Source organism: Sylvia atricapilla, chromosome Z, assembly GCF_009819655.1.
Source record: "Sylvia atricapilla isolate bSylAtr1 chromosome Z, bSylAtr1.pri, whole genome shotgun sequence".
Lineage (NCBI taxonomy): Eukaryota > Metazoa > Chordata > Aves > Passeriformes > Sylviidae > Sylvia > Sylvia atricapilla.
Genome location: NC_089174.1, coordinates 77,878,992 through 78,167,349, shown reverse-complemented (window position 1 = coordinate 78,167,349; position 288,358 = coordinate 77,878,992). Strand labels below are relative to the sequence as shown.

General features: G+C 39.9%; 1 protein-coding gene and 1 long non-coding RNA gene across 2 annotated transcripts; both read right to left on the bottom strand.

Moving 5' to 3' along the window:
- Window positions 1-96,575: 96,575 nt before the first annotated feature.
- LOC136374598 (uncharacterized) lies at window positions 96,576-101,993 on the bottom strand. The gene is made up of 2 exons (XR_010745928.1): window positions 101,884-101,993; window positions 96,576-98,660 (listed from the first exon to the last, which is right to left on the bottom strand). It is a non-coding gene; the product is annotated as an uncharacterized lncRNA (long non-coding RNA).
- A 699-nt stretch (window positions 101,994-102,692) lies between these two features.
- Window positions 102,693-211,738, bottom strand: ZSWIM6 (zinc finger SWIM-type containing 6). Its single transcript, XM_066339907.1, has 14 exons — window positions 211,182-211,738; window positions 151,289-151,645; window positions 142,385-142,533; window positions 141,716-141,866; window positions 125,868-126,047; window positions 124,197-124,373; window positions 123,750-123,896; window positions 120,743-120,889; window positions 118,280-118,540; window positions 114,330-114,465; window positions 109,718-109,875; window positions 108,983-109,146; window positions 107,143-107,224; window positions 102,693-105,292 (listed from the first exon to the last, which is right to left on the bottom strand). Exons 1-14 carry the CDS (start codon window positions 211,690-211,692, stop codon window positions 104,430-104,432), a joined length of 3,483 nt encoding a protein of 1,160 aa, XP_066196004.1. The 5' UTR covers window positions 211,693-211,738; the 3' UTR covers window positions 102,693-104,429.
- Window positions 211,739-288,358: the final 76,620 nt, after the last annotated feature.

The following is a 288,358-nucleotide window of genomic DNA, read 5'->3' as shown; positions in this document are numbered from 1 at the left end:
CTGGTCTTCTCTCCCTGGATAATTACAGCCTGATCAAAACTTCAGTGTAAGGCCTGTGAAAAAGTGTACGGTGTCAGTTACAGAAAGTGTAGTAAGTCCTACTCTTCATGTGTAGAAATGTGAAATGGAAATTACATTAATTTGGGTGAAAGCAGCCACTGTACTGAAGATGTGTTGTAGGTTCCTACAAAGGAAACAAAGCTGAGGGAGAAAGCCCAGGAGATGACCTTTTCCACATGGACCTTGCACAACTATTATGGGAATGGTACTTGTTCACTTTCAGGACTTTTCTTTCATTCTCGGAACCCCTTCCCAGCATCTTCTGTATTCATGCACCAAATATTGGTGAAAAAGAAGCATGGTAGTCTACTTAGTGCGTTAGAAGAATTTTAACAAATATTTATTGTTTCACACAATTGACCTGTATGAATATAAGAATACGGCTCTGGTCCTTTGGATAAATAAATGTCAATGTTTTTATGTGCTTGAAAAAGATTTACTCTGGCTCTCTGTTAAATTTTATGCTAGTTAAGAGAAATATTACTCCAGAAGAAAAATCTTCCATGTATTTAAAGCACAAGCATAGCTGATTTTTTAAGGGCTGTTCCTGACCATAAATTAGAATACTTAACAGTGACATTGTATTTCAGTATTCTGAGAAAATTCTAGGAGCTGAACAGCTCTGAAGCTTCATCTTTTGTATGCAGCCAGAATGCTTTTATGGCTCTTGATTAGAGTTACCCCAAAAATCCTCAGGCCATCAGTACAACTGTCTTGCACCTGTTTAAGGTTGGCCACATTTTACCCAGGATAGCACATCTAGAGGAAAACATGTATTTTATTTTTGTAAGTGGCTCTCCACTTAGTCAGCAGACCAGACTGACACCTGTCATGTGTCTCACATGTGATTTGAAAATCTGGAACAAGTGAGGCAGAATCTCCTGTTTCTAGGCTTGCCACATTTTTTGGGAAGACTAATAGCTTTATTTTATTCAGCTGTGTAAAAGTTATGCTAATGCAAATAAATTCATGTGAAATTGAAACAAAGTATTCTATTTCCAATTTCCAAACCTAGTGAGCATGAGAAAAGGTGATGCTAGGGAAATTAAATAAAACTACTCCTGGTTTGCATACTCTAAAGGTTAATGTTCAGAGATCTCTCTATCTCCCTTAATCTAACTAGTTGGAAAACAGTCGATGATCCTCTGGTTGTCAGTTCTCAGTGAACTTAGAAGACTGGAACAATGTGATTTACCATCTGTGTTTTACTACTGTCTCTCTTTATCCTTTAATTCAATATCTGTTTGCATGTTAGCAGCGTGACACAAACAGCTAGACAGAGTGAGCTTTTTCCACTCCTTGCTGGTTTTGAATTGAAACTAGATATGAGGGTGGTCCATGATTCAGTGCAATAATAAGTTTGGGGTGATTGGGTTACAGCAGAAGAGCAATGGCAGATCTGGGGCAGCTGTGGGTCTGTCAGACTGTGTGGGTAACACAAACACAATTGTTTTAACAAGGCAGACTTGTTCTCTCTGGGTCGTCCACACACTGGCACTGGGGGCAAGGTGAAGAGCTGGTGAGGTTTGGGACTGACTCAGGGGCCCTGTATTGCCTGGACACCAGATTGTGCTAATCTGCCCCTGTAGAAGACAGAAACTATGTAGTGGTGGTGCTAAAAATCTCTGTGTGAGGCCTGCAAGAGTTCAATCTCTGGAGCCATGTCCTACCAGCATCACCATTGGAATTGCCTCTGTTTCCAGTGGCTCTCACTTCACATCTCTGTAATGAAATAAGAGCTGATGCTCAGTGACAACATCTGAGCAGAAATATGGGACTCATGAACCTCACTGAAACTGTTTTATAGAAACCAATGAGGCAGGTAAACGGTCACTCCAAAACCTCCTTATGGCCTGTGTGTGGGATTTGCTGCTCTATAACTAATAGCACACCATGAATCTCATCTCAGTGAGATGGTGAGCTATGTTTTGCATTTTGTTTAGCACAGTGCAAGTTGTAAATTCATAGAGAGTCATACGTCACACCTCTACCTGTACCTTTTGCAGATAAGGAAAATTTAAGAGGAAAACTTCCCTGTTAAAGGCCCTCTGTGACTAAAGGAAGGAGGTATTGGGCCAAAAGCCAGAATTTCTGAGTGCCTCTTCCAAAGACTATTGCTAATATTTCTATGAGGCACCATGGTCTTTGCTAGGCTTTTCATTCTTCTGCCAGGGAAGAGACTTCCAGTCTCCAAAGTGACGTACCTAAGACAGTCCCCTCTGCACACCAAATTGAAATTCCCGATGACACAGTCTGCAGCTCCAAATCTAATTACCAGACTGAGAATAAACAATGTATCCTGACACCCAGCACTACTCTTGGCTTCCCTACAGCTGATTACCTCTAAGATGCAGCATATATTCTGTGTGTCCATCATGGCTTCTCTGTGTGCATCATAAACACCTAGGTCCTCCTCCATGTGGTATCTGGGGTGTTCCTGGAAGCTCTGAGACTATTGCTGTCATTGGATGGGCCTTGGGAATTATGTTATTTCTATTTTTTCTCCAGGGGAATAGTCCCTAACTTGAAGTAAAACTTGATCATGTCTGAATTTTAGACTAAGGACTTCATTCACCTGGGCTGTTACACAGCTTTTTGCACTTGAACCTCTGCATCCTATCACATCTGCACAGCCGGTCAGCATTCACTGGATGTTCACCAACTTCCTCTACAGCTTCTGAGGATAAGGGATGCTAAGCCAGGAGCAGTGCTAACCCCTTCTGCTGACACTGGGGTCACAGAAGTTCATGTCTCACTGTTCTTCATCTGGCACCCACGTCTCCTTAAATATGAAGATGAAATTTACAGCAGTTGTAACTGTGATGCAAAGTTTCACAAATACATGACTTATCTTATTGAGTCATTGCATCAGAAGCAACAATATGGAGCTGCAGGAAGATTAGCAGACCTCTCTTCAGATCAGGAAACACAGCAGGCAGCTGCTTGTTTGATCTTGAGCACCATTAATGCACTAACAGAGGGTCCTCAAATTACCTATCTCCAAGTCCTCTGTGATAGAGCAGTCCAGTTTAAGTAGAGCATGTCAGATTTGACAAGAAATTTCATTGCTTTCATAGAACTAAAATAAATACAACTTTACAATGTAAACCTAAATCTAACTTCAATGAAGATTTTCTTCATTAATTCCCTTCATGTCCTTGTCATTAACATATTCCATTGGCAAACAAAGAATGTATTAGAAGAGAACCTTGCCAGCTGAAGAAAGTATTTGGCTTGGCTTGGAGTTGCCAAGCAGTTTTATTTGTGATTTTCAAGGACATTTGAACAAAAAAGGAGTAGATCTCCACAAGTTAAGTTTAGTTTTATAGTCAGTATCTCTGATTGCAGTCTAATACTGCTTTCATTAGTTTCAGTGTCTGTAATTAAAAATTGCAGGAAATATGTACAGAATATTCTTAGCTTTCCTTGATGAGTTCTGAACACTGATCAGATAAAGGTTCACAGAAGTGGCATTGCCTGTGCTTTGTTTTGCCTAACATCAGATTTTTATCTTAGCACACACATTGGTGTTCATAGCAGCTACACTGCCATGGAGAAGATATACAAGGTAGTGTTTCAGAGTCCTGTGTCTCTACCTGAGAGTTCAGTGTTGCTTCAGGGTTAGTTTTGTTGTGTCCAGCAAAAAACAGGAGAGCTCAGAGGGGGCATGTGAATGAGACAAAGCTGAGAGTTCAGGGCTGAGTACAAGGAGGCTGAAGGTGGGTGGTGGACGAGGTGAACACACAGAGGCAGACACTGCCAGTAGAGGCTCTTTAGCATGCATTGACCAATTCCCAGCTCTCAGGAACGTGCTGGGGTATGCCACATTTGTCTCTTGGTTTGAACAACTCCTGTTACTCCTGGACAAACAACTTTTGTAACTGTCCTGACTGTGAGACGTCCCAGATGGATGGGATGACTCATGTGATTTAGGTTGAGCTGCAGCAGCCAGATTTTACTGGTCCTGAAACAAGGTGCAAGAGCAGGTGCACCGGCCACATTTAATTCTCCTCTCCTTGGGTGAACCATCATGCTCCTAGGAAAGAACTCTGCTATGTAGATTGCACCTGGGATGCCCATGTCCTAAGGTTTAACCAGGCGACTGCAGAGTGGTGAAAGAAGCCTCGAAATGCCTGACTCAATGAAGAACTGCATATGGTGCCCTGCTGACAAACTGGCTGAGCACCTCTGATGAACAGCAAACAAAGAAAACAAAGGTGGCTGGACACTGGACCTCAGAGAAAGGAGTTTGGTTTGTATGTTCAATCAATCATCTACCTATGTCATTCCACTGGCAGTAAGCCATGTGACAGAAATCTTGTCAGCCACCTCAGACTGACTGCTAAGGAAAAGGGTTCACATGTGAAAAGCTTCAGCATCTCAGACAAATGTTATTCTCCATATTCACAGGCAAACTGCTCATAGGACAGGAAACTTGTCTGGTCCTGACACAAAGCACACACTTCCTCACTGGGGGTTCTGCATGTGGCTGTAGGGCCAGGATATGAACACACCCACATGAATGCACGTATCAAACACAGTTAACAGAAGATAACAGCAAAGCTGAATGAGCTTACCACATATTCTCTTGAAAGCACTTGCATTTTTTTAAAGAAATTCCCATTACTTTATGGAAAATTTTCCGAAGATTTCTTGCGTCAAGCTCTAAGTTTCCATGTAAATTCAAGGTAATGATATCTGCCAGCTGTTTAGTTGCAATATCTACAGAGGAACGTTGAAGATCTGTGTTAGTTTGGGACTCACAAAGTAATTCATTATGCATAATGGTGATGTTGGCAGTGCATACCAAATGGTTAAATCTAATGTAGCATACAGTTTCATTAAGGCACAACAAAATTAATCTATCCCTTCCCACCAGGAGGTTTAAACAAAAGCAATGGGGAAGAAGATGCATGGAAAAAACACCAATTCATTAATGAAATGAAGACATGTAAAATAATTAGGCTTATAACAATAGATTAGAGGACTAAATTAACCCTTTTATTTTCTGTCCATTATGCACAAGTCAGAACCCTAGCACTGGGTGTTATGTAAATGAAATTTTAAGTGTCTTCCAATTTTCTTCCAGGGAGGAGATTAAGAAGAAGATCAAAATTAAGCTGCTAGTTCCTTTGAATAACTTTATCCTGGTTTGCAGAAACTGCCCACGGTGACTATCTGCATTCAAAACCACACTTTGGAACTCCAGTGGAAAATTGCAAACGAATGAGTTAAAGAAAAGAGAGAAACAGTTGCCACTAAACTTGTGTACAATAATTTGTGTAATTAATAATATTAAAACTAAGGGACTAACCTAAATTAATGGAGGAATAGAGTTTTCTCTTGCTTAATTAGATAGGCTAGTTAGAAGGCACAATTTTCTTTCTTATTTAAGTTATGTTTCCCCTGTAACACAGGTGTATATTTTAAACCACTCCATGCCTTAACAAATGCTGCTTACTATAAGGTGTGAAGGAAAGACAAATGTTTGAAAATATACTACATTCATTCAGGATTAGAAATAACTCAGACGCACAGATCTTTGAATAAATCAAGTAATCAAGAAATTTCCTGGCCTTCTGTACTTCAAGTTTTTAAATTTAGCTGAACACAGCAGGATCCTCCTCTCTATTTTCTCCTTACACCTCTCAGCTCTGTTCTGGAGGAAAGAAACTCAAAGCACACAGGAGTGCTTAGGGGGTAAGGTAAATTTAGGGCACTGAGGAGTTTCAGGAAAATCTCTGCACTGACTGCAACCCTGAGGAGCACAGGACTCCCACCCCTCAGGCTCACTCCAACTCCAGCTGTGTGGACCAGGAGTGTAGTCTGCCTATAGCATTTCCTGGATGTGAGCAATAAGTCATGGATTTTGTCCCACTGAGTACCCAAAGCTGGAGCACTGGCATGTTTTGAAACTCATGTGAGAATCCACGGGACTATCAACTATGTAATATGACATCAAAAGCCTCAATGCATACACTCAGAATCTGACACTTCCCTCTCCAAAATGACTCTGCCAGCATCTAGAACAGCAGACAAGGCTGGCAGACAGTAGGAACATCACAAGAGATAGTCTTGCAGGCATAATGAATCTATGACCTCAAGGGAAACCTATCACACCAAACTTGGCAGCATATCCCAAAATGGAATCAGGATTAATAAGGCTTCAGGCAGGCAGCTGCAACAGCAGAACAGGTGACTGCACCCAGCATCCCACCACAGCAGAACAAATGCAGTAGTGCATACCTTAATTCAAGTAGACAGGGCTGGTAAGTACCTAAAATGAAGCACTGCCTGTGTCTTTTTTTAAGTATTACTGTTAGTGGTTGCTGAAGAAGGAAGGTGTGGGGAGCTATTTAAGCAGCTTTGGTTTGAGCTAGCTGAAGCTCATTGTCTTGTTCAGGAGACTCTCATACTCGGTTCTGATCACACCTATTTCCAGTGCTCAGCCTGTTGCTCTGGGGAATCTCTGCACAGGGAAATGGCAAAAAGACAGGGAAAAGAAATGGTCTTGGTCCAGACTGGGGTAAGCTGAAATCTTCTCTTTGAACTGTTTGTTCCACTACAGGAATTTCCTTCTATTTTCTACAACCTTCTATTTTCTGTTTTCCCTTCTATTTTCTGCATTTTTGGGCACTGATTCTCCTCAATCTAGTGTACTTTTACCTTCACTGACTTAAAAGGAAACATGTAACTTTAGGTACCTAGATTCTGATGTCTGAGGTAGGAGGCAAGGACATATTGATTTTGCTAGGGCAATGTTATCTGGGACAGACCTCCTCTCAGTGCAGGACAACAGGTATTGTCATTATTTAATGCATCTCACTTACTGAAAGTGGTGCAGCTCTCTCTCTGTCCTGTCCATCCTCTTATCAAGCTGCCTAAATGAGGAATACCCATGCAGTTGATGATTGATTTTGCTGATACTGCTTCAGAGTTAGCTGACAAGAGTGGACCCCAATGAATGGACTCCAGTGTAATTCCTTAGGTACTCACTTTGTTCGTTGCAATTGATTAAGAAGGTATTTTAAAGATAAATGTGAAAATACTATTTTTATTTTATATTCATTGACTGATGGTAGCATGTCACTAAAATTGATCCATGCTCTCTGCATAACTAATTAATCTAATGGGCATTCAAAAGCTGATGACTGGAAAATTCAAGAATCTAGAGGTAAATATTGCTAGGTCACAGATGGCAGACAGAAGTCCTCTTCATCTGGAAAACTATCTATTTGACCATTCTTCATTTTTGAGGTCCAACTCATCTTAATCTCTTAATTGCAAAGATTTGCCAATATGTCTGTGATCTGTTATTGACAATGGTGACACTTCAGTAAAGATATTCTATTTTAGGAGAAAATAATAGTCTTACAGAAATGGCCCAAGGACTCCTGAGGTAATAGATGCCTACAAGAGAGCACTGGTGAAAAAATCTCAGAAAGATTAAAGAGCACTCCTATAAAAAAGTGACATAGATGACAGCTCAGCTGAAGTTCCTCTACACCAGTAGATACAGCTGTGGGTAAACAAACAAGAGGAGCTGGAAGCCACTGTGCTGCTGAAAGGCTGTGAACTTGTTGTCACCTCTGAAAGATGGTGGGATGAATCCCATGGCAAGTGAGACCATTGATGGCTACAGGCTGTTCAGAAGGGACAGGCAAGGCTCTCTGTGGGCTGCTCTCTGCATGAGAAATAAATGGATTGTGAAGGGCTCTTTCTGAAGAACAGCTGCAAACAGGTTGAGAATATTTGGGTGAGAATCAGATAATGAGGTAAGAGAAGGAACCTTTTTGATTGTGCCTATGACAGGCCTACTGATCAGGGGAATCACCAAGAGCCTATTGACTATGGAATCTTCTCTTCCAGCTATGGGAGGCACAATGATTGCCTTGTTGAAGTCCCCCTTGTTCTGCTGGGGGCCTTCAACCCCAAACATCTCTGGTGAGCTGTAGGCAATCCAAAGAACTGTTGGAATGCATGGAGGATAACTTCTTAAGCCAGGTAATGGAGAGTCCTGACAGAGGGGATCTGGTCCTGGACCTGGACCTCATTTGCACTCCTCACCAGTGCAAATGAGCTCACGGGTGACATCAAGGTAGGATGGAGCCAGAGCTGCAGTGAATGTCACTGGTGGAGTGTCTGCATGAGTGGACAAGTGAAGAGCTATGGATGATCTTTATCTGGATTTCTGTAATGTCTTTGACATGCTCCCTGTAAGAGACGTTCCAATGATCCCTCATCTGCCTCACAACCATCGTCAAGGACGGAGACTGAAACCCCTGAAGGACTGTAAAGCCCCAACACAGGAGTGCTGGCCTGGCTGAGGTGGGACATTTGCCAACTGTTGCCTGCAGGTGTGTTCAATGGAAAAAAGATAGCACACATTTCCATCGGGACATCAGAACCTGAGCAGAAACAATGGGCAAGTCACAGTGAATTGGCTGCACTTGTTGATGACTGACCTGTTATCAGTTCTGGAAACAAACACACCATAAAGATTTCCCCACCTTTTGGCCAACTGCCTGTTGCTTTGGAAAGGACTATAAGGACCCCTAAGTTGACCAAAGACTTTGTGATCACCCCACAGAAGAAGACAGATCTATTGGCTGGACCATGAGAATTCTGTCTCTCCATTGGTAGCTATACCCACCCTCTCTTTCTCTTTTCTTGCTATCCTTTGTTTCCTTCAAATCCTTCTATCATGTTTGCTGATGGCACTAATAAAAGTGCATTTGTTTTGATGAATACTGAAATCCTCTCTGTGTTGTTTTTTGCACTCTGAGGTCAGTTAACAAACCATTATGATTCCCACTTGCATTAGCAGATTGTGACACTCCCCCACAACATCCTTAACTACAAACTGGATTGATACAGATTTCATGGGTGGATTTTTTGGTGTATAAAGAATTGGATCAATGGATAGAGCCAAAGAGTTGTGAAAAATATACATTCAAATGAAGTTAGTGACAAGTAGTGTCCCTCAGGAAGCTGGGACCAGTATTGTTTAATATTTATCATTTATGAGACACATAAATGATAAATATTGGGGTTGAGTGCACCTTCAGCAGATTTGCAGATGGCTGCAAACTGAGTTGTGCTGTGGCACACCTGAAGGATCAGATGCCATCCAGAGGGACCTGGACAAGATGAAGAAATGGTCCATGGCAGTCTCATAAGTTTTAACAAGGCCAAGAACAAGGTCCTGCACCTGGATAGGAGCAACTCCAGTATCAATATAGCTGAGGGTTGGAGGGATTGAGAGCAGCCCTGAGAGAAGGACTTGGGGGTGCTGTTGCATGAAATCTGGACACAACCCACAACATACATTCACAGCCCAGAGAGCCAGCTATATCCTGGGGGGGTGCTGAATCCAAGCACTGAATAGGTTTAGGGAGAGGATTCTGCCCCTCTTCTCTGCTCCAGTAAGATCCCACTGGGAGTGTTGCATTAAGTTCTGTGGTCCTCAGCACAGGAGGGACATCAGCTTGCTGGAGCAAGTCCAAAGGAGGCCACAAAAATTATCAGAGGGCTGGGCTCTGCTGTCTAGAAGGACTGAGAGAGCTGGGGCTACTTAGCCTGAAGAGAAAACATTCCAGTGAGACCTTAATTCCCCAGTACTTAAAGAGGCTCTATAAGAAAAATGGGTACAGAACTTAAGCAGGGTGAATCATACTAGGAAAAGAAGCAATAAACCAGAAGAAGTTTTAAACCAAAAGAGGGTAGATTCAGACTAGATATAAGGAATTAATGGGTGGTGAAACCATTGGAACAGGCTGATGAGAGAGGTGGTAGATGCCCATTCCTGGAGTTCATTCAAAGTCATATTGGTAGGGACTCAGAATCACTTAACTGCTTGAAGATATCCCAAAATAGAAGATGTCCATTTCAGGCGGACAGGACTAGACATCCTTTAAAGATCCCCTCCAAACTAAAATGTTGTATGATTCTATGATTTTTAGATTTCACACAATTTTGGGTGTCTGCTTTCTCTTCTACAGTCATGACCCTGTCATTTTCTGCTGCTTTTGCTGCTTCATGTCTCATATCCTGACACTGTTAATCTGTGATTAACTGGTTAGCTGTCTGTTAATCTCAGCTCCTGATCACAGTTGTTTCATTCTGCACTCACTGCTGGTCCTAGCATGACAGTGGTTTGATTATTGAGTTCATCAGGAGTAGGACTGCATGCATTACCAGCCACAGTTCTGTCCTCCCCTGTTCATGCATCAACCAAGTCCTGGTCCCTGCTGCTGATGACTTCCAGCCAACTTCTCACTAGACTCCAGTGTTTTGCCATGTCTCTAAATAAAGAAGAAAAGTGAAATATGAAAAGCAGCATTTCTGTGGAAACTTCTGAATTTCCACTTTCACATATTATTAGCAGAGGAAAGAATAAACAACCCAGACTAGCTGTCAAAATCACTTGAGTTTTCTAGGTCAGGACTTAGGGAAGGCAGTTTTATTTCTACGTTGACAAATCATATTTAGGACCCAATGGGATGAGATAAATACAGCAGTCAGTGGTGTTTTTCTCAGAGTGCCACTTTGGAAGAAATCCTTGTGAGATGGGGTCCCCAGCCAAATAAAGATGTTGCTCTGAAATCTGAGCAGACACCAAAAGCTGAGAGGAGCTTGTTGACCTCCTTCCCCACGACTGGCCTTTCCTGGAGTCCAAACAGTGCAAGTAGTTTACAGCACATTATGGATTGTCCTGAAAGAGGTTTTGTCATGCTGGCCCAGAGCTGGAGTATCCACCAGGGAAATCTGGCATGTCCTTTTCATGGCAAGGCTAGGACACAAGTGGGAAACTGATGGAGAACATCCAATCTGATATGTCTGGGAGAATCTGGAGGCTGCTGTAGACTTTCTGCTTGCTCTGTAAAGCAAAGAAGCCAGAGGCTAAGATTGTGTTCCTAAATCTACTTAAAATTATACATAACAAGCTGGCGGATGATTATAGTGTACAGCCTTTCTTCCATCAAACTAACGGGACTTTTGAAATTAATTAATAGGACTCTGAAATATTCCCAAAGCCTCGTTTTATTTTAAAATAAATATTCAATTTTTATTTATTTATTTATTTAATTTGTTCAAAATAACAATTTTCAATGAGATGGTAGATATAGGCATAAATACTGCCATCTGTTATGTACGCACATCCCTTCAGCACACAGATGATTGCCCTGCTAAACGTTGCCCAAGTATGACATGCAAGTATCTGCATGTTCCCTCTTTGTAAGATTGAAAAAATTCTGCAAAAATGGGCATTTTTATCTCTTAATAAGAAAGATTAGTGTAAGTAATTTGATTCCACTTCAAACTGTATTATATTTGTTTCATATAGTTATTCTAGGTATTTGCACTCTCAACAGTTACTTGAAAGCCACACTTGCCAAAACCTGTCAATTATTGATTCAGTCACAACTTGCACAGTCACTGAGATAGCAGCCGAGAAAGAAATTTTAAACTCATTTGGATGCCAAAATTTTGCAGTAAAAACCTCTTTCTGTGGATATCAGTGTCACAGTGTCAAACCACCAGTGAGGTGGTTTGAAAGAAACTGCTCCTGGGTGAGCAGCTCATTGGACAAGAGAGAGTAATGGTAGGTGTCGGGGTGTCTGGCAGGTGGCAGGGAGAGGACATTGCAGAAAAATAGAGTTGGCACTAAAGAAAATGAGATAGGAAAATATACCTCAAGTGGGTGTCTTGCCATGTGGGTGGCTAGATCAGTATATTCAAAAAAGAGCCTCCTTTACTTTACTTGTAGCCTACGGAGTAAAGATACCTATGTTGTTGGCCAACAGCCAAAAAACCTCACAAGAAGTGGAGTTCCTGGTCTTTGAACACTTTGAGAAGTGGTGTATCAGAGGAGCAACACAGCCAGAAACTGAGGTGTGAAGGCTGATCTGCACACAAAAGGGGCATGGGACCTTCTCTGGTCCAGTTAAAAAATGCTGGGCCAGAAGCAGAACACTGCTGCACCACCAGCTGCTCAGCACAAGTGGAAAGGTAAACTCTCCTAGAAATGGTACAAATCCCACAAAGCTGACACAGTGATGGGATTCCAGTGGTGTAAATGGGGCCATAAAGGGATCTATAGGGGATGACTCCTTTCTACATAGATATTTTAAACTTGTTTAAGTAACCTTTAGTCACAAAACCGTAGGAAATTTCTTTCACACCATCATGATCAGTTTCTCTCTGCACTCCCGTCATTTCAAAGTCATGCTCTTTTAGGACTGCAATATCAACTCAGAAAATAACACAAAAATAAAAGACAAAATTAAAAAAAGGGAGTCTAGTTATACCCATGTTTCTTAAAACCATTAATTCTTCAAAGTAAAGCATAGGGGCAGTCTGCCTCAGCTTAGTTCTAGAACTAATGGGAAATTGAGGGTTGGTTGGGCACAGCAAGGAGTCTTAAGTCTCCCAGTCAGTAGCAGCCCTGCTTGGGTTGCCTGTTGGACATACTTCCCCTCTTTACCCCATCCCGAAAACACCATACAGACCAAAACTCCCAACCCTCTCTATTTTGCTTTGTTTTCTAGCTGGAGTGTGCATCTGAAAGCTACCACTATTAGCCTTTCTTTTAGTATTGGTAAGGGACCATGCTGGGCCAGAAGAACAGGTAAGTAAAAGGGATGTATGAACATCCTTAGGAGATAACCACAGACCACATTATACAGATATATGTCTCTGTGCTTACTAAGATGCTTACATATTTAAAAATGTGAATTATACTCAAAGTTTTAAAACATCTATTTTAGGAGGAAAAAAAGGCTTTCTAGAAAGACATCCAACTAGCAACCAGGATCCAAACAATATACATGAAGAAACTGGGAGCCAGGCACTATTTGGGTAGCAGCATGAAGTAATAGGACTCAACTAAGTAAAATGATTCTCTGCCCTCAAGGACAGAGTGCTGGAGATGTCAGTCAGGGAAGTGCTATATATAAATAAATAAAATTCACAAACCTAACAGTTGTAGAGCTATGCTTCCTTTTACTTTACATTTTAGCACATCTTTTATTGCTTTCCTATTTTTACTGGCTGAAATGTTCCCACAAAGAGAAGACAAAGTTGGTCAGAGCAAGAAAAGTAGTGTTCATATTTTTCTCCAGTGTATTATAAGGGATATGTCCACCTCCTCAACACAATTTCTTATATGGTCAACATCTGCTTTTTTTTCCCAAGTTAAAAAAGAACCCGGAAGCAGGCACATAGTGAAAATTACCATCTGGCTCTGTGGCTGGTGCTGTAAGAAAGGTTTTGGCTTTTATGACAATGGATTGTACTTTAATGACTGTAGTCTGATAGAGAAGGATGGGATCATTTTGTCTAAAAAGGGCAAGAGAATATTTGGCAGCAGGCTAGTGAGTTTCGTGAGACAGGCTTTAAAATGAAGGACTCAGAGGATTAGGTCCAAAGCGACGGTGATTGTGCCATTGCCTCCTCCTGGGCAGTGGGTCATTTCAGCCAGTGTGGTGGCTGATGTTCCTTGATTGCTTCTCAAGAACAAGACTCATGGGGCTAACCACTTGTCATGGGTTGCAATGTGTAGCCAAAAAAGGATATTCCATTTGCTATCTTTTGAAACCGACTGGGGAGGTGTTTTCTTTTTCTCTTGGACAGCCCAGTCCTCCTAACTCCAGGGGGGAGGGGGTGAGTGCCTTCTGATAATGGGCCAGCTGTTTAAACCAGCTGGGACAGTGTTCCTCATCTCTTCCATGGCCCATCCTCCCTCTAGGGGATATCTGCTGTTAATGGGCCATTAAGGTTCACTGCATGGCTGATAAAATTACATCTTCCCATTGGGAGATGCTCCACCCAGTGGGATGAGCCAACCATTACTACCTGGATAAAACCTGAAATTCAGAACTGCAGGATAGCCTGTTTTCCATTGGATTTCCCAGAGGAAGACTGGACCCATCTCATCATCACTGGACCCTTTCTACAGGATCATCTCTGTTCCAACAAAACCACATCTGTCATTCCAGGAGGACTTAATTGGACTGCTGCCACCACCCTGACCAACAGGGTGTCAGGTTGTATTCTGACTCTGTCAGGGCTTCTAGGATTTTATTTTTTGTTTGCTTTTTTTTGTACTACTACTTTGTACTTTTTAATATTCCTAGTAAAGAGCTGTTATACCTATTCACATATCCTTGCCTGAAAGCCCCCTTAGTTGAGAAATTACAATAATTTGGAGGAAGGGGTTTACCTTCTCCATTCCAAGGGAAGTTCCAGTTTTCCCTGGCAGACACCTGTCTTTCCAAACCAAGACACCACATCAGGCGTGTGTATGGTTATGATGAATCCTCTTAGACCCTTTTCTGGGAAAACTTGACACTTTACCTCTCTGAAGTGCCTGTACATAAAAATGCACACTGCACAGGGAATAAACAGCAAGAAGTAGAAATCTCTGTGTGCAGTAGCAGGGCCATGATCTCACTGCAATTATGAGACATGGTGGGATAGCTTACGTTATTAGAAAGTTATCATGGGTGGCTATGTACTTTTTAGAAAGGACAGGTCAGTGAAGTGTGGTTCTGGAATTGCTCTTGGTGTGAGAGAGCAACTGGAATGTATCAAGCTCTACTGAAGCATAGACAAATGAGTTGGGAGCTTATGGGTAAGAATTAAGGGACAGGCTAATACAGGTGACACTACTGTGGGTGTTTACTACAGGCCGCCTGATCAGGATGAAGTTGATGGGGCTTTCTGTGAACAGCTGGAAGTAACCTCACAATCACAGGCCCTGGTTCTTTTGTGGAAGTTCAACCACCCTGATATTTGTTGGAGAGACAACACCAAACAGTTTCTGCAGATCAATGATGATAACATTTTGATATAAGTGGTGGAGGAACCAACAGGTACTGAGCCCTGGTGAGGCCACATCTGGAATTCTCTGTCCAGTTCTGGACTTCTCAGTACCAGAGAGACAAGGAGCTCCTGGAGAGAGTCCAGTGAAGGGTCACAAAGGTGATGAAAAGTCTGGAGTATCTCTCTTATGAGGAAAGACTGAGGGAGCTGAGCCTTTTTAGTCTATAGAAGAGAAGACTGAGATGGGATCTCATCGATGCATATAAATATCTCAGGGTGGGTACCAAGATGGGACTGGATGGTACCAGACTCTTTTCAATGGTACCCAGACACTGCATGAGGAGCAATGGTCATAAAATAAAACACAAGAAATTCCAATTCAGCTTGAGAAAGAACTTTATGTTAAGGGTGGCAGAGCACTAGAACAGGCTGTCCAGGGAAGTCATGGAGTCTCCCTCTCTGGAGGCACTCTAAACCCAGCTGGACATGTTCCTGTGTCACCTGTTCTGCATGACTCTTCCTTGGCAGAGGGGTGGGACAGTGGGACAAGATGATCTCCAGGAGTCCTTTCCAACCCTAATGATTCTCTGATTCTAGGATTCAGGGATTTAGGATTGTAGTGGTTTCATGTTCGCCGAATATTGTTTCTGTTTAATTTAGTGCAGTGGTTTGAGTGTCTACTATCTTTTTCCTCTGGGAGATAGGATTTGGGAGAAAAAGCCAAAACAGGCCCAACCTAAGGAAAGGCCCAACCTAAGTTTACTAACACGTACTAAGAAAAAAAGAAAAAAAATGAACCTTCTGAACCAACCCCTTCTCCTACCACAAACTGTTCACCTTCCCATAATACATAGAGAGGAAACTATGAATTTGAGTCAGTTGTAACTATTTAAATGTAATTTTGCATGATTATACACTAGAAAATAGAGGAGTCTCTCTAGAGTTTCATGGAGACATTTGCCACAAGAAAAAACAGTCTGGTGGTTTTCAATGTCACAAATCTGCACCTGGAATTTTTGCAGATTGTGCAGTCTCACCCATTAGCAGCCTTTCCCCTGGCTACACAAGGGCCCAAGCATATTTGGGGTACCATTTAAGAATTCTTCTTCTAGTATAAAACAAATAATCTCTTCTTCTATCTCTAAAATCTCAAAGGAAATAGATACCTCCCTTTATCCCAGGAGCCAGGGCCTCAAATAACTTTCTCTCTAGAATCATCTTAGTCTCAAAAGCTGAGACCTTATTTTTAATCCAGGAGGTGGGGGCTTACTCTATTCATAATTCTCAATTAGAACTCAATTATATCAGTACCCAACCTTTGGCTAGACCTTGCATTCCCTCAAACAGCATTATGATATCGTTAGTGTTGAAACACATAATCACAGAATGATTATATGCAGGTGCTTTTATTGAAGAGCTCTGGGAATCAGGGATATAAGGTACAGACCCAAACCTGACTCCGACATGGATTCCAGATGGACATGTTTTTATACTCTTTCATTATATAACTCCATATTATTCTATTGTACACATTGATCTTATCCAAGTATAAATTCTTGTAGTTTTCATTAGGCCCCCAAACATCATTTCTCATGATTCTTATTATGATTAAACAATAATCATATTCAATTGCTAAACAATCATTATAATTAACAATCATATCATTTATCATATGATGATTATGCAGGTGCAGTTTCACATGATCTAGTAGAGACAGAGCCTAACCTTTGTTCCCAGGTCCTACTCAGCCCTGATCCCTTTCCCAGGCCTACCCAGGCCCAACCTTTCTTTCCACCCCCCCTGAATCTATTGTATACAATTCCCATGATTTTAGAAATATTTTAACCCTATGCTACCACTATTGCAAGAAATAGTCCATTTCTCCATGGTTTACATCCAGAGATGTCCAGTCAAAAATGTTCACTTTCTCCATCCCATCTTCCAGTAGTCTTTATCAGTTCTTTTGCTGACTTTGTCTTGTGCTGTCTCTCTACATTTTAAATCGCTGTCTTCCATGGAGGAGGGAAAGGGTTAAGTTCTAGAAACTTCATTTTACTGGGAAAGAGTAAAATCTTCCCAGGGCTGCGGTGGTCACAGGATCTCTGCCGGGCAGAAGCCACCAGGACTTTCAAAAGCCGTGGGGATGGAGCAAGAGACCTCGGGCTGGCAGATCTGTGAGCAGCCCGTCTGGTGGATGCCTCCTGCCCCCAGCCCTCACTCTCATCCAGGGTGGGCCCGGCTTGGAGCAGGCTCCCCTCTTCCTGCTGGGTGAAGGGCCCAGGCCCAGGGCCAGACCTCGGGCCAGCTTCCCCCGACACAGGGCAAGCAGCAGGCTGTTTTACAGCTGCTAAAAAACAATCCAGGCCGGGATGGGGCATATCTTCATCCCCTCCCCTGGCCAGGAATCACCAGGCCATGCGGGCCTCCCATAAAAAGCCTGGGCCTGGGCATCCCAGACCCCGCAAGGAGGGAGCCAGGACTGCCCTACCTCCCCTGAGGCCAGAAGGAAAATAGCCAGTCATCTGGCATCCTCTGGTTTTAAACAAAGGCTTTCCAGAGGTGAACTAACTCTTCAATTGGTCAACCAAGTTGTCAACATCTGCTATAGTTTCCTCAGAGGTAAAAAACTCCTCATATCCATACTAAACTACCGCAAGGATTAAGGTTCATGTGTTATGACCAGCACTCAGATTGTGCAAGTGTTCAGTTAGACGTGAGACATCTTGTAACAGAGGTCAGCCTTGCAGGTTTTTCAGGAAAAAATTAAGGAAGAGGACACCTGCATAGGAAAAGACAACATAGAAAACAGTTTTCCTCCCCCATGACTTTTGACAGACTGGGAAGCAGCAAGGGGTAAATGGCTAGTAGGCAAGTCTTACCTCCTTCCAAGGAATTTAGAACCATCAAAATGTACTGTACATTTACTTTACAAATACTGCACTTCAGAAATTACCTTAATTTAAACTCCATATTTGGAGATTGGCTGCTGCATAATTATAGAGTGAGGTTATGGTTACTGCTACTGCAAGGTATGTAAATAAATGCAGATTTGCTCAAAAACTTTGCTGCTAGCAGAAATGGGCAGGCCCTACTCAGGAGGGAGTTCCCTCTCCCACACTACCGTTGCTGTACAGGGTCTGATCTTGTAAGAAATAAGAAATTACCCAGGTTTTTAGACACCACTGATATACCTGAAAGGCAGCAAGAGAAGATGGACTGACACAGTAATCTTGTTAAAAAAACTTTTGTTTGATTTAGTGGAAGATAATTCTCCATTATATCAGTGGATATAGTTCTTTGATAGAACTTATCTGAGAGAAGAGGGTTTTTTTTTTTTTTTAATGGTTTTGAAGACTGCTGTTTCGTTTAGCTAGCCCACTTCAATAACTCTTATAGCTACTGCTCAAATTACTCCGATTTTCTGATAAATTCAATAAGGAGTCCTGAGACTAAGTGCTGCAAATGACAAAGGAATGCCCCTGGGGTCATCATGACTTGTAGCCAAACATAGGTCTTCACTTATGAGTGTATCTGCTGGTGCATCTCCTGACAGGGCTCTCTCTCTGCCTGTAGTGAGTTTGGTTCACCAATCTGCATTTCCTGGCCAAAATGCCAATTAAATGTAGTGGATCTAATGCTGGTCAAATGCACCACTAGAATTATTTACTCATTTTCTGCTGTGAGATAGAATTAGGAAGAGAGCAAAGCAGCCTTAAACTTTAAAGGATATAAAGAAAATTTTATAACAGAATTTAAAGAAAAAGGAAAAAAAATAAAAGGAAATCAGAATAAATCTTCAGAGCACTTCTCCTCTCCCCACAGCCTCTTTTCTTTCTCACTGACAACATAAAGAGATAAAGCTTGGCACTTTCAGTCAGTTTACCACCTCTAAAATAGTCTTCCATCAGTTCACTTAGGGAGAGGAGTCTTGCCATGCCATGGAGACTTTCCTTGCAGTGCATCTTTGCAGTGCATAACTTCAGACCTGAAGTCATCTTTAGAGGGTGTTAATGCCATTTCAGGATCACCTCTTTTGTGAGAACTCCTTTTCAGTTAAGAAGGACACTCTGGTGTCCCACATCCCATCTAAGCAGTATGGCACATGCAGCAGCACTTCCACCACCATTCTCCTGCTCCCCTGAGCTCATGTTGGTACACGCTGCACACACCAAGCCAAGTTGTTCTCAAATTCGCTGATGGCCTGCAGCCTTTCCAAGTGAGAAGGGAAAATCTGAAATTCTCTGTGAAAATCAGGGAAATCCTCAGCTGTGTGTGGCTTATATGAAATCTGCTGCCCTTACCATTTTGGTTCAGCTTGTAGCTTTTCCACTTTTATTAATCTGCAATGTGAAGCTCAGCCCTCTGAGAACACACCACACACTCCTGTGAAGATGTAGTTAGTACGAAATTTGGCTGCACTGGAAAAATTCATGTTCCTTGCCAATAGTGTGGTGTTGCAAAGGGCTTTGCAATGGACAGATCTGAATCTTCTCTTCTCAAAAGTACTGAGCTGTTAGGTCCAAAGGCCTGTTTCTTTAGAAGAATTAAATCCACTTATAAATTAGGTATTTAGCCTTAGAATACCTCTCAGCTCTGGTGGGCTGCTGATTTAGCAAGCTTTTTCACTCCTAACATATATCATAATGAACTGTCTTCTGTTTCTACCTAGGTGTTTACTGTATTACGTTTATGCTCTAAGAGCATAATTACTAATGGGGTTGCCTTAGTAATAATTGCAATAGAACACTGAAAAAGCAGATAAAGGATTTTGGCATGTATAGAGCCAAATGCAAAAGTTGATGTTCAGGGGAAAAAATCAGGAATTTCTATGTTTCAGGTGTGTGTACAGTCATGAGTGTCAGCTCAGCTCTGGCCTCGACAGCAAGAGGACACTTCAGGCATGCCAGAAAGGAAGCAAAGAAACCCAAATTTCATTGCAAATGCTTTGGGCACAAAATATTGTTTCACCACTGACAAATAGGCATACACTGTTTCCAAACTTGTGTTTGACATCTTAGCTTGAAAAAAGGAGAAAAAATTGCTAAGTGATACCTGCAAGGCATGATTTAGAAAACTTTTTTCCTCCCTCTAATTTTATTATGTATGAAATTATATTCTCAAATTCTCCTGTCTTGCATGAAGTAGGAAAAAAAATATTTTTATTGCCATTATACAAAACACTCTAAGTTCATTTCTACAGATAATAAATCTTAAAATCATTCAATCACAAATGAATTTTATGAATGCAGCATTTGTCTGCCATGTTTGCAAGCAGAATATCTGAAAGCTAGAAACACATATTTAAAATTATCTCTGCTTTTTACTCTGGAATGGTAGATGTGTGCCCCACCATGGTTATGCACAAGCAGTTGATTGACAACCAAAATTGAGGAAAATGAATGTCTGCTTACAAGCATCCATGTCTCTGGGCTTTGAGCTTAGATGTCTTAACTCCCAGAAAATTAGATGATGCCCATCTGGTTTTTGAGAAAGTGTCTCTCATGCAAATATGGAATATTGATTTAAAAAAGAGTCTCTAACAAGCTTTATCTATCTCCCTTTGAAATCATTCAAGACGTTCACTTCAGTTGGAGTTGTATGGAAGTATTTCCAAATGTCACAGCCTGTACTTCCAGAAGTAGCTGTATTCCTCTTGTTTTTACAAGTGTTAGCTGAAGTGTCTAGATAATCTTTTGTGAAGATTCTGAAGATTTATGTGTTGCCATTGTTGGTTTGTCTGTACTCACCAAAGGCCACAGCCTCTAGAGATCACTTGTCTAACATTTTTGCAGTGTGCATTTCTGAAATCCTCTTTGTTAAGAATACTATGGCATAACAGAAACTCTGAAATAACACCAGGAGATATTGCTCTTGCTTAACCACAGAGAATCATGTGCTCTATTTCTCCTAAAGGAAAACTAATCATATTCAGCATATGAGAGAAGGAGCTGTGTGTAGTTGGAAATGACATGATCATTTGCATTGGAGATAAAAATGAAGGGCCATTAATTTTATAGCATTAAATGAACAGAAATATTAGAACTGTATAATTCACTTCAGTGAATAAAGACATTTTCACAAATGTGTGTAGGAAGTGCATATCTATATATACTGTTGAAAGAAAATAATTATATTCAATCTAAACTTAGAGATTTTATCTGCAAATATAAGTATCTAGATATACTTTGAAAGATTCATTTAAATTTATTTAATTGTTCTGGCCCACTAATATATGTAATTTCAAAATGACAATATAAAGATTTCATTACAATTATTGATCTCTAGTCATCTGTGGTCCCCTGAATATAAGTTGTGATTTAAAACCAATGTGAACTTTACAGTACTGGTTGTATTGTCCAGCTCTATATCACCTTATTAGCTACTTTAAATGTATTGAGTAATTTTATGTTTACATTATAGGCTTGGTTTTAAGTCTCAGAGTTTGGGTGCTGGGAGGGAGGGTATTATTATTTTGCATTTCTTTTATGCCGGGAAAAATTTACTTCAACTGGGAATAGGCGCTACCAGCAATTAGTTGGTGGAAAGGTGTTCCAGAGAAACCAAGTGAGGCAAACAATTAAAAAAACAAACTAAAACAAACCAAAACATAAAACCCACAAAAACAACAACAACAACAATAAAACTATGAAAGAGTCTCTACATTAAAAATAATTAAAGAATTACAGGTATATGATACTTTACCAGGTCTAACATAGGGAGGGTATGACAAAAATCCTTGGTGTGGATGTCAGGGATGCCACTGAGATTTCTTCTGGCATGTGTTGTACACTCAAGATAGTACTTTGCAGAGGCACTTTGTGTGCATCCACCACCTGATCTTCCTCCACCATAGCAAACCCTCCTCTCCTCATCTCCTCTATAAAGACAGTGATCTTTACCCTGTCTCTGCTGACCTGCCTGCTGAAGATATCCCTCTTTATTTTAAAGCAAACATCCAGTTATTTATTGTCATTCTGTCCCTGAGGCTGGTGGAAGACACTCCCCTTAAATATCCATTTTTCTGCTTGGAGTCCTGCCTCCCTCCTCTCCTGTGCCCTGACTTGTACTTGATGAAGGTCACACTGAGAATGTTTGTGAAGACATGTCAGCTGGTCAATTGTGAAAGTAACAGGGGAGGGCGTGGAGCTGAAATCTTCCTTGTGCTGCTGACCTTGGCTCAGTGCATGCCCAGCTCCTGTGTCACAGCTTGGGTTACAGTGTCCCCTGCTCTCTCTAGTCTGGATCTGGGCTTGGTCTGCCCTCAGTGGTGGTTCCTTCCTATTTCCTTATCTGCCAGTTGTATACCATCAGTGACTGGTTTTATGCCAGGCTACCAGAGACACAAATGCCCCCCAGTGCACTGGCATGTGGTGGCTTCATGTAAGGGAAAGGATGGACCCATCATTTTTCTTGTTATTTTATTTTGAGGAAAACAATATCCAGAAATGTCCCAATCGGTAACCAAAAGACCAAAAATATTAAACAAAAATAATGCAGATCAAATGTATACTACCAAATATATCTACCAGTCACAGCATGAAAAGTGATAGCACAGGATTAGGAATGTACAATATTACAAAGTTTTTATACTAACTACTTATATGCCAGAACTGTATTAAAACGAAAGGGAAAAAAAAAAAAAGAAAAGGAGAATGCTATAAAAAATAGTGAGATCAGCAATCTGAAAGGACAAATTTGGGCACTGCTAACTAGTTTAAAATAGGCCATGATTATTTTTGTATCTGGATGTAAAAGAAGAGGCTCCGAAGAACTTGATCTCATAGGAACAGGGTGCAGAGAAAGGACAGAGAAAGAATTCTTTTGACATGGTCTCAACAACTCAACATAACATGGTCACACCTGATCTGAATAAAGCCCTTCCCTGCAGCCCCATCTCCCTCTGACTGTTCTGTGCCCAGTTCCTTCCATGGGGGTCTGTTACTGGAGACTTTACTTTGCTCCAATGTGTTTCCCCTGAGCACCTAAAAGAAAAAAGGAATAGCAATTTTGTCTGCTTTTCCACTATACTCCGCATCACAAAGGTTTCTCAGCTCTACACAGGTCTTTTTATTGTGCACTCAGAAATAAGTAAGTATATTTTTTTTCTCTTCACAAAATTTCACATAGACTGCTGGCTCTAGAGAGATGAGGATTTTGAGAGAGTAGTAGAGCTCCACTAGCTTCTTGGAGTTTCCAAGCCCCAGAGATCCTTTGCCTTCTTGGAGACATTTTTATCAGAAATACCTTATTGGTTGGGTGACATTTAGGGGATTTTTTCACAGGAGAGGTGTCAGCTATGTCTATGTGGAAATGTGTATCACTTGATCTTTTTTTTTTAAATACACTAGATTTGTGTCCAGACCATATGGCTCTTTCCATGTTAAGCCAAAACACACAGCAAGAGCCTTCTCTAGTGCTAACAGCAATGTTGTAGGTCGTTGGCATGTGCAGTACCATACTAAAACCCAGTCAACAGCCTCCACCAACACAAATGAAACTGATTTTCCAAATATGTTATTTAGTCAGTTTCCTAACTCCTTTAAGCATTAACTGAGATGACTTTTGAATTAAAATGAAGAAATCTTCCCACATGACTTTTTATTATATCTTTCCTCTATTACATCTCAGAGATGCTGAAAAGCATATATTCCTAGTCAGGCTTCCCAGGAAGGGATGTTTCTCCAGTCCTCTTCACATGCCAGTGCACTGAGACTGCATGACGAGCAGCTGTTTGCTGTCAAAGTGCTGGTGCATCCCTTTGCGTTTTTAGGTTCTGCTCTAAGTAGGTAACTCTGAAGAGAATGGATCTCAATAGATGTGCAGGTAGAGGCAGGCAGGACAAAGAGTGCTTTGCTTTGACCTCTAAGTCTGATTGAACACAAAAGCTGGGCAAGGTAGCAACGCTAAGGGGCTGGTGGAGCCAGTCAGTGCTGTGTCTTCTGGAGCAGATGCTTACTTCAGATTGGTGTATTTAGGAGCTTCTTCTGTGCAAGAGTCAAGTCCTGGCCGGGATGACTCTTGTTCCTTGTGATAAAATGAACTGTCAGGGTGCCTACTCTTAACTGCTTGCTCCTTACACCCAGAAAGCCAAGACTCCAGCTGTGAAATTAGACCAGGAGGTTAAAGATGTGGACAGAAACTTTATTAAGCCATTTTACAGCATCTGCGAATGGGATGATCTGTATATGTATGAACAACCAGTTATTTATGTCTCATCCACGGAAAGGACTGCTACAAGACACATTGGGGCTTGGCAGTGGTATTGATTCACGTCCATTCAAATTCCTCCCTGGGCATTCAGCCACACCAGGGTCACTGGAATCAGTGGCTCCCCATGCATGCACCTACAGTCTCTGATGGGAGCACTTCTACTCCTCACACACTTCCAGCTTTCTTATGAAGCCCCCATTCTCTGGCTGTTGAGTGTCTGGAGTGCCTTTGGACTGTTGATTAATGTTTCAAAAATGTTTGTCAATATTTGAAAATATTTATCAAGTTGTTGGGTGAGTGAATTTTTTAATAGGTGGACATTCAGCGTGCATTTTTACATATGTTCTTGTCTGGAGACTCCTTGAAGTAAATTGTGCTGATGCAGCCTTGCATGCACAGTTTTAAAGCATGTATCAAGTAAGTTTTCTCACTATGTTTGCTGTAGGAGACAATATTTTTCAAGTGAGTTCATCTGCATGCAGAAACCTGTGTGCAAAATCTGGATCTAAGTCTAGACATAGTATATTTTATAGTGTTTCTGTAGAATACTCTGTCCAATGACTTCTGATTTCTATGGTCTGCCAATCATTCCATGCATATAGAAAAATGTGTGTCTAAAAGAGCAATGATCTGAAGGTTTTGGTTTATCCATTATGTAATGATTTATTTACCCAGAACTGGAATAACAAAAACTAACTACACTGATACATGTTCAGTGTTACAACATCCCACACACATACAAATGATGAGGTGGAAAGACAAAAGCAACCCCACCCCTGCAGACTCCCCTAAAGACACCTTGCTCATTACAGTCATCTTCTTTCATCAAGCCTTTTCCCACCATTTCTTGGAATGAGTAACTTGCAATATTGGTACATATTCTACAGCACTTAGTAATAATTATAAATTCTACTATAGCTCATGCATATTTTCCTTAGATTGGGAAATTCTAATATATTACCTCTCTAAAAGCAAGCCAACACTCTTCTTTTTGCTGGTGTGTGCTTTTAAAAATTTTTTATTCTATGAGACATATATTTAGTCAAATAATTTTTTGTGTGTTTTCCCAATTAAATTATATTTAAGTTTCACATTCCCAGGGTTGTGCTCCTACTTCTGAGTGTGAAGGAAAAAGTAATTACAAAAACATAATCTCTTTGATCAGTTATGAGACCAGAAGTTGTGTATGCTTTTGGACAGAGATGTGGGCTTTGTAGTACCAGGGCCTTCTGAGTACCCTGGCTGATACTGGTCCTTGGTCCTGATTTTAACATCCAGAGGGGTATTAATCATTTATACCTTTGTTGGAAGTATCAGATCTGCCAGGAAACTCAGCTTTTACCTCTGTAGTATATAGATATTCACTAATTGCTCAGCATCTAGAGCCTGACCAAGCCCACCCACTGCCAATCTAAGACCTAGCACATCAAGTCTGTGCAACACAGACATCATTTTCCCCTGGCTCAGTCAGATGCTATTGGAGCCTTTCAAGATTCAAGTCTCCCTTCCAATGAAAGATACAACTGAGAATAGTTAATAATTATTTTGACACAATATTTCAAATTATTATAACCCATATTATATAGCTAAAATAATTAACTTCTGCATAGCTCTCTGCCCATAACCGAACCATTCTGTTTTCTGATGCTTTGAGCAAAGATGATTGAAGATTGTGTGACACCTTTCCTTGACAAAGCACTTTATTCTATACCCCATCACTATGTGACTTCTGAGATAGGGAGAACAGCTCAACTACTGTTGGTACTTTGTGCCCATTTTAGGAGACTGCCTCACACTATAGGAACTCTTTCTTTGTATTCTGTTTTTCAGGGGTTGTTCTGAAGTGTTTTCTCAGATTTTTGTTTGGCAAAAATGTGGGACAACTTTTCCTTTCTGCATGGTGTTCTATAATATAAGCAGTGAACAGTCATTGTAAGCAAAACTAAGTTTACTATTTTTGGTGCCATTTTCCACCAAACCACATGAAAGATAACAGAACTATGTTGTCTAAACAAGGCTTCCATGCTTGAAAGTCTTGCTCAACAAACATATGCAGCCTTTTCCAGATAACAAAATATCAAGTTTTCTACATATGGTAACAATAGATGTGATATGCATGATCATATTTTTGGTTGTATTGAGTTTTGTATTGGAAACAATCATTTGTGTCATGACTACATTACTTGGCTTTATCCAAGAGTATAAGCACATTAAATGATTCCACTTTTCATGTCACACCATGAGCCTGGTCTCATTTCTCAGAATCATAGATTGGTTTGGTTTGGAAGGGACCTCAAAAATCATCCGGTTCCAAACCCCCTGCCGTGGGCAGGGATGCCTTCCACTACATCAGGTTACTCAGGGCCCCATCCAACCTGACCTTGAACACTGCCAAGGATGGGGCATCCACGGCTTTTCTGGGCAACTTGTTCAGTGCATCATCACCTACACAGCAAAGAATTTCTTCCTAATATCTAATCCAGATGTGTCCTCTTTAAATTTAATTTATTTTTTATTTCCAGCTACGTCAATGGCAATCAGAATCCATTTTTCATTTGTGATATTTTTGAGCCTATTGATAAATATATGAAATCTTCTCCTGGATTTCATTTTACTGCTATTGTCGAGTACTCTACCAAATGCTTTTGCAATAGTCAGATCTTTCCCACTATTACTTTCAAGAAGCAAATAATAAATCTTAACAGAAAATGAAATCCCTTTAGTCTTGAATAACATTCATTTTGGTAATCATGATGAATGCCATACAATCACTCTGCACTGACACTGACCTCTCAGAAATTAAGTTCTGAAAACTTTTACATGTAAGGACTAAGCATCCTGGCCTAGGTAAGAGTACAGATTTCCAGTTTTATCTGATACCTATGTCATGTACATTGAAACTCTCCAAATAAGACCTGTCAGATATATAAGCACAGCACTAGTATGATCCTTGGAGGTACCTGTGAGTAAGACAGATTTTGCTCAGAGTGTGACACCGATAGTTATCTCAATATTTAAGGTTTGCCTATGTGTGTCTTTGCTATCCTTGATCAAAAATTCCTTTTTTAAAAACAGATTATTCTCTAAATTTTCAGGTTTTTTAGTCACTTCTTCTGCACCATGCTCACATCACAGTTTCTGGCACTGTGGGCACATATTTCCATCCTGTTGTTTACTGAATGGCCATTGGAGAACAGCTTGTCAGCATGGGCAGCATAGCCTACACTACTGGGTGGGTTACTGAAAGTCACATGTGAATCCCCAACATTGCAGGTTTTCCAGACTGGAATGGAAAAAGCCATGTCAGACTGATGTGGTGCTGGTCACAGTGCTGCTTTGAGCAGAAGGCTAGACTAGTTGTCACCTCTCTATCAGCATTCTTTTATGTCCAGTATAAGTTAATTGTCTATTCACCCTGAGCTATAATCCTGGTGAATTTGTAAAGGGTTTCCTGTGAGCTAATGGTGATGTTGCCATCCTCTCTAAGTCAAGCACTGTGCAAATCCTTGAAAGTTTTTGAAACTGTGTTATCCTTTGGAATTAATCCTTTTTAAAATGATGTCTGGACTTATATATTTTGCCAAAGTGTATTCATATCAGTGCTAGTTTTTATCAATTCCAACTTTGATCCTTGTGACTCTACTTGGCACTTGACTATTTTTGTGCTGTTTCAGATCCCGCTGTACACATACTGCACAGTACTCTCTGCTTCCCTTCAGCTTCAGGCAGCAGTAGCCAACTACACCTGCCTGGCAAATTCTGACTGTCTTGTTTCTGGGTCCTCTGTTTCTTCCCCAGGTTGTCTGGCGCAAGAGTCTCATGCCCAATCAGGGGCACAGTTAACCACTCCAGCCTGAGAGTGAGATTGATCCCTTAGGGTTCAATCATTCAGAGAAATTCTGATTTCTTCCTATCTTCATCTTGTCTCTATCTAAAAACATATAAACCATATGCTGAAAAGACTTATGAAAGCAAATACTCTTATGCAGGGTTCAGGATTTCTTGAATTTATGTGTGACATCTTCATAGTTCGCCCTCACTGCATGAGTTAAAAAACCTGCTAACAATATCAACCAATGAGATGAGAACCACTTATTGCCAGAAATAAAATTTCTTCCCACTAATTTACCTCCTCATTGGTGGTTACAGCTTGCAGAGACAGGGGAAAGTCCTGGTTAAACTACCTCCAGTTATTTTTGCCACACTTAGCAATTTCATTAGGCAGTTTTTAACTGATCTCTTTTGAAACTCAGGAATTTTTCTAGATTTTGCATTAATAGGTAGTGGCAGATATTGTTCAACAGCTAGCCAGAATCAAGGTTTGTACAAGCTTCTGCTTCATTTGGCCCAGTGAATGATGAAGAGATGGTCCCACTGGTGCATTTCAGAGTCCTCCAGAGGTACTTCTTCCCACTGAAACATAGGTCAATTGCAGCTGACCTTGCCCCTTTGCCAGCATTGCAATGGCTGTTTGCAAGTTAAGGAGTTATTAATAAGCTGGCAACTGGAAAGGTCCCCTGACAGCCGTGCCTCTGCAGCACAAAGGAAACCTTCAGGGATGAGACTTGTGCATCCATCCTCTATGCTTGAGGAAGCTCCCTTACGAAACTTGGTTTCAACTACTTTTGCCTTGCCCTTGTGCTTAGTTACCCACCTGAGTACTGAGTAGCTCCCTTATTATGGTTGCAGAAATACTGTGTAAGCTCATGTTTTATGTTTAGGGTAATTTAAATTTTTTCTTTTTTTCCCTGCAGGTATGGTATTTTTTTCCTTTTTTTTTTCCTTCCATTTAGATGTTGAGTTATGTTGTGAAATTAGGGCTGAAAATAATCTTACGGCCTTGTTTTGCTACTCTGATAGAACAATTTTTTCATAATAAATTTTACTTACTTTATGCATCCTTAGTACAATCAAGTATTTTTTAAAATCCTTCTGGCCCTGGAATTTACTTTTCAGGTCTATCTGGATGCATCTCAATTCCTAGATTTTTCCTTACTCAGATCACCATTGTTGGTTTTTCCTGGCCTAAGAACTGCAACATATTTCTTCTGATTGGTTATTACTCCTCAGCTGAATACCAGGGGTGTTCCTCTAACTATCTTAGAGTGCATGTTAATAAGACAGTTTATGCTAATGGTAGCATTAGTGTATGCTGTCCTGAGGCCTCTGATGACAGCTGGACTTCATAAAAACTGCCTTATTGCTCAGTAAAATTTGGCACCCAGAAAAGGAAATGGGCTCTCAAGCAGTGAGACTGCAAAGGCCATAGTTCCTCTGCTCTTTGTTTACATAACACAAGGATTAATTTTGCCTAGTGATTCACTTAGGTCCAGACCAGCCTGATACATTGTTGAGCAAGCATGCTTTCATTATTTAGTAATGCATCTTTCAAAAGCATTTTTTAAAGAATTGAAAGAATAAAGCATCAAACTCTTGGGATTCTATCAAACACATGGGTATGATTCATTAGTGGTGTGACATAAATTATCTATGGAATTACATCAGAGATCATCTCAGGTCCTTATGTCATTATGGCCACTACATACTAGTTTTACCAGAACCAAAACAAAGCTGGAAGCTTAAAGTATGATTTTATAAAACATAACTGATTTACATGTTTTTATTACAAGTGTCCTTATTGTCCTTATATGTTGCAGTATACTACAGAGTATAGGTAAGCAAGATCTTCCACCTAGACCTGGGTATGTTCTATTTTAACATTCTTTTATAAGATGTAGTCAGTTATTTTTCTTAATAATGATCAACATATTTCCTGCTCGACCTAAGGTTCTTCATTATAATAGGAAAAAGTGTTGTATGAATCAGTGAATGAAATAACTATTTCAGATTTTCTTTTCTTCAATTTTTTAAGGCATGCTTTAACTAGCAATGTGCTAATGAACACATATGGAAAAACATATTAGGACAGTAGTTTACCCTGAGTATTTTAAGGAGTACCAGGAGTACTAGAAAAGCTTAAATGGCGTATGTGTATTTTTATACATACATCACAGTGTCTTTTTACGTATATATAACTAAAATTACTTACTTAAAGAAAATGCAGAAATCACTTTATTATAACAGTGGTATTTTTACTTGGTGGTGTTTTAAAACTGAATTATGTCTCTAAGTAATTCAATTTTAAAAATAAAGCAGCTAATAATTGAAAAAATCCCAAATAATTTTATTTTCCAGTTTTTAAGGATTAAGTAACAAAGTCTGTACTCTTTACTGCTGATTTCTACCATTAAACCAGCTACATGCATGCAGCGCTGATTTCAATATAAAGAATTACACTCCTGGGTCCTGCTTGCATTCATTCTCGTTCTGCACTTTAAAAATCCATTAATCAATTGCTCTGCACTGGCAGCAGAGCCTGGCGTGTGCATGCTGCTTTCTGCTGGTGTTGCAGCTCAGCCTTCTGGAGGTGAGGGCAGAGACTGCGAGTGCGCAGAGCCCCCCACACACAGACCTCTCTGTGTGTCCACAGAGTGCCCGACCTCGCTGCACAGAAGCTCTTCACAGGGTGTGGGTGTAACAGCCTTCATTCTCTGCTCCCCAGAATCTCCCGTCATCTTTGGAGCCCTAAACCAAACCTTTGTGAGCAGCTGCGTGAGCGTCAGCATCAGGAAGTATTTGATACGCAGCGTAAGCAAAATGCAGCGTAATATAAAATGATGGCACTGTTAATCCTACGGCACCAGTGATTCCCAGCCCCCTCTGCTATTGATACCAACACCATTGTCTCTGGCTTTAAACTTCATCAGTATGCAAACCGAGTGTCACTATGATGGGTGGTAACTTGGTTGGATGCACTTTCTACATTTCTGGCAAATGAGTATAATTATTTTCAGAGCTGCGGGCAACTCATGCATGTTTTATCCTCCATCTGGACCTGCGTGGTACACAACAGTGATAAAAGATGATTTCTCCCCTTGGATGTTCACAGGCCATCATCGACACCGTCCTGATGAAATGGTCATGTATCCCCTAGCACTTCTATATCTGCCACAGCTTGACAACAAAATTATTTCCCCATAGTACTAAAACACTTCAAATATTCAAGCCCTCTGTGTATATATTTGTGTTTTGAAGCATTCAATGTTAACATAATGTGGTAATTTATAAACTGACAAATTAACTATGCAGAAATCTGAGCAGGGCCTTATGAGGTCTGCAAAGCAATAGAAAAGAAAGAGAACGCTTTTTGCTCTCTCTAATAAAAATAATAATCTTATCAAGTATCAGAGGCAAGTTTTACTCTCCCATTGTCAGTGTTTTTCTGTCCTGGACTTAGTTATTGCACAGTGAAACTGGGATGTTTTGAACTGAACTATTGTCACAATTGCAGGTCACCACAAACTATAACACTGTTGCTCAAGCAAAAAGGGGAAATATGATCTTCAGTCACTGACCATTCAAAAGGGAAAAAGATTAAGGCAAAAAGGCTGGAATAGAATTTACTAAAAATAAATATTCATCTCCATGATAGAAAATAAATGAAGTCCACCTGAGCAAGAAGAATCAATATCTGCAAAGCTGAGATTGCTCACAAGAGAAGGAGAAAAAGAGAGATCAGCTTCCTTTTTTCTTTGTTACAAAATCATTTTAATGATTAAAATCCATCACTGTGATTGCCCTCTTTAGCAAGCTCAAGCTGTCCTTACAGGCTCACCTCCAAGAGCCTGACACCAGGATTTGCATCACCTGTACCAAATGAAGGACACCCCTCTCACCTCTACTACAGGAGCCTGTTTCCTCCCAGAATAAAGGGCTAATTCTGACAGACCCCAGAAGGGGACTTGGTGTCTTCTGGTGCTCCATCCACATGGCACAGACCTGTTCAAGGGCAGCCTGGTGGGGTGCAGGCAAGGTGGGTGCACAGGCACTGTGACCACACCAGACTGCTCTGCCTGTGCCACCACCCTGCCTAGGGCCAACAGCATCAGCACTCTTCATCATGGCTTTGCCAGGGTCACCATAGCAACAGTGTAATAGGTTTGCCCTTACTCAATCCCAGAGGCCACATTGAAGTGCAATGCAAAATTTGCTGGAGTCTGAATTCCTTTCAAGTCATGGCTCATGTGTCAGGAAACAAGTCAATGTGCAGGCAGCAGTAAACACAGGACAGGAAGAAACTTCTGCTCTCCCATGCTGTATGCCCCTGATGACATTCAAATATCATGACCCTTCCATTCCCCATTTCTGTCTCATTTGTTATTAATTCACTTTTTGGGTGCCCATAGCAGTGGAACCAGGCAGCAGTGGTGGGCAGAAAGCCGCTCGGCAGCCCCGAGGTGTCCACATCCCACTTCTGTGAAACACTGTGTTCCTGAGGGAAGCAACCCCATCCTGGGACATAGAGGATACCCCGAGGGGCCGGGGCTGCCTCAGCAGTGCCATAGAGAACCAGGAAGAGCAGCTTGTAAGTGAAATCATCCTCTTGTCTCAGTTGTTAGCTAAAGCTGGTTCGCTGACAGATTGCTTGGCTGTGGTAACAAGAATGAAATATCTACAATCCTAACATCTACAAGCCCTGGCCAAGCAAGGGACTTGTCTATATCACTATTACAGCTGTGCTCCCTGACACAGTGGATATATTTCTTTTATTTCCAAGTCATGCTAATACACTTTGTCTTCATTTAAAAAAATTAACTCTATCCCAGATGAAAAAAGTACATGCTTCTACAGCTTTGCTCATTATTTTTTTATGGCCACAATTGCTCCAGAGCTGGGAAAGCCATATATATGTTGGAGTAGGCCAGCCAATCCTGTCTTGGAGCTGCAGAGAGAAAGAGGTATCCTGGGGAAAGTGTGGATGCTGTTACATCTTAGACCCAAACAAATAAGCAAAAGTCTTTCCAGTCCTCATCCAGAGGGAACATTTCTTTCCCTACAGTGACCCAAGGCACCTTCTGCACCCACCTCTCAAAGCTGAAGGGTAACAGGGTAGCAGAGCATCCCATGCTGGAATGTCATGCTGTGTCCTCTGCAATCCAGCAGGTGCCTCAAACACAGACTCACAGCCCTTCCTGTCTGACTTCCATGGACCCTGGGCTGCTTGAAGCAGGTAAACTACAGCCCAGGCTCTGCACTGACATGGTGGAACTGGCCAGGGAAACCAGCATCTTCCCTGTACTTCTTTCCCAACCAGTTGCTTTTTTTCTCATTTTGCTGAGCTCCTGGTATGCATGGCTAGTTGGGGAGTAGGGTGAAACCCCGTGGAGAAAGATGGCAGTGTCAGGCTCGGGGGCTGTGGCTGCTCTGCACAGGCTGCACACCTTTCTGAGGGGGCAGGTTGGCCACAGCCCACCCTGAACCTTCTCACTCTTCTCTGACAGTGACCAGTGTCACTAGGGAAGCAGTGCTCCTCCCTCCCAGCAGGGCTTGCATGGTGCACAGAGAGACAGCAAGAGCTTCTGCAGTGTTATTAATTTTAAATGTGTTTTTGTTTCTTTGGCCAGTAGGATGGTTCCTTTTCTGTTTTATTTGTCACTTGTCTTTCCTAGCTTGTATGCTGAAATTGGCACTTCATTTTCACTTCAATCCTAGCCTAATATTTATGCAAGTGGTGATGTAAGAATGTGAAAAAATCAAATGCTTATGCTCCATGAATCCTCTGGTGATGGATTAATTTTTTCCTTATATATAATGGAAATAATTCTTGCAAGCCTAAAGACACATCTAATCATCTAAAGCACACTGTTCAGGCATGCAAGCTAAGTTGCCTCTGCTGTGCTCTGAGCAAACAGGATTGGGCTAATGGTGTTCTGTGTAAATGAGGCACATGTTAAATAGAGTCCATACAGGTTCTGTTTATCTAGTTATGATTTTTCTTTGCAAGAGCCTTTAGTCTCCAATTTCCTTGTAAAAATGTCCTTTTGCAGTGGGTATCTGGGGGATGGGGAAAGATCTAAAGAAGTTCAAGACTTTACAGCTGAAGTGGATACTGAGGGAAATAGATACCAAGGTCAGGCTAAGAGAAAAGAAGCTGATTCCAAGAGCAGCAGCACAACTGAATAGGCATATTCTCCAGCAAAACATTTCCCTTATCATGGTTCTGCTAAATCAGTTGTGATAGAAGGTAACAACAGAGAGAAAATGTTATGGAAACTGAACACAACAGATTTCACTGGTGATTTATTATATATGTATTTTGATTGCTCCTATCCCCCTGTTCAGCTTCTCTGCACAAAACTGCATTGTGGCACACTCTGGTAATGGATTCCTTCCAGCAGACCCCTGCCAGTTCAGGTCATTGATCCAGACATATATGCTGGCTCAGAAGCAAGAAGCAGTGCCTACATCCTGCCACAAACATTTTCAGGAGTAAGCTATTTCACACTTTAGTGTTATTACCATTTTGAATATGTATACAATGCAGTGCTGTATATCAAACAAACACCTACATATACTGCAGGTGTGACCCATTCTAGCAGGGAGGAATGGGAGAATTGCAGCACAGAGTTAACAGGCTTTTTGTTGTGATTGTTGTGATGATTGCAATGTTTTCAAGACACTATCACAGAATGCCACATAGAATGTATTTATATTAAGATGTTTTTCATATTGCATTAAAAATAATCAGCTTCACTTAAATCACACAGATACCTACCATATGCTAAAAAAGGTTCTGTATGTAGCAATGTAGAAGAAATCACCTTTTTCTGTTCATAGAAAGAGGCTGTGAAGTTTTTCTAATCCATAAGAAAAAACTGAAATATTGAAGAAGTAGTTTTAGACATCTATAGGCCAGAAAACAGCCTAAATTTGCACAAGGGATACAGGGTAACTTGCAAAATAACTCATTTTATCTAAACAAACATGGGAACACTTCCAATAAGATCAAAAGATGTTCATGTAGCAGAAGGCTCTTTTTTTGGAAAGAGATAGAGCTGTTCAAATATTAGGTCAAAGATTAATCTAGATACATCACCAAATGGGACAAGGAGTCTCCTAAGTGTCTGTGGGTTTTATTTTGTCATAGCTCCTTTACAGATGACTTTGAATTGGTCAGTTCAGTTGCACAAAACCACTGTGGGTTTGGAGGTCGTTTCAAGTCACACGAAATTTTTTTTTTTTAAAAACAGAGAGAATGTGCTTAACAGGTGTGCAAAGCTCACTCCAAAAAAGCCAGAGAATGAGGTTTAAGGGGTGCAGACCTGAGCCAGCAGGAGTGAGAAGCCTTGCCTCCTGCCAGGCATGGGCTGGACTGGGGCATGGTCTCACCCCCTCCCTGGAGTCACCCAGTGATGCACACAGCAGATCCAAGGGCTGCTGCTCCCACACTGTTCCCACCCACTTCTGTGGGGAAAATGTCCTTGGCAAAACCCCAAGGCCTCAGGACCCCTTCTTGACATGATGTGAGAAATCTACACTCATGATGAGGGGCTTACCTACTGTGGATGGGATAAAGCCCTCCTCATGCAGTGTTTAGATCAGTTAAACTGGTTTGAGAAGGCATCCACTGACCTTCATTCTTACCCATTCAGAAAACACTGAGTTCAAGTGAAAAAAACCCTAACTTTAATATACAATTTAAAATCTGTTTGCAGAGCCCTTCTGAAGTTATCACTCTGTCAAGGGCACTCACTAAATTGATTTAACAGTTATACATTTGTATAAACTAGATGCTTGCCATCATCTCCAGACTTACACGAAGTCCAAAGACTTTGAGTACTACATTAAAAAAAATAAAATTCTGTCTTAAAGACTCCTAATTGACATTTTTTTTTCTTTTTGAACTCCATTACAGAAAGGCTATACCTGAATTCAAGACCATTTATGATTGAAGTGCACTGCTTGAAACTATTTACCACTGCATTTTCCTGCACTCTACCTCAGCTCCTAATTTTGTTTTAAGTCTGAAGCCATGTACATTCTTCGCACAGGGTCATGCTTACACACACCTGAACACCAGAGCTTACTCAGAGAACAGAACTTAGCAACCTTTTCAACTTTTGGATGCTCCTTTCAGAGCAAAACACAAACAGGAGTGCTGCTGGTCTTTTCCACACTTCATGGCATTGAGAGCTTTTCCAGCCCTCTAAGCCTTTCCTGTGTTTGAAGGTGTGCCTGAGTTTTTAACTTTTCTGTCACACCTGTGGGATGGAGAGGTGAGAACTGAACACAGCCCTCCAGGTGAAAACATATTCTTATTTATATAATTGAGTTGTGGTCTGCTGGAGCTGTTCCTGATGTATCCTTACACCCTGGTAGGGTTGTTGACAGTCACTGCTGCTGAGCTAAGGTCTGTTTGTCCACAGCGGTGGCTCTCAGAGGCTTCTACACACTTTGGAAAATTATACTCTGGGTCTGTTTTCTCAACATCTGCACATAATTACAGGTATCTCCACACAACACTATTTGTAAGCACAGTGAAGGAGCTTAGGTAGAGAATCAGTAAATTCATTGTAGATGTGCCCAGCAGACATGCCACTGGCATCTGAGGAATAATGTATCTGCAGGGCACACTGTTCCCTCTTACAGCCCAGATAGCAATACTGAACCCCACCTGCCAAAACTGTATCCCATGTTCATCCTGCTTGCCTCACCCTGGGAATTTTTCCCTAATTTTTTCACAGTTTGAGTAACATTAAAGTGAGACTTATTGCTAGAAACTTAAATCAGCTTCTTCTTCGATTTAAACAAATTCACTAAGGAATACTAGTTCTAGAGAGTGATTTGGTCCATCTTTTTTATTATTAAATGAAAAAAGTAATATCCTAAATTAAATGTTAATGATTTGAACGCTTGGTCTTTGTTTGCTTTTTAATTCTTGTCCAGAACCAAAATTTCAATTTCATGCAGAACAAAAAGTTATGGGGAAGAAAGGTTTTAGGACAATTAGGACAATTACTTTTCATCTGTAGTTATCATGAGTTTGCTCAAATACTCCTGCTTTAGAAATTTTACTTTTATAGTAAATGGAAAATATAATAGAATAACAATCTTAAATGCTTGTGTCATGAAATTAAATTGTAGTTATAAAGAAATGTTGCAGCATAACTAAAACTGCAATGTGCAGATTACTCTATTTGACCCCTTTCCTAGCCAATTTCATTGAAATTAACAAGTTCATACGAGACAATGTGATTTAAATAGTTTTACTTCATTGTTTCTAAATCAAAAACCTGTTCTATGAAAAACGCTTTTAAAAGCTTCTGCTTTGCTATGTCAGCAGTTTACCTCCTATTCTTCTGAAGTTTCCCTTAGACAGTGTCTCTTCCAAAACTGAGGAATTTTTCCTGTGTGTATTTGGCCTCTGTTTCTTTTGCAGCTTTTCTTGGTGGACTTCATTAAAAGTTATAAAAAGTCCATACTATTTTTATCTTATAGGAATTTATTAGTACATTCTAGAAGATTAGAGAGCCACCACCTCCTTTTGAAAAAAGTGCTAATTTGACTCCACTTTGTTCTTCAGTGGGGTTTTTATTGTTTGCTTGTTTTAATTTTAATTAAAAAATTCAAAAACTCTTATGCCAGATTTCCTAGGTCATTCACATTCAAAGGTAAATGTAGCCTATTTCATGAATAAACATTCAGCCAAATTTCCCAGTTTCAGTTAAATTATGAGCGCTTCAGCTCAACCTATTCTCTTTAAGCCTCCTTAAATGTGCTGATAGTTGGCTTCAGTATGAAGTTTTCTGGGACACCCCTACCTCAAAAAGTACATAATTCTTAACATCTTAACATGTTTTCTGAGCAGGAAAAACCATGTGGATTTTTAAAATTATTTTTGTGGAAGCCAATTTAGTAGATTAATTTTGCCTATCCAAATTTCAGTTGCCACCAGCTTTCATATGTTCCAAGGCTGAGCTCTGCCATCACATTCAGTACTGTTTTTTACCAGGGTAGGAATACTTAGAGAAAATCAGAAGCCTGAGCAGTTTTGGGCTCCTTGAGGTACTATGGAAAAGTGGAAATAAGAAATACATAGGCATAGAATAATTTATATGGGAAAGATCCTTTAAACTCACCCAAAAATAGGATAATAATGATTGAGTCTTCTTGAAGTTTACAGAAAGCTTCCTAAAAGTGTCATGGGAAAACTAGCAGAAAAAAAAAAGAAAAATTTACCAGTAGATAGGATGAATAGCATAGACCTATCATTATTTAAGTTGGGAAATCACCTGGTCCAGTCACTTCCAAAAAAACCCCAATAACTTGTCAGCACGACTTGCTTTGCACTTGTGCAAGTGCCTGGGCAATTGCACGGGATAACAGGGAGGATGGCAGAAACAATTCCATGTGCACTACAGATGTCTTTCTTTATTAATCTCATTATTCTGTAACTTTAAAAATTATGCACATTCCTACCTATTTATTAACATTTTGTTGAGAACAGAACTGGGTTTCATAGGAAAGAGCATCTTTGAGGAGGAGCAGAAACCCACCAGTTAACTCAGAGGGGGAGCTGATATTAAATAGAAATACCTGGGCGAAGTGGTTACCTCAACTCACCACCTCATTAATTCCCAGGAAGAAATTCAGCCTGGGACAGTGAACATTAAGACATTACAGAAGACTTATATGTGCCATGGCAGGATGTTAGGATGAGCTTTTTCATCTAAATGTATTTTCTTAACATTCTTACATGTATTAATGTCATAATTTACAATATAAGGTAAAATAAAAATATATTTAAGTTGAGAAATTTGAGAGTGGGAAAAGAAAAAGTAGGGAGGAAGAGAAACGTTTTTCACTTTCAGCAATGTTTTTGACTAATAAGCCCCAAGAAAATTAGGATCTGATGTTCTGGGGTGTTTTTGTAGGGCTCCACTGAAGCAGCAGAAAGAGTTCTATTCCCTCAGCTCTCTCACTGCTGCTTGTAGGAATGGGGAGGCACCAGCCTGAGAAACTGCCCTCATCCTCTGTTCCCACCTTTCCTGTACTTTGCCAGTCTATGCAGGCAGCTGAGAGGAAATTTGTTCTCTTTTATTACCCTGGGGAAAAACAGAAGACAGTTGGCCCTCTGTGCTTTAGGATGAAAATGGGCACAAGCACCTTTTCACCATGCAGTAAGAGAAATTCTCCTCCATCTCTCCCTTTTGCCCTACTTCATCTTTTTATCCTCCCAACAGTGCAACAGACAAAAGAGGGTCTCCCTCTTTGTTCCTTCCTTAAACACTTGCTACTGCAGCTGTCTAATAAACTGATTAGTGTGGTGTTCTTTAGAAGATGTGGTGCACTGCTCTGCCACAAAAGAGTGATTTTATTGTATGGGGGGAAATATTAATTTTCATGCTTTGTGTGTTTAATGGTGAAAAGGATTGTGATCTTACATTTTCATGGTATTTCTCTACCCAAAAGACCTCAGCTTAAAACCTAGATACCAACACTAAGTCTATGCAGGGTTGGGTTTCCCTTCTATTAAAGTGTGGTCACTTAGCAGTCAGTACAGCAATGATGCAAAGCATTACAAAACATTCCTCTAGGACAGAAAGCACAGCCTGCCTAATTCAGCTGGAAACAGCAGCTGGGAGGCAGGAGATGGGGAAGGTGGCCATGAAGAAGAGCATTTTTTGCTACCAAAAAGACCCAGGTTTGCTTTCACATGAAGGAATACAGCTCTGCAAATAAATTTGGTGTGAGTCATCTCTGGAAAGGGACAGGGCACTTGCCTCCACAGCTTAATGACTTGCTTCTGAGCCTCCCACCATAGGGCATGGAGTATTCAAGGTACATCACTTTTCACTTCGAGCTTCACTTGGAGCTTCAGTAGGGGAGAAAGCAACAATCAAATAAATTGTTCACCCCCAAATATTTGCTCACCTTTGGTATGGAAAGAAGAGCAGTGATTTAGTGTGAGCAGACACCCAAAACTGAAGAAGTTTCACCTTAATATTCAGGGTGAAGAAGTGAGTTTTTCCAGGTGGAAAATTGCAGATTTCTAGATGCCTGATGGAGCTAATACCAGGCCAGCTGTCACTGCCTTGCCTGAATATCAGTTGAGGTAGCACAAGGAGATAAGGCTGATAACTGAATTTGGCAGAACCCCCACTGCTAGCCAGAGCACCTTTTGGGGAGGAGGCTGTGGTCTTGGGGATCCTTCAATAAACATACAACCATTGGACCCTGGGGGAAAATAAGGTGGTTAGAAGGAAACTATCATAATAGTAAATTTATTTTAGATGTTAATTTTCTTTGTTTGTGCCTCTAGATTTTTTAGAGGGAAGTACGTGTATGCTGTAGCTACACCAGGTGCTGAGCCTGTTGTGTCAGTCAGACACATCAATCTGGCTACTGGGAAATTTGAGATGGGATAGCATGAAGTAAAGTGCAGAATGCCAAACTGGTTCCAGCAGTAGATCAAATATCTGGACAGTCAGCAGGCACTGTGCCTTGTGGTGGTGATGAGACTGGTCTGCTGCCAGACACACAACTGGGGCACAACCATGCAGCATTGCAGTGTAGCTGACACATAACTGCAGATAGGAGCATGGTCATACAGGGAACCAAGATGTAATAAAAGGGTGAGAGCGACTTGGAAATGGGATGTAACACCCAGGGAAATGTGGTTCTGAAGTGGATTGAAGGTAACACTATACACCCCTGCAAATAGCCTGTCATCATTTCCCTTCCAGGAGAGTTGTGCAGCTGGCCTGGTGAGGATTGGTGCAGCCACAGAAAGTGACAAAAAAGGCTAAATGCACAATGTCTTGCAGTATCCTAGAGGCTGCACACCACACAGCTCCCACATCCTACACCATGTTTAACATCAGTGTCCTTCTACACTCCCAGGATGGAAATGTAAGACCTTGTATCCTCTGTAAGTAGCCCAGCTGCACTGCATAAGCTATAAGGAACGAAATAAAAAACAGTGAAATCATTCAAACCCCACCCACAGCTGCTGAGCTGACTGTGGATGTGTGGCTATGTCCTCTCCCAGACACAGGGTGTGCAGAATGGGCTGTGCAACACAGAGTCCTGGGTCCCTGGGGTGTCTGCCACCACCCACCCTCTGCAGCAGGGACCAGCTGGGGAGCACGGGTGGGAGATGTCCCAACCATTGCAATTAAAGCACAGTTGCTGTGGAAAAGGAAATACTGACCTGGTTCTGTGGTGCTTGAAGGGAGGTAACCCTCCCTCTCTGTTGCTGGAAAGAATGAGGTGAGCCCACCAAGGAGAGGAAAAATCACTTTTGGCATGTTGGATGCGGTCCTCTGAAGAGGCCATGCAGTTGTATGTTGTGCCAGTCCTGGAATCTAAGGGTCCAGATTATTGAAAAGGCCTGTCCAGGCAAAGACAACACCTTTAAATATTGCCATTTGCCTGCTGAAAACTGAGCACAATAAGGCATCCTACATGTCTTCAGCTGTGAGAGGCTGGAAACCAGTACCTTGGCTAGAAAGTGTTAAGCTACTTCAGCTGTGCTGGTGGTTCAGCAGCTCTCAGGGTGATATTAGAGTGAGGCACAGCTTCTGCTGTAAACATTTCCTAGTTCACTTTATTTTTTTTTTACAGTAAGCTCTGAAATCTGGCCATTGTTTGCAAGATCCAAAGCTAAAAGGCAAGGCAGCAAGTTGCTTCATTGATAGATTGATGCTTGGAGTTTCAGCTTCTTCAGTCAGATAAAGCAAGTCCTGCCATAGAGCAAAGAAATCTAAAGTCCAGGAGAAAAAGGCACACAGTCCCTTATGTTATTTTTCCCCCCTTCAATGTTCTATATTGATTTTATCAAGCTCTCCCTAGACAGGAAATTGTGACAAGGAAAAATGTGCACACAGATACACTTGTATTTTACAGGAACATCTACACCTGGCTTTTTTCTATGTTTTTTTCCCATTCACTCTCTCTCCCCCTGTGTTGTCTGACATTTAGCAGGTTTCAATGTTGCTGTTTTGTTTGGCACTGGTGTGTAGGAACTGGGGGTGTGCTTGATGAGATAAGTCACTCCAAAACTGACACAGGTGATTGAACTGTGTAACTGAGCTGGCAGGGAAACAGCTCTTGCCAGACACAGAGTACACATTCATATTATAAAATTACTTGAGCGGTGATATAAGGAAGAAATTTTTTATTGCATGAGATTTCCACAGTTTTTGCAAATGACTAGGAAATTTGACAGCTGGCTATCTTGCATCTTATACATTTAAAATTAAAAATCCAGTGTGAAAATATGCTCTGACATTAATGATGGCTGTATGCTCAGCAGTTTATCATTTGTAATGCAATAAAAGAGGATCAGATATACACAGGAATAAATTCTGCCACAAGTGAAAATGTAAAACATCCCTTGTATCATTTGCCTTTCCTTTTGGCAGTATACAAATGACACAGAAATGAACAATATATGCCTAAACAAAGAGGATCTTGAAAGCAGTGCATGTCAGATTATTCCAGGTCGTTGTCAGGGAGCTGAGTGGGTTTGCTGATAAACACAAGTTACTTGGTGGGGAGAGAAATGTGAGACAGAAAATGTTTTCAGGAATCAGACATCTCCTTTAAAGGTACAATATTGCTTTTACTGGTATGCACAGGAAGTTTCAGATAATGATTCTTTATTAAATTCTCTCTCCTGAGCAGTGTAAAGCATAATGTGTTGTAGAAACAATGCCTTTTCTATCCACTTTGTGCAAATACCCTATTTTCATCACACAATGAATCTGAGCTTGCCAGGGATTGAAAGGAGATCAGAAGAGCACCTATGGAGTTTGGATATGCAAACCTCTGATGTGCTGAAGAAAGATCTACTTGAGACAATTGGGAGGTGTTCCTTTGGTAGCTTTCACTTGAATCTAAGTTTGAAACATGGAATCCTTCAAAAAGGTTATGTCAAGAACTTGGTCTTATTTATTTTAAACATTCATATTCATTGCTGAGTTTACATCCAGTCCATCCAGAGACAGAAGAAGAAAAAGCACCTAAACAAACAGAAAGAGCCTTGGGAATTCAGTAATGGGAACAGAACGTGCAGGTTCTGTAGTCATTCTTTTGATTTGTGCTGAGATGTGTTTTTTATTTGCCTGTCAAAGAATGTATGCTCTCCCGTTGGATTGCAAATTATCTGAATCTGGATAAAATCATTACAAAATGCCCTTCAAAACACTGAGCCTGCATCTGAAATGAACATGAAATGGAAAAGCTCAAGGTGAGGATTTAAAACTCAATCTAAGTGCAGAGGACCCAGAGCATAACAGACATCCTGCTGTGGATCTTCTTTACTCCCTTTCCTGACTTTTCAGCCCTTCCTTTTCAGTGAGTCACCACCACCTACAAGCATGAAGATGCAGTACCTATCTAACCAAACAAAGCCAACACAACCAATATAATCCCTCCAGAGAGGAGACCTACTCCTGGAAGTGCCTGCTGTCTGCTCCCAGGTGTCACAGCACACTGTCCTTCCTACACTGCAGGACTTCAGGTACTCCCAAGAGATTTTTCTATTTTCCCTGTGGCTCCTGCCACTTTTTGCATGAATGCTAAGTGAGACACGTCATACAATCACATTGCCGTAAGCATACATGCAGACTGAAATGAGCTGATTAACATGGTTGCTCCAAGAATATTCATTACTCCTTGACAGGTATTCTCAGTTAGTGATCTTAGTGTGAATGCAATCATTCCAGTTAAAGGCAGAGAATATTAAAAGCAGGAACAGCACAAGTGGGTTCAACATCCCTGAGTGTTACATCTTGTCTCCAGCTCCAGATTGCATGGGCAGACCTTTAAGAGCAGCTTTTGAGTAGGACTTCAAAGAGCCACATCACTAGCACTAAATAACAAACCATTCTTTTGCTTGTCAAATTATGTCTGGAAACCAGCATAGCCACACTGCTTGCTCTGATCATGTCTGAGGGAATAGAGGGACTAAGAATCATGCTTGGAACAGTCACCTCAGCTTTAAGGTACTGCAGGACACCATTCTGCACTTTTCAGCTTTCCAGTGCAAACAACAGTGCCTAAGCCATGCTAGCCATCAAGAGGGCCCAGTGCATGGACTGCTCTAGCAGAGAGTTGCACAGATGGTTCCTGGGCATGGTACAACTGCCTTCATCCTTAGAGCACTCCAGCCTCTAAAGCTGGCTGCAAAGGATCATCCCAAGTGTCCCCTTTGCAATTGCTGTTGACTCAAAGTCCGAGGCTGAGGAAAGCTGGAAGTGTTGTTGAGAGCATAGGAGGGAAGAGAAAGGTCAATAACACAGCCCAACTGAGAAACAAAAATGAATGTGCAATACATTGCACGTGGGGTTTAATTTGTAGAGCACCCTATCAGCAACCATGGAAAAAGTACAGATTTGAAGTCTGTGTCAGGCTCTGAGGGTTTTGTCTCAAAGACTCCCAAGGAACCCAATTAATACAATTTAAAGGGTTAGAAAACATCTTGTCCTGGCAAAACTGATCACATATTTTAAAAGTATGATTTATTTGCAGGCTTGTTTCTATTGGTTCTGTGATTAGGTAGTTATTTAGTTTGGAATAACAGCTTTCTTCCTGTGTTCATTCTCCAGTAAAGTCACTGCCTTGTAGCTGCAGTACTCAGTCTACTAAACATTACAGTTATGTCCCAAATTCAGCTTCACTCTTTTACAACAGGGTGTTACCAACAGAGGATAGTGTTACATAGACCTCTAAATGTTTTCTGCCAAACCATCTCATACCTTTTGATTTCCATGCCTTTTGATAACCCCCCCAGCCTTCCCCAGCCTGGGACTTCTTGACTCCTCTCCTTGTCTCCTGCATAAGGCTGTACTGTTTCTTTCTCTATCCATCCCTTGCTGTCCCTCCAGAGCTCACCCTTCAGATATTTTGATTCCTTTGCTTGTATTCATTCCTATCTCACCAAGAGATGTGCTTGTCTTTGGATCAGATTATACCTATATCACCCATACAACTTGGACAAAGATCTAAATGCATCTGCTGGATGCCCTGTTTCTTCCTGGTCCATTCTCACTCACAGTGATTTCCATCATATATCTTGTGGTAGTCTTATTTGTGTCTTCCAAATATGATCTTCACCTTCTTCAAAATAAATCTACCACTGCAGCAGAAATACACATAAAATAGTCTTGCTTTGGCTCAGCCACAGGTCTCTGAAGCAACCAGCCAGAGAGGTCAGTTGGAGTGGCAGTGTCCTGAGGGAACGGACTGGACATGGCTCTGGCAGAGCTGTGCCACAGTGGGAACTCATGGTGTGCCAGATAAAATCTTCAGGATCTGGTGTCTCATCCAGTTCTCATTAACATGCACTGGGAGTCCTGTCTCTAGCTCAGAGAGAAACTGGGCCAAGTCTTACACCCTTTCAAAGTTATTTAAAATCTTGTTGCCATCAGCATCCATTTGCCATGCTTCTAAATGTCAGGATTTAAAGTTGCTTTTCTCAGATGTTATTCACTAGCTTTCCATGATGTATTTAATTTCATACCAATTCTAATTGTGCTGTTCTATAAGGATGTATGTTCTACAGGATCCATTGTCATGTCCCCTTCTAAATGGAATTGAGCACAAAATTCAACAAGATATTAAAATTCTCTCTGCTAAAAATATGAATTAAATTCCTCCCACATACTCCCACTCTAATGTTTCTCTAAAATCTATTTATCTTAGTCACGACCTTACAATCATGAACAGAATGTGGCAAATATTCCACAGTGTAAGAATGTGTCTAAACTTTGGAAAAAAGTTGATAAATCTGAAAAGGTATAATTTCCACACAGCATTCTGGTTTTATACAGTGATAAGATAATAAAGGTGCCAGAGAAGGCATTACTTTATATTTTACACTTTACCTGAAATGATTTCTCATTGCTAATTTTGATTGAGTATTGCAAGTTCTAAGTGTTGGCCTCTCAGTGGAAGCTAAGCATCATCAGATCTTGCTTGTCAACTTCTGATAATTTACAGGACTAAGCCCTTTAAAATATAATTAATTTCCAACTGACAACACTGTCCATTCAGGGTAATTTTCTTCTCATATTCAAACAAAGCTTTTCAGTATCTTCAAAAATAACAAGACAGTGCATTCAGGAGATGGTAAAAAACTGGTAACACAGAAAAGGAGTATTCTTAACTGTGTTTTGCCATTTTATGAAAAATCTGAGTAACAATAAATAGCAAAGACAAAGAAGTATCCAAAACAAAGAGGTTGTTTTAACACTGTCTGACTGTACTAGAATTGATTGGAATTTTCTAGAATATTCTTTATTTTTTCTTCAGGGGTGAACAGTAAACCATAAACAGTCTTAGATGATGATATGATTAAGTTTGCATTCAAAACAAAAGCTGAATTGCCCAAGGCAAAGAAAAAGATTGCCAGCATTGGACCATCCCTGTGTATGTTTTGGGAGAGATCCAAGAATATGTTCTGGAAAAAAAGATGATGTGCCAGAGAAGTTCAGTCCTGGTCATGCATTCCCTAAACTCTAGAAATGTGTCATCTGATACACCAAAAATACGTCACAGGCATCTTTAGCATTTATTGATGCCATTTAGGAAGCATAAGGTCAGAGGCAATAAACTTGCTACATAATGTTATTCCTTGTTACTGCATATGGTAAAAAAGAACTGACTGTTTTCCACACTAAATGGCAGTGTTGATTACACCATATAAAAGTGCTGAACCAAGTAATGATGCCTATTTTGTTTACATTTCTGGGATTAGTCTAGAAGATGAATGCTTACCATGCTTCAAAATAAGAAACTTATTTTTAAATGCACTTCTTTTCAATTTGTAATTGTAATTGTCTCTTTGAAGGGCTTTTTCTACAGGGGGCCTTATAGAAAGCAACGTAATTCACACTCCATTCAGGGGAGCAATATACCATCAACACATTAACATCTTTTTTGTTGACATGATTCAGAAAAAAAATGCAAGCCACATGTCTCACACTCACCCAAAGTATGTAGCAGCATCATTCTGATGAGTTCACTCCAAAACATCTGTCTTGAGAAAAGCTGTTTGTTTTACATGTGCTGTGAAAGTGTATCTCAGGAGAGTTTAGAAAGACCACTTCCAAAACTATGGATGTCCCTCTAGACTGAAGAACTTCCACTCTGGAATTTGTTTCTGCAAGAGCATTCTCTCCTGAATAATATCTCAAATTTTAGTTTTCCTTCAGTCATCCATCATGCAGTAACTGTCATCCTCATATCAATGTTTTTCTCAGAAAAAAAAAAAAAAAAAAAAAAAAAACCAATGCAAGAACAAACCCACCAACAAACAAACAAAATACCAATGCAACTTGTACAATCAAATTAATTTTGGTCCCAGATATTAAGTCACAGGTCAAGAAGTGCAGAATGTCTTATCCATTAAAAGTTTTTGCTCTTCTCTAGGTACGCCATTCAAACTAATCTACGTTTTAAAGAAAGTTTAGTTCAGGATATTGTGTCTGATTTTTCACAGATTATGTAGATAGGCTACACCTAGCATTAGAAAGAACTCCCAAGGCTGATATCAGTAAGGCTACGGTAGGAAGAAATATAATTAGGCTTCAAATGAATATTCTGCCTTTTTTTTTTTTCTTTAATGAAGTAGCTGCTGGCACTATTTGATATCTTCCTTCTCTCTCAAAGTATACAACTCCATGAGCCAGCAGCCCCATGGGGTGTGTGCAGGATGCACAGGCATGCATCCTGTTCTAGGAAATCCTACCTTATGGCTCAGTCTTTCTGAGACTCTCTTTTTATGAAGATGTTGAAGAGCACAGAGCCCAAGGTGGAGCCCTGAGGAGCCCCCCTGGTGACAGGTCCCCACTCTGATGTCACCCCACTCACTGTCACCCTTTGTGCCTGACCCATGAGCCAGCTGCTCTCCCATCACACGATGTGTTTATCCAGCTGAGTGCTGGACTCCTTCAACATCAAGAAGGAGTTGATGAAGCCTTCCAAAGAGTAGTACCTTGCATTTTACATTGACATTCTACCTTTTCAAAGCATCTTCCGCAGCTGCCAGGATAACAATTTTGTCTTTATTTTCCAAGTTATCTGTTCTAATGAGGTGCTTTCAGAAAATCAATTAAACACACTTCATTTTCCCCCCAGTAGTTTGGTATTAAAAATATTGAAGACAACTGGACCAAGGACTGACTGTTGCAGAACCTCATCACCTAAAATTTGTTTTATAGTAGTACCTCCTGGCAGTTTCTTGTCACCCAGATAATATTTTCCCCATTTTAAGGGGTGCCTCACTCAAGTCATTCTTAGTCATGCTAGAAGAAAGTCATACACACTGGCATGAAAATCTCCCTAATACAAAAATACTGAATTATTCCTGTTTCTGTGCCTGAAAACTCTTCATCAAGTGGACTAAGACTAACAGAAATTGCTTACTCTTGACAGATCTATGCTTCTTTCTATGCACCAGTACTTAAAAACCTGTGTTAATTTTTTCAACAGTTTCCAAGAGCTAAGAACAACCTGGGAGCTCCATAGTTCTGAACTCTTTATTTTACCCCAGTTTGCAGAGATAGATACCTTGCTCTTGCCTACTCTCTGACTTTGCTTTTCCCTGCTCGCTTACATTTTCCAGAGCAGGCTGTTTAAGCACTGAGACTACAGCCAACAGCTCTTTTTTTTCTCTCTGACTGAGGGTCACTGAGCCCAGGAAGCGTGAAAACATCTGATTTGCCTGAAAAAACTCAATCTTATTTACCTTCAAACTCATTGTTAATGAGCATTGCCTCCGGTCAGTTCTTCATAATGTGAAGCCTGTTGGAATTATACTGACTGAGGAAAATAGTGTCCTGTGGCAGTCAGTATCAGCTTGGCTTGGTGACTGACAAATTGTGTTACTCAGGAGCTCTCTAATACTAGCACTATCTGTAGTTTGATTATAATCGATAGATATCGTGATATGCCTGTGAAAAGTGCTGTTTGATTACTTTTACATGAAGGCAGTACAAAAATATCTCTTAATTCAATGTATCAAAATATGACCTGAGAAGCTGGCAGATAAATTATTAGAGTCTTTGTACTGATAAACTTTTGAACTTTCATTGAACTTGAATATTAAGAATAGGCAGTTTTTCCAAGAAGAAAATTCATTAGACAACCTACAATTTTTCTTTCATATACTAAAGAAAGATGTTCAGTCTAGTAAGAAAATAATAGTAATTTATGCCTTTGATAAGGGCTGTAGTTCTATAGTCAGAGAGAAACAGCCATCATCATCAGCTGCTCTCTGAGTCACAGTCCTATTAAAGTGGTAGATACTACCTTAACTGGATGAAGCCTCAATATTTTGGGTTCAGTGACCAAGACGGTTCCACCCCCCTGTGAAAAGAAAACATCACTATCAGCCCCTTGCCAAATCACACCTGCCTGAAGACTTGGCACAAAACTATCAAATCCTCCTTCCCCCTCCTCTTCCTCCTCATATTCCTTAAAATAAGGCAGTCATATTCCCTCATGCATGAGCAAACAGCGTCTAGGGACAGCTGTCTTGTTGCAAACTCACCTTCCTCAAGCTGAGAAAATTTGAGATCCAGCATCCTGCTCTAAATAAACTGATGCAAACTAAATATTTGTATATAATTCATGATACAGGTGATTTTTTAATACTACTAACTCTGCTGTGAAGGAAGACTGAACCCATTAAAAAGTATTATCTGGCAGTGCACCGGACACAAACTCTAAGATTTCCTGATGGTCTTTGTTTCATCTTACTTAAAACACAACACAAGGAAATGAGTCAAGGAGGAGGACATATGTGAAGGGATGATTTGCAGAAGAGTTATCCCATCTGGCCATTAGGGGCATGAAGTCATGTCTTTCTGACTCTCACCCCTTAAAATCCTGTAAGCCATGAGATCTACAGCTGGGCAGCATGGTACTGGTGAAGGTGTCACACGTGGAGGGTATGAGCATGGACTACTGGTTCATCCTGTGAAAACCAGCAGATTCTGGAACAACAAGCTACCAGGAGTTCTGTTTCCCCTACTTCCTCTGGGTCCAGCTCACTACCACAATTCAATGAGGGTAGAGGGAATTTGGGGGAATATGAAAAGCACTGACTGCTAATCACAGCCCTTTGCTGGTCTCATTGGCCCTTTTAGAGAAGGGAGGTGATGAATTATCCCAGCCTGGGTACAGGAAGACTCCCCTATCTCCACTGAAGCACCACAACTGAGATCTGCTTCTGCAGCTACCCCACTCCATTCCCTCTGATCTCTTGCTTCTCATGCTTTGAACATGAGGACCCTACTCTGAATGGTCTGGTGCTTTGAAGCAGACTTCCATGAATCTCTCTCTTCAGAAATATAACCTTTTCCATCCTCATCTTTCTGGTCCAGTTATTCAGTAATTCCCACCTGTGACCTCAAACTGAACTTTTTCAGAATTAAAATCTCCCACTAGCTAAACAGCCCTTGAATCAGTTCTGTGTTAACCATTTTTAAGGTGCTGAGCATTAAAGAAGTCTTAAGAAGACTTAAGACTTAACGAAGACTTCTGCAACAAGCATTGCACAGACTGCTTTCTTCTGTAATTAGAAATTAAATCACATAATGATTTTTAGGTTTTTTCTGGTGGGTTTTTTTAGCTTTTAGAAAGAAGTGTTGAATAAATTTCTGTGAGGTCAGAGGTGTGAGATGACATCAATCTGGCAAGACAGCATTCCATGCAGGTGGATCAGCCATTCTAAGGGTGCTTGGCACAGAAAGAGAAAGCAAAACAGCCAACATACATATGAGTATGTGTATCCTGACACAGATGTGTAGTTGATGAACTTAAAACTTCTGACATGAAACATGCCTCCAATGAAGGTGCTCCCAGGGTGATGGTCTTCCAAAGACCTTGTCCTCTTCTCTCAGAATGATTTCTCTTTGTTCTGATCTGTCACCTATCTGTCTTACCTGTGCACTGTAGAAAGGGTTCACAGCTCTGCTGCTTCTGTGAGTTTCTTGAAAGGGCTCATGCCAGGGATCAGCCCTGGCAAGGAGGGCAAGGGGCTCACCACAGCCCACATCTGAGCAAACATTCTGACCCACCAGAAGTGTGAACACCTGCAAACCACTTGCAGGTAACGGTCCCTGAACAGTGCTGAACATCACCTGCCCTGTGCTGGGCCCACAGGGAGAACCCTGCTGTGCACAGGATCCCTTCCCAGCACCTGGAAACATTCCCAGGTACAGATGGTTTTACCCTGCAGTAATGTTTTTCCTCTTTCTCAAAGCTTCATGCTCAATCACTGACAACTGCTCCACTCTGGATCTCCCCAAAAGTGACATCTTTAATAGTTTACTGTTAAACCTGATCACTGCTGGTCAGAAAGCAAGTTGCAAGCTGTACTTAATATTTCCCAAAAAATTATTTCCTCAGTGTTAGCTCTGTGGGTAAGAGAAAGGCTGACAGTACCTTTTATGCTGCTTTTCTTGCCAACTGTGTTGCTCTAGCAGTCCCATGGCAAGGTTAAAGGCTAAAAACACTCATGCAAACTGAAGCTTTCCCACTACGGTTAGAAACTGGCACAGACAGCATCTTCCTTCTTCATACAATCATGAGTTTAAACTTTACTGTCTAGCACCATTTGTCCAAAATGTTCCTGCAGGACAGCTTTTCACTGGAAAATAAGAAGCAGTTGGAACCCAATCCTTCAGCAAGGCTGTGAGCGGGTGTGCCATGTGAAAGACCTTGCAAGAGAAAAGTCAAACACAGAGGGAAACCTTTCCCCTCTTAAAAATGAAATAATTTGTCTTATCTAAATAAAATTATATAGAATGAAGTGGAAATAAAATGTTCATTTGAATTTTTTCTTAAATTTTAATTTTGAAGCCAAGTCAAACAAAAATGTTAGACATGCCATCTTTTCTTCCTAGTTGCAGTTCTGTTACAGAGTTCTCCCGCTTGGACAGTGGAGAATGAAAGTTTGACTACCCCTTGCACAGCAGATGATGTGCAGAGATGCTCAGGAAAATATCCTGGGCACAAGTGTGAAGAATTGTTTATCATTTTATCTGTAAAGAGCTTGAAGTGAGGCAAGTCTATCAGGCTTGATTTTCCAATAGAAAAGATGTCGGTATAAAAGGGTTATTCACATATAACATCTGCCTCATGGAACATCCCTACCAAAGACAGATTTTGGCCATCCTCTCCTATTCCACTCATTTTAATAGAAAATCCCTTTCTCCATTCTCCTTCTGCTAGCACTTTTCCCCAAGGAAATCAGGATTAGGACATTTATTTCTCCCTTCTTCAAAGTATCCCCAAATTCCAGACCCAAAAGTCTTTTCCTTTTAACAATATTGAGTACTCTAATTGCAATATGTACTATACATGCAAATTTTAGTGATTAGGTTGATACTGGTTTCTCCTTGGAGGTAAGCAGCAGTGTCCCTTGAAGCAAAAACAAATTTCTATGTAGCAGATCAATAGCACACAGGAAAGCATTGTTAAATTGAGTACTTACCTTATCGAGTATGCTGGCAAACTAAAGTACAGAAACTTCTAGATGAAAGTATACTGGAGAGGGTGATAATAATGTGGCAAAACCCTCATCTGAAACTGTGACAGCCAAGTGTTTTAATCAGATTGTGTGGAAAATCAATTTAAATCCTAAAATATACAGAACTCAAACCATTTGGTTCGCACTCAAACTGTGTAACCATCAGTAGGTTTAGGTCACAGCACAGACTAACTCTAGCTTTTAGAAGTCAGTAAAAGAGATGTAAGAGTAAAGAAGATACTAAAAGAAAAAAATAATTGCCTTTTTTTCCCTCAGAAAAGAAGATAGTTCTAGTTCACTTTTGCAAATCCATATGCTGAGGCCAAAAACACAGGAATTTCTGTGCTACCCTAAATGAGATCAGTGCAGCCTGGAGCCACAGAATGCTAACTAAGGCACCAACAGCTCACTTGGCTTCCTTACATAACACCAGACCAAAGCGAGTGAATCAGACACCAAGTCAGGAGGCTCAGAATTTTCTATTCTCAGCTCTTTTCATAACTGTTCTCATGGCTTTTGGCAGATTCTTCATCTAAACTGAAGGGTGGCTAGGACCAATGTTTTTAAACACAGGGGCTAAGAGTTATACATTTAGCCTTTAGTGAAATTACATCTGTGGCACCAAAGAAACAGTATACCTCTGAACATTAGATGTTTATTTTGAAGTTTAAATACGGATTTCTACAGAAAGCTCACCCTTTCTCTGTGGAAAGTGTGTATCTCTGCCTCCTTACCTGCAGATCTGGGGGAATGTATGAAATAACCATGGCCATGTAGCACAGACTGGGGGAGCAAATATCACACCCAGTCCTTCTACAGGGCTACAAACAAGCTTTACAACATTGTTGCATCGAATAACTGGAATTGCTGGCCTGGGAGTCTTTCCCAGAGTGGTACTCTTTATCCAGTCTGAATAGTCTAATGATGCTCACCAGAAAAACCACTTCTGCATCCTCTGGTTTGTACAAGTCCTCACCCTCACGTGGCGCAATGAGTCAAGATGGGCACACATATGGTACCCCAGACAAATGTGTCCCATTTCACATGTTCCACTGCAGCATATGGAGGACATGGTACTACAGCCCACAAGACTTCAGAAAAATTCTCCAAAATTTAGGGAAGAAAAATATCTTGAGACTGATTCAGCCTGAAGTTGAGAAACACAGTTACACATAGTTACAACAAGGATTTCTGAAAAATCTCCCCCTTGTGCCATATGATTTGCTGTTTCAGATATATGCAGATATATATTTGGCTTAACTTTTGTAGGATTTTCCTGTCCAATGCCCTTCCTCCATTCTGTGTTAATGCAAGGTGTGCAAAAAGCACTGATGTTTCAGACAGAGCAAACATCTTCTAGACAGAATGGCAGTGAAAGATGTATGGTGCTGTCCAGAAGTTTCTCTGTAGAAAGAGAAGTACATAGTACTCAAAATAGGTCAGAAATGTTCAACAAAAATTATTTTCATCATAATCTAAGCAAGACACAATGAGCTGCTGATTTATACAATCCCTAGCTGTTTGCCAAATTTCTGTCTTGTTCAAAGTTCTGTTCTTGTAAACCTTTTCTATAGGAGTGAAACAACACCAGCATGGGAAACCAAGAGAACAGTATTTGTGATATAGCTTCAGAGATCTGGAAAAGGTTTACAAAAATAATAGCTGTGAGCAGGTACATAGTAAAAATTATATTAACATGAAAAAGAAGAAAAATATCTGCCTTGGATAAGCTTAGAGACCATGAGGAAAGTTAAATAACTTCAAGTGTCATGAAGTCCAGCTTAAGATACTCAGGGGACAGGCTGAGTTATCATTATTCCTGCAGACTCCCCAGTTATGGTGATGAACCAGAAGTTCCAAAAGGACTTTTGAAGAAGGAGAAAGGGCAAGGAGAGGCAGGTCTACTTGGTTTCAGGACCAAACACTGTAATGTGCAAAACACTGTAATGCAACATTTTTAAAGGAGGGATGAGTGTGATTCAAGCTGGTTGTACCTTGCATCATAGAAGTTCTTAATTCTTCCCATAAAGAACCAGAACAGACCCTGATCAAGCAATACATGTGACCCCAGCTTTTACATCAAGGAAAGGCTTTAATAATCCTGCTAGGATTTAGTCATGACTGCTGGTTTGTTTCCTATGTCCCCTCTGTCTCACGTCCCCTCTGTGTTTTTCCTTGAGTACATGCAGGAAAGCTGCTAAACTCCACAGAGGACAAGCTGGAAGGAAGTCCTCCAGGAACCTTCCTGAGCCCACTGCCATCAGCATTCTTGCTGCAGACCTCAGTGCTGGGTGTGGGGTCATGCAAGGTCATGACAGAACTGCACCACACAGCATATGTGTTCAATCGAAACAACTCATATTTTGAGTACTAAATACTTAAAACAAGTAACACAAGAACAAGTTGTACCTCATGAATTATTCACAGCAGTTTGGTGTTTCTAAAAGAGAACATGTGAGAAACTAGGTCTTGTTTATGGACAATTTGTAATCAGAAAGAGATGAAAATCATCACTACATTATCCATTTCAAATTATTTTTTCACTTCTACTATCAAGTTATCGGAGCAGTTTCCTCCCACTTAGAACTCCTCCCCAAAGATCTCCCCAGTGCTGTTCCAGAGTCCTGTGCACCCAAGGAAGCTCAGTCCCCATCCCTCATGTGAAGTCCCAGGCGAGTCACAGAGCCAGGGAGCCATTCCCCAGTGGCAGAGCAGGGCTGTGGACCCACTGCTCCCTCTGCAGACCTGGTCCTCCCAGGGGATGGAGTTTGGCAGCAGGGGCAGCAAGGCCACACAGCGTGGTGTTACTAGAGAAGATGGAGAGCAACTCCCCTTCTCCCTCCTTACAGAAGGCAGCCCCAGCCCACTTCCAGGCTGGAAGGCAGTTTCAGGCAGTTCTCAGGGTCAGGGTCTCCTGCAAGTCAATGTTTGACCAGTGGTGATACATGATGGGCTGGGGAGTCACAGCCCTGCTCTTATCAGGCGAGGGGGGAGCCAGGTCAGCAGGGCAGTGAAGGCATCTCTTCCTTCCCTCATTTTGTTATTATCTATGAATTGTACATGCAGAACTTGCCACTTCAGTTTTTTTTAAAATAACTTTTGGTTGGAAATACACCTTTTATTCTTCATCCATTTTCAGTGGCAAAATGAAAAAGGACAGAACTATGAAGGAGAAGAGATACCGGAAGAAATTAAATCTGACATTCAAGTTTCTCCTTCTACCTCTAGCCCAATTTTTACCAAATACTGTTTGTTAAAAACAAACAAACAGACAGACTACAAAACCACAACCAAATAAAAAGAGCTTTCAGATGATCAGTGGAAATAAACTCATTAGTTTTCTGAAAACATATCTGAGAACACTTTGATCAACATTTTTTCTCTGCCAAAGGAGGGCTCAAAATGGTTCTTACTGTACACAGAAGAAAACCCAAAAGGTCATGTTGCATTGCCAGTCATAGCATCATCACCTTTCCACTCCTTTCATACAGGAAATTACTCTATCTCTATTCATCTCTGTCTTTGACAGTTTCCAAACTATGACAGAACAATATCTTTTCCCATGAAATGACTTAGACTTCCTAATATGCCTAATATTTGTCTGACCTCATCCCTCTACAAAGTTGTTCTGTTGTGACTAAAGGAATCATTTTATGTTGCAAAGAGCTGAAATAGTTTAACATAGCTGGTAAATACACCATTGATCTTTCAAGAACCTGAGGACACTGAATCAATAGAAAACTTATCCTCATCCATCTGGCACTGCTGAATTTAGAGGTACAAGTTCAATGCATGCAACATATTTGAGGACTTTCTTAACAACACAAAATACTTTAGTTTTATCAGTTTCATCAAAAACTGTATTCTGTATGGTGCTGCATACAAGCCCTTCAGGAATGTGTAGTAATATTTGTCTTTACAAAAACTGTAAGGACTACTGATCTTGCAGAAGAATGTAGTATTAAAATTCCAAATGCCCAAACCATAGCTATTCTTAGTGTTTTGTCTCAGGAAGTGTTTTATGGATATTCTTCCTTTCTAATCATATTAGAGCAAGCAGAGAATGGGAAGAGAGTATTGTCTGATACCCATTAGACACAGAAAGATTTGGTAGCTAGCAAAACCTCTCTGAAAATTTGGAAAAGGATCCAAATCCTTTGTCTTTTACATAAACTATTCTTGGGATACTCAGCTCTGTAGTTTTTTTTTTCCTTCTACCAGCTAGTCTTGTAATACCAGCCATGTATTACCTGCTGTGTGGTGAGTAGTGATTTGCATGAACTTCATATGTTGAGGGTCCTAAACACATAATTTAAAGCTTAAATTAGTTTCAATTAAAGCCCTTTAAATTTAGTGTGTTCAGTTCTGGAGTTACTGAGGCTCAATGTCCATAAAAGGCTGTATTTCTCCATGTACACACAGTTGTCTTGTGCATCTGTAGAAGAAGAAACATCACCACATCATGAGGAGATAGCACCAAATAAGGACGTGAGCCAGGTCATCAGCATGGCTATAAAGAGTAGGCAGAGGTTTTACTGCAGACTGTCAAGTAAGCATCCCTTATCTCCTTCCCTCATCTTCCTCCCTCCCTCATCCCTCATCTGCTGAGCCCCCAGGAGGAATGCCACAGGATTCATTCAGGGTCTCTGCAGGCATGGAGGAGCAGCCAATCAACCACATCCCAGGCTGACTACAGTCTGACCACCAGATTGCTCCTACCCTTGTTTCTTACATTTCCTTTATGAATGAAAGAATGGAGACACCTTACCTACAGTTATACCCCAACATTACAAATAAAATAATTTGATCCTGGCTCAAGCTGCAAATATGAGCTGTTATTTCATGCTCCTTTGGTGGAGGCATGCAAGCCCTCTCACCTCCTCTCAGGCTGTGTTTCCAGCTCTCCCTGCTTCTCCTTTTGGAGGCTCTCATGGACTCCACATATACAGCACATTCTCAGTCCCAAGGAGGCTTCTGGAGATTCCCTGAGCCATGGATTTGTTTTTAAGCAACAGGCATTACAAATAAAGTTGCACTTAGTAACAATCTAGGATAGTTAGGCAGGGTATGTAGTACCTGTGACATAATGATAAGCTGGGAGCTGCCAGCAAAATTAATTAAAATAGCCTAATGAATGCTGAGAAGTTTATAGCACTTCCCATGTTGATAAGTTCATGAGTGCTTCAGCTCCTAAGGTGGATAGGAAAGAAAGGTACCCACTCAGAAATAATGACTCAGTAGCTGTTCCCTTTCTGATTTAATATTATCTGTCAGAAGCTATGCAGAGGCTGCTCCACTGCTCTTTGATATCCACAAATGTGCCAAGAGAATGCGGTTGGTGATGAATAGTATTTATCCTTGATAAAGGTTAGATAGAGAAAGGGAGGTGAGATAGAATGTATTCAGGGGATGGTGATTGTGAAATTTTAGGACTGAACATTAGAAAATGCTTTGAATGGGGGGAAAAAAAGCAGCCATCTTAGATTTGGTAGGTATGGAGGCATTTCTTTCCATAATAATATTTTATAGAACAAAAGGAGAGCATATTTAAAAGTTGTTTCCCAGGCCTCTGTGTTTTCTATTTCTATGTCTTAGATTGTACAGACCAAAGAATAGCTTTTTCTGCTCAGCCCTCTGCCATTATTAAACAAACAGTATGAATACAGTACCAATAATACATGGAAAGAGCTTCCATCTTAATGGGATGAGACTTGAAATTAAACCATTCATGATAAAATACCGCCTGTTTTTTTAAATAATAATAATAAAAATCTAGTCGGATTGCATTTTGCATGTATTTCCAGACTTCCACACTTTAATTCCTTGCCTAGCAGCTATGGGTGTTGGGCTTGGGGTTCAGGCACTCAGCTGACAAGTGCAGCACCTAACGATGTTATGAGTTCATCAGCTCATTATCATTCTTCTGCCACTTTGATGACAATATTTCTTAATGCGGCATGCTACAATGGTAATACTAATTTTATATGAGCTGCTTTGTAGCCCATAAAAGCAATCTTTTCTGGGTCAGCTTAGAGCTAGCATTTTGTATGAGCATCTTAGACAGAAATATTATAATCTGCCTAATGTTGTCTAATTATAACCACTTTTTTTTTTTTTTTTTTTTTTTTTTTTTTTTTTTTTTTTTTGTGGTTACTACTGTGATTGTATGACGTTTAAGCAAGGAAAAAGACTGTGTAAGAATAAACTAAGTGAATCCTACTTCACTGAGAATCCAGTGACCTCTATGATGTGCTACCAGGAGCAATTATTGTGCTATTTGTTTACTTCTTTATTTATACAGAATGTCCCTTAAGAGCCTATTGGATGTTGTGTTGGGTAGCTCATCTTTTCATCTGTAAGGCAGCTCATATTTGGCTGGACATACATAAGCTGCTTTAAAAGGCTTAGAATGAAGAAAAGTCAGGAGAAAAAACATCCCATCTTTGGGTCCTGATGTACAACTATTAGAAAATCAGGTTTAAAAAGAGAAACGGTGGCAAAAGACCAAAACTCCTCAATGTGTAGATAAACTGGAGAAAGGAAATACACAAGTAAGGGGGTGAACATTGGTCAGAGAGGTTTTATTGTCTGGCAAAGGACTGAGTTTGGCTGAACTGTTGGATGAGGACATTGAGAACCAAACAATCAAATTGTGAGAATTTGATTTAAATAGAAGAATCCAATTCAACACTTCTGGAGTAGTACTTTCTGTCAGCTATCAAGTGGGATGTTATAAATGGATGAATACCTATGAATTTTCTAAAGAGATAAACTCCACCAGGGATGTATCATTTTTGAGTCATTGATTTCCCAAATATAGATTAAGAAGTAAATGAAACAATTAATGGCACATCTTAGTTATTCTATCATATGATGGATAACAAATAGCTTGCCAAATAAACACCAGAGACTACTGGAGATAAAACTGTGTCAGATGTCGGTTTAATAGATATTCAGGAAATTATAGTACTGTTGGTCATATAGGATAAACTTGGATCAACTGAAAATGAGAAGACGTAGTTTAAATGAAATGGAGAGATATATAAAAATAGGTCTAGAATATTGTCAGTTTAAAAAGGTAATCTGCAAAATAAACTAAACAAGTTCTTGATAAAGTGTGAAATAGTGAAGAAATTAAACATGCAAAATTCAAAAATATTCTTGAGTCAAAGATATAAAAGGTATTGAAAATGAGAAAAGACACAATATTCTGGGAAGACTTCAGAAATGGCCAGATAAGCTGTCATTTTCAAAAAGCTATTAGAAGTCAGAAAGAGAAAAAAAGGAAGAAAAATACTAATAGGCACATTTTGGGGCTCAAAATTCCAGTTTAGCTATACTTTACAGAGAAAATAAGGAATAAACTATAAAAAGTGAAGTAATCATATAAGTAATAAGGAAAAAAGAGTAGAGTAATAGGTTTGCTTTGCAGTTACATAAGGGAGAGACCAGAGAAATTGGGCTTCAAATTTAGATAGTTTGCTCTAGTTGTAATAGAAAGAAGAGGTTGAGCAGTGAGGTAAGAACAAGATGGAATGGAGACAAAGATTTGGGAACAGAGCTAACCACAGCAGGGATTAAACTAAAGCTTGTATCACATAATGCATCCAAGACAAGGAGAAGAGTTGTTTCTCAACAAGGGAGTCATGGCTGGTCCCTACCCTCTCAGTAAAAAACCTGTCACATGAAATTGCAGATCCAGAAACAAGGACTTTTTATACATTTTTCCATTAAAAGTAATCCTGCATGATTACAGAACAGCAACCATGGACTCTGACACTGAGGACCAAAGAAAAGGGGCTTGAACAACAGGACTCTTAGACTCATTTCAGTGTTAAAAAAGGCTTTAGACAGAAGACCAGGCAACAGATACTTTGGGAAAGTGAATCATGATAGAACAACTTACTATGCTCTTATACTGATATAGTAGATTTTTTAAAATAAACTTGACTAAATATTTAGTGAAACAGTAAAATGTGATAATTTTAATGTGATATTATTTAATAATGCACCACATAGGAAGCTATTATAATGGTGAAAATAGGAGTCAATAAAATTTCAATACATGCTTTAATCTAGCCAGAAGGGAGATAATACAATGTATCTCTACAGACAAAACTACGAGCACATAGATTGGCCAGTGCAGATTCTTATCAATACATTTCAGAGCAGATAATAATTCATCCTCTTAACATGGCACAGAAAACAGGGCTGTGAAATGAATGCCAATCAGAACATCACAGAGGAACAATTCTGAAAATAGGTGATATTGATAATACAAAACAGGATTAAAATTAACCATCCCAATGCAAGATCAGGAACCTGGAAATTTTGCAGATTTCTACTGAAAGCTACACTATTATGGGCTTGAAAAAGTGTAGAAAGAGACAAATTTAGATAACCTGATCTTTCTGAGCATGACAGTGACACTACTAGACAAGGCCCTGGGGAGACAACATCCGTACACAGCTCTGGCTGCTGTCTTGTCAGGAATTAAAAAGCAGAAAAAAGTGTAAGGGAAGACAAATGGAAGCACTGTACAATTTGAGGAGTAGAACCAACTATGTTCTTAGTGGAGGAGGTACATAAGGAGGCACATTGTGGAGAGCATAATACCAGAGCTGATTAAGTGTCAGTAATGGGAAGTTTTTGTGATTTCTACCTTCTCACCTTGATCATCCTTTGTGCCTGTGTTTACACATCTACACATGCAAACACACAAACCTACAGTTTTCCTCACTGGAAAAATGAAACTCATTCAACTAAATTACACTTTGGTGTGAATGCAAACCCTAAAGCAATGGATAGTGGTCTCTTGATGTTTCCATTCCAGGATATCCTGACCTGGCCCCCACCTCGAATATATTCCCTTTCCCAGCATGGCTCTCCTGAGTGGTTGCACTGCAGCTGTGCTGTACAGCCCTGGCATGAGCTTGTGTGTTTATTCCAGCCCAAGATGGGCAAGCTGACAGCTCATAAAATGGGTAATGTGTCTTTCATAGTCGAAGCACATTTGGAGCTGGGTGTGATGCCTGCACATGATGATGATTAACACAACAGGCCATGTGCATTGATGAAAAGCATTAGGTTCCTCACCTTTGGTAACACATTAGATGAGCTGGAGGGTTAAAGACATGTGGAGATTGAACAACCAGCCTCCAGGAGTGTCCCAGTGCAGCTCGAGCTGCACTTGCAGAAGTCACCTTACCCATACCTTGATGCAAACAGGGGTATGTACATCTATACATTCAGCATCTTTCCACTATTCACTTAAATAATTAAACACTGTGTTAGTGCACACAGCCTCCATCCAGAACAATTCCACCTCCCTCTTTCCACACGCACAAAACTTTTCCTCTCTTGACAGGAAGTAAGTCTCCTGTCATTGATTTTGATGTTAAATTGATGTATATTGTTAAATCTTACCAAGCAGCTGACATTAAATTGGAATCTACTAAAGCAAAAATGGCTAGCAATGTTGTTTCCTCGATTTGTACAATGACTTATTTAAAACAGAATAAATATGAACTGGTTCTGAAAACCTGCAATTTTCAATTGCCAGAGCATTTCTGTACTTTGATTCTTCGAAGAAAAATTGTCACTTGCATAATGCTTCTGAGAAGGGGAAAAATACAGTTTCAATTTTCCTATGTAGTAGCATTGTGGAGAATGATCTCATTTCTTATAATGTTGTATCCTGTCCCCAAAGCAATAAATATTTTAAGCATTTAATGCATTTATCAACTCTCCTGTAAAAAAGTATAGAAGAACCTATGCAATGGTGTCAAAGATGTCTCATGTATCGAAGGAGTCTGAGAAATATCTTGGGTGATTCTACACCTTGAAATTTAATTTTACATTTTATCCAACAACAAGCAAGAAGTGAATCAACTCCCTGTTCTCCCAAGAAACCATATGATGGTTTTGCTTGTAGAAATTCAATCCTTCTAGAAGATAGGTGCTGTACATTTTTGCACCAAATGAAATTTCACAAGTCACTCTTATCAAGAAAATATGAGAAAATTATTAAGGGTGATTAATTATTAAATCATTTGATTAATGAGAAAACTACACTTTTAGCCAAATTGATCCAGACAAATTAGTCCAGGCAGATCCATTCCTCTCCTTACAAGTAATGGCTTGCACTAGTAAATATAAAAGAAATTGCTCCACTCTTTTCTTTAAGATATTTAAGGGAGAGTAAGGAGGTCAGATACCGCAGTATGACATTTCATAGGACTAAACCATTTGATCTATAAACAGCACTGAAAAATGCCGTCTTCTCTGGATTCTTACGCTGTAAATTCTTGTATTAACAAAAAAAAAAAAAAAAAAAAAAAAAAAGAAGGTCTTTTTTTTTGTCCTATGTATACAGACGAGCAGGCATTTGCACTCACAGGCATGCACATGCGTGGCACACATGATACAAATCCTCAGTGTTGCATCAATCAAATCCAACTGTTTTAGTTGGATTTCAGGCATCATCAATACAGATAAGGATCACAAGACCATTTTAGAAGCACCTTATGGTGTTGGGGATAACTGCAATACAATTAGCATTAAATGCATGGTCAGAATGAAGGTCATCTGCTGAGACATCAATGACAGGAACTTTGACCACAACACATAACTTACTTCACATTGACTGCAAATAACACATCAGCAAAAAATAAGGGTTTTGGTATCAGAAAAGCAGGGGTTGAATCTGAACCACCAGCAACATATATACATCTGTAAAATACAGCAGAAAGGAGCCCAATGCCTTTAGCAGAGAAAATGAAAACTAAAGAAGATTTTTTAAAAACAGGGGGAAAGAGAAATGCTATTTAGGGCAAGGGACAATGCAGGGGCAAAAGCCAGTGTATGTAAGATTGACAGGCATAAATATAAGATAATAATAAGGTGGAATCTTTCCCAGGGGAGCAAGGTAGCTAAACAACCCTCTCACATGAATACTGAGGACAAGAAATTAAATGCTTCTACATGGAAAGATCAACCACTCTAAAATTCAGCAAAATTATGCATCTTTGACAACTGATATTCAAGAGAGATTTGAAACAAGTATAATAAAGTTGTTGTACATGAGAAAAGAAGCTGTAAAGATCTGTGAATAAAATAATAAGACTGATTGTTGTTTTAACCTGAGGAAGGTTACTTAGAGGTTTATTCTTGAGTTTTAATTCAAAAAAGATTGTTGGAATTTTCTTGTTAGTATACCCTCTTCTACTGAGCATCTACTGGTAATATCTACTGGTGTCTTTTAGGGGCTGATTTATTAATAACAATATTTTACTTTTCTACCTTCCAGTCAGGTTTCTGTACAGATTGAACAGGAGCTCTAGAAACTGGAAATCAGAATCTGAGTTTTATTATTTTTAGTTATTATTTTTAAGATCAACTACTAAGGAGCTTTTGCATTTGCTATGTATCAGATTTTTGAAACAGATCTCATTTAAATTTAGTCCTCCATTCTTCCTAGTAGCATAAGCATATCTAATGGCATTTCCCAGTGTTAAAAACTAATCCCATGGTTCTTTATGATCTAATTGACCCAGATCTCTTTTCTTGCTTTTCTTCTGTTCATTTTTCTCTTGAACCTAGCATAAATTTCTTGTCACTTGTAGCAATCAATCCCCTGAATCAGACTGTCTAATTCAAAAAGGTGTTCAAAATCCTTGAACTCTTCCACATCCATGTTTTTGGCACTGAAGTTCAAGGTTTTGAAAAGGACTACAAATCGGTGAAGGTTCTTTGAGCTACCCTTGCTGTCATAGCAACCCTCAAACTTCATAGAGGGACCAAGGGTGATGCAAAAGGTCTTTGCAGAGCTCCCATGAGCTGGGTGGAGAGAATGGAAATCTCCCACTCTGGTATGCAGAAGGAGAAGCTGAGTGCTCTGTCTGATTTGCACAGCCACCAAGGTGCCCTCTCTGTAGTTGGGGAGTTTGGCAAGCAATCATACCAGTACAGCAACCCTGTGAAGAGCTCCTGGTTTTCTGTGCTTTTTTCTTCTCTGAAGAATAAGGTGCTTTTATTTATTTAACAGCAGAAATCAAGACATACTTATTTAACCTAGGTTTAATCCAGGCTCTACACTAATTACTAAACTCCTAAATGAAACCAGGAAAGGCCTGTGGGTGATGTGTCCTGTCGAGCTTGACCTCTACCTGCACAGCAATTTGCCATCACCCATCTTCAGCTTTCACAAAATAAAAACTCAGTGGGGAATAGTAAGAAGAGGCAAGAGAAAAATAAGGAGAAGGCTCTAAATGAGCATATGGCAAAGTTGACTTAGTTCAGAAGAAATGCAATAGTAGTGCAGACTCTTGAATAATTTCTAGAGACTGCTGTCATCGGTTTTTAATTCAAACCTGCCACATACTTATACTTTTTATATCCTAAAGCCTCTGTATCTGCAAAGGGGCATATTGCTGCACGTATTTTTCAGATGTTGGTGCAACGACCACCATAATAATCAACTTTACTGGATCATGTTACACAGCAAAACACAGACCACTGGGGACAAAAAGTCCTGGGAGGTAACCTTTATTTACCTAAATAGGGACTAATCTAGGGGGTAAAATTAGTGATTATTACCTGTTTAGATGTACAGCTGCTCTTTGGATGCAGTCGCTGGGGACTTGTTATAACATACTTCAGTTCATCAGGCCATAGTGGGACATTTTCCCCTGAAGTATCACTCGATTTCTTTCTCAGACACAGCAATGAGCATTGAGCATCTTCTCTACATCCTCTGTGCTCAGAAGCATGTCTTTCCTTTTATACCCATGTGCTTGCTGCCACTTGAGGCTGCTCTCTTACATCTCTGTGGGTGAGTGTATGAGAATAGAGGGAAAATGGGTGCTAAGGAGGACTGCATCTGCTTTCCAAACAATATAAGCACACTCCTGTTATTTTTATGTGGTCTATATATGTTGTTTAAGGTGCATAAAAGTAGAATGCTGGGAAGTTCTTTGTTAGAGGAAATTGGAATGAATAATAACTGCAGCTTCATGGAGCTGGCCCAGGGGAAGACAGGAGCTCTAGGAAGAAATGCAGTGAACTGCTGCCTGCCAACCTGTTTCAACCTTCCCTGCCCCTGAAAATCAAATAGTAGTAGGGCTGCAGCTCAAAAATCCCCATGTCCTCTGGGAGCCCTGCAGACTGCGTTTCACAGGGCTCCCACATCCCTCACAGCCTGACAGCAGCAGCAGCAGCACAGCACAGCTACGCTTTGAAAATCCTCATTACGCACAAACCTGGCCTGTGTGTCCTCCATGGCATAGATGCTTTCTTGTGGGATGTGAGTTCTTGTCTCTGCTTCCCTCTCAGCAGAGATGGAAAGGACGAGGGTGGGATTTGTGATCCCTGGGGGGAGACCAGCCCTGCTGGCATCAGAATTTTGTGGTGCTGCACCCCTCACCACTGGGCAATGCCACAGCCCCCAGCCAGCTCCATAATTGTCAACCTACTTCAGGGAAAGTCATCATAATCCCCAGGTAAACTCCCATTTCCTCTTTATCGGGTTTGGCTGGAAAACAAAACAAATAATTAAAAAAGCAAACCACAAGACCTAAACATTATCTATGCCCTTAATTATCTCATTCTAGTGAGTATTTTATTCCCTGTCTGGTCAGAACATTAATTATCTTCCTGAATACAGCAAAAGTTAAATCCTAAGCACCCAAGACTACAGAAACAGTACAGTGATCAAGCTTAACCAAACATATAAATTTTATTAATGGATGCTTTATACAACTCCATACAATATAAATCAAATGAAAAACCTATTTCCATCTTTTAAGGGTGCAATGAAAAAGCTTTAACTTTATTGAGGATAATTTTTATTAAGTTTAGAACTTTTTTGCAGTTATGAGACTGCTATGGGAATACTATCTGGTTTGTCATGAAGCACCTCTTCTTGTTAAGTAAGTTAATAAATGACTATGCATTAATCAAAGTGACAAAGCTATGAAGAGCTGAGGATGTGAAACAATTCTAGTGATAATATTAATTAGTATTTAATTAGAAACTTAGGGGCCATAAATAAAAAATCATGGGAGAGACATTTATGCAAAATGCTTTGAGTTGTATTTGCTTTTGGAAAAAACCCTTTCTTTCTCTCACCATTCTCTCCTTTCTTCTGAATTTTTTTCCACACTGTACATAGCAGAGTTGCAGTAACATTACATAGATATAAATAAGCCCATACTGGGTTTAATTTCTTTCCAGTTAGGGAGGTCTAGGGAGAACTGCAAAGGGATGTGATTTCTATTTCTGCTATTTCACTCAAGATGCACATCACCTTCATTACAGAGCAGATTTTATTATTTGTTACACCTACACAAGGATATTTCCACCGGCAAACTTACTTTTTCAATTCACTAGTCTGTCTCTGTCATGGCTTATTTATGTGTGAACATGACTGACTGCAGCCAATGTTGTCTACAACAGACAAGTGCCAGGCCTACAGTTCAGTTAGCCCCTCCTTTGAGATAATGCCAAGGGTTTGAAGTAATGGGACAATAAAGTGCAGAGAGAGACAATAAGGGTCAAATTGATCCAACTCTTTGCATTTAAAAGGGATTCTGCCTAATAACACCCAGCTCTTTTTTCTCTCTACACACAATAAGCTTAAAGAGGTCCAAACCTGGCCTTGAAGGAAACATGTGACTGACATGTGAATGCTGGTTGTAACCAAAAAAAAGGGTTTTTTTCAGGCATTTCCTTTTAAAGTGCTTCATTGCACTGTAGTGTAAATCCAAGATAAAAAGCACTTGGTACCCAGGGGTTTTCGTTATTTTTAGAGAGATGTTTAGACTGAAGCATCCAGTGATGACACAAAATTCATTCTTCTTTTCATTTTATTTTATATTTGTTTAACAAATAATTGGCATCTGTTAATAAAATTAAACCTAATAAATGAATGAGGCAGCTCTTTTCAGTGGTGCTCCCAATTCCCATTTCCAATATAGCAAACTGAGTTCCTGAATACAATCCTTTATATTAAGTCTACACACAACACTGCAGTTAACACAAATATTCCTTCAAAATTACCAGCTGCTTCTGTGTTGCAATATATATCCATTCTGGAATTTAATAACATATTTCACTGAACTTCCAGAAGATAAAGAGCTGAGAGGAAGTCACTAAAGACTCAAAAGAAATTGAGGCATATTCAAGCATTAAGACAACAAATCTTACCTTTATGTCTTTCCTCCATCTCCTAGTTAAAAAGCCCAAGAGTTGCATGTGAACACCTATCTTTTTTTTTTTTTTTTTTTTTTTTTTTTGTCTGGTTTTGGGGGTTTTTTTGTTTGGTTTTAGGTTTGGGGGTTTTTTTTGTTGTTTTTTTGGGGGGGGTGGTTTTTTGGTTGTTTGTTTGTTTGGTTGGTTGGTTGGTTGGTTGGTTTTTAGATGTTGTTTGTTTGTAGATTTAGACAGATCTACATGTTTCAGCACTCAGAAAAGTTTTGGATTTTTTTACTTCTGACTCACATTTCCCAGTCACCATTTACTTTACATACTGAATGACCAAACCCCACCAGATTTGTCACCTTTCTTCTCTAGTACAAACTCAAAAGTAGGAGATTAGGCCTTCTTTGTGGACCATGAGTTGCATCTTGGCTGGTTGTGTGCTAATTTTTAGAGGATTTAACCTCTCTCATATTCCTGCTCAGGTCATGAAAGGTGTCTATGACACGAGTAAGCAAAAGCAGGATGCTGGACTTGGTCCTCCAGCCCTGTAAGCAGCAATTTTTCTGTCTCCTGGGCTCATCCTTGGTATTTCCATCAAACCAAAAACCAGTGTATGCAAGCCCTCCAGAAGGAAGCATGTTGGTAATGGTCAGTGTGGTCGTATGCCGTGGATGACTTCTACCTGGGCTTTCAGCAAACCTTTTGATACTGACTCCCACAGGACTCTCCTGGAAAAGCTGGCAGCCTGGCTTGGACAGGTACACTCTTCACTGGGTACAAACTGCCGGGTGGCCACACCCAGGGAGTGGTGGTGATTGAATTACATTCAGCTAGTAAACAGTCAAGAGAGATGTTCCCCAGGGTTCAGTACTGGGGTCAGCTCTGTTTAATATCTCTGTTGATAATCTAGATGAGGGGATAGAACACACTGTCAGCTTATAGATGACTCTGACCTGGGTGGAGTGTTGATCTGCTGGAGGGCAGGAGGGCTCTGCAGAGGGATCTGGGCAGGCTGGATCATGGGCTGAGGCCAGTGGTGTGAGGGTCAACAAGGGCCAGGGCTGGGTCCTGCCCTTGGCTCACAACAGCCCCAGGCAGGGCCACAGGCTGGGACAGAGGGGCTGGAAAGGACCTGGGGGTGCTGGTGACAGTGACTGAACATGAGCCAGGCTGTGCCCAGGGGGCCAAGAAGGCCAATGGCATCCTGGCCTGGGTCAGCAATGGTGTGGGCAGCAGGAGCAGGGCAGGGATTGTCCCCCTGTGCTGGGCACTGCTGAGGCCACACCTCGAGTGCTGTGTCCAGTTCTGGGCCCTCACTGCAAGACAGACACTGAGGGGCTGGAGAGAGTCCAGAGAAGGGCAATGGAGCTGGGGAAGGGTCTGGAGCAGCAGTGCTGTGAGGAGCAGCTGAGGGAGCTGGGAGTGTTTAGCCCAAAAAAAGAGGCTCAGGGATGACCTTACCACTCCCTACAAGTACCTGAAAGGAGGCTGTGGCCAGGTGGAGGTTGGTGTCTGCTCCCAGGCAACCAATGACAGGATGAGGCAACATGGCCTCAAACTGTCCCAAGGTCAGTTCACGTGGTACATCAGAAATTTATTCCTTGAAAGGATTGTAAAGTATTGTAACAGGCTGCCTAAAGATGTGATGGAATCTCCATTCCTGAAGGCGTTCAAGAAATGACTGGACATGACACCTAGCACTATGGTCTAGTTACTAGCTCAGTGATCAATCAAAGTTTGTACCTGATGGTCTTGGAGACCTTTTCCAAAGTAAATTATTCTATAATTCTATGACTTGTTCTGTATTTTATCTTCATAGTGTTCTCAGTAGAGAGGTTCCAGCAATCAGGACCTCTTTATAAGCAGCACACACTTAGGGGGGGTTTATATATCTGAGTACTAGAACATCAGACTGCTCTTGTCTTATGAAGAACAATAATTGCCTAGGTGACATTTGATTTGAGTCACCAGTAGGTCTTTTGAAACTGGCTGCCTGAAATAGATACTTAACAAATCTAACCCTACTTCATTTTTTGGTGAGGCCATGTCTGTCTATGTCTTTCAAACAGAACAGGGAGAAGAAGAAAATGAAATCAGAGAATTAACCTATCTTTAGTGTATTACCCAGGTACACTTGCCTTTAAACACAGAGAACTGAATGTGATTGCACAGCAAGTACTTCCCAATCCCATGTGCCTGTACTAGCAGGACATCTCTAATTACAAGAATAGAGAATTTTATACAGACAAATAAATTATACCTTTCCTGAGTTTATGTATCCACACTGAAGGCTTGTCAGAAATTTGTAATTACCTTTTACCTTCCAGAAAACATTTCAGTAAACACTGGGATTTGGCAAGCTTCCATGGTTTGAAGTCTTACTGGGGAGAAAACACCTTATGTACAACACATGCAATTGCATATGAAAGTGCACAGCTTTTCATTTGTTAGTTCCTGCTTCTTTTGTGTTTGAATTTTGTGGGCATCAGAGGATGAAAGCAAAATCTGGAATGCTTCAGTAAAGGAAATAAACAAGATAATCTCTCAAGTTCTTCACTTCTGTTCAGGCAAATGATAGAAGTGATCAGGATTCAACACCAAGCAGAACCTGCTTTTCTGCAGCTGCTCTATAGTTTAAGGTAACCAAGGCTCATTAACATCACCAGGCAAAAGATTTGATACAGTGATCACCCCATGGCTGGGACACGGTCTGTTTGCATCAGGAACTGCAGGAGCATTTCAACACAGACATTCCTCTGCCTGTGATGCTGGGGAAGCTGAAATACTGAAAATGGCCTATTTCAGTTCCTCTATATAAGGTTTTTCCAAGTTTAACCAGTGGCACTTCCTAGAAAGAGGCAGAAACAAAGTTCACACACATGGCTCCATGGAAGGGGAAGATGTAGACAGGACTTTTCCTGCATCTGGAGGCTTTGTGTGCCCAGTTGCACGCCTTCTTACCCCATTGCTCATCCACAAATGTGTATATATGTCACAGTTTAGAAAAGTCAGGTTTTATCTCTCTCCTACCAATTCCAGTTGTATATTCTATGGGCTAAAGTGGCAATCCACTAATCTCTACACTGGGGTGTTTTGTGTGTTTACTGATTTTGCCTGGTCTGATTTTTACTTGTGCTATGAACACAGTGAACAATGTTCAAAGGCTGGGCAAGAGCACAGACAGAAGTAGCACAATCACAGTCACAGATCTCGGCTTGCTTTGATAGTTTGCTGATATTAAATATCTTTCCACTGCTATGTTAGGAGGTATGCTGAGCCTTTTTTATATACATTTTTCCTTACATTTTTTTCCTTTTTATTTTTTATTTATTCCTTTTTTATACATGCTCTTGAATTCGCTTCCCAGTCCCTGAGTATGCACAGAAATGGGAGGTAGAGTTTGAATGAATTAATAAAGATTAATTTCAGGCTCCTGCTTCCTTCCTAATCGCTGTATTCTACAAGGTGCAGCCTGACAAAAGGCTAGATAAGACAAAATATAACAGAAAATGCTGAGAATGAGAGATGAAAATTCTGAAAGGTGAGAATCTCTGCTTTGGAATAGAAAAACTTACTGGGGGGAAAAAAATCCCAGTAGAAAATGGATTAGGGAGGCATCTTCCAGAAATTACCCCTTTTTTTGGAATCAGGGGAGCTTCTCAAGAGGTCATTAGCAATCTGGAGAAAAACAAGTATGTTCCAAGGGTTGGAAACAGTGGGTATGGCCAGTCTGCCTCCAGTGGGCAGCTGGTGGGGCAGGGATGCGTGGGCAGCAAAGGTCACTGCCCAGGTGCCTGCTCAGCCGTGCAGGGATGGTGAGGAGGCTCTGGAATGTTGCAGGCAGCACCACATGCCAAGGGTGAGCTGCCTGACTCCAGTCCTGCCCTGTGGGGTCTGGTACTGCATACATCTAAAATCACTGCAATGACATGCAGTCATACACAGTGGTTTAGAGCATGTCTGTGGTGGAGTCACCATGAAAGTATTTTTCATTTCTGAAGAAAGCATTCATGAAAAAGTAAAAAGAGAAAATTATTAGCCTTTTAAAGACAAATAAAGCTTTTCTAAACTACATCAACTAGAGATGGGCTTGAGTAATACTGTTTGCGCTTTTTAATTTCGTTGGAACTTCCAAGATATCTTGCTCTAGGCTCCTTTATCCTAACTGGAGGCCTGAGACCCAGAAACCCCTTCACTTTGAGAAAAAACTCTTGAAAAAAAAAAGAGTGGGGTTTTTTTCTAAATATTATTCTGAATTCCATTTCTTAAGTTTCTTCATCTATAAAATGGAAGTATTATCTTCTTCACAACCTATTAGAGTTCATCAATGGATGATCATGCATGTATATGGCTATACAGTGCAAGGCCATATTGTATTAAACTTACTCCTGACCCCTTTTTAGCTGTGAAAAATGCCCCCTTTTTCCCACCAGAGTCGCCTCCAAGGTGAATAAAACTGGTAAACAAAGGTAACCAAACAGAGCTCATCCTCACAGTAAGATGAGACCTTTGTCCTAAATTCAGCAGGGTTATGGCAGATCTCAGCTGTGTACCTTGGAAAGGTCTAGTACCTGCCTTTGTTTGGAAAATCTGTAAGTAATAGGAATGAGGTCTATAGGAATTGAAAGAAATAATTCAAAACCACAGTAGCTTTCACAAGGAATAATCTTCTTTCTCCGTATTTTAAGAGACCTTTAAACCTGAGAGAAGCCTTGAACATCTTTCCTCAATAAATTGAACAGTTCTAGAGCAATTCTGAAGCTTTTGAGCTTTTCCTCAACTCTGACCCTTATTTGCCTGCACTGCAGGACACTGAGCTCGCCCCAGTGATTACAATGATGAAGATTTCTTTTTCTTGTGTGATGGGAACCATTGCAGCATAGCTACAACCTTTTTTCTCCAGAAGAATGACTGCAATAAGGCAAAGTTTATAATCATTTGCAGCAGCCTAAGGGCGAAACATTTCTAAATTTTCAGGAGAAATCACTGCATCTTGCAGGACTGCTGGCTGTTATTTTGTTTAAATACCAGAGATGTCCACTGAGAAGGTGGCCATGAAAAGACTACAGTAAAACATTATTTTTCAAAATATTTTAAAACGTTTCATGCTGGTGAGAAGAGACACTTTATAATTTAAGACACTACAGGTCTTTCAGCATATTGATCCCTTTTCCAAGACCATCACCAAGGCTTTGAATGCACTGGCAGAATTTCTTTTGATGCGGTCAAGACAAGTAGGTTGAAATATCAGCCTATTTCTCTTACAGGCATCAGGAGGGCTGATATTGCCATCCTAAGTGTTGATTCAGACCCTGGAAAGAGAAAATATACAAAGTGAAAGTTCCTGTAGTTTGGAAAGTATTCCCTGGAGGACTGTCTCAGCTATTGAGTCTAGCTGAGTTGCAGGTGGGCTTTTCATAGAGGATTCCCAAATGATTCCTCTGCATTCTGACTCATGGCTGTGTTCATGAACACGTGAGCTTTACCTAACCAGAAAACATATCATTCTCCTCTCTGCAGGCTCAGACCTGACCCTTTGCCATCCCCCCATTAACCCTGTGTTAGTGTCTTGAAGGACTGATTCACCAGGACAAAGCTGTCCCATCCAAAATAGATTAAATGTTACCATGCAGTTACAGGTGGTGGCCAGCCAGCTGCAGCAATCTGGCAGTGCCAAGGAGAAGCTGCCTGCCAACTCAGACTTGCACAACACTGAGAGATTTGAAGGCTTTCTAGCTGCAAATGTTGATAAATATATACATTTTCCACTTTGAAAAAAATCGTTCTTGACAGAGACTCTCAGCAAGTATGACTGATTATTGTCAGTCTGGCATTGAGTAAAGGACTGTCTTTTATGGTATGAGATAGATGCATATTCCACTGCTTATAGGAACAGTTCTTAAGTCCTGGCTTACACACATAAGAAGTTGACTCCATTGAAGATCTGCTCTCAGCATTACTGAAACTGAAGCCTCCAATGAACACAGCTTTCATGGAAGGCTTGAAGGGATATGAAGATCAGACCCTGCTGCCCCAGGCAAATGTATCAAAATTTATTGTTTCATGAACAGATTAAGCAAAATGTAAAAACAGATTTATGCCCTCAACAGAATGAATGGATGTTAAAATACTTCACTACAATGGCAACAACAACAAAAAAATGCATCTCATTCCTTGCTCAATTTTTTTCCAGGGATGGTTATCAGACATTTGTTTTGAAGTCAGTATTTTCTCTTACCTGTGACTCTTTTCCATCTTGGCAGTAAAGCACTCTGCTTCCCAAGGTATTTACAGAGATTGGTCATGCCCCTTTCTCCACTGGCAAGGACAAGAAGGTGGGAGTCTGGCCCTTAGGACAGGCTACCACTGCCCTGGCAGTGCTAGGAGCTTCCCTCTGCCCAACTCTCATCTGAGTTCCTTCCTAAACAGAGGAGACCAGACTTATCTCCTCATTTCCAGATGGGATCTTTGCAGTGTTGCACCCTCTGATATCTAGAAGATATTTCATTCTAATGACACCACCGGGCTAGAGTTGCATTTTTTTTCCACAGGCCTGTTATATTTGTAGCTGTTTTATGCTAAGCAGAGAATCTTAGGACTTTCTTCTGCCACAGCCAACAACCTTATATCAGAAACCTTATTTGTTCCCTGTGAGTGAGATGCAACAGCAAATTGTGCACCTCATCAGCTGGTTCCAGCCACAATTTCATCTGGTCCTTCCTCTGAGATCCTACTGTTCCCTTGAGTGCCAGAAATGCTTCCTACACCCCCAGCAGCCCCCACCCAGCCCACTGTAATTGCTCATTCCTAATTTGGACAAAGAATGTCTTCACAAAAATAGCAAGAGGAAGCATAGATTACTGACTGCATTTTTACACTCCTTTCATTCTCATTTGGAACCTTTTCACCACACACAGCTCCCCTACCTCCTCCTTTGTTACATTAACATGCATTCCATTCCTCCCCAGTCTCCCAGCCAAGCAGACTTTTGTCACCAAACTGATGGCTATTACCATGACTTGCAATTTGTATATTTACTGTATAATCAAAGTTCAGAAGCAATCTCACAAAAACCATTCAGCACATACCATATCTAGGGAAAAGAACTTTCTCTCACGCAACAGGAATTAAAAACCAAACACACCAAAACTATACCCAGCCCCTCTGCCTCCTCAGATTTATATTTCACATATATATTTTAAAACCCAAAAGTCCAAAACAAAACTGCCACACAAAACCCCCCACAATAACAGAATAATGTCTGCCACTGAAGACATTTATCCACACTCATGTGGAAAGTTAAGTTTACAAAAATTTATAAGCCTACTAGGAATGAACCATCCCCTGGAAAGGGTGAGGTTGGGATCTCACTTACCAGGGGTGGCTTTTCTCATCAGTGTCAGTAGACAGTCCTGCTGTCTCAGAGCAGAACAGAAAGATAGAGGAATGGAGCTCCTCAAAAGGGCAAAGAAAAGGTAAAGACAAGGAAAATTGGAAGCTTTTACAGATACTACAAAAATGAGTCCAGGAACAGTCTGCTTAGGGCTACCTTCTGCACACCATCATTTTCTTGATGGCATTCTTGTATCCTTCAAACAGCAGTCTGTGAGAGAGGAGTAAGAGCCCTGCAGCACCAGGGTGATAGGCACTGTCAGCAAGGAAACACAGGAAAGTCCTACCTGTACTATTTTGTACCAGCCTTACATGCAGCACCAGGGCTCTCCCCACCTGCCAGGAAACCTCAGCCATGTTTCTTGCTCCACGGGCCCTGGGGTCTAGCTGCATTGGGGTTTGCCATCAGCTGCACCTCTGGTGGTGGCTGCACCCATGGATGGGTCCCTGAGCTGTTGGCAAGGGTCTCATGAAGGGTCTCATGTCAGTGTCACACTGCAGCACCTGCCACACGGGCTTTAGACAGTGTGGGCTCACAAGAAAGAAACTGCTGCAGAGGCTTAGATGGATTGTGACACTCCTGCAGATGTGGGGTGATGTTCAAACTGAGTGCCCTAGAGGCACAGACATTCCCTTCACTTCATCACCCACAGCAGCCAGGCTGGAAAAGGCCCACATGTCGTGGCACCTGTGTACACTCAGAGTCACACACATACAACTTGTACCTTGTCCTGGAGGGTCAGGGCTTCTGTCTAGGACCAGTGTCTCCCTTCCAGATGGTAATGGGCATGTGCTGTCTGCCTCTTTGCTGAACAAACCAGCAGAGTGGGCTCCAAGCAAGAAGCCCATCTCCCTGGGGATTAATTTGCTGCATGTAGGTCAGGAGTAGTTGACACCCAGGTCAGGGGCTTGTGTGACAAGATTGGGCATTAAATAAAGGTGCATGACTGTATGCAGCAGCATGCCTCCTGCCCTGTTGCCTGAGGTGTCAAGTGAGGCCTTCATTAACTTACAAGGGATTGTTATTGCAAAATATGTCAGCAACAGCACTATTTCCAGCACAGCTTCATTCCTTCTTCCTTGCTTTAATTTGCTGAGAAACCTAACATGAAAAAATATCAAAGAGCAAACTGTCATACACTGTAAAATCAGGAAGGCTTCTGGGCTGTCTAGTCTCCTCTGAATATCACAGACTGTTACATTTCCTCTAGACGTTCTTTCAAGTCTGGAATCTGGACCTATGATGCACCCAAATGCACAGTGCCTGGACCACAGGGCACGGAGTCTTCCTAATGTCCGCTGACCTGGCAACTGAGCAATGGGAAGGCCACGCTCTCTGGCTGTGACTGCTGTTTGAGTCACTCCTCTGCACTGAATCCCAGGTCTTTTGGCGGGCATGAATCTGAGTGAGGGTCAGACCAGTCTTCCCAGACACTGGAGGAGATCTTCTGAGTCCCCCAGCAGCACCAGCACTTTCCAAGCCATACATCTCTCATCCTGGGGCAAGTCTTTGTGTAAGTGGCAGACGGTCATGATGCTGTAACTTCCTTTCTGGGCTTTTGTAGTTATTGTTGTGCATGTCCTGTTTTTCACAATTATGTGATAGCTGGGTCAGTGTGAACTCCAGCAGTGATGAGTGGAGAGTAATACAGCAGATCTGGCACAAAAGGAATCCTGTAATGACATTTATGCATTCAAGGTTTATTTGTTTAGCACTTGTTATCTCTGTTTGTACCATCTTCTCCTGTTATACAAGGGTTACCTTCATAGAATAGATTGGATTTTAGTCAGACGAAAATTACTTAACTTGTAATTAACCACTGAAATGTATTATCATCCTTATCTGTACACAGAACAGAAAACCAGCATGAAGTGTCCTGTGCTTTCCATTCCCTGTGCCACTGAAAATACTACAGGAAAATGTATTCCCCTGTTTATTCTATATATACAGTATAATGGCATAGAAAAGAAAAAGTGACAAAAACTACCTGCTGAAATAAGCTAAAATACAAAATGCAATGGGCTAATACTGGTCAAAAGAAAATTCAGAAAGCATAAATTTACAGAAAAATTTAGACAACAACTTTACTTCTTTGATCTGTTTTCAGCACAAACAGCTGAAAAAGTCATGTACCACAAGAAAAAGGTTGCTGTGTCACAGGCTGACTAGAGCCCCTGCTGCTATCATAATTGCAGAATAGTTGTGTATGTACTAAAATGGGACATCCTTGTATCCCATATAACTCAATATTCGAAGTATCTGCCTGCTTATAATTAAAATGCTTGTAATTATATAAACTATGCTAAAAATGCAGAAGAGAAAATATATTTTCCCTCTGGATATTTCCTTTATTAAAAGCTTATTTGAATGATGGTGTTTTGTGGTTTGTAGCAGAGGATTTTGTGTCTGGAATAATGAATTTTCTCCTAACATGCTCACTTTTAGCATCCATTGAGAGAAAGTGTATCACACTGTAGTGAGGTACTGCAACAGCAGAGAATTTCATATTAATCATATCATGTGATGCCAAAGGCATTGTCTGACACGCTGCTGTAGAGTCACTGATTTTGCATTGTTAGTGTTGATAACTTTAACTGAACGCCAATACAAATACTATAAACAAATTCCAAATTAAAACATGCCAGGAAATGCTCTCTCCTCCTGAAAAATAAAGCTGATATTAAATTCTTAAACAAACTGTTTTCTTCTTAATATCTTCTCACACACAGTTCACAAGCTTATCAGACGCCAGGCTGAGATGGGAACAAACAGGATTCTGTCAGCTGCTCTGGGTAGCCACCCATGGGGATGCTCTTACTCCAGGGCAAATACACACAGGAGTCTATCCCCCTGCTCCGAAGGAGTTGTTCCATGCAGTCAGTCCACAGGCAAGAGCATGCTCACAGCTTGTAATCAAGAAACAGCTGACGTGGTCTATCTGCATGCCCAAAATTGCTCCAGAAGAGCTTTCTACTGGACCGTATTCCAGGCAGAGGTTTACCCTGGCGCCAGGGGGGATTTGATTTCTCTTTCTGTTCCCTGCCTGTCGCCCCTTTCCCCTGCCCTGCACAGTATGAGACTGTATCCCATTCCCTGTTTCAAACATCCCCGAAGGTGAGCGCAGCACCGGTAACGCGGTGCAGCCGCAGGGGAGGAGTGGAAACGGGAGCTGCTGATGCCTCTTTCTGGCCGAAGATGTGTGCCACCAGCCTTTCCCCATCGTGTGAGCCTCCACACGATGAGAATGGCATCCCAAACAAGGTCTGCTTGCATTAGCCCACACACCTTCACAATCTATTCACACACTGTTAGGTTAACACCAGCGTGATCCTAGGTACCTCATAAACACAATAGAATTTAAAGAACGGAGATTAAGATGAATCACTGACAGCAGTTGCATCCTCCTCTGACTATGCAGGGCTGTTTCAATACACCAGGAAAAAACTGGAGCTGAAAACCACCAAATTATGGGCTTCATACACTTTCTTGGCACATTATTTTTCTTTCACAGGCAGGAAATATTTTTCTAATCTTCATCTAAATTTGCTCAAGATGCTGTTCCCACACTGCTGATAACGAATCTTTGGAAACTAGTACTCTGCAATAACAGCTTTGCAGAGTTCCCTCTTCAAAGTGTAAATCTGGATTGTGGTGAGGGCCTTAGAAGTGTGCCAGCACTGTGGGGACATTTCTGTGGCAGGCAGTGCTGAGACCAGCTGCCCCTGCAGCCACACACGGGCACAGCAGTCTGACAGCCAGCAGGATGCCACAGCAACATGAAACTCAACATAACAGCCCTGGGTGAGCAGTGAGGTTCACAGCTAACCTGGTTAGAGCTCCCAGGTTTTTCAGTCACTCTGCTTGCTTTATCCCATCTTATTGAAATTAGTCAAGTTGTCACAGGTATGATCAAAACTAAAGGTAAAACCAAAAATTAGAGATGCACTGAAGGAATACCCATAGGAAGGAGACTAGCCCATTCCAGCTTTGACAGTGATAACTTCCTGGTGAGGAAAAGGATATTGCTAAGAAAAAAGAGAAAAAAAAAAAAAAGTGTTGATTGTTTGAGCTTGAAAAACCCACAATGAAATGTTGCATTGTTTTAAACTTTACTTTTGACTTCCCTTCTTCCCAAAATATCACAGCTATTTTGAACTAGAAAACAGAAGAGCTACAAAAGGGAGAGATTTTGTTCACAAGTTTTGCCTTTAAGAAAACAGACATTTCTGTGTTCTTTTTACACATTGTTTTGATGTCTGTTTGGTTAAAAAATATGGGTTTGAAAATGAAAGTAGACTTTTGAAGGGTTGATATTAAGGATTCAGTACCTAATCTCATATTTCCATTGTTGTTAACCCTAACAGAATGACTTTCATTGTTTCAATAATGGCCCTCCTTCGACAAGGTAAAATGCAGGTAGAATTCTACTAAGCCTTGAGCTCTGGCAGTCTCTCTCCATGTTGAAAGAAAGGATAGACCATGCCTTTGCAATTTCCCCTAAATAAACTAGAAAAACTTTAAATTTTATTTTCCTTTTCAACTTAAAATTATTCATCTCCCCCATGGAGAGAGTTTGCAAAGGAACTGTTTTGCTTAGGAAACAAACTTTAGGGGTAGGGGTATCGGATATTTCTTTGCACTTTTCTAGAAGATTCATGGACCCTTTCTGTATTTCTGTGGCTTCCTCAGAGTTTTATTTCTGTTCAGTCCCAGGCTGAATTTCTCCAAGCAAGGACAACTGCCAGAGCTGCTCAGAATACCACATTTTCTAAGATGTATCCATGCTGTCCACATTTTTAGTGACAGAGCAGCTGAGAATTTTCCAGAGCTGCCCATGGGAGCTCTGGCCCAGACTCCTGGGACAACAATACTCTTAAAGCCCTACAGTTAAAGGCAATAGCATAGGTTTTTCCAAAAACCCAAGCTCTTCCCCTCAGGCACCTTTCTCCCTCCATAAAAATCCAAACTCCCTTCCTTCAGCTGTAGCTTCTCAAATAAGGCATTACTGGCCAGAAAAAGTTCTGTACCGAACCTCAAGTGAAGGTCACACCTACTCTATAATGCAAATCAAAACACAATTTACAGACATGGCTTCTTTACCAAACCACTTGGCACACAATTCTTCATTTTGACATGCCTTTTCTAGGCATGTGTGTAAAAGATCCCATGGTGACTGGGTGGCACTGCAGCCTGCGACAGCACACATTCAGATAACAAACATACTCTCTCACAGCAGGAAAAAGCTCGAGGTTGGAGGGAGGGAAAACAAAATCATCCAGCTTTTCCCATCCAACTCTGTGGTTCTAGTACAAACACAACCTGATCCAGATTTCTGAAGTGTTTTGAGTAAAGCCTAACAGATATGTAACCACAACTTTCTGGAGCTCTGTAACAACCAAAGTAAAATAAAGTGTGCTTCATACTACAACGTCCCAAAAGTTCAAGGGCTTTCACAGAAATAATCTGGTTACTTCAAAACAGCTGTGATTTCAGATCACCAAAACCTGAGAAAAGAAAAACTGCATCAACCTGCCTCTTGCATTTTTCCAGTAAAAATAAAAGCTATATCAATACTGAACGCTAGCAGATTGTGCAGGCTGAATATCTGAAAGGAAAACCTTTTTCAGACTTGCAGTTCAGAGCTTTTTGGAAGCAGCAACTCAGCAGGGTAGTCAATAAGACTTGTAAATCCATTTACTGCATGTTTTAGATCAATTTCACTCTGAGTTCTTGTACAACATTTCAAATCTGCTGAATCCCCAAGACATTCTTTTCCTGTGGTGCCTTTAGAATAAATCTCTCAATCATCAGAAAACATTGTTTTCCTTCAGAGCTATGACTTGTGACTGGTATTTTAAGCACTATTAAAGCTAAGGAGCTAAATGTTGAGAATAAAGCAGTAAGTAGGTCTTTTGCAAGTTCCTTCCTTTCTCTCCACACTGTTGCTTTTGTCTTATTTTCAAACAAATGACCTATTCAATTTCTTGTTATTGTTTTTTTTCCCACTGCCAGGTCTTAATTGCAAGCCAGCAATACACTGCCTGTGTGGACAAAATTAACAATGCATCAAAAATCAATAAAAATATGTGAGTTTTTAACTTTAATTCACTTACCTGTGCTAAGCTTTATGACAAGTTTTGGCTTGGCAAACATCTTACTAGATCTAGTTTTCCTTGTTTACATCCAAATCTGTTATTGCTCATTGACCTTCAATAACTTTCCTGAAGTTTTGCCTTCCATCCATTAGGAAGATTTTGAAAACAACAGGGAAATTTGCTATAACAGCTATTAGCTTTAGCCTCTCTCCTCTAGATCATAATATGGCAAATAAAATTCATAGAAGGTGTTGGTCACGAGTTATTTTTGCCTCGATAGCTCGAGGGGTTTTATTCATATGATTTCTTTGAGGGGTGTTTTAAGGAATGAAAGAGTTATTGGTTTGTGTTTGAACAGTGTTTGAATATGTGCTACAGCTCAGAGTAAAACCACCCAATGCATGCAGAACTACGACACCCCCAGACTGATACATGCACACACCTATAACTGTAAGGATTGACTTAGATTACAAACTGTGTGTTGCTGTTAACTCAGGGCTGGTTAACTACACCCAGAGGCAGTGTGAAGGGGAGCAGAAGTTGGAGCCTGAGCTCCCAGAGCCCGGCAGGGTCACTGTGAGCTGCAGACACCAGGTGGGTGCCATGCCAACACGGTCCCAGCCGACTGCAGGCAGCTCCCAAGGAGCCGACCTGCAAAATGGAAATCATTCAGAAGGTGACTCGACACTGAAGGCAGCCTGTGGGTGAAGCTTGTGTATTCTGGAAGCTGCTTCACCTCTCTGAATGATACCTACCATCCACTTGTGATTGCTGGACTTGGATTACTGTTGCTAGCACACAATAAATTCAGGTTACATAGACCCACAGGTCTCTGAACAGCTGGTGCTGGTCTCCACTAGAGCTGGGTCAGCTTATTCTCTTAAATAACACATTTAATTTTCTCCCCCATATTACATCTGCACACAGATTTCAGTGTTTTCATTATTTAGAATTATTCACTGAATAATGCATGGGAACATCTTGCAGACTGTTCTTACATGTGAATGCTGCGCCACAACTACTCCTTGCTCAATAGCGACTGTGTGATTGGTCACCAAAGTAAAACAATTTTCTATCCCCAGACTAAAAAGTATTTTCAAGTTGCATGTTTTAAAAATGAGAATTATCAGTCACATGCACTTTTTCCAATACCTGCAATGTTACCAATTCCTTTGCACATTCTTAAAAGAATAAATTTTACATGTTTACATGTGCCATCAATAAAATGTGAAACAAAACTGCAACTGTAGGTAAATAAATAAAGTCAGCTCTTAGCCTAGTGGCAGAATGCTTACCTAGGAAATAGGAAATCTGTGTTCAGCTTCCCTTTCAACCTGAAGGCAATGTAATCACATCCCTGCAGCTCCTCCTCAGTTGCACAGTTGCATCCCTGCAACTACTTCCCAGTTGAGTCTTCCAGGTAGGACATCCTTCACCCTACACTTTGAAAGTTCTCCTCTTGTCAGTCAAAATTATGAGTTTCCTGCCAGCTGGGGGCTGGCAACAAAAAACCCCACAAACAATCAATCAAACAAACAAAACCACAGAAAAAAACCCACAACCAACCAACCAACCAACCAAAACCCCCAAACAAACAAACACTAAAGAAGGGGGAAAACCCTAACCAACCAACCAAACAAACAAACAAAAAAAAACACCAGCCAACAAAACAAACGCAAATCCAACCAATCAACCAACCAAACAAACAAAAAAAAAATCAATCTACTAAAACTACTAAAATCAAGAAAATCGGATTTTCTAACCTGTTTGGTGGGAGACCTAGACCCAAGGTGCTTTTCTGGAGGAACCCTCTAAGCTGCAGCAAGGAGACAGTGGCAGAGGGTAGCACTGGAATGGTGAAAAACACCTTCCAAGCAGCAAGACCTGCTCACCCCAGCACAAAGGAGGTCACTACACTCTGTGTCCTGAGGGTATGTAGAACAGCCAGGGCACAGGTCCGATTCAGGCACTGGGGAGGAGCAGGTAGAGAGGAGGATATCTGGCTTAATATCTCCTGCCAACTGACTCCTGACTGCTGCTTAGCCAGTGCTGGAAAATTGGAGCTTCCCACTGATTGACCAAACAGGTCCTGTTTTGGCTCTGAAACAGCCTGCCCATAATGGACACCTAGATTTTTAGGTAATGCATGGCCCTATACAAAACTCCCAAGCTCTGTATCTGGCCTCTTGGCCCTCTTTTCAATTACTTCCCTCTTCTGAAAATAATTCTCCTGTCACTCTCCCTGACAGCAGAGGGGAAGTTCAGGACACTGTGGGGCTCAGAAGACTGATAGGAACCTTGCCTCCCACCCGCTTTGTGTGTGCTCTGAGTGCATTGAAGGGGACAGGGGAGGACTCCAAGGCCAGAGGTAAGGAAAGGTATGAGACCATCTTTCACACTTCCAATGAAAAAGTAAGGTTAACTTTGCAACAGATACCTTTCTGAAAGGAGGGGGAAGGTCTTCCAGAGCTGCTATAGAAACAGGAAAGCCAAAGGTGAGGAAATGCCAGGGAGAAGCTGTGAAGGTAAAAGTTTTATAGAGAGGGAGAAGTACAAGGAATATTTGATGGGTACATTTTCATTATAAAAAAGCAACAAAACAGTGTAATGTGACAAAACCCAAATCCTGCAAAAGATCCCATGCTTTTTATAAAAGTTATTGATTTTGTAGGTACCAGGGGTTTAGTCTCAAAAAATTACGGTGGTTTCTACACTATATCCTGTGCTTTGTTACCCAAAACATTCAACTCTAAAAGACAGTGACAGACAGAAGGAGATACTGAAAAACACGTCTGCACTTTTTTCTCCAAGTGTGCTTGACTCATTTGAACTCCAAGGTACAATATGGTGTGAGTTTTTCTGTCTTGAATAACTCAACTCACACATATTTTCCATTGTCTACCTTCACCTGTATCCACTGAACAAGAAATATTGAACATGAGAACAACACTGTGCAGCAGAAGGTGCTGTCAGAGGAGCAGAGCTACTCGGTGATTTGCCCTTGCAGCAAATCCATATCCACAGAGATTTCATGGTATTGTTCTCTCTGTCATTGGGTAGGTTTCTTTTCACAGTCATGCTTTTGCTTTATGGCAGTTAGTCCTTCCTTCTGCCTCTGTGTTTTTCTCCATCATTTTTTTCCTGCTTCATCTTGGTTTACATCTTCCCTTCTGCACTTCATATTTCCTTTTGTTTATTGTCCTTCAGGAGAACGGGAAGTCTCCTGTAGGGAAAGGTTCAACTTGACCCATTTGTTCCTCAAAGCTGATGGAATGAGTCATTCCCTGGCCATGTCGCCCTCCCTTGTCTCCCAAGAACCAAGAGAATAAGTTGGGTATGTTCAGTTTAATATGTGCTTAACAAAATCATTCAAATTTTACAAGACTTAACTGTTTTTTGTACAGACCCTAAAACCTCAGCCATTCCGTTCTCCAGGGCTGCCACTGGGCAAGAGCCAGGAGAAACGGTGGCCACCCCAGAGCTTTTGTTGTGGCTGAGGACCCCTTTCAGATGAGTGTCCCAGTAAAAATGGGGAGTGAAGGGCAAAGGAAACATCCCAAAACACTCGTCATTCTGCCTTGGAGACAGTGGAAGAAATCCCTTCTCCAAGGGCTGGGAACAATAGGACAATCACAACTTACATAACTTCTGCTGGTGAAGCTACAGGGACATTACAAGGCGTGTCCAACTTGTTGGCAACACAGATCTCCCTTTAGCAGGAGGAATCCCATCCAGCCACTTGCCACCCTCCTAGGATGCTCAAATGCATCACCTCGAGCACATTCCTCCTCCTTTTTTGCTGGCATTGAGATGTACTGTGTCAACACTAAAATGTAAATACTCCTCCTGTCCCCTGCTCAGCTGGGGACATCAGCACCAAGGAGCTGCTCGAGCAGTGCAGGTTCCAGACACTTTGTTTCCCTTCACCGAGAAAAGTCCTGGAATACAGCCCTGTGCACAGAGATGCCTTTAAGTTGCCACCTGCACTTGGTTTCAAAACAAAAGTGCAAAGGAATGCTCCCAAGTTTTGGCCCCTCAAGGCTTTCATTTGAAGACAACTCCTTGTACGCCCCCATTTCCCATCTGTAGTGCTACTGAGAACAATGTACACTGAAATTAACAAAATTTGGAAGTGAAGCAGCAGGCTCCACTACTCCACTGTAGTAAGTGAACACAGGGCTCTGCCAAATGGCAGGCCTGGCTCAGATGAGCTGCCTTGGGTCATCTGCTCACAGAATCAGCGGGGCTGGGAGCTGAGGCAATGATCATCCCTTCTGGGAAAGAACACTCTACTCACAGCTCACCTGCCCCTGGGCACAGGAATTAGAGTCTGCTTTGGCAGAGCTCAAGATCTGGATGTGAACAGGCACTGCCATCCACACCTGTGCCCCCGGCATGGCTGGCTGAGCACTTGACAATGTCACAGAGCTGTAGCCGACTCAAATGTCCTCTCTCTCCACAAGGATCACTGAAGTCAAATCAATTATCCACTCCTGTTCTCAAAGCAGGCCTTTCCCTCGAGCTGTGTGAGTTATGGATTCAGCCAGTTTGTTGGTGACACTGAGAAGATGTTTTTTGTTACAAATCTACCTAAAAGAGTTAATGTGGTTTCTGGTAAGGGAGCATTCACAGTGGATTAAAATGTTTAATTCAACCTCAGAACAACATTTCTTGGGAGGAAGTGGGGGAAGGAGAATTGTGTCTTTTTCTCAAAAATAGGCAAAAAAAAAAAAAAAGGTAGAGAGGGAGCTGAAAAAGCTTGCAGTGGCTGTCTCAACATGAAACAAATCAAGTTGCTTTACAAGTCATTTTCCTTCCCAATTTTAATGCAGTTCTCTATTCAGCATGAGAAGAAAATTACTCTTTCTATGATTCACTCTCATATGAAATTCAAAGGGTTTAGAAATGTACCTGATTTTAGAAAGTTTCCTATATTTCTACATAATTTTATAGCTCAGGCTGGTGTTCAGTTAGAAAGCTGAGCTCCAGCAAAGACTGCTGACTATATGCAAGGAGAGAAATCCCAGGGTATAGTGTGGCCTAACAGCAGGACCAGTGTGCAGCAGTGAGTGTAACCTCAGAATAGCTTGTGCAATACTGGATGGGGCAGAGGAGGTGGAAATAAAAAGAAAGGGAATTGGGAAGTTTAAAGAAACACAGGATGTGCAAGAGGCACCAGCTGAGTGAGTGATTCAGTGTGATTTTCCAGTAATGATGAAGTTGCAGGAAGGGTCAAGAGGCAACACCCATCCACAAACTTCTTCTCCTGAAACATTCAGAGAGGAGAGGGGTGATGGGACTCAGGTCACAGATTTGAGGTTAAAGTTCTTATCTCTAACCAGCACGGCCAAATGAAGAATGCATGAACTGCATGTTTTCCTGCCTTGATGGCTCAAGAATCTGCATTTCTGCTCTTTGTAGAGAGATGTTCAACCATATGTACTTCTACACCAATGAGAAAATAAGATTAGACTAAAAAAAGCCAAATAAACCTGTTACATTACATTATCTGTTATAGCAAATTATTAACAATAATAAACACACTATATCACTGTATGCCTTTTAATGGCATGCACAAATGAGTTCAGAATATATCCCTGGTTATCTCGGTCCTGAATATGATCTAAGAGCAGGAGCAGAGTTCACAGCCTCAGCCAAAACAGCCAACAGGCCTGAGATGGGCCTGAGGCTTGATGGTCACTGAAGAATGTGCAGCACAGCTGTTTAGTCTACGAATTACACTGTAGACACAAGAATTACATATATGGGGTGTTGGAAATATCAGCTCTTGGACAAAATTTCAGCAGGAGGATGGGAAGGATCTGGAAAGGAAATTGTTGAGTAGAAACAGAGGATGAAGTTTGAGCTGGGGCTGCAAGAGGACAGTAGCCCAGTAATGCCAAACAGTGTTGCTAGTCAGGCTGGGCAGCTGCATCTCAGGCTTCCTCTGCTTGCAAAAACCAGGAGTACAGCATGAAAACATGCTCACTCCTGTCCCTGGGCCTGCAGCAATGTGAGATGTTCCTCCAAAATTATATTCCTAAATTCTGTCCTACCTTCTCGACTTAAGTCATAACTGGCTTGCCAAAGGCCTATTTGCATCACCCTTGCTAAGGGATTCTGTGCAAGTCATTATGATACAGGTCTGTAGTTTCAAGCTAAGAACAGATGCAGAATATTTAATGTTGTAGCAGAAGTATAAATTTTAGACAGTAAGAAATATTTTTTATCCTATATGTGGATAATATTTCAGTAGAGTAAATATATCCTGGAAAGTAAAGAATAGAATAAAAGATGCCAAAAGCAGGGTCTCAAAAAACTGTTAGTAAATTCTCTACTTCAAAGAAGTAATGGGGAAACTACATCATCCCTCTGCCATTGCATACAAAGAGTCCCTGTATGGGATCGATGAATAGGCAAGTGCAGTCAACCTCCTTGCAATTGCCTGCAAGTTAAGAATTTGGAAGTTGGTGGAAAATCTAAGATTGAGTCTAAACATTCACTCACATCTGGACTTTTTTTTTAACGGCCTAAAGGAAGTATTGCTCTAAATTTTAAATCACTGTGAACTTGAGATGATCTATAGTAAAGGTCAGAAAAGCTGTGAATGTTTATTTCCATGAGCTTAAATGAGAGCTTTCGATCCTGCTTTTACACTTTCATCTATGTTTTCATTTAAGTCTCTGCAGAACCCTTCTAGGGCTTTTCTGTCCTAGGAAATCTTTAGCATGCATGCACTGAAAGGCAATGTATGTGGCATATAGCCCATAGGGACCAGGGTTGTGAAATCTGTAAGCAACTGCATTACAATTGCTAACTGCCAGCACAGCAGAAAAACCAGCTGGGCAAGAAAGGAGAAGCTTGGACCCATTCAGAAACATTAACTCTTTTGGCAGGAAGGCTAGGGGCTATCCTGCTTTCAGCAACATATAATGAAATATACCTCAACTGTTGAAAAACTATGAAGAATATAATGGACAATATAATTTCATGTGAATCATAGTAAAGACTGTGCACAGGGGATGTGCACCTGGGATGTCATCATACTGCATTGCAAGCACCTATTATTTGGGAAGGGAAAAAAACAGAGAAAAGAGTGAGAATAGACAAGCCAACTCTTCTCACAGAAAAGAGATTTCAGTAGACTCTGAGTCACTTGTGAAGGGTGACAGAGACTTCAGTGGGCAATGGGTAAAAGGGAACATTTTATCTGTCATTTGAGCTAGCTGGCTGAATGCATTGCAAAACACAGATGTGCCTGCCCTGCAGCATGCATAGGAATAGTTTACTAGGCATGCCTGACCTTCAGCTGTGCTCACTCTAGGCTATGAGCAGCATTGCTAAGCTGTGTTTGAACTCTGCTTAAATGGTTGGTGATTTGTATGGCCCAACTGCCAGAGTGGGAACCCAGCACCACGAAGTGTGCAGGAATTTGGAACTGTTGTGTCTAAAGCCAGGTGAAGTGTACATGCACATTCTTGAAGCTATCTGGTAAAATCATGTGTTATAAGGGGAAAAATAATGATGGGTGCCATGACAAGGTCAAATAGTAATAATGACATGTGCTTATACATTTGAGAAAGAGACATTTAAAAGATAAAGGAACTCTATGTTTAAACTGCAAGAGGATAAAAAAACCCCTCACAAAACCTGAGTTTAACCCTGGTCACATTGACATGTGGTTCTTGTTCTCCTCACAGCACTGTTTTGTATTACTTGCTGTGTGCAGTTTCTTTGACTGAACTGAATTTTGGAGTAATTACATAACATACAGCCCCAAACTACCTCTCCAGTGACACCTACTTCTGTCTGAGCCCAGCTATTCTCAGTGGCTTAAGTGCTATTTAAAAGGCCTTAGCAAGCATACTTTGAGAGCACGTGTTTTCTGGGGTTTAGACCCATGACAGGTGAATTCTTGGTTTAGTTTTCTCTGAACTCTTATCCTCTTTTTTCCATCCATGCTCTAGCACATAGAATTCCTGGCCCACAAAGCAGAGCAAGTAATCTGCAATGCAGTAGGAGGAAGAAAACAGTGAGTGTTCATGCCACAAATGTCAGGTTGAACAGGATCAAGTCCAGGCATGAATGGCTGCATACTTATAAATTGTTAAAGTGATGCTGCCTCTCAGGACTATTTGCCATTCCCAGCTCAGGAAGGTACACGTTTGCTTATTTAGGCTTGCATGCAGAAATGAAGTTAATATGTAATATGCGAAAAACAGTTACTCAAGTTGGCTCACTACATTTCCACAATGACTACTGAATATAGGCAACAAATATTGTTTTAAGCCATTGACTATTTGGTTCTGTCTGGCCATCTGTTATGTAACCACTCCAAAATTCAGTTTCTATGGAATGCTCCTCTTTCTAGTAGCTAGTGACAGTGAACGATGGCAGTGTTCTCCCAGGTCAAAAGCAAACCTCACAATGCCTACTGTGAATTGAAGGGGCTCTCAGGCTGCAACAACAGGTTCACAAAGCTGAGGTGCTGTGGCTAACACTACTCATAGTCTGGGGCATCTCCAGTAAAAAGAGAATGAGTGTAGGGTGAAAGAGAATTGGAATGGTTTTCAAATAAAGGTAGAAGTTCTTAGTATTATTTTGCTGGACAAGACTAACATCTCTTGACTACAAAGAATGAAGAGTTTCATATCTCAAGCATTTAATGCCAAATATTTGCCCAGATTTTTATCTTAGTACAACTATTTAAAGTGGCTCTAATGCTATGTACAAGACTGTAGCAACACATCCCCAGGGGTTAATATTACTATTTGGCTTTGTAGTTCTTTCACTACTTCAGATGAATCATGAACTTCTTCATATGTGCCAGAGGCATTCCATTTCCTCAACTGCAAATGACAAAGGATGAATAATACACATTGTTTACTTTTTGCCCCTGCTCTGAATTCCTGTGTAGCTCTCCAGTGACTCCAACTGTTGCATTTGATCTGGTTTCCTGCACGTGTCCTGCACAATGACCATGAATCTCTCAGATTTCATGTATGAAGATCATTCTGTTTCAGTGCACACATATTGTATCCTGTTCATTTACTCCAGCTGTGAATGTAGGGGTTTTTCTTTCCCATTCAAATGTAAAGAAATATTTGAAAATAAGGGAAACATTATATGGAAATAATTATTCATTGTTGAACTTAGGCACCAAAGTAATTCACTGTTGAACTTAGGCACCAAAGTAATCATGAGTTAGTATGGAGCAAGACTGCTTTATTGGTAGTTTGTGCTGAAGACTATGACTTCACTCTTGTTTCCCGAGTTAAATAAGCCTAGTGTAGATATCCAATCATTCAAAGAAGTTGCAAGCAATGTTTGTGGCAATTATAAATGAAATATTTTTACTCATGCTGCATATGAAAAGAACATCAGTGGAGGAGCTCCTTGCATTTTGGGTAGGACTGGCTGAATAACTGGAGTCATACATCAATACAACCAAAGAGAGGAGCTATTCATGGTCTTGCACTTCAATGAGGGCTACAATGCAAAGATGAGCTATTAAGCCAGTAAGACTGGCCCAGTCCTAACACAAATTTCAGAAGCCCATGTTGCCTTTGGTCTTTCTGAGCACAGTTCATATCACTCATGAATCAGTGTAACAAAGCAAAACTACACATTCTCCCAGAGCAGAGCCTAGGGGTCTTTGGGTATGGCTCTTTTTGACTTCCTGATGTGGCAGGAATCTCTTGGGTGCAATCAGCCTCCTTTCCCTGTAAGATCTTGGCTGTTGTGTCATTCATGGGTGAGCACAAGACCCGACAGAGACACCCCTTTGTCTCATCCTGGAAACTCTAAAGAGCTGAAGGTTGTGCTGGTAGTTCTCTGTCTTAAAAAATGACACTGCTAAAGGTTCACCTAGGAATTGATTATACTTCAGCAAAAAGAGTATTAAATAGCCTATAGCATCCTCCAATCTGCCACCATCTGGCTCAGGAGTCATCACTAAGGGCAGCCTCTGCTTCCTCAGGTGAGATTTGTAGTCATCCTCAGGAAAAGTAGAGGCTCCCATGTGAATAACTGTTTGGAACAGTCTCTTGTGTACATGACTTTAACTGGGAAAATTCCAAATCAGGAATGACAATACATATTTCAGGTCAATGGACTTTAAAACATTTTGAGTGAACAGACAAGATTCCTGAGTTCCCGCAAGTTCTACAATGCTATATTTAGTACTGAATATAACCTGTAAGAAATTTGCTTTATCTGTAAGAAATTTGCCAAGGGAGTGCAGGATGAGGGAAAATTTCAATTCCAGCCAACCTCTTGAGAAGCCACGTCAAGTTGCTTCTCTCATGTCTCAATCTTGCTGCCACCTGGAAGACTCCTGTCAGTACTCAAACCAGGGAAATTCCCAAAGCTTAAACCTGAAGACTGTCCTGACTGGCTGCCCTCTGCTGTGTCCTGTAGATTTACAGAGGGCTACCCTGGAAAAATGAAACACATGATTAAATTGTGCTAATTAAGAAGCCTCTACAAAGCAAACCATGGCACTCTTCTCCTTTTCACAAAATGCCACTCAATAGCAGTTAATTCCCACAGTCAGTTCTGCTATGAGCTGAGAGCAGCATACAAATTGCCAGAGTTTAGGAACAAGAGATTAAATGGGAGAGGAAAGACTGGTCAAAATTAGCTGAAGAAATTACCTCAGCTAGGCCATATTTGAGGCAAGTGACTGTAATGTCATCCTAGCAGAAAATGGTTTAGAAAACCAACTAGTCACTTACCACTGCTTCTTCAGAAGCATCATTTCGCTTTCCTGAGCTCAGTCTATGTTTAAACTGAATTCCTAATCTGCATTTTCACAATAGACCTCAGAGGGCCGCAGTCTGGGAATGTGGTCAAGGCAGAGGTCGTTCCTATCATTATTACTTGAGTGGTGTTGCAAACACGATAGGATATCAATGTTTTGTAACTATATCCTTCATTAGAGCAGTTTCTACAGAGCAGATAAGATCAAAACAAAAGCTCACTGACCCTCTTGCATTTCAGGATTCCATTATCTTTATTACAGAAATCCCTGAATGCAGCTTACTTCCCATTACATATTTAAGTCCATGTTGTCTCTGACACTCTTTAATTCTCTCAAGATCTGAAAGCACTTTTTCTCTATACTTATTAATTTTACATGGTACTTTGAGACAAGTTAATAACAGGGTCCAGCTCATCCATTGTCCCACTGCTGAGGAACCAAAATGCATGGATAGCAAACCTAGTGCTAACAGCAATGCTATTCAGATAAAGTTGATTTTCTCCAGCTGTGTCAGAAGGCTAAACAACCTGCTGCTCCTGATCCCTCCAACTTTGTTCTGCTCTGTGGAAGACAGTTATCAAACTTACAAGTATTACAAATATATAATCTAATCTTCCTTTCAAATGGTACATAAATTGTTATTGCAATTTACATGTGAGGTTCATTGACCCTATTGATACCACATTGATACTATCTGCCCAATGGAGACATAGACAGCTTAGCCAGAAAATACTGCCCAGCAGAAACCATTCTCTCTCCTTGAAAACCCTCAGGAAGGAAAGCAGCCAACAGAGAAGTGCCATATAGTTTTAAATAAGAGAATTCTTTTTCTTTCTGTGTCAATTCCAATACCTACTCTGAAGGCATAGGTGATTCTAGGAGACATGGGCCATACTGTGGTCTTTAGACACCAGTGTAATAAAAATATTTATCTGACAACTTCAATTCAGGTGTTAATTGTCACAGGAAGCCACAAAGCAGCCTGTAATGAGTGATTTATTTGGGTAACACACCACTGCTGTATTTGTGATTAGTCTAAAGCAAAACAGTACTTTTCTCATCATTATTTTCAGTTCCGAAGTTTACTGAAGTAAACTCCCACAATTCACCAAACTACAGCCATGTGTAAAGACTGGATACATTGCACAGAGTTTGCTTTTTGTTTCCACCTGAGTTACATCATATGAATTCCCTTCAGGAACCATTAAAATGAAAACCAGACCCCTAACCTGAGAAAGTCATCTCTCACTGGGACCGATGCATAAGGAAGGCAGGTTAGAGGAAAACCTAAAAAAACCCTGAGTCTTTAGATGCAAAACCTAATAAATAAGATCACAGAGCTTCGGGATTTTGAGTTAAATGTTCTGATGCCCTTTTAGAGAAGAAAGAGTATTAGATGCCCACGCATGAACTACAGACTTTTAGGAAGATGATAACTTTGCAGAGACTGTCTATGTTATGCTCCCGACTACTGCTCTCACCTAATGTTTGCACCAAGGCATTCCTCCTGCACACAGATGAGGAATCATAACCAGAAGTACTGCAGCTGAGCCCCTGTCTGGGTTATTGAAAGGACAGAGCTGTTATGGTCATGAACTGAAGGCACCTCTGTGCTGTCCCAGCTTGCATCCTTGGCCTGAGGTTCTGAAGGTGGCTTTGTTCCCCAATCTGCCCATTAGCTGACTCAGCACCCGCCTCCCCTGAGTCTTCCGGAGCCCACTGAAAATTAGGAAGTTTCTGGGAGGTTGGCAGGAGAGATTTGGTATGAAAGGAATTGTGTGATACTGCACCTCCATCAGAGGGGAAAACAGTTCTTCTATCAGACTTCTTCTATCTACTGCCCCAGTTGTAAAAACCACTGATGACACCGCAACTCAGAAGACACAGACAAGTCACCTTATTTTCTCTATCTCTGGGATTTTCTTTTTAAATTATTGTTTTAAAATTGTTTCATTTGGAAGGGGACCTTGAAGATCAGTTTCAACACACCTCCTTTAAAGGACACCTTCAAATAAACCAGGTCTTGAACACTTCTAGGGACCAGGGATAGGATGTCCACAAATTCCCTTTCATCTGTTACAGTTCCTCACCACCTTCACAACTTTTTACTGATATCTAATCTAAACCAACTTTTTTTCACCTTCCTTTTGAAAGCATTTCCTAAATATCTTCCTTCCATCAGCAGCTGGTTGAGCATCTCACCTCATCAGCATGGTCCTCTTTTTATTTCTCTGTGAAAGTGCAGCCCCAGAGTCTGACCATGAATTCTCTGCCTTGTCTTGGAGCATCTTCAGGCATATTTTTCACCCTACAGTCAATACAGTTTCATCTCACATGGTTCACTTGGGGCACCAGGCTCCAGTGGGCAGCTGGAACACACCAGGAGACTGTGACAGAAAACATCATGCCCCATGGAGAACAATAAGGAAATACAGCAATCAACTACCGAAAAATATATATTGTTTCTACATATCATGCACAAGACTGTGGTAGTGATCCCAGGAAAGTCTCAGTCATGTCCAACAGAATAGCAGCACTCCTGTGTTTAATGCTGCTGTTTGTGCTGCTTTGCAGAGTATGTTATCCCCTGGCATCACAGCTCAAGTCCAAACTGTATCACTTCACCTGGGCTACTGATCTGCTTTGCCATCTCAAGCGTGACAGACAAGCTTCACTCCCCTGGGTAGCTGTGAAATGCTGCACAGCTCCCCTGCTCCAGTCCCAAGCTGGCTGCAGCTTGCTATCAAGAGAAGGATCCACCCCAAAAGTGATCACAACAGTTTGGATGAAAGGTTTTAGCTACAGCCAATCTTAAATGTCTATTGTTGCCTATAAGAAAGTTAGAAACCCACTAAAATCTGTAAGAAAATGAGTAAAACGCATTAATGACTAGAAATTAATTTATCATGGGAGGAATTTTATCAAAAGCAAATGTAGTGATTGCACCCAGAACACAAAAAACTAGAGGAATTGCTTCATATTTGGCTTTATTTCAGGACATAAGAAGTAGGTATGAAGCTAGAAAATATACGCACTGTATCACACACACAACAGAAAAATTACATGTTTTGAAAAGGGCTGTCATTTTCATATTGCAATTGTAAAAGCTTTTATATATCAAACACAGTACTTTGCTACTGGCACCAAAATGAAGTGTCAAACACCCAGAGTTTCTTAGACGTCATTAAAAAATTCAAACATATTGCTTTTAAACCCTTTATGGTGGTGCCTGTTAGCATCAACATGCTTAAAGATGTGTCACTATTTTCATTATAAACCCCTGCTTTGAAGTGTTTTATAACTCAGCTATAAACATATGGCACTCGCAGGGACAGACACAAACTTCTGTTTCTCTATCAGGACTTTATAAAGAAGTGTGCATGCACAAACACATACCTAAAGCAATGGTGGCATCCTAGCCACCTAATTCTGTAGCCCAAAATTGTCTAAATGAAAATAACTGTCTTCAGCCTCGGACATCGTAGCTCTTTACTTTCACTGCTCTCATGCTGTAGTCAGTTATAATTTGTTTTACAAATTTTAAAAGCAGCTGCTGCTAGACAATAACCACTTCTTCTGAGTTCTGTAACATTACTGCTGCGGGAGCTTCACCTCCTGCAAGGGAAACGTCCCTTTTTCTCCCCGTGCACATTTCTGAAGCAGGCCTGTAGTGAGCTGGCTGGTAAGCAAGCAAGCAGTAGTCTGAAAACCTACTTTAGCAGGCACTTAAAACGGCTACCTTTAAATAGGAGAGGTTTTTAAGCACTTGACTGAAAAGAGCTTTGATACATTTGCAGAATATCAGTGAGTAAAAGAGAGCTGCCAAGAAGCAATTTGTTGAAGTTTGATTTTCTATTCTGCTTTTTATTTAAGCTGTTATAATGAAAACGAAAGAAATTAAGTGAAAAGTTTCTCCACTTAAGAAGGCCTGGAGGCTCCCTCGCCAGCTTCCCTGGCATACTCCCTCCAGTCCATTTCTGAGATGTGCTGTGTCTCCACATGGCATGGGTTTTTCCAGGTACAGCAGGACAGGCTCCTCCCAGGGTCCGTCAGTGGAACTTTGCAGAAAGGGCTGGGAGTGGGGATCACCCCAGCAGCTCTGGCAGATGTCTCCTAGGATGACACACTTTGGATGGGGTCCCACTAGCTGCTGAAGGAATAGGCTGTGCACTCCACTGGGCTTCTAAACCCTCTTGATAGTGAAGTACTTTACAGAAGTTAACCATTGACTCAGTAACTATTCACGTGCAGAAGCTCAGCTGTAAGATCCTGTATCTTACTAAAACAGTTAATCCAAGGACAGTTCTAGGCTTACATCCAGTCTTCATGTTAAGGATCCCTGCCATATGACTTCTACTTGTCCAGTTTATACGGTAAAAATTTGTGGACCCCCCCCCCCCCCAAACCAGGTGTATTTAGTCTTCTTGAATTACAGCTTCCAGAGATCTCTGTCTTGTATGGGCATTCTGTAACATGAAGAGGGCTCTTCAGTTACACTGCTGAACATTAAATAAATGTAGCAAGCTGAAAACCACCATTGTTTGGAAAACCTAGACATCAAGCATACACTGCACTAGGCAAGGAATATTCTTTACAGCAGAATCCCAAAACTCTGTAATTTCTGAATTTAACCACAAATCCACGGTGTTGCAATTCTGTAAGTATTTTATTTACTCACAATTCTTATATACAGAAATTTGCCAGAACTGCTGGCAAGTTGCAGCATCTGCAGAAAGCCAAGAGCTGCAGACATGAGCATTCTTTCCAAAGGCAGCAGTCAGTCAAGCTCATGGATAGGACAGGAGGACGCAGCAGAAGGAGGCTGTAAGGAAGATCTGTGAACTCCCTCAGTCAATGCCATGCACAGCGCTCAATCTGCTGCCTGAATCCTTACCACCATTTGCACAGTAGAGAACCAATCAGTACTGGTGAAAAGAAGGAAGAAGCAGTTTCTCCATGCACATGGCTAATCAAGACATGGACTTAAGGACAGAAACAAACATGATGACTCATTGTTTCATTCCCATTGCTGCCCTCTGTCCTTGCAGGATGTTCATGGATATGGCTATCAGCTACCCAGTTCAGGTGGTCCACGCGTTGTTCCACAAATGCTTCACCCAACTGCAACATCTGAAGGAAAGCTTTGGCCCATGGATAACAGCCATGTGTTTGGGCTTGGACAAAAAAATACACACATCATCCCCACACCATGAGGTGAGTTTACATTTGTCTCTGCTGAACACACTCACCTGTAAGTGTACACCTGAGTGGCAGCAAAACAAAAGCATTGTGAAATTAGTTGCAAATTCAAGTCCTGAACTCAGCAGATACTAAAGCTCAGGCTTCTGCTGAGAGGTCTCAATGCAGCTGCACTTCTCAAGCACCTGTCCAGATGCTAGAAATGTCTTTCATTTTATTTACTATCACCAGAAAACTGATTTGGGACTGCTGCTGGTAATAGATAACCTAGATGCATTGTAAATAATGCAGGGTGAACAAGATAGCTCAGTGTGATGGCCAATGTGGCAAGTGTGCCAGGAACATGTTGTTCTCCACCTCAGCAGCATGAACTAGCATAAACTAGTGTTTTCATACTGGGCTCAAGAGCCAGTGCCATTTCAGCTCATCCAGTTAGATCTCCCACACACACTCACAAACTACATACAGACAGACCATTTGGGTGCTAAACCGGCAACCACAAGACAAAACCATCCTGTCTAGTTTGCCTGAACTTTCCTAGGAGAGGAGAATTTGTGCCTTGGCAGTGCATATGCTTAGTGATGGATGCACTTCTAACTCTTGCCAGTAATTACTGTTTTCTTGACTTTATTCTTTCTGATGGAAGGCCAAATGTTGTAAATTATTGCCTTAAAAAAATCACTTTTTAGCTTCTGGCTTTTAATGCCTGCATTTGCTGTACAAGGAAGTCCAAATGCTCATAAAATGAATGACATCAAACTCTGATTAGAGCCACACTGCTTCCTCACGAGTGCTGGCCACTTCTTCCACAAATGAGAACTGCATGTACAGCCCCTAATTACCTCTGAGGTGCAGTAACTTACCAGTGTTAGGCTCAAGGTTCCCATACAAAGTTAAAGCAAACCCAAACTGGACAAACTCTACTTCTATACTACTGTAATGCAGTCCAGCAGTTACAAGAGGAACATGGTGCAACACTGTAAACACCATGTGACTGGTGGGATAAAAATAAAAGGGAATTGCTGAGACAAGGAAAAAGTCCTGGATCACTTTGGATGGAGAATACAGTGATAGTTGGGAAAATGCAGGCTGTGAATGCAAAGCCACCATGCAATAGTTAATTCAGTCTTTCTCACATGGACTTTCTTTCTCATAAAATAGTGAGAGGTTCAAAGCAGATGAAAACTCTTGAGTACAGTCTCCCTCTACAATCACCACTCCATAAGGCAATGCTTCTTTTTCAGTATTTTGGTATCGTTTCACATTAAAATTTCCAAATACATCTATTAAGGTTCTCAGTTTCTCACGATATGATTTAGACAAAGAATAGGAAAGACCTGCTAAATTACTATTTAGTAATTTAGTCACTAAATAACTTATTACCAAAGGCCTTGTAGCACATAGTGTTTTTAAATTAGACTCCAGATTTTCAAGAATGGTCGGAGAGGCTCATTTTTCAAAACTTAGAAGTTCTCAGAACTTGCAGCATGACAGAAGTGGAGGCAACCTCCTGAAAGATGTAGAAATTGCAGGCTGCTGGAGAAAAAAGTACGCACTGGATCATTTGTATTGACACACAGGATTGGTGGAGCAAACACGTTCTGAGTAATCAGGCAGTCTTCCCATGCTGCATCTACATCATACCTGGAATCAGTCATGAGGTAGCTAGAGAGAAAAAGGTTTTAGACTAAGAAAACACCACCCAAAAATACCTCCTTACCTCTCTCCCACCAAAACCAGCTGGAGAGGGATGATGGTTGTCTCAATGGTGTTAGTGACAGCTGCCTTTCACACCTTCAGGTTCACAGTGCAACAAGCAGAGTTTGAGTGTGACAAAATTCCTCTCCAAGTACATTTGTTCATCTCAGGAACAAGTTAACATATTTTCCACTTTGGTGTTTATTTGGGATATTTTTAGTTAATCTATTGATATACTAAACATGTTTGAAGTGTCAATTAGAGGCACGAAAGACACCATGTTTTCTTCAGAACCCACAATTTCCATTCATTTAAGTGACTAACTGTTGTTAAGAGTTTTACAAATGGGAATTTTCTGGGAAAGTATTTAATATAATGTTCCCTGTTGCAATCTTGGCCTCCTGAAATGGTTTAGTTGTGCTCTCAGGGTATCTCAAGACACTGGCAAGATGGCCCAAGCAGGGTCACCCTCTTTCCCATGCCCTACTTTCTCAGAGGCGACAGAAGGCTTCGGGGAGTCCATTTGATAAGAGATGAGCTACCACCTGCCTGACTTTTGCCTGGGCACTGGAAAAGCCAGGAAATACAGTGTTACAAGCAGGCACTCTGCTGAACACAATATAGATCATCTGGAAATGAAGGCCACAAACACCAAATGATTTTCCTGCCCACTGACCAGGCAGAATTTGGCACTACTTCTCTTGCTACATTTTTTCCTATAACTAACAGACCTCCCAAAAGTGTCTGCCAACATTAGCCTTGATGTAATTCCAGCAGCTTCACCAGAGGAATATTTAGCTCTGTCCTTAATCATCCTCATCTATTCTCTGACTTTCCAGAATCCTTCTGTGAACAGTGATGTGCTTTTGATGCCTGAGACACACCAAACCAAGACTTCCCTGTCGTCAAACAAACAATTTCAAGGTCAGAGTGACAGAAAGGCAGACAGTGCTAGTTTTGCACGTCAGCTGTGACTGTTCCCTAAGGCCTCAGTGAACTCATCAGCCCCTGCATCAGCTCGCCCTTCTCATCCACTGCTCCACAGATTCTTCAAACACCACGGACCAAGGTTACCAAGCAATAGCCCTGTTGCTCATTTTACATCATCAAACCACAAGTACGTCACCTTTCATGTAAACGTTTTTCCAAATACAAAGCTCTTTAAATTACAAATGCAAAAGGACAAAGGCTAAAGAGGAAGAAAAATTTCTCAACAATTAAATGTATTTGTCACAAAACTCAGCCAAAGATTACTCATTGGGTGGTTTGTTGATTGTGGTACTTCCTAGTCATTACTACTCTGTATCTAAAGAGCTATAGAAATTAGTCAAGGTTGGCTTTAGAAATAACTTGTGCTTTGTAGTCAATATATGTTAATAGAAATATTCGATCCTATGACCTTGGAGTTGTCTGCAAATACAGCAGCTGATGTAATTTTTTTTTTTTTTAAGACAGATTCTTTTTCTTAGAGCACACAATTCTCTATTTTTAGTAAAAGCAGGGATACAGATAGCACCATAAAGATGGATTGCAAACATTTCAGCTGACAGATAGGTGCTACTTGATGCTGACTGCCCAGGGTGTTAGTGGAGGCAAGACTTATCTCTCCATGTGCAGTATGGAGTGTACTCTTCTCCAGAGGAGGCAGATCCCAGCAACCTCTTCTCACAAAGAAGCTGTAAAGCTGTATCTGACACTTTGCTGTCTCCCCAATTAAGATTCTTACAAAGCTTTTCGTTTCACATTCTTTCACATTCAGTATAGTCTTGCCTGTTGCAATGCAAGGGTCTGGCAAAACACTGTGGTTTGTGCACCTTGTTTCCCCACTTATCCTTGCACAGAGTACGTACTTTAAATGGGGCAAGCATTTAAAATAGTGGAAAAATATTTGTCTCTGAATACTCCATCTCTAGCCAAAACCGTAGAGCAAGAGGATACCTGAGAGTATCATACTTCTGGATTCAGGTAAAGGTATTAGCTATACTGCTATTTTTCCAAATCATATCCTCCACTAAAATGAGATTAACTCCTAGAACTTTTGTTTTTAAAGCAGAAATGGAAGGTTGTATGACTTTTCAATAAAAAACCCCTAGGCTTTATGAAATTGAAGGTATCACAGTGAGAAAAAAATACTGCAAATTCACTCTAACTACACCTCAAAAGACAAAATTTCTGCGTAAGCAGCACCCCAGTTTTACCGTACTTGTTATTTACACCCACTTACAGGAAAATCTGAATTGCTAAAAAAACCCCAAAAACCAAAACCAAAACTGAAAGGAAAAGCTCAAACTAATTTGACAGAACACTAAAGAAATATTAAAGAGTGACTTTCAGACTTTTTGAAAGCTTCTAGCAAGAGCAGGCTTTTCTTTTTTTGGTGGATTCCTCCTACCTTCACAAACCAAGGGCAGGACACATTGAGACATGTTTACTAGAGAGACTGGCCAAGCCTCTGGTGTCCTTGGGGGCTTGTAATGTGGTGTAAACTGCACTGCACAGCACCAGTGCAGCCACGGAAGAGATATTACTCAGTCATGAAAATAAGCTAAATAGAATTCCATTAGTTCTGCAAGAAGCAGCCACATGCTTGTTCTAACCAGGTGACAACTACCATGACTGCAATGAGTTCTAACACCTGGTCTTCAAAGAGGCTTCTGGTTTGCAATCTATATAATCCAGAATTATCCTTACTGTCACATTAATCGTAAAATTAGAAAAAAACCCACACAAAACAACTAAAACAACCATAACAAAAAAAGCAACCATGCTTTTTACCTATTAAACCCTATTACAGAATGGAGTGATACTCCCCTCTTTTCCTTCGTGGGCTACTGCCCATGACAGATAATTCATCTAGGATGAAGTAATGAACAAAAATGTAAAGAAAATTCAATACTTGGAAGGAAAAGAAGTCACAAAATGTCACAGGAATGTTAGCACTATTAGGTCAGGACATCTCAGCTGTTACCAAGACTTGGTAAAAGACTCATCTTTTACATGACATGTTGTACAAAGATTTACTCATACTTTACATGACAAGTTGTACAAAGATTCAGACCTTTTCCTTCTTAATCCTCAGTGATGCAAGCCTCACTGTCAGAATTCATGGTTACACTGGTATCTGTTAGTTGCTTGCTGCATACTAATTCTCTTTTCAGCTGAAGATACTAAAAAAAAAAAAAAAAAAAAAAAAAAAAAGAAAGGAATTGAAGGTGATCAGATCAAACATGACATCAAGTAACATTCCTAAGATGATTAAATGGTGGTAAAGCAGAAAGCTCCTCTTCAATTTCCAACCATGTCGTACTGCATTATTCTCCAAGGGCTAGAAAATTCACACAATTCCTATGGAGTAAGGGATCCAAAAAGCAGAAATATCAGCTATCAGCTGATGAGCAAGAATGTCATGCTGAGTGGAATGAGCTGCATGACTCAAAACACATAAAACACTTTAGAAAAGCTAATCAATGAACAGGAAGAATTGTCCTTGAATACATCTCAAGGACAATTCTTAAGACGCAGCACGTGTCAACTTCCATGGTCACCCAAATAATCTAGAGTGGAAACACTCCCACCCATCCTCCAGGATCCTACCACGATGGTGCGTCAAGGCTTACTGTTTGATGTACAGAACACACCTCAGGCACAGGCAGTATTTGGCCCCTTCTCTGAAGTACCAGGTCTTCTTCCACCAGCAGCTGTGAACACTACCATTCCTCAGCAGATTTTTGAGGAACAAAACATTAACTTCCTGGACTTGGTGGTCATATTGCATATCACCACACTGCAGTGAAATCATTAGATGGGCAATCATGATCTATGAATACAATTCAATTCCAGTAACAGACACCATTAAAGGAAGCAGAATCAACTTTCAAAAAACTAATTTTAATCAAAACAAAAAAATTGTTGATCATTAACAAGTTTATAAAACAGTGATTTAGTTACATAAATAAATTGATATCAGTGTATCAAATCTTAATTACTTTCAACTTCATGAGCATGTTTACATGGGTGATGAAGTACAACCTTTTTACCTATTATAATAAATAAAATGGAGAGCATGAAATAGTTTTCCTAAACAAAAATACCTACAAACATACCTCTAGCATGTTCTCTAATGAAGGGAACAAGAGACACTGGACAACTTTTGCACCAAAACATAAAAACTGCTTTAAAAAGCACAAGGATACAGAACCATCAGCTAAAGTAAAGACACTATACTGTAACCAAAGTTGGTACTTAATAATATAATGAACAGTTTGGTAGTTAGATCTCCAGTTTGGTTATTTTAAAGCATTAAGACAAGGCAAGATAGAAGGCTGCTTTTGTTTGAGTAATTCTAGAGAAAATAAAATATATTAAAAAAACAAACTGAAAAGTAGAACAGTCATACCTACACAACTTTCTGTCCTGCACAAAGTCAAAATACCTATGCAGAATATATATATAATATATATATATATGTTATTTGTGCACAAAGGTTAGCTTATTATTAGCTCACTGCAAAGGCGTAACATATCATGTCAATAATTTTGGAAAACATTTTGTGTTTTGTGTCAAAAAGGATACTTTTTTAAGTCTTCTAGGCTAGGAGGCACAAACCCCAATTCTGGCATACTGTATTCTTAATGCTAAGGCTTGCTGCTCTGGCTGTGTAATTTTTGTTGTCCCTCTTTACTATAGTGCCTGTTACAAGCATGTGTTTATGTGTGTATACATATATATGTATACACAGGTTGTATAAATATATATATATAAAATTTTCCCCAATAGGTATCAGTCCAACCATGCAATCCAAAAGGTGGCTCTGCATAGATGCCCAGCATATAGTTCACCACCTGAGCCAACCCTGAAGCAAGGCGCACTGTAGTCCTTCTGATAGGTTTTTTTTTGTTTAAAACCAAGCTACTGCAGCTTCAAGTATTTTGCATTACATAGATTTTTTTATAAATTAGTTAATGTTATATTTTTCAATATTCAGACATATACTATAATATATATACAGTACAATAAATGCTCTCATTCATTTTTTAATTTTTTTGATAAATCCCTGAGAATGTATGTTGACAGTTGCTAAGTTTCCACATGCACAAGCATTGTGTGCCATGCTTCTGGATGAACAGCACTGCAAAGCCACGTGGTCAGCCTTTAACTATTAGTATTTCATTTGTTGGTTTGTTTAAATATGCTGAAATGTAAGGATGAGTTACAAAGGAGTAAAGCTGAATCCATTCGAGGTACTTATCACAGGATGGAGGTGTTTTGTTTGGTTTTTAAAGCCATTGCGATATATGTTTGTTTTTGAGGCTGTGAACGTATACAGAAAGAACAGGAGAGCAATGTGGGCTTTTGCCACTTGACAACATATACTCAGTGTAAACCAAACCTTTTTTAACCTCTCTCTCATACAAAACAGAAAAAAGAGAAGAAAATTAAACACACAAATTTTCACAACATGACAGTTCAGTTTGCAAACTCAATATAACTATACACATATAATACCGGTGTGGCTCTGTTTCTTTAAGTTAAAAAGGATACAAAGGCAGGCTCAAGTAAAAATAAACCATCCCTCCCCCCCAGTTTCCCATTCACGCATTTTCATCAACCAAACCGTTCACGAACCAGCATCATCAGTTTCTTTTTGCCTTTGTAGATTTGTTTTAGGTTGTCAATAAACTGTGTAAACTGGATGTGACCATCATGAGCCATTAGGAAGGTCTCTCGTGCCTTGCTGAGGAACTCTATAAACTCACTATAGTGTCGTGGGCTGATGTGAGTGAGACGTGAATGAGTTGTATTAATGTAGGCTCCAATTGTGGCATCCAAGAGTTGCCGTAAAGGGGCTTTGTCCAGTGACATGAGCTTACCAGAGTTCCTCCTTCCATGAAGTCCCACCATGCCAGGAGTGGTCAAAGTACACCTACGCAAAATGTCTGACAGTACTGTTGCACACTTGACACTTTTGACCACCAGAGGTATTATAGCTGCTAGCTCATTTTTCCCAAGGGAGTGGCTGAGCGCACATGCCCACAGAACGTCATTAATGGCAGGGTGTGTGTCCTGATTGTAACTCAGGTTGAGATGTGTCATGGCCAAAGTGGCCAGCTTGTAGGCCCGCATAGGGTAACCACGGTGCTCCATGTATCGTGCTATGGTAAAAAGCTGCGAGTAGCTCATGCCAGCTGTAGCAGCATCTAGAACGATTTGGTAAGCGGTCTCAAAAGCTATGTGATCCTTTTCACATAGGGTCAGTGCAGAAAGGGCACAGTTTTGAGGATCCTTCATGGCACACTGTAGAGCAAGCGTCCTAGCACTGCCGGCCAGCTTCTCCTGCTGATGGCAGTCCAGATGTAGACGGACGATGGTGCTGTTGGACATCACTGTTGTAGCAACAATACTAGTGGCTTCTGTTGGAGTGAAAAGTGTAAACCAGTTTTGCATTATACTATCCAGTGCATAAACACCTGAGGAGAGAAAGAAAGGATTAGCCACAACTGATAAAACCCGGCAGATAGAGATGTTCAGCAGATTATACTTCCCACGAAGTCTGAGAGGTTACCAGTACATTCCAGTGCCAGCAAGAAGGGCTCACAGACAGTATGGCTAAAAAAGAACATTAAAACCAAGACTACTGTGCAAACTCTGCAGCAATCACATAAACCCAGAAAATAACATAAATAGCCTGCAAGATAAGCTTTCATCTCCTGTTGTGACAGCTGAGCTATTTTACTTAAGACAATTTGGGTAAAACATTCTGGCTCATTTTGTCTCATCATCTCACTCAAAAGCAGCCCCCACCTTGCACACCAGGGCAATTGCAACCTCTTTTTTCACTGTAAATGTCAAGGCACAGCATATATGAGAAGTAGGCAAAATGGCTGTCTTAAGAGAACACCATGGCATACCTTAGCAAACTTATTAAGCATTCCTTAAAGCAAACAGATTCATAAGTATATGATCATCAAGATCATTATTAGGGAAATACAATGAGCAATATGAACTACTGGATATTGTAATACAGTGTCACTGTATCACCAGTGTGTTTGGCAGGCAGAGGAAACACTAACTGATGGGTTCCATAAACTGAACCGAGAGCTAACTGGAGTGCCTTATTGCTAGAGGCATTTTATACACATTTGTGAGCCCACCTAAACCACACACAGAGGTTTTCATTTTCTCTGCAGGACTCTGATGGCTCCCATGCACCACTTCACTCATTTGTAGCAAACCAACATAGCCAGAGAATACAGAGAATACATTTTTAATCTTCATTAAAAAAAACAAGTTCCTAGCATTACCATGTTGATTCTTTACTGTCTTGATTAAGTCTCAAGAGTACTCTGCATGACATCACAGGTTCTTTACAGGACACCTCTATCAGAATGTATAAACCAATTTAAAGCAATTTTAAATCCTGTATTTTATTTGCTGAGATGCAACTGCACAAAATAATATTCAGGCACTAATATCCATGAGATAATCTCAGCAAAAATTATCTTAGCAAAGCTATAAAAGCAATAAAACAAGAGTGTTGCATGAAAATTTGCAGACACAAACTTTCTGGCTGAGGGCGTACAAAGGCAAGCTCTGTTTCCCCATGCTACTGACAACAAAATATGGCCAGCTAAGCATAAAGCAAAGAATAAATTAATACAGAGAATAAGCAGCAGCAATCCTCCAAAGTTCTGAAACTAAAGAAGCATCTGTGCATTACAATCCAATTCAAATTTATGAAGAAGAAATAAAACAGAAAACATGTTCTTCAGAAATACCTTTACTGACGATTAAAAAGGCTCCATTATCATAAGTACTTAGATTGTTCCTATTAGCACAGCTGCTGATTTTTGATTTTTTAACAGCTATACAGCTTTCAATACACTCCTCTTTTTTTTCAGACCCCTGTATCCTCATTTTGAGGATGGTAAACCTTAACACAGAAGGTTTATGGGATGCCTCATGAAGACATGAGGGAATCTATGGCAAAGCCCCAAAATGATACGAACATGCTTCCTGATAGAGCACTGTTCTCCCACTTCTGTATTGAATATTTTGGGTATTCAGTACTTGCATATGGGTACTTCCCATAGGTTATGCACACCTACACCTTATGGGGGAAAGAAGTCACACTGCATTACTCAACTACTGTCTTATTTGCTTTGTGCCTAAAACACCCATTAATCACTGCCATAATGTGGTGTCACCAAAGGAATTTTAGAGATGAACATAAAGTGGGAGCATTTGCAGAACTTGGTTGTTGACATGGAAGATCAAGCCCTCTAAGAGTAGCTGACAAGAGTAACATTTCAGAACATACCTACTTCTGTTGCACATGTTACCAACCACCTCACCATTTCCCGCCGTCGCCAATTCAGCGTTGACAGCGTCATCCGCATCACCTGTTAAAAGAACATAAACAAAATAAAAGTTAATTTGAAAACCAAGACCATAGACAAACACGCCGGAGTTAAAAATGGCAGCCTTTTGCCCTCTCCACTCCATTTCCTCTTTTTCAGCTGATACGTCAAACAATTTAAAAAACACTGTTCAGGTATTTTTGAACACCATGCAAAGAGTAATTCCATGTGCAGATCCTTTAAGGATAGAGGACAGAGACTGCTTCATCTGAGGGCAAGAAAAATCCCAGAAAAAAGCCTTCTCTTAAACAAGAAAAACCAGCAATCAATTATTAGAATTAAATTACATAACATCTCCTCCCTCTATGCACAAGTTGGTAATATCGGTACTACGGGTAACCATAGTGTGATATTCCAGGGCCATATAATTGTTTTAAGCAGTCAGGTAGGAGATCCTGAATACAGACAACCTAATTACAATTAAGTTGAGGAGAAAAGAAGGGGGAATCATCCGTAGGCCACTAGAGGCAGTGCTGACACTTTCTTGCAGGAAAGTGTTACTGTTAGAAACTACACAGCTGAGAATTACTACCAGAAAACTGGAATGCATCTTTTTCTGGAAAACAAATCTTTAAGATTCTTAAAACACCTTTGGTAAGCTCAGAACAGGACAGCGAGCAAATTTTACAACAGTTCTAGTTAGTTTGGTCTGTGGTTGGTTTCACTAGACCTTGCTGAAGATTCTCTGATGACACTGTTAACCACAAAAGAGTATTCATGAATACACTAAAAGCCAAAGTGTGCTGTTTCCACAGAACGATACTTCATGAAAGCTTGAGGTGACACATAGGGGAATTGTAAGGATTTTTCTCTCTCTCTCACATAAACATTTAAGGCAAATGAAACAGATTTCCACAGTGACCATGGAAAGATGAAAGCCTAACAAAGCATACAAAACCCTCAGATTTTTTATTAAAGATTTTAGTACCTTTCTTCAGCATAAGAAACAACTGGGAAAATATTCTTCCCCAGAATTATTTGGAGCTTTATTTACTGAAGCAAAGTAATAAATGGCTTTCTGATCTTTGTATGTTTTTTTCAGAATTCCCTGAAGAGGGATAGAGGTATTTATCTTTGTTGAAATGAACTGCATAACCTCCAAGATTCAAAAGTGTCAGGTAATACTACTACTTGGCCATCTCTTTTCAGGTTGCAAAGTCCCTCCTCAGAGTCTGAAAACTGATTTGCAGTACTTGTACACCTCAAGCACACTCAGATGTATCTGACTATACCATAGCTTGTGGAGTACAGAACTTTGATGGAAGTGAGAGGGCCGTTGTCAACATGCTCTGCCTTAGCAACCAGTCATTATGGTTGACCTTGGCTTTCAACAAGCATGTACCAGTTCTCATTTAGGGGAAAGGAAGAGAAAGAAAAGGAAAAAAAACCCTGGAGACCACACAAAATACAGTGCATTTCTGTCAAGCAGAGTAATTTTACTTTCTACCCAGTCCTACACATAATCCTGAACCCACCACACTGGTCATCTCTCACCCCTGAACTGAAGAGCGCAGTCAGCAAATGCCAACTCTGCATTCCACCTGAATGGCACAAAGGAGCTTTGCAGATTCTTGGTCTGTGTTTAACAGTACATTAACCTTTGTATTAGAAAACAGAACTTAAAATCAAGTTTAGACAGAGTCCAAAAACAGTACCTTTTCCAGTGCTTAAAAGCTACGTGCACCAACACTGCATCAAATTTCTTTTTTCAATTATAATAACAAGAAATGAGGGAAATACCTGAAGGCCCAACTCCAGAGAAACTTTCAGAAGAGTTATGTCTGGCAAGCTGTCCATGAGTGTTGCTATTTTAAATGCATCCTGGGCAAGTTTGAAGATGTGTGAGGAGGAGTGGATATTTTTCTGGATGGATTCTAACACTGTTTCCAGTCTCCGAACATCCCCTGCAAGGTGTAAACAGAATCACCAACATGGAACAAGCTCCCAAAACACTCAGAGATCCATTCTAACTGAGTTTGACATTGCTACGCAATAGTATGAGGTTTCAATGATACACACTCTGTTTCCAGAAACCTTCAATAATTAAATGAATTAAAGATGTAAGAGACCACAAACTCCTCTGTCTGAAAGTGTAAGTGCAGTGCAGGGACACTCTGCACTGTGAATTCTTAAATATTTATTTAATAAGTATTTATTTAATAAATATCACTCTGATTTGTGACTTTTAAAACTGACTTGTCCACATCTGTGTCTCATAGTCAATGTCATGTGTCAGGAGAACAAAAAGCTGTCCCATCACCCTCATACCAAGCTCATCTAGCTACCAGCTAACTAAATTAACTTTGCTAGAAAATTATATGACAGTTTTAAGCCAGTTCAGCTTGTCTTGTTGTACCTATATCAAACTACTGCTAGACTGTGATCTGGACTCCTAAACACAAGTTCTATGATCTGTTTACCCATGCAATATTAAAAGCACATGTTTAGTTGAGTACGTAACTGACAGCAGTGTACCTTTGGCTGCTGTCAGCATGGTTGATGCCAGCTCACACTGCTGGGATTCGATATGACTTAGGGTGAACCAGCGCGGATACCGGTTTGGAACAACGGATGCTATGTGGTGAGGGCGGGACAGGTCTCCTGAAGGAGCTGTAGATTCCAGTACCAGCAGCCTGAAATAAGAAATCAATTCATCTTTCATTAAATTACTACTACATTTGGTTGCACATGAGCTAAATTAAAGCTGCAAGAATTCTTGGTATTGTCTATGAAATATGCTTCTTCAGTTTCAGAAAAAAAAATATTGGAAAACCACTTCTCTTCTTGAGTAATCTCAAAAGTCAACTTGCCAAATTTTCCTACATCAATAGGCATTTTTAACCTAACAATATTTTATAATGTACCATAATCTAATGTTAGGGTCACAAACAGCAGTTACAGAAAAGTTTCCTTTAAAATTATTTTCAGACTCCATTTTCTTATTTAGTATTTATCGATCAACAATAGTGTTATCCAACAAGAAGTATTCATACTTAAAAAATTCAAATTACTGTGTTGTTGATTACTATAATCCAAATGAAGTCCCGAGTAAAGACTAACATCATTGTCCTTGCAATAGACTAGATACAGAGAGTACACCAGCTACTCTATAAATGTCAGTACAAAAAGTAGGAGTCAACAAAAATAGGCTTTTATTTCAACACACTTAACCATAGTTTCAGCATATGAATGGTTAGAGAAATAGTAACAAGGCAATGTCCAGAAGAAAAGCTTTTCCAGTGCTTAGTTTCTTGATGTCTCTTAGTATGTGAGGTCTGTTTCTACCAGCTTTCATATGCACGTGATTTTTTAGAAGGAAGTGATCTGTGAGGATCAAGAAGTTGCATCCCTTTTGTCAACAAAACTTCAACTACTGAACACTGAAAATTCAATACATTGTGTTTTTTCAGTGACAAGACTATAAGACTATTTCTTACAGAATAAGCACATTTAAATGTAAGTTAAAAATTCTTAAATAAATACCTATGCTCTGTAAGCAGCTGTGGAGTATGTCCTTTTTTTTTTTTTTTTTTTTTTTTCATCAAGATGGATTTAAGTTCCATCAGGTTTTTTTAAGATTCCTGAAGCATATGATACATTAGTATACTAATAATATAGTATAGCAATATATTTAAGAATTTACTGAGAAAGGTGATTTTGAATATATGGGAAGACATCTAGGAGGCACATAAAAATATAGCACACAATCCAAATAACTATCACACACATGTAAGTGCATGAAAATATGAAAACACCCTCTTGTATCAAGTCAAATCTATTCTCTAGCAGCACTAAGACACCTCTTTATAAACATATTCTAAAGCTGATTTTTTCCAAGCATAGAGTGAGGTTGCAGAGGTGCATTATAAGACAGCTTCAATGAACAGAAAAGATCCCAACTATTAAATGAAGAAAGGGATTAGCAGGTTATGAGAAATAGACAAAAAGCATGAAAGAAAGGCTGTTTTGGAGAAACCTTTTGTCACTTTGAATGTCACTGCCAGCTTCTGTGCTCTTTTGCTGTGAAAAGAAATGCTGTTGTGAATTGGTGGCTTTCACACAATTTTGGCAAGGTCAAGGAACACCAGAAAAGCACAAGTAAATTTGGCATTCTTAACGGTTTTTTCCCCTTTGAAACATCAATTATTTAGTTGGGTTTTAGCAAAGCTACCTTGTAATTAAACATCAACATTAAAGTATGGCTCCCAAAGCCTGGCTGAAATTCAGGCTTAAAAGGGATCAAGCCAAACTAAGCCAAATATTCAAGTTCAGATTCCAAGTGAGCAGTCAACTAGGTCACTGCAGATCCATGTTCTCCAAGGCTATGCTCTGTAAGTTTCAGTGCTGCAAGCGGAAAACTGCAGACAGAAACAACCATCAAGGACTGCACACAACCCCATCCTTGCAGACCTCAGGTGCATACAAGAAAGGCTTTGTGGTCTCAGTTTCCCTTTATTTCATATTAAGTGTTCCATACACTAAAATTGAATTCAAAAAATTACACAGCAGCAGGTGTTTTTGAATACAGAGAGGTTAAATACTCCTGAACTGCTGGTAATTGACCCATGTAGACTTATATGTAGACTGACACTAAACACTCCCGTATGAAGAGCAACTAGCTGGGATCTCGGGAAATTAACTTTTAAAGTAGCTGATGTGAGTAAAGAAACTTCACTTCTAAAAGCATGAGCAGCTGTAGAGATTTCCATGCAGCACCTTTACTAACTTCCACACAGGATTTCTGTCCTTTCCACAGCCACTTCCCCCCTCCCACAGAAGACAAGATGTTCAAGTTTTCATCTTCTGACCTATTCAACCTCTCAGCCATGAGACAGACATTCAATCTTCATGTTTGCTTTAATCTTGTCCCCTCAAGAAGGGGTTTGTATTGGGAGTCATTTATTCACTGAACTAACATTTTGGCGTGAATGGAAAAAATAATCGTCCATCTTCAGAAGAATTTAAGAAGTGCACAAAAATGCAGAAAGAGACATGGAATAGAAAGTGTCTAAATCTGCCATCACCACAGTTCAAGATAGCAGTCCACATTTCTGAAGAGTGCCAAATATCAAACTACAAAATGAACAATTGCTGTCTAGGGCTATCTGTCTTATAAAGCAATGAAAAAATGGAGGGAAAACAGCCATGATTACACTGATGTCTCCTGTGATTTTACCAAATGAAAACAAAAAAAAATATTCTTTCTTATACTGGTCTATTTAAGAACAGCTGCCAGCTTGAGATGTTTGGTTGAGATGACAGCTTTATAGCAAATGAGGGCTGGGGCAACCCAAGACTAACTCAAAATTTCATCATTTGGATCTTTCAGTGTTTTGCTTATTTTTCTAGTTGAAAAAGGAAACTTCCAAAAAAGAAGTTTTCAGCTATTACAGGTTCCTGGGAAAATCCCTGTTCAAACAAAACTGCAGATTGACTCCTGAGGCAGTCAGGAAAGCTGCTGATGGATGATGACTTCCGTCTTGGAGGATCATTTCAACAGTTCAGTTTAAGGAGGAAAAATCTATACAAACTACCTCTTGAAAAATACTTGAGGTAGTAACTGAAAGTAAATACAAGACACAAGTATGTCTTATAAAATAATTAACTTTTTTTCCTTACAAAAAACCCAAAACCAAACCCAACACAACCAAACCAACCAAAGAAACACAAACAAAACCAAACCAAACCAACCAAAAACCCCTCAAGTATCAAATTTTGTACTATCTTCCTGTACTGAAATAATCAGTTACTGATGTACTTAGTTTGAGATAAAAGATGACTAACAAATGTAAGTGGCTCAGGTAGCTTTCTGATCATACCTTTGAATGTCCTCAACAGTTCATCAGTAATGTAATTTTGTCTTCTCAATCTATTTCCTAAAATGCTAATTGTAACCAGTATGTATGTAAGGCCACTCTCCACATTTTTCAAACTCCTCCCATAACATCCATTACTAAATACTCTTTTTTGGAAGCAGGAAAATACACACCAGGCTAAGCAGACCTTAGGCTTAAACAGACAGCTATATTTTGGCCTTTATGCAGGGCTTTCCATTCAGTCCTTTGAACGTAAGAATTATTTTCTTCCTATTTAGCTTTTTGGAGAGAGTAGATCCAGTATAAAAACCTCCAAACCACACAGACACAACCTGGTTGATGAAACTAAATACTCTTTCATGTGGATAGGATGTCCTTCAATCACTGTGCAATCATGCTTGGTGACAATGACCAAGAAAACACAAATTTTATTTTTTTTTTATAATCTAAGATTTGACTGCTCTTAGTATTCAGTTGTGTCTATTACTAGGTTCTTGATAGGGAGCAGACAATTCAGATGGGACCACCTTCTTCCCTGCATTCTATGCAGACACCAGTTTTACCACTAATAATTCAAGTCCTTGAAAACTCATTCAGAAGTCTTTTCTTAGGTATCATTACCAATCTGCCCAAATACAGAGACTGAACACTTCCTGAGAAACATCTTTTTCCTCATTACTGAAGACAAATGGAACAGAAACTAGACATTTTGTTATCAACGAACATACTCCATTTAGATCTCAACATGCACCCAGAAAAGGCTAAGATGCTATGAAGCACTAAAAAATGTAAAGGCTCTGCTTGTTGAGAGTCAATTCATAAAGAAGGCAGGTGAAACAAATTGTCCTGCTGAGCAGACTAAACAGCAAACAATTCTGAGACTTATGGTGAAATACCCCTTTCCTTATTTCATTACCAATACCATCATACACACACAGCCACATGACTGGGAGGAAGAATGCATGTGCTAGAGCGGCTTTTTAACACAAAATCTTGTGCCCCAGGTGTGGGATTCTAGAAGTGTTTGAAATAGAAAACTCTGTTTTACAAATCAAAAGAAAGACTAATTGGATATTTATAAATTATCATAATATAGTTACTACAGATGTCATTTACTTTTATAGATGACAGAACCAAAACACTACCTCCTTGACTCCTTGAATGGAAGAATGCAGATTTTAGAAAAAGAGACTAGGTCTCGGTTACCAAACTTTTTCCCCCTTTCCACATCCACTACTAGTGTTTTTTACAGACAACTCATGAACACGTACCGCATGGCTCTCAGTGCAGTTTTGTATGCCAATTCAGCATCATGAGGTAGGAGAGAGGTGAAGAGATACTTGGCAAATGTGTGCATTGGAACACTCTCTCGATGGATGACTTCACCTAAGCCACTATATGGTCCACCTGAAGGAGAGAGAAACAGAATGTCAGTCTTTACCAAAAGCTAAACCCCAACTTCTGAACCTTTAAAAGCACTCAGTACACCTTCAGCTAGAAGTGGTATTCAAAGATAGAGCCTGCTGCACAAAAGGTGAAGCTACATTGCTATTTTCAGTGAAACAGATAACACATCACATATACAAAATGTGTTATATTGTTATGTTAAATACCATGTATTATTTAGGAAAACAAGACAGACTGCAAATTGTGTAATACTAAACACACTCCAAGTGCTTATAGAAATGACAGAATAGTTACAGTATTCCATGAGCCTATTCCGCAAGCCTGGTATGCAAAAGTAGAAAGTCACAATTCTAGCTTGGCCTCCACACATCCACCGTTATATTATGCACATTAATACCTATGTACCCTGTTGGTGTGACATTGCTTTATCACAAATTCACCAGGAAAAAAAGAATGATGACCATAGAAAAAATCTTTAATTGAAATGACATGACCAATCACCACAGCAGCACCTGATCGCTCAAATATCTCACCTTACATTGGCATTTAAATAACTTTTTGGTCTGGATGTGATCATGACTCAAATCCCAGGTCCTGCCCTTGGGTCACAACAGCCCCAGGAAGCTCCACAGGCTGAGGAGAGAGTAACTGGAAAACTGCTTAGTGGAAAAGGAGCTCAGGATGCTGGCAACATGATCCAGGCTGTGCCCAGGGGGCCAAGAAGGCCAATGGCATCCTGGCCTGGATCAGCAATGGTGTGGGCAGCAGGAGCAGGGCAGGGATTGTCCCCCTGTGCTGGGCACTGCTGAGGCCACACCTCGAGTGCTGTGTCCAGTTCTGGGCCCTCACTGCAAGACAGACACTGAGGGGCTGGAGAGAGTCCAGAGAAGGGCAATGGAGCTGGGGAAGGGTCTGGAGCAGCAGTGCTGTGAGGAGCAGCTGAGGGAGCTGGGGGTGTTTATTCTGCAGAAATGGAGGCTCAGGGGTGACCTAATGATTCTCTACACATGCCTGAAAAGCCCCAGGCAACCAGAGACAGGATGAAAGGAAGTGGCTTCAGATTGTGCCAGGCAAGGTCAGACTGGATATTAGGAAAACTTCTTAACTAAAAGGGTGGTTAGGCATTGGAATAGGCTGCCCAGGCGAGTGGTGGAATCACCAACATTGGAAGCGTTCAAGTTAAGTGTGGATGTGTCACTCAGGGACATGGTTTAGTGGTGAACACAGTGGTGGCTGGCTTAATGGCTGGACTCAGTGATACTATTCCAACCTGAACAATTCTATGATGATAGACATAAGGTCGGACTGGGCACCAAAGCTGGTTGTTAATCCAGTATACGCACAAGATTTTAAAAATCTATTTTATTTATGTGAAAACAATCCCTATTATTGGGGCAATGGATTTTTCTCTCTCAGTAAGGTGTAGATTTCAACTTGATAACAGCTGCATCATGACAGACAATAACAATAATCTTAAATGCAACTATTAACTTGCTGAGTTTCAAATGTTCACAGTACACATGAATCCTATTCCTACATTTTTTCTGCACATTTAAGACTGTTATTGCTGTTAATAGGAAAATGGTGTCAAACAGTTTTCTGACTTCAGTGACAAGAGGTTCAAGCAATAAAAGCTGCAAGATACAGAGTAAGAATCTTGTATTAAATATTACTGGACAATTATTGCATAGATAGCATCCAGCGGTCCCAGAAGCTACTACTACTTCTATTATGACTCCAACCCATTCTACCTGACAGGATGGATGGATGGATGGACGGATGGCTAGCTGGCTAGCTGTGTGAGTTCAGTTTTGTTTCAGCAACATTTTTCACAGCAGCCTTAGCACAAAATGGAGGATAGAAATCACTAGGCATGAAAAAATTCTGAACTCCATAGGTGGGCATTTCTAAAGACCAGGGCTGATTGCAAAGGAAATGTCAATGACGATTTAGTAGGTGACAATGTGTCTCATAATCATTTGAAATGAAGTTGAAAGCCTTTCAAATCTAGCTGGCATTGCTTGAATGAAAGAAGCCATTTGTTTGTATATTTGCCAGTTGGTGGTCCAGTCAGAAACTCAGTCAGGACACAAAGAATACATGACAAAGCATTTATATGAAAATATATTCTGCCACTGACTTAGCAGTCAAACAAAAAAACAGAGCAGTCCTTGCAAAACAGTCTTATGTTGTGCTTTCCCACATGCTCAAATGGTAGCTACACACAGCATGCATTAATCTGCATTAACAGCACAGAAATCAGCTTAATATTGGATTAAGTTTTCTTTATTGTATCCACCGAATTTCAACTAAAAATTTACAATTGGAATGATCAGCATCTTAAATCACTGGACAGCTTTTCCCCCATGTAAACTTGCAGTTTCTGCCTAACGTGGAGTAAACTGAAACTACTGCAGGGAAAGCCAGATTTCTCATCACACACACTAATGCAAGACAACTGCAGCACATTGCTCACAATGGTAATTTTTTTGGCAGTTTTATTAGCAGACTTCCTGCCATGATCAATTGTTTACTACTCTAAGAAAATATTAAAAGAATTTCAGTGATCAAAGTAGTAAACTGAATTATCAGAGAGTATGTCAGAGAAATCCTGCCTTTTCCTCATAAAGCATCCTTACTAGTAAACAGATGCAGCAATCTGATTTTCTTATGCAGAGACATCCTGCATGTTAACAGCTAGATCTATACAGTAGCTTTTCTTGTGCATAGGCCATAAAGCACCAGTACAGACACACCATGATGGAAATCTTCCCTGTGTTGCAGCTTCTCTTCAGTTTCAAATCTAGGCAAAAACAGTGAGTTACATCTGGGAACCCTAAGCAACATATTGCACCTCTTCCATAAAATACAAAGTTTTAAAAGACGAATGTGTCACAAAAACAGTGCAAAACCTGACTGCTATGTAACAATTTCACAACTTACCTAGGGCAGTACCACACTCCCCTTCAAGCCATGTGCATGCACTCAAAACCTGGACTATGCCTTAGGCTAATTTGTTCCCCAGAAGTTTTTTCTTCCATTCAAGAACAAAAAACAGAAAGACAACCTTGGAATCTGTGACATCACTCTCTGAACATGATGCTTAAGTCTGATATGTTTAGCCTTTTTAAAAGTCAAGGCAAAGTATGCATTTATACAGATTTTATTTCAATACTGCCTAATTCCAAAACACAAACTGTATGTCATCATCATAACTTAGGCACCATACCAGACCTGAAGCCACAATATTTGATCAATATTTGATCAAATATTTTTATTTACACCTATAACATAAACGTCAAAGGCAAGTTGTTTTCTGTTTTCAAAAATAAAATGTTGCATTTCTGCCTCAGCAATTTTAAGTGAATTTTCTGAGCAATTCACTTGGGCAATGTGGTCAAAATCTTCACACATTTATAAAGCTACCAGTATAGTTCCTTTGGCACAATACAAGGAATAATTACAATTTTGATATCTGGGAACTGTTGATAACTTACGTGTGGATTATATATTAGTTAGTTTGGAGTGTATAATCAGATTATTGAGATTATGACATGCAACAAATGTAAAGAACAAAGTGTATTCACTTCAAAATTAAACCAAAAGGTTTACAGGTCAGTATAAGCCTTATCTCTACAGTCATGTGATATCTAAAGTATGCCAATTTTCATAAGACTTGATAAAAACTTTCATGGAGTTCTAAGCAAAAAAACCATCTGAAGCATGTAAGGCAGTTTCCAAAGGAACACTAGTTCAGTGTGCTTGTGTAAGTGGAGACAGTTTAGAGAAGCACTTAGCATCTATATTCAGCTACCTTCTAATAGGAAGACTGCTTGTTTTCGAAAAATCTTCACCAGAGTATCATCCAATTCAATTTCCTGTAGCTTAGAAATGAGCTGCTCCTCATTTCGACAAACCTTCTCTTGTGCATACAAGCCGTCTGGCATTATTCGCTGCTGTCCCAGCCCTATCAATGCTACTTCCACAGCCAGCGTTAAGTAAGATTCCCCTTCCTCTAAGAACTTGTGTGCAGGCAGGTGCTGGTACTCCAGAGATTTGCATTGCCCCAGGTTCTCTGTAAGAGGTGACAGAGAGAGGAAAACACATCAGCAAACCATTTTAACTCTTAATCTGCCTACAATGCTACATACACAAAAGCTTCCACTGTTAGCATTAATTTTTTAAAATTATTTAAATTATTAGCTAGTCTCAAAATACAACACTCCAATCTAAAATACATCATCTGATTCCACATAGCAGAAATACACAAAAAGAATCTGGCTTTAAATAACCTACAAAAGTAAAAATAAAAGTTTTCTTTTTTTTAAACTGCATGGATTTTAAAAAAGGTAGTTCCTCCAGCTTTGTGTTAATAAGGCCAAAATTGCAAGATCCATTCCAATTTCCTTCCCTACCCATTTCTGTATTTCCTTAAAGCCCTGAAGTGCAAGAGGAAGGGAAAAGTGTTTTTACACCTATGTAGATGTCAGTTGAAGCTTTTAGGATTGTGCAAATACAATAGGCCCTGGAACTCCACACTTTTAATACATGCTCTGTTTGCTAGCACTCTTTTCAGGTTTTTAATTTCTTACACTTCTGTTTATGATAAAAATGCATATTGTTAACATTAGAAGTCCTACTTTGAGTAACAATTACAAGCAAATTCCACACAGGCCAAGCCATAAACTGTTTTAAAGAGTGCTACCAATTCATCTGGCACTTCACAGATACAACATATGACAAAATACTATTCCAGCTTGTAGCATTTTACAATCTAATTTTACAGTCTAATTGGGAACAAAAAGTTGTAACTGTCAGATGTAAGGAGATGGGCAACTGCAACAAATGGAAAGGCTGAGTTCACTTGGAAGATTGCATACGCCTTGTGCAAAAGGAAGTTACTTTTCAGCACACACAGTTTTATTTCATGGAGTTCTTTTGTTTTTTTAGAAACAGCAGAGAATCTGATTTCCAATTTTTTAATTGCAAGTTTTTCCAGAACTGGTTGGTAAGAGAGCAGAAATTTACTGAAGAAAATCTAATTGAATAAAAGCAGTTTTGAGGCAAAGCCCCAAGAAGATCGTGGATGTATACATAAAAGAGCTTCAGGTAAAATAACGATTCCAATTTCTGTCCACACTAGTGGTGTTAAGAAGTTACCGCAAAGGTGGAAAGAGACTGACAATAAGGAATTAATCAGTTAAAATCCTGGGGAGCAAATATTGAAATTGAAATGGTTGTACATACCCTATCCTCATCCTAAATCATGTATCAATATAGCAACATTACTTTCCAACTCCTACATTTTTGGACTATGTATGTTATGCATCTTAAGTGTTTTGTCATTGTTTTGGATTACTATGTACACTGTAGAAATCTAATAACATCCAGGGCTGTACTTAGGAGTGTTCCCAGCAGGTTGAGGGAGGTGATCTTGCCCATCTGCTTAGCACTACTGAGCCCACATCTGGAGTGCTGTGTCCAGCTGTGGGCTCCTCAGCATATGGGCATGCTGTAGGAGATCCAGTGTGGAAAAACGAAGATGGTTAAGGGACTACAGCATCTCTCATATAATCAGAGTGAGAGAGGTGGGATTATTTAGCCTGGAAAAGAGAGGGCTCAGGAGGATCTTACCAAAATGTATAAATATCTGATGGGAGAATGTAAAGAAGACAGTGCCAGACTCTTCTCAGTGGTATCCTGTGACAGGACAAGAGGCAATGGGCACAAACTGAAATACAGGAAATTCCATCTGAGCATAAGAAAACACTTTTTAACCATGAGGGTGGTTGAACACTGCAGGAGGTTGCCCTGGAAGGTTGTATAGTCCTCACTCCTGAAGTTATTCAGAACCCAAACGGACACAGATCTGAGCAACATGCTGCTCTGGGTGATCCTGCTACAAGCAGACCAGGTGGACTACATGATCCCCAGAGGTGCCTTCCATACTTAGCAATTCTGTGATCCTGTGATTTCCTGCAATTTCTCAGAAAGAGGACAGTGCAGTGTATGTGGAGAAGACCGCTGCTACAAAGTCATACTGAGTTTTACTTCAAACATGAAATATGGAATTTTCTTCAAGAATGATTAACTGGTAACTTTTAATTGCTTTCTTAGTTTAAATGTTTTCTCCCCCTTGTGTCTTCCTAAGGTATACAAAAGTGAGTTGTTATACTATGGAAACAGTGACTTTGAAACTGATTCAAAAAGGCGAGACAGAAAAATACCTTCAGTAAATGAAGAAATGTACCAGACTGCTGCATTTGCTTCATCTTACCCGTGAAATCGGAGAATCCATGGAAGCTGTCATCATCCACCCTGCAGGCTTCCATCAGGCTACCAAAAAGGGTACCAATGGGGTCCAAAGGGTGTCCCACCCAGCCTTCAAGATTTGTTATTGAGGTTACTCCCCTGTGGAGCAGTTCTGTGGCAAAAAACACACACAGAGGAGGGAAGGAGGGGAAAAGAGCTCATGTTAGCCCATGAAAACAATTACACGAGTAGAACTGCTTAAAATGCTCTCAGTATAAAATACAAAGTATTTCCAGTAGCTTCTGCATAGAAATAGAAAATTGTATCATTCAGGGTGAATAAACTGCCCTTGGTGAATATGTAAATGAGGAATAAGAAAAGAGAAAGAATGGAAGCCAAACTTTATGAGAACTAGCAAAGTGTATTATGGGTCAAAAATTTCAGTGGCAATGTCTTTTGAAATCTCTTCCTTGATACTACTAGAACTCTTCTGAAAATATCTGCCTGAAGAATTACAACAAAGACTTTTTTGGTAAAATATTACAACAATTTCCTCACTCAGAAAGACACAGTTTCCTTTTTACATTTTTAAGTTATCTGATGCAACTGAAATAAATGAAAATATTCTAAAATGTTCCAATTTCATAAATTTATCCAGCAGCTCTCTCTCTGCACCAAACTCAGGATGACACTTACTCTAAAAAAAGAAAAGGAATCAAATGTTTAAATAAGATATACAAGAAAAAAATTGTCTTTTAATAGGATCAAGTGTATTCTGATAATTTTAAGATTTTAGTCCTCAAATACCGCCATCAATATTTTTCTGTAGCCCTTACCCATTACTTAGAACACAGAAAAAATGTTAAGTGGAATTGGAGCAAGTGTGATTGTGTTAACAGGTATTACCAATTCCCCAAATCCACATCATGTGGCAACAACTCCCCTTTGACTCCCAGCTTTTTTCCTCCTAGACATGTAGACAAAAGTAAACTCAGAGAGATCAGATGCATTATTGACTACCCTTTAAAAACTATATACAAGCCATTATGGCTGCTCTGCTTCTCTGCCTGTGACACATTAACTTGCACCTACCTTCACTGTCTCCTGTTTACAAAGCATTATATATCTGATAACCATGTGCATTAAAGTTTTAAGTCCTGCTTCCTCCTATTTAAATGTGTGGGGCTACAAATTAACAGTCAGGATGGAAGAGATTTTTTTAAGAATCCATTGGTATGTAATATGAAAAAAAACAAGTAAATCACTGCATTTCTAACAAATAGCACACACTGAAGGCAACAGGCAGAAGTAAGGAATATTCCCAAGAAGGATTCATTAGGGTGCCTTCTTACTGATTCACTTTGTTCTATTTAGTCTGTTGTGGCTACTTATGAGCTTCTCTTGTGTCATGCCAACCAAAGGCTTCAATCATCTCATCAGGGACATTTAACTTAAAATCACAGAAGTGCCTCCATGGACATCAGATCAGTCACATGAAAAAAAGCTAAGCAAGATGCATGCGGTGTTTGTTTGCTGAACAAAAGCCTAAAACTGAGCTGTAGCTGCAGTTTGCCTCTGGTTATAGAAACCAGCACACTTTACAGTATGAAAAGAGTATTTTAAAAATTCCCCGAGATTAAAAAAATAAAAAAAAGCAGTGAGTGACAACACAGAAACAACAAACTACTTTGTTTCAGGGCAGGATGGATCACATTTCATACACTCTTTTTAAATGGTAACAGAATATTAGGTGATAGCTACAGAAACTGCTCACAAGGAAAGGATTTTAACAGAGGTACTGAATGTCTAAATGCTGCACAGTAGCAACTGGGAATAAAAAGGAGCACTATTGCAACCAGCACACTTGCAACAGACTCCTCACACCTGCCAGTAGTATGAATACACACACTGACACAGGCACACCCTTCTTAACAACAGTGTTCAAAAAAATACTTACTCGTTGGTTCTATGGAAAAAAAATACAGAGGCACATAGGAACTGCAGCTGAATTTTTTTCAGCTAGGTCCATATCTTGTCTTCTAAATGCTCACTTCTGGGAAAACATCTTTTCTGGTAGGCACACTTGAAAAATTTACATGTATGATTTCACACTGGTATTTTTGACTACAATGCATGAGGATACACATAGTTTAGAATAACCTAGGAGACCTAAAATAAAATTTGAATGAAAGGAATAGTCTAGCAGTTGAGAAAGTAATTCTAGTTTTTCCATGTGCACTCTTCTACAACAAAGCCACCCCCTTCTTCCACTGCCTCTTCAAACTACAAAGGCTCAGAGCAGAACTATTCTGGGTTGCAAGGACCATGTGCCACAGAAACTATATCTGAAGAAGAACACCCCTTGAAAATAAAAACAATGGTAGTGCTCAGTGGAAAAATACAAAAACATAACACAAACTATTTTATAAAAACAGTGTTAAAGAAAATGAAACAAAAAGACCAAAAAAATCCCAGACGATCAAACAACCCAAAAAAGAAAAAAAAAAACCCACAAAAAACACCCCCACAAAAACTCAATCCCCCTGTATTCAGAGAAACTAAAATTTTAAGCATTTAAGAGATTCTCTTAGAATACACCGCTAAATTTGATGAATTTTTGTAGTTCAGACTTCGCCTCATTGTCACCCTCCACTTCAGCTTTAGGCTTATTCCTCAAAATATAAAGCTCAGTAAAATTATAGATCAGAGAAAAAATTAAATACCTGACATGCCAAATGCAAATTTTGTTCAAAAACCTGTAAACAAGGTTTTCATTGTACAACCAAAAACTCTGATTGGAATAAAGCCCTATCATGCTGTCTATATTAGAGAAGGCTGGTAAGAGCTCTGCACAGCTCAGAACACAGTTTACAGAAAACCTCTGACATCCAGAATGTGACATTACCACTATCCAGACTGAAGAGTTAAAAGTAATCTCTTTCACTTTAGTTTCAAAACAAGTTTCCTCATGTGAATTTCCTGGTGTTACTGTAAACTTCCGTGCCCTTTGCCCTCCTCTTCCCCACATTTACCTTTCTTCTGAGCCCGGAACATTTCCAGCTGTTTCTGCTGCTGCCTCCTTAGTGTATTAACAATAGCTATTGCTAGCCTCAGTGCTTCTCGTGGGTATCCATGAGATCGTAATGCATCCACCCTCGCACAGGCTGTAGGAACATGTTCTAAAACAGAAAAAATAACTGAAGAATAGCAATGTCTCCATAAATGCAATGGCCTGTTTTGCTAGGTTACTCAAAAGGGCTTTTCTGGTTCAATTTTTTTCTGTTTTGTTTTGTTTTGTTTTTAAAACTATGAAAGAGAGACTTAAAGGACTACTTCTGAGCCAACATTTCAAGGGAGCCTCTGCTCTTTTTTGACAGGCTTTTCACCCATCTCCCCACCACCTCTCCCCTCAAAATAATGCCACAGAAAATGAACAAAGCACCAAGTCATGGAAACATCTTTCCGGTTTAGCCACTTACCATGCCAGAGGGGCCACCCCTGAGAGTCAAAGAGCAAGTTTTCAGTGTCGTCATGGTAACAGTAGTTGGTGTACAGGTCACTGCTGATAATGTGCTGTAAGTGGCTGTCCTGCCAGTGCAGATCGCATGCCTCAATGGCTCGAGTAAACACTGTCCGATGTGGCCTGTTCGATGAATCTGTCATTTTTACAGGTTTAGAAAGCTGCATCAGCTTTTACTCATTCATACATGAATCAGCCATTCACAGTATTCCTGTCTTGTGCCTATTCACCAACCCCCAGCCAATGGCAGTCTGCCTTGCCCCCTCTCCACCAAGCAGCCCGGAGATGACATTTCACACCCTATTATTACCCAAGAGCTCGGTGTGCCAATCATCTTGCAGTCAGAGAGAGATCTAGAAACCAGCATGGCTGATGGCCTTTGCACAGAGAACTGCCAGAGGTGAAGTATATTCAACAGCATGTACAAACTACAAAGTATATGGCACTCAAGCATCCCCAGTGTCTCTCCTTAGATCGACAGCCGTCAGAAGGAAGGAGGGACAAGCTGCATAAAAATATCCTAGTTTTTCTTTCTGAGAAGTGACACTAACTTTAAGCACTTGTATAACTTTGTTGATCACGAATGTATACAAATACTATTAATAAAGTGAGGTCCTGAAGCCATGGGGGTGACATAATCCTCATTGGACATCTTCCTTCTCTAGTGACATCTATCAGTGTTCAGAAGCCACGTTAGAGTTATCAACACCCTGCCCAGGTTAGTCTGAATATGATAAGCAAGCAAAATACCTCCATAAGGAGTCATTTGCTGAATGAACTTATCTTCCTGGCTGTGAAATTTAATAATGAACCAATTTTTTTCTTTCACAGGTGATCTTGCAAGAAAAAGAAACAACAAAAAACTAAGAGCAGATCTGACACCTATCAAGCAATTTAAACTTTACTGCAACTGTATGCAACATGTATCATTACTGATGGTCTGAGGATTATCATTAGTTTACCTGCAAAAACACCCTGCACTTTGCCTAGTTATTGGAAGTCATCTTTGTTTGAATAGGACTGTACAAAGCTTCTGTCAGATCTAATAATCACATTTTAGATTAGAAAGCATGATATCAAGTACAAAAAGACACCTCCTCCAACATGGCAGCATTGCAGCTGCATCCTCCACACACCTAGTAATGCAGACAGCACATACAGAGCACATCCCACAGACAGATGATCTAAGTTTCTCACATACAAGTTTAATGGAGGTTAAACAGATCCCTCTTTAAACAGCTAGTAAGACTTTGTAACTGCCAACAAAATAAAAACCCCAATACCAGAAGGAATTATAGATTATAGTCAAGCAAAGAAACAATGGGCTTTTACACGACATACTTCAAGGACATCCAATTTTCATGCAACAATATTTAGAAACACCAAGTAAAGAGTCAGAAGACCTAACAAAACACAAATACTTGCTCTGAAAATGTTACAGCCTCAGTATAATAAAAAACCACCTATTCGTTTTTCTGCAAAGATAGTATTAGTACAACTGACTTTGGCTGGTCAGTCCTCAGCAAGAAAGTTACTTATCCCAGGAAAGAGTGTTGAATTCTGCATAGCTAGAGTGTGTAAGGTAGAAGTTATATTATATGTTGCAGTCAGTGTATATGTTTAGGCTCACCTTGGTTAGCATTTGCACCCTGAGGCAAAGCATTGGTTAAATTGGGCAGCTCATTTCCATGGTTTCCATCTTCCCAGGGACAAACATCCACATTGTTCCATTTTTTCAGCTGTTTTAGCCAACTGGACTTCTGCTCCAACTTGCAGTGAGGATTTAAGACTATACACATCCACAGAGCACCTGATTTTAAAAAAATTTCTAAATTATGTTTTCTATTAAAAATGCAGCAGCCAATGCCTAATTGCAAAATTCTACAGCATGTATTTTTTCTCCACTCAAAGGCTACACTGCTTGCTTCCCAGCTACGCTTAATACCACACAGACTGAATTCCTGACACAGGCACTTGGGGCTGGCGTGGCCAATCTGAAGCAACTGAAAGATGGTACCAAGCCAGCCTTCTCAATTAAAAGGCATTCGCAGGGCTTTTGTACTAGAAATCCAGAGCTCCCAGTGTATGGCTCATCGGAAAGGAACATCAGTCAAAATAAAAAAAAAATTCACATAAAACTACAGAAGTTACACTAACCACATTTTTCTTCTTAATTCTTGTATCAGAAGTGAATGTTGTTTTATATTAATGAGAACTATATATCTTTCAGCTTCGCATTACCGGAACCAAAGAAGTACATTAGTAAGACACGCATTTTATAAACATGTACTTTCACACTCAGAACACATCAGAAGTACTCATGTAACTCATTCCCAAACACATCTGGGTCTCAGATAACCAGTAAACAATAGTTTTGTGCAGTGTGATAGGACTAAGACATTTTTATTTTGATAATTTGCTTACTCTAGAAAGTTTGTTTTAAATTTTCTGTTTAGGGAGTTTTACGGGAAGGTTAATTTGTGCTGACATATCCCACATAGCACCACTTCAGAAACTGCTCCCTGAGACTACACAGCACAGCAGGATAAATGTATCTGGGTGTCTAGTGGCAATTTTGAAATGGAAAAGTTTTTCTCTAAATCAGCTGTCCCTTCACCAGCTTAAACTTTGACAGAAGCATGAAGACATCTCAAAGTACTTTTTAGCAACAGTTCACTTGCTCATTAAGAATGTGTCTTATACACTAAAAGAGATTGGGAGAATATGCTTAGACTACACAATGCTCATGACAGGCTGGAAAAAAACAAAGAATGAAAACACAGCTGGGTCTTCTAGGATAATACAAATTTCACATTCTGGGATTCTTCTGCTAACTAAAAATGCAAAATTGATACCCAGGACACATAGAATCACATCACATTCATTCCTAAAGTAACTCAGGTAGGTCACAGCAGAGCTAATGGAAACACAGTATGATTTTTAATGTTAAGCTTCCTGCTGTTCAAGACTAACATGTTAGGGGAAGCCATAAAAAAAAAATCTGAAAACCAAACCACAATATGGTATGTTACTATTCAGAACACCAGAGGGACACTGAACTACTGCAGTTTATTACTGCACAGTAGATAAAATACAGCAACTGTACTGCGTTCAGGAAAGTGTCTGAAACATGCCATGGTGGGGTGAATAAGGCCAATATCACTTATAAAACTTCTCTCAAAACCAAATAATATAATTTTCTTTAGACACACTTGCCAGCACACTTCACTCTCCAGAAGGAGTCAAATTACAACTGGTTCTTATTATTAAGCATCAATGATTCAGTACTGCCCAAGACATAATGACTACATTTCTTGCCATCTGGAAAAGAAAACACAAGATGCAGCACATTGGAAAGCTTTGGAGAACAGTTGTGGACTTCCTTATTTGTTTTCAAGATCAAGTAACACTTGAAGGCATTGCACTATACTTCTCGCATCTAACAAAAAAAACCACACCACCAAAACAAACAAACAAAAAAACACAAACAAAACAAATCCATCACACAAACCAAATAACCAACCAACAAACACTCCCCTCCTCAAAACCCCCAACAACCTACCAATGTAATACTTTGTAACCAGATTTTTTCAGACTGAAGCAAAAGCAAAGTGGAAGATTTTAAACCCATTCAGTAAGCATTTCAATCATCCATGAAGGCAGAAAACACACTACTGTGTTGCACCATGCCCTGACAGAGTAAGTAGCCTTTTTCTTTTCCTCCACATCTGAGAAACACTAGAGGCAAGAGAATCACCAGGCTCCGAAGGAAACTCCACCACACATGGTACCTCTGTGAGGCAGGAGAGGGCAAAGATAACCCAAAAGACCAAAATTCTTTAAAAAATCTGTGGTTTTATGTGGGAAACTATGGCAAGGCTAACTACATTGTTAGCAGTCTCTGAAATTGTAATTGTCTCTGGAACTAAGTCAATTTTCATGTAAAGAACGAGTGTATTTCCAATAACTCCCTCACAAACCACTTAAAATTTCAATAGAACCCACAACTGCACCCTGCTCACTATCACTTCAGAGAAAGCTGCATGCACATCTGAGATATCAAACAGCTTTGATAGTGGCTGATTCACTGCAGAAAGAAGACTGTGAGACAAAACTCCTCCACCAGAAGACGAAAAGGGAATAGAAAGAGCTCCTGCACTGCTACAAAGCCTACCACCTACAAGAAGGATGCATAATGCCAATGACCCTATACTCCTCAATTTGTTTGGATTTCTGGGTCTTTTTGGTTAGTTTGGGTTTTAGTGAAGGTAGGTGGTTTTGGTGCGATTTTTTTCCTTCTCCCTTCTCTCCCTTCCTGCCCCAAGCATGTGCATTTACCTCTATTCTTATTTCTTCCCACTTTTGCTCCCCAAACACTTTCCCTCTCCCTTGACATCTGCTGCATTCTGACTATTTGAATTCACTGATTCCTGCCCTGCTCCTTCCACTTCAAAGTCTGAGAAAAATGTTCACTTGTGCCTGGACTTTTTGACATGCCAATTGTCAGGAGCCTGGAGGATATTCTTATTTGACTCTGATGCTGCTCAGTGGAAGCCCCCTCAAGCTAGCCCTTAAATGTCACTACCAACCTGAAGGCCTATTCTAGTCTCAAACAAGAGAATCTCTATTTCTGCCTGATGGCTCCCACTTGGGGAAACTGCTGGTCATGTTTACCCTTTACTACAGATAAGGCCTATGGAAAAAATGAACGACAGCTACTAGTAATTTGCAAGAAAGGTATTGGAATCAATTTCCAGTGACTTCAGCCTAGAAACTGCTGTTGGCAACAGTTTATGCTCCAAAGAAATCAGAACACATTCCAAAATACATTCCTAGTGTTCTTAAGCTTACATGTTTGATGACATTTAATGTTACCAATGCAAACTACAATATGAACAAAAGTCTCATTAAATAGTAATTGTTTTTTAAAAACAGACACCAAAATCCCAGAGAAAGTATTTGTATTTATAGACTGCTTTCCTTTCTAACACAGCTCTCTCTCCTTCCTATCTCCTTTTCACCAGATTTTTTTTCATACTGGTTCTCAGCAAGCTGACATATCTTCCCCCCACCCCAAACTGCATGCCACTGAAACATAACTGAAGCTCTTGTTTAAATCTTTGGACTCTAACCTGTCTTTTCAATACAAAACTTCTCACTGCAGAGTGGCAAAACAATCACAATTCAATATATAAGAAATTTTCCCCAGAAAATAACTGCAAAATATGACATGTTGCAACTGCAATTTGATACTAATTTCACAACTGAAAGGGTATTAGAGCTGTCACACTACAGTGAGGAATTGCCTAATTTGATCCAACACTAATCTCCTGACCTGAAAAAAGGCAGCTTTGCCAAAACAGGCATTCAGTTCAGATACACCTCCTTTTGAAAATGCATAGTTATCATTCCTCTTTAGTGTTTGTTATACCATAAAAAAAAAAAAAAAAAAATTTACATGTAGGCTTTCCTAGGGGAATATCAGTACTTGTATGTTTCTCTGGAGACATCCATACCTTTGAATTTATGGACTAGAGAGGACAGCATGCATTTACATTGATCAGGATTTAAATACGCAAACTGAAAAACATTAAGAGCATTAAGTTGCTGTAAGTGTAGATGTAGTACAGAACAGTAGGATAACTACACATCCTACGTACACATGTATCCATGAAGCTAAAGGAAGTGCAAGGGATGTGTGTAGACTCTCCCAAGAGATTAAGCATTGCTCACTTTTCATAAACCTCATTATATTTTACTCTTGCCTCAGTAAATAGGAAGATGGTTATGGAAACAATTTTAGGGGGGTCCTAGGATACTGATCATTACTGAGGACCCAGCATACAGTTCTGTTCATCTCTTTGATTACACTCTACTTTCCTAAAAACTATCTTGTCAGGGCTGCTGTACAGCTGAGCTTGGGTCAGTATTTCCTCATTCACAACACCCACACAATCAATGGCTGAGCCTTGGCCTCTGCTTTGGAATTTTACATTTCATATACTTTAGATCAAACACTACATTTTCAAAATTAAAATATTCAAGAAACAGGTGCTGTAACATTTGTTGTCCCTTTCCATTAATGCACAACTTTATCTTAAAAAATAAGCTACAGGAGTAGCATTTGACCTTATCCAAAGAATAAGATAATCAAGACTATTCCCTTTGCCCAACAGACAAAACAGCTTCAGCACCTGCTGTGCACTTGCCACTGTGCCTCACTTGAGACTAATCAATTCTATTACAAAAGCATAATCTTCCAGTATTGAAAATGCCAGAAGAAAAAACAACACTAGCAGACAGAACTTATGAACACTTTGAAGTACAAGTGTCAGCAAAAGAGTTTAAAGTGTTTACATCTCTATTTTAAACATGTACCCACTTTCACTGGGACAGCCACTTGGAAACCTCAAAGAAGGTACTGTGTGGTGTTTATTGCTTCTGAATGAGATGGACAAGTGCCTTCAGAATAAGGCAAAGTGGCAAAGCCGCTTCCCCACTCCAGGCATGGAGAGATCTCCACCAGAACAATGCATAATCACAAGTCCCACAGGAGACTACTCCAATTAAACAGTTGCTTTTATAGAACAGTAAAGCCAGGCAAAGCGCTTCAGGACTGTTCCCTCTTCAATTAGAGCATCAAGGAAAACTACTCTCAGCACTCAGCTGCATCCAAGTTCCAATTTAATTCACAAAAATTCCTTAATGCATTCTGGTTTCAATGTTTAGCCTTTAGAAAAAAAGGTTTTCTACGGGTGCTGTGTTTGCTGAAGAAGAGTATTTAATTTTGCTCTAATTCATTCTGTTACTGAATTAAACTTTGATGTATTGGCCTTGACAAGCACTTCACACTGATTGTATTGTGTATGATAGTACAATCACTCCGCATGCATTTCACACTAGCTGGCTGATTAATGCAATAGATTATCTGCAGCACCAATTGCATGAGGGAATCACTGTCCTTCTGCAAGCTAACCTCCAGGCACACATTTCAGAGATGGGAAGCGTAAAATGGACAAAAAGGCCTTATTTCCTTAAGTTCCCCTTTCTTGCTGCATGCTGCTGCTACAAGGGTTAAAGGCACATGTCCATTTGGCAGAAACAGGTATTTACGTATTGAGATTGTATTCAAAGCTATCGGCAAACACAAGGTCTGATTTCTGTGTCAAGCGACTACAAGCCTCTGCTTTCTCTCTCTATATTTTTGACTTTTAGCACAATGGAATAAGGAACTAACCACACACATCTGACATTTTGCATGAGCCTGTTGTTTTGGGTTATGACCTTTCGAGTATGCTTTAAAAATTCCTACATCTTTGCAGACACTCTGCCATTTCACCACAGGGTTTCAAAGGTTTTCAGGAACAGCAATTTGCTTGAAAGCTGCAGTTTACAGTGTGTCAGTCGACTATGATCTCCCCAAGAGAACATTAAGGATCAGTCACATTAGATACCCCTCTATGCATGTGCAGTAGTCTATAACCTAACCACCACAGCAAGACAGGAGCTATTCGTCTAAAAAGCTAAAGGGAAGTATAAAGAATCTGCAAATGAACTTCACTAATTAACTTCCCTCATACTTAGAAAACTATTTAATCATTTGTTTAGCATCAATCAACTGACAGCAAAAGCACTGCTAATACTAACATATATAATACAGAAATAGTCCTTTATCTTAATATAACTCTTCACAATTTTAACTAGTTGCCAATACTTAAAGGCAGGTGGTGAACACAAAGTATACTCCTGACCAAAATAATGATCAGATATTTTACCACTTACTTTATCTAGCAATATACTCTCAGTAGTCAGAGTCTATCTTCAGATACTTCAAGAATTTCAATAGGAAAGTCAATGTGACTATAACTAAAAATGCATTAAGCTACTTCCATATAAATTATCCTTGAGATGAATGAATTCCTCTCACAGTTAATTTTTTTAGGAAGAGGCAAAACAGGAGATGTTTGTCCAACAAAACAAGCTATTAATAAAACAGCGAGATGAAAATACCTCTCCTTTACAAAAAAGACCCCAAAAACGGAGCAAGTGCAAACACTCCCTTGCACACTGGGAATTACAACTGCCACAACTATTCTCACAGAATGTCAATAATGCACTGTAACTGACCAAAGGAATACATTCCGATTGTTTAGTTTGAATTCCTTCCTACGCTTTTGTTTCCCAAGTCACTTTTATCTTCCAGTCCAAATGTGATTGCTGAGTTTTTACAAAAACAGCATTCAATTTTAACTTCCTATACAAGAATCTAGCACAGCACCTGGCTAGACAGTTTACTGACCACCTCTACAATTCAAAATTCTAAGCTTATTTCTAGCTTTTTAGTTAAATTTCTCCAGCTCCAATAACAATTTTTAGCTACCTTTTGTGGATTTAGAAGAAACCATTCCCTATACAATTTTTAGTCTATGTAATAGATAAATTATAAAGGATTTCCTTTGCCTTGATTTGACACACCCAAGCAGATTGATATTCTTGCACCACTCACTTCCAGTTTTTGAGGATTTTTTCCAGTATTCATTCAAGATAAATAAATAAATAAATAAGAAAATAGCACAAGGCTAGATGGCTGACCCATAGGTAAATCTCAGAAATTAGTGAATACTCAGTAATTCCTCCCCATGAATCTATCACATCTCTCTAGCTCTGATATTTACTAGAAGTGGCACCGGAAAATTAAATGGCAGGCAAATGTTACTAAAGTATGAAAAATAAAAAGTGTGAGGAAGGAAAAAATAACACCAAGTACCAGACCATCTTATAGTAAAACTCTCCTTAATCCATACAGACATGATTCCACAGTTAGGGCTGCAATGAACTGTGCACTAGATTCAATACATAACATTTTTTAGGACATTTATAAGTAAATTGGTTCAACAACACAGGAATAAAAACCACAACTGCTTAAATGTCGGTATTTAGAAAAAATCTGATGTACTTTCCATCCAACTGAACAGAATGGAAATGCAACTTTGTGTATGACATTAAAAATAAACCCCTCAAGCTACACTTACACAATAAAGGTAATTACTGTGACCATTATTTCTGAAATCTGATAAATGCCACAGGATTAGCTCAGTTGGATAGAGCATGGTGCTAATAACACAAGGTTGTGAGTTTGATCCCCATATGGGCCATTCACTTATGAGCTGGATTCAGTGATACTTCTGGGTCCTTTCCAACTCAGAATATTCTGTGAAATTACCTAAAAAACCCATTTTTACTGTCAGACTCTGGCCTCACACACTCCCCTCCACATTGCAAATACTATTGCAGCAATGTCAGTAGTGGAGCAAGAAGGAAATGATCCCCAGAGAAGGTGGACCAAATCCATCTTTTGCCTGGCTTGATTCACTGAGGAAATGAAGGTGACAGCATCAACCCTGACACTGTAGGGCCACAACAGCAATTTAAGTTGTCATCCATAACTCAGCTCTTAAAACAGCTAAACTGTCTTGTCATGCTAATTCTGACCTACTGTTAATTTAGCACCTCCAACAACAGAAATCATTCAAAGACACTGACATAAATTAACAGCTTGTTCTGTGAAAAAGCAGGTGTAGCCTTAAGTGCATGACCTGAGCGTACATGTTTCATAAGACCATGACAGCTGAGATTAAACAATATTACTGTTACCACTACCTAAGCAAAGACAGGATATGATACAGTTTAAGATACAAATATGTGTAAGATACCACTCTACCTAGAAAGTCCCACGATGAAAGACAAAGGGAAATGGCGCATCCAACCTTCTTTCAAACACAGCACTTCCTATAGATTTTATTTCAAAGCTAGAAATGCCCTAATGTCCTGACTGACTAATCTATACCTAGAAATTTGAAGTTAACTTTATTTTTTACAAGTGCAGGGCATGGGTACTTTCTTTAGCTTTAAGGCAATACATGATGCAATTATAAGTGGAGATATTCAACAGTATAAAAACAATTTGCATATAAACTTCGCAGTCAAATTTCAAACTTAAGAGTCTTGCTGTACTGTTCTATAATGATTTATTAAAAATATGGTTATTGCTCTAATACAAATATCCAACTATGACGGACAAAGACTCTCTAACAGTTTGGAGTTAGAAAGTGTATGTTTATCACGACGCCGGGCAGCGTGCAGGATACCTCCCAAACACACACGTGCAATTTATAGATGCTCACAGGGTCGTTTATGTACAGGAGTATTGAATACCCCAAACACAAATGCATATTCATAACTCTGGTCCGTCCCATTTCCTGCTTCATATGGTAATTAGCCAAAAAGCAATTAAGCATGCATAGTTTGTTCTTTGAAATGGGTTGGTGGTCCTTCTTATGGGGTGGGGTCTCAAAACGATAAAGTAAGACGGGTCTTCCTCACTTTGACTTTTTAACCTTTTAGTGTTGGTGACACCTGGATCCTATTTTCTCAAGACTATCTGATTTATGATCACATTGTATTCTTGGAGTCTATTGATTAAGTTGACAGGCCCTCTGATTTATCAGTTCCTTAAACCTGGCTTCTCTTAACAAAGGGAAGTTTACCTCAACAATATCTACTTAACAAAGGGAAATTTACCTCAGCAATATCTAGTTTAACTAAAGACCTTAATTCTTCAAAATTAATGTCTCAATAAAAACCATAAAATACAGAGAAAAGTGAATGTCACTACTACATGGCTGACCCTGGAAAGGGATTGCATGAAGTATGCAGGTCCAGAAAAATGGTACGAGAGCACCAAAACTGTAATGAATGCTGAACTTTATCCATTCTTTTTCACGGCAGCCCTGGAGTAATCATCAAATCTGGCACTAGGAAGGAATTTCTCTGGGGGCATCCTGGCAACAACCGAAGCTGTTTCTGTCCTTTTCCCCCTCCACTTAAGCACTAAGCACAGATAATCTGTTCAGAACAGCTGGCATGTCCCATTCATACAAGTTTGTCTCTAAAAGCAAAGGGAAGGAATGCCGGAGACACAAATATAGACGGAAAATACCTTCATTCAGTTAAGGTTAGAAGAATCTAACTTGCTGTTTTCTAGAGATGATTATAAATTTTTATCAAGAAAAATTCAGAGTCATTTCCAAATTAAAAAAAAAAAAAAAGAAGATATTATTTAATACTTGATCATTAGTTTGCTCATAGCAAAATGGTAATTAATTCTCTCTTGATTAGTCTATAATGATTCCTTTCCCAACCTCAACATTTAGAATTAAGCTTTAGATGAGGAGCAAAGTGTTACTAATAAAGGCCCAGGCATGATCCATCAGGAAATACACTGTACTACTTCTCTGTATCACATGACCTTGTAAAATGGTATCTCAGTTTGACTTTCAACACAAAACTGTATCACTCTAATCCAGAAAATGGTCAAAATACCAGTAAGTATGAAATCAAAACAAACTATCAGCCTGACCCAGCATTAAAAAGTGGTATACAACCAAGCAAAGTACTAGTGAAAACCCACTAAGACATTTACAACTACTACAGCAAAGTCATGTTACCCACTCAAGAAATTCCTTTATACCAATAGTCCATTTAACATGCTAGTATATATTTAGTACATAACAGAAAGGACTATATGAAGAGCTGGGAAGAGCTTTATCACATGAATGAGGATCGCTTCAAAACCGTAAGAGGTCCCTACACTTAGAAACTTTAGATTCCAATGGGTGGTTGAGGTAGAGAGGAGCTTATGCATTAAAATGTAGAAGGCAAAGAGCGTAAACAGTACCATTTAAGTTCTCCTCAACATCATTAAATAAGAGACACAGATCAGCATGAAGCAAAACCAGAACACATTCACAAATTCTATTCACTGCCCTGCGTTGCTAAGGACCTCTTTGGACACAACCTCTTTCCCCATGACAAAGTCAACATATTTTTACTTCACAAAAAACTAATCCTTGACTTAAAAAACAACTTTCCTCCCACTTTAGGAGTTCTTAAATATCAAAACTGAGGAAATCTACTAGAAATGTTTGTTCTGCAACATGCAAACTACACAAAGTTTCTTCACCACGAAGACAGGCAATAGGATAATGAAGACATTGAAAATGATAGTTCACAGAAAAAAAAATCTGATTCTGTAATCTATGGAAGTGTTGACAAGGTGTTGGGCTCCATCACTCCATCAAGTTGTAGATACTAGTCTAAGATTCTACTTGACTGCTTTCATCAGATTAAGCATCTGGGATTTAATTTAAGAGTTTCAGCTTTATTAAGCTGTCACAAGAGCAGCCCTACTTTGATAACAGTAGCTGCTCCAATTATGGCCTGGTTTAAGGTTGACAAGTATAATGATTCATTCATGGCACATGAAGCAATAAAAAGTTGTTTTACATCACAGCTTTAAAAGTGTGGGCATTTTTTTCATTTAATTTGTCACTTATCTTTCGCTAAGAGGACTGTTAAATTGCAGTAAGAGGCAAATGGGGCTTTTAGTTTAAATACAATTCCCATATTTGAATGATCAGTAATGGCACAGTGTTCCAGTGTGAACACTATTGTTTCACAGTGGGCCCTGATGGTGACATGTGACATTTGTATTCAGGTCTGGTATTATCCATGTGGCTAAAGGGCTTCCAATTTCATTTCACAGCCAGAACCCTGCAGAAAACACCAATTAACTTGCAGATCCCATTTGCCCACAAAACAGTCTCTTCCCAGTTGCTGGCATCTGGCAGTGCTCAACATGTAATTCCAAAGCAGTGCCTCACAGCCATTACAATTCCTGGGCTGGGGTACAAAGTCAATTTCCCCCACTTTTTTAGGGAATTTTTTTCATTTTTGACGAGAACAAGCAACTTTTACTTCATTTTTCATTTCATCATTTTCATTTTACTTCATTTTTCATTACTCATCTACTAAGATTACACAGTGCATTTTTTTTTCCTCTAGAATAGAAAGCAAACTGACCTTTCCTTCAAATCAGAGATCTCAGCTCAACAGGCATCAGCAGCTATTTACTGTGCATTTCCATCTCCATACCCCATTTTACCAATGCAATTTAATTAAAAGGCAAACCAAGAGGCTTCAGATAATTAATCATTATGACATCTCAAACTCTTCAACCACAGCCACCATGAGTCAAACGCCTAAAGATCAGCATGTGAAATTTATGTACTGGGATACTATTTAAACACCAACATGAAGAATTCCAACTCTGCTTTAAACTCTGCTAAGTGGAATTCATGTATTACTGTGGCAAGTTGGAAGTGACTCCCGGTGCATCACTGAAATTGCATCTAAATTCTCCTAGTTTGAGAAGCATCGAGCAAGCCTTAGAGATATGACCCATAACTTTTCCAATAGTATTCCTCTGACATTCTGTAAGTAGCATATATCTTATTCCATTCTTTGATGAATCAGGGGGATTCTGCTAGAACAGGGGAATCTGCTAGAAAGTTACTATCTTCTTACTACCTATCTAGAAGTTTTAAAAAACAACTGCCTAGTTATATGGAAAGCTTTTTTGTAACATGATGCTTTTGGATTGTGAGTTACTTGAGAAATTAGGACTTTGTACTAAAAACTTGCCAGATTCATACTTAGACCTAAAGTGTTTTATTTGAGGGTCTTGAGAGGAGGTTTCAGTGGTTTAATTTTTATGGGGGGTTTTCATTTTTATTTTAGGTGTGTGGGGTTTTGCTGCTATTGTTTTTAAATCAGCACCTTCAAACATTCAAACCCAATCTGACTTCTACTGAAATCAGCAATTTACCACAAACTTGAACAAGAGCAGTGATCAAAGCTCAGTGCGTCCTTCCAGTACCCTTGCCAATACCCAATGCCAGGCAGGAAGGATCACTTAAACTCTAGCGAAAGGCTCAAATGACCCAGGCAGAGAGCAAAGCTGAAGTTATTTAAGTATGCTCAAAAGTCTATGCCAAGATGGAACTGACAAAGTGGCCATATGCCTAGCAGTTGGCAGACAGCATACCAAGGCAAGCAAGAGAGACTTTATTCAGCAGAGTCTATATTTACTAACTTTTTATGCCCTAAAATTCTCCCTAACTACAACAAATTGCTACCTTCCTGTGACACAAATGAGATTATAGCTAAAAGATTTTTTTAAAAGACATACATATACGCCTCTCCCAGATTACTCTGAACAGGTAATAAAAACATTAATAACACAGAGGCCTGTGTCTCACTTCCTCCATTGATATTTTGGTTCTCTGACACCCTAGAAGATAACAAGCTATTTTGTGACACAGTGATAGCACGATTCCTTTAAACTCAGAGTCTGAGTTACTTCTTCTACTAGAACAGATCATGTGTTGCTGGAGCCACCCTGCTTTTCCCTTTGTAGTCTGCTATTGTAACTCTGGTCTCCCTTAAAATCTATTTGAACTTTTCCCTACATTCACACTTTTTTTTTTTGAGATGCAAGTTTCACATGGAAAAAGCGACGTTTAATATGAAAACAGGGGAACTCAAGTAAAGTAAGATCCTAGCAAAAACACTGCAGAAGCTTGTATGCTTCACATCAGGTAGAAGTTAATCTGGAGGGAATCACACAATTAACAGCATTTTGGAGGGAACTTGCTATGCACCAGTGGAAGCAACCAAGGAATCCTATCAGATGGGAGAAGAAATAGAGAGTTTAAAAACACAAACCCTATCTGGAGATGGAAGAATCAAGTTAAGTTCTACCCTTTGCCTACTGCCCACCTGGTGTGACTGAAATGCCTTTGAAACTGAAACCATGGCAGAAGATCAACTTATTTTCATATTCTTAAGAGGTGTCAGAGTAGCTCAAGACTGAAACCATGTGGTCTGCTTCAGACTGCAAATATAGCAGCTCAGGTAGTGGAAAGCGTGCTTTTTGGGAGTGACATCTAGAATTCTGATTAAATCAGTTAATCCAATCAATTAATCCAAAAGTATTTGTTATTTGATGCTGCAGGCAGATAGATTCCACCTCCTCTACCTTCAGGCAGGTGCTATCAAGAAAATGATGTTTATACAAGACTGATGAAACAAGAGGAGCCGCTACAAAAATTTTAAAAAAAACTTTTTTGTTTATTGACAGCACGCGGCAAGACTGCTACAGGTAACAGATGGAGAACACATTTCTGCCTCTCCCACTACCTACCAACTCAACCCACATGAGCAACAAAGCATGAGACCACCCAGTTTTCAGTATGGTGGGATACAATCTTGTTCCATGCATGTTCAGCTAGGCACGTGCCTTGCTAGGCAAAACCCGTTATTTCTGGCAAAAACAAGACAAGGGATCATAAAAATGGTTGTCAAACTTGCAGTTGTTTCCAGACTCCAAAAGACCTTTGCCTGCTAAAGTATTAAGCATTTTGATCATAGAAGTCTGTAATCTCAACTAGATAGTTAGCAGTTTATTAGCCTAGTGCTTCAATTAGAGTGAACATAATTTTTGCTGTACAGGCTATATACAGGCTTATCTCACCAGTTAGTATGTGATTCAATCACGGTAATTTTTGACCACTAGGAGTGCAAAAGTTAAGTTTTGCATTTGACACTTCTTTTCTAAATGAAGCCTGTTACTCTTACTTGGATTTTATTTAATCTAGCTTGATTTTTGACCTTGAAATTACATTAGGAGCATTATGATATTTGCTCCCTTCTTTGCATTACTTACATAATGTCTCATACGACATAATCTGCAAACTTTTGCTTGTTTGTTATTAAATGTTTATGTTTACTGCCACGTAAGTCAGGCACAGCCATATTGACGAGAACATATCAAAACAGACTTCTTTAAGTCTAGACTTGCAATGTCTTTCTAGAATGAGAACAGAGGTTTCTACTCCAAGTTCCATTAATCACAAGGCAATGCCATTTAGGCCATGTATGTCTTCAGCTTGCTCTAGAAAGCCTCTAGGATATCTGTAGTAAGGTTTGGGGTGCTCAGACAGACACTCATATACTCAGTGAATTACCTTTCAGAGGAATTAATTAGATTCACCACTACATTTTAAATAATTCAGGTTGTCTTAAATTTTCCACACACTTTCATATCTACTAGTTAGTAGTTTGTTACAGTACTTTATATCTAGGAAAGCAATGTTTGTGGTTACTTGATATCTTTCCTCCCACCTCACCATCTTTAAATACTGTTCACATTCACATTCAAGTTTTATTGGTTCTGCCTTCAGATAACACCCAGTATCAATACAGGTTGATGCTGGGAGGGATTTAGAGCAGCCCTGCCATGAAGTACTCAGTTGTACTAGTGGATGAGAGGCTGGACATGCCCCAGCCATGGCACTGACAGCCCAGAGAGCCAAACGTGTCCTGGGCTGCATCCAGAGCAGTGTGGGCAGCAGGGCCAGGGAGGGGATTGTGCCCCTCTGCTCTGCTAAGAGCCCACCTGCAGGGCTGCATCAGCTCTGGGCACCCGGCACAGGAAGGACATGGACTGCCATTGGAGGAGGTCCAGAGAACAGCCACAGAGATGACCAGAGGGATGGAGCACCAGTCATACAGGGAAAGGCTGAGAGAGTTTGGGTTTACCCAGCCTGAGGAAGAGAAGGCTCAAGGGTGACCTTAGAGCACCTTCTAGTACCTAAAGGGGACCTATTGGAAGGCTGAAGATGGACTTTTTACAAGGCGTGTAGTGATCAGACTAAGGGGAATGGATTTACACTGAAAGCTGGAAGGTTTAGATTAAGTTTTAGGAAAGAAATTCTTTCCTGTGAGGATGGTGAGGCACTGGAACTGTCTGCCCAGAGCAGTTGTGGATGCCCCCATTCTTTGAAGTGTTTCAAAGCCAGGTTGGATGAAGCTCTGAGTAAACTGGTGTAGTGAAAATTACACCTGCCCTTGGCAGGGGACCTGGAACTAGATGATGTCTAAGGTCCTTTCCGACCCAAACCATTTTATGATTCTATGATGAAATTCTTATAGATTTAAAAAAATTCTGAAGTAGTAGTTCAAAATTATATTAGTGCATTACTGAACACTTTACAGGCAAGTGTCCTGAGACCTCATCAGTTCAAATATTCCTTTCCCATTTCAGCCTGTGTTATTCTCTTAATTGAACAACGAAGTCATGTATCAAGTAACCTTTCCTGTAAAGCAATGTTAATTGTTAGTCCTCTGTATTTCATCTCCTTTCTTGCTTAGTAATTGACTTCTGTAATTGTGAATCAGTTTCTTCCTCGACCTTTCCAGCTTAGCACTAAGGGCTTATATATTTCACCTCAGCTGTGTAGCTACATTTCCACTTTTTGCTTTATTCCTTCTAGATTATCTCGTACTTAAAAAGTGTTGAAATTTTACCTCTTTTACACCATGTTCCCTCTCCTTCAACTTCAACTGTCCCATGCTGCAGATCAGAAATTTGATTTCACCCAAACTTAACTGAATAAAGAAAACTGCAGAAAACTCTTATCTGCTTAGCCTAGAACCAGAATACAAGTTTCTCAACTCCAAATATGTAATTGTTTATTCATTATACATATGAACACCTAAATGAGTCTGTGAATTTACCCAGTTCATCCCAGAGCTGCCTATACTTGTCAGTCATTGTAGTTCCTTGTTGTCTCCAAAGCGACAGGCGAGGGTCAGCCATGAACTGTTCTGTTATCAACGTCAACATGCGAGCTCCGTTTGAATCTCTCATTTTTAGCATCTCTCGCACCTAGGAAACGAGTCTTTTAATAGAAAGTTGAAAAAAGCAAAGAAATCGCAGTACATACAATATGCTGCAGTGTTAAATATTCCCCTTCTGTTAAGCTAGAAATGCAATTTATATGTGTGACAGGAATTTTTTAAGCAGAAAAAACAGTCTGCCTTCCCAAATTTTAACAAGATTTTGGGTTTAGTATCCAATTGCAGTTCTCCAGAGAATTTTTCCACAAGCAATCCACACGTGTACTATACAAAGGTTTTCCAACATTTTGTGGGTGGGAAGAAAGAAGAGAACAGCAAAGCTGTAGATGCTAGGTGCTTGAAATGTTAGTTCATATCCTTACACTGATCAAGACACATCAGATTGTAGTCCACTGCTGTATAACTCATTATCAAGTTGTCATTGTATTCCCAAGGCTTTGTGTTATTTTAGAACAGCAGAATCTAGAACTTTGAGTAAGATGTAAGCAAGTACAGACTGGCTTGGAGAACAGGGGAGGGAAAAAATGTTCAGAGTACTCAACACACCTTTGCAAAAAGCAAATTGAGCTGCTTCCCTGATCCGTGGTATCCACCCTGGGAAAGGAAGAGTTTAACCTGTTCTTGGACTTGTTCCTCATCCAAATGCCAGCAATTTTCATCATCTATGCTAGCACCTGCTGTTGGGTCAGGAGCACCTGCAAACAGCAAGAAAAGAAATCATTATATTCTGTATGAAGAAGACAGGTTTTTTGAGTCCAGGGGAGAGGACTCTTGCAGAGGCTTTTGGATTTGTGTCTTCTCCTGTTTTGGATGCCTTGATTTTAATCTAAACAGTAATTAAAAAAGACTTAAATTTCTCCTCAGTAGTCTTAAGCACTCAGAAAGTATACCTATGAAAAGGTATTTCAATAAATTTCTCTTCTTTAACAAAACATGAGAATCAAGGTGAGGGTTTTTCTTCCCATCTCAGCAGCTACACTAGAATGATTTTACATGGAAAATCAAGACTTTGAATTATATTTCTACCACTGTGATGTTAAAACCACTCTCCCCAAAACACCTGGGTAATTCCTGTACCTTCAGCAATCTTGCTCAGGTTTAAGTGACTGCTAGTGAGCGCTGCTATTGATGAACATGAGGAGAATCATCACCTTGGTGTCTCTGAGCTGTGATGGCTCTGAAAAGCTAAACAAAGAGTAAAAAAAAAAATCCCCAAACAAATCCAAAGTCTTGAAGCACAAAAGGCATTTCCATCATAAGTAAGAACTAAAGATACTTAAGGCTATGGTGCTTTCAAAGCATCTTAACATAGGCAATGTCATCTGCACAGAGTCAATTTAGAGCAACTCTACTTGAATTAGCCCAGTGCCAACTGAAATTACTAGATTCACATCTGGCAGCACTTTGGAGACAGACTGCTGTAATGGCAGCTTTTGTAGATAAGACCAGTGACTTTCTCTCTCTTAAAGAATGACAAAATTAACTAACACAAGTTCTTGCACCATCTAATAAACTATATTTTTCTGACAAACCCTGCACCACCACTGGACGTTTTTTAAAAGGTCTTCAAACTGAACAGGCTGAAAAGTACTTACCTAGAGTGTTGGACTCAGCTCAAGGTAGGGCATCACCATACCAGATATAAGCTATTTTAAGTATGGCTGAGACTCAAGTTGACTTAACGTTTTTATTTTGGACGTATCACAAATGCATCATTTCTATCTTTATTATGTTTTGCAAAGATGTTATAGAAATTGAATCACACTACACAATCTCTCTCTTTGAAATCTGTGTCCATGTTACCTCTGTAGAAATAAAGAGAATACTGCCAGTAATGCCTTAAGTTTTAGCTTTCATATTTTCCAGATTCTGTACTGCAGTGGTATATAACTCTGAACGCCATATAAAGTGTTAGCAAGTTCTCTTCACAGGGTAGTCAGACAAAACCATCCTTTTCCAGCCTGACAACCAAGGACACCTTTGCAGCTTCAGGCCCAAAAAGTATGAACAACAGCAAACTGAGGAGAGCAATCTGGGAGGATGGGACTCCATAACCTGAAGCTGTGATTGGACAATTAATCCAAATAATAGACTAAAACTTATAAAAATGTGAAAACACATGACCTATCTGCCTATCTGACCTATCTTGGATGTAGCCAGGGCTGGGCTCTTCTACTGCCCAAAGTGTATCTTTTGAAGGCCGATTTAATAAATACCTACTTTATTCCTTTAACTCTGTCTAGCCTCTCCTCTAGGTGGCCTCTCAAGGCATCACCAGGGAAGGAAAACAGAACAGCTACAACTTTGTGATGTATGGGAAAAAGCCCATCGATTCTATTGATTCAAGCCTGTGTTTCACAACTGCAGCTCTGCCATGAAGGTGAAGCTTTTAAGTGGTCACAGGAAATGATGAACTGTTTATGAATGAAAATAGAAGATTAAGAGGGTCAAGGGATGTCTTATCTACAAACTGCTAAGACAGAAACAAAAAGATGGTCCAGCTCAGCAACATCCTAAACTACCTCCAATTTCAGAGCCTAACGCTGGGAACACTGCATTGCTGTGTACATACACACCTCCATGTTTAATTAATAAGAAACTGTGTCTTTGCAAGTGAGAATAAACTCCCCTGCCTTCCACAGGAACACAACAGTGTCTCAGAAAACAGGAAACAAGCTCAGAACAGCATAAAAACCAAGGAATGAAAAACTTGCTCTTCTGCAAATGCTTCAATCTTTAATGTATTAGTTTTAAAGGGTTTTCAATTCTGTCAGCTACATGAAACACACACTTTGGTTATGGTTAACACATAAATCTTTGGTTGCAAAGAACAAGATAAAAAGGAAAATCAAGCCACACAAATATAAGCAATGCAGCTGTTGCACATACCCAGGTTTGCAGTATCACCTTGCAAACAGTTTAAATATTTCATTGCTCTAAAACACAAAGAGGGTGAAGAGGAAATATATAAAAGCAACAGTATACAAAATACACTAACAGTTGTTCCTTAGTTCAATAAAGATTTAGCGCGAGATAGTCTTGGTCTGGTTACTTTCAAACTGAATTAAAAATAGCCCGGTATTCCTCAGCTAAGCTTCACTATGTAGAGGATGAAAAAAAAAAAAAATCCTTCTGCAACTCTACACTTTATCAAAAGCTCACCTGTCATTTTGTGTTATCAGGTCAGAAAAGCAATACAGGTACCATGGTTTCTTTAAAAACAGGCTTCCTTTACAAAAATAAGTATGCCTGCTACCCAGGGCCAGCAGCATTGCCTCCACCAAAGCTACTCTTGCCAGTACAATCCAAAATATATCTTAACCAGGTGCACAGTATCACTATACTCGCACCAGTGTCACCTGAAAGCCCAGCCAAGGGTCTGAGCTCTACAGCGCTCTTCAGCACACTGTACAGATACAATGACTCAGAGTAATTTTTTTCTTACAAGACCTTATATGGGCAACATTTAGCATGATCAGAAATTTTAATTCTAAAGAAATTTCAGTGTACATACAATCAGCACCAGCTACAGTTGCAATTCACTGATCTTTCAACCCTGTTGGCAGTCTTCAGCAATAGCTGTGGCATGGGGACACTGTGTCTGATCAGGTAAAAGTCCAGCCACCTTCCCACCAAGGCAACAGCTAGGTATTCTACTGATGCTGCTGTAGAAGTCGCAGCTTCTGCTGCCCATCATTCTTGTTTTGGGATCAAGACGTGACCATCTTCCATGTCTCTCACCTAGGCACTTTTCAAGTTCACTAGGTTCATCTACAGTCAGGTGACTGATCTACAGCCTGTTTCTCACTCAAACAGAGATCATGGATGGGACGGCTACACTGGCATTTCGCTTCTGAAAACACAGGATGGGTGAAATAGGTAAGGAACTATCTGAATGAGCAAGAGGAAGAAGCTGCCCTAGGGGCTGTGAGAAGCTGTATCAGTAGCTGTCAGGAAGGCTCAGACTCAGGTAGAGCCAAAGGTTCAACCTGAAGGCAGCAACTTGGCTCAGGGCATGGCACAGCCCTGAACAGGTACTGGCAAGGCTTTGGCAGGACAGTTTGGCTCCAGAGAAGAAAGAGGAACATGAGCAGCCCTGAATTTAAACTCTGCAAGGCAGTTTGGAACCAAGGCTAAATCCTGTTTCCCGCTGGTAACCTGGGAAGGTGTTACTCACATGCTTCAGAGAGATGTCAGGAGGATAAATGAGTTCACATTTAAACTATGAAAATGAAAAGTACTGTATAATTATACTAATATTAAACCTGTAATTAAACTGTGTCAGTTTATAGACATTAAACTAACATATTATCTCATTCTCTCCAGCCTCTGGCTTCTTAAACTTCTGCCATGACTGGTCTCTGAAATACACTTTACACCATGTACATACAGTAAAATACAATAAATGAAGTATTTATAGCTAGTATACAGACACAGACATATATATTTACTCATGCTCTTTCACCATAATTACTAAATTGCAATCTCAGGAGTTAAAGAAGGAATATTGTGCACAACTGTTTGTGACACTGAACACCTAATACTATTTGAAAACAGGGTAAGAACCTTTTATATTTAGGGTCACAGCAGGTTGCATGTTAAATACAATCAAGTCACAAGTTCTAAGAAGGAAAAGCATTTAAAGAATAAACAATTTTTTCATTTACATAGCAATTTAAAAGCAACTGCTTTCAAAATCAGCAACCATGTTCAAGAACTGGTGCTGTACATGGAGAACATAACCTCACAAAAAAGAAGCAAGCAGGGACCAATGACTACAAACAGAGTAGGAGATTCTTATATTGCCCACTACTTAGGTGCAGATCAACAGCGAGATTTGGATAAAACAAGGCAAACTGCTTCCTTGATCGTTATTTCTGAATTATCCCAAGAGTTGACTTCAAACAAAAACATGCCAAATTATTCACTCATAGCCACCTGCACTGATATTTTCTTGGGCTTTCTAATAAAAATGCCATTAATTTAAGTATACAAATGAACTATAGATCAGTTATATTTTATTAAATGTTATCCCACAGCAGCATCAAGGAGAAGATATGGAAAAAATTATTACAAATAAAAAGCATGACCTAATGAGTATAATGTGAAGACAGAATGAAAGAAACCTAGCTAGAAACAATGGCTGCTATATGCTGATTCATGACAGAAGAGTGATTGATTTTATAAACTTAGTATGCTTGAATTATTCTAAACAATAATTAAATAAACACAAAGAACATTAAAATAATGATTCAAAAATACTGTTATGCCTTTGATTACCTAAATGATTCCAAGTTAAGACATAAGTCATGTAACTTCAGGGCTTTTGGATAAAGTATTTAATTCTAAATTCCTGTTCAGCAGCTCACAGCATCAAAGAAAAACAGCAAATGCTATCAAGCTGTCAGTGATAACAGCACAAAATGTGAAGACTATGCTAAGTTGCTGAGGAAAGTTATTAAAATCCCAACGAGTTTTTCAACTTCAAAAAATTCTGCAGACCCTCTGTATATATAGCCAAACATGCTGTATTATCTCTTAACGATATCTAACCTCTCCCTGCTAAAATCCATATCTCCCAAAAATCCACATCATCATACAGCATTAAGTTTCAAAACTTATTTGTATATGGCAGACAGAAGAACTTTATCAGTAAGGATAAGCATTCTTTATTTTAATTATCTTCCATATCTTTTAATAAGATGTCATTATTTTCTGTGTAACAAGTTTCATATTTATATTTAATGTATCTGAAAAGACCTTTCCTAAAAACACTAGTTTCATAAATTATCTTTTCATGTCACTATGCAGCTTCCAGTCTTTTCTTTTTCACATTCTACTACTTTTTAACTTTTACTTGGGCTTCTTAAATTTCTCTAGTTTTGGCTACTCTTACTTTTACTTCCTTCTGAAATCTGGCTCACCAAACAATTCTCATACTAAGCACTGAAGCACTTCACTTTCGTTCTTCTTGAACGGAAATCCACCTGCCATCTTCTGCATTCCTCTTTTGCAACTAGACTCTCAACCAATTTTGCACTTCAGGCAGTGCCACGTCAAAGATTCCAGAACTTGAAAACGAATTTATCATCTTTAATATTATGCATTCTCTTTACTAGCAGATCAGCAATACCTTGTATTCAGGTGTACAGCCCTACTATACCCCACATTTTTCCACTAAATCCTTCATGATTCCAGTTAAATACATTTAATATATCTAAACACATACTAACGTGTACCTCCAGATTGCCCCTTTGAACTTTATAGTTATAGGAAAAATATTAGATTTTTTGAAATTTTCTTTGAAAGCTTTTTTTTTGGAGATGTTTTATTCTTGAATGCCTCCTCCAGCACTCCTAATATACATTAAAAATTAATGTTTGCTAGGATGTACCCACACTTGCCTCGACAAATGCAGAAAAAAGTAGAGAAACAAGATGCCTGTCCATTCATCTCAGAAGATGAATGTACTTCAGCTGCTTCCTCCAAGATCCTCCCTCTTAAATTTGAGTTCATTTGTATGTGGGTCCGTACTAGCAAGTAACTTTTATTGTGAGTTGGAGAATCAGATAATGGCAGATAGTCTAGAGAAATCCATATAGTTCCTCCAAGAGCAGAGATTGCAACAGCAGTAGTAAAGTAACAATTATGTAGGTCTGTCAGGCTATTCTTATTTAAAAACAGCAGAGCCTTTTTAACTATGCACATAAGAAAAAAACAATGCTAATATGGGATTAATATGAAAACAGACCTTCCCTCTCTCCCTCCACCCATGCTGCTGTTACTCTGCTATTTCTACTCAAATTCCCGTGGACATGGTTTGGCCTTCCAACCAATTTACTGAAGTAAAAGTTTCATACCTAAGAAAAGGCAGATCTAAGATGACAAACTCAGCTGACAATCTGTTGTCATCCTGACTACTCTCTTCCTAGACTACATTTTCTCTGCTAGAAAATTAACAGCGAAGAAAAAGTCTCAACTAAGCACGACCCAAAGCTTTATCCAGTAAGAGCACACACAAATCAAAATCCAGCGTGAAGCTAGCAATAGTACAAACACCAGTGAGGGTATCAGTATTAATACATGCAGTTGTCTTCAGTATGGATTACACGCCACTAAACTCCATTTTTGAGACCACCAGGAACGTGAACAGCTGCAGCAGTGTCACGTGAGAAAATCAGAACGTAGTATCTTCTCAGAAATAAAGGGTGGGAAAAACTGTTCAAAGCAAGACAGGTCTACAAGACAGTTTTGCACTACAAACTCAACATCTGGAGCACAGGAGATATGATAGAGTAAATGGTGATCATCAGCCTAAGATACTAGAATGAGAAACATTTCTTTTGGTTATTTTTTCATAGAGGGTTTCTTGATAACTTTATTATTTGCAATCTAAGGAATTTGATTAAAGAGCAGAAGAACAGAATTATGGTATAAATCCCAGAAGAACACTTTTCTGCAGAAGAAATTACTTTTTCCTTAAAAGAATTATGTCATTTTTTAGTATTGTGAACATGAAAAGAAATTCAGACCATGCATTCATGTGTCTTTTGCAACCAGTCTCTTTTGGTAATAGCAGTTCATTTTCTTATGCTGCCTGGATTTTCTGCTTTGGCTTTTGGCATTTTAGTAGAAAATAGTGACAGTAAACAAAGACATGCTGAAATCTCATTTATTAGGAGGACAGCAACACACGTAAGAAACATTTCAGTTTTGTGGATAATTTTAAACTAACCTACTGAAATTCACTTGAAATGTCATAACTGATCATCAACTTAGAATACAAAATAAAAAACTTTTTGCTCTTTTAAGTGATACAAATACCAAATCTTTCTCCAAAACTACTTAAAATAACAATGAGCAAGGAGATATTCTAACAGTAAAAAATAGACTAACATGCCTATGATTAATTTACAGACTTCACATTTATCAAATCTGCAAACAGCCTGTCATTTCTCTCACATTAGCCATAGTGTAGCTAATACAGATATTTATAACACTTGTCCTTTGTATCCCACCCCTGCCTTCTAATCCCACCCCTTTTCTAATCACCCTTAAATAAATCTTCTGTATCTCTCTCTTACCCTAATTCTTCCTTACCCTTAGTTCACTAATGTTCCAGTTTCTAACATCTCTCATATGATACATGCTTTCATCTCATAACATCTGATGATGTTCCTCCGCTGCTTAATGTCCTGCCTCTCCTTTATTTTCATTTCCTTTCCATGGTCACCATGACATTCAACAACTACAGCAACTGGCCTGCTATGGACACACCCCCATAACCCCCAGTGCCAAAGAAGACCACTGCTCCTGAAATTCACTTTCTTGCAGCATCACCTGTCTGAGCCTGTTGGGTCACAGAAGCACAAGGAGGAAATTGAAGCTGCAGATGAATTCTGTTACTAAAAAGACTTGGTTTTTTTCTGCCTACACAGTAGCCTACACATGGTTTTCTTTAACTTAATATTAAGCATACTGGTTGTGTTTGTATTGCAAGTTCTTTGGCTAATGGTCATGCCTCAGATATTTAACACAAGATCTGTTCCTGCCAATAAATAAATAAAAAAAAAGAAGATAATTTTATATATTAGGTAACTTATTCCTCCTCCATAAGCTGCCATTATAGCTCTGGCCACTTGAGAGGACATTTCTATAAGGTGACCTTACAGGAACAAAGGACTCTAATAAACTAGCTGGGTCACCTCAAACCCACAACTACCCACTCTCAGTTCAGCAGGGTCTGTAAAAAATCCATGTCAGAAGCCTCAAGTCAAACCCAGCACCCTTTAACAAACACAAGCTGTTCACAGCAAAAAACAGCCATTAAAATCCTGCAGCTGAGAGAGAATGAAAGATCAAGATCTTTGCTATGCTTTAACTGCTGCAACACCAATAGCAAAAAAGCATCAAAATACAGTTTTTATGTTTCTTCTAACATCATATATAAATCAAATCCAAAAGCTTAATAGAACTATATTTAATGCATGAAAAAAACAGTAACACCTACTTGCTTTTATGCTTAGCCATTAAAATGAAATTCCACAATCAAAGTGTCAGAAAACTAGTACGAAGAACAAAATAACAGATACCACTGGTAAGCTGACATAAGAGTTCTTTTAAGAAATATGGCTATACAAAGAACACCACTACTCAGTTTTTACCAGCTGCAAAAGACACACTTGAAGCAGAGCAGGTCACTTATTAACTGAACTGGCTACATCAAGCTTACTGGCCATGAGTTCTTTTCTCTATTCCAAAGAGTACAGTTTTCTAAATATCTTAAAATGAAGGTTCAATAGAAGAATCCTCTTTAGTGAACACCATTGAATCATTCAGAATAATTCAGAATGGAAGACAACAACTAGGCAGGTCACACTCCTGAATGCACAAAAAAGCTCAAAACCTATGAGGAAATGAAGCAAAAGGAAGGACAAGCATCAAACTCACCATGAACTTGATTGATTTCTGAATTCTGAGAAAGAATTTCATCTGCTAATTTTTGAGCAGTTGGCAAAACTTCTGTGTGGTGTACTGTGATCAAATACTGCACAAATTTTTGTAGCTGGTCTCTGTTCATTTGAAAGAGTGTCTCTGAAATGGGAAGATGCAGTTTGACCTGATCTGGCTTGCGGATCCGGTATAAAGAGAGTGCCACAACGTGGGCACAGTAAAATATGTCCTTGTTTCCACAGCTACAGGTCACTGAGGTAATCTTGCAACGATCAAAGCTGATAGCTACATTGCAAACAGTTTCTGGCTCCGATTGCATTGCAGGCTCTGTTACTGTGCCACTCAAGTGGAAACCTGTGCAGGGAAAAAGAGAACTTAATGATATATGTGAAATATTGTATTTCATTATCAAGAAAATTTTGTTAATGAAAATGATACCTCTCAAAGAACTTACTTTAATTACAAATACGATTAATCCTTTCTTCTATACATTACCTCTTTCATCTCCAATAAAATCAAAAGTGGAGTAAAAAGTTAATTTACAAGCCTTCTGCCATTCCATCACAACATTCATAGAAGTCTGACAGGAAGAGAATAATTTACTTTGTAAATGACAGCTGCAGAAGTAGAGCAGCACCTCACCAAGACCAATACGAAACTATTCACTAAATTGGCAGCAATTTTCCAAACGTCCCACCAGGGAGCCTGCAGCACCTACCAGCAAATTTAAGCATTCTCTCAATAAGTGAAAAGGAAGTAGTGCACTCTAGTGGCATGAACTCAGGTCCTAGTCTCAACTGACTCACTGACAAGTCATGTATACTCTTTGCTTTCACCTCTCCCACCACTGAACTCATGCTGAAGCTCACCATCATCCAAGTGACCCAGTAGAAAGGCTATGTTTGCACAGCATTTTGGACATGGAATCTGCTACAGTTACCAATACACACAGTGTGTCAGACTTGTAACACTGAATGAGACACATATGCACTGTTCCAGATGCATGTTCAGTCTTCATTATGGTCCTATTTTTCAATCAGCATAATAAAGCAAAAGAGCTAGGTCTGTTGAGTACTGTAAGAAGACATCGTATACCCTAAGCAAGATATTTCTTTCAGCAAACAAACCACATGTCAGCACAGCACAAGGTATCAAAAGCTGATGATTCAACCCAAAACCACCTGTCTGTCCAACATGAAGGCCCAGGTTTGGCTCTCAATGCTTTACCACTGAATAGCAGAATAAGGTGGCTTATTTTCAATTTTACATAAGCATGATACTGATTTCAGCTCAAGCATTGAGTCTGAGGTACAGATACAGGGTAATGAAATTGAATTTCATATGCTGTACCAGCATTAGACTTGGACAGTACATATTAAATCTGAGATAGATACAAGTAAGGTGTTTTACTACAAATACTTATCATGGAAACAATATAGACCCACGCTCCCAATGTCAAAAACTGATCTAATATTCTTGAAATACCAAAGAACTGTACTCCAGAAAGCATTATCACACGAAGATTAGACATGGGGGCAGAGGGGGAAGGAATATAGACATAGCTCTAATCCAAAATGCTGTATCCCAAATAATTTTTTAAAAGCTCTTAATCTTACAGGGAACAAAAAGAAAAATCCCTTATGTTTTTCCATTTGTTTATGCTCTGTGTTTCAGAGCAGGTTATGCAGTCAGCATCACTGCAGTACTCCCATATTCTGCCCTGAAGAAGGCCATATGCGCATACTAACACTGACTTTGCAATGGGATGTTTGCCACACAGTTAGGAGTCAAGGCTGAAGAGGCAGTCAATGTAAAGCACACAGAGAGGAAAGGCAGTGGATGAACAAGACCAGATTCAAGCAGTATTCTTGCTCCCATTCACCCCTTGTTGAAAGAAAGGGAGTGGAATTGCCTCTCACATCATAAGCTCCTTCCTCTGTCTTTCCTTTTGGTTTTTAAGCAGTCCCAGCATGTTCCTTTAAGTGCCTTCTCTCAAAAAGAAAGGCTTCGTTAAAGTTTAACCAGCTCTATTTATTTCTGGTTTATTCTCAGTAAGTAGAAGTTGGATTGGTGGTCCCAAAGAAAATACATGCAAGACTATTTAAATTCCACTTTCCTGTGAAGCATACATTAAAAAAAAAAAAAAAAAATCTATCTGTAATCCATGAGCTGAGGAAAAGTCTAACACTCAACACAAGAGCCTGATCCTACCCCTTCCCACTCTTTGTAAATACCTGAACTTCTATTAATTACAGTAGAAAAACACCCAATGAAAGCTTTTCTATTAAACTGCTGCAAAGTAATAAGAAAACAGATCAACCAGCTACTCTAACAATATTACCACTTCCAAATTGTGAGTACATTTTTCAAACATTCAAGCAAGTTAAAACCCTTCTGGAAACATGAAGATTTCCAAAAATACTTTTAAGAGCAGGCTTGCCCTTAAATCTGCTCAGAGAAAAACAGAGGTCATGGCTCCCTCCTTACTGAGGGCTTTTTATTAAGAATTAATGTTGCAAGCACTAAAATTTAGAAGCCTTTAGAAACACAGATATTGGTCTAAACAATGACAGCACTAATACAGTCATCTTACTTAACCTACCCTTCTTAACTTACCCTGAGTTTAAACAAAAACACCTGCTGCTCTTGGAAGCTAAAGATGCAGCTCTGTATTAACTATCACACCAGGATATGCATTAGGATGCATACATCCTAATTGTGAAACATTGCTTTCCTCCTCTTTATCTGTCTGCATTTTTAAAGAAAGAAATTGTTGTTAATAAGTATGACTTTTTAAAAGTTTTAACCATATCAGAAGAAACAATTCAGGAAATTTCAGCTCAGCAGCACTGGTAAGGCTGTTGTAATTTTACCTGCAAGAAATCAAATTACACCTTAACCACTGACCCTCAACATTGCAGAACACTGAACACATACCTTTAATTTAACCTAACCATCTAATATTCTACTAAAGTACAGAAAGTTTAAAGTAGCAGGTAAGAAGTTGAGGCAATGTGCTTTGCTAAAAAGCGTTCACCAGCAGTAAATTACAGCCTGTCAAGAAGAAAAATGTTACATGCTCCTAGAAAAAGACAAAAGGAATCACCTATGTGGGGACTTGAAAAAATGACATTTCACTAACAGGTCCAAAGGAGCAGAAAAGGTCTCTTCAGCTAAATCCTGCAAGCCCTCATCCTAAACAAATACTTCCCTTCAAAGGGAAAATTTCTCTTTTATCCAAAGTTACAGAACCTTTGCTAGAAACACTTATCCATCCTAAACAACTCCAAGAACAATGGTATTTCACTTTTTAGTTAAAGAGCTCATTCATTATTAGCTAAGGACAACAAAAGAGTTGCAGGCAGAAAAGTGTGTTCACTACAGAATTAGTGAACTATTTATGTAACAGGCATATTTCACCTTTTCCTTTAGTGGTGACAGTTGGAAATGTTTTACTGTTCTCAAACCAGCGTGTGATCAGTAACTCAAGCTCAACTGACATGTCCGACACACAGAGGATTTGCATTCTGCAAAAATGTGTTTAGAAAAGCAGATGAAGCACTAAGACAATATATAAAACAAAGCTCTTTTACAAAATTACTTTGCTTCTGTTCAACACTCACTTCAAACACACCTCAAATGTTATTTAATAGCCAATAAAACAGTGTTCTCAGCTGTCATACGTCTGGAAGGGAACTGCGCCAAAGTGCCATCAGGAAGAAAGCATTTGAAAGTCTGTGATTCTTCCAAAGCAACTTTCGCCAAAATCTGCTAGACAGCATTCAATCCGTTGACTAAAAATATTCTGGGACTTTAATGCCATCTGATAATTGGAAATTCACACTATAACAGTGTAGTATTTGCCAGCATAAAGATATATGCCTGTCATAACAACAGCAAGAAAGAATTACCACTTTAGAGTAAAACAAAAGCAAGTTCAAACTTTAACACACTAAGGAGTAGAAAAAAAAGCAGTGTCACGTGGAGAATCAGCAGCAGGTAGGCTTTAATTACTCAAGTCAGAAGCAAAATTTGAAATAGTGAGTTTCACTACCTAATAGGATAAGTAGCACAGTTACTGCATCAAAAAAGCATCATTAACAACATCTCATGAGCTTAATTAATCTCTCATGTCAATGTTAAAAATCATCATCCTCAATATGCCCAAGTCCAAAGAGGCTTTGGAAATTATTTTGAAAACATGCAGACCAAAATGAACAAGAACTCTCAGAAGTAGCCACGTAAAATGCTGGGGGTGGAGTGGTCTATGTCTGTGGGAGTGGTCTATGTGTGTGTGTGTGTGTTCGGTCAACAACTCCAGTGGCTTTAAAAAACAAAACAAAACAAAAAACAAACAAACAAAAAAAACCCACCACACCACCCCAAAAACATAGAAAGAATATTTTAGGTTTACATTTGCAATTGAGGGATTTGATTGAAACACATCCATAAATCACCACTGGGTATTGTTTATCTTTAACAGAAAATATAAAAATGTCAGAACTGGATTACAGTAATACCCCAAAGCTTAAAAACTGGTGCTCTTGATTAGCTTTCTGTTGTGCCTTTTGAGAACGCTGCCCATGCCTCATCCACTAGGTATACATTCTCATAAAATCAGGAAGTATACTACGAGATGTGTTTGGAAATGAATATTCTCCTTAACATTGATCCACTGACTCTTTTCCCATGAATACATACTGCTTGCTAGTCAGGAACACATATGAGCTGTTTTACTTTCACAGAAGACGCCAAAGAGTCCATCAGATTAAGTTACTTACTGAGAAAAAAATGGAAGAGCTTTTCCTGGGAGCTGGATAATTCAGCATGCAAGACCTACACAGGCACCTCCCCCACATACAACTTCACACTGGTTGTCAGAATTGTACTCTCTGTCTTTAACAACCTTTAAAATAACTTGCAGACCTACCAGTTAGGATTTATTCAGATTGCTACATTACTTGGCAAACACATAATCACTGTGTAAAGTGTAAACACCTCTGTTTCATCTTGCCTACCTAACAACAACAGACAGAAATGCTTCTGGAAAGTAGTTTCCAAGCATGCCAATTAGCTATTTTTTCATACTTATATCAGTGGTTGCATTTTTTTTTCCCCAAGACAAGCAAAAGTCTAAACTATGTTTAGCTCATTCAAAATTTGTCTTTTTAGAAGTGGTTTTCCTTTGCAATGGTAAAGTAGCACTCCACATTCAACTCTGTCTGAACTTTGGAACATTTTAAGAACGTATCAACAACATAGTCTGAAATTATTATGAAGCAAAATTTTGCATGCCCTCTTAGCCTGAAGCTAATTTTAACAACTTCTTCATTAAACAGATAAAACATTGATTTAAAATAAAAATTATTCATCCATCATGTCTTAAACACGTCAATCCAAAGATATTAAGGAGTTGGAAAAGAAATTAGGAGCAGTACATAAGACGTTTACTGTTTCTGATCAATGCATAGAGTACAGACGAACTTATGTTTTGACATCATTGCCACTATAAAATTACCATTACCTCTGCACCCAAACGCTAACTGTCTCAAGGATCTGTCTCAACTAATCACCTGGATTCCACAACTCCCTTTCATAAAGACAATAATCAAGATTTGGTATTCCAGTACTTCTGCAAGCAAGACAGTGGGAGTAGCATTAAGTCCACGCACACAGGACATGACAACTTGAAGGTCCACTAGCACTGGCACATTTCCAAGAACATACACTGCAACAGAGGCAGCCATAGTGACCTGAACAAGATTTATTTGTCCCAACACTGAATTCAGTAGTCGCATTTAAAAACACCAATCTTCCAGGTTTTCCAGCCCAAACCTCCAAGTCTACTGACTGGTCAACTATTTATGCCTGTTAGACAAGGGCCTCCAGTACCCCTCCAAGCCAAGTTTGATCATACTTTTGCTGCTCAAAAGCAGCCATGTATCACTGCAGCCCAAGAGTCATGGATGTCTGTGGCTAAGTCCATCCAGACTACTCTTTCCTGTAAAGAAGAAAAGGCTGTGCAAACAGCAAATAACAGGAAAATGCCTACCACTGCCCAACAGCTGTATCAGATCTGGACTGGGTTAAGAGATATGCAGACTGCAGCAGCTCATGCTGTCTGGAACAAAACATGCACCAAACAAACATGACCTGAAGGTCTCTCAAGGTTTCACTGATATCCCTGTGGTTAAACAATTTGCAATTCAGCCCACAGGAACACCATATAAACTACAAAATGGCATGTTCATCCAGCACTGCTAATAGTCTCAGATCATGCCTCTGCAAAACCTCAAAGCTGTCTCTATTTCAACTTATTTAATACAGATATAGTCAAGCCCATTTTAAGTGTTTCTAGCATTAGACTTTGTAGACAAAGAGAAAGTAGCAAAATCTTGGTATAAGAAAGAGATATATTTAAAATAGTGCTTTCCAGACAGCAGTAACAGAGACCTCCTCTAGCACAGTGATGCTCAAACTGTGATCTAGAATGTTGTGGCAAATGATGCTTATGGCTCACAAAGCAGAAGCAGAGATGAGGCAGACAAGTCTCATCCCTTAAAGGCTAAACACAGTGCCAGGAATCACTAAAACTGTGAATGTTGATAGTCTTGTGAAGTCACGAGGGTAGCAATCCATGGCTACAGGTCACCTTTCTCAGTATACAAATCAAGTCTTTTCACTGGTTTGTTTAGTTTTGTTTTCCGGTTTTGCCACGTTGTTTGGTTTACAAAGGGCACCAGTTTGAAACAAACTATGCTCCTCTATGCTGTAAGTTTACCATCTCCTCTTTCAATACCACACATCCTGAAAGCACCAGCAAACAAACCAAAAAAATCTCAGTGTAAGCCTGGAAACTCCAAAGCTAATGGATAGCTAAGTACACATTACCGGGAGAAACCAGCAGCTAGAAGATTTATTTATATACATGCATTTTTTTCTAATAATATAACCCACAGAGATCACGTGACAGCAATTTAAAAAAAACAAGAATGTGAAGAATTCATAATCTTTGTACAATGTGGGTAAATTAACATTTCGTGATTTCCAATGAATGGAATATTGTAATTCTCAAACTTTTCAGGAAGACTTAATAGGCTAGCTGAGGTGAGAGAAACTGCCTGGGTCTGCCATACAGCAGCTTGCTCCAGCAAAATTGTGAAATCACAGCTACCAAAACTACTCTGATGCAGAATAAAAACAGGAAATAAATTTAAAATTAAGCTGAGAGGAACAAAAGGGTAACTAACACACAAGACAGTTGAAAGAAGTGTTCGTTTTTAATGCCCCATGATGTCCATATCATCCTGCTAATGTACACTTAAATATTTATAGAGAAATTTTAATAGAATACGAATGTAGGCCAGCAGCATACTCAAGTTTACATTTATCCACAACAAAGGCTAGAAACAAATGGTTAGAAGCTATTACCAATCTACATTTAAATTTTGATAAATAAACCTTTACTCTGCTGGCAAACCTCACAGGCCTATGTTTATTGCAAGGGGAAACGCTTGAGACAGGAGGATGTGCCAACTGTCCACAGGGAGCTGCACCGTGAGAATACACTGAGAGTGCCTAAGAACAAGGACTGATTACAACCAGTCTTTACAGCAGCAGCGCCAAGATATTTGTTACTAGCTTTCCAGGAGGAATTCCCTCCTGCTGTGATGGGGAGAAGCTGACATCTTTCCTGCAACCACCAGGCAGCAGAGATTCCTCCCACAGCCCAAGGAATCCATCTCCCATTTCTGCTTTTACTAGAACTTTGGATTTTAATCACATTTGCAGGGAGAAACTATTACGACTTGCTAGAGCCCAAGTAAAATATCACATGAGAAAGTGACTGTAAATGACTAAGAACAACAAAACTAAGCAGACTAAACCTTCCATTAAAATAACCTTAAAGCCATACAAGAAATACACTGCTTCCCACATTCAGAAAGGTAAATATCCAGAGACTACCAGTTATTTTGAACAACTCAGAGGATGCCCTGCCTGTCAAATAGAGAGAATGTGATTGTTTTTTAAAGTTACTGTTTACTGCTTTATTGCTAAGAGCAGAAATTGTTGGTATTGTATATCAACAGTCAAGGTTTATCTTCCACAAATCACCTCTCTCCAGAAGAAAATAACAGAAATTATGTGAAACTGCAGAAAACCTTCAGAAGACCTACTAATTTAAAAGGGGCAGCAAGAGGACAAATCCAGAAAAACAACGGGGTTTTTTTTGGTTTGGTTTTTTTTTTGTTTTTTTTAATTCCCCTCTGTCAGTTCAACCACATCTCTGCCCTATCCATATTTCTTATTGCTGCTACCATGTGTTCGTTGCTTATGCTACACAGACTGTATCGGCTGCACTTTACTGTCCAAAGTTAGGGCTCATCTGTATTAGTAAAGCATTATTAGTAGTTGTCTACAAGGCTTTTCAAGTACAAACTGAATTTGACTAACATAGGCCACAAAACAGCACAAACCTCAACAGAAGATGTGGGAAAGCAAGATGGAAAAACCATGAAAATTACATCCTGTTTGACTCATTGCTTTATCATCAGGAAAAACTCCTTTTTTCCTTACCTCCTAGGTAAGGGGGTAAGAATTAATCAGATTTACCAAATTAATCAAATTTGTATTTTTTAATTGCAAGTAGATGAAATCCTAAAAAGGAACATGACAGCAATCACCAATGTAAACTTGGAAAGAAATTTTTGAAATATTAGAAAATTACTTCTTCCTGGAAAGAGTGCATCTGGATTTCGACTGCCACACCGAGTTTGAAAACCCATCTCAGGATGTCTGAGACACAGGCATCCTGCAGTAAAAGGTACTTAGGTTGTTCCAACAACAGAAAACATTTAACTAATTGAGTAATCTAAGACTGCACTCTAACAGTTCAAATCTAGACTATGCAAAAGCATAAGCCAATGTTATTTTGAATCTAAACTAACCTTCCATCAGGAAATGTTATATTTTGCCTAAAAGAGGAAACTACCACTCCCATTTCCATTACTAACTATGGAATAAATAATTTTCTTTTGTTTAGAAAGGGGAGAGGAAAAAAGAGCTCAATGCTCCACTTATGCCAGATGAAAAATGGCACTAAAAGTCACAGAATGTAAGGGAAACCCTTTCTTCATGGCCACCATTCTATTGTTGCAGTTGTTTACTACTAAAAGATTACAATGACAAGCATTCACAATGTTTAATTGCTTTATTTTTTTAAACAAATGCTTATGATTACTGCAGGATTCAAGTTGTTCACTGAACTGCTATTTTATCCATAATCAAAGCAGAGGTGAAAACAGAAAAACAGGCTTTTAAGTTTGTAAACAAAAGTCACTACACAGGACTTTAGGAAGGGTTCAGTTAATTTTGGGCCATAAATTTTACAAGAGAAATGTTTTCAGCAACTTCTTCAGGTCACCAGAGCATTACAAAGGATTCCAGCAAAAATAATGAAGTACAACATAGTATTTCCTGACAAAGCAGAGAAAAAGCCATGAAAACCACAGTGTTGAAAGAGTTCCAGAATTGAAGTCTAAAAATCCATCAATATCACAAGTGAGTCACCCTTCCATGGCTGAAGTCAACGCTGGGGGAACTGTGTTTTTTTTAACTCTCAAGAGCCAACTGCAGTAGAGTCACAAATGAGGACTGGAATCCCAAAAATACTACTGTAATAACAATAAAAGTGTTTTAAGGAAAAGGTCAGAAAAGGTCAGTTGTATTACAAACCAGAACATCCTTGATAACACTGGCACACAGCCTAAACCCACACAAGCTGACATCCTGTATGACATCAGGTTCTTGTAGTTCACAGTTTTTCCATACTGTTGCTAAGTTAGATCCCAATCAGTTTCTCTCCGTTGAATCCATTTCAACTATTATTCAACAAAATCAAATCAATATACAGTAGCCATGGCAAGAGCATCCCATTGCCAAACCTGGCTGGCAAGGCTTGCCGTAGCAGTATTTTTCCATACTGACATGCACCACCTTTCTCCACACATTGGGTGAAGAATCAATAGCCTTCATATAAGAAAAATAGATTTCCAAAGGCAGTAACAATTTTGAATATAAGTTGCTCACATATCTGTTTCTATTTATAAAATGGAAACGTGTTCTAGATCAAAGGGGACAAAACAGTAGTATGTTCCCAGGCCATAACTCCTTAGCATACAGAAAGGACTAGGAACAAGTAAGGGTAGGTGTGTGCAGGTAGGGAAGCCCTACGTACATTCTAAGCAAACATGAGCACATGGCTGTCCCTCAAACAATACAAATAACACTAGTATGCAATTTTCTTTAAGAGAATTTCTTTAAGAGAAAATTGAGAAGCCTACCCCTTCCTCTAAAGCTACACACTATTTCTTGAATTATCAAGGCATACCATTCTTCTTTTCAAAAGTCAAAAAGTTTTTTTAGTAATATTTAACTCTAACCTTTGGCCCTCAGAATTTTAACTGTTTAACCATTTTCTGATGGTTCATCAAAGGCTCTAGATAGTACATCAGCATGTAGCATATATGCTATTTAAGCTTTCATTAACATACGCAAGGTTGAACAATAAAATGCAACATAAGACTTTTTTTTCCTAATTCATGGTCCACACCCACAAAATCATAAAGCTTTCTAGACACCAAAAATTTGGTAGCAAAAAGTTTGGAAAAGAATGGGCATGGAGAACAAAAGCAGAACTGAATAAACAAGAAAGCACAGGTTCTATGACAAAGTAAAGAAAACAAACTAAGAAAGCAGAACAAATTTATATAGCATAATACAATTTAATTTGTCATTTATTAGGCAAGTTACTGGAATTCTGCATATTGTATTTCTGCCTAAAGACCAGGTTTTAATAGTATATAAACTATCTAATTGACAAACAAACAAAAAAGCATGTCTGGTAACACTTAACATTTATAACTTTCACTGACAAGCCAAGGAACACCTTAGAATTACCTTTTGACAGAGAAAAATGAATTAACTACACCACCACTAAAATTTCATTTTTATAATGCAATTCAGGGAGACATAAAAAGTGACAGAAAGGATGGTAAGAGTCTCTACCAATAAGCCAAGCTGCTTTCATGAGATGTCTACATGCTCCTAGTGTTAATTTTTTCCTGGGCCTCAATTTCTGATAACCTATCTAGACTACAAGTGTTTGTATTTGTGATAAGCTGCCAGGTGGTGTACTTATGGAGGTGTGGCTAATGCCTCATTTTGTTAGCTTTGGTTGCCTACTAAAGTAGTGAAGAACAGGACTTGCTGATGAACACGAAACCCAAAACACAAGACTAAGACCACTGCTGAATAGCTTTGTGACTCAATGTTGTGTGTTGCTTTTACTTATCTCAAACCAGACGCTGCTCTCATAGGGGTGCTAAATGTCCTTTTAGAGCAAAGTCTCATGCCTACAGGGCCACTTTTTGTGATAATGAAAGGGTCTGTCTGTGTTCTTAACTTTTATCACAACCTACCTAAATATAATCGGGACAGGGAAAAAAGGAAAATCACTCTAAATTCTTGAAGAAAATCATGTCTATTTGAACTGTGAAACAGATGCAAGTAATGACAGTGTCTGAAAAGCTGAACTGGAATTGAGCATCAAACATCAGTTGTTGATATTACTAAATAAAGGATTTTTTTCTAGCTTACACTAAAGACTAAATCCAGTGAGGTACTGGATAATTTCACAACACTACTGTCACGTAAGGTTGTATTGTCACAGCGCATCTAAATAGCAAGACACTGACAATGTATGTATGAATTAGTTCTCAGTGTTGTTCAATATACTTGGATTGAGAGACTTAGTATTATTTGAAGTAGTTCTATGTCACAATACGAGAGACAAAAATAGACTAGTTAAATTCAGATTCTAGCCTCTCTTACAGTGACAAAGAACCATAACTTGAAAACTTGGCTTAAGAGTGTCAGTATCCCAGTCTTAGCAAAATAAACTCAAATACTTCAAAAGTCAGGCTCCTTACATAAAAGTAGAGATTTATTTTCTTCATACTTGAAATCATTCAAAAGAAATTTCAAGTATCTAGAAAGAATGCTCTCATCTTGTCCCCTGCAACAATACTCCCCCAACCCTTTCTGAAAATGTCTCCTGCTTTCTCTGAGCAGAGAAATTAGAAGGCTTGGGTACTCTCTCAGAATTTTTCAGATTTTAAAATTATAACAATGTCCAAAACACATCCATTCATATCCTCTTCTGACAAACAGGAAACAACAGAACTGTTTAACTAGCGCTATTGCTTCCAGAAAGACAGCTATAATTTAGCTTACTTCACTATACCATGACAGACTGTGTAGCAGGGATTACTACTCTCTACATCTGACTTTTCCTGTTTACTTAGTCAAACAGGAGGCTTCCTCCTCTGATAAGGAGTGAGACTGGTATCATGAACTACAAGCATTATTAGCAACTTCCTCAGCAATCTGTCCTTTCCCTCTATGGTCTGAATCTCTGGATGAGAGTGTGCCATATGATCTATATGATATCTCGTCCCTTCTTAAGTTGTCCAAGCAAGTCTTAAAAACTAAAGATTCACAGACCTAACTAGGTCCTAACAAGCAATGTTTTGAGGTTAAATGGGGTCAGTTTCCTATGTAAATATTTAAACATTAGACTGACAGTTTTTAAAATACTTTGAAAACATGCAGCAGTATCAGCAATGAACCTGGAATACCCAGCCTGTTGGCCTCTGCTTACTTAGCAAGAAAATTCTGTTCCTCAGAAAGAAAACTCCTAGTTCTCACTCCTCACAAGACAAAGCTGATGCAAGCTGTACATGTGCTAGCAGACTCTTTCAATCTGTGACTTACATCAGGTCTGACTTACATCAGATCAAAAAGCATTCTCACATACTCTGAAAGAGGGGTGAGGGAATTAATTGCTCACCTTTTCAGTGTCAATTCTCCCATGCTTACTTGGTTTTAGTTGACCTACTGTTCTAGTTACACACATGAAAAGAAACAGAAGACAAAAGGACATCTACCATCCCTGATGAGGCAGCTAAACCAATCACCATCTCATCCCTGCAGTAAGTACTTCACATGCTCACTTGCCCCTCTCCCATAACAATTCCTTAATCTGAATACACACAGCCGAACATCTGTGCTGGTTTTGATTTTTGGTTTTGATCAACTGGCACAGCTGATTTTCCTAAGAAAATTGGGGTAACATGGGCTATGATTTTGGATTTGCACTGGCAACAGCACTGGTAACACAGGGATGTTTCAGCTGTTACTGAGCAGTGGTCACACAGGGCCAAGGCCTTTTCTGCTCCTCACTCACTGAAGCTGAGGGACACAGGAGCTGTGAAGGGACATAGCCAGGACAGCTGACCTCCACTGAGTATAAGAATATCCCATCCTAAACAACATGAAGCTCAGTATATAAAGAGATGGGAAGAAGGAAGAAGGAGCCACTTACAGAGTTACGGTATTTGTCTGCTCAAGCCACAGTTACATGTGATTTAGTCTTGCTTTCCTAGAGATTACTGAATATGTGCCTGCCCATGGGAAGTGGTGAATTAATTCCTTGTTTTGTTTTGCTTGTGTGTTTGGCTTTTGCTTTACCTAAACTGTCTATGCCTCAATTCACAAGTTTTCTCACTTCCATTCTTCTGATTCTTTCCCCTACCCCACAGGGAGCAAGTGAGCTGGTAGCTGTGGCTGTGTGGAGCTTAGTTACCAGCTAAGGCTAAACCATTACAGTATTCCTCTTTATGAATTTACCCCCAAGAGCTCAGAAATGTTGCTCCATTAAAAGCACATCCCAGCACATCCTGTTGGTTAGGGCAGCTGGAACACTCTACCCCTCCTCAGTCCCCTCCGGTCCCTCATGGACTATTGAGCTGAAATTAGCTATTCATTACATGTGAAGGAGGCTCACATAGAGCAGCACCCTGCTGCTAAAGACTGCTATTTTACACGTCAATTTTGCAACTATAGCATCTGCTACCTTACTAATATGTATATTTAATGCCACTGCATATAATGTGCAGAATTATTGTTTGTTCAGATACTACAAGCTTGTAAGTAGCACTATTCCATTTGAAAAACGTTGTACTTTTTTTTATTAGGTCTTCTCCCTGGTGTTCCTTCTAACAAGAGCCCCAAACAAGCTGCTTGTAGACTACTCCAGAAAAAAAACCCCATGACTTGGGGTGAGACAAGCTTCTGGCCTTCACTACTAATATAATTTAGTTTATTTCCTGGGTCTCACTCCCCAGGCTTTAGTTTTACATTGTTCTGATATGAAGGGAACTGGAAAGGGAATTTTATCTTGACAACTGGTCAGATATGTACTCCACACTACTCTTGCCACTGGGAATATGCACACTCAGAGCAGTGGCCTTTGCAACGGATTTTGTTCTTTGAACTGTAAGACACTCTAAGAAGTAATACTACGTTCCACCACAAGCAGCTATCAATCATTTTGTTCACAAAGCAAACTACTTCAGGGGCACGGGGGGAAAGAATATCAACGTTTTAAACTAGAGGGTTTAGGAGTCAAGTGTGGGACCAACACGTCAGGTTGTTTCATTCCTTACAGGAAAAATTTAGTTTGTTCCTAGGCCAAACGTCATCTTAATCCAATCTCATCAATCCTCCCCTAGACCTAAATTCATGGAAAAGTGATTATGAGCATAGTTATTCCAGGTAGCAAAATGATTACTGCAGAAGGCACTAGCACTAGCACCTGTAGTTGCCAGCTCAGATTTCAACTTGAATTACATACCTCCAAAGAACCTAAGTACAGGAATGAATCTACTCTGCATAACTGAAGTGATGCCCTCTTAGAAACACTACTTTAAATCTGATTTTGAGGAAGCGATAATCTGCTCTCTGTTAGAAGGCAAACATAAATTCAAAGCAAAGGAGGTTCCATAATTCTGAGCTAAAGCAAGCTCAACTAAGTGTTTAAGGTTATGCAAGTAGACATTTGCTCTAGAATTTGTCCACAGACCATTTTGGCATAAGAAAGATTTGGGAGTTGTAACAACACTTAAGTGTACCCACAGGATACTTTGAAGAACAAAATTCTAACCAGTCCATTCTCCTTATTCCAAGCTACAAATAAATCTACAGATGAGTAAGGAGTGGCAGAGACAGTCCTTACTGGCCAGGCAGAGCCCCAGTCTAATCATGCCTTTTCTGCTATGAGTATTCGATATTCAAATACTCTACTGTTTCAATATGAAAGGATGCCCACGGCTTTCCTAATGCTCCTTTATTTGCAAAGTAGATAAGCTTCACCCCAAAGGACAAAATGGACTCCAGTGGACTGGGCCTTTCTACTCACCCAATACACACAAGGGCTGCTCTGATGTGCAACTCAAATTCTGCCCTGAGAATCTTGCAGAACTAAGCATCATCCCTTTCTATCCTGAGAGCACAAAGGTATCACGAGGCTGACACAGGTTGCTGCCTGCAATGCGCTGCTGATGAGAATAACGAGAGCAGAGAAGACTGCGCCTGGAAGGAACTCCAGAAGGAAAGACCAACATCTGCTCCTTACACACACAGGCACACACACAGGATTTGTATGCCAGAACAGGAAAATTTGGTAAATCTTTTACATTTTGGGTCTACTTCAGACTTTATAGAAAGTAATAAGAATATTTTCCTTTTGTGTGTGTCTGTGTACTGCTACTGGAATATACAAAGTTTCTCTTTCTAAAACAGTAAGCTATTCAAACAGCCCATCAATACCTCACCAGATGAAGCAATGGTTCTCCTATCGGTGAGGAAGGACCATCACAGCTTGACATTTATAAAGCATATGAAGGTGAGCAGAGTAATTTTTCAAATTATGCCAGATTCAGAATAAACAAAAACAACAGAATCTATTTCTTCCACCACAGGCATATGTAACAATATGACAACCCCCATGTAGTCCACATGAAGAGAAACAATTTGAATACCAAAATAATGAAGCGGAACCAAGACACTTCTAAAAAAGACTTATATATATATATATATATATAAAACAAATTTTTTAAATTTATCTACACAAAATTAATAAAGCAGAAAAAATGGACCTATTATATTTTGGCATGGGAAATTTATTATGATTTTAAAATATCCCTGTCAGTGACAAAAATGGCTAGAAAAAGAATTCACTTTGTTTTTAAGAGTAGGCATGTCACTGTATGAACATTTTGTTTTGAAAGATGATGTTTACCTTTTACATGAGAGGCCAAAGCAAATTACAAACCTTCAAGAATCATGAAAAACAATACAGCTGAAGAAACCACCTTTTAAATTTTTGAAAACATTCTGAAAAAAAAACCAAAAAACTTGTCCAGTTGTCCAGGACATTAAGAGAAATGATCTTTGTATTTTCTCTTCAGTCTGTCTTCCAAATAAATGAATAGTAGAAAAGCCACAAGCATTATTTCTGTTTTCAGGTGAGTTTCAGGGATTTTGTTTCTCATTTAGCTGTCCCTGCAACCTAGTTGTTTACCACATTTAGACAAGGAATTTTTATATGACCTAATTTTCACAGTCAAAGTATTTCCAAGGGCATTCATAGGATCTATTGCCATAATGAAATGGTGGTTTAATTAAGTACAGAAATTAATACTTTTAAAATGCTCTACAATCTGAACAGGCTGAACATACTATTCCACTTGTAGTTATTCTTTTAGAGAAAATATTGAAATCCCAGTACACTAACCTGAAAACAAACTACTTAACCATTTTCTTTTCCTAATGTAATTACTTTATGCAAGTAAAAAAGCCGTAATAAAGAGAAAACATTACTTTGAATTCACAGCTCCTGAGTGGAGTTCTCCAGTGAGAAAACATCTTTCTTGAAACATCTTTCCTTCTTACTGTATTTTAAGGGTAAAGAAGAAACAGAAAACTACTGCAATACCACTAAGTACCTGTCCCTTCAATGACATCATGAAGTTTGTTTTGCTCTCTTTTCCTCAAAACTCGAAAGGCTTTGCTGGAAGGAAGCCTCTCATTCCAACATTTGGATGCTGCACACCACTAGTCACTACCACTTCAAAGCATAGAGAAAAAGCTTCTAACACACCAGAGGCAGTTGGCTAATGTTTGCAGCAACAGAGTATTATTTCAACTCATAATCCACAAAATTCATCTGCAGAGGGTGGGGTGGGCAGAGGGATATATTTCTTCCTCTATCATGGATTGCACAGCATCCCATTGAGAAATGAGGGTGAGAAGGCTCGACAGCAGAGTGGGCTAAGCCACAACCAGGCTGACAGCTATACTGAAGGGAATGCCAGTGCCCCTAGGCCCAGACAGGCATCAGGCTGCAGCTGCCAAAAAACTACTTCCTACTTGGTGCATTCTGACAAGCAGAAGTCTGTATGGAAATAGTTTGCAGGGCAGACTGACCCACCTCAGACGAAGGATGTCTAGCACAGCAGAAGGTGACCCAGCTAACAAAGAGAGAAGAGCCCCCACACTGCCACTCATGGCAGAGAGAGCAGCACAGCCTGTGAGTTGTTCTGCCCCCAAAGAAGAGCAGTGCATGAGGAACAGGCAGTCTAGACAGGATGGGGGGCGGGGGATGTGTGGCGTGTTTGCTTGCACTGCTCCACAATGCAGACTTTTCCCACATCAAAAGGAGGGGAAGGGAGGGGAAAGGGACAGGCAGCCTTTCAGGAAGACCTATCCCGCTTCCAAAAAAGACGTAAATCCAGCACCATTTTGCTCATGATACTTGCTTAATCTCTTAAAAAACTTTTTTGCTACTTAATAACTCAAGGATAGGATTTTTCCATACATGGGTCACTAAGAACTGAATCCAATTCATTAGTTCCCAGTAAGTCTGACTGTGTCTAAGTTGATGCCAAGAACCTTCCAGTCTATAACTTACTTTTAGAAACAAGACAAAACCACTAAGCTAACTGCTTTAATGCATAATGGGAAACAATTACCCAACAGATAAAAAAACAAAGTAACAGGAAGCTACCCTAAGCATCTACACCCTGCATTTCATCTTGTCTCTGTAGCAGCTCTCAGCCACACAACAGCTAGCCATAAGTACCAAGTCTGAATCTTTCAAGCAAGAAAATGGAACAGAGTAAGGGTGAGGAAAGAATGTACTAAAAAATTTAAATATTCACAAACTCAGAAATCATTTGCAACATAGTATTTAACAGTTGATTAAAATATGACTAACTAGGCTTGGAATAGTTATACTCATTCAGAGCACAAGCACATTTATTTAAGTAAATACAGTCTGACAGCAGTTTGGATCACCTATCAGAATGAATCAGCTGCAAGTTTAATAAGCATTATTTGTATTCTACATCATAGTCTATGTGTTCTTTCAAGCCACTGCCGTGATAACACATTTAAAGTCTTTCACTGTGTATGAAATCTAAGGTACCTAGCAAGACGCAGCATATTCCAGTTGGACACTATCCAAACCATATCACTCAACTTTTTAAATATTACTGCCATCTGGCTACTAGGCTTTGTTTACCAAAACAGTAGCTGTGCAGACATTTCTACAGCAGCTGTAGTTAAAAAATTAAGCAATGCCATTTGGTAATTCACACTGAAAAACGGAAAGCTCTAAAACTATTTTATAAAGCCAGTTACCATTGTACCCAGAAAAGTGAATTACAGGTGGTTTTGTGTTTTGCTGTATTTTCCATTTCAGTGCTTTAATGGTCTTCACAAACTCATTTCCCACTGGCTTTCTCAAAGTCCAGAAGTAACAGTGACTGAAGAACTTGTGAAAAGCAAGTAGTGTACCTTTTAGTATCTGTAATTCCATTCTGGATAAGTACCAGTGCTACAGAATTACAACACGGAAATGATGTCATAGTAGTATCTCTGGTCATTTTTAGGGTACACAGCAAATCAGAGCCTTCTCAAAGAGACCCCAAAACCATGTTGAAGGCTCTGGTTTATTCCAGGGGCTCTTCACAGTGTCCAGGCCACAGTAAACAAAACAAGTATTTAAATTATGACTAATCTGAAACAATGCACAGTGAAAGCTGGGGAAGTCCTGAGAGCAGTGGGAATATTTAAATCTGAGAAGAGCCTGTGGGGTTTTTTTTAATTACAGTTCATTATATTAATGAGGCCTGGAAGCCACAAACCCAAGGTTCTTTGTGACTGAGTTGTCAAGGCAGCACAAAACACACTCAAGGCCAAACAGGTGAAGAAGCATTTTCAGCACTTTACTTTGTGGATATCTTACCCGTGTATGGCAGAATTCAATCTTTAATTATGCTGTGGCCTCAGAGTAGATAAGCTTTGCCTGGATAAAGCAAATGATCGTGTAGTTACAGCAAGAGCTTTTTCCCAAAGTTCTATCATGCTTAAAACACCACCTAAAGCTCCATCTACATATTTATTCACTTCAGTACCCAAATAGCCAAAACAAGAGAATCTAGCAGTTGCTTAAAGTATGCATAACTAGAACTGAAATAGTTGCATCAATTTAAAGCAAAACCACATAGGTTTGAGTGCAAGAAAATATTGTCTGACAGCAATCTGGACCAAGTGCAAACTTAATAAGCTACAGGATAATTAAGAAAAGTTGTTCATACGTATGTCAATAAGTTGAGTTATGTGGTTTTGTCCCAAATGTTCCACCAGGAATTCTGTATGGTTTGGTACTTGCATACACACTCCCTGTGGCAGTAACAGCTTGTTCCTACATCTTTATGAACACAGCAGATTAATCAAGCACTTTACAGCCCAGAACAGCTCTGAAGGCTGATCTTGCAGTGTAAGTTAGAGTCTCTCTGTCCTCTTCCAGAGAGCAGTATTTCTTGACTTTTAAACTGTTCACATGTTGATATTTTAGAAAAAAAAAAACCAACAGTATTTTTGGAAACAATAGCTGACTTTTACCTTATTTCTCTTCTGTCTCAAATCACAGGCACTGAGGATATCTGAGAAGTGACATGGTCCAATCTGATTGAAACAAGTACAGCATCTGGACAAGTTTTAGCCTGATCTGACTTGATAAAGATTTCAGGCCGTAAGTACAGACTCTTCTTGCTAGAGATCAAACCAAAAAGAGCTATGAACCACAAGCAACCAAAAAACCTGGTATCACACAATTTTGTGGTAGGATCACATAATATGCATGGAAATCAGTCTATTGAAATTAAATATCTTTGAGAATGGATTCCAAGTGTCAGGAACATTATCATTAGAGATTATACATGAACCATCAACTAGGCCAAAGACAGGAAGCAAGAAGGTATTTTCTTCTCATCTTGTACAAAACAGACTTCAGAAAGTCTTGAAAAATGAAGGAACCACATTAGCTTTCCTCAAAGACTTGCATAACACGCTTTTCATCCCTAAGAAAAAGTAACAACAAACATAAAAGGTTCAAGGAACCAAATATTAATGAACAGCACCAACATAATCCTGAGACGTTTTAATACTGCTCACTTCCCGAAAATGATAAGTGCTGCATTCTTACATTTGTCTGTGACTCTTACAGCAGGCTTGTGCTGTAGATAAACAAGGCAAATGCAGGTTATATAGCAGTGCATGCCAAAAAATCTCTGAACAGGTAAGTAATGGGAAAAAATAATTAAAGGACAACTAAAGGACATATTTTGATTTCTGAATTCAGAACAAATTCGATAATTAGATACAGCCTTTTTTTAAATGCAGATTACTGTTAGCAAAGGCAAAAAATACAGATAAGCAAAAAGAGACAAGCTGTCAGAACTGCAAAACCAGACTACAAGTCTAACTCAATTTATGTCCTAGAGAAAAAGCTTGTAGTGTGGTGCTTGCTCCAGAAACATGTTGCTCTTCCAAGAGATTACTTCCAGTTGTTAAAAACACAGCTGGCAGAGAAGACTGTTATTCAAGCACCAAACTTAATTTATCTTTTTTTTGGCTAGAGGTACAAAAGACAAAACATTACTTTGAATAAGGACTTTTTTTTTTTTCTTTTTATATTGCCTCACATCTTCCACCTTCACCTTTTCTGTATTTCTTTTATCTGGTAAAACTGATAATGACAGAGAATTGTCATTGATGCATCAAGTGGTTTCCTTATTTGTACAGGATACACTTAAACACAGTTCCAATCTCAATGAAATCCCAGTAAGTTTAGAAACCTTTATATTTAGTTTTTAAATCTGACTTCCAAGGTGTAAATAGCAATCTAAACACTTACATGAAAGGTTTCAAGAAATAGTGATAGCTTTATTTCTCTTCTCCCCCCGCTTTCTTCCTCTCTCCTTAGTTCTGAAACAAGGAGAAATAAATTCCCATTTAATCCTTTCCTCAGCTTCTGATACACACTCAACTGCTTTTGCAGTGCTAAGTAATACCAGCTGGGTTAGCTGTGGATGAAAGCATTTTTCACTTGCCCTGGGTTTCATGAGGTGAAATCCATAGATGAATTCGTACAGGTTGTCTAGATTCCCTCACTACGTCTCCAACAAGGCACACACATCTGAATTAAAATTTTCAAGGGACACAACTTAATGTAGTTGAGAAGAGTGACATGGAATTGTTACAAACTCTCTCTGAGAAGCAGCCTGTTGTATTGGAACAAAGCAGCTCATTTCTATCATTTCTTTGCTTAGGCAAGTTAAAAAGGTCATTCATGCCTCAAAGTATCAAATTAACATTTGAGGACATGAATTTTGAAAACAGCTATTTGCCTCTCCTCTCTAAATTACGCAGGCGAGAAGTAAAGAGGAGAGTGGAAATACACACCCTGATCTCCTGCTCAGGCAAATCAGGCATTGACTTTACATCCCTAACAGCACATGGCGACTGTACCTTAATTACACCTCAGAAATTAAGCAGATAGTTCAAATGGTGTCTAATAAAACTAATTTTTGGATTACTGAATCATTTTTAGCATATTATATACAACTTTCCTCCCTCCTGTCCACAGACACAAGATCCAATATTCACAAGGTGAAATTGCCACCAGCAGAAGCAGCTTTCGAGCATATTTTGCACTAACATAATACTGCCCATCTTGCTAGTCCTGACTAATAAACTGCATCATAACTCGTAACATAAAAACAATTATTTATATAATAAGTGTTGGAGGTTTTAAAGGAAATAAAGAAATCTCATGCACTTTTAAACTAGATAACTGGAAGAATTTGGGACTAGGTTGTTTAACACCAGGCTTTCCACCTCTAAAAGCATCTGTGGCTTTCATCAACTCTTCACAACTAGCATCAACTAAACTATGAACTGCATTTCTATGAAAACCTTACAAGCTAAAAAGCCATTCACAAAGTCACATATATTCTTCACAAAAAAATCATGTTGAACTCAAATTATGCCCATCAGATACAGTTTGAGCAAAACCTCATACCTCATCACTTGCTTTCTCCAGCTGTCCAAAACCTATCTGGCTGTCTTGCATTCATGTCACCCTCCCAGCAGATGGAAGCAGATAATGTTCCCTGCCACATGGAGGTCTTGCTAGCTCTAATTTTAGATGCTAATTCCCAAACAATTAGCAGCACCAGTTCAACTCCAGCAGCTTGAACAACAGTGCCTGACAAAGCTAGTGCAAATGTAATTGTACCAAATTGTACAATTGTACCAATTGTACCAAATTTAAGTGTTAAGGGAAACAGAAGAAGCTCATGGTAGCACACACACAGCGTTCATATTGGCAGTATCTCTCAGATACTTCCCTGCTCAGCAAAAATATCACCCAGAATTCACTGGGAATTGGGTTTTAATGCTTCCTTCAAGGAGTAATTTTTATTTATGGGGAAATGCCAACAATCACCACTCCAAACATTACAGCCAATAAAGAAACACCTGTTGAACTTTTTCAGACTCAGGCACAGCTCAAATATCCATTACCAAATGTAACAATTCACTTCCAGCCAGTGTAAGACTGAAGAGAAACCCAGATACTCCAAGGTATCTTTAACAGTGCTGCTTCAGGAATCAACCAGATAGTAAACACTCTGTGACAGAATAACCTGTAGGAGCAAAAGGTGAGTGCTGCTAGGCGTTGGTTCACATTAAAAAATGTAAACTGGTAATACAAAACAGAGCTGTTGTTTTGAAGGCAACAAAAAATTTCAGACAACAGATCCCTACACAGGCAGGTGAAGGCAAAATTTTCTTCATGTTCCCACCTGTCAGTGTGAAGAGTATCTGCCACTGCTTTTTGTCAAAACAGGAAAAATAGGAGCAATCAAAGAAGAAAATTCAGCCTGCATAAAACTGTTTATAAAATGCTTTGTCACTTTCCTTCTGTGGTTTTTTTTGTGTTAGTTGTTGAAACATTAATGCACAGAAAAGAGTATTATCACATAGTTACTCACAGAAGTTATTTCTGAACAGAGAGAAATTATTTTTTTTTGTGCCATTATCAGCATAAAAAAATAGATACTGTACTTCTACATGACTCAATTTGCCGCTAATAGATTTTTAATAGATTCTTACTTAAAACGCCATGTAATTCCAGACAGGCAGGAGCAACTATATCAAAACCTGTGAATATTTTTAATTTCAGTTAGCTTTATAACAACATATCAATTATAAGGATCTGTGCAGCAACTGTCACTTCAAAGAGCATTATTTCAACAGGCCTCAATAGAAAGCTCCCAAAATGTCATGAAGCCAGTTGAAACCATGCCTGTATACTTCCAGTCTGCCCCTACAGATACAACAAATCTCAAAACACTAGAGAAATGCAGAGGCTGCTGTATCTCTATGTACTATTACAGTATCTTCGTAACACAAGTACCACACTGTGTTACAACAACTTGCCAGCTACCACCAAACAGCCCTGTGATATGCTTCAAGGATAGAACAAGGTTGTATTCCGTGGTATAACCAAATTCTTTCTAACTGAACAGGATCCAGCTTTTTCTGCCTCGGGCCTTCTTACTAGCACAGGCCAGCCACATCCAAACCACATCAACTTGTGTCTTGCTTTGGTGGCCATAAAAAGGATATACCCAGGAGGATGACCTACACCATTTACATACTAAAGGTAATAAAATGCAGTTTATATTGTGAAGAGTAAGTTAAAAGAGTGGAATATAGTCAAATCAAAATTCAAACTAAAAAGATACAAGATTCACAACAAGGTTTAAATTAAAAAGATAGAAGAGTTCAAAATTAATAAATTTTCTATGGGCACTGAAAAGACATTTCAACAAAGTTTGAGAAAATGCTCCTTTTACACATTTAGCCACAGATGCCTGGGGATAGTTATTTTACTGTTACCCAAATAATTAGAGAAAAATGTACATAATTTATGATCGTCAAACCAGTTACTTGCATCAAATCTACATTGTGCAACAGAGTTCTCTAAGCCACATGTCTCCAGAAACCCTGTACAAAATGCAACATTAACATTCAGTTTCTCCTTGTTGCTGCTCAGTTGAGACTCTTTCAAACCCCAGACAATGTCCTGGCAAAGGGCACCAATAATTCTGTCCCACACAAGGGCTCACATCCTGGAATAAGGACAATATGGGATGCTGAGCAGACAAACCTGGAGAGAAAGCTGTCAGCCTTCTGGGGAAGCAGAAGTGGAAAAGGAAATGACACACAGCAAATGGGATCAGAAAGAAAAGTTGCTTATTTGTTGCCACTACCATGTCCAAATCCCATCAAGGCAATCATTAAGAGAGATTTTCATTCTCCTGATTCACCAAACCAGAAAGGAGAGAGAGAGGGTTCTCCCTCTCTCCACCACCAACCAATCAAAGAAAACATTCTGATATTTTAAAGCTAGAGGGGCATTTTTATCCCTACTCCACGCAAACTAAAAAACAGCTGCAGAACAAAAGCTAGTTTTGTACTATGGCACATGAAAAAAAAAAAAGGGGAAGGAACAATGGGTAGGAGACACTTGGAAGACTATTTATAATACTCAGGAAACTGTTTCTGTTGGGTATTATTTTCTTACCTAATCAAACAGTTGACTAATTCATTATTCCTAATTTATCTACCAACTGTGAGAGTATTCTACTGTCAGCTCTCTGGGTTCAGGGGTTCACCAGACAGGATGTCCTCAAAAACTGATATAGTGGTGGAAAAGCACAGGAACAAGATGTGGTGTCTTAGTCATAGCCCTTGCAAAACTAGTTTCTGTAGAAGCTGTATGTTTAGTTATGTTTTACTTAATGCCTCTAGAAAAGAAGTGAGGCAATAACATGCTGAGTTTCAAATTTCTTTAGGTATTAAAACTTAAGATAATGCAAATCCACCCAAAACACCCCTTTGCCAAAATGGCTGACATAGGAAAAAAATCCAATACAGCACTTAATATACTGTCAAGGAAATCACGATCCTGGGAAATCAGTTAGTACACACACGGCACTTCCTGGACAATTGATCTCTTTTGATTATTACTCTCTGCCCATTATCAGAGTGACACAATGCCTGTAACTCCAAACGGGTTGCTACGATATGATTTTAGATTTTTTAGAAGTCTTTGCTGTTTTCTTCCTGCACGCTTACATTGTACTGAACTGGTAATACTGCTCCAGTATGGACAGGAAAAAGCCTTATACAGGACAGTACCATCAGCCAGTAGACCAGTAAGGGAAAAAAAGTGTGCCGCTTGGGCGCCAGTGCTGCAGCACCACTCTGTAGTTCTGGGGTTTAGTTGGTTGGTTTTATTGGTTTACTTGGTGTTTGTTTGGGGGGGGGGTGTTTGTTTATTTTCTGTTGCAGGTGTATTTATTTTTGTGGTTTGTTGTTTGGGTTTTTTTTCAGAATTATAGTAAATTCACAGGACTTCTCAGTGGATACAGCACTGGTTTCACCTCCCTTTACAGGAAAAGGGCCTCTCTCTCAGAACTTCTAAGCTTGTAAGTTTCTTTCATTATGAGTCAATGATGACAAGACACTTCGGGGAACACGCATATTGAACATAAAAACAGGCTCTGAAGAGAAGTGAAACATCAAGTATGAGGAACTTATATACCATAACACCAATGAAAACCAGCTAGACAGTAATACTGCTTTGGTCAAGTTAATTCATAGATTTAATTTAAAAAAAAATTACAGAGGCATTCTAGCAAAATGCATCTCCACGTATCAAATTAAACCTCTAACAGTGAATTTCAGAAGTAATATGTTAAGCTTTATCTGGTGCCTAGTTTTTGCTGGAAATGCAGTACCACAATGAGTCTCTCAAGGCTCAAACTCAGTATAGGCAATTCCTATTAAACAGCCTGCAATGTTTAGAAAGCTTGAAAGATACAAACTCCTGTTTTATATGGTTTATGCTGCATTTAACTAGACTTAGTCATTTCATAGCTCAAGAGGAAAATCCCAGATTGTGCTTGCTGGAATGAGAGGTACAAACTAGTCTGATTCACAGAGGCAACCCAGAGGCTCCCTCATAGTCACACTGTGTCACTACTGCCATGATGCTCCAGACAGAACTTGAGGCACCACAGTGGTATGCACTGTCCAGCAGCAGTCATAAAACTTAATAACAATCTGCAACAGACAAGACAGTGGAGAAAGCAATACACACAAAGCAGAGTGACTCACACAGAGTCATGCAGCACCACAATGGTACAGATGAAATTTACTACTTCTGACTCCTAAAACAACAACCACTAGATGATGTATCAAATTTAAAAACACATTTTCCATACTAGTACTTCTGCTGGTTTTCGGCTCTGGTTAAGACTTGGCCTCAATACCATTTGACTGAGAATTTCATTAATTAGACCTGCCTTGCAGAAACAAGTTGCTCCATCAGGAACAAATCTATACCAATGCCACTAACACCTGCAATGTCATTAACATGACAGGAAGAATGGGAGAGAAAAGAGATATGGGCTTCTCTTGGAGTTTTTTTTCCTACCTCACTTCTCCTTCACAGAACTATTAGTTAAAAAATTCCATCATGTATTTATACTCAGACTCTGAAGAAAGTCCTGCAATCTGTATCTCTAATTTATATAAAAGCATTATACCACTGTGACAAGTGCACACTGACCAGAGACCGGTGATGAGAAGCACTGCCCCAGAAGTTTTGCAGTGTTTTAAACAAAGTTTTTAACTTTGCAATGTTTCCAAAGTTTTTAACAATGAAGACTACAAGCAGTAAGACTTGTTATAGGGGAAAAAGGTAGACCCCAAAATACCAAATTTAAGAAAACAAACAAGAGAGCAGCTTTGGAAAAGCTGCCTGGACCAGGTATCCAGGCAGCCCAGAAGTTTCTGCAATCAGCAAGTCTCCCAAAATCCTTTTAATAAGAGAAACACTTAATTAATGTTCCACTTACCTACACTGCCAGTAAGACTGATAGTGAAACGTGCTTTCTGTCACTCTTGCACAAGCCTGGGTATTGTCCAAGTTGTTGTGGTTTTTTTGGGGGTTTTTTTTTTCCTTTTGTTTCATAATAATAATCCAAAAACACAGAACCCTGAAATCTGATTATAGAGCAGAAGAGGCACCACCCAATCAAACACAAAACCTGGGAAATTTTATTCATTTTTAAACGAGAAGTTTAACACCTTGCCACCCTCAAAATACCTTCCTATATGAGCCTTCCCCTAATTTACGAAGTAACGGGCTGTGATGGCACCAGTGCGCCTTACTGCTGTAGTTCTTCTCTCACCCGGCGGACAGCAGAGGCAGGGCAGCAGCGCCAATAGCGCCTCCCAAACCTCCTAGCCGTGGAACGCCGAGAGCTCAGAGCGCCTCTCGGGCTCACCCGCAGGGTGAACAGGAAACACGGACGGGCCCCGGTATTTTCCCGTTAGGCGGGGGCCGGGGCACGGCCGGGAGGGAGGCGGGGGCCGGGGCACAGCCGGGAAGGGAGGCGGGGGCACGGCCGGGAGGGAGGCGGGGGCCGGGGCACGGCCCGGAGGGAGGCGGGGGCCGGGGCACGGCCCGGAGGGAGGCGGGGGCACGGCCGGGAGGGAGGCGGGGGCCGGGGCACGGCCGGGAGGGAGGCGGGGGCCGGGGCACGGCCGGGAAGGGAGGCGGGGGCCGGGGCACGGCCGGGAAGGGAGGCGGGGGCCGGGGCACGGCCGGGAGGCGGGGGCCGGGGCACGGCGGGAGGGAGGCGGGGGCCGGGGCACGGCGGGAGGGAGGGAGGCGCGGTCGGGCCCGCCCGCCTGGCCCCCGGCTGAACCGCGCTGACGTCACCGGCGGCGGCATTCCTCAACAGCGCCGCGGGCCGCGCCGCCGGCGAGCGCTCACCGGGCTCTCAGCTGTGCCGAGGCAGCCGAGGGCTTGGCCGGCCGCCAGCCCACTGAGCTCAGCATTTTGCAATGCACTTCCTTTTTACTTCACGGTTTTGCATAATGCCGCGGCCCCGCCGCCCTTAACCCGCGCGGCACTGGGATCGCGGCCCCGCTCCGCGGCCACACCAGGACGCGAACGGGGAGGCTGTCCCGGCCCCGGGAACCGCCGTCCGGTCGCCCGTGAGTGCGGATCAGAAAGTGAGGAGCCAGGCCCGGCACCGCCCCAGCAGATACAAACTGGGAAGGAATACTCACAGCCGTAATTTCCTCCGGTTCTACCCAAGTCCGCATGCTGACAGCCAGGCACGACACTGTATTTATAGCAGCGCTGGTTTTAATCACGTTCTCATATATGATATATGTATGGAGCCTGAAGGTGCCGCCGGTCGCGCAGGTTGATTCACCCGAGCATACAACGGGCACCACTGGCTCTATCTGCACTGGAGCTGGGCACAGGGTGATCGTGGAAAGATGCACCCAGGTCACACAGAGGTGGCCTGAGAGAAGGCTCAGAATAAGCACGTCTAAAACTTGAGGTGGAAAGAAGACTAAGAATAGCTGTGGTTATTACAGCCTGCTAGATCTGCTGGGCTCTGCAGTTCTGAAGAAAATTAAAGAAGCTTTCTGAAAGTCACGACACTAGTTCTCACCTTTCATTCAAACATCCCTGCTTACTTTTGAGAGGGCTACTATTCTAGAGTTGTGAAGGCAGTATAGTAAATTACTTCCCAGCACTCCACCCACACTGTTTTGAGACTCTCTGAAGATAACAACCCATTTTTAGACTTCTGGTCACAGACTGTAGCTCCATTACATCCACGAACTATTGCTGCCCAAACTAACCCCCTACAAACACACACGAGCTGTTTTGCAAGTAAGACTGAGAATAATGACAAGCATAAAAGGAAGTTTCACTATCCCTGAATCTCTTTTTCAAAAGACACTTTAAGAGTGAAGTTAAACACAAGAGCTCAAGCTAGTTTAACACTGACAAGGGAAAGTATCACCAACAGCATGCAACAATTCCCAGATAAAGAACTCAAAATGTACTGTTCCTGTCATGTTCTTCTATTCAACTTTGTATTCCCCCTGATCAAGTTGAGCCCTGGTTTTCAGAGAGCACAGAAAACTCTTTTCTAGAACAGTAGAAAATACTTTTCTAGAACATATAGAGGTTTTGCCCTTTCAGGTGAACATCTATCCAGTACACATCACCTTACCCAATAAGGGGCACTCTTCTCAATGTAGTCATCACCCTAAGAAATACCGTATAGAAGTCTTTCCTCTGACTGTCAGCATGACCTCAGTACCGTAACATTACAGATACTGCACACCTAAATCAACTAATCTGATAGTAAAACTATAATTTTTAATTTGGTTAGCAAATAGATTCCTAACAATGTACAACTATCACAAAAATTGTTTACAAAAACAAGAAAAACCTTTTCACAGACGTTTTCATCAGCTGTTTCCAGAGCCATTTACAACCTAAGTAATTGTATTCCTGTAATCATGTCAGACGCCCCTAGGAAAAAAGGTTATGTATTTCCTGAAGAAGGGGAAGTACAGCACTGACAAGGACTCCTAAGCTTACAGTTATTTTTTTTTTTTAATTACAAACTAGGTTTCCCAAAATGGATGTTCATGTTCTTAATCACAAAAAAGAAGTTCTGAGTTTTAAAGTTCCCCACTTTAAGAAAACAGAACAGGCAGACAGCTATCTCATCTAGCATTCCTCGGATCAAGATTGCTCAGGGTCAGTTTAAAGCAGAACAAAAAAGCTTAGACTTCTGTGCCGTAGTACTTTCATGCTACATTTTAATTTGAAAGACTGTAGTATCAACCTGAGCTTCTAAACTGAATGAGCAGGTAGGATGCATGAAAAGATACTCCTTCCTCACACTCCCTCCATGCCATATATGCAGTCTAAGGCATGATTTCAAGAAGAGTCCCTTTCACAGGCCTCTGTAACCACCACTTTTAGGAAGCGTAGAAGCTCCAGCCATCAAAAGAGAGCATAAACTTACAATGTTATCAGATTGCAAAACATGTGGCATACACAATTTTAACTGGTGGGATGAAGAATTTCAAATATTAACAAATACCTATCTCACCTGCAATTCCTTTTACATTAAGTTTTATAAATCTTGGCCAGATTGCACATGGTGGCAAGCTGGACAAATTGAGATGCTAACTACAACAAACTAGAAGTATTTTATCTGAATGCATAACTGACACCAATGTCTAAATGCATGGAATAAATCAGTTCAATGCCTCCAAAGCACCAGGGCACTTACTTGAATAAAAAGTTCTTTATAGCTATTATAACTGCCACAACGTATATATTTTAAGGAAAGATTTTATTAGCATATACAACAACACGAAACTCCGGCACACTAGGGGATGACTTAGTACTTGCTGTTGGGGCCATGACTTTTACGTTTTTTTGATTACAAATTTGGTCAACATGGGCTCTGTACTTCTTTTACATTTAATAGATAACTGAGTTGGACAGGATCTGTTGCTGTATCTGATCTATTCTATCACTGCAGTATACAATCACAGATTTACTGAGAATTAATCTTCCCAAAATCATCCTAACAATGCCAACTCCAAAAACTGATGAAAATATTCCACTGGGTAACTGACAGCAGTATTGAAATGATTTCCACCACTGAGCTTCTATCTTTCTAGTTTAAAGTTTTCATTTGTGACACTTGCATGAACAGTACCTTCTCCTGAACCTCCCCTGTTTCTTCTCTTACAGTAATGTCCCTAATGCTGATAAAATACAACCTGAGACACTACAGAGTGTTAGAAAATTGAAGTAACAATTACTTTTTGATGTAGTAGTGGTCAGATGTAATCCGTTTAGGCTTAACTTTTCACCTTGTTTATAACATTTCCTCCTCATGGTGACCCCAGGTATTGCTATCATTGAAAACTATGTCCTTTGGGTGGCTTTTAACCATGTCACCATTTGAGTTATCTCAGTAGCCCCCAAAAACAGTCATCAGCAGAGAAGCCAGCCACATCATGTGGTGTTTCTGGCTGCTGTCTGGGATTTCAAAGCAGGAAAATTACTGATTCCAGCATTATTTATTATCACCAGTTTGTTTATTTATTTATTAGTTTTTGATACTAAATTTTCACTACTAGTTGACCATTGATTTCAGCTTGAAAAAACTGAACATCTTGATATTAACATGGGCAGCTGCTACCATCTTCAGAAGTCTTCTTAAAATAATCACATTCCTAAATATATCAACTTACCATTTCTCTCATTTAAAATAATAAACTTCACTTCTCTCTGCTTTTTACCCCTTGGATTGTTTTAAGCTTCTATTTTTAACTGTAGAAGACAGCTTGAAAACTGCAAACCTCTAAAACATTACAAGAAGCAAGTAACTCTGAAATTTCAAAATTATCTTCTAAAGCTTTTTCCAAATAGTTTTTAAGCCTTTTGATTTCAGATGTTAATAATCTTTTTTGAACACTTTAGTTGCCAGTTACAATTACAGTTACAATACTGTAATTATGTACCTATGAAGACCACGTGTTCACATCTTTTTCTCATTCACTTTTTTCTTCTTGCACCTTTTTGCATCATAATTTAAGAATAAACTTTTCAGAGCTAGGACTGATTGAGCTTACACAGGATCTAGCACAAAACAGACAAAATACTAAATACTGTCGACTATAGTATTTATAATATTACAGGTGGGTAATAGCAGAGATGAATGAGAAATACTGGAGTGACAGTGTACTCAAGCACTGAAAAAACCCTTCAGTCATCTACTGACATCTCCTCTACTATCAGCCAAAGATGTTGACTAAAGTCTAAATAAATTATTCTTTTAGGACAAATAAGGATGATTGTAAAAAGCCTCTACTGGAAAAGAAAATCCAAAGAGAAAAAACCCAACAAATTAACAAGGAAGTGGAGGGAAGCAAAAGAACAATTTAGCTTAAAGATCATATAAAAATATTAAAATCTCCAAAGCCCTCAATCTAGGAGATTCATTCTCATCTCCAAAGAGAAACATTAAAGCAGCTCTTATAATCAAGAAATAGACCCTATTTCTATTGACATTAAATATAAATCACCAGCCTAGCTAATATTTTTAAATGCAAACTCCAGTGGCAAACTGCAGCCTTTTTAAAGCTGGCAACTCTGAGTTCTATTTAATAAAAAAGTGAAAACTTGCATTTCATTTTCTCAGACTGAGACATAGTTTTCTCCTGTGAGCTCTGCCCTTTCAAAAGATCTCCTTCCTGATCATACCTACAAAACTAATTTTCATTCCTAAGTGGTCTAAAGCACGGAGTTTGAAAAAACCTTAACTTGTCCCTTTCCTATCTTTACAGGTATCCTGCAATGAATAGTCCAGTACACAAACACTGAGTGATTTCAATCAAGTGTTACCGCTTGCTTTGTGGCCTATCAAAGCTTTAAGCATCAGGCTATTTCATGAACTCTGCTAAGGAGTGACAGATACTACAGGAGGAACATTTTCCAGCCATCTTGAATATATTTCAGGAAGCAAAGCCACATGCATTGCCCACCGCCCCGCCTGCCCCCCAGCAAAAGACAGGAATAGGAAGAAGCTTGTCCACTAAGGCTTTTGCACAGTCTTTTTAACCTGCAGGACTGCATCAGCTAAATCAAATCCCTGAAGGAGTCACCTGAAGGAAAGAGACACTTGGCTGTCAAGTATTTCTATTCCTCCTCTTAGTTTTGGGTGGCAGGAGATGGTTAGTTTTCCCTTCTTCCATATTGTCTTTCAGAAAAGCTTAATTAGCCGGGTCTAACCTAATTTAAGAGCCAGCTAGGAGAAACTAGGTAAGCCAGACACAAAGGGGACATCCCACTTCTCCTTGGACAAAGATTTAGGATAAGCACAGGTTAGAAGTAATAAAATGCTTTTATTAATGGTTTAGGATTAGGACTGGGAAATCCACAGCACCTCAGGCTAACATACCTGCAGGCGTGACCTCGTGCATTACTTTCATCATTAGGGAAAAGGCAGAAGATGGTACCATCCACTGCCACTTATTTTTGTTCCTATTGTGTCACATCAAGTTCTACCAAATCTCCTCTCTGCGGTTTCACATGGGCATTCACACAGGCATTCACATGGGCATTCATTATCAATGAATGGACTCAGCTAAGGAGGGGAAAAAGCACCCCACCCTAATCAAAAACAACAACAACAAAAAAAAGATTAAAACCTCACCATGTTTCACTAGTTACATTTCCTGATCCACGTCACCATGACAGGACACACACTGAAAAAAACTCAAACCAAACCACTTCTGCATAAGTAAAGGAATAGAACAAAGACAGAAGAAAGCAGCTAAGAGTGACTCCAGCTTATACTGACATTGAGAAAAATATAAGTGAAACTGCAGTCTGAATCACTAAATATATACAAATCTCGCAGCCCATGGTAAAGTGAACTTGCAGACATTTACCCCATTTTAAAAGGTCTTCACTACTTTAAAATGTAGACTTCAAAGTAGAACTGGCTAAACTAAAAATGCAACAGCTTCCACATGAAGACAGTAGGTGAAAACAAACACCCCACTAACATTCATTCTCTCCGTACTGCATTTCGAAGTAAAAAGCCTAGAACCTACATGTTAAATTACTCACCTGACAAGAAAACATCTGTGCCCGAACAGTTTTTACTTTCATTACTACCTTCAGCTAACAAAACACTATGTACTGATCAGGAACACTTCCACAGACATTCTGAATACACAACTCTATTCCTTCCAATTTCAAGTGAAAAACATCAAGTTTCAACCTCTGCATTTCATTATGGTTCAGGGTATATACTGCTAGTTACTCTCTTTCAGAACAGTTTTGTAAATATCTAACAAGAGTTAAAATTGTCTTCTTGAAACATCAAGCATCCACAAGAGACACAAACCTCTCTTATGCAACCTGCTGGAGTTTCCTGTTCTATCATCTGTCCCTTAGAAAAAGCTGTCCTAGTTCAAACTAGAAACTTCGTTGTATTTTCTGCCTGTAAGACAGTGCTCATGATAACATGCAATATCCTGTATGAAAGCATCAACTACTCAGAACTGTAACTCTTGCAACTGAAAGGGCATCGTTACCACAGAGTTAAAAAAAAAAAAAAAAAGGCAAAAATACAATGACAGGATATTATGCTCCAGCAGTACAATCCTAAAATTGTGTATCCAACAACAGAAATTGTTATGCAAAAAAGGAATTTCAGATACGTAAAAGAAGCACAGTTCATAAACTATTAGACAGCTACCTGTTTAAAACAACTCTTCTGAGCAATTACACCTTCTTAAAGACAATTTAATGGTTCAAAAAAAATGTGAAACATTCCTGCCTTGCACCATCAATGGTATTGCGGAGACATAACATAAAATAAAATTAACGAACATTGATTCAAGTGCATTGAAAGACCGAAGGGTAATTTTTATATGGCAAAATTAGGAGGCATTAGTGACTCAAAGCCCATCCAACAAATGCCAAAAATATGGATAATGTATCCAAGAAAAGCTACCATTACAGAAAAAAAGAGACATGAATAAAATCCAAAACTTGCAGAATAGTCATCACAGCAATGCCACCACCTACAGTGATAATGTTCAGTTAATAACCAAGCATCAAATTCCATTTCCATTTACAGACTGCTTGGGGTAGAGTGTGGGGAAAAAGGGTCATTACTATTGTGGCACACTAAAGGATTTTTTCCCCAGTTAAGGATAGGATGTTAAAAACAGAAAGGATCATTGAAGCTAATGACAACAGCACTGAGGTCTTAGGGAGTTTGATCCAGACTGCCTTTGTTAAGGGGCAGTCCCACTGAGAAAATGAGGGTGAAGTTCAAAGCACACCAGCAGCTACCTTAGTCACCTCAAAAGAGCAACTCTCCAGAAACCTCTTGAAGCTTCCCAGCAGATGAAACATCAGAAGAAACTGGGCATGGAAAATTGAGACCTGGATAAGTCACCTTCTCCAAAGATCTTTAGGGGAAAAATGGTCACCAGGCAGTGCCTGTTTTCTCAGAACAGTATACTTCCTTGGAGAAAAGTCCTACATTTTAATCCTACATCCTACATTTTAATATGAAGGATTTAGCAATATGAAAAATGAACAACATTTATGCAGAATTTGCATCTTGCTGTTCCTACACTACCATATATCTCAAGGGTTGCATAATAAACAAGATTCTCTACTTAAAACCTTCAGTGCTATTGCTTCAGAGAATGCAACTTTTTTTAAGTATCTTTCAAAGAGCAGCTTTTCAGGTCTTATTATGAGGTGGTAGTGACTTCAAATTTTATCCAGTATCATACTTAAGTCAGTAGTTAAGGACAAAAAATATAACATCATAGTCAAAGCTATGCCAAAATTCCTACTGAGAATCCACTCCATGTCTGATGTTTTGATTGAAGGAACAAGTTTAGTAAGTACTGTGGAAGGTGAAGACATGAATGGTTTACAGGTGAAATCAAAACATTTAACTAACTGCTGTGACAGATTGGGTTGCAGTGGCAGTGACAGATTTGGCTGCAGTAATATCTACTGCTAGGGTGGAAAATACTTCTGTAAGTTATTTTATCTTCTCTCTCCAGGAGGATGTCAGCTAGAACAAGAGTGTCACTTCCCTGTCAAATGAAATTGTCTAGGTAGAATCTACCGACGTACACAAACCAGTTTCTCCTACTGTTTCACTGCCTGGTGCACAATGAAAAAATTGGGAAAGAAATATGTCTTCATCCTAGCTGCCTCATGAGACATGGTCTAATCTATGGACAAAATAACAACTTCTTAGACACTAAAGTAAAGACAGGGAATCTGCTCTGGCTGAACAGAAACAAAACTCAACAAAGCCTGAACCTCACCAAGCTCACTCACACTGTCTTCCAAAAATTTTAGGAAAAAGCAAGAAATTAGCTCATCCTGCCACTCCTACTTAGAGAAAATGATCTGAAGCACATACAAACACAGGAATAGACTAATATGCCTGCTTACATCTTTTGATGATAACCCTTCTATCACCTTGACAAAACAGATCTTTATACATAAAACTGTATGAAATGTACGTGTATAAAATGTCTTTAGAACATCTAAAGACAACGTGAAACACACCAATATTGCCTCAATTATACTGTTCTCTAGTGACAAAGACAGTGTCCTGTAGAAGTAGCCAAGATTTATTTTATCACTTGGTAATTTCCTCCTTAGTGGGAGAAAAAAAAGAAATGAAAACAAACCAAAAGCTCTACAGACATACTTGCACACATAGCTCTGTCAAACCAAGTTTCTTAGACCTAAATAACTTTGCCTTTTGGACTGAAAATATCCATTTGCCTCATTTGGTTGGGTATTTAGATTCAAACCCATTAACATGCTCTCCAGTCCTTAAATTCCATTACTATTTAATTTCAGTGTGGACTTGTCGAACTCCAAAGTCTCCCTAATCAATTCTTACTTGAAAGAATCTAATTTGCTCTAGCTGCCTTGTACTCAAGATATTTTCTTAACAATTCTGATGACTGGATTAAAGTAATTTCAAGGAAGATGCAGGGCAAAATTTTGTATCGATGAAATTGGTGAAACAAACACTTTGTTAAACATGTTTACAGCATGAAGGAAACATGAATGAACAAAGCTCACTTGTCACTATTGTAATAATTGTAAGTCCTCTGCTGTACCTGAGATACTTTCCTGTACCTGGCATCATACTAAGCATTTTACATTTTTACCCAGTTTCAGATTTTCAGTGATTCATCACACAGTATATGAACTTATCTTTAAATACAATGAATTCTTTGTATTACATTCAAGATCAAAACAGCATCTATTTCTGTCAGTATTTCTGCAGTTCTAAACACAGCACTTAAGAGTCAGTCATGCCATCACTAGTGTGACCTTTTCCTGAAAGTTTATCTCCATCTGCTCTATTTGTCTTCTAGAGTATGTAGGAAGACTACAGCTTTACAGATTCCAAGTCAGTTCAGGTCCACCTAACTGAATACACCAAACAAGTAACAAGTATTTGACAAGTAGGTTGTGGCTATGGTTTCATCCTTACACATCCAGAGGTAATGGCATAACACACTTGAGGCTTACCACTGAACATTCAAAGACATCTTCATTGTTGGAGGAGGGAGTAGAAAATAAAGCTTAAGTTCCCCCAAAGGAAGACCACTTTAAAACATGAGGAATTGCTTATATTAGAATTCTTAGACAGGGGCAACCACATAAACTGGAGTTATAATTCACTGCTTACTTATTTCCACAAGTTGTTCTAGCTTCCTTCTTTTTGTTTTATCTAGGAGGAATTACCTGCAAACACCTGTGATACTCTATCATTACTGCACTTCAAATTCTCTTCTGAGAGCATGGACTAAAACTTTGACTGCAAGGTGGTATTGTATCTATTTTATTCCTACTTCCTGGACTTCAAACCATACACTCCTGAAACACAACCTGAATTTCTTAAGTGTCATGAAAAACCAGAAAGAACAAAGCTGTTTATTATAAGAACAAGAGAAACAACAGCACGCCCTAAATCTGAACTTTAGGAAGCAAACACATTTTAATTTTAATTTTTTCCAAACTCTATTGCACTATTTATCTTCTGCAAACGTAAATGACTTCTCAAACAGCAGGAATGAAGAGCAGATGGAAGCAGAGATCAGCTGTCTGCTGGTCCATTTGAAAACAAGCTTCTAGGTTGAACTGCAAACAGAAAACTCAAGTTTTCATTATAGAAGAGGGAAAAGTCAGTACACAGTCGGTATTTAGTTATCCCTTACCCTGCATGAAAGTGCTTATGCTGCAAGTCTTGCTGTACATGGAAGTCACATAGACTGAAAATTGCGAGGCTCTGGACCACTTTCAAGAAAAGATCTGCTGTTAAGAAAGGAAACTAAATAATTTGACTTTTCAAATTGCAGACATTTTTCTTGCTTGTCAACTCTCTGTAACTGTGATAAATTGCACTGGTAAAAAATGATACTTATTAAGGGCAAATAATCATTGACTTGCAAACTTCTTTACTTACACAGCATTCTCTGTTCTACACTGACACATTTTTCAGCATCTGGCCAGAAAGTAGCCACTCACATATTTTGCAGCTGTAATTTTTAAGTTTAGGTAATACATAGTTGTAGGAGGTCCTTCGTAACATTTATTTACATTCTGGAATAGTCAGAGCTATCTTGACATTTGTTGGTGAAAGGGAGATGAGGAGAGGAAAGAAAGGGCAAGGAACAGATCCTGACAGATAGTTTTCTCCACCTACACTACTGTTTCCATTTCAGCTGAGGCCAGTAATGAAACCAGAAGGTAAACCACTACAGAGCTTTCCTCTTGTTCTATTAAAAGCACATAATAAAAAGCAATGCAAGTGGGTTTTTTTGCGTAGAGAAGGTATAAATAGCCAAAATTTTACCAAGAGATAGCCTCAATTCCTCTTTACCCATACTTTGCTCTATTCAAGATAATCTGAGGGAACCAGTGAGGTGGGGAAAAGAGGCAATCCAGGCAAAGCTTACATGAGTACCCTCATGCCTGAAGAGTCTTATCTGTGTGAATTAAAGCAACCAAGTTCCAGTAAGCAGAAATCCAAGCAAATCATAGAAACAGCTATAACTGTGGCAAGAAAATATGCTAACAGAGAATATGCAATTCATTAATTAATTTTGTAGGTCACTACAAATAAAAGCAGCACCAATTCCAATGTCCGTCCACTAAGAGAATAGTGTTAATGCTGGTGTTAAAAATTTGAGCCTGAAAACTAACTTGTGTTAAGAAGGAAATTTTTCCAGTTACACTAGCAGGATAAATGCTGAGTTGTGATTGCTTTTTAGGTGTTTTTATTTCACTCCTGTTTGAGTTTAAAGCTAGTTTGAAACCAGAATCAGTTAAAATGCTCTCTTTTGACTGCTATCTGAAGCAGAGGCAGCTAGTAGTAGTCTGGGCTGCAAGAAAAGGAGTGTTGCCAGCTGCTCAAGGAATGTGATCCTCCCCCTCTGCTCAGCACCACTGAGGCCGCACCTGAAGTGCTGTGTCCGTGGCTGGGCTCCCCATTACAAGGCATGAAACTACACAAATGAGTCCAGCACAGGGCCACAAAGGTGATGTGGGAACTGAACCACCTCACACAGGCAAAAAAAAAAAAGGCTGTGACTGCTCAGTCTGATCAGCCTGGGGAAGAGAAGACTCAGGGAGGTCTCACTGATTTATACAAATACCTAAAGGCAGAGCATAAAGAAAATTGAGCCACACTCTTGTGGTTGGTGCCCCAGTGGCAAGACAAAGTAAAACACAAGAAGTTTCTCCCGAGCAGAAGGAAACACTTTTTACTGTCATACCAGCCTGCCATGCCATGTCTTTAAACTAGACAGAAATCTTGAGGAGGAGCTGGATGAAATTACTGACTTCTTGAGACCTTGCACTTATTGCCCTAACAGTTGCACAAGCATGCTAGTCAATATTATTCAGCCTTGACTGAGAGTTCAAAATCCCAGAAACAGAATTATGTTTCTTCCTGGATTAACTCTGTCAGAAAAAAAAATAGACTAAAGAGTTAAAAATCACACAAAAACACAACTGTAGAAAACAACAGGATTAAGCTCTACTAATAATTGTCCAAAAATTCTAAAGCTTAAATTCAGCAGCCAGCAAACACAATGACAAGTGGTTAATGACAAAAGATCGAAAAGCTCAAAAGAAAAGGGATAGTTTCTTTTTATTTAAGAATTTTATTTTTCGTGGAGCAGTAGTTTCTTAGAAGAAACTAGTGACGACCTGTTTTTGTTGTGTTTTTTAAAAGACATTTTAGTGCCAATGAATACAAATACACACCAAGTTATTAGCTGCGTAACTGCTGCTGTGCTATACACTTGTGCACAAACTTCAATACAAAATACTCTATAAATCTGACTTCACCAATTTTGAAAACTAGATTTAAGTTTTGCACGCACTTAATCATTTTTCACTATGTTCCATATTAGTAGCATATGCCTTGCAGCATGTGGGATTCTTGCAAACTCAATTTAAGACTCATGAACAATGCAAGGCTTCATGTTCTTCAACTGCAGATGCAGCCAAAGCTGTGTTAGTAGCAGCAATGGCCAGTGACATCTTACACAGACATGGTGTAGGTCAACCAAGACCCAGTCTTCCTAGAGAGACAGTCAAATTGCAAAAGCAAACTACAGCTTTTAGCAAGCCTTACTGCATACAGGTCTTCATTGAATGAACCACATTTCAAGACTAGTCAATTCCCCCTTTTTGTACAAAGTTTTAAAACCAACCATAATAAATGCAGTAAGAAAAAGAACTGATGTAATCATCAAACTAAAAAGGAACCCAGTGAAGCTTTCAAATTACACAAGTTATGAAAAACTGTAACAGTCAAGGTCATGGACAAGAAACTTCATCCCATTATTTATTTACAGCAGATGAACACAGTACAAACCAATAATCAGGTGAGAGGGCCAGAAAAGCAGGAAAGGGAACATTATGACACCAATAAGCCAAAGAGAAACCAAAATGATTCTTGAGTTCCCGAAATGCTGCTCTACATATAAACCATAAAGTGCCTTGGGTAGCTGACACAACAAACATTAAAAAACAAGAAATGAAAGAGTGTTAAGTCTACAATTAGAGATAGGTGATTTTGACTTAGTGAGGTGATCAGTGATTGCCATCCATTATTTTCTTATGTCAAAAGTCAGCTTGGCTTTCTCACTAACACAGAACATTTTGAACAGTACAAATCACTATCATTTAGTGTTGAGCCTGCTGTGTTCTGATAACCCTGTACATGTCAGTGAACTGTTCTAACCAGTTATCAAAAATGAAGAACTATGCCCTTTCAGAATCCTAAATTCTTACTAGCTTTTACTCCTTATAGACAATGTAGTTGAATAATTGCTAGGTGAATTGCAAAGTGAATTGCAAAGTGTAAGAAGTAAGGGAAATGGTGGGTGTAACCAATTTTAAATTGTTTTCTATTTTTAGTGAACACACTTGTGCTCTGTAAAAAAGCAACCTAAACACTCAAGCCTGCTGTAACTAAGCTCAGTGTCTTCTACATACAAAACAGAACTGAGAACTGAAACATTTTTAAGACTTCATGATGGGGATAGAATGGAACAAGATAAAGATGTAGTTTAATTCATACAGTATAATAACTTATTCTAACTAGTGAATAGGAGTTGCCTTGGTTTTAATATTAAGTATCAGTTATTTTGTTTGAGATCACAACTCAGCTGAGTTTAAACCTTTTTTCTCAAGGAAGACTCCCAAAGCACATACTTTAAAAGTGGTAGCATTGCATGTTAGAAATGCTCTTCGAATTTAAGTAAGAACTAGTTTCTATTATTTTATAGACTGGTCGATCCATAACAGTTTATAAACCAAAGTACAAAAAACAACAGTTTCCATATTATGAAGGCTGTGATAAAAACTTTGTTTGATTCTTCAAGAAATTTTGAAGATTGTGATAAAGACTTTTTCATTTTGTTCTTCAAGGGAAAGCGCTTTGCTCTCAGTAAACAAACAAGCTGGAAGTACAACACTACCTTGGTCCATGTGTGGAAGACACCATTTTCTATACCTCATTTATCCTGTAGAGTGCAACTGAGCAGCCTTCTTGTTATCATGCTGTTGCATTCAAATTCCTTTTCTTTGTGCATGGAGAACCTGATTTGATTTAGTGGCAGCTACCCTTCAAAGTAGAAGGAGCATTTCTCCCTAACAGAGCTCTCTCTAAACACTGTTGCCAAGTTAGAGGGTGAAAAGGCAGAATAAACAAAACACCAGAGCTAAAGTAGTCACACAGCTAGATCAAGACTTTATGGTAATGATTTAGGCACACAGAGAAATTAAGGAGGGGGCAAGTAGCATTCCTTTAAAGTTATCTAAGTAATAACACATATGCAAACTAAGTGGTATCATGTCTATGGAAGGAGATTACAAAAGCAAGCACATCAAATACCAGTTTACAAACATCAGGGGTTGCTTATTTTGAATGAGTATTTCCATAACACTCCCACATAATGCTGAATTCAGGGAAACCCAAGAGCTCCAGGACCTACAGGGTTTATTTATTTAATCTAGTATAACCCCAGTGACTCTGCCATTCGTCACCACAAGACAAATCACATCATGTGTGCAAGCATGCCCACTCCTCCTTTTTAACAATTATTCCCTGTGCATTAAAGCTTTTTTATACAACCCAAAAAGCAGCATACAAAAGCATACAGTCTTAAAATCCTTAAAGACAGTAAAACGAAAATAAATCCTTGCTTTTCAGTAACACCACAACTGGGGGAATTAGGTTTCCAGATATGTTTCCAATCTGCACTCGTGCCGCCAGCTGCCCCTACATTTGTGCTCTGGAAGTAGCGGGGAAGGTCTTTCCCACTCTGACGAAGGTCTTTGCTCTGCCCAAAAGCCAGCTCACCTTACCTCTGAAAGCATGAGTTTTTGTCAGCTGTTCATACAATAAACAGCTGTGGATGTATGAAAAATCTATTACTACTGGTTAAAAACAAAAGTTGGCAAGTAGTTTCTGTATTTACAGTGCACAAGTCTCCAAGACACGTAACCATTTCAATATATTCTGGAAGATATTTTTCTCCTTCCTCTCACACCTAATCTAAACCTTCAAAATTCGCCTGTGCAGACAGCCCAGTAAATGTCATTAACTTCAGAACGCCAAATTAAAGTGAGTCTCCCCGCTAACTGCTAATATGAAATGAGAACAGCAGCACAGTCATGATCTGTACATAGGGTTAATAAAGGTTTTCCTAGAGATTTTGCTCCTGCTTTAAGTGGACTAGGTGAACTGATATAAATCTAACAGGGTATATCATCTCTGAACACTGTCAAGAAAAGAAGTAAGTCATTCTACTTTTCAGGCATGCTCAAGAACTTACTAACTTTCAGTGAACTTGTTAAAAGTCAGAGATTCCATTCACCTGCTATGTTTTTTCACTCTTCAATCATCTCCCAATTATAGTACAGTTCCTAATGTGATGTATAATTTCAGGTGTAACTTCAAGTGATGACCAAGAGCTACTCCAGTCTTCACCAGAGGCTCCTCCTTTGCATTCAGTTCCTCTCTGTATTAATCAAATTAAAATAGGCTAAATAAAGATGCGTCAAATTGTATTCATAACAACCAGAATGCAAAGAGATAAAAAAGCTTGCAGTAATCAGGAATATCTTTCAAGATTTTAGCAATTAAGAATTGAAGGATTTGAAAATATTCACAGCCACTGCATCTCTGGAGATCAGTGTCAGAAATAGGTGGCTTAAATTGCAGCTGTCTTGTCATAATAAATTGGTTTGGATCTGGGCTTATCTTTTCTTTCCATTTCTTCATTACTACATGGAAGGGGAAGGAAGACACAGAAATAAACTGAAACTATCATGAAACTCAGTAAGAAACACAATGTAAATCTGTATATTCACCATAATTCATCACTCAATACATATTTTCCTTCACTGAGGGATTCCAGTATATTAAAACTGACACTCTGCTTTTAATGTCTTGATTTACTAAGTGTTCACAATTACACTTAGTAAAGTGTCTTGTCTAGGACAAGAACAGACACTACTGTCTAAAAGCAAGTATTACACATGTCATCTGAATGACTATGTTCTGAGGCCACCCAACAGCAGAAGCTTCCATGATTATGCACAAAACATCTATTTTCTTAATTACCTGGTGCTGCACTGTTCTTGGGAAGATAACACTAAAGGACACACAGCAGATGAACTAATTTTGTGCCTGTTGTTTCTCTACAAGTACTGTGAGCTGGAATAGATCAGTTACTTGCATCCTGACTCTGTGACAGATAAATCTTGATGGAATATCAAATCACTGTGCACACTAAGTTTTTCTGGGATGCATTCACAGAAACTGTGAATTAAGAGTAATTTCCTGAGTCCCAGTTCCTTGTTTGCACACAATTCTGTCCTTCAAGATGAATACATTTAGGGAGACTACTGGATGAACTACACCTACAATCTGCATAGCATAACCAGCAGAAACTTTAGCCTGCATTCAAAGAGCACCTAAAAGGACTAAAACTACACAAACAATTTTAGAAATGGTAGTAATCTGAAACCAGTAGGAGCCCTTCCTCACATGTTAAAATTTAAAATCCAATACTTGTTTTAAACTTGTCTACTAAGTCAAACAACCATGCATAACTCCACACCCACTGCAGCAACAGAAGAAACTGCACAAGCACATCTGGTGGCACATTCATTGCCCCATGGAAATTGCCCTGTGGATAGTCTCCCAATAGGACTTTAGCTCTTGGTGGGAAGCGGTCAGGTGTCTCTCAGGAAGGTGAAAGACAAAGGTCTGAAGAGAGAAAATTACAGTGAGCAGCTGAAACATTGCAGCTTCTGGCCATGTACCCACAGGCAGCATTCTCACCTACAGCTGGTGTTTACATAATGCTTCTGGAGGGCTTTGACAAGGATGGCAAGTGCAAGTCAAGATTCCTGAACCAGTTCCACAAAATGCTGAACTTGTGAGCAAATCTGAATGCAAAGACCTAACTGCATGGTAGTTAGGGGTAGACTCTTTTTCATTCAACTCAAGAGCCATGATGAGAACAGCCACTTGGACCTGTTACATCAAGAAACATTAATCCAAGTAAGTTTTACACTTAGCAGTGTTACAGAGACTCACTCAACTGCAGTACATAAATTTGCAGGTTTTTAACACTATTTTGAGTTTCCAGTAAAACAAATGCAAAAGAAGTTTTCCCCATATTAAAGATAAAACATGCTCAATTGTGCGTAAAATGAACAAAATACTTTTTCTAGAATTACATGATTTACCATCTTGGATTTATGCAGATATAGAAATTAAAGTACCGGAAGTAACTTCAGAATTTCATGAAGATAAAGGATGTCTACAAGGTCTGCTCCTCTCCTCTTCCCTTGCCTGGGTCTCATCCTTCCTGGGATTGTGCTGAATATAACTCACCCAAGTTTCAAAATTGAACACTTTTGTTGTATTTGAATGTGTTTAAAGAACCTCCTGCATTACTCATGGGGATTGTTCTTTTCCCTATTTGTTAAGTTTTGTGTGAGCAACAGCATTGTGTATAGCTCAAAACCCTGTTCTCAACAGCTAATTTCCCCTGACTGTACTTATCTTCAAAATAGCAAAGCAGAAGTAGGAATAAATGTGGAGGAGCCAAAAACAAGACAACCATGAAATCACACTAATTAGTACAAAACCTAAAAGACTGATATACCTGAGTGCCTTCCATTCTCCTACGCAGACAAAAGTTCAAACTGGTACTTCTTTAACAAACCTGACTTGCAGAAGTCATAGTCAGTTTCTAAAGTATCACATTAAACATGTCTCATGAGCCTAAAACAAGATATGGCAAAAAGTAGACACCTAATTTTATAACCATCTAATTTTATACCATTAGCAGTGGAGCTATAGAGCAGGAAAGATACCAGACCACACGACTTCACTCTCCTCTTTATTTCTTAAAAATAAGAAGTGTTTAGCTTACAACCTAGACAAACATGTACAATAAACACCACCTGCAGAGGTTTAGAAGGATCTAGACACCACAGTTAGGGCTGAAGGTCACACAGGCTCTCTTCTACCAGGAGACAACCCAGAGAGATAAAGAATGCTGCTTAAGCCTTGCACAACTTAAGGACCCCATGTCTTGCTCATGAATGCCTGCAACAGTCTGACAGCCACAACTGTCTAGCCAGAACTGTAGGAAGCCTCTAGGAAGTGAGAAAACCAGACAAATACTTCCTCACTGTTGTAAGGAAGTATTTACTGTTAAAAGTAAGCCAGTAAAAAGCTTTGATCTCCCACTGTTGAAGCAGTTGAGAAAGTCAAAGTACCCTCTCCCAGACAGGCAAGTCCCACAAAAATTCTCTCCATGGTAAAGGAATCCATTTCTGCCCTAAAAATGGCCTCATCTGCACTGCGAAGTGTGCAACAACGTTCTCATGTGCAACAAAGTTCTCATGCACTTCTTCCCTCCACCAGTTATGGGCAAACGAAGCTCTGCATTAAGATCACACATGGACTTTGAGTCCTGAAAACAGATCATTTCAATAAACTTACCAAACTCACTTACCAAAGCAGCTGTCTGTCATTTAGTTTCCACACTACAGAAGTTATATAAAAGCACCATTCTCCTCAATTATTGTTCTACTTGGGGATGCAGTAATGATACTGGAACATCACAAAGCTCTTTCAGATTCTCAGTAAATCTGTATCAAAAATACTTATTTTACAAGCAGCAAGGCTTTTTCTCACCTACAAGCCAGCCCTAAAAACTCAGCTTGAAATCTCCACACTGTGCTCCATCAGTTCTCTCTCAAGCATTACTACCAGCAAAAAAAGACCATGCCAAACACCTAAAGTCCCTGCTATGCTACCATAACCCTGCAACCCCCAGTGACACCTGAGTAGCAAGAGATCTAAGTTCAAGAAGCAAAGAAGAGACTTCTCATTCTTAGTTATGTTGGCTCAGCAGGTCTAATCACACAAAAAGCTATGAACGCTTACTTTATCAACAGCTATGATGAAAATAAACACAAAACACACAACGCGGACACCAAACAGCAGCATAGTAAGGAGAAAAATTACTTCAGAAGTCTAGGTTATAAGTATGCTGAAGTTGAGCACTGCCACAAAAGAGAAAGAAATTTATAACTGAACTTTGAAGGCAAAAAGTACCTTTTGCAACAGCTATGCAAATACAGACCAATATGAATTTGCACAATTGGACTAAATGGTTAGGTATTTCCTTCCCCTTTCCTGTACTCTTTAACTAAACATTTGTCTGGCTTTCTTTTAACCACTGATGGAGTGTGGGAGGGGTACTCATCACTTAGCCAAGGTTTTGTGCCACAAAAAAAACACCCACTGTGGATGCAGAGACATGGAAAATGGCTCATTTATATATGCCTAACACAGAAACTGGACTCAGGAAAGGCCTGTCCCTGATGGCTCTGAAACAGACAGGTTGTCTTTCACCACAGTTCCCAAGCACAGGAGCTCTTTCCTTTCCCCAGGCAGCAATTAGGGCTTCATGTCCACTTTAGGTGAGTCCCAAGTGTGACTGATACAGAAAGGAGCCCTGCCCTTCTCAGTGCCCCCTCGTGCAATCTTCCCTGCCTTGCACCAACAGTAGCATTTTCTTGGCAAATAAACCAGGTAAAACTCACCAAGCGAGATCTGAATTCGTAAGCAGGCAAGCCGTCTGGCTCACCATGCAGCTCCACAAGCCCTAACACAAGCTGAAAGCTTTGGAACTGCAGTGCTCCTTTGACAGCAGCCTGCACTTAAGCCAGCCTAAAGCAATCACATAAATTCAGGGTGAATAACACGGTGGTCATCACACTAGGTGAAGTTCGCAAATGGCAATCACAGAAAACTTTTCCAAGATACAATTTTATAAGCACAGCAATGTGCATTTTCTGTTCTAAAACTTACACAATGAGGCACAGAGAAGTACATGAGTCATGGCTCAGCAAATGAGTCAGTTCTTTCATTTACCATATTCATGACAAGTATTTCACCACGGAAAACAATTATTTTGATAGGCCTGTTTTGTAGTCTGTCCTTGGAGGAGTTCACTGAGTGACAAGAGATTGCAAGCCTGCTGGAACAGGCTCTTGGAGAATTCCCGTGCTCACAGCCACACTGCGCTTCCATATCAGCAGCTTTCCTTAAGGCAGCAGGCTTGGTCAACCAGGATTGTGCCCCCTCCCTACGAAAAGGACTAACTGGAAATGTAGTTACAACTTCTGTCAGAGTTAAGGCCTTTGTCACTTATTATCTTTGTAGACAACCTAAGGTTACCAGCCTTACGATGAACGCAGCAACCAGGCCTGTCTTTGCACTTGAAATTCGTATTTACAAAGATCAGAAACTACCGACTAGAGCCCTTGTTCAGCACACCACATGTACACAGGCTTTGCAGGCTGGTACTAGAGTCTCCAAACAGCTGACATGCAGGGCTCAAGTTAGTGGAGGCCCTGCATTGCTGCACCACATCAGGGCCTGTGAGCTGTCACCACCACACTGGACACCACTGTTAGACACCTACAGTACATACTGCCCACAAACATTGCAAGAGCCCCCTGCTTGCAAATATACCCACTCCTGACAGAAAGCGGCTGACCAAAGTTGCTCTTACCAGTGCAAGAGAAGCTGGTCGATGCAGAAAGTATGGTGTGAGGCCAGTGTGCTCTGCAGAGAATAAGCCTGTCAAAGGTCCTCCAGCCTACACTGAACATGCTGCTGCTGACTCACATTATTTGTACCCAGCTACTGATGGAAGATTAAACTGCAGGCTCCTTCTGCAGCAGTCCCACCTCCAGCACACCACACAAATACAGCATCCCCACTCTGCTGCCGATGGGGAAACTGGCATCAGGTGCAATACAGATGGATCTGCTCTTGACGTTGTCATATACAAACACCACACACCCCAATCCCCAGGCTCATGACACTTACTGCCTCACCAATGCTGCACGACATGCTCTACCTCCTGGGCTCCTGGAGCAAAACATAGCTATACAAAACCCCCCATGCCTACCAATTAAGCTACATGTACGCCAGGCTAATATACAGACACTCCTTGCACTCTAATTCTGCTGATTCTCCCACCTCGCTCGCCCATTAACTTCTGCCTGGGGTGCTTTCATTGTATCACACCACCACCGTGTTGCACATCACCCTCTTGCTCCCACAACGAAGTTATGGAGTACACCAAGGCCCTTGCTTGGAATGTGGTTCTGCCATTGGGCCCTTGCTGGCTCCAGTGCACTGCATCACACTGGGATGGCTCTCACTGTGGTCTGCAGTGATGACATCCTCTGGATTCAGGTTCCTGTACCTTTCAGCACTCTGGGAAAACGCTGATTCCCCTCCTAGAACTTTAGACTTTTACAGATTTTTGTGCTTCTCCTTTTACTTCCTAAAATCACAACTTAGTGTCAAATTGCTCAGTCATTTTCCTCTGCTTCTGCCTTTCAGATGTTTCTCAAGACTTGATCTCTACTTTTTAACTTCCCTTTGCTATTCATTGAGGGAGGGGAAGATGGACCACATAAGAGGCAGGATTCACTGAAGCACATGCCCATGATTCACATCTCTTTCCACTCATCCATTCTAACATTCCACTAGCTATCATTTCACACTTTGAGCATCAGGAAGGAGTAGCTTTGATCTTACTGACATCTTGCTCCCTAAAACTATTTTACATACTAGGAATATTCAGCTTTCTGAGAAGAGCAGCACCCTTCCTTGTCCTGCTGAGCAGATACAAGTCCTTCCTTTCAAGTGCAAGACAACTTTGGATCTCTTCAGTACTGAGATTACAATGCTCACATCTGTCCTATGTTTTTAGTGTTTACCACTTATCTTATACCGCTATCAATGTTAAGTTTGTCTTCCATATGGCCTCTTATCAACAGGAAAAGCTTCTCTAGTCCTTCTGCAGCAACTCTGACAGTTGTCTTCCTTTTTCCCCTTCCTACTTTTGTCTTTAGTACTGTCCAATGAGGCTGCATATTATTCTTCATCAGATTCTTTTCTGCAGTCCCTATCCCAGGTCAGACAATACACAGCAATATAGCAATATACAATGCTTTAAAAGTAAGCTATTTAATGTCTGTTCAGGAGAATTAAATTATTGAAAATGGCTTAAAATTTTACCTAAAATTTATCAACTAATAATTAATACTATGAAAAAATATCTTTCAAACAGTTGTACAAGATTAAGTCAATGGTTTTGTTACCCCACCGGTCAACCTTCCACTATTATGTAACAGAAATAGCTTCTGCTGAAGTAAAATCTGACAAACAGGCTTCAAATACACAGAAAGTCACCATTATCTGAAAAGTCAGAGCATTACCTTTGGGCATCAGATATATCTTATTACTAAAATTGAAATTGGAACAAAAGGTTGAAAAGAGTGTCCGGACAGCCACTTCATAACTTAAAACTATTTTAGAATTTCAAAAGCTATAGAACACCTAAGTTAATGTTCACTAACCTATTGTCCATCTTGAAACCTGTGTTTCCTTTTGTATAAAAAATTCCGTCAGCTTCCATGCTTTCACTAATACCCATTAAAGTAGAGCATATAGAGGGAACAGTCATTCAGACTATGTCCTCCTTAAATACACCTCATCAGGTATCTAATGAGGTCTTTGACCTTTATCTTATCTCAGGAAGTACTACTTCCCCACTTCCCCACTTCTCTTCTTGGCCTCTCACCTATAAAGCATTTTACTCAGGATTTCACCACCTTTCTTCTCTTCAATGTATTATTCAGTAAGAAAAACTCTTGTTTACTCCTAAACACATCTTTGTTCCTTGCTACCAAACAGTCACTTACATTTATCATGTACAAAATTACCTAGAAATCAAACCTGTAAACTACTGCCAGGATACATGACAATTTAAAAACTGATCACTCGAAATGGTCAGTAAAACTAAGTGGTATGCTGTTTTTAAAATTTATACATAAGACTAATAAATTTCTTCTCAGCTTCCTTATCCCATCAGATTTTCACAGCAGCTGTTACATCATGTCCTAGTCCTAGTCACTGCCTGCCATTCATGCATTAGCACACTGAGCTGAAGTCACTTCTATTAATTCATGCATTTGTATTTGACCAGGAAAGCTGCATGATGCTGCTCTCACATATCATGGCTTACAATAACAAAACTATAAAAAACAGCTGTGCATTTTATGTCATCCTCATCCTCCTGCCGTGAAGGAAGCAAAACAGCAGTTCTGGGCTTCTGTATAATATAGCTACACTAAATCCAGAAACAGAATATAATGTACTTGATATTTTATCCCCCAGACACTAACTGTAGATAGTTTGCAAGGTTTCAGTTTACAATCTAAATCAATGGAAGAACTGAGACTCATTTTGCATGTACCACAGCAGCAGCATAGACAGCTGTCCCAGCTGTCATTGGTAATAACAGCTTATTACCAATTTCAGAGTATTTCAGAGTATTTCAGAGTATTTCAGAGTATTTCAGAGTATTTCAGAGTATTTCAGAGTAAAAGTGTTCCATTTTTCCTTTTTCTTGAACTAATATATTAAGCAATTCATTTAGACTATTGATTTTTCTTGTTCTTGAACTTTTAAAATCAGCAGGCTTTGCAGAATTGTCCTAAAGAAGAACAAGCCATGTTTAATCCAGTAAGCATGATCACTAAACCCAGTTTTGTAAATATGCAAATGAGACTACTTTCCACCCTCCCAAAACACTGCATTATATTCCACTGATAGCAGAAGCAAAGTCTGATGGAACTGGTGTGGAAGCAACCAACAGCTTACAGTACATTCTCCACTCAACTGATTCCCTCATATTTTCCAAAAGATCCCAATGAGATTATTAGTAAGTGTATTTGGTAATGAATTATTAACACAGATTTTCTCTGCTATCCTTTCATTGCCACAGCTCCACAAAAGAGGAAGAAAGGACCAACAATGTAGCACATGAAACGCTGAAGACCACGCTACGTGTATTTATTTATAATACTGACAAACATACTATCGATCCCATCATTAATCACTGAATATGGATCAGTGCTCCATGCATGCCAGCCTAGCCAAAATATCAAAGCTAAATGTAGAAATTAAAACCTAGTAATAAAGCTCAGAAGCCAAGGGTAAGCTAGAAACTAAAGTGTTTGAGTTTAAAAAGTTTGTGCTGCCACTAGGCCTTGCATACATAATGGAGCATTGCTATGCAGAAAAAAGGGAGTCCACTAGCATAAAAGAAAAAAAGAGTCAAACTCTAAGCATACAGAAACAAACATGAGAGCCACTGCTGAAGCCTTTAACACAAAGCCAAGCTTTTAACACAAGCTTAAAAACAAGTAATTAGAATACACACAAACTGGATCCTCTACTGTGTTAAAGGTTGTACATTTGTCTCACATTCTATAAGCCTTTATTCAATTTTAAGTGTATTGATGGTCTAATGTTTTCTATCGCATTAGTCAGTGTAAATTAAACATTGTAGTCAGCTGCACAATTCCTGCATAGCTCCTGCAATATCACTGCATTATTACCGGCTGTCAGTAACCAGTTAACAGTTAAACTTGGCACACGTAAAATAAAGTGTCTCATTTCTTAGAAGTCATACAGCTATGCAACAGTTGATTTTTCAGGCCTTTAAAACAATAATTTGAATGCAATTAACTTCTGTGTAAAAATTAAGAAAGACACAATAAAAATATATATTAACATGAAATACTTTACTATGCCATTTACCCCATCATTTTTCCAACTATGCCGAAATGTATTAAAGGTCTGACACCAATTAACAATGAAAGACAACTTATGTAAACAGGTGGATTGTTTAACAGACTCCAATAAAAGGTAAACACCTGAATTTTTAGAACATTAATTCAGTAAATGAGCTTCTTATTTATCTGATCAGCTGGCTCTACTAGTGCAAATTTAAACTTACTGAGAGGTTTCACTGCATCCCTCCAATTAGCGTCAGACTTCCTCAGCCATTGCCCTTGCATTTCCAAAGCAAAACTTCCAGGTATTTCAAGACTGTCAAATACAGTCACTTGCAAAGAGGAATGAAGGCTTAGAGTAAAAAATAATAATAAAATATAAATAACCTTTAAAGCCACAAATAAAAAAATCACACTCTCCTTTTTAAAGCATGTAATGGTGTGCATCACAATTAGTTTAAAATACACTCTAAACACTGCTGAAATCTGCCCTCTTTGACAATTTGGTTTCCACTTTTCAGAGATGTTTAATAAAGTGTTGGTAAAAAACTCCACATTAGGACTCTTCAGTCTATACTGAATCGTGTCACATCAGAAAATGTCTTTTGTATGCCCACTCAGCTCTTACAGCAGGCCTTTTATCAGTTCTGACTTTAACACAAAAGAACTCTCTACACTGTAGTTACTATTAGAAGGCTCAACTCCTTCAGCCTGTTTGCACATTTGCAGAATTCAGTCAGAAAACAAGTATTTTAAGACGGTGATTTATACCCCAGCTTTTCCAGACCTTCTGGCCCTCCACAGCAAGGCCAAGGCAACAAAGACTGGATGCATGTTGCTGCTTCAGAGGACAGGAGGGTAATGTGCCGTAAGGCCATCACATCAATCATGGTAATTGGCATGTAGCTGGAAGGAGAATGCAAACCCGTGTACAGCACCAGCCAACATCGCTAGTGATCCAGGTCACAGAAGGTTATGAAGCCACATCAAGGGCTGCACACATACCCAGCTGAGAACTTTTTACATAGGTTGTCTTGGACAGTAAACCAAGAGGAAGAACTGGAAGTTCGAGGAGACAGATCTCTCAGAACAAGTGCAGTTGTTGGACAGCACTCAAGCATTCACGTGCTGTCCGGGTGACTGCATTCCACGCAATCAGAATTCACATTAAATCTGTATCCTTGCTGCACATGAAAGCTTTTTAAGATTTCAAATTAGTTCATGTCACAACATATTCATAAATTAGGATAGCTTTTGTCAGTTAAAATAGTGTGGTCCTTTTTTGACTTAGCTTTCGGCTTTTTTTTTAAAGATATTTAAAATGCAAAATTCTTCTACCTAACTTCTCAAAAACATAAGCTGAACAGAAAACAATTTAAGGAATATCAGCTGCTTTCCTACATTACTGTAACTTTGCATTCATATTGACACTACCAGAAAACTTCACACTTTATCCTGACATCACTAGATTACCTAGATAGCAGGTGACACTTAAATTGAACTCATGCAGACAGATCTTAGTGCATGCCACATCTACCACAGTTCATCCTTCAGCAGTAAGAACTGCACGTGACAGTTTCACTCATTTTTTCACCTGAATTTTTTTAATTAGAACTTGACCAGAGTCTTAAGCAATGGTTTTGACAGGTTAATTTATAAAAGCAAATGATACAGCAAAATGCAGCAACTAGCTAATGATTTCTAAGGAAACCAGTTTACCTGATGAAGACTTTTAAATAGTCCCAGCCTACCCTCACACACAGATTTGGTGTTTAATTAATAGTTCACCTCTCAAAGTTAGCATACAGGGAGAGAGAGAGCAAATGCAGCGATCAGCTGCTGGCATGACAAGTGGCTCAGATTCAAACACTGCAACATACCAAAACATCAGATCATACACAAAGATGGAATCACTTTCTAAAAGGAATGGCAGCTTTGAAAATGAATTTTTTTTTTCTTGGAAGTGAGGAAAGCCTTGAAATAAAAGGGAAAATGGAATATAAGAAACATGAAAACTGAACTAAAACAAGGAAGGTTTTTTTTACATGAACCAAATACAACTCTCCTGTATAAAAGAAGATTTTTCATTTTAAAAATTGTGATGGCAAGTGATTAGCAATTATTTTCCTTAAAAATAATTATACAGCAGTACTGACATTGTCCAATTACATTTATGCTACTATTCCAAATTACATAGGAAGACAGTATATATAAGTTTTATTTCTGTATCTTGAGATCACTCTAAAATACTTACATTCTCTTGGAATCTAGATTAGATATTTTTAGAAAGCCTGAATTAAAGGTAGGAGCTGATTTACAAGGCTTTTTCACCTTCGGTGATCTGGTCTTGAAAGACAGCTTTTTTACTTTTTTAGCTCTATCTTTCCTTTCAAGGTTTCCAAAGAAATGATTCAAGGTCAAGGACAGTGTATTAGAGCACACACACAGAAAACAGCTTGCATATTCCCCAATTAACGCACTGCATTCCAAATCTAACAAGGAAACTGGAATGCATTAGATGTCTCCCTTTCAGGAAGAAACATTTAAAAATTAGCTTACAAGTTTCTGTTCTGGAACTTGGGAACATCAGTAGTTATTTCTTAGAGCAAACTGAAACTGGAATCGATGAAGGCATTTTTGCAAGACTCTACTAGTCTTGGAACTAAGTCAAGAACAGTCCAGCAAAAAGTCAGACATCATTTGTTTAAGCCCATAACACAATATTGTATTAACAAATTCTGGATTACTTGTTTTACTCATGCATTCCTAACCAAACCCCAACTTAGGCTGATTGTGGAAGAACGTGATTGTTCTTTCACCATTTCAGCACACTAAATTCTCCTCTTCAATAGGCAGAATTTAAGACAACCTTTTTCCCTTGAAAAAAGGTCACTACACATACCAGAACACTTTAGTATCACAGGTCAAAGAAAGTTAACACTAAACACAGTGCCTGCACTGCAGCTAATGACAGCCTCAGTTTTTTCACACAACTCAGTACTACTTTCACAAAGTACATCACTTTACTAAATATATCTGTCCCATAGGTTTCATCAACAATTACATATATATAGCATGCATCAGTGAGGATTACTGTATTTGCTGAAAGTCGTAGTTCAACCCACAGCACAGTATAACATTAATGCCACCTTTGATAGTAAAATACTCGGCATGGTTTTATTAACTAAAAAAACAGTGTTTCATGCTATCCCTCTGGCACTCAAACAACTGAGTCCTGAAAGAAGAGAAATTACTTTTGTTTTACTTGCTCTGCAATTTCAGAAAGTTTTGGGTTTTGTTTTTTTTTTTCAGTAAAGATGGGTAGGAAGAATCAAAATTTAACTCAAATCATTGTCCACTAAAACAATCTGAAATCTGCTGACTACAGTACACATTCCACCAGAATTACATGCAGCCACCAATATGGTCTTCCAAAACCTCCTCCTGCTCCTGCTGAAAAAAATGGTTTCTCCTGGTTTTGAAAGCAAAACAAATTTCTAGTCTTTAACTTCAGAACAAATAAAAGAAACATCAGTGACCTTCACCCACTATTTAACAAAGGGGAATTTTTACTTTGCTTTCCTCTAAGAAGCATTTTGGTTACATCCCCTGACCAGGTATCCCTGAGGGGCTTCCAAATCACAAGCTTGCAGCTCCAAGTTAATAATGCTCTTCAGCTGATCTTCCTTCCACAGACAAGGCAAGTTTCTATCTCATAATACTAACATCATATTCTAGAGCTGTGGCAAGTTCCAGTCAATGAATTCCTTCTATTTTCCTTCCCTAGGAGTGTCTTCCCTCCAACTCACTCCCTTGCCATTCATACCTAAAAGGCATGACTTACCACAGCCACAGAGCCTTATGCCACCATGGAAAGGCCTGTATGAGCAAGCAGGGTCTACACAACAAAGACAAACTTCAAATTACCAACAGACAGGGATAATATAGGAGTACTTGTATGACATATCAAAAAAAAATTTCAAGTACTTCTAAGCAGCTGCAGCTGTGAAGCTGAGCTTTACAGCACTAAAGCCAAGGCAACCTCTGTCTTTCCCCAATCAAGAGTCATACCAGCAGAGGCACAGGGGTTTATTTCTTCTCCTAGAATAGCTGCATTAAGGGCTCTCGCCAGGTCAGCTGTGCTATTGAGGGATCACACCTCTTCCTAACCTTGACAGCCACAGCCGTGACGACAATACAGTACTGTGTACTAATTCAGGACTAACCTCAGAAACCAAATATATACTTCGCCATCTAAAACTGTCTGCTTGCTCCTGGCATCTTCACAAATCTGGCCAAATGAAATACAGTCTGATTTTCCTTCCAGATTGTTGTATTTACTCACAAAGTGCTTTCTTGTTTAGACTGCAATTTTTACTAAAAATACTAGGTTTGAAGTAAGTTAAACACAGGCATGGTAAAAGAGTTGTTTTATGCAGTTGGGAAGGTTTCCTTTTGGAGCCTGCATTCTCTATTTTTTTTTAATAAACAAAAAAAGAAAAACATATAGTTCATATCTAGTTGAAGCATATCAAAAAGATATAAATATATCAATAAATTAGATGCAAATTGAATTCTGAAGCCATCTTCTTCTGAGAAAAATCGTTCAAAATTAAGTGATACTAATTATTACGCTAGGACAGCACCAATAAACCACAGAACAGGCCAGCAGACAACCTTACTGCCTGATCATCAAGAACGTTGTATGTATCACTAATACATCATCTTCATTTTATTTCAGATTTTCTTTACAGCAAGACAATGCACAAGAGAAGGCAATGAAGCAGAATCACATGAAGATTTTTAGCAAACCTTAAGATACAAGGTTTGTGAAATCTTACTGCTTAAAATGATTTACCATGATAAAATTGTCAGAATGTTTATTCAAGGCTAATCCAAAATACTTAAAATGCAAAATTCAGAAGCAAATGGTGCCATTTAACTACTGCTAAACTAAAATTTATGCATCTCTCAAATCAAGTCCTGCATTCTCTGTTTATAGTGATACTTCAGGTTACAAGTAAGGCTGTTAGAACTTGCATGTAATAAAATGTGTTTTGTCCAATAGCTGCACTTTTCCACAGTTCAATAGTTAACATTTACAGAGTTTCCATTACTCATACTGCAAAGAACATACGTTCACATTTTTACGGTCACTAAACATGCAATTACATAAACTTTATTCTAAATTTTCATCAATGTTACATATTCATTTGTATGATATGGAACCAATTCCATACTCTGCCCAACAACTCACTCTAGAGCTGAATTGCCTCTAACAGTTGCACCTTTCTGCTTCACGAGTATCTTGTCGGCAAGATCCAGTCTTAATGACACAGCTACCTATCCAAATTACACAAGAACTTTCCTACAGCCAAGACCTAGACTACCCAAGTCCTCCATAACTCCCTCGCCAAAGGCCTCAGTCAAAACAACTGACATCTTTCATATCACCAGTTTCCACTACTATTTTCGCATAGAATTTCAAAGGAGGCTCATATAAGGTTGGGGGGGGAAAATTACAACAAAGCAAATATATTTTCAGCAATACGTTTGTAATTTGTTTGAAATGCATTTAAGGGTTCGAGAAGAACCAGTCAACACTTCAGTCATATTTATGCATATTTTCTTTCTTCACACTGACCATTGCCAACATTACTCAATGCCCTCCCCTTTAAAGACACACAAAAAGTTACTTTTTTTCTTTCATCACTACTCACTGAGGCCTGTTCCACTGCTGAAAGCAAGCAAAGTAAAGTCCTCGCTGGGTGTCTGCCTCCTAGAGAAGACTGCATTTTTTATTTATTGCCCCTTGGCTTTATTTTCACAGTGAATTCCTGGCTTAAATGCAATCAGCCAAGAAACCCTCCCTATGTGCACTCCTGTCATTCCTAATCGCTTGCAAACAGAATCAAGTACAAGCAAAAGGGGGAAAAAAACCCTCAGCACTGCCAACCAAACCAGAAAAAAGCCCTACTTCGGGTTTCGCCAGTCCTGAGGAACCACAGATGCCCCTCAGACCCCTTAGAAAGAGAAAGTCAAAAGATGAAATTTAAGGAAGTTAATTAGATTAAAGAAAAAAAAAAAGTCCCCCTAGGCAGAAGAGAAGGGCACTGAGCCCAAGAGCAGGGACACATCTTCCCTTCGGGAAAAAAACTGATGGCACATTTGCAAGGTGCCCGCCAAGTCAAACCCACAGCAGGCAGCACCGTGGTTTTGGGAGAGCATGAAGGGGGGAATCGCGGCGCCCCACACACACACAAACACACACACCCCAAGCCGCCGCCGTCAACAAAAGGCGAGCAGCAGCCTCTTTTGTCTGTCTTCCCCTTTTCAGGGGAGGAGGAGGGGAAACGACAGAAAACTGAGAGGAAAAAAAAAAAAAAAAACAAAAACGCAAATAAACATGAAAATGAGAACAAAGTGGCCGGGTCGCACAAAGAGCATCACCACCGGCGGCGCGGACTGCCTGCCGGGGGCGGCTCCCCTGCCATCCCCTGAATGAAAGAGGAGCCGCCCCCGGCAGACAGCCCCCCAAAAGTGGGGGAATACCCACCTCTGCAGCCCTTTAAACAGTGGCAGGGAGGAGTTAACCCAGGGAGCCCGCAGCGGGTTGAAGAACAGCGGCAGGCGGCTGGGCTGGGGGGTGAGGAAGAGGAAGGGGGTATTGTTCCAGTAGGAGGAAGAGCTTCGCTTTCCCCCCCTTGTAACGACACTGCTCAACCTAAAGCAACCCACCCAGCCCTACCACCCCCGGCAGGGCGAATCGCGCCCCTTCCCTCCGGCTCGTCGCCGCTGCCCTAGAAATGCCTTTGTTCGCGGATCCCCCGCACTCCCGCTGCCGGGGTCTAGCACCGCTTTAATGTCTTTATTTTGGACGGCGGCGCAACCCGCTCCCCCCTCCTTCCCCCGCCGGCCGCCCTTCTGCTGATTCATTTCCACCGGCGGTCCCCCTCGGGATGGGGGGGGCGGCATCTCCTCGCTATTGTGGTTCGGGGGAAAACGATGACCCGGATTACCGGGGGTGGACGCTGGAAGGGGGGCAGAGCCAAACGGGATTACAGTGGCTGGATTACCGGGAGCGGGCACGGCGCGGTGCGGGGCCGCGAGTTAAAGGGACAGGCGGGAGCCATGTCCGTGTCACGGAGGCAGGGAGCCACCGCGCGTCCCGGGCACGAGGGGGAGGAGACCGGCGGAGGAAGTTGCCCGGCCCACGGCAGAGCCGGGGAGTGAAGGGCTCGCACGGGCCGGGCCGCAGGCGGAGAGCCGCGGCGGAGAGAGAGGGACGGCAAACGGGTGACACGCAAGGGGAGACCCGCAGCCCCGAGCGGCGGCGGCCTGGCCCGGGAGCGGAACCGGCTGGTGACTCACCGACTTGCAGGACGTTATCGACGCAGCCGCCGTCGAGCAGAGCGATGCCCCTGCGGAAGGGCAGCCGGTTCTCGTCGGCGGCAGCGGTGGCGGTGTCCATGGCCCCACCAGGCGCGGCGGCGCCCGCGGGGCCGGCGGCTGGATCCTCGGCGCCGGTGTTGAACGAGGAATACATACAGATTTCCCTCTCGCTGCGGGGGAAGGACCAGTAGACGATCCTGCGCTGCACTGGCTCCGGGATCCGTTCGAACCGCTCCTCTACCCGCTGGAAGGGCCACTTCTCCGCCACCTTGCGAGCGGCGATGTCCAGCAGGGACTCGGGGCTCTGGGTCTTGCCGAGCGGCAGCAGCCCCAGGGCGGCGGCGGCAGCTGCGGAGGAAGGTCCGGCGCAGAGCGCGCCGCCGCCGGGCCCGGAGCCGCCCGCCCGCAGCCCCGGCCTGCAGCCCGAGCCATAGCCGGGTCTGCAGCAGAGGCGCTTGGCGGGGTGGGGGAGCTGACCGCGCTCCGCCATGATCGCGCCGCTTCTAAGCCGACAGCGGAAGTGGCTGTACCCTATAAACGGCTCCAGGAAGGCAGCAAGCGCCCGCGAGCCCCCGGGGACACGCCCCCTCTGCCCTTATGTGGCGAAGAGGGCGGGGCCGCGAGGGCTCTCCGGCCGCGGGGTGGGCGGGGCCTTATGCAAATCAGCGTCACAAACGTAAATAGAACGGCGAGGGGGCGACGGGGGAAGAGCGAAGGGGCGGCGCGCGCTCCCCCCTCCGCCTTCCCGACCTCTTTTCCCGTTGATGTCACGCGCGAAGCCCGGGCGCGCCCTCGCGCGCGTGGTGGGAAAAGGGGGGCGTGGCCGGCGGCGCCCCCCGCTCTGCCTCCATATAGGGAATGGAATGCGGGGGCGGGGCCGCCGCCGCGGCCTGAACCCGGTCACCTCTGCCGGGAAAGCCGGAGGGGCGGGGTGCGCCGCGCCTCGCGCACGGGAAGTACGGTACCGGCTGCGGCCGCGCCGGGATGAAAGACCTGCGCTCCTGCTGCGGAGGTGGGCCGCTGCGGGCGAAGCCCTTTCCTTCCGCCTCCGGAGCAGGGGCCCAGGTGCGTATATAACGAGCTCTTGAGCTGTACGAGTGAGGCGCGCCCCAAGGCGCGTTGGTGGTGTGTTTTGTTGGGGAGTTTTATTTTCCTTCTATTATAGGTAGTACGGTAAAGCTCGTCATCCCCGTCCAGCGCCGGGTTGGCTCTGGCCATGTCAGGGCTTGGAAGCGCTCCGGGAGAGCCCAGGCACGGGGCTGGGCGGCGTGGACCCGCTGGGAGTTAGTTGGAGGCGATGGAAGCACCGTGTTTGCCCAGGTGGGTCGTGAGGATATCGTGACACAGGGGAGGGTCAGAGTCTTTAAAAACCGTGCCGTTCGGGTCCGTACTGGTGCCTCAAATTAAGCGTCCATCCTATGAAAAAAAGAAAAATTAAAAAGATATATATATGCTGAGCACGGCTGCCCGCTGCTCCCGGCGCCGCTCCTGGAAGAGCGGCCGCATGGAAGTGGCGCGCGGCGGGGATGGAGCGGGCGCCGCTGTGCGCGGGGAGCCTTGGGGCCGCGTGCCGCTGCGCACCGACGGGCGCCTCTGCTTCACCACTTAAATGTAAAAAGAAATTTTCCTGGTGTTTTTGATTTTTATCTGGGAAATGGGGATTACGCTTTGATGCGTCACGGTAGAGCAGTCACCTTTTTTTTTTTTTTTTTTTTTTTTTTAATTAACCAAACGTTTTTTACTAATTGAATATTTCGGAACTGTAGCTTTTTTGGGCGGCATTTTTGGGCGGCTTGCAGTTGAAAACAGCTCTTACTTGGTCGGCAGCCTTTGCTCGCATGCCGTGTCCTGAGAAAGCCGCAATTGGAGTGGCTTCCCTCTGGTTTCCTAGGCTGGTTTTCCCAGACAAACTACATTTTCCATGATGCAGCGCAAGCCGCCCTCGGCGGGGAGGCGGTTCCGTCAGGGAATGCGGCGGAAGAATGTCAAGCGTGCCGGGATTAAGATCTAAGAGGTGCAAACAGCATCGCCTTGGCTCGAAATTTTGTCGGCTCCTTTTTGTTTCCACCAACCCCCCCTGCTCCATCCCCGACTGGAACAGGAGCTTGCTCTGTAGTCGAGCGATTGAAAAGATTTGCAGGAACTGGATTTTCCGTTAAAAGCGGGTGGGAAATTGAATGGAATTTGTCCGACTCGCTGACTCATTTTTAGAGAAAGATTGGCAGAAACCTGGAATGGATTAAAATTTGCACGTATTGGGGAAGGGTAGGAGCTGGAACCCTGGATGCCGAAAATGTGTATGCTTTTAAGCTTCTAAACAGCACTATTTGGAAATTTCTCGGGTAGAGAATTTTTTTGCATCTAGGTATAGAGCTGCGCTTTTGAGGGGGGGAGTACTTTGGAGTTTTTTGGGTGGGGTTTTTTTGGGGGTTTTTTTTGGTTTTTGTTTTTTTTTTTTTTTTGTTTTGTGTTTGTTTGTTTTTCTGGGTTTTGAGGTTTTTTTCTTTTTCTGCTGCCAGTTGCTCATACTAAGAAAGTGACGGATGCTTTTTTTAACCAAGTGGCTTAAACAGCAGACAGGACCAGAATTATTTTCTGTATACTTTTGGGTTGGGTGGTATGTTTTTGTTTTGTTTTGGGTTTTTTGGTTGTTTTTTGGGGGTTTGGTTTGGTTTTTTTGGGTTTTGTGGGGTTTTTTGTATATACTTTAAGTTTGGTGGGTTTTCTTTTGGGATCATGAAATGTACCCTCTGCGTTAGAAATTAGTTTAAACTGATGCTTGTGTTTCTGCCTATGGACTTAACAAAATGATTACTCTTGAGATGCCAGTTTCATAAATCTATAGGCAGCTTGCTGGAATATTAATTGTCTTGTGTCTCAGTTTAGTCATGTTTTATAGATGTTCTGCTGGATTTATAAACTTAGCTCCAACAGAATTTTGGAAGCGTTAGGGAGCCTGAATGCTGCAGACCAGAGATGAGCTTTAGCACTTTCTTTTATTAATATGGTTTTCATCTCTGCATTTCTGAGAGCAGAGATATGTAGACAGTAGAAAAATAAAAATTATTTTCATGATTGCATGTGTATGAGAGGAAAATTATTTTTCACTCCATCACTTACTCGTGAGTAATGATTGTTAACATGTCAGAGCACTTTTTCTTATCTGTCTTACCACTATTTCTGCTTTAAATAAGTATCTCTCAAGTCACTAAAAATACTCTTCCAAATTGGGTGATAGCTGTTCTTCACCAGGTCTTAGCCACCTGCTGCAATAAAAATAACAATAATGCCACTGGAAGAATTCTTCACATCATAGTCAAGAAACTTTACAATAAAAATGAAGAAGACTGAGAAGAATGACAGTGAACAACAAATCATCCATAGTAAGCAGATTGGCCTATGTGTGTCAGTTATCTCGACTTAGTCTTTTTTTCTTTCTTTGATCTGTGCAGAAATTTTTAAATTCACTAAAGAAATCCCAGAGAAAAGCAGATGGAAGAGCTCATAGATCCCCTCTTTCATCTGTCTGCCACTCATCAGGAGTAGCTACTTCCCATTGAATCTGTGTATATTAACTGATACATAGGATGCTGATGAATCATTTTATTTTCTGGGCTCGGGAGCAGACAAGGAAGCAAGAGGCATCTTTGCTCTTGTCATGCACCACAGGCAGCAAATGTGCTCCACTTTAGGCTCCAGCTGCACTGATGAAGCCCTTGAACAACTTGCAGATTATCATCTGAGGCTGAACTCCTTTTGTCCTGCCGGGTTTGCTCCCCGAGTTCCTTCCACTTTCTGAAACCAAGTGGGAAGATGTGTTAACTCCAGAGAAGAAATTAGAATGTGTTAAAGCCATATCTAAACTGTATTTTAATTGCTAGCTAGTTTTTCTTTCAGTAGATGTTCTCGAGGAAGGACCTTACCAAGCTGAGCATTTCTTTCCTCTGTTTCTGTCTCACTGTTTTGGGAAATTTCTATTCCCAGAGCTACACAGAGAAGAAGGAATGGCTGCAAAACAGCAAGCTTAACTTGGCTAACTTCCTGCATTTAATAAAAGGCTATTCTGTGAGCTGCTTGGAAAAACACCCTTGGCCACCATGCAATGGAATTCCTTCCTAATAATCTTTTTGGAGTGTTAGGCCAATTGCAGTCAGTTTTGCTCGTTACAGTGAAGTATACAAGGCTTTAGCATTCTACCAGTCGTGCTAATTTAAAAGAAAGGTCACATACAGCTGCACAGTTGTCTTTGTATGAAACGCACAAAGGCCTAAATGTAGAAAGATTATGGCAGACAACGTAATGCTGGTCAACATAAGTCACCCCAGTGGTGAAGTCTTATCAGGAAAGATGAGACTTGGCATTCCTGCATTGGAGCTGAACAAGGGTCTGGATTCATGCACTGCATAAAATGTTTCTAAACTCTCAGAGGGTAGGGGGTCAAAGACAGAGAAGGAAACTTGGGAATGGAGGCTGGAGGGTTCTTGGAGCTAAAGCTATAAGGTAAAAAAGCAAGAAAAATTGAGACAATTGAGGAGGCAAAAATAAGAAAGACTGATAGGCTTATTGAAACAACTGGATTTACAATGCTAAATCAAATCTTTTTTTACCTGTTTCTATGTGCCTTTTTAGATAACTAGGGGTTTCGTTTCTTGGAAGAAAGCTATGGGTTTTACAGATACCATATGTACTCTAACATCATACGAAAGCTTGGAAAACACTGCTGTATGCAAATGTAGTGAATATCACTGTACTTTGCAGTGTAGTGGAACTGGAAATTCAAATGCAGGGAAAGCAGACAGAAGTGACAAGTGTTGATGAAATTACCATCTTAAGATTGGTTGGTGAAGAAAACAGTGTAGTTGGTCACTGTCTTCAGTTTTACAATGTTTTCATAAAACATTTTCTTTCATTATGTTCAGAAGCTATTTTTAATTTAAGCCTAAAACAGAAACTTTTGCCTTTTATTAGCCATTTAAATTAAATACTCTAGGATAAATATTACCAGCTCTTTAGAGTTTATCTGTTAAAGTGGAAGTAAACTGGCAGCACTGAATGAGCCCTTTCAAAGTGCAGCTTTTTATTTTGCTTAAATTCCATGATGATTTGAAAACTGGAGTCAGAGACTAGAATCTAAAGGCATTCAGGACAATTCACTTAAAATACTAAGCATACTTTACCAGTGTTCTCAAATAATTAAAAGCAACAAGCATCTAAAACTGAGCAAAACCCTCTTGACATTCATTTCTCTGTGTCCTCTGCCTTTCTGTGGCTTGATACTTGATGTATGAAGTCATTCTCAGATGCACTGAAGGGGAATGCATTGTTTGTGCCATAGTCCAAGAGCTGTGTGAATTAATGCTGCTCTGTATTTCCTCAAGGAATGAGCACATTCAGTTTACATTTATTGAGAATAGACCCTGGGAATGAATTATTTCTTCCTTATAAGGAGTTTTGTGTTGGCATATCTGTTGGCACAGTTAAGTTCCCTGCTAAGTTACTAGGGATAAAAGCATCACTGTTACAAGTAAAATGATGATTTGCAAGTAACTTCTTAAAATTAAATGTGTTGCAGTCATTTAGTTGGTTCAGAATTTTGAAGTCTTGCAGGACTAGAGAATAAGAGTGTCTCACCTTTCTTCTGACTTACCGTTTGAAAAAAGTCAGAAGAAGGTCTTGTCTCTGAGACAACTCTAGATTTAATGTCTCTCTGGTTTGTTGTGACCTTGTTTAGATCTGAGTTGCAAAATTTATGACTACTCAAAGTAAATGCAGTATATTCCCCTCACAAGACTTTGTAAATGTTATTTTAAAAGTATTGTATTTTCCTAATATTGAAATAAAAGAATTTGATTTAAATATTGGGTATTAAAACATCCTTCTTCATTTATTCTCTCTTTTTAGTTGAAATACATACAGTTAATTGTGATAAAGTGCTTTAAAAAAAATCCTCAAAACTTTATGTTCCTCCTGGTCATACATTTTCCACCAAAAATAGGATAGGCTGGTTAGTTAGAAATTATCAGGTGCAAAACGCCACTGCTCAATCTACCAGCATGTGTAGGAAGGCACAAATACAGAAGGTGAAATGAGCTGGTGGTTTAAAAGGAAACAGAGTGCTGTCTTCTTGTGGATAACATCCTACATGACCAGCTTCCCCTTTTAATCTTCTTGCACTTTTTCTCTTTGAACTGCACTTTAGACTTCCTTGCACTGGACCAAGTAACTACCTTGCAGTGTCAGGCCTAGTAATTCTTAGGTACAAACTCTGCATGAAGGACATGTAAACCTCAGTCTGATATTGTCATGAAGTAAAAGACATTGCTTACCTAAATTTTAACCCGTAGCAAAGAAGGAGAAATTACATAAACTAAAATTTTCTGAAGAGAAAATTTCCACCTGCTAAGTGCTGGTAGAATAATTTTTAAAAATTACTTTAAATAAAAAAGAGAAAAACCCCTAACAAATCAAAACCCTTCTTTCTCCCATTTCAAGAATCATTTTGTTTGGAAAAGATTTCCAAGGTCATCAACTCCACCCTTTTGAATGATCACCACCTTGTCAACTGCACCATAGCACTAAGCATAATTTCTTGAACACTTCCATGGATGTTGACTCCACCACTTTCCTGAGCAGTCCATCCCAATGTTTGACAGCCCTTCAGTGATCATAATATCCAATTATTTCTAATGTAAACCACCCCTGGTGTTGCAGCTTGAGATTCTGTGCTCTTGTCCTGTCACTGGTGGCCTGGGAGAAGTGCTCGAGTCCACCTGGCTACAGCCTCCTTTCAGGCACTTGTAGGGAGTGATAAGGTCATCCCTGAGCCTCCTTTTCTCCAGGATAAACACCCGCAGTTCCTTCAGCCACTCAGGACTTGTGCTCCAGATTGTTCCTCAGCTCTGTTGGCTTTCTCTGGATCTGCTCCACCTCAGTGTCCTTCCTGAATTGGGGGGCCCAGAATAGGATTTGAAGTGCAGTCCCACCAGTGCCCAGCACAGGGGGACAATCCCTGCCCTGCTCCTGCTGCCCACACCATTGCTGATCCAGGCCAGGATGCCATTGGCCTTCTTGGCCCCCTGGGCACAGCCTGGCTCATGTTCAGTCACTGTCGCCAGCACCCCCAGGTCCTTTCCAGCCCCTCTGTCCCAGCCTGTGGCCCTGCCTGGGGCTGTTGTGAGCCAAGGGCAGGACCCAGCCCTGGCCCTTGTTGACCCTCACACCACTGGCCTCAGCCCATGATCCAGCCTGCCCACATCCCTCTGCAGAGCCTGCCTGTGCTCCAGCAGATCAACACTTAACACACAACTTGTTATCCATGAATTTACTAAGAATACACTCAATCCCCTCATCCAGGTCATCAAGAAAGATAATAAACAGAACTGGCTCCGTTACTTGAAACTTACACCGTTCCTCACCACTCTATGGGCCTGGCCAATCTAGCAAAGGGTGCATCTGTCCACTCCGTGGGCTGCCTGCTTTTCCAGGAGAGTGCTGTGGGAGACAATATTAAAGCCTTTGCTGAAGTCCAGGTAGGCCATATCTACAGCCTTTTGTTCATGCACTAGGCAGGTCACCTAGTCATAAATGGAGATGAGTTTGGTCAGGCAGGACCTGCCTTTCCTAAAGCTGTTCTGGGTGGGCTTGATCCATTGGTTATTCTGTGCGTGCCACCTGATTGTATCTAGGATGATCTGTTCCATAGTCTTCTTGCTGGGTACTGAGGTCAGGATGACAGGCTCTAGTTGCCTGGATCTGACTTCCAGCCCTTGTGGATGGATGTCACACTGGCCCACCTTCAGTCATCTCTGCCGTCTCCAGACTTCCTTGATTAGCCAAGACTGACTGAGAAGTCCAAGTCCAGATTAATGTGTGATGGCAAGAGAGCTGAACTAGAAAGGAACAGTTTAAAAATGCCAAAGCCTGGAGCTCCTGCCTGTGTGCTGTAGAGATGGGGTGCCTTTCAGTAGGATCCAGGCTGTGTTGGTGTACTCTTGTCTCCAGCAGCACAGCCAAGGCAGCAGTCCTAGGAAGAGGAAAGTACAGCTTTGCACTCAAATAATTGCTGGACAGTAATTTCTTTGGGTGCAAATTTTCTTCATGAATTATGAAAATAGGGAGGCAAAGAAAAGGCTGAGACAGCAAAGCAGCACTATAATGGTTCGTGTTGTAACAACTGTCATGCTTTTTAAAAGCTCAGGTACAATACCTGCTTCCTCTTACTTGTTTCACCAATGATTGCATTTAGCAAGCTGGGAAAAATGAGCTGGACTATATATATTTTTTCTTAATGATCTCTATGTAAATTTTGGTTCCAATTGATACTTAAATTCTTAGTTTACAGGTATTTGAACAGTATTGCGAAGCTGTCTCTAGCTCTGCTGGGACTGAAACACGCAATCAAGATTTACAGACAACTCTTTTCTTGGGTTGTATCGGAGACAAACTGACAAGGTAGTGCTCTAAGTACAAGGGGTTCTGTATTTTGAAATTTGGAGACCAAGGTTTTTCTGTCCCATAAAAGAATTACACTGTCCTGTCTTGTCATTCATTTGGTCAAAGAGGACTGTACGCTGAGGAATAGTTAATAAAGACCTGATGAAGGGTATAACATTTTGAAGGGTTGTTCTCCCAATTTATTTTTCCCAACCCAGATTTTTTCTTCTATTTGTAAAAACTGGGCATTTGTCCCAAAACTTTAGAAAGTATTGGAAATGTTGTTGCCCAAGTGCTAATTAGAATGATGTGTACTTGTTTTGCCAATCTATCCTTGCAACACTGACTGAGCTGTGGAATACTGCATCTGTTCAGAGCAGTCAACTTTCAAGGTTAAATACAGCCTACTAACATATATCTTGGGTGACATTGGTATACTTTCACTTTTATTTTATATTCCAGCTGAAAGTATTTTCATTGTCTGGTTGCCTGTTTCTATCCCTTCTTTTTCTTCCCCATCTTCCTTTGACTGTACTTTGCTGTTGCTAGTTCACTGTATATTCTGTCTCTATTAAAGAGACAAAATGGGTAAATTTTCCAACCATTTACCTTCCTACTTCCTATTTCTCCTGTCATGCAGTCTTGGAAATTGTACCAGAGCTTAGTCAAGCTAAGCCTTGTAATCAAATTCAGAAGATAGAGATAAGCTATGGTTAGAGCCTGCAGTAAAATTTTGTCAGAGAAACCAGTACTTCCTTTTACTTCACTACCTTCAAAGGCTTCACTGAAATCCCTTTCTTAGAGCAGGGATTTAATTTTTTTCTACTGGTCTGTGACTAGTCAACATCTAACTTTTGAAGTTGCTCTGAATAACAACATCTAATTTTTGAAGCTGCTTTGAATAGAAAGGGAGAGCTTTTTTTTTTTTTCTTTTTCTTTTTCTGCTCCAGGGATTAAGATGAGCTTAGAGATACACCTCTGCTGCATTTTGACACTTGGAATAATAGTAGCACATTATTATTATCTTATATTTCCAGAAACTTAGTGCTTTGAGCTTCTTCCAGAGCAGTATTAGGAGTTCCAAGAATTGGGCAGATTTACCACTGAGAAGGAAAGGACCCCTTAGTATGTCCCCATGCTTCTTTGGTTTAATAAACTACACAGGACTCATGGGACAGCTGTCCTATTGCTAGACACTGTCCTCTTCTGGGCTGTATTGGGGTCCTTCAGGGGGAATAGATGCAGGCACTGTGTGTGGTGTGGTTCAAACACTGCAGGAGATACTGAGTCAGTAACTGCAAGCTTGGATGTCACCATCAATCATCCTGCAGATGTTATGATCCATAAGCAGGATGGGTAGAAATGTCTTCTGGTGTTTCATGCAAAGTATATTTTCTAGTGGTGCCAAAAGTGGAGCTTCTGGGCAAGAACAGATATACAAAGCCTCTGAATTCCTGCAGTTGTAGTAAAGGTCCAGTGTCACATTACTGTTCCCACTGCCTAAGAAGACAGAAGACTATATCTAAGAAAAATACTCTCCTAACTCAGAATTGCTTCCCAGTCAGTAAATCTAATATGTGATTCTGAGAGCTTTGTTAAAGACAGCACAAAAGTAATTTTGTTCTTGTGGTTTCAGCAGTTCTGAGAAGCAACAGCAGCACAGCCTGAAGATGGTTTTCACCATGTTTGGGACAACAGCCCAGGCACAAAAGCTCACTGTGTGCACACTTGTTGGAGTCCAGGGCATTCCTCTGGATGCCCTGGAAGGTCACAGACCTTGGCAGAGAGGTTTGGGACCCAGGCAAGAGGGTTTGAGATCTGTACTAGAGGGTTTGAATCCTGGCCAAAGGGGACTGGGGTCTGTCCAAGGGGGTTGTCTGGCACAGAGCCCAAAGAGACACAGCCTTTGACTTCAGTTTGTGGAAAAAAGCTTCTAACATTGAGAGAAGAATTACAAACCACAAAGGTGTGATAACAGTAGTGTAGTTTATCACCAGGTGAAAAATTATGTAGTTTTGGGTTTTTAGAATATAGGTACATGGGGGGACAAGATGGAGGGTTTAGGGGGGTGTCCTGAGTTTTTCTTCTTCTCCTTTGGCTTCCATCTTCTGCTGTGATGGTGGCACGAAGTAGTTTAAGGGGATTGGGTCAAAGAAGAGATGACCCTGTTAGTATAGGTGATAGGCATTGGCACATAATTGTAAATGAGACACATGTGTTTATCTGTATGAGAAGACAGTGACCTCCCATTGAGGGGAGTTATCCTGTGTCCGAGCAGCAGAACAGACCTCAGCCAGGCACAAAGAACATTGTAAGATAAAAACAATAAACAACGTGAGAAACCAAGAAAAACAAGACCTTGAAGACTCCATTTCATTCTCGCATCTGGCTCATGGCCTTCAGAGGGCAAAATCCTCTCTTGAACCTACACCTGAATCTCAAGCGAGCAGAAAACCCAAGAATTGGCATCCCTGGGTGGGCACTGGGTGGGCACTGACTGGGCACTGAGAGAGGAATGTCCTGGACTCCAACACACACTTGGATGACCAGGTTTGCATCCTGCTCTGATTTTCAATTTATCTCTGCAAGCATAAAATCTTTGATTTTTAGAACAAAAGTTTGCTTGCTGCAGTCAAATGGCTGCTTTTGAAGCTCACTAGAAAGGCTAGAGGTCTTTTTTCTAAAAAGAAAACAAGAAATTACTAGAATATGAGGAGTGGAATAAACTGAGGAAGAGAAAAGCAGAACTAAAATGAGTTTGAGGGATAAATGTAAAAACACAATTCCTTGTCAGCTCCACCCTCTAACAGGTATTTACCACCAGGAAAATTGGATCCACTCTGCACTGATTGTAGCATCAAGAAAACCCTCCATAAATAGCTCTGAGCCTTGCAGTAGCTGCAGTTTTCTCTTCCTATAATTGATACTGTGGTGACAACTTCCACCTGCTACTCACGAGTTGCAGTCACCATATCTGCTAAGAGGAAGAATGCAACTTTTTCCCTTTGCTCAGAATGTATTCTCTTGTCTGAAGTGGTGGTCCTAGGAGTGAAAAATTGCTGCTAAGTTCGAGCAGTTCTTAGAAGGCATGGTGGCCCCTACAGTGACTGTTTGGAAACGAAACCTTCAATCTCTGCTTACTCAGAGTTTAAGAAATGTAAATGAAAAGGAACCAGTTTAAGAGTACCTGGGGATTGGTCTAAGTTGCATTATTGCCAGTGAATTAGGGTTTATTCCATACTGTTTACTAAATGAAGGGTATAACCATGGCAACATCCGGGATGTGATCTATAAGGATCTGCCAACACAATTCTGAAATTAGCATTCAGAAGGCAACTGTTTAAAAGTAGCTTGAGTACTGAAAAATAACGTTTCAGACTACAGTCCATGTGGGAATATACTTCAGTATCTGCAGCATTAAAATTATGCAGAATTTACCAGTTCAGCTTATGCTGATTTCAGCAAGACTATTTGTGGTATCATTTGTATAGATCTTATTTTGATGAAAGAAAGCATAATGGTATAAATACAATGGTGATAATATCCAATGGTGATTCAGACCACATAAAAGCTATAATTTTGTGTGAAGTATACCTAAAAAATACAAAAACTACCAGCTTTTTATAGTGCAAAATAGTTAAATAGTGCAAAGGTACTTAAAATCTTTTTACTTAAAATCAAGTTTACTTGGGGAAAAAAATAAAGAATGACAATTCTTAGATGAGATTCTACTTTCTGTATATAAAGAAGAAATTTGTGGGGTGAATGAGAAATAAGGAGATGAATAAAAAAGGAAGTTCTACATCTGAGTTAGTACCCTGCTATCCCAGTTAAACTTCATCTAATAAATACTTTTCATTGTCACATGTGATGTTCTTGGAGAGCTCCTTTTTACAGAAAGTTGTTGTCTGGAAGAGTGAAGGTTTATTGAATTATAGCTTGTTTCTTCATGTCTCTCCACAGGTCACTGCTTTCTGGAAGAAGCAGAGTCAACATAACTACACCTTTGTCATTGAGTCATGCCAGCTCTTGCAAGTAATGCTGAACAAAAGCAATTCTCTGGTTACTCTGCCTGCACTTTTATCAATGGTTAATATCATTGTTTTTGTTGAAGTCTATCTCTTCTTTTGTGTACATCTGTCACTAAGCAGGACAGACATGTTTATATAAATAAATTCTACAAATCATTTAGGACATGTGTAGGAAAATGCAGAACTACAGACCTCTAACTTCTGAAAATTGGCTAGATTCTAAGATGACTGCCCTCTCAACAGATACTCAGAACAGTGATGCCTCTTTATTGCTACAGCACACCATCTTGGGATAGCACATCCAGTGTTCTTCCATAGATGTCCACAGCTAGTCTGGAAATTTGAAATATTTTACATGGAGTTTCTACTCTACACAATAAGACAGTGCTGATCACAGTGGCATCTGCAAAGAGCACAGCATCATTCATGTCCTTTGCTACCCTCATAGGTAAATGTAAGAGTTAAGTTATTTTTCAGAGTCATGGATCTATAGAAATTAAGGAAATGATGCTAATAAAAAATCTGTCCCAATTCTTGGCTGCTCAGACAGTCTCTCCATATTTTTCCAGGGTGCCTGTCTTTATTTCACCCTTGGTAGGCTTCCTTTTGTCCTTGAGTTTGTCCAGAAGCAAGCTGTTCACCCATACAGGTCTCCCAGTACTTTCGTCTGACTTCCTTTTTGTTGGGATACATTGCTGCTGACTTGGAGGACCTTGACCCTTGAAGATTCGCCAGCTTTCTTGGGCTCCTCTTCTCTCCAGGATCGTACTCTACCAAGCAGACTCCTGAAGAGGCCAGAATCTGCTCTCCTGGAGTCCAGGGTGAGCTTCTTGTGTGTCCTCACTCAAACTCCATCATTTCATGGTCCCTACTTCCCAGGCTGTGCTTGAGCTTCACATTCCCCTCCAGTCCCTTCTTGTCAGCAAGAACATAGTCCAGCATAGCACCTCTGTAATTGGTTCCTCTCTTGTTTGGAGAAGGAGGTTGTGATCAATGCATCATAGGAACCTCCTGAATTGCCTGAGCCCAGCTTTGTTGTTCCTCCGGCCAGTATTGGGGTAGTTGAAGTCCCCCATAAAGAGTAGGGCTTGTGAATGCCCTGGTATGTTTGAGGCATCTGGGGAAATCCCAAAATTTTATCACTTCACAAAATAAGAAAACACATCTATTCCAGCAATAACTCAGGAGGAGTATGTTAGCCATCAAGACTAATTTTAAAATGACACATTCAGATAACTTCAATTCAGTGTTTATACTAAAACTGCACAAATCTGTATTGCTACTGTCTGTTTTCAAAAATTTGAAACTGGGAAAGATAATCCAGAGGATTTGTTAAAAGTATTAGCAGTAAAAAGGGTAAAGACGATAATACAGATGATTATTGGGTAGCATCCATATAGGCAAAAAATTACAACTGATATATAAGCTCTTTAAGAGAATCAGTAGAACTAATTATACATATTTGTCCATATGGGTATAGGAGAAACAGATCTGACTACAGTTTTATTAACACACTAACCAAAAAGTACAGTGTTTACATATCAATACTGAAATATGTAATGTTTAGATTTCTTGAAAACATTCTCACTTACTGCTGCATGACATTTTTTATATGTCACACTAATTGGATCAATATGACCTGCTAATTAGTAGAATATTGAGTAATTGGCAGCCAAAAACAGAGCATAGATCCTAATTGGATAAGTATATTCATATTGGAGTTATTTTAGGAATAATTTTTTGCTATACCTTATTTAATGCTTATTTTAAATTACATTAACATTGTAAAAAATTATTAATGATGACCCAAAAGACTGGAGATATAATAAACAACAAAGATAAGTCACTGATACAGACCAGAGGGCTTTAATGATCTGGGGGCAAACAGACAAATGTTTTGAGGATAACTACTTAAGTAAAACATTTGTGAACAGGCAAAGCAGCATGTCCTTTTTACTCTTATATTTATGACCTTTACATTTAGTCTACCCATCAAATTCTAGATCTTCAGAACAGAGAAGACACCCAAACATGGAGCCATTGAAGATCAGGTGAATAAGTTGTTCTGAAGGTAAAATTGTCTAGTAAACAGCCTTTTTTTTAGGTGAGTCTAAATTCCCAGTTTGTTGTCCTGGGTTTCCTTGTATATTTTGGCTCTGATCATCTCTAGAGTGTTCTGTCATGTTACATGCTTACACAATTTTATTTTGGCATTTCAGAGTAATGCTAAAACATCCCCATGCTATAAATTGACTCTACTTTTGGAATTTGAGGCAGTATTTGTAAATAAGCCTTATACCTTAGATTCATCACTACTTCTGTTACCCTTTCTCTGCCTAGCGTAGCCTTTTCACATGTATTGGTACAGCTGTAACAAAAAAGGGAGTACAACCCTGTTTGCAAACAATTCCCTTAGTCTAATCATCATGTTATTGCAAAGATAATGCTGCTGTTGCCTTCCTCATCTTCAGAAATTTGTTTTTTGCTAGACTTAAGACAAACTGAAAATGCTGAGTTTCTTCATTTTTTTTTCTGTTTGTGAGTTATAATTTGGGGATTTGGAGGAGGAATGAAGAGTTGCAGAGAGATTTGTCAAGACAGGTAACAATGAATGAACTCTTAAATATGGTGTTTTGGTCAAAATGCCTTCTGTAATTCTTGGCTATACTAAAAGAAATCCCTGGGGATGGCATAGACAATACTAGTTACATGTTTGCACCAAACATTTTTTTTATTTGCTTCCTGAAGTTTAGGATTTAAGAATAGTTAGTAGAAAAGAAAGATTGAGAGAAAAGCCAGAAAAGTCATTGATTCATGTTTTTTCCTGTTTATCAGACAAAACTATGTATTGACTGCAGTCCAAAAGTATCTGCAGTGAAATAGAAACTTGATACCTGGCTTCTCAATCTAGTTAACAGACATAAAAGGACCTGATTGCTAATGTTGTAAGCTGAAAAAAATCAGACTGGAACTGACTGGTACAATTTTCCCTGAATACAGATCAGTTAACTACTGAAATAGTTTAAAGTAAATAATAATGGGCTTTCCTTCTCTAGTTTTAACCTCAAGAGATATCTGTCTTAAAATAGGTATTGTAGCTCAACTCAGCAATAGTTCAGGACAGCACCGAGATTTATGTGGCAAAATAGATCAGTCTAGTGGATGGTCAAACTGGATGTTCTAGCCTTATCTTTAATGGAGAGCAAAGTTCAGCTCTTCTCTGGGTTTACTTCATGATCCATTTTTTTTGCCCGTGGAGGCTACCATTTGTATTGGAATTTCAGGGCAGCTGCAACTGTTTAAGAAAGGACATAATCGTTTGTAAATGGTGTAGTGTGTCAAGGAATCCAGATTGCCTAGGAATCTATTCTAAAGATGTCCATGGAAGACAGCTAGCCACACAGAGAATTTTAGCACTCCTTTGTTCTGTTTATTTCTGTTTCTCACCAATAGTCTTCTGCATTAATAGTTTATCTGTTATTCTGCATCACTATATGTCTGTGGTCATATACAGAAGACAGAATATCATTCTGGATTCACAGTTGGAGATCCTTTATTAAGTCTTGTATGCCTGTATGATTTTAAATGCAACAAGTATATGTCCATATTGACACTTGTTTTTTTTTGCTTATGCAAAGCTTCCAACTTGTGTTTTGCCTTTTGTTTGTAAAGTGGTATTTTGTCCTTTGAATAAAAAGTGCAGAAGTAATTAGTAACATTACCTTATCATTATTTACAGTAAGTTGGTTCCCTCTTTGTGCACAGAAAACTTAAATCGTATCCTCCTTTGGCTGAAAACTTCCTTTCTGCAAGCAATAAAAGATGCAAATATCCCTTCCAGTGGCTTGTTCAGCTTTTTTGCAGCTTGGGGCAAAACCACACTGGCAGAAGGACAATGTCTTGTCTCTGATGTCTGTGAAGCTTCTCTGAACTGACCTGAATATGAACTTACACAAAAGGGACCTCTGTGCAGTAACAAGAACTTGAAAACAGGGTATAATTACGTAAGATATTTAAAATAAGTTGAGGGGAATGTTTCAATGGGATCAGCATTCCAAGTAGGCCCTAAAATGAATTGAATGTTTGTGTCTCTGTTGTCACTAATTTTTCCTTATGACTGATCATCTGAATTTGTGTGTTGACTTTTCTCCAGAATGAAACCTTATACGTGATAGCAATTCCTGTCAACAGACCTGTGGTACAAAGTTGGCCTTGGTATCCTACAGAAGTCTCCTGACTTCTTTAACTGCTTTGATACTGGTAAAAAAGGGATGTGTTGAGGTTTGTTGTTTTGTTTTGTTTTTTTAATTTATAAAAAGACATCACAAAGGATGTTTTCTTGTCCCATACTGAAGAAGCTAATAAATTGCATAATGTCAAGAAGTCAAGAGAAGGAAGGACCACAGTAGTGTCACTAGTAACACTGCTGCATAGGTAACACTGGTCACCTCCTCATTGCAACATTGACCAGGAGGGAGCTGGGCTAATTGCTGCCATTGATATCACTAGCTCCAGAGCTTAGCCTCTATTCAGATGAAGGCAATTTCTCACTAAACTCCTAAACATCATTTCACTTTTGAAGAGATTATTTTTTGTGTTTTAGCAGTAGTTTTTCTAATTAGATTGCCTTGCATGTTCTTTGTAGTTTCACTAGTTGATGCTCTTTGAAAGGTACCTGTGATGTCTAACTCCTTCCTAATCATCTTCACATCAGAGTAGCTGTTTGACTGTACTTAAACTACTCTGGGAATCCATAGTAAGTGTTGTGGTTTAACCCCAGCCAGCCACCAAGCCCCAGGCAACTGCTCACGTACTGCTTCTCTAGCAGGATGAGAGAGAGGATCAGAAGGATGAAAGAGAGGACTCGTGGACTGAGGTACAGACAGTTTAATAGGGAAAGGAAAAGCTGCTCATGCAAGTAAAGCAAAACAAGGAATGTATTCACTGCTTCCCGTGGGCAGGCAGGAGTTCAGCCATTTCCAGGAGAGCAAGGTCCAAACACATGCAACAGTGACTTGGGAAGACAAACTCCATTGCTCCAAATGCACCCCTGCCCCCCTCCTTCTTTCCCTGTCTTTGTATACTGAACATGATGCCAGAAGGCCTGGAATATCCTTCTGGTCAGTTGAGATCACCTGTCCTGGCTGTTTCCTCCTAACTTCACAGGCACTCCCATCTCTCCTGCCAGTGTGGCAGTAAAAAAAAAGAAGTCCTTGGTTCTGTGCAGGCTCTGCTCAGCAATAACAAAAAAATCTCTGTATGATGAACTCTGTGTTCAGCACAATTCCAAAACACAGCCTCATACCAGCCACTATGAATAAAACTAACTCTACCCCAGCACACAATAAGCAAATCATCAGACTGTTAACTATTCCTACTGTCTTATGTCTGAAACTCTGGAGTGGGTGGTCCTGTGTTTCCATGCCTTGGGACTCCACCGCTGTACTGAAATGCTTTCAAAATTGTAATTCTTCTAAGAATCACCTTTAACTTTGAATCTCTCTGTGTCTCGTCCCTGGCAAAAACTCTGCCAGACAGCTCTCACTGACACAGGCGATTCCGAAGTACAACATTATGAGATGTTGATATCCCACACCTCCAGGCTGAATTTTGCCTTCTCCTACTAACTAGAATCTTGCATCTCGGATGCTATTCTTTGTGTTGCAACAAGGTCACCAGGAGAAACTTTGCAAAGCAGCACAGCACTTGCTGGTCTATTTGCAACTGCACTTGACCATCATATCCTCCCTTTGTATGAGCATCAGAAGAAAAAACGTTTTATATGTGGTTTTGGGGAAAGGACGCAAAGCCTTTTCCACCCTCCTTTTTCCAGTTTTACCTTCTGCCTTTAGACTGAAGGAGGTTTCTCTTCTGAAAGAACCCAAGTCTCTTTGACTTGAGATGAGATTTTCCTGGGATACACACCAGACAAATCAAAATGCTGTGGTAACAGTTTGTAGCAGAAACCTAACTGCTCTTCCAGGCTGAAAGTATTCCTGGCTGGGGTGCTCTTGAAGTCTGTTTCTACTCCAAAGATATAATCTTGTTCCTGCTACAAAATGATGAGTCTAATCTGCACTTCAAATTACAACTAAATCATATCCACAAGTTGTCAGGCATTCCCCAGACTATCACACCTTCCTTTTAACATATGGACTGACTGTCACAATCAGATCAAATAGTTTTCCAGACTTTTTGCTATATCTACTAGCAGCATTTCTCATTTAATATTCCTGTAGTGAGTCTGTATCTCCAATAATTTAAGTTCTCATCTGATGTAAATTATCATAGTTCCAGTATACTTCAATAAATTTGATGATTTATGCCATCTGAGGTTCTGCATCTGAGAACTCTGTAACAAGACGCAGCTGCTACTTTTAACTAATTTGAAAAACGATAAGTAGTTGTCTGAGTCTAGCTATCTTAATACATGTTACTCAACTGCCAGACACCTCTACATACAGGAGATTAAAGTCCTTTGCCTTGCCTATCAGAGTAAGTGGGATTATGTCCATTATTTTGACAAAAAAGAAAGCTGAACAAAGACTTTCATAGTCTTTGACAGCAACTTTTTTGGGAAGACCCAAAAGCCCACACTCTTATCAGCAAAGCATGAGTTTGGCTCTGCTAGAAGCTACTACAGTATAAAGTACCTTTATACTGACCATGAACATTATGTATATAACATATATGCAATTTTTAGACAGTTGAGTTTTTCACTTTAATGTCTTTATTTTTGGTTTCTATGTTCATCTTCAAGCCATATGAACATTACTCAAAATTTAGTATAATTTTGAACTTGTAAAGAATATGAGATGGCATGGATATAAACTATTTCTGTTAAGACTATGATAACAGTTTGTAGTGTTTCATAGAAAACATGGTCTGGGACTTCTTCAGAGGAAGAGATCTCTGATTTATTCAACTTAAGGAAGGTATGCTATGCAGACAGACCTGGATAAGCTTGGAAGGTGAGGCCTTGTGAATATCATGAGGTCCAACAAGGCCAAGTGGAAGGTGCTGCACCTGGGTTGGGGCATTCCCCAGTATTAACACAGACTGGGGATAATGGGATTGAGAGCAGCCCTGCTGGGAAGAACTTGGGGGGGTGTCATGGATGGACATGCCCCAGCCATGGCACTGACAGCCCAGAGAGCCAAACGTGTCCTGGGCTGCATCCACAGCAGTGTGGGCAGCAGGGCCAGGGAGGGGATTGTGCCCCTCTGCTCTGCTCTGCTGAGAGCCCACCTGCAGTGCTGCATCAGCTCTGGGCTCCCTAGCACTATATTCTTCTGGACAAAATATCCAGCCCACAGCTGGACAAACACATCGTGTAACAGGTGAACAGCTGTCATATGGGTTGAGCAGAAAGGGTTAGAGTGACTCGGATCAGACTGTGGGACTTGGCCCTGAGCTCTTCAACATCTTCATAATGACTTGGATGCAGAACTGTAAGGGATGCTAAGCAAGTTTGCAGATGATACAAAACTGGGAGGAGCTCATGGCTCCCTCAAGGGCTGGAAGGCCCTGCAGAGAGACCTTGACAAATCAGAGACAGCTGGGCAATCACCATCCTATGAAGTTCAAGAGTAAGGGAAACTGCCAGGTTCTGCATCTGGGATGAGGCTGCCCTGGATGCACAGACAGACTGGGGAATGAGGCTGGAGAGCAGTGCCATGGAAAGGGTCCTCAGGGTCCTGGTTGGTGGCAAGTTGAGCCAGCAATGCCCTGGCAGCCAGGAGGGCCACCCATGTCCTGGGGGCATCAGGGACAGCATCTCCAGCCAGGAAAAGGAGGGAATTGTCCTGCTCTGCTCTGCACCTCCAGGGCTGGAGGCAGTTTGGGGTGTCACAGGATAAGATATTAAACTATTAGAGAGTCCAAAGGAGAGCAACAAAGACAGTGAAGGGTCTAGACGGGAAGCCATATGAGGAGCAGCTGAGGTCAATTGGTCTGTTCAGCCTGTAAAAGAGGAGACTGAGGGGAGACCTCACTGTAGTTACAACTTCCTCTGTAGGGTAAGAGGAGGGGTAGTCACTGATCTCTTCTCTATAGTAACCAGTGACAGGACTGAGGTAATGGCCTGAAGTTGTGTCAGGGGAGGTTTATCTTGGTTATTAAGAAAATGTTCTTCACCCAGAGGGTGGCTGGTCACTGGAACAGGCTCCTCAGGGAAGTGGTCACAGCAGCAAATGTGACACAGTTCAAAAAGCATTTGGATAATGCTCGCACACACATGATGGGAGTCTTGGGTTGGTGCTGTGAAGGGCCAGGAGTTGAATTCAATCTTCGTGAGTCCATTCCAACTCAATTTTGCCTGTCATTCTCTGACCTGTTGAATTGGGTACAGAGGAAAGCCGCAAAGATAATCTGAAGGATAGAGCACATCTCCGATGAGGAAAGGCTGAGAAAGTTGGTGTTGTTCAGCATGGAGGAGAAAAGGATCGAGGAAGACCTTATAGCACTTTCTAGTGCCCAAAGGGTGTTACAGGAGAGCCAGAGAGATTCTTTTTATAAAGGCAGATAGTGACTGGGCAAGGGGGAATGGGTTTAAGCTACAGTTAGAAAGGTTTTGTTGTGGTTTAACCCCAGCCAGCAACCATGCTGCTTTCTCACTGCCCCACCAGTGAGATCAGGGAGAGAATCATGAGGGTAAAAGATGAAGAACTTGTGGGTTAAGGTTCAGACCATTTAAAAGGGTAAGTAAAAGCCACACATGCAAGCAAAGCAGATCAAAACAAGACAAGGAATGAATTCACTGCTTCCCATGGGCAGGCAGGAATTCAGCCATCTCCAGGTGAGCAAGGCCCAAACACACACAGCAGTGACTTGGGAAGACAAACTCCATCTCTCCAAATGTCCCCCGCTTCCTCTTTCTTCCCCTCACTTTATATACTGAGCATGATGCCAGATGGTCTGGAATATCCCTTTGGTCAACTGACCAGGGGTCACCTGTCCTGGCTGTGTCTCCTCCCAGCCTCCCAGGCACTCCCAGCCCCCTGACCAGTGTGGCAGCACAAGAAGCAGGAAAGTCCTCGGTTCTGTGCAAGCTCTGCTCTGCAATAACAAAAGCATCTCTATATGATGAACTCTGTGTTCTGCACAATTCCACAACACAGCCTCACACCAGCCAGTGTGAAGAAAAATAAGTCTATGCCATACAAATCTGCACAGGTTTGTATTAAATGTTACAAAGATATTCTTCACACTGAGGGTGGTGAGACATTAAAACAACTTGCTTCACCACCTGCTATGAGTGCCTTGTTCCTGGAAATGTTCAGATCTGGGTTGGATGGGACTTAGAGCAACCCAATCTACTGGACCACATCCCTGCCCAGGGCAGGGAGGTCAGAACTAAATGATCCTTAATGATCCAACCCAATCCACTCTATCATTCTGTGGTTCCATTCCATAAAGAGACACTGTGAATAAAGTTTGGAGAAAAGGTATCCTTCTATTTATCATTCTTTTAAAGTGTCCACACAGAACAAATTGTCATTTTTATACCCTTTGGGTATGTTATGCAGTGTTGCCTATGAAGAATTCTGTGTGCCATAAAGGATCAAATTTTCCCCCTTACTTTAATATTTATATGCAGTTATATTTTTTCTTTTAGTAGCAATAAACTGGATTTTTACTGTAAATCACATTTGGTTCTGGCTCAGGCACGCTCCAGGACTGATACCCCAAGGGATACTTTTACTGAACACCAGAAGTTTCTGTCCCTGCTCTAAACTCATCTGTAACGGGTCAGCAAGAAAAGTAAAAAAAATTCCAGCTTGTTCCTCAGAAATCATTTGTCTGATTCTCTTTTTGTCTTGCAAAGATTTCACATTCATCTAGACCTTAAAGTATCTTTTCCTGTTAAGCATGAGGTAGAAGCATTGATAAATGACAGAATGCTGGAATTAAGGAGATTAATTTTTCTCCTGCTACCCAAAGGTCAACTTTTATGGCTAAAGGGCTGGTTGTCTCATGTTTGCTCTGCATTATCTTTGTTTAATACACTACTATGTACTTTATTTCTAGCCAGTACTAAAACCTAAACTCTAGTATATTGGTGGTGATGCTGAGTAAAAGTCAGAAGAAACATTTTGGCTTTTTCCTCCATTCTCAAATTTTCCTAGAAATGTGTAAACAAGAATGAGTAGTTATGACCTACCAATCAAAGGAAATTAGGTGCTCAAAATCAAAAATTGGGGCATATTACAGCAATATGTGTCAAGTTCTACTACAGTCATGGGACTTGTTAAGGAGCTCCTGAGTCAGTGGTTCTGGAGAAGAGCTGTAGCTGCATCACCCAGCAGAACCAAATACATGTGAAAGGAATAATTCTCCCTTCAGAAGGCTTTTGGTGGTACAGACAGAAGCATGATGAAAATTACACAGCTGAGCCACGTTTTAATTTATTTAATTCTTAATTAATTTAATTTTTAGCCAAAATTACACCATGAAGTGTGTCCTTTTTGGTGGCAAAACTTAAGTAAGTATGCCCCCAAACATCTATCCTTTCCGTTCTTGCCTTCCCCATATTCTTACTGTCACTGCTATTTGATCACTGTCCACGTTTGAGTGACTCTGTCTTACTGCAGAAGGACGAGGTCTTCAGCCCTTCCCAGATTGCAGCTGCTTTCCACCTCTGCCATCTTGTTCCCGTTTGGTGGCCAAGTGTGTAAAGTAATCACCAAGGGTGAGAGAAAGTACAACAAAGAAAAATAAATATACTGAGATCATTGTTTCATGCCCCTGCAGGAAGCCTGAGGTGTGATTGAACTAGTCTGGTACTCTTCTGCCCTTTGGCACTGTTTCATGTGTCCTCGGGGGAAATAATCAGCAGCATAGTAATTTTTTGTATTTAGAGTATACAGATAATTTTTGAGGATAATAAATATTTTGTGTATGCAGCCATATGTTTGAATACGGTTTTGCCTGCTTATGAGAAATTACTATTTCACATGTGCTTCAAAATATGCTGCTTTTTACAATGTTACTATGGATAGATAAATCATATATGTTGTGTGCTGAACACAAATATGACAACACTATGTATTGTTTTACATGATGACAAATTAATTTTAATTTCTTTGCAACTAACCAAAGCACCATATCCAAAACCTTATATTAAGTATGGATTTTCAGTTTTGCATTTGCCGGAAAAAATAGACCACATCTTATGTCAGAGGTGAGTTTGGATGATAAAATGTAGAATAAGGTGCAGTACCTGAAACTGCTCCTCAAGTTTGGACAAAGGATACCCCAGCCACAGACTAATCAGTTGTCTCCTAAGTTAATCAGTTGGCTACTAAGGATAAACACCTTAGTAGCTGAGGAGAAAGTACCTGGGTTCCAGGGGAATCCTCAGAGATGGGGATGGGAGTCAGCCTCTCTCAGAAAGCTAGCTTTGCAGACTGTGGTCCTGCTTTTTCTGTAATTAATTGCTTCTTGTTTTTTATACAATCAACTGCTTCTTGTTTTGCCAGTCCCATCAACAGTCTTTTGAAAAGTTAACCAAAAACATTTCCCTAAGCTGAACTGATAGAATTTCCCTTTCAGCTCTGAAAGACACTACTCTTGTTCACGGCCTCATTCAGGCCAGTAATGGAAATAAATCCAAAAAATTGGAAAGGGTTCCAGGCCAAGACCAGGCTGCCAGTGAGGGTCTTTGGATAACTGCAGCCTACGTGGAAAGGATGGATCCCATGTCCATTTATTACCTTTTTACTCCTTTTCAGATTACTTTCATGTCATGTGTTTCTTCATTTCATATGATTTACTAGATCCTGTTATTCTACCTAGAAAAATAATTTTCTGTATGAAAATTATTTGCCTCTTGGAAAATTTTTATGCTTCTATAGCAAAAACACAGGGTGTACTGCATTCTAGCTGCACAGTACATCTACCTGTCTAGACTCAAACCTAGCACAGGTAAGGGCTGATAACCTCCTCTAAGTGAAATGCATTCATCAGATGTACCAGCTTTGGTACCTTGTGGAACTTTGAAACTTTATACACAGTGAGAACATCCATGGCTTCCTTTTTATATGGGTGTGAATGCATTCATCATCACTCTTAAAGTTTAACCTTTGTAGAAATCCTGCTATTGCTGATGCTAAAAGAGGCTGCCTAGAACAGAGGCTAGACAGAGTTAAAGGAATAAAGTGGGAATTTATTAAAAGGCCTTGAAAGGATACACCTTGGGTAGTACAAGAGCCTGGCCATGGCTCTACCAAAGATGGACCCAAGATGGACTCAAGAAGGAAAACTGGTCATGAGTTTTCACGCTTTTATAAGTTTTGGTCCATTTACAAATTGGGGTTAATTGTCCAATCACAGCTTCAGGTTATGGAGTCCCATCCTCCCAGATTGCTCTCCTCAGTTTGCTGTTGTTCATACTTTTTGGGCCTGAAGCTGCAAAGGTGTCTTTGGTTGTCAGGCTGGAAAAGGATGGTTTTGTCTGACTACCCTGTGAAGAGAACTTGCTAACACTTTATATGGCGTTCAGAGTTATATACCACTGCAGTACAGAATCTGGAAAATATGAAAGCTAAAACTTTAGACATCAAAACTTTAGGCATCAAAAAGAGCTTTTTGCTCCCATTCATCTTGTGGAAGTAAACTCGAACTGTGAACCCCCTACTTTTATGTGGAAGCTATTTCCCTTGATGAATTTTCTCATATCTCTTTGATATTCTCTTGATTTGATGAGTCTTCTCTTTCTTGTATCCTGAAATTACAAATAAAATCCATAAGTTTCTTCTTTATATTTTCTGCGCCATACACAAATTTATATAATCTCTCAGGTCTGTCCCCCTCCAAATGTTAAATTTTTGTCTCTTCATATCCGGGCAACTTTTTTGTAGCTACTGGGTTGTTGTTTTTTTTCTTTTTTTAATCTTAGTTGAGGGCATTCTCTAAAGAAAAAAAGCATGTAGACCCTCCACATAATATCTGATGAGTACACCCTTGTAGCCCTTATCTAGATGGCTTTTTCTAAAGATCCATCTGACTTAAAGCTGGCAGAATTAAATGCTACAGAAAACAATCTGAGTTGATCTGTATACCTTTTTAAAAGCAATTTTAAAGAAGTTGTAGTCTTCCTTGCTAGCATTCAGAACCACATATACATGCATCTGGATCAGTATAATAACTGATTTTGAAAAAGTAATAATAACACATTTTGAAAAGGTAACAGTATTTCATTTGAATTTAAATGTCTTGTTTTAAATAAGCAGTTATGATACGGAGCCAAATCAGCTGGCTTAACAACAAAAGGCAGTATGCTGATGAATTATGTATGTTATCTTCATTTTCTGCCTGCTTATAATTGACAGGTATCATGCCACCTTCTACTTACTTCCTGTAATTATATGCCATATATCAAACACTGACTTGTGTGTAATGGTCTTCCCCTCACACACATACACACAAAATGGTTTTATGTTTTATTTAAAGCTTACAGCATTTTTAAATTTTATGTTTCACTCACTCTGTTTTGCAAGCTGCTTTGTCACTCAGCCCATGTCAACAATGTTAAATTAATAAGATTTCTTCTAAGTTACTTTGGCAGAGTCACTTATTCAACCAATGTCTCCATCCTTTTGTTTGTTTTGGTTTTTTATATAAATTGGTTAGGCTAAGCTATACTGAAGAAAATTTACCTGCTGTTTGGACATGTGTAGTAAAACAGGTTTCTCAGTCTTTTGCATAAAGTTTGTGTCTTCACTGGCAGATACATTTTCATCATTATGTCGCAACTTTAATTATATTAGGTTAAAAAAAAGTAGTGTCTTAACAGAGCTGATTAAATGGCTAGTTCCATCTTGGTAGTTTGCATTAAATTCAGACTAACTCCACCGTAACAAGGATACATTAATTGAGTAGCTCTGCAACTGGGTTCATTAGATGCAATGCTTACTGATTAAATTTAACCACTGCTGGGTATCTTAGCATATGATTCAGAATTTCTTTTCATTTAATGTTTTGTTTCTTGGAAGGAAATTAAATTTGCTGAGAATTATTTGAATAAACTCGTGATAATAAAATAAATCTTCAATTAAAATGAAGTCTTAGTTACCTTGAAGGGCTTTTTACTTATATTGCCTTAAATGTTCAAATTAATATTTTAATCTAACCACCTACATGCATTAAACTGTATGCCTGGTATAGGTAAAAAAAGCACCACTAGTATATATTGTGGAAGAGTTTCTTGCTATCATTGCAATCTTGACATTATTCACTTTAAGAGAAAGTAGCCCTTAAACAAAGCCCCAGAAATTACAGAAAGTAACTGTGCAAAAGAAAATTAGATTATGTTTCTTTTCTTCCTATTAATTTCAACTTGATTTGTCAGCTTCTTTAGAGACCTTAGTTTATATTCTTTTCCTGCATCATTGATTAATTTGGTTCAAGGCTCATACCTTAGTGAAGTAAGTGATCTGATATACTGTTTCTCACTGAATAAGAATAAACTTCTAAATATCTTTATAAAACTCCTTCAGAAAACACTTCAACATGAGTAGAAGGTGATAGCCTGTGAGCAGCCAGCGATGGCAAAGGAATGGAATGCACTAACACCAGCAAGTGACATCCCTGCTCTTTACTGAACTGAAAGATAAAATTTCATAAAGGACAAAAATCCTCAACAAAATTTTTTCTCTAGGGCATGTTTTGGGCAGAAGTACCTGTATGTAGCACCTCTCTGACTTGAGAGTGCTCAACACCTGACTGCAGATAAACAATGTAAAGAGCAGACTGCAGGGCTTTAGCAGTCGGGCTTACATGAACAGTTGTTACTGAATATACATAAATACAGTTTTCAAAGAGTGAACATTCATTTGAAGTAACTACAAAGCTCATGGGACATGCTGAAGGCACTCTGCTGTTGGGCTGAGTGCTAACTTCTCTATTTCTCTATACAATAAGCTATAAGTGGAGGATCTATAGCTTATTGTATAGTAAAAATATTGCTGAAACTCTTTTTGAACATCCCTTTAGACAGAAAGTTATGAGGAGCTGCAATCATGATTTAAATAGAAATCATCATGCTCCCTCTCTTATTTTTATTTTGCAGTACCACCAGTGCACCTAAACTTCTTCAGAAGGTTTTTTTTTCTAGCTGCTGCCTATCCAGTTTAGGCTGAAGGAGCACAGATGTCTCCAAAAGGCTGTCAGGTTCAGAGGCAGAAGCTTTCCAGATGATCTCAGATATATCTGCACCACAGGAGTGTCTCAGGAAAGTGAGCAGGCTGAGGGGTTGTGCTCCGGAGTGTCCCAGGGATGTGCAGTAACCACTGTTTAGAAGAGAAATGGCTAATCAAAGACATTTTCATAAATTGGCTTATTCTGCCTGCTAAAATGAAAGTTAGGGAAGGGTTGTATTACTTTTAACAATAATAAAATGTGAATATCTTCCATTCTGTACCCTTGTAAAGAATAATCAAACAAACTTTCAAAACAAAACAAGCTCTCTGATCCCTTTTTATTTTTTAATGGTCTCCTCACTTATCAATCTCCTAAGCATATTCTAATTTTCTTAGGGCTAAATAAGATATCACTTTCTTCACAAGAGTGGTATGTATTTAGCAAGTAAACTTGTGAAGTTAACAGGACTACTCCTTCAGTTAAGGTTGAGACCTTGCAAATACTTTTTTTAATCTGTGAACCTTCCCATTACGAGTGCTTACATAAGGTCTCATTATGGTAGAGCAACAGTTATTATGTTATCTAATGCTTAGTGGTCATGGGCAGCATTACTTCCTGTTGGGGCACTCACAGACTCTTGCTTCACAGCTTTCATAGATTCATTAGTGTTGGAAAAGACTTCCAAGATAATTGAGTCAAACCTTTGACCAAACACCACCCTTTCAAGCAAACCATAGCACTAAGTGGAATGTCAAGTAATTTCTTGAACACTGCTAGGTGTGGTGACTGCCACTTCCCTGGCCAGCTCATGCCGGTGCTTGACAACCCCTTCCATGAAGAAATATTTCCTGATGTCCAACCTAAATGTCCCCTGGTGCTGCAGCTTGAGACTCTGCTCTTGTCCTGTCACCAGTTACCTGGGAAGAGCCCAACCTCACCTGGCCACAGCCTCCTTTCAGGCAGGTGTACAGAGTGACAAGGTCTCCCCTGAGCCTCCATTTCTCCAGGACAAACACCCCCAGATCCCTCAGATGCTCCTCACAGCACTGCTGCTCCAGACCCTTCCCCAGCTCCATTGCCCTTCTCTGGACTCTCTCCAGCCCCTCAGTGTCTGTCTTGCAGTGAGGGCCCAGAACTGGACACAGCACTCGAGGTGTGGCCTCAGCAGTGCCCAGCACAGGGGGACAATCCCTGCCCTGCTCCTGCTGCCCACACCATTGCTGACCCAGGCCAGGATGCCATTGGCCTTCTTGGCCCCCTGGGCACAGCCTGGATCATGTTCAGTCACTTCACCAGCATTCCCAGATCCTTTTCCACTGGACAGCTTTCCTGCCACTCTGCCCCAGCATCATAATGTGTTCAGAAGTGAGAGCATTACACTTGCCATAGGTCATTGTGGGTATGGACAGCTGAATTCCCAAGCACTTAGTGGAGGACAGTGCTTTGCCAAAACTAAGCTTTCCCACACAGATGAGCTGTAGTTGAAGAGAATGACTGCCTGCTCCAGGGACCCACACATGGAGAGTTCCCATGCTGACCTCCCAGCTGCAAGGAGCTTCTGACAAAGCTTACACCTATATGGTTTTGTGAGTAGGCTTTCAAAGAGTGAATTGAAAACACATTGCTCTATGCTTTCTCCTAGAGAATAAGCACATAATTTCTGCTTATTTTGGCACTTAAGTCTGCCAAAAAAAAGTCTTACCGTGGCAAAATAGGCTGTCATTTTCATGGCAGCCTGACTTGAATACTATAGTTGCAAAGCTTGTTTTCCGATTCAAACGTTGTCAAACTAAATCCAAAATTATTTTCCTGGATAAATCCAATTTAAATATAAATACTGAATAAGAACACATTTTCTGTATTTACCAAGCAGTTCTGTGGAAAGATTATTAAAGCAGACTAAATTGCCTCTCTTACCCTGCCAGCCCTTTCTGCTCCACCAGGGGCACCTTTCTGAAGCAGTGGTGTTCTTGCAGGGAGGTAGAGGATCAGCTGCATCTGCAGAGCTCCCCATTTTGGCTGGGTTGCAGGCAGCTGTGCTCCACTGAGCCCTACTACTCTTTCAGAGGGAAAAAGGATTCCTAACAGGACAGTGCCTAATGGAAATGGATGCCTCTCCTATCCTCTTTTTTCATCCAAAGTCCTCTCCTAGCTGGCTATGCTTCTGTCAGATCAGTCAAGGTATCAGCATCAAGCTTTAATCTGCATTTGCACAAAGACAGTAATATTTTAAATTATTACAGTCACTTTTCATATGCTTCTATTTAATTTTTTTTTAAAATCTATAAAAATTTCCATGGGCAAGTGTTAGAAGTTTCCTGTTTCTGTAAGCTGGCAGACATGTCATCAGCACTACTAATACTGAGAAATCTGGAGAATAAATGCCAAATTTTTTTAAAACTGCTTTTTTTTGTTGTTGTTGTTAGCTGGCCACCCTGATGCCTGTAGTAGCTTTATGTTTGTAGGGTATGATTTCTGAGTGGCAGCTTGAATGTCTCAAAGAATTTATAACAGTCCTCCTCAGATTTGTGCTGCTATTTTCCCCAATTAAAATCATGGGGCATCAGGCCAGGATGAAGGTTTCACAAAAACCCACTGCTATGAAAAATGCTTCTGAAGCAACAAGGTTGTGTACAGGAGTGAGTACGTGTTCACTGCAGTAGTAGAAGCATTTTTGAGGAGAGGTTTTTTTCCATCTAGAAATGACAGTTGGTTGAACCGAATATTTTCCAGGAATGGTATGGTTTTGACAACAGCAACAACAACACAGACATGGAGAACCTGGGCCAGGGGAATTCTGTGGGACGAGAAGGAAGTATCCCCACAATGTATACCTACACCAGTCAGGTTCTTGGGGAAAAAAAGAGTTTTCCCTCTACCCTGAACCATATTTGACTGTGGAGACATTCTCTGTCTTTGCTTTTCTGCTGGAGATGTTCCACTTTAGAGAAATAATCACAAGTTGACTGGGCTGCAGGAGAGAGGGTGTGGCTGCCCCACACTGCTGGGCTGGGCTTGCAGGCAGGTGCTGTGGCCAAAGCCCCGTGGGGCAGCACATCCAGCTTCACCCCCCTGCCTGGAAACACCAGGACTTCTGAAGACCTGGTTATTGTGGGATCATCTCGCTGCCCTTCCAGGGTTTTACTGGAAAAAAGCAGTTTTACACTTAAATGTGAAATAGGCTGTCTAGTGAATATAGAAATAAAAGACATCGTGAATGTTTTCATAGATGAAAATCTTGTTTTCTAGCCAGACTTCAACATGACAAAAAGTTGACAGGCTGCTGTCATGACTGAAGGTCTTCTGGAATTCTTAATGTTGGATTCCCACAGCATTTTTAGTCCTGTATTTCACTTTAACCAAACAAAGAGGAAAATAAAGAAGTTCCCTGTCTCAAATATGTTTCTACCCATGCCAATAAACCTCCTTGTACTGATGATACTTAGACTAGGAATTTCTGTATCATTATATTTCAAAGATGCACTTTAAGGATTTACAAGTTACAACTTCCAGAGTAATACAAACTGTACTTGTCCAGAGCTGTTTCTACAGCACGTTTTTTCAACACATGATTACTCCATACTTACCTCAAGATAATTTGTGGAATATTTTATAAGAACTGCATTTTTACAAGGTGTTATTTGAATCAAAACAAAAAAATCATTGTATATATATATATATACTTTATCTATGCCAGTTTTCCATCCTACTGCTTCTATACCATGCATAAGTTTCACATTTCTGCTTCTTCAGTTGTCTCTCTTATTAATAAAACAATAATCTTTAGACCCAGGAAATATATGAAAGTCTGGAAAGTGATGCTAAAAATCCTGTGACTTTCACAAGAAAAACAGAAATAAATTTCAAAAACTACTGGAAGGAGATCATTGAAAGCATCAAATCAATTATTGTATTTCCTTATGTTTGGACTACAGAGCATCTCAGTTGTCTGGTGATACAATGGAGGAAACTACTACCCTTGATGGACACATTTCAGGTTTATTGTTATTTTTAATGGTAGAAAGGATGAGAGGATGGTGAGGTGAATCTAACAGTTATAATGATGAAAAAAATACTGCTGTTCTGGCAAGAATAATAATGTACTTATCAGTAAGAACCTGCAAGTGAAACCAGTCTACTCTTGCTATTCCAGTCAGACAGACAAAGATGGGACAGAGCCATGCATTTAGGAACAGCAGCACAGCAAGTTCAACAACATTTTAGAATTGCTTTTACAACATGGAAAAAGCAAAGCACAGTGCTAGTATTTAGAGTCTGTTCAGGTTTAGCTGGAAGAAAGCCCAGCACTAGTTAAAGGCCCAAGTATAAATAGGCTAAACATTGTTTAGAGGGAAAAATGTCATCAGCAACATAACCTGTCCGTGTTCCTGCAGGAGGGTGGGCACCAGGGAGAAACAATCATGCAGGGAGAGAAAAGAATGCACAGGAATGCCCAGGGCAGTGCACTTTGCACAAGCCATCCAGTGAAAGCAAAGACAGTCTGGATCGGACAGCCTGGTTGCCTGAGATGAAAATATGTTAGAACATATCATAAATGTAGAACATCTACAGGAAAGGAAATGAGCTGGCATTTTACTTTTTCTTTTGTGCAGTCAGTGACATTCAATTCTGATTTTGACCCACAGGTTCTGTTGTAGTACAAACCACTGTAATGACATGATGGATAGGAGTTTGGCTTGTCTGGGATGCAGCTGGTGTTCAAGCCTGGCCTTTGCTGTGGTCTCTAGGTATGAAAATATCTGCAAACTGGTTCAAGATAATCATTCTCGTGTGATGTAAGTATGTTTTTCTTTTTTTGGTTAGTGGTTTTTAGAACAACACTACTCACAGAAAAAGATGGAATTATATGCAGTGTAAAACTAGTGTTATAAATGAGAAAAGTGTTTCTTTAATAGTCAAAAATAACAAATAACAAATAGTCAAAAAACAACAACAATAACAACAAAAATCTCAAAAATTCAAATTCTTCACAATTTCAGTACTGCCTGCTTTTACTAAGCAGAAACATTTATTTAGGATCAGGTATGCTTGGTTTGTCATAAGGACCATCTTCTAATAATATTGCAAACTAATTAGAAAACCTAACATATTGTGTTTCAAGTGGAAAAAAATTTTTGCTTATATCTGCATCACTGACATATGAGACCCAGTCTAAATACTCCTTTAGTAAATGTTTAAAAGTAATTGTTCTGGTCTGACCACTTTCATATACAGATATTCAGTTTTAGTGCATCAGTTTACCAACATTTCAGCACAAGTTTTGGCCTAATTATTTGACCAAATAATTTCCACTTGTGAATCATCAACCGGATTCATGATACCTAATGTATGGAAAATCTTCTTAAAGTTATAGATATTTATATAGATATATGTCTATATAGATTTTTTTTTTTTTCCAGAGAGAGGGGGAGAGAGGAAGAATTCTTGATTTGGGATGGGATGTGGTAACTCCTGAGAAAAGATCCAACAGACAGTAGATAGAATTATTCTACTAAGATTTGGGTTTTATCTTTTTCTCCTGACAGGAACAAAGAAGAGGAATCAGAATAATTCCCCTTTTCTTCCTTGTTCAACTCCTAATTTGTTGGTAAGAAAACTGGAATTTAATAAATAAAATAAAGTAAAATAAATAAACAAGATCCACAAGACTATTGTGCATAAAAACCTATTTGAACTGATGCACAAGCTGGTAGTTTGGGAAAAACATTCAGCATCCTTGCTGAAACCCATTGTCATTGAGAAGGTTTCCTATTTAACAGACAGATGGTGGCTGGTTTTGCTAGAATCCAAGCCCACTTCACCTTCGGAATATTGAAACAATGTGGATATCAAGCCATGTAGATTGCTCAATATCTTACAGTGTTAGAATGTCTCAGTGTCTTCTATCTTTATTGCCTTGATAAATGCATTTAGAAAGCAGTCATTGGCTCCTTCTTTCAAATTTGGAGATCGCTGGCATCCACCAACCTGTGCAATCACTAAATTAACAAGTGAGATTGATCTCTTTGGTGTAGATGTGAAACAAGTGCATATTTTATTGCCCCAAATGGAAGTATTTTAATACTACATCCCTCACTGCACCACTTGGTGTTACCCTTCCATAGTCCTGCTTTGCCAAAACCTTGGTGGGGATTCTGTGGATCATTAGCTTCTCCTAAAGACCAAAAAGGCGAGCAATTCATTCTGGAGAAACAGAAAACATGTCTCTGCACTGGCAAACCACAGGACCAAGTTCACCAGCTCAGCTAGTCAGCCGGGGTGTGAAGGGTGTCAGGCTACATCCCAGCACTGCAGTCAGCAGGAGAACACGAGATAGGGCATCCTGCCGTATTTTGCAGGGAATTCAAACCCTATTGTTGTATGTTTTAGGCTCCTGCAGTCTGCATAATATGCAATTAGACTAAGCAGTTGTATTTTTTTCTTAGTGACATGTTCCTCTGCATAAATAGATATCAGGTGCCAAACATGTTGCATCACTGATTTATATTTGTACAGTAATTGCCTAAGCTGATTACAGTGTCTGAGTAAGCAGAAGGGAAATGGAAAGAGGATTCCTCACTGGGATTGAGGAGTTAGAGTTTTCTTTCTGAGTTTTCTGTTACCTCCATAACACATTTTTATCCCTGTGTTTGCCTTAGAATGGATCTTGCTGACCCGAGAGAACAACACTACATTATTTGGCTCAATCACTTTGCTGAGGAAACCACATCACTGGCTACATGGAAGCCACATCACTGGCTATGTGGAAGTCAAGAAGTAGCTGACTATCTCCATGGACTGGAAGCACCAGCTCCTGTTGTCACCCTCTGCATTCATCTCAATCTGCACAGCTTTCACCTCCCAGCACTTCATAACAGGGAGCACAAAGATAAAGAAACCACTATGACTGCAATTTCTCAAGCAGAGTTTGAAAGGTGTCCTACATAAAAATCAGGTGGCCTTCAGATCATCTCTGTTATGGGGCAAAGAACAGAAGATTAGGGACGAGAGACTGGAGCTAGGCAGAATGCTTCAGTTATTTCACTGCCACTTGGCCATTGCTGAGTTTTGTGGTGGTAACAACAGGTTACAGGTGCATGTGTGTAACAATCCCAGATTAAAACTACAGTCAGTGTGACGTCTCTAAAAAGACTTCCCACTAATTGTAGCCCCAAAATTCGTGCCACTCTGAGCCATCTTGTCCAATCCAAACTTAGTGCCACCAATAATGGCATCAAGGTTCATACCACATTAAAGAGGCCTTAAATGAGGATTTATTATCTCCTCTTACAATGTTATCAAAATTATTTACAGCAATATTTTGCTTGTTTGAGTGCACTGTTTCACATCTCTTTAGAGCTGCATCAACAAAGACATAAAGTTCTGCATCTCCAAATGCCTCTCAGATATTAAAAAAACTTCACACCACACAAATAGTGAACTTCTTATGTTCTCTTGTCACTAGTTCACTCTCATTCCAGCCAGTATTAATCTCTGTTACTTTTGACACTGTACTGTTAGGAGGCTTAAAGTGTGCCTGCTACCACACTGTGCAAGAATAGGTGAAAAGGAGACTAAGTGGACGAAAAAATAGTTCTGTAATGAAAATAAACCCAGCCTTTGAAGGAGGCAGATTTAGGATTAGCAGATTCACACACTCACAGTCACACTGCAGAAGGCATCTTATGCATCTGGGCTCACACTAAGACTTTTTTGCACAAACAGCATCAAAACATTCACAACTCTGCCTGAAGTTTTTCTCAGTTCTCACTTTTTTTGTTGCATTCAGCAATGAAACTTAAAGGTGGAAATGTGTGGCCCACAGGAGCTATGAGGTTGTCACAGGACTAGAGCAGGAAGACAGGTGAGGGAGGCTGGAGACCTGTGGAAGGTAGTGGATCATCTCTAGAAGGAGCAATGAGAAAATCTCCAGCAGGGAGATGGATGGGAAGTAATGATGTGGAGAAGAAGGTGTAACATCAGGGAGGTAGATCTAGAAACCATTTGGTCTCAAATGTGCTCTGACACCCTTGCTAAGATAAGCAGAGTGTTCAGATGGCTGACAATGCCCAGGAGCACCCAAGGTTTTCTCAGCATATGGTACATACAGTCCTAATAAAAGCCTAGGGCAGGTTGTTGTTAGCTTGCCTGCACAAAACATACAAGACACACAACAACAAATTAATATTGAACCTTGAATTTGTAGAATTTTATGACTTTTCATAATTGGTCTCTTAATCCCAGTATTACTTATAATTCATGTACTATATGTTCAAACACAAGTAAGGAAGGTTAAGCAAAACCACTACAACTTATTGAAAAGTCATATTCTCAGATTGTCATCAGAATGCCATGCTAAATTTCTGACTTGCTCAGAAAATTAGAAATGTATTAAAAATGCGATCAAGCTTGATTAGATTATGGTATTTATTTTAAAGAACAAAGCCCATAATGATGTGCTTACATGAAAATACAAAATGTGGTCTGTTTTTAATATTTTCTAATAATACTCTCTCAAATTTGTTTCAAATGGCATAGTTAGCAATCATTAATAGGTAGTGTGCTCTGTGGTAGCTTATTTTTCTTAAACAAAACCAAAACCATGAGGGCCACTTATATCTAGAAGGATTTTCTACAAAAGCCATTTTGGGGAATGAGGCTGCCCTTCCATTCCATGGTCTCCTGCACTCCCCCTGCTTTTCTTCCTGTGAATATTTTTCCAAATAGTCAGTCTCTCTCTACTCAGTGTGTCATTTGTTATTCCTTGTTTCTCCATGAATAATGGGCAACAGAGTATGAAGTTCATAGGGTGCAAAGTGACTTCTCTTCCTTTATTAGTTGCAGATGCAAGCAAGGAAATCCAAAGTCTTCCATATCAAACCTTATGTTTTCAGTAGAGCCATTCCCACAAAACCTCCCAGTCTCAGGCAAGAAGGTCAACTGTGAACCAGAAAATATCAAAAAAAGTCTACACATGAGAGAAATGCAGTTTCCCAATCCAGCCAGCTCAGCACTGTCTTTGGGAGGCATATCCACAAGCTCTGATCACCCTCCTTAGCAATCCTGAACAGATCCTGTTCTTAGAAGCCACTTTCTGCATATCTCCCCAGGTAAGAGGGTAAACATACTCTCCTTTTCGGGAGTTTAGCAGAAAAACTCTCTGATTAGTCACTAAAGCAGGACGAGGTATCCAGGAATAGTCTGTTTTCGTCTGTAACTGGCCTAGTAACAGATACAACTCTTTGCAGAGTGAATTCCTCATACATGGTGATAAAACTTCTACCCAGCCACCATCCTGATGGATCCCTCCAGTTCCTGTACCATGCAGGAACTGTATTTCCCACAAAAGCTAGTTCCCACCAACAACCAAAGAGGGGAAATCAGTATCTGGCAGCTCATTAAATTATGTGGGGGAAAAATAGTTTATATGCAAATAAACTTTAATCAAGTATATAATTGCCTCTGATACATAAACTACACCTCCAAAAATTTAATCTATTATGTTTAATGAAACAAGAAAGAAAAACCACAGAGACTGAATTGCCTTAGCTTTGGGAACCTCTAATACCTTCAGCCATAGTCTCTTGCCTACAGGAAGCCTTGTCACAGTTGAACTCTTCTCTGTGAGTAGTCGTAGGACTGATGTACTGGGTCTGCCTTTTGGATTGCATTTTCTTTCAAGCCAGCTCAGTTGGAGTTGCACCCACAGATATCTAAGCCTTCATTGTCTTCATGTGGACCTCACCAAGGAGCAGGTACACTCTCTGGGAATTATGCAGTCAATAACATGGCTGTTCCAACTCTCAGTTTAATTGTCTGGGAACTACATGATGGATAGATATCCCAAACAAACTTTCTATCAAGCAGTCAGCAAGAAAAAAAAAACACAAAAAAACCCACAAACAAACAAAGCAACAACAAACCCTAAGAGAGCTCTGAACCAAAAATTGGGGCATTTTGTGATCCTCAGTACCTCTGGGCAGTATTGCCTCCTCTGTATCTGTGCTCACTCTTCTAGGATGTGGTGGAGAATTTCTTCCCACTTACTGGATGTTGTCATTCTCCTTCCTCTTTTAAACTTGCTCACCTACTAAAGTTATAGCTTTTAGCTCTCATTACCCAGGCAAGACTGCTCCACTGCTTATTACACTCACAGGAATATCTCAGTTTCTGGGCCTCGCTTTGCTGACATTAAGTGGACAATTCAGGTTGCACTGAAAATGATGGGCAGTTTGTGGAGTGGAATGAATTCACACTGCAGGGTGCCCTGGCTCCCCACAGCCCTGGCTCCCTTTGCAGCCTCACCCAACGCACAGCAAAGAAAAACTGCTTGGAGAACAATCCTCTGGCAGCCAGTGTTTATCCTTTGTATCAATCACCTTTGAGAAACATGAAGCTATGTCCACATAATTAGGGAAACATGGCACATTCAGTCTTATTCTGGTCCTGCGTCTCATGTTTGCCTATTTTATCTCCTAAATGCAGTTATAACTACACTGGTGTATGTTTTGTTTTCTCAAACCTGTTTTTCTTGTTATAATAGCATGTGATATATCAACTATTCATTGCAATTAAGAAAAAAACCCAGTAACACTGCAAGTAAGTATGACTTACTTGTGCACACATACCAAGGCTGTGATAACATCACAAGTCATGAGAGCTTTGCTTTTTGAGAGTATAATTTTGCCAGAATGACTGGGTGTGGATGTCTTTGGGTTAACAATTAGTTTTGCAAGGTTTTTTGGTCACAACTTTTTATTTCCTTGACTGTGTTTTTAAGATTGGAAGGATGCTTACTAGTGCTAAATGATGGATCTAAATGTGACTAATTACATGAGAGACAACCAGTGCCAGTGTTGGCTGGAAGAACAGTTATGAGAATAATCATTTCCAGGATCCCTCCAGCATGCACATTTTGGTGGTCTGATGGTGTTTAAAACTACTTATTTTAGAAACTTTCTTTCCAAGGTTCTTCATTAGGTGACTCAAAGTGATTGTGCTTCCTTTGATTGAAGATCTACTGTTTGCTTTTCAGAACAATTTAGAGCATTGAAATTTGATTCACTCTTGATGACCTCCAGGCTGCAACTCTCATGACTTGTAGTACTGGTGGATCTCCTAAATGACTGTGTGTTCCTATCTCATTCTAAAATCTCTTGAATACCTGATGGATCATGAGATATATTTCTGTGGTTTTATCTCTGCTGAATGCATTCAGGATAGTACCTCTGTAATAATTTCAGGGTCTAGCACTTTTTTGTTTAAATTGATGAGGCCTCATTTCAAGAAACATTTCAGTGTTTTTGACTCCCTTCCTTCTTGGCTTTTCCATGCCAGGTATTTTTGTCTTCTTTCCTGCTGGCTATTGCATGCCAACTAACTCTACTGCTGTGGCACAGAATATACCCCATGTGTCAGAAGCGTTTTTTAACAGAGTCTAAGCTGAGTGTTGAATGAAGCCATGCTTTATGTAGAGCAGTTTTAATTATTCTTCGGTCCGTGGAAGTGGAAAGTAAGGCCAGGATGAGGAGGACTGGGTTGTCAGGAAGATAGCTGCAGGGAATCAGAATATATCATTACCTAAGGGAGTGGTATCCTCAGTCTTCATCTACTTTAATTCTCTCACCAGACACATCAAATGACAGTGCTGTAGGGCTTAAAAAAATTAGGGGGAAGCTGGGGCAGCGGATGGCTTATAATGACAGCCTGTCTAAATGTCTGAGTGGCAGACAAGTGGAGAGAAAGAAGTTTGCAGCACAGGGTAGCTAAGGTGGAGTGATAATGTGTTTGGATTTAATCTGCTTTCTTTCTTTAGCTAGGTTTGACAACTGGCTAAGCTGGCTAGCTCTATGTGAGCTTCATAATGCTGTCTATTGAATCATTTGCTAAGAAGATTGAAATTTGGCAAATGTCACCGTTGGCCAGGACTAATTGTTACTTCATTGCACACAACAACCAAGGACTTGAATGACTCTTGCTTTTTTGGCAGACATGAGAGGCAGTCACAGCCTGATTTCTTTCCACACCTTCTAAAAGGGACCGAAGTTAGGAGTCCAGTGCAGGTGGAATTAGTGTAAAGAAGGGGCTCCCTAGGAGGGAATGTAGCTGCAGTTCTGCCAGTTCTCTCTTTCTCATAAAAAATATGCTTTTCCATTTCTGTGTCACTGTTCACACATGAAAATCTACTTCCTACTCCCTAGGCAAACCTGGTTTGTGTTTCCCTATCTAATTTAGCTCTTGTGGTACATGGCACAATAGCCACAAGTAACCTGGGGCACCCCTGCTGGTCCCACCACAGGTTTGTGAGGCCAGCAGATGCTGGGTCAGCCAGCACAGCTAGGAGCCATGAATCCTCATGGAAGATGAGGTGTCTCACCAGACCAGGAATTATCTTCCCTGCCCAGACTTGATGACTACAATAAGCTGACAAGTGAGGGACAGTATATGCTACCCTACCACTTCAGCACAGGGGACCTGACAACCTTTTCTGTTTCCTGTGAGAGAGAAAGGATGGAAAAATGAGGAGTGCCCACATGGAAGGGTGGGATTACTCTTACTCAGCTGTGTGTGTTTAAAAGTTGGGCTTTTAGCTGGGGTAGTCACAAGCCTCCACTAACAGACACAGGAGAGAAATAGGGACTTCCTGAGACAAATTCATGCCATCTAAGACAGATATCTAGAGGCCAGCCCTGGCAGGTTAATCATCCATCTAGCACTTTCTCCACAGACTAGAGAGGGAAACTAAACCCCAGGTAGCAAAACTTGAGTCAGAAGAGCTCAATATAGATAAAAAAACCCCATGGCAATACCATCCCCCAAGTGTTCTTCTAATGTTGATTTTTTTTTCCTCTTTTTTAATGTTTACTGTTATTTGGAGCCAAACATTTATTTAGTAGTGAAACGGGTCAAGCCAGCTATTATAGATCTTTCTCTTGATTAGCAGCAGTTTTTGTTACCATATAAGAGAACTAATGCATTGTTTCCATCCTGTGCCATGATAGCCTTTTAATCAAAGTCTATGCCAGATATCATAGCACATCACATACCAGAGGAAGACACAAAGATTTTTCTTTTCCACTCCCTGCTGTTTAAGGAGACAACAAAGAATTGCTCAAACATTGAGGTGGCTAGCCACATATAAATATAGAGTATGCAGTATTATAAATATGCAGTTATGTAGTATATAGACTCTTTGAACTTACATGCCACTCCAGATTTCCACTCCAAATTACTTATCTGTGATGGTGGTCAGCAAGTGTTGCCTTGCCAAGAAACTGCTTGTAAAAAGCTCACTACCAGCAGTCCTAATTTCTGCTCTTTTGGTTACACATCAGCTGACACTGCATCTATTTCCTGAACAGATGCAAGAGCACACAAAGAGCAAGATCTGCATTTCTTTCCTGGTCTAAAACCACAGTGAAATAATGTCATGCAAGACAAAAAAGGAAAACCAAGAGCAGAATGACATATCCTCCCCTAAATGACCTGCAGTCGCAATGTTTAAAAAACATAATATGGTAAGCAGGCACAGAGGAGTACAGGAATAGTGTCAGTAACAGACAAGTTATCAGTCAGTACACACTGGGATTCAGCAGCCTGGCTAATTCAGGCATCTGCAGACATCATGGAAGAAAAGAGCTTGATGGAGACAAGCTGGCATTCTGCAGAGACTTGTAGTGGGCTCCGGAGAGGCAACATGACATCTCTTGAACCCAAGTATGAGGTTCTCTACTCCTTCACAGAAAAGGTAATGCTCAGTAGAGTGATTAGAAAATGGCATCTTTTGCCCAGAGTAAACATATTAATTCTCAGCAAAGGGTGCAATTTAAAACATATCTCCTTAGCAGCATTATTGCTCAGCTTTGGCAGCTCCTTACTTAGCTGCCTTCCACAAATCCTACTCCAAGATACCAAATTTCCAGCACACCCACGGATAAGATTTGGATGTTAGAAATACCCACGGGGTGTCTACAACTCAGGAACTATGACCTTCAGCAGTATGATGTCCAAGTGTCTTTGGCTATAGACCAAGGATGCTGAAAGGCCTCATAGAAAGGGAAACAGAGAGGCTGTTGATGTGTGTTTTAGCTAGCTATAACATATCTCTTTCTAAGTTGTCAATTTCCAATCTGCAGTGTGGTTGTTGTTCAGTACAGTTCTTTCTAAAGAAATAAAGAAGACTCCAGTTCCAGAACAATATCCACAGTGGAAGTACTACATTAAGATTAAGGCACAGAGAACTCAAACAAGCCAAACTGCTGGATGCAATGGGCCCTGGAGGGGGTCCCTTGATCAGGAGACCATTGCCAAACAGGGAGGCTTAGCTTTGCAGAGGAAAGGCACAGGAACTATCCTGTCTGTTTTCCAGTCTGTTTTCCATTGTCCCATACTTGGATGTTGGGAAGAAACTTTAGCTCATTAGCCCTACCTGATCACCTCTTGTGCTTAATGACCTCCTCCATGATGGCTCAGACTGGAGGAGTGGGAGAAAGATGGTGGTGGCTCATGAAGGGCTTTTTTGCTTTTTTTACAGACTCAATGCAAGGGCTTATTTGCCTCATGTCTTGCTTAGAATTAAATCTTTGCAGTAAATAGAGAGCATGGAAATATTTGTCAGAAGCAAACAAAAAGGCCATAAACATCTCTTTCATATTTAAACAAATATTTGTACATCTAGTTATTCCCTTTGCTCTGTCTTCAGGTGTGTATTTCTTAGCAGTACCATTTATGTGTGCTGGATTGATTTATTTAATTGCATGCTTAGATTTACATCTCACTGGGGCCCATGTTGCTCAGGTCAAGGCAAAAGCCAGGAAAAGATGAGGTTATGATGAAAATACAACTTGTAAGTCATCCAAATAATTTGGTATAGGCTTTGGTGATGTGTGAGTGGCTGCTGGCACTGATTTTGCCTGATCGGAGTTTCATCCTTCTATCTCAGCCTACCACCACATAAAGGTGGGGCTTGATCTACCAGGGCCTCCACAACAGCATGACTCACAGCCACCATTCAAGGGCAGAATATGAGGCTTCTTAACTTCAGCCTCTGAGGGAAATCTACATTCCTAGCCCCTTCTACATTTTGCCTTTGCAGTGAAATGAAACACATATTCTAGTAATTTTAAAAATACATTCTTAGATCATTCATATTTTTTCATTCCACATTGTAGTGCCAAAATGTTCAGAACCAGCCCAGCTGTTAAAAAATTATGTTAAAGACTTAGAAAAGCATAGTTATCTGAAGCCATTGACCAAAGAGCTGGTAGATCAAAGACTGCAAGATGAAAACATCATCAGGGCACATGTACTAATTAAGGAATCAACAAACTCTGCTCTATCTTGTTGTTCTTTGGTTTGCACACAATAAACCTTCCAAACTAATACACATAACACACAAAGGCCCATTTCTGGCTTAGGGATTTAGGGACTGAATTGCCTTTTGTTTGGTCCTTGACCTGAAAACAAAAGATTTCAATTAGGAATATTACTCATTTTCTGAGCAGTAGTAAAACTGATCTGCACTCTAAATATGGCATTCATCTGTGTTCCACTTCTTCTGATGTGCAGCTACTCAGTCTTGTGCTGCCATGTACTCCTTCTTCATTTGTGCTGCACTGGAATTTTCTGGGCTGCACTGTCAGCCAGGGCAGAAGACTGACATGGCTTAAATCCCTCTTGCTCCAATTTCTGTCAGAGCACACAGATTTAGGGATGAGCCTCTTCACTTTCTGGAGGGTTTAAATGAAAGGACAGTTCATTCACTGGCTGCTGGCCCACAGCCCTGGATTTGGTCATCCATTTGGGCCAAATTCTCCCTTTGGGCATGGTCTAATGTGCTCCCACAATGCTTTCAGTGGCAATCCTGCCCACTGAGCTGAGAGCACAATTTAGCTGTTAAAGATGACACAGATACTGATGCAAAGTCTTTCCTTTGTTTTTTGTTATCTCCAAAAGAATTTCAGTCTCCCTTACAGCTGTTATTTTTCTCTGGTAAAAACAACACTTTTGTGGTCTTTATAAAGAACTAATGATTGTCAAAAGCCTCGGCTAAAAATAGTCCTATGGAGCATTTGAAGTGTCATCTCTCTTGCATTACTACTTTTAGGCATTATGCTCAACTCCATAGAATACCTTTTCTTGTGTTGTCCTAAGTAGTTGCTTTTCCTGTTGCAGGGATGAAAGTAACACACACATTTTTTAAAAATACTCTCCAGTTTCTATTGTACAAAACTATTTCTGTTGAATCAGTGAAAGTACCTGTGGAGTAAGGCACCATTTGAGGATAGTGAAGATCCTGACATTTAACCCTTCATTACAGCAGTGTCTCTGGAACTGCTTTCATGTACCAAACCAAATACATTGCCTAGGATTGTGATTCCAAAATAACCCCTAAACAAATTAGCAAACAAACAGTAAATGCTCCCTCATGGGTTACCTGCATGGTCTTACATTTAAATGGACAATGAACGACATAAGAATTCTTGGATTAGTATTTTTCAGATGTAGCATCTCTTATGTCTTTATTTTTTAAAATATTTAATTTAAAATATTGTGCAGAAATGGAAGTCTGTTGATATGCTCTGCTCTTCCAAGGTGCTTAAAATATTGTTGTGTTTAGGGGAAAATGGGTCAAGAAATCAGGGAAATGTGAAGTTTAAGCTGAGGTACAACCAGTTTCTGAAGATTACACACACACATTTAGACTCACGATAATGTAGTATGTCTTGTTCTAAGGCAACACTTTCTACACACACGCAGACACAGGAACATTTAGACTCATGATAATGTAGAATATCTTGTTCCAGGGCATCACTTCGTATGCCCACACACACACACACACAGATATTTAGGCTCATGATAATGTAGCATATCTTGTTCTAGGTCATCACCGTGGTTCAGACGTATTATCTGTGTCTTGTTGAAATAAAAGCTTTGTTGCTGATGATCTGTGCATGTAATGAAGGGGACTGAAAGGTCGTAATGCCATGAAGTCCTAGAAACACTCTGCTGTTTCAGGCTGTGCAGGCCTCTCAGTTCCTTGCTGTTCACTCCTTGAGGGCCTTAATTGTGGCTGATTCCACACAGGAACACACAGTGTGGGCCAGGACAGCTAAGTAACAGGAGGAGAGTGAGAGAAGTCATACAGAAAGAAAGGAAGGCAAATGGACATTCTCACAGCATCTGCTGTTGGCTTGTATATCTGTGAGCAGCATGGAAAAAACTAGTCCAATCATTGAATATATGCCTGAAATTGATAGGGAGTATCACAAGACTTTTATCCATTTATAATTGTATGTCTCAGGTTTTGAAGAAGTAGAGATGTTATATAACACTAAATCTTTGATGCATATGAAGTAATTCTGTAGAAAACAGATGATCAGTTCTTAAACTTCCAAAGGGCTCTGGCACTATTAAAAAGCTCTTCTTCAAGTGCAAGTCAGGTTTCTTCTCCATCTTAACTGAAGGGAACAAAACTGCTATGTACATCCTGTATTTCAGGCAGTGGAGTCTTGCTGAAGATGAGTAGAAAGTGTGTTGTACAGTGGGGATCATGACAGTCCTTTGTTTTAGTAGACAACCATTTGCCCTGTCTTGAAAGCGCGCTTTTCATTCAAAGATGTTTCAGGAAAAGCAAAGACACAGACTCTCTTTTTGATGTTCAGTATGGCTATGTGGGGGCCTTCTCTTTCTTGGCACTAGATTAAACTTGTTGTACGTAAGTAGAGAACATGACGTATTTCACTACAAAAGGACAGACAAAAACAGAAACACTTTTGCAAAAGTACTTCACAGACATCATAGAAAAACTGTAATTGTCATAGGAAGTGAAAAGACAGTGATCAAATATTTTGTTATTTTCAAAAAGAGCACTTTATGCATACTTTTTACTTTCTAGATTTTAAATCTGCCCTGCCTCCTCTTTTTCTGCCACCTGGACTGTAACAAATTCAAGACAAGAAAAATATGCATTATGACTCAGGATGAGCTCCATTCCTACAAATCAACAATTAATCAGAAAGATACCATTGAAAGGAGAGAGTTCCTTAGCAAGATTTGTCTCCAGTAGGAACAGTACATTTCTTTTCAGGAGAACCTTTGTACAGAGAAAGATAAGACTTGAGAGCCAAGGTTGGCATCTGGCACTAAATCTTCAGTGCAGAAGACAGGAAGATCTGCTGCACAGAGCTCTGTGGTGTGCAGCCTGGCAGAACAGTTCTTGCTATGCAGATCAGGAAAGGAGGGCAACAGCAGAGGCTGTGTACTAATAACCCAAGTTTCAGCTGAGACTCTGCTGCAATACAGGCAGAAATCCCTTTGTTTCCCCAGGCTCTATAAAAACTAGGCATCCCATCCAAACTAGTAATCTTGATTCTTTCCCTCTTGTCAACAGTGAGAAACAGACACTCTGAAATGTAATTTATCCTTCCTCTTATGGGTACATGCCTTAGGATAACATCACTCATTCTGAAAGAAATCTTGAACTGAGACAGGTTACAGTCTTAACACCTTGCCTCTTTCAGAGATTTTGGCAGCTCCCAATTTAAAATGGTAGCGCTGTCACAATGGTGGAAGCATCTGTAAAAATGCTGAGGGAAAACAACATTTTTGGCTGTTGAACCTACTTCATGGGAACCTACTTCAGGATGCTGCGTGTCGTGGAATACTCATAGATAAGGTAATAATAATAGAATCACAGACTCACAGAACAAGGTGACTTTGGAAGGGACACATAAGGATCATCAAGTCCAACTCCTGGCCCTGCACAGAACCAACCCAAAAATCACATTATGTGCCCCAGAATATTGTCCAAACACTTCTTAAACTCTGGTCAGCTTGGTGCTTTGACCATTTCCAGCATAAACCTTTCCTGACACACCTTCAGGCCATTTCCTCTAGTCATGTCACTGGTCACAAGAGTGAAGACATCAATGTCTGTCCCTCTGCTTTACCTCATGAGGAAATGGTATGTTGTATGTTGTATGTTGTGTGTTGTGTGTTATGTGTTGTGTATTGTGTGTTGTGTCGTGTGTTGTATGTTGTATGTATGGAAGTTGCCATGAGGTCTCTCCTCACTCTCCTCTTCTCTAGGCTGAAAAAACTGAGTAGTCTCAGCCACTCCTCAGATGTCTCCCCATCCAGATCTTTTGCCATCTCCATGGCCCTCCTTTGGATGCTCTTGAATAGCTTCATATCCTTACAATACTGTGGTACCCAAAACTGCACACAATATTCAAGGTGAGGCTGCCCCGGTGCAGAGCAGAGTAGGACAATCCCCTTCCTTGCCCAGCTGGAGATGCTGTCCCTGATGCCTCCAGGACACAGCTGGCCATCCTGCCTGCCAGGGCACTGCTGATTCATGGTCGTGCAAATGCCAGAATTCTTTAGAGCCTGATCTACACCCACATTCACTCTATGACTAGCCAAAAGGGAGCAGTGCTGGCAAGTAGGAGCAGCAAGAGATTTTTGCCATGCAGCATGAAAGGGTGGGATGATACTTCTCCAGCTAGTTCCAGAAATTGACATTGTCCAGTAACAGAATGAAAGACAATACAACAGACACAGCAGATTTGGCAAAAAATGCATTATAGTGGATTACTGTGATGTGGATTGGACTGCCACACAGAGCCCTTTGTTAGGTTTAAGCTGCACACCCCTATATGAGAGCTGTGATCAAATGTTTGTTTTAAATTTTCATCTAAGAATGAAATTACATGCAGATGTAAATACTCCCTCCTGTTTCCAAAAAATCCTCTACTTTAACAGAAGAGGCATATTGCCTCCTCTGATCTCAGAAGGCAGAAGATTCATTTGTAGGAGAATTTCCTGTGAGGTCCTTTTTGCATACACCAGCCATATTTTCTTCTTATATGTGTCTATTAACCTAGGTTTTCTCCACTGAGGTCAGTGAAATATTTCCAGCTTTGTACTGATGCAGAGGAGTCCAGCATGTGCTGGCTGCAATATTAGCCTTCAGATTGCCTGTTCAAGCAAGTCTCACACCATTAAGCAGGTTTTTTGTTTTTTGTACAGAACAAACTGCACTACAGAGAGGGTGGAGGTGGCTATGCAGTTAAAGCTCAAGCCTCTTTGTACTATTGTTTAGGAGATATAAGGGATAAACAGCTATACTAAGCCTGCAGCTCTGGGTGACTTGGACTAGGAGACTCAGGAGCCCAAGGGTTTGCTTTATTATCCCTTTTCTTATGAAGTGTGGAGGCAAGGAGGGAGCAATTCCTCGTGAGGACAGAGATCCCTTCACAATGTAAGTGTTCACAAAACTCAGAGCTGCCCTGAATGAAGAGAACAGTCAGTGTCTGGACTACAAAATCCTCTCTAGAGAGTGGAATTCTGTTCTGCTTTGCAATATAAATGCAAAGTAAGCAGTTGAGTGCAGATGTACTTATGTACTTTACATAAGTATATACCTGGGTATGGTTGAGTCTTAACTTACTGTTGATATAATCACAAATAAGAAGGAAAAACTCACTTCTGCTGACCTCATAGTTTCAGTGATGCTATAGTCAGAATGAGAGAGGTGATTTGGAGAGCTTCAAAGAATTTTTTCCATTTCAGAATCAGACCTTTTGCTGATATCTTAATTCTTCACCCAAATAATAATGCTGAAGCTTTATTAGTTAATCAATAAGACATGATACAGGGTATGGTTTTCATAAGATAATCATACCCTGGAGCATTTTGAGGCATGAGCCTTATGCCTCTAATCAGATTGGGTGAGATTATCTTTTGATAACCACGCCCTTGGGGAATGGCTCATTTCTATTATGAGAAAATTTTATGGTTGGGGAAAATGTGCATTCCTGATGTAGAAAAATAAAAAAGGTACCTTAGAATTAGCAGCTATTTCTCTGAAGCTGAAAAAAATCAGATTTACTTTTGGAATGCTTCAGGGAAATTCCTCACGATCCATGCTATTTCAAGGCAAAAATAACTTTGAAGCAGGTGGCATGCAGGGAGTCACTTTTAGTCTACCATATATATATTATATATATGTATACACTTCAAAGAAGCACGTGGGAAAAATTAGTCAATGACAGGTTTGCTGTAGAACCTCAACACAAAGAAAGGCATTGCCTTGTTTTCTTTAATGACAACAACAAACCAACCACCAAGAAAACCCCTAAAAATAACAATAAACAACCTAGATGATTAAGTATTTTTTCTGATGTCATATATGCTACACATCCAAATTGCTGTTTGTATGCATTAGAAGCTTAATGTATACAGATGTTGGTTTGTATACAAAAAGTCAGGTTTTTTCTACCATTTATTAATATGAAATTGTGATGTTGGTAAAGTTTCATTTAAAGTAAAGACCACATTGCACAGAAAAGCAGAAAATAATCTTTTTCAAAAAAAAAAATGCTTAGAACTAGCAACTGCACTTGGGTGTGTACATTGAAAATGTACACAGACATTGTTTTTATAAACAAACAGTGTAGACACTCCACATATTTTGGAGTTGTTTTCTATGAGTGTTCATAAGAAACTATAATTACAAAGGTCTCAAATTTGCTTTTAAATGTGATTGCAAAATGCAACTTTTAGGTATTTATGAACATACAGCTATCTAGCTGTATTAAATGTATGTGCCCTCAATCAGTTCATGGTCAATATTCATGGCGAGTATTCATGACAGAATTCAATGATTTTGTTGAGTAAAATAATTAATAAAATCTTCAATAATAATAATTTCAGGACTTCAGACTTAAGCTAGTATTTTTTAAATTATTATTCATTTGAAGCTAGCCTCTGTGTTCCATGCCACCTGATGCAACAGAGTGGGAAAAGAAGCCACAAAGCCATGAAATATTTAGCCCCAGCTTGTCCAAGATGTCCATTACAGAGTCAAAAGAAGGATTTTTGCCTAAATACAGAGCAAATCTCTACCCTATGGCTTGATATCGGCTGGAGGGGCTCAGTCACTAACCTGAGCCCATGACAGGGGTATTTTTTACCCCAGCTCTGGTGAAAGAGTTCCACTGGTGTAAATTCACTAATGGCTTTTCTGGTGGACCTCTGAATATCAGCCTTGCTGCAGAAAGCAGATAGCACAGGAGGCGGGCTGTGACCTTTCAAGGAAGATCCAGCTGATAAGCCTTCAAAGCAAAGCAACAGCTGTTTTCACAGCCTGTATTCACAGCCTGTGCTCCTGCTGCCACCATGGTCACACTCATCCTCTCTCCTTCTTATGATCTCCTTGTTATGATCCTTTCTCCTTGTTACGATGCAGCTTTGTCTGCATTTTGTAGGGGTGTGTGATATTCTTCCACAAAACACAGGAAGATGTGTTTAGATCAGGATGTTTCTTACCCTTCCCTTCATCACACACACCTTTTCCATTTTATTTGCTGCCATTATTCTTGGTTAAACTGTCTGTACAGCAGAATAGCATGAGATTTTGTGATCCCTTTGAAAAGAGAAAAAATACTAAAACTATTCAACTAAATCAGGATCTTTTGTTAAGATCTTTTGCTGTGTCCCAGGACAACACTTTGTTCCTACATATTTCAACACGCACCTATTTCAATTTTTCTGGTATTTTGGTATTTGTGAACAGAGAAGGAGTCCTGGGAGATGTGATGACAGCAGGCTCTTTGGTCATAGTGATCATAAAATGGTTGAGTTTAAAATTTTCATAGTAATGAGAAAAAAAGGACAACATAGTTGCTACCTTGGAATTTAGGAGAGCAAATTTCAAGCTATTTAGGGATCTATTTAGCAGAGTACCCTAGGAACCTGCTCTTGAGGGCTTAGGAGTTCATGAATGCTGCTGAGTCTTTAAGAACCACCTTTTAGACACAGGAGCAGGAAATTCACTGCGTGATAACTCAAGCAAGTGTGGCAGAAGACTAGCTTGGTTGAACAAGTTCTCTTGGAGCTCAAGAGGGGAAGGAAGCTTTATGATCTTTGGAAGTAAGGTCAGGCCTCACAGGAAGGTCACAGGCCTGTGCTTTGTATACACAGGCAGAAGACACAAAAGCTCAGAGCTGAAATTGGCCTTTTTATGCCAGGCAACAAAAAGGGTGTTTTCATGTCCATTAACAGCAAAAGGAGGTCTAAAGAACACATTGGACTGATACTTGTTAAGGTGGTCAGCTGACTAACAGGATGAAAAAAACTGCAGAGATGTTCGATACATTTTTTTGCCTTAGTCCTTACTAATACTGATTGAGCTGCACAGTGTCCTGAGACAGAGGACCAGACTGTGGGGACACTGTGGGGACAGTGATTTTCTTTTTCTGGAGACTGATGCTGTAAGTGACCAGCTGGGTCAGCTGCAAGTTCACAGTCCATGACACTTGAGGGTTTTGGCCCCACAGTATTGATGGAGGTACAGGATGTTATGTCAGAACTCCTCTTGATCATCTGCCAAAGACATTGGAGCCTTTGGAGGTCCAGCTGACTGGAGGCTATCCAGTGTTATTCCATTTCATACAAAGGGTGTGAGGGAAAACCCAGGAAGCTACAATTTTGTTAGTCTGAGGTCACTATGTAGAAAAATTATGGAGAAGATAACATTGGCTGCAGTTGAAGGAATAAAAAGACGCTTAAAGAATAATGTGATCATCAGGAAGAGTCCAAGAGCACAGTTTCACAAAAGGAAAGTCCTTTTGTGAAACTGATTTGACATCCTTCTATAACAAGGTCACCTGACTAGTGGATGAAGGAAGGAGCTGGATGTAGTTTTCCTGGATTTAGGGAGGACTGAGGATTTTTAATCGACTAAGCTTGAACTAAGGCTTCTGATACTGTCCCTCACAGCATCCTTCTGGACGTGTGCAGCTGTGGGATGAGCAGGGTCACAGTGTCTTGGGCGAAGACCTGGCTGAAGGGCAGAGCTCAGCTGGGTGCGGTGACTGGGCTGCATCTGCCTGCTGACCAGCAGTGCTCCTCAGGGTGTAGCTCCAGGGCCAGATCTGTTTCATGTGTTTATCAGGGATTTGGATGAAGGATTGGGATGCACCATGAGCAAGTTGGCTGACAACTCCAAACCGGATGGTGCTGTTGACACTCAGCAACCAGAGGCCTTGCAGAAGAATCTTGCTAGCTTAGAATATTGGGCAGTCCTCAATGGCATGACATTTAATAACAATGAAAACAGCAGGAAAGGAGTGGCTGTTGGGCCAGCCCTGCAGGAAGGGATCTGAGGGTGCTGGCTGACAGGGTGAGACCTGGCAGGCCAGAGGGCAAACAGCATCCTGGGAGCCTGGAGCATGGCACTGCCAGCCACAAGAGAGGGGATTATCCCCTGCATGCAGGGCTGTGCAGCCTCTCCTGAAGTACTCAGTGCAGTTCAGGGCCCCACAGTTTAGGAAGGTTGTGAAGGTCTTTGGGTGCACCCAGAGGAGGGCAACAAAGCTGGGGAGAGGGCTGGAAGGCACGTCCTGCGAGGAACTGCTGTGGACTTTGGGCTTCTCTGCTTTGTAGAGAAGGAACTGGGGGATGATTACTCTCTGCAGTTTCCCGAGGAAGGGAATTGAAGAGGCAAATATTGTCTCTCCCTGTGATCCAGTGATAGGACACATGGGATTGGTACCATGGAGGCATCCCTTCCATTGCATCCAAGAGCTGTAATATCCAACAAATTATATATTACACTATCAATTAATAATAAACTGTCCATTGCATGTGAGGAGAGAACTGCAATGCCTGGCAAGTTAGTTATGACACACAAGAGGTGCAACAGGGGTTCATCTCATCCTGGAGAAAGGTCATTGTTACACCATGTGAGCTGAGACAGGTATATGGGTGACCCTGCTAAGATTCTTCCCACAGCTTTGTAGCTTATACGAGGGATCAGCCAGGGATCACCCTAAACCACTGCCCACAGACTGCTCATGACCCAGCCTCCTGAGACTACTTTGACTTCTCTACTTCAGCATCCACTGCTTCCTGAAGCAGAAAATGTTTTAGACTTAGCCCACAGTGGCTCTGTCCTGGCAGTTTTCCAGAATTGCTGTCAAACTGGCTCCTGGTGTTGTAAAGGGACACAGATGTAACGCAGTCAGAATCTGAACTATGTATTGTCCAATTAGCTAAATAAATGTGAATTTTAAAAAGCAAATATGGCAAGTGGATCTTTGACAAGAATGCTAAAGTTGCACTTGGCATTTGTTAGTCCTTGGTCTATTATTCTTTTTATTATTCTTACAAAGTGAATCTTCTTATTATTAGTAGTATCAGAGTATTTATTTTTAATACTTGTTTACAGTAGCACCAGAAAAACTGAAATTGACTTGTGTTTGTTTGTCACGTTGACTATTCAGACATGGAAATTTTCATTGAAATAATGGAATGCCCCTTATAATAATTTTTATCTATTAGATATATGAGACATGGAGCAAATGTCAACATGAGTGTTAAAGGCTAACTTTTCTATCTAGACTCCACAAATATCTAAAACCACTAGGGATAAGGGAAGAATTAAGAAAAAATACAATCTTACCATTTTGTCCTTAAGTCTCTCTCTGAATTACATGGTGTCAGCTTGTATACGATGTTTCATACTTCTCACATGAAAATTTCATTAGTACATACATGTCCCTCTTAAGTATAAATTAATTTTTTTTTCACCAAGAGCCACTTGCAAAATGAAAGCACATCTATGTCCCACGCTCAGCTGGGGTCAGCTGCAGCAGCTTGTCCAAGACCATGTCCAGCTGGGTTTTTAGTATCTCCACAGATGGAAATTTCACAACATTTCTGGGAAACCTGTTTCAATGTTTGACAGTAAAAAACACTTCCTTGTATTCAGATAGATTTTCATGTGTTTCAATCCGTGCCCACTGCCTCTTGTGCTCTCATTGAGCACCCAGGAATGATCTCCTTCTTCATTCCCTCCCAGGTATTTAGGCACGTTGTTGAGATACACCCTGATCCTCTCTGTTCACAGGGACATACTGGGCTATGAAGAACACTCAGGATCAACCCCAGAAGAAAAGTACTGCATGATCTGTAACTGCTGCCTGCAAAACCATTTGATTAGAAAAGTGAATTTCTCCCTTGTAATTCCCTCAGATTAAAGAAATACAGCTTTCCTTAGGGCTGCACTCTTCCACCAGCACTGTCCCAGATTTTTTGGTTTAGAGTGGAAAGACTAGACAATTTCACTTTGAGGATGTAGTTTTCAGAATGTGTTTCTCAATTTTAAAAGCATTTTCGAAGCACAGGAGTCTGCCATAACCTCTATGTGAAGATGAAAATATTGGCTTGTCTCAAATCCAGTCATTCTCAGCAGCCATTCTGTATGGCTGGTCAAGAAGTGGCATTGGCTTCTGACACAGAAATACAAGTGTGTTAGGAACTGCAGCAGACAAGCACTCTTTTGTTCCATGGGCAAACGCTGGGTAGAGGAGAGAATTTGTCAGGTTGTTTTCTATTGATAGAAAAAACTGGTATTAAAGAGAAGGTTCTGATCTGGATGGATTTAAATGTCCAAAGGGATTTAAAAAAAAAAAAACAATCACTAAGACTAAAATGAGAATAGAGAAAAGTTGTGACTACTAAAAACTAAGGAAGCCAAAGCAAAATAGTCAGTTCTGCTGTTCGACATCTGTGACCCTCATAATCCATAGCACACTGGCTGGACACATCAGGTTGGCTCCTGAAAACATGAAGTATCTTAGATTTTTTTCCACTGGAGAGGGAAAAAGGCCGTCTTTCATGGCCTTTTTTTGTGATGTTTGGTATTATTGTTTGCTTGTTTGTGCCATAGTTTCATTTTGTTTTGGATTTTTTTGTTAAATACTTTCCATGCAGGAAGGAAAATTGAAAAGAGTTAGATTTTACAAAATAAGTAACTGGACTAGAATGCAGGGTAGTGGACAGTCTTGTCTCTCAGAGAGGAGATCATGAGTAACAATATTTTCTTACCTTCCCGGATTTTTTAATTAAGATTTTTCATTAAGTTTAAACACTTCCCTTTTTCAGTGTTCACAATCTTTGTAAACACTTATCACAAAGTCAATACTAACCCTTTTAGGTTAAGATCTCGAATGAGAGAAAACCAGGCTGAAAATTTTGCTCACAATTCTTTCCAGTAGCCCTCCCCTGTGCATGAAACTCCAACCTGCTGCAGTGAGTGGCAAAGCTCCTCTGATTTGAATTGCCAGGCCTTTGCTCAGTCACTCTTAAACACTTCATGGCAGATATCCAATATCTTACTGTAAACTCTACAAGCACACTCTTTACAACTTGTTAACAACTTAATGTTTTTGTTCTAAGCGGAGCATGTCATTAATCATTGCCCTTGGACCAGTAAATCTCCACATTATAATAATTATTTTTAAACCTGTAAAATACAGTATGCCTTTTGTCCCAGTGAAATGGACACAGCTGGTAATCCAAGAAATGCAAGGGAAAGAACATGGTGGTTCTCCTCTCTCGGCCCTCCTTGGTCATTAATGTGTTTGCCATTACCAGGACTGGTGTAACTATTTAGGAATTCAAAACAATATCTGTTATACTTCACTCTTCATTATGGTGTGGTGTGTATTTTCCCCAAAATTAAAATTAAAACATAAAACCAGTAAAAACTTAGGAGATAATTGTAACTCAGAATAAAGATGACCTTCCAGTGCAGCTGTTACCAGTAAAGATTTCATCTGCATTTCCAGTTGAATCTGCAGGGTTTAGGTCAGGCATTTTTACAGAAAGGAATTATTTCTTTGGGGGTAGGGTTCCAGGCCCCTCAGAGCTGTGAATACACTAACTGTGGCTGAAAAAATTGTGAACAGAATGAAACCCCTCATCACTTATAGTTGACAGGAAGAATCTGAATTCACTGGTTGCAGATGAAGAGCACTAAATTTTACTTCACTTTTAAAAAATTTTGTCCTATAAAGTATAATTTAGTCAGATATGTGCATACTTTGAAGCCTCATTTAAAACCCAATCCTTTTCCCCAATGCTATTTTTAGATCACCAAACAAAGACTTCTTGGCATATTAGTAAAAGTATGGCACTTCAGTATATGAAATGTCACTCTAAAAACTTTCCACCTGAGGCTGGTTATTCATGTACTCGACTTGACAATGAATTGATTATTTTTAATGAAATCGTGTGTCATACTTTGCAGCTGGCAGGAAAGGCAAATACTTCCTTCTAAAAACTTATTTTCTCTCCCCTTAAAATTGTGTAACGTTGAAATGTTAGGGATAAGTAGTGTTCTGTTGGATGATACTCAGAGTTTCTCCTCATTCAGCCAGCTCAGTGGACAGCCTGAACCTACTGATGTTTTTATTTTTCTTTGGTGTCCTTGGGATCAAAATCAGAAACAGTAAACATCTTGAAAGAAAGAATTAATTTGGGACAGATATAATGCATTAAATCCCTATATTAGCCAAATAGGCTGTTGAAATAACTGGGAAAATTTAAGCATTGAGACCTACGTACACAAAATTTAATGAAGCAGGGTTTCGAGCAGAAGAATTTGATCCAGAGAACAGACTGGATTCTGCTCTCATCTTTTCTGCCTGTTATCTCTTTCAGCCTTAGATGAATTTGAGCAATCAGAATGAGATATAGGCATGACTGAGGTGTTTTAAGTCGCTTTCTGTGATGCCACCCTTCATCCACACTCTTAATTTATAAGTTAGTCTCACAGCCTCTGGGCTCTAGAATCCCATAAGCACTACCTAAATCCCATCAGATCAGCCTATAGTGTCACCATGAGACCTAGAAACTCATGGAGTGACGTGCAAGCCTTGCTCAGTTAATGTTCTCCAAGCACACCTAACTGAAGATGACAGAATGAGATCCTTCGCTAAATGCAATTGCATTTTTTATCCTTTTCAGACTGCTCTGTTAATCCTTTTCAGATGCTGCTTCTAGTGGCACAGATAATTCACATATCCAGTCTCAGGCCTAGAGCACTTACATGAAATCAAAAAAACAAATTCAGATACTTCTTTAACCACAGTGAGTCCACAAATCATCCTTCACAGAAGGCAGTATAAATGCCCAGGACACAGGTTACGAAGCAAAAAAAGCAAGTTTTACTGGACAGCAGAGTAGCAAGTACAGGAGCATGATTCTGCAGTGGGTCACAGGTCTTCTCCTGAGAAAAAAGTCAGAACCAACCTTGTGCTCCAGCTCCAGCTACAAACTCCAAACACATTTGGAGAGGAAGGAGTGAAACAAGTATACACATTTGTTAATTTGAAGGCCCACAATACTCACCATATTCTCACTATGCTTCTTCATATATATTATGCCTTTATCACCAAAGCATCCTAACTGCCTTCTGTACCAGAGAATTTCTAGCTAGCTGGCTAGCTAAGGTCTCCTTTCCGTTTCTGGGATATGTGTGTCACATTCACAAACACAGAGCTGCCTAATTTCATGCCAGAAGATATACAAAACCCATACACAGGGAATGGATTATGTTGTAAAAGGGGGTAAGAGTTAAAGGAGAGCCATGGCAGCAGTATAAATGAGGGCTGCAGATGCCTTTGTTGTTTGTTCGGGGAAGCATATAGACACTGTGCCAGCTCTAAAGAGATTTGCTCTCATTTAGCAACATAGAAAAAAAATTTTAAAAAACAAGACAGCATCTTTGGTGAAGTGCACAAAATGAGAGCTTCATGGAAGGATGAAATTTTAGAGATGGATTTAATTGTAATAAAGAATACACTGGATGTACCAAGTAAAAAACAGAGATAAGAAAGATGAAAGTTACATTTCCCCCTTCCATAGGTGTTCATTTGAGTTTGCTGCTGCTAACCAGAGTTAAGGGCAGACTATCCTGGAAGATTGCAGGTGCTGGTGAACATAAAAAGGATAAAAGCTTGGAGATTTACAACAAGAAAATTATTGTGGTTTAATTAACCTCTTCTGATGGCCATATTTTTAACCATTGCACTGTTAATAAAACAACAGGTGCAAATAGTTTTAGGGACAGAATGAGTCACAATGTGGGAGATGGCAGTATCTGGCATGAACATTACTGCACAGGGAATGTGGCTGATAGGCAGGAGGCAGCAGATCTATTTCAGACTGTGTGCCACTGGCTTGTTCCTCAGTGAATCACAAAGACTCAAATACTCAAGAGCAGCTTCTAATTCCAGTGCTTTGCTTCAGATACTGAATTTCTTTTCAAAAGCTCTGGACACCTGAAGTTCTCCCTGTAATCTGATGGGATATTCTCTGGACTAAGTCATAAGTATCTCAAGACAAGTTCTGAATTGCTAAGAATGAGGTTTCATGTTATGGCAAAAATGATCAGCCAGCAAAATGCTGGTATAAGAGCTGCCCTGCTCCCCACCTGATATTTCCATGAGCTGCTTTTGCTTTTCTTGGGATAGGTCTGATCTCAGAGAGCCAGGGGCTAAATTGGCAGAAATACTCACTTGTGGGTGTTAACATATCTTCTGGATTAGCTCCTTGAGTCATACTCCTATGGAGCCTCACAAGCATTAGAGGGTACAGGGAACCACAGAGGCAGTAAGGAGGAGTAAGGACTCCCTCTGAGGAAGTCACAATTCTAGGCTAATTTGAGCATATATGTCTTATCCTCACAATTAATTTCTTTTAATCTCTCCATATGTAAAATTCAGATGAATACAGGTTATTGTAAGACCAGACTAATGGGAGCAAGAATGAAGAAGCACAAATGTTAAGAGCAGCTCCATATGCATACAAATCTTAAGTACAATGTTCTTATTCTTGTGTTTCTTTTCAACTGCATCTGCTGTATTCCTTTCACAAAATCAATTAAGTTGGAAAAGACCTCTAAGATCACCAAGTCATTCTTGCCTCTCTCCTGTTAATGCTCTTAAACACATGTATTTGTTTAGAATCAAATCTAATTGAAATATGCTGGCTGTACAGCAGTTTCATTCAGCCTGTATGTTGAAACTGATCCTATCCCTTTTAATTTCACTTCATCTGTGCTGCTGTTTCTTGTACCCTGAACTCTTTAATCAGTGCCTGTTATCAGAGCCTGACAGGAGGTGCTGCTTCTAATTCATCAGCTGAGAGAAGAGGGCTTTCAGCGGGATCACCACTGATCTGCCAATGCTTCTCCACAAGTCACATGCTGAGAGGCATTACTACTTCAAATACTTAATTAGTGAAGTCTCAGCTCTGCTGGAGAAGGCAGTGGGATCTCTGCCACTGCATGTAGTGAAGCCAAGATTTCATCTACTCTATATGCAGTTGCACTACACTGAGGCTCAGGACCTTCAGGCACACCCCTAAAAGGTTATTCCCCGCTTCTAAGTTAACTCAGGAGTCTTTGCAGTTATGGATGACCCACCATTTCGTTGTGACAGCCCTCACAGAGACTGTCAGCATGGCTACGAGAAAAGGACGGTAGATGTTGAACATAAAATCATATTTAGAGCTAACAGATGTTGAAAGGTATGATGGGGTGGGGGGGGTCCCATAAATTTCAGACTGAAGAGTACCTGAAGAAGAGCACAGGACGCACCAAGCTGCATTTGTCAGCAATTAATCATAAAAAATCCAGCTTTTACTTTCCACATGAACAGGTAGTCTCATTATGCAGCTCAATGATAACAGCAATAGCAATAACGAGTTCAGCCATATTAATTTTGATTCCTGTTGCAGCTGTTTTATAAACTGAATTATTGACTGAAACGCAAAGTATGACCAGTAATTAAAATGCCAGTGATAGTGATGATATTCCCATAATGACCCTATAACCTGTTAATACAGAAAAAAATTGGTGTCTACTCCAAAATGTATACGATTATCCACAAAATTATGTTTTATTTATAAATGATGATACATGGTTATTAATAATGGTTAATATCTAAATATTATTCTTAAGTTAGATAATGTTAGGTAGAACCACACTGGGGCTTCCTTAGAACCATCTAGCTGAAATCACAGCAATTATTTGTGTAATGAGTACAGAGCATTCAGTAAGAATGGATTTCATCACCTGCAAGTGGCCTGCAAGTGGCCTGCATCAGTAACACACATCTAGAATTACTCCTCATCAAAAAAGAAATTTAAAAAAAGGCTGAGAAGTTAAATGGATAAAGTTACAGGACTGCCGGAACACAAGAAAAAATTTCCTATAGGCACAGAAACAGGGCAGCTTGAGTTGTGAAATATTATCCTACAAATAGGAGTGCAATATTTTAAAAAATAAGCATGGGGGAAAGAAAAAACCTCTAACAGGCTGCTTTCTGTCGTGCTCATTGTTGAATTAACAATTATAATTTTTGTGCATGGAAAATACTATATAAGAAGTACAAAAAATCTCAGTGAGATTTTTTAATATACTTGTTCAGTATGAGTTAAAAATAAAAGCCATAGAAAAAGGATATAATACAGTATTTCTCTTAAAAACAGGAGAACAAAATTTTGCAACACTTCTGTTTGCAGCTGGTTTGTTACATTTCAGCAATGAAATAAAAACTACTTACTACCTGTAGGACACACCCTGTCTGTAGAAATTGGTGTAATCCCTTTGGCTAGATTTCAAACAACTAATTTTTTAATTCCATAGCCATTTACTCAACACCTGGAAATGTCAATCTGTCGACCAAGTAGACTATGTTCCATGTTAGTTGCGCTAAGCAAACAGCCATTAAAAGCAAATATTGACAGAACCTCACCTAATGCAGGAGAGAATGTCCATTTCCACCACTTTGTTTTCTTTAAAATTATTAAGTATACACTTGTGAAACAGGAAGACATCTATTTCCATTGATAGACCCAAGCTTAAACCAGACTAGGTCCCAAAAAGGAGGTCCATAGTGCCAATTCATCCAGGCAGAAATTAACATAAGTTCTTCCACTGACTTGTAAGTGCACTGAATCATGCTGTTGGTCACCATTGCATGAGTTTAAATCTACCCATAGATGGGTAGTTTCTTCTTATAAATATATATGCTCATATTTTAGTCACTATTGTGGAGTCCATTTAAAAATTTTTCCTTATGCTCAATGGAAAATAGAGATTCATCTTTTTCATGTCCAAAAATGGCTAAATTAGAAAAGTTCTTGCATGCATAAAGAAAGAGGTTACTTTTAAAGGGTTGTCATATACTCATTTCCTAGCTTTCTATTTCCATGTTAGGAAAGAGGACTGCAATCAAGTTTAATGGCTACAAAACTGGTTTTATTCTGGCATAGAAAATTAGAAGGAAAGTCAATTTCTTTCTTATTTTCTTATGAATAGAAAAGTATGTAGGACAACAAAACAAAAATTTATCATTTTTTACTAACAAAGGTGAAAGCTGTCAATGGAATCTAAGGGATGTTTCCTTGCAAGGAAACATCCACTGCATTTTAACAATTTTACATGCAAATACCAAATAAAGTGAAGAAAATTATTTCTTCTAAACCGAAAAGAAAATATGTGCTTTTGTTATGAAAGCATTTTATATACTAGGAACAAGAATAACTTATAGCAACATCTCCCTGGGCTACCTCAAGGATATTCTGAGACAAGCTGCTGACTTTCAAGAAGAAGAGGACTTAGACACCTACAGGAATACTTAAAAAGTTTAACATTGTTTAGAGAAATACTTTCTTCATGTGGGGCATAGCAGCTTGCATGGCCAGGTTCTAGACCTATGTGTTTCCATGGTATTGGACAGGAGGCTAAGTGAGAAGGTACAGGGCACAAGATTTCAGAGAGATTCTCAAAACCTTTGCCAGTTTACACACAAAGGTACTTTTGGATGGTACAGTGCTTACAGCTAGCATGAAGTGTCACAAAACCCACACAGACTTTCTGTGAAATAAACACAGGAAAACTGAGAGCAAGCCTAAGCAAGATGAGCCCAAGAATCCCAGTTTGCAGGGATTGCAAGAATCCCAGGGTCAGGCAGTGCTTCTGAACTCTTCTGCAGCTCACAACAGCACTCATACCCTGCCCTGAGGAGGGGGGCTCTGAGAGGCCTGAGTAACTGGTGTGGGACTTGGAAAGGTATCACACTGTCAGAGAAAGAATAATAAGACAAGCAATTGGACAGGCATCCTGATGTTCTTTTAGCTCATGAAGTTCTTTCCATGTGCTTTTCTTCATGAGTTTGCATGAGAGCAAAAATCTCACCTCCACATCATATGATTCCAAGGAGATCCTGTAGCCAGGGTGCTGAAGCATTTTTTTTCCTATTATTACAGTTATTTGGTATGGCACTCACTTGAGAGACCTGACTACTCTCTTTTAAGTGATGTGCAATAACTCATATCTATATAAAGATTTATACATACCATGTTGACATTAATACAACAGGTTTTATTATAATTTTTTTAATATATATATGATAGATTTTTCTTTCCTCATTAGGATTTTTTCCCTGTGGACAAACAGGTTAACCAAAAATGCATGTTAAAAATTGATTCCCTAATTTCTGCTGTATAATCTCAATACAAACACTTTTAATTTCCAGATGCAATGAAAAGAGCGTTCTGTGTATTTATAAAGGTTCTCCTGCATGTTTATTTCTGGTTTACAAATTTCTTTCAAAGAAGTGCAGTCAATACCAAGTAGTTTATCATAAAATGAACAGAGATAAGCAGAGTATCACTCTGGAAGGAGGCAGACAAAGAAAATATAAAAATCTATACTGAAACACAAAACATAGAAACATAAAGTTGTGTTTATTTCTGGAGACAAGGAGAGAAACTGTTTTACTAAATGTTTATGCTGTGTGAGAAGCAAGCCTGCTCTACTAGTGAAAATTATATAGTGCAAATTCATTTTACATTGAAGGAGAAATGTTTATGAATGCCATTCTCTTGGTTGTGAGGACAGCTATACTAGATTTTTAAGATTTTCAAGGTGTCTGGTTTGAAGAGTATGAAGCACCTACATGTGCTTCTGGAGTAATGAGGGAGTCACATAATTTTGTGTGGGAGGACTGTCATGTTACATCATGAGAAGAGGGAGAGGAGCAGTACATATGCTTGAGATTATCTGACTTTAAATTCATAGTAAGTTGTTTATGAATGATCTACTCATATGACACCCCTTTAGCACTACACAAACAAGAAAGTATTAATGCTTTACCAAACCTAATGTTTCAGTTTAGTCAAATAAATTTCACCCTTAAACCATCATTTCTTTCTAGCAGCTGTATTGAGAAATCAGGGCTCAGCTTTAGCAGGTAGGCAAGATGAATTCCTGCATCAATACTTGTTAGACACACAGCTGAATTACAAGCACAGTAGAAAAATTCTGTGCATGAAGTAGGGGGAAGTTGTCTGTGTGAATGGGATGTGACTCAGGATGGAGATGGAACAGCATAAGGGACAGAATCTGTCCCTGGAACACCCACTCTTAGCTGAGGAGATACAGAGCCAGAGCTTCAGAAAGGAGTCTACACAGACAAAACTCATCTCACAGAGGACAGCTGTTTCCTGGCATGCCACCAAAATGCAGGTGGCTCTTCTTCAGCTGATGATGCTGTACAGAAGAAGGCGTTGTGAACTTCTACTTCAGCAGCCTTCTCTGACCTCCTCACTTCCACTGGCAGCATCATCCATTTGCTCAGAAGAGATGAAAATGCAGGTGGTAGATACTGTGATGCATAGCAGAGCCATTCCAGGCATGCCACATAGCTCATTTTTTCTTGACGTTCAAAGAGGATGAGGCCTGAGAGATGGAAGAGCTGGAAACAATGAAGAACAAGGTTGGCAGGGTTTCATAAAACTTCTTCCCAGATTTCCTTTTTTTTTGTGGGAGAATATGTCAACAGTACCGTAGTGGTTTGAAAGCAAAACAAGTGAGAGGTTCCAAGTCAGAAATACAATTTAATGAGAAGAAAAGGGAAAAAAGGTAAAATAAAATAAATGCAATAATACAAAAAGACCACTGACAGAGTCAGAATACAACCTGAGCAGGGTGATGGAAGCAGTCCAGGTGAGGTGATCTTTCTGAAGCAGTGATCCTGTAGAAAGGTCTGGTAGCTCTGGTCCTCTGGGAATCCAGTGGGTGAGGGCTGCCTGCACTGTCCCAAATCCCGGCTTATATCCAGGTAAGAATGCTTGGCTCCTCCCCGTGGGTGGAGCATCTCACAATGGGATGATGAGTCATATAGGAGGTCCTTGATGGCTCATTAAAGAGAGATAACTCCTGGAGGGAGTTATCTATGGGTCATGCACAAGGCATTGATGGGCCATTGACAGAAGGCACCCAGAGGGAGGGGAGCCTGGGAAGACACTGCTCCAACAATTGGATTAATCAGTTCATGAAGATGGTGATAGAATACTTTGTGCACATGCTATACTACAACCCATTCATCAAGAATGTGAAATTCTGATGAACTAAAGTATGGGCTGAAACCTCAAAAGGTTTCACCAGCCTAGATGCTGACAGATGCTGAGAGCTGTGGGTCACTGTATGTCTTTTACTTGCTCTGCAATGAAAGTAGTCTGAAGAAACCACACAGTATAATTGAACCAAATAAACCAAATAAACACACTCGCTAAATAACACACAAATATGCAAGACATAGCTAGAGGCATGCTGCTGCTCTGGCTGGTCTCTGGCAGCCTCTCTGAATTATCAGCACTATCAGCACTAAGCTGTGTAACTAAAAGGTGCACGAGTGATTTAGAGAGACACTAGCACATCCTTTTACACTACAAAATCAAATTGGTGCTGCAGAAATCAAATCAATAAATAAAAACTAATGTGGACTGTAAAAAGAAAGCAGTCCACTCTGTTGGCTTTTTTTTTTTTTTTTTTTTTTAATTGAGAAAAGGTTACATGCAATGATTGAGGGAATTGTGGTCAATTAGAATAACATTCTTAAATATCACAAATAATGACTGAGAAAGATTCAGATAATAATGCTAAAGTAATGCTTAAGTGGTCTGGAAGCTGAAGTGGTCTGAGCTGTATCTAGTTTCAGCAGCATGTGAGGTAATTTAGTGCATTCTATTTGTATTCTAAATGTTAATCCAACAGGTAATAAACAATTATATACAGTTTTTCCCTCCAAACCAAAATCAAAACAATAAAAATGTTTTAAAGAAGCATTTCAGGGCATCAAACAAAATATAAACATAGATAGGACTAGGTCCCTCCTAAATAAGCTTTGGTCTAACTGTCAATTTTGCTTATAGAATTAAATTTCTTCTTAATTTACTACTTTCTGCATAGACATTAAATGAATTCCCTCTGGTGTTCACATAGGATAATTCCAAATGCCTTTAAAATAGCAGTGGTAGACATTACTATTAACTGTTCTTTTATATTGCATGATCATACAATACACATTCCCAAATGCAATAGGATAGAACACTATTTTGTTTATATGTATCTGTTTAGATATATGTATGTGTATATTATATATGAGCACATATTCATACAGTTTTATGCTTGCATGGCTCATTACAGACAACAGTGCTGTTCAGTTTTGACTGAGTTATACATCTCAGTATCTGAAGTTTTGGGATTATGCAATTCAATACCCTTTTAGGGTGTAAAAGTGAAAAATTACAGAAGAGACATCTCTGAAAATAAGTTTGACATTTCCTACTAGAATGTTACTAAAATTAGAGCTTTAATAGCACACCAGCACATACCATTTTATAGCATTCTCACTACAGACTTCCCCAGCTAGAAAAGAAGTGGGGCCATGGGAGAACTCCTGACTAGAGATGGAGCCAAAGAAGTTTCTGTATTGAACACCAATTATATGAGAACTGCAACCAAGATCAGAGTGCAACATGCCCACCAGAAAACATCTCAGAAATGGTGAATAAAGGGATGCACTGTAATGCAGAAGGTAAATGTCAAAACCTCATTCCTTTTCCATACTTACTGACCACAGTACTGAACTGGACAACTTTTCAAAAAAACGAGAGGACAGATAATAAAATACTAGTTTTAAGTGAACACTAAACTTATACCATTTCATGAAATCACTACCTTGTTACATTTGCATTTACTATGTTAAATTCAACATATTTTTTGTCTTCAATAGATTTTTTCAATAGATTTTTGCACAGCCTGCAGTCGATTGAAAGTCATAGTCTTTTAAAAGTTGCTTCCAGTGAACATACAGGAATCAGGACTGAGGATTTCTGAAAAAAAAAAAAAAATCAGAATTGAATGTGTGTGGCTTAGCAGCAGCTCTTAAGAAGGATTGCAGATTTCTCTCCAAAGCACTAATATAAAGAAAGGCCTCAAGTTCTGCTACATGGTAGCAAAGTGGTGATATTTAACTTACACATTTTTTTCTACCTGTGATAGATGAGACCATTAATATAGGCATTTCCTACGAAGGAATCAACAAACCCAGCACTGTGGCACCCAATCCTCAGTTCTAAGCTGTTTTATACTTCTCTGGCACCATCAGAATGTTAAAGAAAAAAAATATTATCTGAGAGTATCTCCTCACTGGTCAGCCACTGCCAGCATTAAGGGATCTTATCTGAATCCCTGATACAGGGGATTGGGAAACAACTATTTTCTACTTTTTGAGGAAAGTGCAGTGCAAGGAAGAAGTCATCTTACATGTTTTACCTGTATTGATTATGTGCATCTCTTTTCATTTATTGTCTCCCTGAGGCACAGGCATTTTGTAAAGCACTTGCCCAACATGAAATTCAGCAATCATCTCTAAGCAATTCACACAGCCCTGTCCTCTGCCTTCAACATTTTTTTCTGCAGGTTCTCTAGTGGTGTAGAATGAAAATGCAGCTTCCAAAAAAGCCCAACAATTCAATACCTGACTTTCCAAACTGATGGAAACAATGATTTTGTGAGTATATTTTGCATCATGCCCCTCAATGTAATTTTTGTGAGTTTGAAACTTGTTCCTATCAAGTCAATAGGAAATTCAATACCAACATAGTGAGGCAGAATTGGACTAGGAGTCATCAATATCCTTCATCTGTTCAAGGAGTCTGAGGCCTGATCTTTCCACTGCTTGGAGCAATTTGTGGGAACTACCAGAATTCACATATCTTTCTCTTTGCTGTTCCAAAAGAGAGAGAGCAGAATTTCCCATAGAAATGTGAACAATTAAATAAACATAACAAGCACAGAGAAGTCAAACTTCAAGACTGAAAATAAATATACTTGATTGGTTCAAAATATTTTAAGATTGAAAACTAGGGGCCATGCCTCTCCCTATCTTGAAAAGGACTGTGACTAATGTGAAAAATGCTTTGAAATCAGAGCAGGAAAAATTGTGCCTTCTGGTTTTCTGAACATTTCCTTGGTATTTTTGATGAAGTGAAATCTCTCTTTGGAGAAAACACATTGTCTCCTGCAATGCATGTCTGATGGCAGCAGGGAAGAAAAGGATTCCCTTTCAGAATCAAATTGGAGGAAAACTCATAAAATTTAAGGACAGAAATGAAGCGAAACTTTGAATGCAGAAATAGTCCTACTCATGCAGGTGTTTCTTTGTTAATCACAGTTTACTGGCAAGTCTCAGAATCAAGGACCTTGTGTCACATTAGGCTGAGGGAGTCTTGAAATGTGAGAGCAGGTAATTCAGTATCCACATAACATAAAAGGCTGGGCTGAATCATAGTCTTCAAACACATTATGAAACACTTCCACACAAAAAGGATGTCATAGCCCTTGGCTTTCTCCAGCTAACATTATATAATGTGTACAATAACAGAACAATCAACTTGAAGAGGTGTGACACAGAGCACGAACACGTACCTCATCATCCAAGCTAGATGAATGATATCATTGTTGAGAAATTAAATGAAACAGACACAAAAACCTCCTGTCTCTTAATCTGGAGAATCATTACACAATGTAACATACTATTGACTAAGCCTGTTTCAAAAGCAAAAGTGATAAAATAATGGCTTTTATCTGGAAATAAGAACTATGTGTAGGAGATAAAAATTTTCTTCAGGTGCCACCATCAACAGGCATTGTTGCCACTAAGACCCCTGGTTTCAATTTAATAGAATATTCACTAAACAGGTGAAGTCCCCTGGTGCCACCTGCTCTACATGCTGTTTGATTCTGGCTATGAGATTTCTTTGAACCAGCTTTTCGTAGAATCATCCTTTCCCCATAAGGGTCCTTTTGAGATATGTAAACCTGTCCTATCCTTTAATAAATAAGTGCTCATACATATTAGGCCATAAACAAGGCTCTTCACCAGATGTAAATAATAAATATTTACTAAATATTTCAACCCATCCTGGACAAATTCTTTCATTAGAAGAAAATATAATCAGACCTCCCAGTTATCCTTAACTCTGCTGGCTATAAGCTCCTCTGCTTCCTTGTCTTGCCACTTTTCTGTAATTCTTATCTTCTGCTATAGAATAAGAATTAAAGCTTAGTTTCCCCTTTCTTGATATATATTATTTCCAAAACAGTGACTTTCATTTTCTCTTTATATGAGTGTTTTTTTTTTTTTAATTAAATAATCTAATTTTTGATTTTGGGTCACCAACTAAAACTTCCTTAAAAATTTCTAAAATCATTCATACTTTCTCTGTTCCTTTTAGTAAGTTATTTATCTTTTAATTAGTTACAACATTTTTATGAGATAATTGAAACACAATTTGGGAAAGATATATATTACACAACACTTTTTTTTTAATGTAAGAAATTCTGTAAGCAAAGGAAATTGCTTAAAAATAGGGCTTATTACAGGCAAAGAAATGGTAGGTAGCAACATTTAGTGATGAAAAAGTTTAAATTTTCCTAGTTGAATGGATTAACCTTGATAACCTGGGTTTTTAAATTTTATAAATAAGTCTGGCATAAAAAGTAAAGCCTTGATGATAAAATTTGGTATCTGGAGCACTGTGTTCAGTGCTACATTCCCTTGCCCAAGTGAGATAAGGAGATCAAAGCAAGCCCAGTAAATGTATACAAAGATCATTAAGGGCTTGGAGTATTTATCATGTGAAGCAATGATGCACAAGCCAGCACAGATCAGCCTGGAGAGGAGAATGCTCAGAGGGATCTCACCAGCCTGTACAGATACCTGACCAGGGAGGAACAGAAGGGGTGAAGAGAAGATGTAACCAGACTCTTCCCACAGGTGCCCAAAGGAAGGACCAGCAGCAATGAACATAAATCGGGAAATTCCATTCCAATATAAGAACACAGTTTCTTACTGCAAAGGTAAATAAGCACTGGGACAGATTACCCAGGGAGGTTGTGGAGTCACTACCCTTGGAGATGCTCAAAACCCTGCTGGATATGGTCTTGAGCATCTTGCTTTAGGTGACTCTTGCTCAAGCTGGATTAGATGATCTTGAAGTTCCTTACAACCTCCACCATTCTGTGATTCTGTGAACTAGAGGATGATGTTGGCATAAAAACCAACCAAATAACTAACCAACCAATCCTTATAAACTAGCCATAAACAGATTAAATCAGATATTGAAATGTTAAAAGCTTTCAAAACCAAGAAATACTGCAGAAACAGAATTTTCCTCCTAGTTTAGAAGTTGAATTTGATGAGTTATCAAAAGTGTTACAAGACAGTTTCACACAATTGCTTGTAGTAAAACTAACCTGCTCAGAAGACAATTTCTAGTTTTAATTTCCAGAGCTAAGATTTTTAGAGCATGAAGAATATACAGATATTTCATGCATCCTTATCAAGCCACAGTCAGTTTGAATTGTTTTCCTCCCCTAAAGGCCTGCAAGCATTAGTGCACATTATTATATTATTATATATAGTAAATTATATTATACAGTTAAATTATACAGTTAATCTTAAAAAGACCCTAAACAGATTGCCTCAAGCAAGTTTCTGAACTAGATAATTTCAACAGAACTATCAGAGAGCATTTACAAACATAAGTCCAGATGGGTGGTGGTCCCTCACATAAAAGCTTTGGTGAGTAATGCTGCGACCAGCTTATTAACTTGTATCAGCTAAAGGCAGAACAGTTCACCTTTCCACTGCCAAAACTACAGGTGTGGATCTTAATTTCTTTCTCTAGACATCAAAGAAAGACAACTGAGATTAAATAGAGATGCAGCTGGAATACCAAGCCTTACTAGGGCTCCAAGTGTATCTCTTCTCCAGGAACTGTGGTCTCACCTCGAGCACCGTTCAAAGTTTTGCACACCTCAATATCTGAAAAAACATCAAACCATTAGAGTATGTCCAGAGGAGAGTGGTCATGATGGTGAAAAATCCTGAGGATAAAAAACTTAGGAGAAGCAGCTCAGTTCACTTGGCTTCTTTGGCTTGGAGAAAACAAAGGTGAGGGGTGAGCTCCTGGCTCACAGCTTCCTTCAGGAGAGCAGTGGAGGGGGCGGTTCTGATCTCCTCTCTCTGGTCCCAGTGATAGGACACAAGGAACTGGAACCAAGCTGCATTAAGGAAAAGTTCAGATTGGACATTAGGAAATGGTTCTCCATTGTGAGAGTGGCCAGTCACTCCAATAAACTCCCTATGATCACGACAAAAAGCCTACCAGAGTTCAAGGACCACATGGATGATGCTTTTAGTCATCATTAGGTTTTGTTTTAGGCAGTCCTGTGAGGAGCAGAGAGTTGGACTTGATGATCCTGCAAGCTTTCTTGCAGGACCTGGAGCTATTTTGTTCTTTTGTGATTCTGTGATTTACCTGCCTAAGGCTCACCACTGGCTTCACGCAGCTCTGTCACCTTGAGTCAGAGGTGTGCCTAGAAAGGGTGGTGTGAGAAGAAGCTGTAGGTGGTGAGGTTCTGTCCACTTCGCTGTAGAGCTGCTCCTAAGCTCAGGCTCTTGCTTTCAGTCTCTGCTTGTGCTTGGTCCTCCACCTTCCAGCCTCATGGCTCTGATCCTGACCTGATCACTTGATATTCTATCTTGATCTTGGACTCATCCCTACAGGCTTGCCTGGTGGTCTGGTCTGTGAGCTGAGCCTTGATGCCACCACTAGATCTGCTCTGCTCTTCATGCTCAGGTACTGTGGGACTGCACCCTGGCCAGTGTCCTGTCTGCCTTCATCCCTGGCTCACCTGCTCTCAAAGTGACCTGCCCTTGCTGCTTCCTGGTCAGTTCACCAGGGATCTGACTTCAGTGAACAAATCCTAATGCTAGTCCTGTGGGTAAAGCTCTTAAAAAGCATGAGTACAGCAAGAAATACCTCTATCTTTAGAAGCATACCTGACCTCTTACATAGAATTTCTTCTACCAAGAGAGTCAGGTGAGCATTTGAATCTACTGCTCTCCTATACCTTAGAATGGAGAAACAATTGAGGGAAAAGCACCTGATTTTGTTGCAGTGTGAAACATCCTGACAGCAGATTTTGGCTGTCTGGGCTTTATAAGCTCCTTGGTCGAGCTGGTTCTAAACAAATTGGATGCTATTGTGTTTGGTGACAATCTAAGTTATACAAGTTTAGTTGCCTGTTTTTTCTTAGCAATGTTATTCTAAAAGTGTACTCCATATTTTCAAAACTTAAGAGTGGACCTGGCATTGCCAAGGACAGACAAGCTGACATTACCCAAACTGATAAGTGCGTCATGAACAATTCAATTTCAAGGACATACATTTTTGCATTTGCAAAACTGACCACCACTGTTATGATGAAGATAAATTTATGTCTGTGAAATTTCTCAGCTGTGAAGGCTCTTGTAAAAACATTATTCCCTATAATCTGAAGGAGAAATAAATTACTACAAATTCCATAGTAGTGTAATTATTTTTCTGATTATCTTTTGAGCATGCAGTACAATTTAAGCATGTGATCCTGAGGCTGAGAAACTTCAGACAACAAAATCAGCATCAAGACTGGCTGACGTTTAGGTATTCTAATTGTGGTGACGTTTCTTTATGTTTAATCATTCTTCCTTGCTATGAATGAGCTGAAAAGCTTTTAGCTTCAGGTGTTGTAATTCTAGCATGAAAAGTAAGTAAGGGAACACATTAGAATTTTCTTTCTGTTTTGCTAAAGACTTTGCTAACAAACAGAAGGCAAGAGGGATGTACACGTAATGCTTCAGATTGCTAAAGAATTTGATTTCACAGAGCTAAGAATTCATATAAGGTACAGACTCTGACTTCCACTGACAAGTTTCTTGCCATATAAGACAGAGCAGGAGGCAGCCAACAATGCTGACTGTCTTTCAGATCTCAGTGGCTCATGCATATACTACTTTTCTAAATTACTTAATTCTGAAATGGGCCCTCATTATCAATACTGAAGATTTATACGGTGTCTTCCAGCAGCAGAGAGATCACAATACTTTATAAAAGTGTGTGTAAACTTCATAAACACATAAAGAAAAAAAAAGATTCTGCCACGTTCAGATGGAAAATCACAGCTATAAAACACGCAGAAAAAATGTACCATAATGGCTAGTTGCTCAAAAAGTAATAAGAAATTAGAATCAGGGTGCCCTGCTACTACAGCAGTCCTGACTCATTGAAGTATATCTTATTATGACAGTCTCCAACTTCACTTTCACCCTGGATTACCTGGTGCCCTGAAAAAAGGAAATCAAAATCTGGAAATCACTGGAGGTGTGAAAAGGAATTTTGTTGAGGAAAATATATTTTTTGAACGTGAATTTAGCAATGACACTAGAAGAGCTATGAGATGTACGCTAACTACATAAAGAACACCTTAGAGTACTGAAACAATAAGCACTACAATTATCATTATTACTGAATCATCAGGAACTAATTCTTACGATATATGCAGATCATGATGATTCAAGAAAATAGATTGTTGCAGACACTACCCCGGGACATTTTCCCAACTCCAGTTAGGGACAGTGTGACCCACCAAAAGCAGCTGCAACACACAATGAAACAATATTGTTACTTCTTACTGCTCTTGGAAAGAAACTCTGAAAAAAAATAATTGTACTCAGGTCTCCCATAATGAAATGTGGGAGTTAGACAGACACATGGCTTCTTGTTCTCTAGTTCTCAGAACCTCATTCTCTAGTTCTCAGAACATACAAAGGACTTGTGTACACTCTAGGTGTCTCACCTTAGAGTGTACGCCAGTCAAGTTAAAAAGGGATGTAATTTTAGACTTAAATGTCTATTACTCTTCTCCGTTTTGTTTGTCGGCTGAAGAAGCCACAAAAATTAACTCACTTGTTCACAGTCTCGAGATGCCTAGCTGTATACAAGAAATACTAACATCTATAAACAGGAATAGGCTGAGAACATAAATAGAAGAAGTTTTAGAAATGAAACCCCTCTTCCTGAACTTGAAAAATTGAACTTGTATTTAAAACCCTTACATGCACGTAGCTTTATAACAGACATAAATTGCTTGTTAAACCCAAGTTTCTACAAAATCAAGGAAAACCTGAGTCCGAGAAGTTCAACTAATAGTCCTGCTAACATTGCTTTATTTTATTCAAGAAACTCAAAATATTTTAAGAAGGTGAATAAATATTAGCACCTACTATACATGGAGTTGATCCACTGGAAGGTTTGTGTTTGGTTTGTGTTCCTTGCACTTCAATTCGGCATTTCACTGAGGTGTTTAATCCCCAGTCCTTGGGGCCCTCCATGATCTGTGAGCATAAACAGGCAGGTTCAGAGAATGACTTGCATTGTGGAGGGCCTGAATCATTGTTCAGAGGTACCAATCTTTCTCCAGTGCTTTCCAGCTTTGTTGAAATGGAGATGAGGCTTTTGTGGAGACGGCTAAAATTTTCCAAATCACTCCAGGCCTAATGTCACAGCTGGCATATTGTCCTGTGATTCCCATTTCTTATCTGACCTGCTACACTAAACTAACTTTTGGAAAAGGTCTGAGGATTTATAAAGCTGTATTGATAATGATTTTTTCTCTCCTTCCCTCTAATATAACACACATTTCTAGAAGTCAGTTAATACCTGCATCAGTCATGATCATAACAGAATGCAGTAATGATACAGAAGATGAAAAGATCCCTACCATTTGAATAGCTCCTTTTTCTATCTCTTCTATCTGGATAAATCTTTTTACTTTTTGAACTGCAATAATACCTACATTAGGAACAAATGAAGGCTAGAGTAAGGCATGATACACTTTTGTTCTTCAGATATATCATTCACTAAACAGTAGTTAAAAAATGCTATTAGATAAATGAGTCCACCTATAGCACAGAAGCATTTTATTATTCTTTAATCAAATACTGGACAAATGTACTTCTATGTTCTGTTACCTTTTCAAGATACAAAAGCATGGAGAATGTTAACCTTTGGGTCATGCACTGTCCCAGCACATCCTGTCCTTGGATATATATAGGAGTATACAGTGTACTAAATTCACTTCAAACCCGAATCTATAAGGGTTGTTTGAAATTAATTTAGTACAGCAGCTGCATTAATCATGATTTTCACCACTTTTGTCTTGTATACTCAGAGCTAACTGTTGGGAATGACAGCCAAACTACAAGTATTTGGGGTTGATCATGCAATTCACAGAACAAAGATAGACTGCAAATCCCCTTCAACGTGAAACACCAAAGTTCTTACAGATCTGTAGCTGAAAAAGGATCCTTAATCCTCAGTGCTGCAAGAGAGTTTTGTTGGCTTAAGTACAATAGTAAAAACCAGAATGTTTATTGGCTGGCATGTACTGTGAATGTATCATACATGGTCAAAAAAGTGCCAGTAAATCCTCCACAGCTTAGCTATTCAACAGGCTGGAAAAAAACCTAAAGTGTTTTTACTGTTCAACCACATCTTTAAAACTCCTAAAACCCCCATCATTGTGCAAAGGCACAAGAATTCCACCTGGCTCTTCTAGAAACAGAGATTTACAGCAAGTGGACTATGCCATGCCCAGGACATTAATAAGTATACGCAGGGATTACTGGAGAATTCATGATGTACATTGAAAAAAAAAATCTTCAAGGAACTAATTTATCCTCAGACTGTACAAACGAGAGAAGGGTAGCCAGAGATTACACTGAGGGAAATACTTAACAGCTTCCTGATACAGAAAGGTTCTAGACTACTGACACATGTCAACACATCTGAGTGGAATGAACAAATTTACTCAAAGCTTGTCTTCACTACACACAACCAAACACTTCATAGACCTTTTACTCATTTTTGGTGTGAGAAAGGCTTTGCTTTCATGCAAGTAGCTCTCCCATTTTCCATGCCTCTATTGCATTCCCAGCATTGTATCTTATTTTATTACTTCTGGATTTTTGGAGTGCTGTTTCCATTTCCTTGCCCATTCCCTCATTGTGATCTTTAATAGGTGGATCCTTCCCTGACAAAATTAATGACTGCCTTAAAATACACACAGGCACATACATGACTATAAATAACAGAACAAGGTCATTTAAAGGAATTCTAGATTAGATGTAAAAGAAAGTGCAGATTTGCAAAGTAGCAATTCAGTGACAAAACTACAGTGAACATAAACATGTGCTTAATGTGGTCTTTTAAAGTACTCTGATGGTGTACAAAGGGTTGTGACGTTTTGTGCAAGTTGTAGTTAACTCTGAAATTTCTCTTTCAGAGTTAAGTAGTCTCTGACTACTTAAAGTATAACAGCTGATAAATTCAGAAAACCAAAACAAGTATCCTGATCTACCACGGCCTCATGGTTAAATTATTCTGAATTTGGTAAAGTGCAAGCCACAAATGAAGCCTCCCCATCTGGCAGTATTCCCATAACACCTCTTCATTCCTATTAAAGATGCACTACAGCTTTCATAGCAGTCTGGGCCTGTCTTCTCTGCCTAGCCATGTGTTTTCACAGATCATAAAAGGAGCAAAGTTATTATGTACAAAACTTCTACTTTGCCAATATAACCAGTGAATAGCTTCACAAACTGTTAGGTGGAGAAGGACAGCAGGAGAAGTAATTACATAAGATCTGTTTTCTAGGAAAAGTGAATTTAAAAGCCCTGTCTTTTTTTTTTTTTTTTTTTCCTTCCCTGCCACAATGAATCAGATACTTTTTCTCTTTAAAACAACAAGGCAGAAAAAACATTGAAAGACAGACAGATGAGACATTTTCTATTATGTGAAAGACTGGAACTGGAAATTAATTTTGCAGTGGTTATATCAAAAAGCTGATCTATAGCTGCTGACTAAGTCAGCTTATTTTGGAAGATATATCTGTATCTGTCAGATGAATCTGACATTCAGGCATCAGAAATGTAACTGTGTCCCCTCTAGCTGAATATGCAATTTCACCAGAAATAGGTTATATTTACGTAATAGCCCACCTAATATTAACTTAGCAACACAGCAAACAAAAACTTCTTATCATGATACCATTAGATACAGTATCTCAGAAACAGTATCTAAGATTCTGTAAATTGATATTGTTTTATTTTGCCAAGATTTGCAAACTACAGACCAAACAGGGACCCATTACTTCTCTAAGAGTTTTAATGCTCACACAAACAGCTGAATAACACAGATACAGAGATACATACACAAACAGCTCCCAAAGATCTTGGAGTCTTTGGGGGTCCTGGACTGGAAGCTAGCCAACATTATTCCAATTTACAAAAAAGGGCATGACAGAAGATCCAGGAAGACCTGTTGGTACAATCTCAGTACCTGCAAAAATTATGGAGAAGATCACACTGGCTGCAGTCGAAAGGCAGAAGAATAATGCGATCATTAGGCAGAATCCACAAAGTTTCACAAAAGGAAAGTCCTGTTTGACCAATTTGATATCCTTCTATAACAAGGTCACCTGCCTAGTGGGTGAAGGGAAGGATGTAGTTTTCCTGGATTTAGGAAAGATTAAGGATTCTTAATGGATTATGTTTGGATTAAGGCTTCTGATACTGTCCCTCACAGCATCCTTCTGGATACGTTCTCTAAGAGGGGGTTCACAGTGTGCTGGGTGAAGACCTATCCTATCCCCTATCCTATTCCCCATCCTATTCCCTGTCCTGTCCCCCACCCTATCCCATCCTACCCTACCCTACCCCATCTCATCCCATCCCCAAAGGATATCACAGGAGGCTGAACACCACTGACAGGTTTTTTTATAAAAACACACAGATAATGCAATTTTCCATATAGCAAAAATTTGCATTCGACATACTGAAACTAAAGCAATCTAGATTATTAGTCAGGTGTCCTCTCAATAACTCTTTAGGAAAAAATGTTTTTTATTTGCCTGCGTTCTCCACTTGAAAGCATGTAAATATTCACATAAAGAAAAGATATACGAAAGCAGATTGCCGTGGTGCCATTTGCTGGCACAGTACAGACAATTGATCCTGAATTGCTGAATACAGTTTGAGTAATTTCAAGATTCTCTTATGTATTAACCTAAAATCCTAATCTACACTTTTCCTTGCACTGGAAACATGACGAAATTGTTATTCACATCTGCGTGCACATCTGTGCAAAGGGAGAAGGCTTGGTGCAACACACAAACGCAAAACATGTTGGTTTTTTTTTTTTTTTAATTGATTTTTCAAGATGAACATACTAAAGGCTCACAATGAACAGAGACCAGCTGAGCAATTTTGCGGAGGTCGGTCCAGCGGGGAGCAGTGCAACAGCCAGCGGCTCTGGCACGGCCATGCGGCCCCCAGGAGAGCACACCCGAGCGGGTCAGCAGTCCCGAAGGATCAGGACATGCAGGTGGATCTTGCCGAGGTACTGCCAAGGTCCCCTCCGCCCGCTCCCGATCGCTCCTCGCACAGCCCCAGCACG

What these genes read in the sequence shown, in the direction of transcription:
- ZSWIM6 (XM_066339907.1), bottom strand. Translation starts at nt 211,692, where the DNA reads ATGGCGGAGCGCGGTCAGCTCCCCCACCCCGCCAAGCGCCTCTGCTGC. An exon ending in GCAGCTCTGGGATGAACTGG is followed by an intron (nt 126,048 to 141,715) that starts GTAAATTCACAG and finishes TTTTAAAATCAG; the next exon opens with GTGCTCTGTGGATGTGTATA. An exon ending in ACTGCACTGAGAGCCATGCG is followed by an intron (nt 109,876 to 114,329) that starts GTACGTGTTCAT and finishes TTCTTATTTCAG; the next exon opens with GCTGCTGGTACTGGAATCTA.